This window comes from Gymnoscopelus microlampas, assembly GCF_963454915.1.
Source record: "Gymnoscopelus microlampas genome assembly, chromosome: 23".
Lineage (NCBI taxonomy): Eukaryota > Metazoa > Chordata > Actinopteri > Myctophiformes > Myctophidae > Gymnoscopelus > Gymnoscopelus microlampas.
In genome coordinates this window covers 26,065,395-26,338,583 of record NC_139960.1, presented here as the reverse complement: position 1 = coordinate 26,338,583, position 273,189 = coordinate 26,065,395, and the positions used below count along the sequence as shown (strand labels likewise).

Genomic DNA, 273,189 nt, shown 5'->3' with positions numbered 1-273,189 from the left:
TGTAACATTTCAAACCCAGTGAATTCACATTACAGCGGTAACACTCTAAACACCCCTAACCCATCATTGAAGGTGTCATACACGAGGTGTTCGTGTTTGCTCATTAAAACAGTAATAATAAGCTATTAGCACTAGGCCCACGAAGCAATTTTGCGATCCCTTTTGCCCCCACAGCCCAGATTCTGATCAATAAAATGTAATTTCTGCCTCATGCACTTATACTCAGGACACTACAATTGGGGATAGTCAAAATAATTTAAATAGCCTGATCCAAGCCATGTATAGGCTAAAATCAATCTAAATGTGATTTTGGTCATGATTGTTTAGGTACTTACTCTCAGTGGTGGAAAAAGTATTACATTTTTGACTTAAGTAAAAGTATCAATTCTGCAATGTAGAAAATGTACAAAATTACAAAAGTATTGGTATCAAAATGTACTTAAAGTACCAAAAGTAGAAAGTACTCATTATGCAGAATGTCCCATTTCACAAGGTATCATTTGTATAAAATGTATAAATATCATTTGAAAATAGCAGATCTACAAGCTCACAATGAGTGGCATCGCTTCTAGATCTGTTATTTTCAAATGGCCGAAATGTGTATACAGTACTGTAGGGCTGAAGTGGTTTATGTATGTTTTGTAATAATAATCTAAATCTACAAAGTAACTAGTACCTAAAGTTTTCATATAATTGTAGTGGAGTAGAAGTAAAAGTACTGGAAATACTCCAGTAAAATACAAATACCTCAAAATTGTACTTAAATACAGTACTTGAGTAAATGTACTTAGTTACTTTACACCACTGCTGACAGCTACAAGGATACAATGCGGATCTTTCTCACAATGTGTCAAAACATTTGGCAGACCTCATTCTCTGGGAACGTCCTAACACCTAAGAAAACAGCCCATTACCTGCTGCCACTGAATTGCCTTCGGAGTTAGTATTACCCACAGCTGAGGAAGACATTGTCAAGCACCAGGCTGCAGGGTGCATGTAGTTGTTGAAGAGATCAAAGGCTTAGAGCAGGGGTCTTCAACAGGGGGTCCGGGACCCCTAGGGGGTCCTCAGAGCTACTATAGGGGGTCCGCCAAATCTTTGTGTGATAGGATGTTTTTTGTTTTTTTACAGTAACCACTTGAACCCTATCACCCCTATTCTGAGGGGAACATTAGCCCAAAATAGCCGATCTACAAGCACACAACGCCTCGTGCTGCGAGGCGTTGTGAGCTTGTAGATCGGCTATTTTCGGCCAAGAGGTTTGATGTAGAGGGGAAAAAGAGCACACCAAGTACAGAGCCAACGGTCAAGTTTACAGAATATTGAAGGCTTAAGTGGCTAAATGTCTGAAAACACACACTCTCTCTCAGCTAGGGGGTCCTTGGCCTGAAAAACATTGAAGACCCCTGGCTTAGACTCTGAGCAACATCGACAACGAGAAACCTTAGAAAAACAACCGATTGCTAATTGAGCCTTGAGTTTGATTACCCAAACACATGGTGTTGTATTGTCAGTAAGCCCAGACTGGACTGGTGCTGTGATTCTCTACTGTGTCTCTTGGGAATTGTTGAGTTTTCTTTCCGCCTCTGTTGTAGAGTTGTTCTCAAGGGTCAGAGCCAGAGTTAAGTGCAGGGCAGGAGGTGGCCTTTTATGTCTGTCTAACTCACGTCTGAAACCCTTATTTCTTCTAAACTGCTCATGCTTTGATTTTATGCTGGTGATTTGGAGCCACTCTGCCAGTGTGACCAATTTATCATTTATATTCCCATAAAACGGATTAAGCTCTATAGCCCATCTGGACGAATATGCTAGTCTACAATTTTTTTTTAAGAATAAACGGTTCTCACCAATAGCTTAATAGTTCATTATTGTAATGTTGCATTAATCAACATAATAATAATAATAATAATAATAATAATAATGATAATAATTGCCAGAACATTTCTTCCCATATGACCATTCAAGTTCATTCTACATTTCTTACAGTAACAGGAGAATAAGGTCATTGCACGTGACAACAGCCTTTGATTGGCAACACCACTTGTCTGGCAGTGGGTTGAGGTGTGCTGCCAACGACATGGTTTGCAGCGAATCCTTTTTTAGCAGAAAATTTGAGGAAAGTTTTGATAAATCAAGGCAGTCTGCCTCTATGCTTATCCCCTCTTATAAAATCCCCCCTTTCATCAGCTTTGACTTTTTAAACACAGCCTTACAGCCAAAATAATTATAATTCATTAAATGTCATCATTGTCACCATGATCCCTATAAAATGAAATCATGGAACGTCAAACATTCTGTGATTTTATGGTTATTCATCCCCCAGTCAGAGAGTAGAAACTATCACATAGTAGTGCACAGTTCTTTTTAACTAAGCACATTACATCTAACTACTCCATATACTTTCCCCAGTACATTTTACTAAAGTGTATAAAACACCTCACTTAATAGTATGTGTCAAACACAAACATTGAAATAACGGAGTCAAACTATTTCAATGAAATAGCTATTTCTCCCTCATCTAATAATTAATCTGATATGCTATAATTTTGGTAAAACACCCCCCCCTACACTTTGTGGTATAGAGAGAATGTGAAACAGACAACATGCTTGTTGGATCACAGAGTGAGAAACCACTAGTTGGATTCCGTCAAACTCACATTACTGTTTGGCTATCATGTTTCTGTCTGGTTTCTATAGAAAATGCGATTATTAGGTGTAAGACGCATTACTGTTAAATGAGCCATATACTTCCACACTATTCTTGACTATTCTTGACTCTTAAATCACATTAAAACATTGACTGTGCGATTTTGAGAAAGGTAGAATATAGTTATGCATTGAATCCTAAAGTAAGCTATGCTAATGAATCTTGAAATTCTGCCCAAGATATTATCGCATGCTTTTGGCGCGCGCGCACGAGTGCGTGCATGTGTGTTTGTGTGTGCGTGCGTGCAACTTCCCCTTGTGTGTCTGAAGGCCTGAGGGATGGGGCAGTACCCCAGAGGTCATTCAGGGCATTATGTCATCTATGGAGATCTAAGAGAGAAACCGTCCACTCTTCCCTCCTGATGCAGGGTTAGGTTAGCACAACAGTACGCACTGAGACCATAAACAAGCGCACTCTCAAGTCGATGCGTGACAAACAAAGCCTGATGAATTTCCACACAGTTAGCATCACATCACACTGGCATTTTGATAGATGGCATGTAAGCATTTAGACACGTGGTGATGAGACAAGTGATCATGAATTAAGCCCTAATGGGCCGGATAGCTTCATTATCCCTGTGAGCTTTGCACCCATGCCTGCTGACCAAGTTTCCATGTCCAAACATATGATAGGCATAGGCCTCCGTGTTTGGAAGTGACTCAAGTTACTGTTGTGGGTGAGAGTAGCTGTATGCCAGTTGGAACAAAGACCGTCTAGGCAGCAGGCTATTTCAGGGCCCATGGGGTTTTATGAACCTCTAATACCCGTGAACGCTGGGGGAACTGGTAGGCTATGTGTGTTTAGTTTGGAGTGGTATTCCCATGGTCAAATGACCCGTTGGTAATAAGGTGCTTGATCTTGGTATATCACAGGGTCTGGACATGGTCTAATGCTAGCTTTGGGGGGCACAGTCAAGCTGGTTTGCAAAATGCCTTTGGAAATATTCTCAGAAAATCAATCAAGAGTTAGGTATCCTTAGAATCTTGCAAAAATGGCAATTTATTAGTTGGTCATTTCATGTAGATATTAAATAGGCTACAATATTTGCTTTTTTGATGGTCAGCATTTGCTTTTGAATACAAAATAAATTAAGTTCTTGAAATATCACAATGTTATAAACAGTACATGTATTCATTCATATATTCACTGGCAATAGATGTACATAATTACAGTATGTTCACTCATTCACTCATTGAGATATCCAGTAAAGATATCTAGGGTCAGCAGCTCATAGGCTATTTCATTTTATCTTTATTTTTATTTATCTTGGTATGGTTCTTGACAATCTTAACTGTACCCATCCTGTGTTTCATTCTCACTAATGTTGCTACAGTATGACACCTAAATCTCCCTCCCTCAATCTTATCTTATCTTAAAATATGTACATCAGTTATTCATCTGTATAAATAAGGTCAATATTGTTACTCTTATACAAACGAATACATAACAAATAGAATGACTGTATCAGTTGGAAATAACTCGGAAAACAATGGAAATGTGAAATACCGAAAGCACTTTTGTTCATTATAAACTGAAAAAGAAAAGAAAAATCAATTTTCCGAGACCTCGTCATTGAAATTTGTCTTGTCTTCATTTGAGATGCTGTCGACAATTGATGACAGACGCAGTAAGCTAGTGGAGGCCGAAGACTCGTTGGTACCTGGAAGAGAAGGAAACAAACAAACCACGTGAGTTCATAGTTTGGACCACCAGACTGAAGTTATGCGTGGTTCCTGAACCATTTTTGCTTTGGCCTTTGACCTTCTCTCTGATTCGTCACTGGTGCATTGGAATGATCAGCAGATGTCTGCCAGGATTGACAGGTCTTTTCCCAGTGATAGTCCTTATTGACCTGTACAGACATACATATTAATCTTTTTTTAGTATTCAACACACGTCATGAACCTATAGGCCTACACAAGTTAAGGTGGCCTATAGCTATGGATCTAGGCCAGTGGTTTCCAAACCCAAAAGAGTCTCCCTGGGACCCAAACTAGTGAAAATAGCAGATCTACAAGCTCACAAGTTGCAATGCGATGTGTTGTGAGATTGTAGATTTTTTAGCGTGTATGTGCTATTTTCACTACTTAGAATGATTTTTCCCTCTAAAGGATTTTTTTTTTTTTATGGAATTCTTTTGAACTTATGAAAATGTTTTTTGTGCATTTTTTGAAAATCTTTTGAAATAGTAATAATTCAAAACAAAATGTAAGAAGCAAAAAATAAAGGGGTATTTACTCGCGACCCCAAAAAAACAGTGATCTAGGCTACTTTCATGCGCAAAGGCAATGTTAGTGTTCATGCAAAGTTTTGTAGAGAGCTTACATTTTGTTCTTTGCCGTTAAAAGTATGTGAACCATTTTGTGGCGTTTTCTCCTGATCGTCCAGTGTTTGCAACAGGTCCTGTAATTTCTCAATGTAGTTTATTGCGCTCCGTAAAATCTCCACTTTGGGTAGCCTCTGGTTTGGATTGGGCACGGTTTTTTTCTTCAGCGCATCGAACGCCTCATTGATCTTCTTGAGCCGTCTCCTCTCTCTGAGGGTCGCAGCCTTCCTCCTGTCCGTTGGGGCGGACTTTCTTTTACAGATCTTGCAGGCCCAGATGAGGCATTGGCCCTCGCAGTGTGGCTGGAGACCCGGCGGGGCAAGAACGTGTTCCTCTCCACTGCTCTCACCCCCAGTCTCGGACGGAACGTTGTCCTGCCCGGATGACAACGGACTGCCATTCCCAGCGTACAAAGGGGACACCTCCGCCATGTCCAAGTGTTGTAATGATCCATGATCACCGTCGAGATAACGCAAATCGTTGAAAAGACAAGTGCTGGTCTCAAAAAGGTCCATCATATTGTTGTACCGTTGTGCAGGGCTATGTTTTGACAGTGTGACTCTGGCATTTAAATAACCCTGTGACACAAGCTACCAGGCGTATATATAGAATGTGAAACTCTATCCAGCCCTTTGGCTGTGGCAGTGCAAGGGGCTTCTTTTTTCAATGGTCCTCAAAGTTTGCAACAAAGTCTGTGTAGGAAATAAATACACTAGGCCTCTAGTAGAACATGAAAATGTCACTTCATACTGTATCTTGTGACAGGTGCTCTAAATGCCAGCATCAAGTTGAAATTGAGACACACAGTACTACAACCTACAGTATACGCTAGAGAGGAAATGAGTCTGAACCTTCAGAGTTAAAAGGCTGCTACAGTACATGGTAAAAAAACTACTGGCCTACTGTTTAAATCATAAATGGATCTGTATCTTACCTTGATGACATGCCAAACCTTTCCCGCTTGCTCTTTATACAACATTTCCTCAACCAGTATCTTCCCATTTGAGAAACATTGTATTCAAAGCGCAGAACAGTACTGCATTCAAACTACAGTAGAACACGTGGCTCACTTGCTACTAATGGTTGATACTTTATGCTAAACTGGCCAGTCCTCCATTTTATATGCCAGTATTAATGGTGAAATCCTGTACAAAATACTTATGCATATATTTTATATCTAGTAATGGTCCGTACATTATTATTTATGCTAACCCAGTCAGTCTGAGTGCAGATGGCCAGGTCAGCCTTCAGTCATCTATCCATCCATCCATCCACCCACCCACCCATCCATGTATCTATAGGCCAGAGCCTGCCATTCATTCATTGGTCAGAGTGAACGGAAAGTGCAACTTGAGTTATGTCTCAACATGATTAGATGTATGATGATGTTTAATTTAAGTCAAATGGACCTTGAATCTATGAAAACTGCTGTACATGACCACTGTTTTGAGGGAGCGCCATGATGAGTGTGTATTACTACACTTTGCTGTTGCACAACCACCAGCCACAGCAGAGGTTTACCCTATGGATGTCCCTCTCTCGCCCCCCAGCTCTTATTACATTGTTGTGGAAGGGTGACCCACACGGGTGCTTTTCATGTCGCGGTGTTCGAAATGCCGCTATGAGTCAACGTGAGATCTCTAATCTGTAAAATACGATACGGTCAACGCAAATTATTTGGCAGTCACCTAATCTGTAAATGACTGTGTGGTCTTGACAATCAAAGAAAATATGTCATTATTATTAAACATGGCACCCGCTTTTAGGAAATACTTGTCATTCATATGCTCTCTATAGGAATCCACAGAGTGCGGTGCTTGGTGAATTCCTCAACCACTCCCATCTGTCTACCCCAGACTGTAAATGTGCCCACCTCTGTAAGTGAACTGATATTTATGGGACTGCTCCTAATCCAACGTGCCCCAGGGAGATGCAGCTGGCTATGACCAAGGGAATGCCTCTTGAGTGCAACTGTGTTGCTACTCCTGACTTGCCAAGGTCCCATTTCACATAACCTTTGAGACTCTGCAGGATGCAATGTGTGTGTGATTGAGAAGCCTTGTATTAATGCTGAATTTGTATCTCAGTGTTACTTGTTGAAGTGCATGGCGATACCACATGGCACATACTTCCCAAGACACCATCACAATACATCAAGGTCATATAGAACTTGGGTTCTACCTGGGGCTCAGGGGCTGAATAATTCAGAGGACCCAGAGCTGGACAGGGGCCCTGCTGGAACACACTAGAGATACCACGCCCCAAAAATGTTGGTGATTGTGGGGTATTTTACAAGTGCACTATGTAGCATTTTGACACTGGACTTGTCACCTGTAAAAACAGCTTGCAAAGAGCTGTGTTTACAAGTGACATTCAGAAGGGATGGCTGCATGTTTCTAAGTGACACCACTCCTCTGTGTGTGTGTGTGTGTGTGTGTGTGTGTGTGTGTGTGTGTGTGTGTGTGTGTGTGTGTGTGTGTGTGTGTGTGTGTGTGTGTGTGTGTGTGTGTGTGTGTGTGTGTGTGTGTGTGTGTGTGTGTGTGTGTGTGTGTGTGTGTGTGTGTGTGTGTGTGTTTGTATTGATGCAACAAGCAGATATCTTTCCTTCATGTGTGTGATTGAAGTGATGTAAGCCTTTGATGGCTTCTGAATTAGTTTTGGGATTGACAGGTTGAATTGAATTTGCATACTATGATTACCATGCAAATCAAAACAACAAGCGCTGCATAGTGCCTTGCTTTCACCACCATTTTTCCAATTTCCTTTGGTGAGCAAGTATCCACATTATATAGGCATATTATGCACATTATAAATGCACAAGTCAGATGATTCATTGTACTACCAGAGCAATATAGTACGTGTTCAGAATGAACGACTTTAGATGAATTGGTTTTGTTCATTGAATTCTGATTCAAACATGAGACACAAGACGTGTCACGTGTGAGTATAGACATAATGGAGTCTTCTGCAGCGAAGTCCCCTCTCCACATGGCTACTGGGAAAGCTGCATTGGAATATAAATTGTCGTCAGTGTCAAGGGGCTGACGCTGTCAGCTGTCAGGGAGAATCATGGGATACTCTGTTCAGAAATTCAAAGCCTAACTGGCCTCTGAGAGGAGAGGGACAGAAAGAGGCGGAGTCAAGGGGCACTATGCTGGAAAGTGCAGAGGCTCTCAGAATCCTAGAACCAACAGTGCAGTCAAAGCACAAGCAGCATAAACACTGAACCAATGATGTTAGTTAAAGGTGGATGAAACCCTAAGCTGATTTTGTTGTTTGTTTTCCATTTCAGGTTAAAAACTACACCAGGGTAAAAAAAAAAAGAGAAACATGGCAGGCTGCATAAAACTGACCTCATAGTAGCTACATCATGATGTAGCAAATGAATGGGCATGTTACATTTAGTTGTCAAAGTGTGCACTGACAATAGCCTACTGTTGACTACAGTCACACATGCGTCAGACACGGCTCGATTACAATATGTGGGAGAAAAGAGGCAGAGCGTCCCGTTGCAGCTCATTGACAGCGCTGAAGCATGTGAAGTCTGAAGCGTGTGAAGCTAAATCAGCCTAGCGTTTCATACCGCTTTAAAATATTAACATGACAAATCAGATTAAAACACACCTATATTCTGACATGGCAAGGCAAGTTTAATTAGAATATTTCAACAACAAAGCAATTGAAAGTGCTTAACACAAAACATATGTATTAAGACATTAGACACAGATCATTAAGATTAACAAAATAAACACCATATATATTTGATATTTGATTTTAAATAATCTATGTACCTCGAGCAGTTTGAGATAGTTCTAGTACTGTACATAGAAAGACAAACACTGAAGAAGATATAGATAGCTGTGTACCTCCTGTACTGTATACAGTGTACAGTATGTATGTTGAAAATTTACTTTCTATCTAAGACACGATTCAGACGTTGACTGTTCTTATTGTGAATCAATCTTCGAGCCATTTGGATGTACAGTAAGACAAAGTCAAACCATGATTCTTATTCATGGCATTAATTTAAAAACAAAACATAAAAAGTTATTGTAAAAGTTGATATATTTAGATACAAGGTTTCTGCCTGAGAGGTATGTAGTCAAGGAATAGTTTAACATTCAAGTACAAATTGTGCAAAGTAGTTCAGGGTGTTCAGGGTGTTTTGTCCCCAAAAGAAAGAGAATAAAGACAGCGTATGCTCTGTTGTGAGCAAAAAGGGGGTTGTTTACTGATTATGCTGGAAGTTTTGGATTGTTCTGTTTTGTTTTGTTTTGCTTTGCTTTGTCAATGTTCAGGGCTCTGATAGCCCCAGGGGAAAACACTTGCTTTGGTGAAATGATTGGAATGTTTTACTACATTATTTATAGAATGCAATTTCCAATGAGCTATTTACACCATATTCTCCCTTCTTATGTAACGTGACCCATAGTGCTGCTGTTATTGGCCATTCTAGAGAAAGCATATTGCCTTACGGCATGATATAAACATGCAGGACAATGCTGTGGATTAGGCTGGGGGCACGTTCCACTTATGTAGAAATTTTAATGATAGGTCAGCTACTGAAGGTGAGAATGTTCCCACACAGTAACAATGCTCTGTGACTGTTGATGCAACACTCCATCATTTCCCTCCTCCTGTCTCCTCATCAGTCTGAAACCGTTCTGGACTTTCTATTCTTTTACTGTAAGTTACATCACCATGTGCTCAGTCTCCATTCTTTGAGAGTCAGTCTGTAAGGGAGAGGATCAGGTTGTGGCCATGCAGTGCTGACATGGGGGGGGGGGGTCATAAACAGAGCTGATAATGAACATGAACCGTGGACCTCTTCCCACCTCCGGGCTCTCCACCCCCACCCCCACCGCCATGACTGGACCCCCTGCCCCAGACAGGCTGCACACTTGTTTTGCTGTTTAAGAGGAAGTTCGAAGCACCGTGACGGACACACTGTATATTACCCTGCACCACACCTGGGATATGACTTAGCCAATCAGAGGTTAAATACCCTGGTCATGGGCCTGATGACAGTGTCTCACCTGGGGTCATGGCTTCCTGCCCTTTAGGGTCACCAGCCCAGTGTTCCTGTTGGTTGGGGCTATGACTAGCTATTATGGCTAGCTAATGTGTGGAAAACAGGACACATATCTCAATAAAGATGCAGGGTTTTAGTTAAAGATGTCAAAGTAGTGGGAAAATATTCTCTGTGCAGTTTTAATCACTTGAACCCACTAGACTGTTTTTGCTCTATACTACAATGTCTTAGCCAAAAGTATTTTTGCCGAATGTTTGCCCTAGAATGAGGCTAGGGTTCATGTGGTTAACACAGGTTTTGGTATTTGGTATTTAGTATTGAAGTCCTGACCAGAGAATGCCACCCATGTCATAATTACATTTCAGTGTGTTCAGTGTGCATTATTTAGTGTCAGTAGAAAAGCAAACCTCAAGATAAACATCAAGGCCACTGGGGTGATACTCTCGCCCAGTTTATATCTATGCTCTTGTCTAATAATACTTATTACTGAGCAGACACAGCACCTCACAGTGCTGTGCCACTGCACAAGGTTGAGACCTGCCAGTCTAGTCTGCTATCTCACAGAGACAGAAGCCCTACACAAACAATGGCTCCTCTTGTTGACCCAGCCCGGCTCTGAGATTGTAGCAGCCAGTATCACGGCCACTACCTTCTGTCCGATAGCATCTCTCACAGAAAACATTGCTAATCTCCCTGGGCTGGCTCCCTCAAAGAGACAGGCTCTACGCAGTGCTGCTCAAACAAAGCATGGAATAAGTGTCTGTTAAGCTAAGTTAACAGACGGCTCCCCTCACTCGTGCTGCGGCAGGGCCCTGAGCTGTGAGTTAGCTGGGGGGGGGGGCTTGGGTTTCAAAGGCAAGGGGGGAGTGCTGATGGCATCTGCCTTCTCTCTGGTCGACGACCCGGGTATTCAGTTCAAAGGCCGAGCGGCTGAAGTGCATCAATTAGCGAGGAAAAGTGCCTGGCTCCATGCACTGCCAGCAAGCCTGTACGCTGGTTAACTCCCTATGACCTCAGAGCATTACAATATGAGACACGATGAGAGTGTTGCATACTGGTAGGGTACAGTGACGGACGTTCCGGTTTGGCCCGGATTGTCCCATTTTCCTCCTGACAAATATCTGTAAAACACTCAAATGGTCCAGTTTTCCACATTCACTACCAAACTGTATCACAGTTTTCACCAAAATAATTGTACTTGTTTTGAGTTCTTACATAGATGTTGATCTTGTTCTGTTCTGATGAAAGGTGCAGTCACTTACTAGGTGTACTAAGTGCTAAGACAATTGTCTTAACTATCCTGATGAAAATGGCAGGCAATAAATACATGATATCGTCAGAAATACACAACAAACTCACAACGCATCGTGATGCGGCACGTTGTGTTTGAATGGCTAAGAGTCCCTGTTTGGGGGTTGAAAACATGGTCACCGAATGCTAGAGCAGTTTCACCCAAACAAATGGCCCGGTGCTGATCGAGTCACAATGTTGCTTCCAAACACTGTAGCAATAATACCTAACTGACCAGGTAGAAAATGTTAAAATACGCCTTGAAAATCAATCTACAAACTGAAATTGTGGCATCGCTCATCTTTCACCATCTTTTCAAGTGTTCTCCTTTGCACTAAACACTGTGAACAGGCCTCAGCAACTTGTCAGCCTGTCAGCTGACAGCCAATTTGTGATGTAGTCAGGAACGATCACTGGGTCCCTGCTGATTGATGCTGTCCTCATTCAGCAGAGTGATGGATTGAACCCTTTTCTGTGTGTGTGTGTGTGTGTGTGTGTGTGTGTGTGTGTGTGTGTGTGTGTGTGTGTGTGTGTGTGTGTGTGTGTGTGTGTGTGTGTGTGTGTGTGTGTGTGTGTGTGTGTGTGTGTGTGTGTGTGTGTGTGTGTGTGTGTGCGTGCGTGCGTGCGTGCGCGCGCGCGCGCGCACGCGCGTGTGCGTATGCTAGCCTAGACAGAGTCAATGATGGGGACTTAAAAGGGGCACTGTCTGTGACCCAACAACAGGCGATAGGAGATCTCTTGTCTGGCCAATAGGGTGAGACTCTGTGACCCCATTCGTCTGGCTCTTGATGTGATCTAGCTAAGAGTACTTTTTAAAAGGGACAATTCACTTAAAAATGAAACTTGCTGTGCAATCAACCATACACAAGTGAGGAATCAAAATGCGTGTAGGCTATTGTGGACTAGAGGCAATCTTTGTCTGATGGTTTGACTTTGTAGTTTGTAAATGATATGATATCATTAATATCAGTCTGCCTCTGGGATTCGGGGATGTAGCCAGCAATATCAAGATAAATCCAGTCATCAGCGAGTGTGACTGTAGCCATGGCAACCACAGAGATATGATCCACCAATATTAGTTTTTCCAGAAGTCTTTAAGCCTGGAACAAAGCGTTTTCAGTTACTATGAAAATCACCATATGTAGACACTGAACAAAAACAACAGACTTTGAGGATAAACTGACTGACTCCATGAGAAACTAACAGGATATTGACAAATGTCAGCGTTGATGAGTGAAGAGAGAGGCACTGATGTGTTGTACTATAATTGGTTATGCGGGGTATATATTATCAAAACAAAAGATAGCCTGGGCATTGGAGCTTTGTCTGAATGTATGCAACGATGGTAGCAATAAAACCACAGTGGGTAAAGAAAACAGCAATATCTGCTTCAAGCACTGCGGAAAGCCTTTGTTACACAAAACCCATTTTGTATCTTGGCCCGTGTTGCATCACATATTCTGTTAATATGAACCATGTAATCTCATTAAAAGTTAACATCATTTGCCACGACAGTTATAGGGCATTTTAGGGTTTTCCTCATTTTCCATCCATTTATCTTTTTGATGGCAAAAGAATGAAGCCGTGACTCAATGAGATTTAATGTTTTTTCATGGCACATTATCCAGAAAATGAATACATGAAATAGATAATAATGAACAAAGATTTGCAATACTTTTCTCCAGAAATTACCAATGTATTACAGAGTGCAACCACTTAAAAGCAAGTGACATTCCCTCTGAGTCACCGTCCCTGTAATATTTATGACTCTCTGATGTTTAGCTTTGTCTTGTCTTGGGCAATAAATGTAATGTAAGTTACAATTGATCCCTATAATGTTGACAAATGGGCTGAATCCTGGTCCATCCAGATGTGTGGCCCACCAAATGTAAGAGAATCCCTGGATTCTCACTTTTGACACTCACATGAATTATTCTCAACAGGTTCCACTCCACGACCGTTCCCTCTGGGCTACCATTACTGTCTAAACACAGGAGATGGTAATTGGGTATTGATGATTGTGTGTGTGTGTGTGTGTGTGTGTGTGTGTGTGTGTGTGTGTGTGTGTGTGTGTGTGTTTGCGTACGTACGTGTGCGTGCGTGTGTATGGGCATTCATGCACGTGTCCCTTCATACATTTGGGACCTCATTTGTGCACTCTCAGAGTGCCTGAGGATTGTACTGTGTATGCAGTTGTGTGTTCCTGTGCTTGCATGCATGCATGCATGCATGTGTGGACAGAACGTGGTACTGCTGTACTGCTGAGCGCAGCAGGCATGGTGAGTATTCCTGGACGGAGGTGGTATGTTGTTGTTGGCTCCTACACGTGCCACAATGCAGGCCGTAACAAACAAGGGAAGGTGACAGAGTGTCAGTTGTCCTACCTCTGAGGTGTCTCACGCACACACAGACACAGACACACACGGTACGAGCGCACACGTACGCACGCACGCACAGCCACATGCACGCGCATACCCTCAAAGACCCACATTCCACTAGCCCTGAAGATCATCACCACCTGTTTGATACAATAAAAAATCTAGTGTTACTGTTGTGGATGTTATTGGAGATAAAGTTTCATTGTGTGAGTATAATTTGAGCGCAGGTGCGCTCTGGAAAACGGTCTGTGGATAACTGGTAAATATGGCAGCAGGAGAAACAGTGAGAATGTGAATGATTGCCATTTTACACAACCTTAGCTTGGTGGGAGATTAACCACGCCCTATATACTTTGCCCTACAGTGAATAACGCAAAAATAGCCAATCTACAAGTTCACAACGCATTGCATCGCGGTGCGTTGTGAGCTTGTAGATAGACTATTTTCCACTATTTTTCAAAATTGTGAAAATAGTTTTTTTATGCTGTGGCTCTGCAAGAGACTAGCCGTCTATGTAGTTTTTTGAAGTCTACAATGGAAGTATATGGGGGTCTGATCTGGCTGAAACTTGCCCAAATTTGGATAATATGTTATAGATGTCTGACAACTGATGTGAAAGCCTGTCCATATTAAATCCGAGATCCACATTGGAGCCAAGCCGTTCCCATGTGGATGCCGAGATCTTTTTTTTTTAAAACATTTTTTAAATGCTTTGATGACATGTCCAAAATAGGGACGCCAATTTGAAAGTGGTTAATAGAGAAGAGGCCGTGGTGCAAACAAATCTGAGACACGCAAAACAACAGTTTGACTACGTGATGATGATGAATAATGAGCAATGTGCTGAGGAAATGAACTGATCTTTAAATTACAACACAAAGAGGTCAAAGAACTCCCCTAGCCTCAGAGATCTGCTCACAGATCAAATCAATAGCTGACAGCACAGAATATCTTTTACTGAAAAAGTCCCTGGCACAGTTCTAAGAGGATGGCTATATACACTAATGACTTAATCCAAGTTCAGTCTCAGTGTCCTTGGCCTTTGGTCTGTGTGTGTGTGTGTGTGTGTGTGTGTGTGTGTGTGTGTGTGTGTGTGTGTGTGTGTGTGTGTGCGTGCGTGCGTGCGTGCGTGCGTGCGTGCGTGCGTGCGTGTGCAATGCATGTGTGTGTAATCCATGCTGTGAGTTGGGAGCCCAGAGCTGACCTCACTGTTTGGTTTTGCAGGGCCTCCGGAGGCCCAGGGAGGTTTTGGTCAGGTCCTCATCGCAGAGAGTTCTGAAACGCTGACATGCAGGCCGGGGTCCGGGGGGACCGCCAGCTTGGGCTCCTGTTACCGGAGTGTTAGTCACGCTCTGTGAGATTTATGTGTGGGACGGCAGTGAGGGTTAGGGTTGCACGTTACCACCAAAAGTATCGCGATAATGAACCTTCATAAAGTATGCATGTAGATGAATTTATCGGACTGCATATGCCCCTGAATATTAAACAAAACGTTTTTAAAAATGTTCCCCTATAATGACATTAGGGACGCAGGATTTTAATGTGGTTAAAATATGCTGACTGTTCTCACAGTATCAATGTATGCAATAAACACAATGAAGCCACACTACTTTAAAAAGCTGTAGTTGTTATTGCTCTCCTCTCGTAATATACTTACTTATGGGATATCAGCGTCCCCTGGCGATGCACAGAGCAAAACACATGGACTCCCGGTGCAATCTTATTGGATAGGGTCATGTTACGCGAAACCGGTAGTCCGGAAGGAGTATAAAACCCCTTGTGTAACAGGGGTACGCCCTCTTTCTTCACTCTGCACACGAATGCGCACGAGCCTCAGCACAACAACACGGAGAACTTTAGCTCGATCCCAACAAATCCCAAAGCGAGGGCACGGAGTGTACCTCTACGGGCGTTTCGGGTTTTAAAGTTTCGTTGAAAAACGCTCCCGCGTCAACTCATCTTTATTATTATTTGTTATTTGTTCATTTCTTTCCTATCCTCTAAGTTTTCCCTGTGTCGAGCTAGCTAGGCTTCTAACAGGCTAGGCCACAAAGCTAGAAGCTAAGCTAGGCTAGGTGGCTACCTAGCCTTACCTCGCCACGTGTCGGAGAAGTAGGATAGAATGGAGGCCCCGAAGGTCTGCGGCCTAGTTGGCTGCAACCTTCTGGTAGCAGCCGATGATCCGCACTGCTTGTGCATTTCCTGCCTGGGGCCGCACCACGCACTCCTCGCCCGCTACCACCCAGCAGACGAGGACGCCTGCAGGGCCTGTCCGTGCTTCACGGTCTTCCACTTAGATCATCGGCTGTCGAGGGCCAATCTGCTCGCGGCCTCTGCAAGCGACGACCGCGGCGGCCTTCCCCTCGCCAGGGGCCCTGCAGCTCCGGTGGTTGTTCCGCTGGTGGCCCAGAACCTTGGAGCCATGGGCCCGTCGCTTCGCGCCGCTCCGAGGGCCAGCGATGCTACTCGAGACCGGCGCGGGGTGGCCTCCGGGGCCTTAACCTCGTCGCCGGTCTCCGCCAGTGGCGCCCCTGCTTCCCCCTCCGTCTACCTTCCAACCTCGGGCGACTCGCCGACGCCCGAAGGCAGCATCATCTTCTCCGACGTCGAGGACACCACCGGAGAAGTCGCTGATATGGATGAAGGTGGGGAGGAGGAGGAAGAAGGGGAACTCACCTCGTACCAGGAGGTCCAGGAGGTAACAATGTCGAGCCCGGGGCCAGTCGTTCCTCCTGCTCCTGCGTCAGAGGCCTCTACCGCGGGCAAGGAGCCACTCGAGCCAGTATCGGCTATCTTCAGGCGGGCCATCGCGAGGTGCGGCCTGGAGCAGCCGATGGAGGCCCTGAGGGTGGCAGGCGCAGCCCCGGTTCCAGGTTTCCAAGGTCTGGCAGCCCTTCCCCCCAGACGGGTGGAATCGAAACTGCTTCCCGAGGCCAGTGGCGTCAGGAAGGCCTTGCAGTTTTCCTGGGCAAACAAAGAGGAGCCATCCAAACTGGGGTTTGTGACGAAGCTCATCTCTGCTGCAGACCTGGGGGTCGTCGGCCTTCCCCCGATGGACCAGACTCTGGCCAGGAGTCTCGGCGACGGTAAGCCTGGCTCCGTGAAAATTGTCGATGAGAGACCCGTCTTCACGGACCAGAGCAGGAGGACCAATACCGGGTCGTTGAACGTCCTCTACGAGGCCTTGGGCCACGCTGCGGAGGCGTTCAACGGCGTAGCCCTCCTGCAAGGATCGGCCGCCAAGAGACTCGTGGAGCTGCTAGCCAAGCCCCTGGGGGACCAGGCCACAGCTGCAGAGGTACACGCCGAGTGGGTCGCAGATGCAACGGAGCTCGAACGGCTAGTGCAGATCGCCATCATGTGCACCTGCCAAGGCATGATGTGGACGGGTCGAGCCATGGCCCTCGTCGTGGACATGGAAAGGGCAAAATGGCTCGAACTCGCCGCCGAGTGCGACAAGGACATCGCCGCGAAGCTCCTCCATCTCCCCCTCAAGACGGATAATCTGTTTCAGCACAAAGGCGGAGGAAACACAAAGAAGGGAGGCAGCGACTGGCCTCCTGACCCCGGCCCCACCTGCTGAAAATCAGTCTCAAAAGAGGCCCACGGGTGGGGCCAGGGCCCCCGCTCGCCAACGGGGTGGGACGACCTGGTTCGCTCGGAGTGGGCGACGTCAGACGCAAGGACGCACAACGCCGAAATGGGACCTTACGGTGGTACTGGATGCACTCTGCCGTCCTCCTTTTGAGCCGTTTGAGTCTGCGGATCTGAGGATTGTGAGTCTCAAAACGGTCCTCCTGGTGGCCTTGTGTACAGCCAAACGAGTTGGTGACATACAGGCGCTCTCGGTGAGCCCGGAGTGCATGTGGTTCTCAGACGACGGCAAGAGGGCCGTACTGAAACCCAACTTGGCCTTTGTGTCCAAAACTGGAGTGGTGGCTAGGGCCCCAGTTGAGCTGGGGGCTTTCCACCCTCCACCCTTCATGTCAGTAAATGACAAAAGGTTGCACTGTCTCTGTCCAGTAAGAGTGCTGAAGCGTTACTGTCAGATGACGGCGGCCGGCCGTGGGTCGTCTCAGCTGTTCGTCTCCTTCTGCCAGTCTGGCCAGACCTTGGCCAAATGGATCGCGGAAGCGATCAGGTTGGCCTATGAGAGTAGTGGCTCTGTAGTCCCAGAGGGTCTAAAGGCTCATTCTACTCTGGGTGTAGCTGCATCGTGGGCCCTTACAGACTTACAGGGCGGTGTCGATGCAGGAAATATGCTCAGTGGCAAACTGGTCGTCTCCTTCGACCTTTGCGGCCTTTTACAGCCTGGATGTGGTGGCATCTGAGATGGCGCACACAATCTTGGGTTTGGCTACTGGATCAAGCCAGGAAAGGAGAGGGCAAGTCTAAGGGCATGCCTCTCTTCCTGCTTGTTTCTTCCTTATGCCTCCCCTGGACCGGCTTGGCTGGGGTCCAGGGGGGAGGAGGCCCTGATTCTCATTTCAGTAGGGATGGGACTTGTCAGTCCATTCGCTGAATGAGGTGGACGGTGGGTCGGTCAGGGCCTTACCTTCGGGTACTTTTCTGCATCCTGGCCTGGTGGGTCTCGCCTGAGGGGCGGGACTAGGTGCCACGGGTATGCAGAAGGGTAGGGTCAAGGGCTTTTTAGCTCAAAGGGGAGTTTCTGTGTCCCATAAGTAAGTATATTACGAGAGGAGAGCAATAACAACTAGAGGTTACGTAGGTAACCCCAGTTTTATTATCTCCGTAGTAATATACTTACCTAATACCCCTTTCTGTGCGCATGCAGCGTGCAGAGAGAATATATTAGAGGGCGTACCCCTGTTACACGAGGGGTTTTATACTCCTTCCGGACTACCGGTTTCGCGTAACATGACCCTATCCAATAAGATTGCACCGGGAGTCCATGTGTTTTGCTCTGTGCATTGCCAGGGGGCGCTGATATCCCATAAGTAAGTATATTACTACGGAGATAATAAAACTGGGGTTACCTACGTAACCTCTAGTTATTATTAGGATGCACCATTGATTACATAACCCCTTGGATGAACAAATGGCATTGCAAGGACAAGGACAACATCTCATCCCTGCATCCAAATTCTGCCTTGAAGTTTTGCTGGGATAGCCGAAACGAATAACCACATCAAGGATTCTCAGGCTATTTAAGATTTAGGATCATTATTTTTGTAATGAACTGTGGTAGTTACATTTGAATTGATTACAGCAGGTTTGGAGAGGATTTGTATGGAAATCCCAACTAATAATGGACCCTTTTCACATCAATCCTGCGCTTGCCAACATCTCTTACTGTAGGTATCACTGATTATGTATTTTTGAACTTGACCTTGACCTCAAGTCGACCTTTGGTCTTTTTGACCCAAAAGTGATCATTTCCTAATCATTACATTTTAATGTTAATTATATCTCCATTATGACCATGGATATGCTCTAAAAGTGTTAATGTCCATTATAAAAGGACATCATTTTAATGAAGTTAAAATAAAACAGAACGATATGAGAATTAAGTTACAGTGGAGAAGAAATGATAATGAATTCAAACTTAGTAAAAGGCAGGGGCAAACAAATGTCTTCAGCTTTGATTTATAAGAACTGAACAGACCTGCAGTTTTCTGAGAGTGTGTTCCATAGTGTATATGTGGTGCATAAATAAAAAACTAAAAGCTGCTTCTCCACGTTTAGTTCTCACTATGGGATCAGAAAGAATATATATTTATTCAAAGGTTTTGATTTTTTTTGAAAAATTGCAGATCTACAAGCTCTATCAAGCGCCATGAGCTTGTATATCTGCTATTTTTGAATAGCCAAAGAAATCTGAAAATGACACAGATGCGTCTTAATGGGTTAATGAAGGACAGTGCAAGCAAAGGTACAAAAGTCCACAAAGCAAAAACATAGTCAGGGGGTTGAGTTGAGTTCGGCAACAAACAAAGAAGGCGAGGCTACCATCTTACTATAAGAGAACTGAATCAATACAACCTAAGGTGGAGTGAAACAGACAAATATATAAAGGAATGAGCTAATGTGGTAAGTGAAGTGCAGTGGCCGTGTCTGATTGGCTGAGAGGGAAGAAGTGAGATTGGTAGGAGCAGAGCCATTCAAGGAGAGTTACTGTACGTCACCTCCGTCCACTTCTTCGGGCCGGGTCTTCTACATAGCCTTCTATTGGCGAATAGCGACAAAGCCCTAAACCCGGAAGTTTACGGAATGCATTGGAGTCTATGGGCGTTTGTAACTATTTCCAGTTTACATGAACAACGTGACCGACGCTGTTTCTGCCCCCTCAGTGGTTGAACTCTCTAATATAAGGCTCTGGGTAGGAGGAGTAACTGACAACAGACTGGGGATGAGGATCTCTGCAATGAAGGCGAGGAAGACCTGTAAAGACACAGTTACAGTAGCTGACTCTACTAAAGATGAATGCACAGACACATGTTTTTCTCAGGTGTAATAGAGATATGCATATAATAATTGATAACCCTAGGGCAGTGGTTCTCAAACTTTTTCATGGCAGGGACCCCCAAATTGACAATTATTAGCCCGCGGACCCCCATTTGAAAAGATAAGCCAGGGACCCCCCATAAGAGAAGATTTTTTACGGCTCTAGCATTGATTCTCAACCATTTTAATTTCAAGGACCCCCAGTTTGACACGCATTAGGGCTACGGACCCCCATTTAATGGCATTTATATCTCTGGGACCCCAATTCATATTGTAAAATCAATGTTAATTTAACTCTGAGAGTGTACAAATTTGTACACTCTCAGAGTTACAGACCCATAAGGGTCCATTTGGTTCCTACCCATCATTTAGCTGGGGACCCCCTGGAACCCCCTCAAGTACCCCTGGGGGTCCCCGGACCCCACTTTGAGAACCAATGTGTGTGTGTGAGTGTGCGTTTGCGTTTGCGTTTGCGTTTGCGTTTGCGTGTGTGTGTGTGTGTGTGTGTGTGTGTGTGTGTGTGTGTGTGTGTGTGTGTGTGTGTGTGTGTGTGTGTGTGTGTGTGTGTGTGTGTGTGTGTGTGTGTGTGTGTGTGTATGTGTGTCTGGTCATACAATGCATATACTGTACATGCTCCGGCATGTAGCATCAGGTGTGTTGTATCGGTACACATGCCTGCACCTTAGCTTGTTGACCTGACAGACCCAGGACATCTCCACGTGAGACCACACAACTGGATGCTGGATTGTGGTGGCCATTTTAAGAGCCTTGCTGACATTCAGGCAGGGCACTAGTTAAATTGTTGTTTCACACTGTTTAGCGTTGATCTTGTGGACTCGTGGTGTAGACCACCTCTCTAGTGGTTGACCCCTGGGTGAAGTGGGACAGGTGGAGCCCACGTCCCACCCCCACCCCCTCCATACCACACACGTAGAATAGATATGAAACGATCTGGACCTCCAATACAGAATATTTAGTCCTCCTGACTACTGTATGTTTATCATTCATTGATTATCACTGCAATTTGTGGAACCAACACACTTCTTACACTATTCCTCAGGTTATATAATAACTTTCATAAGATGTATTTGGAGGAACGTCTTTGCATCCAATAGCTCGGTTTCACTGAGCCTGATAATAAATCTCATTGCCCAATGAAAATCTATACACAGCACTGCAGAGCTTCTCTGTTTTAAAGTGTAAATTCATATCATATTTTACAAAGCAGCGCTCTTTGTGTAGGAGGTTTAATCTAGCATCTTTGTGTTACAATGCAGAAACAAGGGCTGTGCACACGCCCCTGCATGGTGGATGCAGCCCACAAACAGCATGCATAAACAATACTGAGTCAGTCCAGTGTTTTATCTGTTTGCCACCCACAGTTTGCACCAGCAGGAAGCTGAAACCCAGTGCTGCCCTATAAGCTCCCTGGCTAATCACCATCCCCAGCCCATCACACAGCCATGGCTCCAGACTCGCTGCAGTTAAACCACTCTCTGGCACCCAGTCAAATTATCAAAACACAAACTGTGTAACTTTAAACTGCTATTAGACATTATTTTGGTGCCTCCACCAACCAACTGCTAAGTACAAATCAACACAGCTCTGTCTGCGTTCACTCATTTGGTGAATTTCATACATTGTTTTATGATGGCAGCGCTGGGTTTTTAAATCCAACCCGCTTGTTTGGACATTCTTTGTGAGTGAGGAGTTCCTTTGGGGGAATGCTTAAGTTTTTAGTCATTTCTCCATGCTTCTCAAATGGATGACGGGATCATGGAGAAGATGAACAATAGGAGGGGATGGAGTCATTGTGGAGCAGAATAGTAATAGTTCCCACTCTTTCTTCTTGGCACATAGAGACACGGTCGTCCCAGTCTGACCTGTATGACCCATACTTCTCTGCTGTGCTTGACAAGGGAATGTACATCTTCACTCTCTGCAGTGGCTGTCATATTTTTTGATAACCCCAGTTCCACGTGATAGGCATTATTTATCAGAGCAGTGTCATGCGGCAACACCATTTGGTTTTCAATAGAAAGAGAAAAAAAGGAAGCACATTAAAAGGATATAAGCAGATACTACAAATCACTGGCTTAGTATTACATCAATGACAAAGTTGATGCATTCTGCCTAAAAATAACCTTCAGCTTTGTCATTAATGTAAAAGTACAGAATGTGCAGTATGTATCTGTTAATTCTTTTGGTTGTGCTTCCACTATTGTTTCTATTGGAAAATATTTTTCTATTCTATTTATGGGCTTGGGAGTCCACTTTGATAACCCTTATTTCTAGGCGCACCATTTGCATCTAATTTATGATGCTATTTTTTTTTTTACGATATCTTTTTGCCATGTTTGCTTCATTCCGATTCATTCCAACAGTGTGAGAGAGACAGAAAAGGCGGACAGAGAGTAGGGGAATGACAAACAGCAAACAGTTCGGCCGGGAGTTGAACCAGGGACACACGCATTTTGTGCCCATGTGGTATGCACCATTTCAATTCAGCTATGGGGTTGCCCGCTTTAACGCAGTCATTCGAAAATGATGCTGTTGAACAGATTTTCTTCATTGGTTTGGGGGAGACAGCGCTGGTAGTTGTTGGTTTTGTTTTTGAACACTGTTTCTCTTGATTCCCGCTCCCCGTGTGGTCTCCACTGTGGGCCTGCTTCCACAAGCAACCACCTGGGCCTTTGGTGAGATCATCTATAGGACACCGACACACAGTCACAGACCCAGAGGTACACCTGCTACTTTCTAGTCCAGTTTATTGTCAGAATGAGTCTGGTGTCATTTTGAGGACCACTAGAATAGATGATAAGGGCTTTACATTGCACCAAAACACTTGGTGTACAGTAGGTTATTTCTATGCTGAGAAAACTGTCCACAGTTCATTGACATGCATATACCCTCACCATGAGGCTGTGATGAGGCTCCACATCTTGCAATAGTCTTGCCTGTTGGTGCAGTTCCTCACCTTTGAAAAGGCCAGTGTGGTCCAGGGGAGGGAGGTCTGGGACGGGGGACGGGGGGGACGGGGGGACGGGTAAAAGGGGAGGAGGGCAACCTGTGTAAACACAATAAGGTCGTCCTGGGTTCAAGCCCGGGAACCTCTCATGCTGGTTTCTCTCTCTCTCTCTCTCTCTCTCACACTCACACACACCCCCACACACACACACGCGCACACCCCCACGCGCACGCACACGCACACCCCCACGCGCACGCACACGCACACACACACACACACACACACACACACACACACACACACACACACACACACACACACACACACACACACACACACACACACACACACACACACACACACATACTATCTCTCACTGGCATTTAAACATGTATCTCTATCCTCCCTCTCTGCCCTTCTCTAGATACAGTATTAAGACTCAGGCCCACATGGCAACAGTCCCTTCACCTTTCTCCCCCCCCCCCCCTCTCTCTCCTCCTGACACATACCAAGGGATGATTGGCATACCTTTTGACCTTTACATTACAATATGATAGCACATAATCTACCTCATTCATGTGTGTGTGCATGCTGGAAACCAGTCCGCCAGAGGTGAGATTTGAGATTTCTGCATCGAGTCGGTCCGAGAGACAGAATGCATGGAATTCCTAAACTGCTCTCTCCCTGCATGAGTATGAAGATGATTTGCACCCAGCTCCGGCTCTATATCACCTCCGAAAGTCCTCGGTCACTGTGCCCCGGCAGCTAAGGTTACATGATGAATGGCAGGGCGCTCAGATCGTCTTTCCCCGCAGAGGAACACCGCAGGCCCCTTGAGACAGCAGCGCTGAAGGAGGAACAGACACGTGTCTGAAGACAATGTCCTGCAAAACATAATAATAATAATAATATAAATGAAAAAGAGGACGCAAAAGTGTCAATGACAATGTTGCAGTTTGTAATTCCTACCACGATCAGTCCTCTGTGACCTTATTATCTTGCCCGAATCCTGTGAGGAGAGGGTGGGCGGGCGGGACTCGGGGCGGTGGAGGGTGGTGTTGGCGGGCGGGGTGGGGAGCTGGTGTGACACTACTCTGTTGAGCCTTCATTGAGCACTTGATGGATGCTCTGTAACCAATGGAGATGGAGTGCCCCTGCAGCCGGTGTCGAGCTCACAATCTTCTCAGCAGATTAACTCTCATTGATTTATAGAGATTTACCTCAGGAAGGAAAACAGCTGGCAAAAGGACAAATACTGGAGTTGCCGTGCAGCACAACTTGAGAAACTTCGGCTCATTTGCTAACAAATTTGAGTTTTTGCTGTAGAAGTGTAGAATTACTCTGCAGGGCAAACCCAGCGAGGGATAAATGATGTAAAAACAAAGCCCCTTTCAATTAGAGGATTATTATCTGCTTTTGTGTTTAATGAAATGCATATCTGTCCCTCTGGGCTATAACAGTCCTGCTACTAACAACTGATTTCACAATTTTATCTCAGTCACTTATTAGGGATGTGGGAGGCATTAATTATGAAAAGATGAAACCAGGTGGCGGAATGAGGTAGAACTGAATGGTAATGTCTGGGGATTCATTTTGGGCTGAGGTGGAACAAGATAGGTGGAGTGGACCAGGTGGAGCGCTGCTTTACATGTAGACCTGTTATATACTTGTTTATACCTTTAATGCCGGTAGCCTACATCATTTTAAGTGGAGTTGGCAATTCTGTTTTTCAGACTCTTAGGATTTAGAAGGTGTTTTAGAATCAGCCTCAAGTCTACAGTAAATGGGTTAAAGTGACAAATAATATGTAAACCAAAAATAGTAATGCAATAGTAATCCTGTGATATCGGCATCGGCACAGACAAAAAACAAATGTCCATATCAAATGTGTAATAATGCAGGCCTGGGCACCAGCACTGGCTTATGTCAGGCTGTGTCTGGAGTGGACATAAGCCTAGTAGTACCTTGCACAGTAGTTTCCCCTGTGGATGCAGGCCTGTATCAGTTCCAGCTGCAGTTGTGTTTAGGTGTGCCTCTGGGCTTTGGTTTAATAATGTTACACAGCTGCCGCTGGACAGATGTGTATGTACTCTTTTCTCTCTTGCTCTCTCTCTCTCATGCACACACACACTCTCACACGCACACGCACACACACACACACACACACACACACACACACACACACACACACACACACACACACACACACACACACACACACACACACACACACACACACACACACACACACACACACACACACACACAAATATCCTTCCACACCTTGCCGGTGAGACCGGAACCTTCCGCTGTTCCATCAGGGTGGGCCACACTTGACTCATGGGCCTGAATGAGTGGGGTTGCGACCTTGCGCTATGAACTGCTTCCTGTTTCTGTCGGAGGAGTCTTCCGAGAGGCTGGAGGTATCCATAGTGCATCCGTTGTTATGAGACGCTGCCACAGTAAAAGACATACATCAGTGGAACAGTAGCTGGACCCAGAGAGAGAGAGGGAGAGAGAGAGTGAGGAAGTCAGAGAGGGAAGCCAGTGAAGTGCTGTTATTTACTGCTATGGGACCAGAGGGAGATAGAGAAGAAGAAATTACTTCACTCATTCAGACGTGAATGAGGAAGAGTAAGAAGGATAATGGTCATTTGGGGGCTCCAGGCAGCCTGTTGGGGGATAGATGATGTGCTTATCAGGAACTCTCCTGACAGAGTTGTTCTCACTGACACCTCAAGGTGATGTGGACAGGATAGTGGTTGAGATGGGAAGGCCACAAACCCCTAAAGATAGAAGTCACCAGGAAGTCCATAGAGGTAAAGAAGATACTACTAAGAAGTTACTAGATTATATGTATTAATTTGGTCAGATCATAGATATAAATGTATAGATACATCATGTGAGCCCACACCCAGTTCACGGTTCGATATTGCTGGGGGACCAAATGATGCTTATTGCTATGGAAACCATAACCAACAATCTTCATGTTGAACATATTTGGCACAAAGGTCTCCATGGTTTGATGACTTCCTCTTTCGTTTTTTGACAGGGACTCACAACATTGCTATGGTTGGAAATGTCCATTCTAATATGCCTTTATTTCTACAGGTCAAACGGTAAAAGTTTTTTGTTACTAAAATGTTCAGTGTTCACTCTTTATATATAACAGTGGGGTCATTTTAAGAGGGGGCTCAGCATGCAATTCCACTCTGAACCTTAGTTTTATTTTATTTTACTCGGAATAGGTCGATTTGCACCTTGCATGTATGCACTAATGCCTGATCTATTTCATTTTCTCTCCTTTAATGAATGTTTTGACCTCCCCATGCCCCGCTGACAACTGTCATGCATTGATTTAGGATTATTTTTAAATCAGGATCTGCAAGGGTTTGATGGGATATGGATGGGGTATCAGTGTCCCCAGAGGCCTTGTAAATCTGGACAGTTTACTGTGGGTGGAAACGGCCCTGGCTCTCCGTCTCCAAGCCCGCCGTAATCCCTCTACTTCCTCTCCTCCGCTCCACTCCCCTGGCTCACAGCGTAATGCATTTTCTGTAACTAACAGCCGTTGTTTCCCGATTGTCACGCTCCCATCCCTTTCTCCTGGAATGTGTGTGTGTGTGTGTGTGTGTGTGTGTGTGTGTGTGTGTGTGTGTGTGTGTGTGTGTGTGTGTGTGTGTGTGTGTGTGTGTGTGTGTGTGTGTGTGTGTGTGTGTGTGTGTGTGTGTGTGTGTGTGTGTGTGTTGGGGGGATAGGGTAGTAGGGTATGGGGCTGGAATACTGTGTGTGTGTGTGTGTGTGTGTGTGTGTGTGTGTGTGTGTGTGTGTGTGTGTGTGTGTGTGTGTGTGTGTGTGTGTGTGTGTGCGTGTGCGTGTGCGTGCGTGCGTGAGGTACAGGGTCTGGAATTGCAGTTACTTTTCACACCAGCCTCTTCTACACCTCCCCTTACCACCCCATCTTCGTCCCTTCAACTCACTGCCCTGTGATGGGGCTCCAGCAGGCAGGGAGCTGTAACCTAGGGGCCTCCTATCTCTGCCATGCTGATCCTCCACCCCAACAGCCCCCACCACCCCCCAACCCCGCCCTGCCCCTTCCTCTCCCCTGAAGCATACAGCCTCAGCGAAAGAGGAACGCAAGGGTGTCAAGTCCTCTCGTGCTGACAGTGTCCGGCCCCTTTCAACAGCTTATAGTCCGTTTAATTAGCCATGTCCCCTCACTCCACATATAGGGGCATGACAGACAGAAACACACACGTAGTGAAGACAAGGGGCAGGGGAGGGGGGGGGGGGGGCGGGGGGGGTGGCACGCCGAGAGCATTCTGCTCAACAGCACAAGACAACCCCTTCACGCTATTTTGAGTAACTCTACACACGCTACACATGTGTCTCTCGCTCCTCATGCCCAGTAAAATCCTCAGTATTCATTTAACTCTGAGAATGTACAAATGGAACCAAACAGACCCACAAGGGGTCCGTTTGGTTCCATTTTTACACTCTTGGAGTTACACATCTGTACAGGTCCTTTAAATTGACACTCAGCATTCTATAGTGTACTAACAACAAAAACAACAAAACAACACAAATTACCGCATGGTGCAAATTAATGAAAGATCTTGATACTGCTTCACAGCCGTTAGGAGTCTGACCTCAGTGCACTTGGAGCTTTGATAAGCAACCCACTGCTATAACCCTTGAGCACTGGCGGTAAGGCACTCCTGTGTGAACTTAATTCTCTGTGTGTTTTGACTAAAATAGACCCAGGGCTGCCAGGCTGGCTGACCCCTGAGGGGGTTTGCTGCTCTTGGGGTGAAGGTGGGGGTCCCCCCCAAAGGTCCCGCTCAGGTTGTCGTCCTATGAACCAGGGTAGCGCAGAAGGGTACACCTATGACCCTCCCTGCGATTTAGGTTCGGGTGTGTAACAGCCTCACTCTCCGGGGGGAACTGCTGGATGACCCCACTAACCCTATGTTCAGGCCAGGTTCAGGGCCACGCTGTCACCATGGAACGACCTGCACACATAGAAAAATGGAGGAGGACAAGGAAGAGGCATCGAGTAGAGAAGAGAAAGAAAAAGAGAGAAGGGGAAAGAAAGGGATATTTTAATGGGAGACAAAGGTTCGCCGGTGCAAGCGCACTGGGACTAATTCGGCTTTAGTTCAAGTCTAGGGTAAATGTGTTGGGAATGAGTCAATGCTGGCCGGAGAGACTGTGACTAAAGCAGCGGGTCAGGAACAGGGAGCCTTTTTCTGCCTGCTTTCAGACCAAAAAACAAGCAGAGGGGAGAGCGAGGGCTCTCTCTCTCTCTCTCTCTCTCTCTGCAGAACGAAACAGACGAGATGAATCAATCATCAGCATAATATTCTCTCTCTCTTTCTCTCTCTCTCCCCCCTCAATCTTTCCAAAGAGTACTTAAAAGGAACAGGCGGAGGTGAAACTGGAGTGGAGTGTGAGATTGTGAAATAAACAACAGAGAGCTGCATTTACATCATTGTCGCCAGCGTACAGTCAGATCTCAGTGGGAGTGTTTACTCTTATTTATCTACCTATTTTAAGTTTCTCTGCTGTCCATTTGTCCTCCAAAGATGGTCTACTCTATAGCTAAACCAAAACAATAAAAAACATAAAATAACTCAGACCGTCAGATAAAAGGTTACATGATTTCTGTCCTGATAGGCCTGTTATGCGGACGCATGAGAGCTGAGACGGAAGATTTTCTATGTATGATCGGACGTGGCGTTCTGTAACCCTCTCATCTGACGGAGGAATCCAACATCTGCTTTGTGAGTTACACCACGGCAGAGAACAGTGTTCAATGCCGCTGTCTAGAACAAGCCCCTGCCCTCCCCACACGGAACGAGAAGGACTGTAACTCCTGGGTCACAATGGATGAGGACTTTCTAAGGTGATGTAAAGCCAGAGCAGGCTGTTATTCATCCTGAATTGTCTCAATGGTGTGAGCTGACCTCGGATGTCAAAAGGAAATATACACAGATAGAGACACTTACACACGTGCACACACACACACGCTCGCACACGTCACACACGCACGCACGCACGCACGCACGCACGCACGCACGCGCACACACACACACACACACACACACACACACACACACACACACACACACACACACACACACACACACACACACACACACACACACACACACACACACACACACACACACACACAGTTGGCCTCCCACAAGGGCAATCCAATAGGCTCTATGCACAGCAGCCATATTGGAAAGAAATTGGGCCTCTTCTTACTTCCTTCACAAGTGTTACCAATGATACTAATGAAGGCTCTGTTCTATTCTGGTCAGGGTGTTGATATCGTGCATGTTGGCTCACTAGAAACACTCCATTTTGGTTCCCAAATGGCCCCTTATGGTGGACCCTTACGGGTCCATTTGGTTCCATTTGTACACTCTCAGAGTTATGGAGGTCCTTGAAAATAAGACAACCACTATGCCACACTAAATGGAACAGAGCCTTAATTAGTATTATTGGTAACACCTGTGAAGGAAGTAAGGAAGGGGCCCAATTCATTCCCAATATGGCTGCTGTGCATAGAGCCTATAGCTATCTCCTCATTGTCCCCCTGGTCCAAACACTGCCGTGGTGTTGCGAACCCAGCGTCTGCTGCGACGTTCTACTACTGTTGTGGTCTTCAGCTGCTGACACTCTCAGCGAATTGTTGTTTACTCTCCCTGGGTAATGACACCCGACGAGGGCTGAGGCTGCAGTGTGGAAGAAAAGAAAGGGGCGGGTCATGTTAAATGGCATTCTACTCTCTTTTTCCCAGCAGAAACACTGAGGAGGAAAGTTAGCAGTGGTCCTCAAACGTTTTCATGTCAAGGACCCCCACTTTAATATGTATAGCCTATATTTATGTGAAAATATGTTGTGCTGAGGACCCCCGTACAAGATTTTGTGTTGTATTTTCTAGATCTTTTGAAATTAGCAGATCTACAAGCGCACAACTCATCGCATTGCGACGTCTGGAGAGCTTGTAAATCGGTTATTTTCGAATAGCCAATGTATATACTGTAGGTTTAAAGTGGTTAAACTAAACCCCTGGGGTCCCCGGGCCCCACATTGAGAACCGCTGCATGACGTGTCCTTACACTGTAAAATTGTTCATTTAACTCAATTTAAATCTACAAATGTGTACACTCTCAGAGAAGTTACACATTAGTTAATGTCCATTTAGTTCCATTCGTACACTCTCAGATTTAAATGAACACTTAGGTGTTCATTTGTGTGCGTGTGTGCGTACGTGCGTGCGTGCGTGCGTGCGTGCGTACGTACGTACGTGCGTGCGTGTGTGTATGTGTGTGTGATAATAAATGTGATAATTAGTGCCTGTGAGAGGCGGTGTGAAGGTGTAGTAGCACAGAGTGATGGCGACGTAGCACATGTGATGACAAAACACATCCTGGCCTGGCACCTCAGTGTTTTTTTGTCTTTACATCCAGAGGCGTGAACCGAGAGAATGCAGACGCTGAGCGGAGTGTGTACCCAGCCATAAAGGAATAAACCCAAATAAACCAAAGGAATAAACCAAATGACATAATTTACACAACTAAAACACATACACTGTGATTAAGTTGGGTTAGACAAATTCAGACACCCTTGTGTCCCATATTGAATCATCTGCATAATTTACCATTTCATGACACATTTATTGAACTACTACATAGTCAATGGTATTTTAGTGAATAGAAGCAGTGCCTTTTATTGCTCTGCTTCTCTACTGTGTGTATGTCTCTTTAATAAATGGCAATCCATTCAAGTTGACTTTATAGTTGCTTACATGGTAATCAGTTATATAATCACGTTAAGGCTTACAATACTGTAGAATACTTATATTGAATCAATATCCAGTTTACAAACTCCAATTTGTGATATAGTCTTGTAGTGTTAGTGCACTTAATTCAATCAATAAAAATGCCATTTCTCCTTCAAATATGTTTCAAGATTTACCCCTAAAGTACAAACAATAATAGTCTAATCCAATTTTATCCGGTACTCACAAATCCTGACACATGGACTAGATTTTTTTTTAAAGAATTATGAAGAGCAGTTGGGACAGACCATATTTTTTCCCATACTACTTTCACTCAGTATTGCAGACTTCCATTCCCACTGGCCATCTCTGGTGGTGAAGTGCTGCCGAGGTGAGGTGGTGAGAGGGAGGGTCAAAGAATAAACAGCAGTAAACATCAGTAGCAGTGGGGAGCATGCTTCCCTGCTGTGTTGATTATTGGACTGCTGTAAACAGGCCTGGTCCCATTGGGGTGCCCTGGGTGGAAGCTATACTGCTGGAGAACACGTGGACCTCCTCGTCCTCTTGATGGTGCCGTGTGTCACCAGGAATGGAAGAAATAACAATAACAAGCAAGCAATTAACACACTGAGAAAAGAGCGCAACAATTAATGAAAAAAGAACAGAAAGGGGAACGATTGGTTAAGTAAGACAATTGCCTTGAAGTGACCCACAAGTCAAGTAGCAGGATTCAATCTCCGGATATTGTACTGGTCTGAGTTCAAAAACAACGATGAGGATGGTGGTCTGCTGCTGGGATTTACTACAAACCCCTGTCTTTATTACAGGGTGCAAAAAAGCAGAATAAGGCTGGAAACAATTCCCAGACATGGCAAATGAGTTACAAACTGGTGCCTTGCACAAAAGAGATTTGGCTAGGATGAATGAACAATGAAGGACTTATGGTCAAATCTACAGTATACTTCTTTGTTCTATGTCTGTGTATTACTTTATCTAACTATATAAATGGCGAGCGACTTCCGCACCCTAGGTGCGACACCCCACAGCTCTGTTATCGAATAAACAACGCACCGCCAGACCACATGTCGCCAACTGACTCGCCACGGCGGCCGCGCTGAATTTACGCGTCGCGTAGGGGACATCTCATTGCTCACTACACCTTTTCCACCGCGCAACATAATTAATTCTACTCACCAAATGTCGGACAAAACGGAAGGGGAGGCAGCTTCGTACCGTTTACCGTGCACACCACCGACACCGCACGGCGACGGGTTTCGCCGAAACAACACGAGCGGCCGCCATTGCACTCTACCCATGTCCTCCACAACAGCACACACACAGCTCCTTTGCTTCAACCCCCCCCCCCCCCCTTCTTACGTACCTCCTTTGTTCCACCCAGGCCGTTACTTTCACTTCACTCATGTCTCGATCACAATATGTCCGTCCTTCACGTGCCATGTTCATCCCAAACACAAAAACAAACAGCCACAGCACAGCACGCTGCCCACGGTAATGTGGTAAACAAACCTGCCTAGGTTCATGACACCACAGGACTCGACAGTGATGTCATCATTATGCAACCCGGAAGTACAAATACCAAGGATAGGTCAGTGATGTCAGTCGGGTTGCCAAGTTTGCTGCCAGGTTTTAAAAAACAAGCGACAGAAACAAGCAAACCGTGCATGAAAAAAAAAAAAACTGCCGAAGGGGTCCGCCATGTTCCAGGGGGGTCCCCGGGGGTCCCAACACTCACAGGGGTCGGCGGACCACCAGGGGGTCCGCGGACCACCAAAGTAACAATCACTATTAACATTTTTTTTTTTTTTTTTTTTTTTTTTTTTTTTTTCCTTTTGGACACTTTCACTCCGGCGATTTGGGTACCCCAATATACACACACCCACGCTGGGCCCCGTGCGCGGCTGGGGTTGAGGGGGGCGTAGCCCCCCGAAACTCTAGTTATCAATATACACAAGGCAAATTAAAATGGTCTTTTCACACATCCCTCCTTATTAGTTAAACACAATGAAGTGTAGGCCCCAACGTGTATGCATTTCATCAGCGAGGTCTGAGCGCAAGGTCCCCCTGGAGCAGTTTGGGTGTTCAGTGCCTTGCTCAAGGGCACTTTGACAGAGATGGTGGGCACTGTAGATGTATTACCAGTCAAGTTCCAGTCACCAGCCCACAACTGGACCCACAAGAACCCTCCTGTTGTTCAAACAGCAACCTTTTGGTTACTGGTCCACTTCATTACCTTTCTATCCTGTCTCCCCAAAACACCATATCTAACCAAATGACATGTATCTATAATATAATTTTCCCTCAATCAGCATAACGATCTTAATCACTTGAAAGGCTTGTAACAATTTATGTTCTACTATCCATTGACCATTGTGTTGTAGCACTCTCTGCTGGGGAAAAAGATGCACTTCAACAATTTCAATGTTAGCTGCAAAAATGTAATTACTTTCAGAATCATCTTGCCTGTTCTGATCCTATGGTTCTGATATGTTCTCATTCGTATTGCATTGTATACGATACGATACGATACGATACGATACGATACGATAATACTTTATTGTCAGTTCACACTGAAATTTGTCTTGCGACCCAGCAGCCATGTATGCAACAATAAACAGTTCACACATTTGACATGACACAAGAAAAACAAAACACAATACAAAATACATACATAAAGACATACAAAGACAAGAGCAATGTCCACCTCTCAGCCTACCCTTAGCCTATAAATCCTGATTAAGCCTCAGTGTCGTCTGATGGACAAAGGACCTCTTCAGTTTGACCTTATTGTATGTAGGAACACCGTATCTCCTTCCTGAAGGCAGCAACCTATATTCTCCATACAAAGCATGGCTAGTGTTTGAAGTGATATTCCTTGCCAACCTTATCATACTATCATAGCAGTTTATAAGAGTTTATTCTTAAAATAAATTGTGGTTAGTTGGAGATGTGCCTACTTGTTAAAAGTGTGAGGCTTCATTGTATTAAAAAAAAAAGAAGTCAAGTGCAAGCCATTGTACAAACAGTTTATTTGACAGCTCGCCAGTAATTGCAACTAATTAAGGGATATTGTTTTGCGTGTCAATGAGCTGTTTTCATGTTTAATTCTGTGTAATGGGATTTTCTTATGCCCTGTCTCACTACGTTATTTCATACTGAACCGCCAGATGGCGACAAACTGACTCACGTCACGCTATGTTTTGGCTTCTCTGGTTGATGTACTGCAGGGACAGGGAGCCAGTGGTGGAAAAAGTTTTACTTAAGTTCAAAATGGTAAAATGGTGAAATAGTCTGTAACAGTCCGGTAATCAAAATGTACTTGAGTAAAAGTACAAAAGTATTGGTATCAAAATGTACTTAAAGTAGCAAAATTTGAAAGTACTGGACGCATTGTGAGCTTGTAGATCTACTAAATTGGCCGAAATGTATCCACAAGTTTCCTAGGCTGTGTGGGCATCACTTCACTTCCTGTCGATTTCATTGGATATCATTGGATTTCATTGGATCAAATTATACCTCTATGGGCTGAAGTGGTTAATGTATGTTTTGTAATTATAATCAAAATCTACAAAGTAACTCAAGTTTTCAAATAATTATAGTGGAGTAAAAGTACGATATTTGCATCTGAAAAGTAAAAGTACTGAAAATTGGAAATCCAGTGAAGTAAAAAATATCTACAAATTGTACTTAAGTACAGTACTTGAGTAAATGTACTTAGTTACTTGTTTACGCCACTGAATAAAACCACAAAAATAATGAAAAGAGACGATGAAACCATGGAGACACTGTCGTAAACCTTGCCGCAAAGCAGTTGTCAACTGTCGCAACAGCCCCTGAAGTTCCGCGCGTGAAACCCCGGACGGCCTCTCCGTACGGCACTCTAGCTGCAGACGGTACGTTTCTCACCGTGAGCCATTAAAACTTTACAAATATAACGTATTTACTTGTCATTAATGTCATCACTGCCCGTTTTGTGTTCACAGAAACATGCCGGCTAAAGGTCCTCTGCAATCTGTCCAGGTCTTTGGACGCAAGGTGAGTAAATATGAAGGATATTCACACATGTGGTCTCGTCTCGCCTGTCCCACGGATAGCTAAGTAACTAGCCAGTGGCTAAGCTAACGTTTCACTTATCTATGGCTGGTCCATATTAATAACTCCTCTTAAAGTCACTACCAATACATCTTTGTCTTTCGGTTCTGTTTAGAGACGAGGATTCAATTTGAATGATCCGTTTAAATCTATTCCACTGACTTATAGGATTATATGCTAACTGTGTTCGCCGAGTGCCGGCCTTGCTGTGCGCCGCAGCCGAGTAAACATGGCAGCCACATTGTTTTAATGTATTAACCTACCACTAGTTATATCACCCATACAGTTATACTTATAATACTGTCTGGTTATGTTTGACGGAATGACAAGAGCCTAGAAAGGTGTGATGAAGACCTGTGACAGTGACTGGTAGTGGATATTTTAATCGTGGTGACAGACATGGGGTTTACATTTTGCCACTTGTGATGATTGTTTTAATGTTCCACATATAGTGACATGTTGATCATGGTGTCTTGTAGAAAACTTTTTTTAACAGTAATGGGTCACATAAAGTGTTTTTTTCTTCTTACATGTCACTAAAATGGATAAACGTTTCGGCCATCCAGCCTTCATCAGTGTCACTGTGACACGTCCTTACATGTCCATTTTAGTGTCAGCCTCAGCACCTGAGCCGATCTAGAGCCCTGTTAAAGCAATTTGTTTGTCTGTGATTCACCCTTATAGAACTGACGACGGTCCCAGGACCGAAACATTTGCTTTTTTTTTAAATTCCCCTCACTATGATGAGCACAGAGCACTCAATGAGCAATTAAAAATAAATAATTTATATTTTCTTAAGTCTCTGTCTAAGAACTTTTCCTTAATATTTATGCAGCGAGCAATTATTTTTCTATTCCAGCTTTCCATTTTAGTGACCTGTAAGAAATTATAAATTCAACTCACTCTTGCCACTCTGTGTGTGATCCATTACTGTTATAAATGTTGTTGATCTAAGAGGATATGTCACCAGAGGAGTCGGAGCCCGGTGGTAACAAAGTTTATTTGTCTTGTAGAAAACCGCCACTGCAGTTGCTCACTGCAAAAGGGGGAATGGCCTCATCAAGGTGAATGGCAGACCCCTGGAGACTGTTGAGCCTGCTACTCTCCAGTACAAGGTGAGTCTTTGTCTAATGTCTGCATGGGTCCTAAGGGTTTAGTTGTATTATTACCTAAGATCAAACTTAACCTACACTTAAAAGATGGGCTAAATTTTTACGGGACTGTGCAATATTGGCAAATCAAATGTCACAAATGTTTTACCTGATACCTGGATATTGATTGAGGGATGACATTTTTGGGTTGACTATCAAATGTGAGCGACCCATCCATTGGGTTCAATGTACTGGTGGCGCCATCTTGTGAGGTTTTTGCTATATTACTTTCAATGGTGTGACGTCACGTTTCTTTCTACATTGGTGCTTGTAAAGGATATTTACACAATGTTTTGTGAAAGATCTTAAGCGTTGTGATGAATAAACAAGCACAGGTTCTCGTTGTTCATTTCACTCTTCTAGAATAGTTTAATAAGTTCAGAAAAACATCACTTTGCTTTATTGGAGCCTTAAAGACCAGGAAAATACGATATTAAATGAGAATGTGTTTATTGGCCAGTTATGTTCTTAAGAATTTGACTTCGTACACTGCTTTTATGAGCTATATTACAATAACCAAAATTCCAGACAAATATCTAGTCTCATCACATTATCAAGTGACGTTTAAACTGTTTTAAATGTCCCAGGCTTCAGGAAGTTTTCACTCCTGAAACACCACATAGGACCAGGCTTCAGGAAGTTTTCACTCCTGAAACACCACATAGCACCAGGCTTTAGCCTGGTGTTGTCCAAACGCAGGACTCATTTGTAAACCTCACTACATCTATATTAGTGCTTTAAGTGACACTATGTTAATGGCCGATGTCTTATGTTGGTACACAATGCACTCTTCCTCTCATTTCTTGGCTTACATTGGACTTTCTTTACAGACCTTTTACTGTACATTCAGAATGCTGTTTGTTAATTTGGTTACAACTTGAAATAAAAACCCCATCAGTATTTTAAATGAAATGGTGCTGAATGTATTGCTGATAATTCTGTGCAAAAGCATTTGTGTAACCCATTTAGACCTGGAACACCAATACGTAACTAGACCTTTAAGTCCAGGAACCCCTTTTGGTGTAGTTTTTGGTGTATAAAGTATATAGCAACATCAATTTTGGCTATTTATTTCAATAAAAATTGTATCTTTTTCAGAAAATTTCTGAAAAGGTCAGGATTTACAAGTCGTTTTTAGAATTGGCCTCGGGTCTAAATGGGTTGATAAAGTTCACTCATCTGAAATTTTGAATTTTTGTTGTTGTCTTCAGCTTCTGGAGCCAGTCCTGTTGTTGGGCAAGGAGCGTTTTGCTGGCGTTGACATCAGAGTCAGAGTGAAGGGTGGTGGACATGTCGCACAGATCTACGGTGAGAAAACCATTTCATTTGTTTTTTAATTAATGCACATCTACTGTATTTTAAACTGATGGATTACATATCAATTTTTATTTTTGCAGCCATCCGTCAAGCCATCTCCAAGGCCCTGGTCGCATACTACCAGAAGTGTAAGTATCCTGAGTGGGTTCTGTAGCTGTTGCCACTTGGGCTGTCCTGTCTGATTTTTGTCGTAGCATATATGAGGGAATGGTGTAATGCAGAAAGTAACTGGAGGATTTGTAGAGGAGTACTATTTATCTGATAAATGGTTTGTGTAACAAATATTTTACTCACAAATGTATGGTCAGATAAGTCTCTTCTATGTTGCCATAGTTTGTTTCTCCTGGTTTGCCATGTAAGTAATTGAGCTTTTTTCCATAATCGTAAACACGTCATCCACTTAGAGGATTGTTGGTAATTGTTGAATTATGTTGAAAAAATGAAGAGGGTGTGATGTGTCCCATATCATTGAAGCAATTTATTGAAAGCTGACAGTCAGCAGTATAGGAGGACCCAGGAATTCTTTGCCAACAAAGGCTGAATTGAAACTCATTGTAATGTGCACATGGTCTACGGACTCTACCAGAACATGCATAAGGAGTCCATAGATAAAACCTGACCCTCTCCTTCCAGATGTGGATGAGGCTTCCAAGAAGGAGATCAAGGACATCCTGATCCAGTACGACAGGACTCTGCTTGTTGCAGATCCCCGTCGCTGCGAGTCCAAGAAATTCGGTGGACCTGGAGCTCGTGCCCGCTACCAGAAATCCTACCGTTAGGACTTCCGTTGCTTTTTGTTAATAAATGTGAGGGACTAAGGCATTTCTTTGTATGGAGTCACTTTATTCATAAAATTGCAAAAAGGGCGCTTACCTGGAATGTTGTTTATTTGGGACCTAATTAACCCTATCATTTATTTGTGAAAGCAGTTCCAAGATGTGCTGGGATTCATCACATAGTGGCATGTGGCAGCACATTTATTTTAACCATATTAATGGTATGTAATAAAGTGCTGTTTCAAGTTATTTAAATGTTTTTAATTTAGGTTAATCATTGAAAGCATTTTATATGGATTAGTGCCATTGAGGTGCTTTATAGAAGACCAGTGCAGTGATATTGCTTTTACTCTGGTGCCACCTCCTGATATTAAAAAGTAATGGCAAATTTACTTTCATATTTACCATAACTGAATTTCACTTGTTTATCATGTATCTGTATCTCTGATCTGGCTGACGATTTCAAGACCCTGTCCAGTGGATGTCAAACTGTCAAGGACCCCCAAATTTATATGCGGTTGACCAGCATAAACATTTAGTCCTAGGGACCCTCATAAAAGATTAGTAGAAAACATTTCAAGGTTCTTTATCGTTGCGTACAGGTGCATATAAGGTTAAAATTTACTTTAGGCTCCTTGGAAAAAGTAATGGGCAACATAAGTCAAAATGTTTAGAAAATGGCACATCTACAAGCTCACAAGGTGAAGTGATATTTTTTTCTTCAACTACCCAAAATTCAAATCTGATCCACTCTGGTAGTGGTTAAGTTTTGAGTTCTTGGGCCCAGAAGATTGGCGTGTTTCTGGATAATGAGGGAAAGCAGATCAACTTCGATGAAGAAATCTACCCAATCTTTTACCCTCATTCTTGATGCAAATGCTACTCCTCTGATCATAGACTATTAATGGAAAAAAAATAACCTTTTGTGTTAACACTAGTAGTGCCCCATATGTGTGCAATTTATTTATTTTATTGGTGGAACTACACTCATGCCAGACCGCTGAACAGTTTGTGCCAAGTGTGGTGTGTATTGGAGCATCAGTGTGCCTGTGGCCCCTTGGAGCCCCTGGTGTGTATTCTCAAGGCAGACCCCTGAACCATGTTTGTGTCAAGTTTGGTGTGGGTGTGGCTGCTGCGGTTTTTGTGGTGTAACTATTGCTAAGGTGAGTGACCTCTGCACTGCCATATTTGGTGTGGATTGGAGCAACAGTGTGCCTGTGGCACCCGGGGGCACCTGACATGGTCCCTGGTGTGACTATTCTCATAGCAGACCCCTGAACAGTGTTTGTGTTTGGTGGCGATTGGAGCAACAGTGTGCCTGCCACATTATTTGTCCTGAATCCCTGTACATTAGCACCCTCTAGTGCAAAATGAGTTGGATGCCATCATCCACATTAATCCAAAGTAGAGGCAACGCTATACTTTGTAAATTGAATGAATCAACAATCTGAAGCTAAAAGATTCTAAAGTAGCTTGCAATACAACTTGCTATGGCAAACTGTTTACTTTACCAAATCACAGTAAGTCAGAATTTTGATCCCATGTGGTGAATTTAACCACAAAGATCGTGTGGTTCAGTTAAACATTGAGGAGCTAAGGGACTGTGCATGGGAATGGGACATACTGTATCGGAAAGAGGATGTGGGGAGACTTTTGGACACCAACAATTCTTGGCCCTACACAAGAAACTTTCATCGCAGCAGCACAGATCTTTGATCTGACCAAAACAAATATTTGATTTGATCAAACCAAGATCCAATAGTTTGTGGGAGAACTGTAGGAGTATGAAAGAAGAACTGTCTTCACTTTCCCATGATCTGCTGTGGTTTTCGCACTTCATACGATGATGAAATTGGCTTGAAGAGTGAATGAGAGTCTTGTCTTTCTCCTCCTGGAGCTTTGAGTGGAACACTTCATAAGAATCTCAAGCACAGACCTCCTGCAGTCAGACACCGGGTAAGAGAAAAGTGTCAGCGTCCAGGCAGTGTTACCCTTAAAGGAGGGAAGGGAGAAGGCCATTCCTGGGGCAGAGGAGCGCCGAAGATAGATAGCATCTTGGGAATCTGTATACAGTGCCATGAGTCATGGCTTGTGTGCGTGGTGTGCAGTGCCTACCTGTGCCTGACATTTACTGCAGGGAGAGTGGTGTTTATAGTGTAGGCAGTGGTTGTAAAGGCACCTGGCTTATTTTATTGTCAAAAAAGAGAAGACTCCTTCCCCTCTGGAGGCTGTCCAGTGATGAGCCGATCTGGATGCCTAATGGTTTTCATTTGCTTTCATTTTCCTCTCCATACTGGTACTGAGTGGACACCTTATTGTTGCTTTGAATTGTAATGTATGTTATATCTAGTCTATTGCACATACAGTACATGGGACTTCTGGATCAACCCTGAGGTCTTTCCACCTCCATGTTTATGTTGTTCACCAGTAAAAGAAAAAAAGAAAAGGAAAAAAAGCATGTGAGTAAATATATACCCACTGTATATCCATATAATTCACACACTTTTTATGTTTAGCAATTAACATTCCCAGAGTCACATGGTTGCTATCTTCTGAAGTGTGAGCATGAATAGACTTAACGGTGAACTTCAAGTGAAGGAGGATGTCCATTTTGGATCTATTCCCACAATGCTCTTCAAGTAAAGAGAGACTGCTCCAATGTAGTAATGTTATATGAAGGACCCAGCTCAGCCCTTTTTCTTTTATTCTTTTCTCTCTCTTTATTTTTTATTTTTAGCTACGACCACACAGCTAATATCAGCCACTCCGTCGGTCCAAAGATTCTAATTCCAAAACTAGAGTTGGGGATTTCTTATAACTTATGTGTTTGTTTCAATACACAAAATCTTGCTGTATTGTATTGAAGCTGTATTGTGTTAACATGACCCCATGTGCCCCCCTCTTCTGGGATGCGGCCATAGTTTATGCGTGACAAACTGTTTATCGACCAGGAGATAACTGGAAGGGATGTTCCAGTGCCAATGACTACAACGCACAGTGTAAAAGCTTCAGTGTCAATTTTACTGTGAGTGCATACAAATTGAACCAAATGGAACCTGACTTTGTACAGACTTTGCACAGTTAAATTAAAACTGAGAATTTTACTGTGCTGTCAAGCAGACAAGAGGAAGCACAGTGTAGGGACCCAAGGCTGGACGATAAGCTTTCATATAGACCTGTTTGTGTTAGGGGTCACTGGGCCCCCCCTCCCTGTCTGCATAGGAAACATGTTAAGGCTGACGCATCGTCCCTGATTTCCTGTCCTTTTCTGCAAGCCATTGAAAGCATACAATCCTTTGTGTTCTTAACTGTCAAGCTCATCTTACATTGTCCAGGCCTATTAACCATTTGAAGTGAAATACTCTTTCTGTATTCTGTAGCCTACATGGTATTTTGTGCATAACATTCACAAAGGTTTTTCAAGGCCAATATCTGCATAACATAACTCATTCTGTCAGGCAGGGAGAGCTGTGACTTTGCACTGTTCAAAGAAGTGCAGATCTTGAAACCGGGAAGACTCAGTTTAGTCTTCCAGCAAAAGCAATAAATAAAGACCACGCCATATAAGTGCATTTCCTCTCCACAGGCCCGTATGGAAACACATCACCTTGAGGCGTGACCTCCCGACCTTGTCTTGTCACAGTACCCTGAGCATAAGACAACGCTATGAGATTTACAGAGAAGGAGACTCTGTTTCTGGCTGGCCACATCGTCACATTTGACCATAATAGGCCTTGTGGTGGTTGTCGGTTGATGGTAATTGAGAAGATTTGCCAAACCCAGAAGGTATGTGTGTGTGTGTGTGTGTGTCCGTGTGTCCGTGCATGCGTGTGTGTTGAGTCGATGGATATGCAACAGTTTTGTTAGGGTTATTGAAGAGTGGTTGCCATAGGAACGAGGGAGGACTGTTTTCGGCTTAAGAAACAGAAAACTGACATCCCTGAGTACTAGCAAATGTACAGTATATGCCTTTTACTTGCCAAGAGAAATGATTTGAGCAACTGGCCTTACCTTTTATATCCCTGTCTAAGGAGCCATGAATAGGTCCTGTCATGGCCCTCGGGACTCTGTGTTTTCTGGCAAATGTTAAAATGCACAAAATGATCCCAATTTAATATTAGATATACAGTACTTTATTCCAGTGGTTCTTAAACCTTTTCTTGTCAAGGAGCCTCAATTTCATATGGATTTGGCTGCGGACTCCCATCTAAAATAAACTTGTGTCAGGCACCCCATAATAGAAGATTTGTGTGTAAAAAAACGATTTTCCCAAATTTTTCTAAAATGATATGATAGAAATTATATTATAGCTGATCTACCAGCTCACAACGCATCGCGATGCGACACGTGAGCTGGTAGATCAGCTATTTTGGAATAGCCAAACTATAAAATAGTGTTAAAGTGGTTGTAGTAGTAGTAGTTCATTTATTTCGGTCATGATTTCTTTTAGCATAACAGTTAAACATACAGTACAATAAAGTCAACAAGATCACTTTTGTCCGAAAAGGTATGGGCTGAAGCCGAATCTTATTTTGCCCACGTTATTACCATTTAAATCAATTATCTCAGTAGCATAACGAAAATGTAAGAGTAAACTAATTAAATATCAACAAAGCTTCAAATATTACACTTCAGAACGAACGAAACAAAAAGAAACAAAAGTGGTCAAACAGATGTTGCTGCTATATTTACTAAGTTAGCTGGGGACCCCTTGGAACCCCTCCAAGGATCCCAGAGGGTCCCCGTGCCCCACTTTGAGTACCACTGCTTTATTCATAATAATAAAAGTGCAGAACATGGATTTTATACTTACAGTATAACTATATACTTCATTGACCTGGGTCCCCCAGTGGTTTATAATTGGTCCCCTAATTAATTCCTCTGAAGTCTCTATAGCCGATTTACAAACTCAAACAATGGTACTGTTTGACTCTGATGAAGACTGAAAGGTTTCTCTCTGCCCCTGAACAAAGCAGCTGGGTTACATTGCTCAGAAGTTCCCCAGAGACCCTGAATTAAGGGGGTATTTACTCAAATTGGCAAATTTACCCGTTTGACTCTTGCCCTTATTGCCTATTGAACATCATCACTGTGCCATGGCAGCAGTAAATATTGATGTCTGCCGAGTGGATGACAGCTCACAACACTAAAATGGAGCCTGGTATTGAACCCTGGTTTGGACTTGAGCCCTTCCATTAATTTGGCTATTTCAGCACACATTTGCCACATACCACTGGGCCTTGCAGCTGTCCCTGTGGCCTGTCATCTTCCATCTAGCCTTGCAGTCGGGGCACAGGCTAATGTTTAGGTGAGTCAACTCAGCGGGTTAACGGGCAAATTGTCTAGCCTGCCTCTGATCCCTGTGCTCTCTAGACACTAGGCATTAGCTTCCAGGAAGAGGTGAACAGGGACAATTGATGCATTACCTCTCCACCCTTTTATGTGTGTGTGTGCTTGTATGTGTCCATGCGTGCTTGCATGCACGTGTGTGTGTGTGTGTGTGTGTGTGTGTGTGTGTGTGTGTGTGTGTGTGTGTGTGTGTGTGTGTGTGTGTGTGTGTGTGTGTGTGTGTGTGTGTGTCGTCACAGGCAGACCTGTATCCCGAGAGAAGACAGACTATGCACCCACTGCACACAAAATTAAGTGGAAACCGAGCTACACTTCCTAACCGTCTGTCCATTGTACCAAGACACCAGAGACACATACTTCCCACAGATTACAACCACACACGGAGATTTTGAAAACATGACCAATGACAAAAAACTCCCATATCTGCTGGCCGAAGTACAACAATGTGCAAACACAGCAGCAAGATTCGTGAGTTGCTGTGATAGGAGAAGGATATCAAACGGAACACAACCACCCTAAAGACTAATCATTGTGTATATTCCTGCACTATACCTGCACCCAGTGATCTTGGTACTGTACATAGAAATTGATCTATTGAAGATTCTGACTTTCAAATGTACATATTTTTTGTTTTGATTGTATTGCTGTATTGTTGTATTGTGCTTTCTGCTTTGGCAATGTAAACGTATGTTTTCTCATGCCAATAAAGCCCTTTGAATTGAATTGTGTGTGTGTGTGTGTGTGTGTGTGTGTGTGTGTGTGTGTGTGTGTGTGTGTGTGTGTGTGTGTGTGTGTGTGTGTGTGTGTGTGTGTGTGTGTGTGTGTGTGTGTGTGTGTGTGCGTGCGCGTGGGGGTGTGCGTGTGCGTGCGCGTGGGGGTGTGCGCATGTGTGTGTGGGGGTGTGTGTGTGTGTGTGTGTGTGTGTGTGTGTGTCTGTTTCTGTCTCTCTGTCTGTCTGTCTGTCTGTCTGTCTGTCTGTCTGTCTGTGTGCATGCCCACACGGTTGGAAGGCATGCACAGCCACATCTATGAGGGAATGTGTGCATGTGTTTTGAGCTTTATAGAAGATTGGAGAGCATTCAGAACATGGATTCAAAGTGAAAAGGATGTTATGGTTCAAGGTGATGTAATCATCAACAGGGACTTCTTTTTTATTAGATTGGGGTGTGTAATCCCAATCTGTTTTGCTCACACAGAACAGAACCTCTCAAAAAGAGCTCATTATGTATGTCAGAGATGGTTGTTGTTTATAGAGCAGCTGAACAGCTCAAAGCTGCTGTCTAAAGCTGCACTTGAAACAGGGCAACGCACAGTTAGTTGACTTGGCAACAGAGCACAGACTGATGTGAAACAAACTCAGCCTGCCAATATAACTGTGTGTGTGTGTGTGTGTGTGTGTGTGTGTGTGTGTGTGTGTGTGTGTGTGTGTGTGTGTGTGTGTGTGTGTGTGTGTGTGTGTGTGTGTGTGTGTGTGTGTGTGTGTGTGTGTGTGTGTGTGTGTGTGTGTGGGTGGGTGGGTGTGACTGTGTGTGACTGTGTGTGAAAGACTGCTATGTTGGCATACTGAGTTTGTTTCACATCAGCCTGTGCTCTATTGTCAAGTCAACTCACTGTGCGTTGCCCTGTTTCAAGTGCAGCTTTAGACAGCAGCATTGAGCTGTTCAGCCACTCTATAAACAATAACCATCTCTGAATATATATAATAATGAGTTATTTCTGAGAGGTTCTGTTTTGTGTGAGCAAAACAGATTGGAATTCTGTGTGTCGGTCCCCTCCGTCATGCATGGAGGTGATGTGAGGGGCCACGCAGGGGCTGGTTGTGACATCAGCAGTGATATGGTCAGACCTGGTTACAACTGCAGTGTGTTTGTGTCTGACGGATGGTGGAACAGTGAGCTGCACAGACGCTTATGGCAGCATCTGCAGGGAGATCCCCTCATCTCTCCAGATTATTTCTTAATGATAATTTACTGAACTGTAAACAATGTATACATGCACATTACTGTATGTACTGTACATATCTGTTTTCTCTGTGTGTGTGTGTGTGTGTGTGTGTGTGTGTGTGTGTGTGTGCGTGTGCGTGTGCGTGTGCGTGTGCGTGTGCGTGTGTGTGTGTGTGTGTGTGTGTGTGTGTCCAGTAGTCACTCGCTGTTGCAAGCTCCCAGTCCCAAGGGTAGCGGCAGGGACAGGGCTGAGGAGCAGCTGAGCTCTGATGGGAAAGTGGGCCAGCACTCACAGGCCTCCACTGGAGAGCTCCTTAAAAGGCTTGGAGGAGAGATGATGTCGACTCTCTCTCTCTCGCCTCTACACCCCCCCTTCTCCTACAGCAGCGGTGAAAACCCAGCAGCAGGAGCAGAGCCATGCCTTTGGCAAAACTCATCATGCACATCAGAGAAGCAGAAGTACACAACACTTAAGATTTCAGAGCTGAGCTGAAACAAGGCTCCCGTCCATCAGATGCATTATATGGATGAATGCCTCATTCTTGTTAAAATCCTCTTCTCTTTTAATGCAGTGGGTCTCAACCCTTTTAATTCCATGGACCCCCATTTGATACAATTTATTTGATCTCTGGGACCCCAATTTACACTGTAAAATCCATCCATCCATCTTTTACTGCTTATCCGGCATTGGGTCATGGAGGTGACAGTTTCAGCAGAGAATCCCAGACTTCCATTTCCTGAGCCCACACTGGCTAACTTGAACTGGGGGATCCCGAGGCATTCCCTGGCCAGCGTGGAGATACAATCCCCCCATCTGGTCCTTGGTCTGCCCCGTGGTCTTTTCCCAGCTGGATGTGCTTGGAAAACCGCCCAGGAGGCATCTGTAGTAGATGCCTGAACCACCTCAACTGGCTCCTTTCCATGTAAAGGAGCAAAGGCTCTACGAGTCTCTCCCGGACATGTGTGCTTCTAACCCTATCCCTAAGGGAGATGCCAGCCACCCTCATGGAAAAACTAAATTTGTCCGCTTGCATCCGCAATCTTGTTCTTTCGGTCATGATGACCCACATTTCATGACCATAGGGATGAAGATTGACTGTTAGATGGAGAGCTTTGTCTTATGGCTCAGTTCTCTTTTCATCACAGAAGTGTGGTACAGTACCACGCACTCCTGCGGCTCAGATTCTCCAGCTGATCTCCCGATCTGTCCTCCCCTCACTCGAGAACAAGACCTCGAGATACTTGAACTCCTTTACTTATTCCTTCCTGGAGTGGGCAATTCAGATTTAGAGATGCTGAGCCTCATCACAGCCACTTCATAGTCGACTGCAAACCAATCCAGAGATTGGATGGCCCTCATTAGGGTCCCCATCACCTCATTTTCCCGCTGTACCTCCCACAGTATCTCCCGGGGACCCAGTCATATGCTTTTTCCAAATCCACAATCACATGTAGTGGTTGGGCATTCTCCTAGAGACCTCGGCCCTCTCCAGGATCCCTGAAAGAGAAAAGAGATGGTCCGTTGTTCCACGATCACCATGATCGAATCCGGATTGTTCCTCCTGGATCTGAGGTTCAACTATCACTCAGACCCTCTTTTCACCGTAGACTTTTCCATGGAGGCTGCGTAGTGTGAGACCCACACACACCATAATTGGCACGCACGCACGCACGCTCTAGTCCCCTCTGGTCCACTGTAAAAGTCTCAGTGTTTTTGTCAATTTAACTCTGAGAGTGTACAAATGGAATCAAATGGCATCATAAGGGTCCATTTGGTTCCATTTGTACACTCTCAGAGGTACAGTCCCCTAAGGGTCCATTGTATTACTAACTATATCTATCATTTAGCTAGGACCCCATCAAGGCTCCAAACAACTCCTTAGTGAGCTTCAGTGTGCGCCCCACAGTGCAAGTGCAACTACAGTGCAATAATAGTCAAAATGGCACTGGATGAGGGCTCCAGCTAGAGTCCTCAGTGCACTCCTGTTGATGGAGATCCTGCCCAAAAATCTTGTTTTTTGATTGACTTTAGTTGTGATTGACTTCCTTGTTTGTGACTACATTGTCACCAACTCTGATCTTGAAGCCGGTGGACTTCCTTAGGTAGGTGTTGGAGTTGGACCCAAATGGATTCTGTTTTATAGTATGGATTCTGTTGTGAAACATAGGAAGCCAAAACAGACCTTTGTGTGGCTTGACGCTAACTTTTCTTCCCAGCCAGGTGTGTTTCAATACCTGCAAGGATGCAGCATGGAACATGTGTGAACTAGCTATTTCTTTTTCCCCATGAGGCACAAATCTGCGAGCCATCTGCTCTTATCTGGGGAATGCACACCACACACTTCATGGACATATATGTACCAGTACATTGACGTCTTTGCTATTTTTAGTGCTGGCCCTCTGCAGGAGGTTGTTATGATGATGTCACGCAGGCTCTTTAAATAAACCAGATTGTTTGTCTTAGATTGCGCTTCCCGCTCGGTTTTCATTTCGACTGTGTTTGTGTTTACACATCTGTGAAACTGAAGCATTTTGTTTTATGGTTGCTTCCACGTAGGTCTCATTTGAAAAAGAAATCCACACATTTTTAACTATTCAGTTCATGCAAAAGGACTTTCCCAATTTACTCTCTCAACACCACTTTCCACCCAACACTTTTCTAAAGGCTTGTTAACATCAGCTCCAATGACATGCCTATAGGCGTCAGGCGTGTGTGTGTGTGTGTGTGTGTGTGTGTGTGTGTGTGTGTGTGTGTGTGTGTGTGTGTGTGTGTGTGTGTGTGTGTGTGTGTGTGTGTGTGTGTGTGTGTGTGTGTGTGTGTGTGTGCCGTGTGTGTGTGTGCTGTGCTGACAAGCGTGCATGTGAGCATGCATGCACACAAAGAGACAGTGGGCTGTGTAGGGGTGAGCTGATCTCGGTTGACAGGCAAATGTGTTCTGCTCTTTCTGACTTTGACATGGGAAAGGGGAAGCCACCTCGAGCTGTTTTTGAGATGCACAGGGACAGGCTCCACAACCTGTCTGTCTGCCTGTCCCCGTCCTCTGGCCTCCTATCATCTCCCACCCTCTGTCATCCTCCTCCCCACTGCAGGTAGGGAGACTGAGGCTGTTGACAGATACCATATGTGATGAACAGTGTCAGTCGTCAGCTTGTCAGCTCTGACACAGTCACACCTTGTTGTGAGGGCCTCCACACACATGCACGCATGCACAAGGGCACACAGACACGCACACACACACACGCACGCACGCACGCACGCACGCACGCACGCACGCACGCACGCACGCACACACGCACGCACGCACGCACGCACGCACACACACATACACACACACACACACACACACACACACACACACACACACACACATATGCACGCACGCACACACACATACACGTGAATCCACCATTAGGTCACTGGGAATTAAATGTTACATTTTGTATCCCTATGATGAATATACACCATGTTGTCCAGTATGAGCTGTGCCTGATAATCTAATATTTCTTTAAATGTTCATTCTGTCTGGTAGATAGGACATCAGGATTAAACTACTTGCACTCAGACGCCCTGACCCAATTTAAGCCTAATTTGTACCTCGTTGTGCAATGATGTTACTCGCCTCTACAGCAAAGGTTATCTGGCTTTTGATTTGATTTGATTTATTTGAAATGCAATAAAACCACTGGGTTACAGCAGTTTGAGGATAACACAATAAAGTCCTGAGACTTATTTCCATTGCGGTCCTGGCATGGCTAAATTGATTAGAAAAGATTGCCAAAACAATGCTACTTGTGACATGAATTGATACAGTGCTTTGAACTGGATTCTATATCATACCAGCCATTTATTACAGCATAGTAAAACAAATGTAACATAAAAATACCACTATTATTATTTTCTTTTTGGTCAATATCCGTTGTTTCCATGCTACGTCAGACTCACGACTGTATACGCTGCCCCGTATTCTTTGTTGTATGATAAATAGCTAATATAGCCAATCTACAAGCTCACAACACCCGGTGTGAACTTGTAGACCTGCTATGTTTCCCCATTTTTAAATGTTTTTGAAACATTTTGGGAAATTGTGGAAGATTTTGAAGTCGTTTTGTGTTGAAGTAGTGCTGGACACTTGCTGTGTAGCTTACTGTTGATAATGGTTGCAGACAACAGCATGAAGTGGCTCCACTGAAAGCGGAGGGGGAGAGCTGAAAGGCAATGAGCACATGTACAACGTCTCTATTTTTAAGCTGATGCTTGAGGGCTTCCTGTGTGAAATGGTCTTGGGAACAGCACACCAACGGAGTACAGTAGAGAGATCCAAATGGAATGTTTTAAGACAGGCCACAATGCAAAGTAATGTTCTGAGCTGAACACGGTGGTTTGATGTGCAAATGAAGCAAAATGTACACAGATTTAATGTGCATTAAACAAACTGAATCAAGTTCTTGATTTTACAAGATATATGACACCTGTTAATTGAACCTTGAACCTGTCTGCATGTGCACTAAGTACTGCCCATGAAAAATTAGATGGTCTGTGACCTTTGACCTCAGTGAATCCACCCACTGGGCTGTTGCTCCCTGCCCATCAACAGGGTTATGATCAGTTCACAGACTTCACACCGTGTAGGGGGCATGAGAACATGATAGGCCTTTTGCCTTTAAAGACTGAATGTGGCTTTATTTTTTCTCTCATGCCTCTTTTCATCAAAGTGGATGGAAATATTTCACAGTTTCACAGAACTGTGAAACTAGAAGAGCACCTTTGGATTTATAGATCAGTTTTCAGGAAATGATTAGTGGCCTAATACATTTGGGGGCCCTTGACATGAAAATGTTTGAGAATTACTGACTTAAAGGGATGTCTGTTTTGCATATCAACGAAAAACAAGTCGAACAATTTGGCTATTGCTGCCTGCATACAATTGAGTGGAAATATATTTCAGTTAACCAACTTTTGTAGTCATTCAGTCATTAGAGGAGCTGTGCCAATCTGAAACGATTACGAATACGCAGTCTTTGTGAGTATAGACCCCTTAACAGACGACGTCACACTGGTTGCAAGCGTCATACTGGTGGTTGAAAAAGAAACCCATTCTGTCAGGTCTCGCTAGGGCGCGCAGCACTAGCCAACACACAAGAGGAGGTTGGGGTGCATTGCATGAAACAATCACCTGTGCATCCAGTCTCAATGTTGGTAAACAAATAATTGGTCTATTAGGCTATCGCTCAAGAACATCTGTCCACCAGAGGGTGCTGCAAATGCCAAAACTAATTTGTGCTGGACCACAGCCACACAGTTCAACTTTGCACACTTTGGGGTGGGGGGGGGGGTGACAGTGAAGTGACAATTTAAGGATCTTTAAGTCATTTTTAATACCTAAAAAAAAAAAAAAAGAAAGAAAGAAAGAAGTAAAAGTAATCAACAATATATGCTATAAAAGCTGCATGGTCAAGGGAAACATTGTGAAAATAGCCGATCTTGCAAGGCATTGTGAGCTTGTAGATCTGCTATTTTCACAATTTTTATCTGTGGAACCGAGTCAAACTAAATGTTATGCCTCAACTGCTAAGTGCTTATCAGCGTGGGGGGTCCCCAGTTCAAATATGATTATTTTTGTGCGTCGTGGCCTGTAAAGGTTGAGAATCACTGCTCTATACTGTAGGTTGCCTTGTTTATCATTACAATTACACAATAAAGGTGAAAAGCGGCCACATTCAAGTTGTCTGGTGGATGTCTGTAGCAAGGTGAGTCAGACTCACGGCATAGCCATCATATCACTTGTCAAACTTCCAGATTTTTACCTTTTAATAATAGTGGCATATATCAGGCTGATTTGGGTCATATTTGTTGTTCAAGCAATGTATGTACACAACGTCGTCCAATCACTGGTGACATTTTTATTTATTTACATTTACCATCTCTCATGATAGAAACCCTATCTGCCCTATCTTCAAGGGGAGAGAAAACATATGCATCTCCATCCACTTACGCTATCAATGGAACATGTTTTTTTTGCAGCAGCAGCAAAGAATTATGGTATTTTTTCTATGGGTTGCTTGGCTGGAATGACTCATTGTAGCTTTTAGCACTAACCCACTACTGGCTGCAGCACAGCTCCAGATTTAGCCTATTATTAGCCCCTTTCTCTATGAAACAAGGTCACTCAAATATCCTTGTCTTATTAGGCTGTCAGTACTCATTTGGGCTTAAAGAAACATGCACTCCAAAATTAAATGTGTTCATAAAAATATAGTCAGTCTGGTGCATGGTGAATCGGTCAGTTGGAGCACAGATGCTCCTTGTTTGCGTGGGTTCTAATTCAACCCTCAGCTTGTCTTGCCATGTCTCTCCTCTCATTCTGCCCTTGGTTTCCTGTCTCTCTACACTGACCTATCTGAAATAAAGCATACAATAGCCTCTCTCTCTCTCTCTCTCTCTCTCTCTCTCTCTCTCTCTCTCTCTCTCTCTCTCTCTCTCTCTCTATATATATATATATATATATATACATACACACGCACGCACGCATGCACGCACGCACGCACGCACGCACGCACGCACGCACGCACGCACGCACGCACGCACGCACGCACGCACCCACCCACACACACACACACACACACACACACACACACACACACACACACACACACACACACATGGTTGTTGTTGTTGTTTTTAACAACAACAGTCTTTCAGTTTTTCAGTCAGTCAGTCCATTTGCTCACACCTGATAAAGTAATTTCAGCACAAGTTTGCACTGATCTGGCACAATCAATGTTTCCATATCTGCATGATGGACTGGGTTGAAAGAATATGACAGACCAGTGAATCGAATGATAGCACAGATGTACAGGCTGATAAGTGAAGCGATATGCACTATTTCTGTCCAGGACAAAAGCTCAGCTGTTGTCTAGGTCAGTAGAATAACAATATTATTTATAATATAACATCCTATATTAAAAATTGCGATGTGGGCATCACAAAGACACAAACGTGACATTCCGACGATTTGATTGGTCAAATATATGGGTCACAATTCAATTCGGTCATAAACCTTTTCAGGCCACTAAGCAGCCTAAACATCTAGTTTAAAATGTATGTAAAAACAGATAGTCATGGTATTATTTCTTTAAAACCTTGAAAAATGTGTTTTCATTGTGATACTTATGAATAGGAACTTAAAGTATACTATGTTGATCCAAGCTGGAACACGATTGATTAATCATCAAAATAAACATGATCTGCAAATGAACACGTTCGTGGCCCACAAGTGGTCAGATGGTTTCAAGATTTTCAAGCGGGCCCTGATCCAGAAATGAACGGTCGCTCTCCCTCCACCTTCTGTACCTGCAGTTCTATGGACTGTTTGGTTAGGGGCCGTCTCATTGAGGTACAGTACAGTATGCAGTACTGTATCTCTTCATGTTAACACAGGGGCTAGTCCATTTAGATTGCCAGATGGCAAACATTACTCTACCCAAATGACATTTCCAAGAAGCTCCCAGTCAGTGTTAAGACACATGCAGAGTGATGTAACTATCTTGAAAGAAATGTGACAAGCTCCCAATGATGGCAGGGACAAGCTCCAACAGACCTTGCATGGGGGGGATGCATGGTCAGGATGATGCAGTCCAGTGTGTGTATGTGTGCTCCCGTGCATGTGCACAGTCTGCACACATGTATGTGTGTGAGACTGAGTGCGTGTACCTGTGTGTATGTCTATATGTTCAGTATGAGTGCAAGAATACAAAAGACTTGACGCATATTTCGCATTAATAGGTTTGAATGCTTAATAAACTTTTAATGGATTTACAGTAAGCGTGTGTGCACACGCACGCACACGCACGCACACACGCACGCACACGCACACCACGCACGCACGCACGCACGCACGCATACGCATACGCACACGCACACACACACACACACACACACACACACACACACACACACACACACACACACACACACACACACACACACACACACACACACACACACACACACACATACTACACATACACATACACACACACAAAGCAGAAGTCACAGCTGCAACGATGACCACAGCATGTGACCACTGGGGAGATCAGATTGCTATTATTACTTGCCTCGATGAGAACAGTCTGACACAATCTACCCCCCATCCTCTTTCTCTCACTCTCTCTCTCTCTCTCTCTCTCTCTCTCTCTCTCTCTCTCTCTCTCTCCTCTTCAGTTCATCATCTTGCTCTCTCTTTCACTGCCACCTGGTATCTATTCTTCTTCTTGACGACATGATTTGCTGTGAATGATTTGCTGGCATTTGAAATAGTCTGTATTGTCATTCCACTCTTCTCCAAAGCACTTTGACAGATGAACTGCAGTGGTTCCCAAACGATGTGCCAAGGCTGGCACACTGGTGTCCTTGAGAGACAAGTCCAGGTGTGCCATTTTGTGACAACCACTTGGTAAACTTCACTTCATATTTTTAAAGCAATATACTATACAAAAAGTTATTAATTATGTTTTAATTTACTATGTCAGTACTTTGCATGCACTCATTTACCAATATGCTATACCCCAAGAAAATATTTTAACCGCTTTTTAAATGTTTACACAAATCTGTGAAATATAGTGTACAGTATAGAAGCTCAACACTGTGAGCTTGTAGATCTGCTAATTTTGCTATGAATGGTGTGCTTTGAAGATTTGACTTGCCCGTTGGTGTACCTTGTATACAAAAATTGTAAAACCTCTCAGATAGGCTACTGACTGTATAGCATACCTAGAGTGCAATTAGATAGAGACCTATTCATCAGTAGCTGATATGGGGGATGAGCCTGGGACTGTAAAACAAGTCACCCTAGGACTGCTGCCCCATCGAATACTGTAAATGTTGATTTAACTACCTTACAGGTAAGTTTTTACAGTTTTGAAGTTAAATCAATATTGAGGATTTTACTGTTTTTCTTAAAATATTATTATACACCACAGGATCTAGGCCTATTGCGAAACAGAGTTGCACCGTCTGTAGACCTGCTAACTCTTGCATGATACCACGGGCTGGGACAAGCTTTACCACCCGACAGTGACTAATTGAAAAGGGCTGAAAGGCTGAAGGGCTGAGCCAGTCCTATCTGGGCAGTTCTTACCATCACTTTTTGAACATACCGATAACATCAAAGCATGACTATTTCTATCTGTGTGATAGCACTGCTGTCTGGACTCCATGGTCTAGAAGGACTTGAGTGTGCCACTGTCACAGGCGCCAACGTTGCCGCGACAACAGGCAACGGGCGACGGGGAGTGGGTGCCTGGCTTCACTCAGATGGTACTCACTTGTCCACACTTTACCAGTCACCCCTCTCCCTGAGTACTGGTTGTCTGGGTTACCTGCATGGACATGTCAGTGGGCGCGTCTGCATGCTGGCTTCTAGTGAAGAGTACTGATGTATTGGAGTAATACTGTCAGCTTAACTGTATTTTATATGTACATTGTAAATTCCCATATGTAAATGCCCTCCCTATACCCTCCCACGATACAGCATAGCACCACACATGTGGACGCATTTGTGTGTCCATATGCGCACACACTCACACACAAACAAACAATCCTGCTCCCAGCTTGCCAGCTGCCTCTCGAGCAAACTTGAGCTTGCACCCCTCATCTGGTTTTACAAACCACGCCAGAGAACAGTTATGTCGGAAACACTCAATTACCACTGTAAACACCGACTTCCTCTCAGAAATCAGTCATAGGTTGTGAGGCGCTGACAAGTGACATCATTGCAGTGTAGAAAACATGCGGGTAGATGACTTCCACATCTCTGTCAGGTCTTACATTTGCTCACTTACCCACATCTCAGTGGTCTAAGATAAACAGTGAGAGTGTACCGGTGTGATTTTGTGGTATTGATGCACTTAAGTCAGTCTCCCTTGTGATACTTTGGTGTGCATATGTGGAACTACACAAGAACAGTCATCACCCATCAAAGTGAAGAGTAATGAAAGACAGTTAGTCTAGAAGTCTGATGACACATGCACTGTAACATTGCCCTCTGAAGTGGTAATAGCCTGAAGGTCCATAATCAGGTTGTGTAAGTTACATTGTCACAGGTTTAATTCTCACTGAATAAAGTGGGAGACAGCAATTAACAACATTTCACAATTAGCAAAAGTACGTTAAATTATTACTATCATTAGGTTATTTAAGGTAAACTGACCATGCTGCCGTTCATGAGAGAACTCAAGAGGGTACTGTGCTGATGAACCGGTACCAAGACACTTTAACATTTACTATACTCAAGAAGTGTTCGGCATGTAAAACTGAGTGAGCGGATGCACAGTGATGACTCATTGGCATCATATGACTATGAAAAGCTCCTCTTAGATCAGTATTATCATCATGGATGTTATCAACAAAGTAGACAAAACCTAGAAGGATACCTATGTACTGTATGACGGAAGGAAGGGAGGAGTTGGTTACACTTGAATAGACCTTTGGAGAAAACGCATGGGCTCTTCTTGAATTGACATTCAATTATGAGGCTATAACAAATTACCAACTTGGATGACTCGAAGGGCCTTGGCAAAACAAAAATCACCCACAAATGGTTTCTTGGTCATCCCAGGCTATCAAGCACAGCAAACGTTTCCAGTGCTTTCTTTGCCATGTTTTTTAATGCAGTATTCTCATTAGAGCTGCCTGTGTTTGCATTATACGCTATTACATCACTGTAACTATGCCCATCATGAAGAGGCTAGCGGTTCATCCAGTCCTAGTGTCATACTGTAGCAAATATCTTAGCACTGAAATGTCATAAAAGACAATGTTCTGTGTTGAGAAGTTCCTTATTGGGATAGATAGAGCATCCACTACATATATGAAAATAAAAAGGTAGGTGAGCACGGCTTTCTTTCTGATGGCTCGACAATTGTCAATGCAGTCCATTGCTCTGAAAGTCACAAGGGGAGAAAGACAAACAGACAGGTGGATAAACACACATCCATAATGTAAGAGATGCACAAATACACATAGCCATGCACACAGTGCATATAGGATGCATGGAGCAGAGCTAGGGAAGGATAGTGTGTTCCTCTGCACATGTCACACGCTCCTGGTGAAACTCCTCACTGTCAGATGAAAGAAGCGGATGGTGACTCTACTATGTGTATAGGAGACATGGTTGTCTACTCTACACCCTCCCCAGAACAACAGCAGGGGTAGGCACTTGGCAGTGACTGGGACTATATACCGGGGGAATGGCAATGACTAAATTGAGGAGAAAATAGTCTCACATAACCAGACAATCAGAGATCTCCACCTACTGATACGTTTGGGGAAATTTCAATGAAATGGGTTTGGACATCGGAGAAAATCAGCGGTGACAAACCTATACCCACTGCTTTGAAAACCAATCCTGACACTGTCCCAATATGAAGGAACGCCAGGCCTTTGTATTGGTTCTGTAATGCTGTTATTTATTTATCTTTCGGAATCGTTTACACCTAGTTTTGGCCCATTCATAGAATTTAGATGTCACCAGATGTATCAGTAGGCAGAGATCTCTGATCGTCTGGCTATGCGAGACTAGGGAGGAAAAAATCACGTTCTGTGCTGGATGCGACACACATGGTTCCCTCTACACCATCCATCACAGGTCTGCCCCACTTGCCTTACATCAGCTTACATGTCTTTCTAACTCTTCTGATATCAGCAAAATAAAACCCTCTAGCTAACAGTTTTCTGACACTGATGCTCTGCTTGCTCTCCTATTCTATGACTCAACCAGACCACAAAAGGTCCCATGACACCCCAGTAACAGTGAAGCTGTTTGATGGGTGCTTGAGTAAATCAGGATGAGCTTAGCTGATCTTCATCTGTATCTTAGGTTCCTTTTTTTGGCTGCCAATCCCCCAATGCCTCAGCAGAGCACTGACTTGCTGGATTTGTAAAAGATATTAAATGGTGAATCTATGACAATGATCCAATGAATAAACTTAAAATGAAAATGGGATGATAGTGTTTTGGTCTTCACATAAGGGGTAATGGTCAGACATGTACACACACAGTATACATTTGATGCAATTTGTGTTTAGATACACTAGATCAGGGGTCTTCAACGTTTTTCAGCCCAAGGACCCCTTAGCTGAGAGAGAGATGAAGCAGGGACCAATTTAGAATTGTGTTGCAGATTAAACTTTTTTCCTAGATTTCCAGGATAGCTTCATAGATGTGTTTGACAGCACTATCATCAGTATTGTATGTTGTTGTTTTTTTACACATTAGCATCTAAATTTTCAGACATTTAACCACTTAAAGCCTCAATACTAAGCTTGACCATTGGCTCTGTACTTAGTTTGCTCTTGTTTCCCTCTACACCAAACCTCTTTGCCAAAACATAGCAGATCTACAAGCGCTGCGAGGCGTTGTGTGCTTGTAGATCGGCTATGTTTGGCTAATCCCCTCACTTCCCTCAGAATCCTATCACACTAAGATTTGGATGACCCCCTGTAGTAACTTTGAGGACCCCCTAGGGATCCCGGACCCCCTGTTGAAGACCTCTGCACTAGATTCCATAGATTAATGAGAACTCATCTTTAAAAAGAGGCATCTTTAGACTCCTCAGAAACAGCTAACAACTTATTTTGGAGACGACAATGCTGCCCCCCCTATCATGTTCATCAGTGTCTGCCAAAAAGTAGTGGTGCCAAAATAAAATTGGAAAGACTGGCTGGCTACCTTGTTTTTATTGTTTCTACTGAGCTCTGAGCTGAGCTGGACCACCCCTGTGTTTGAGTCCACTAGACATTCCTCACACTTCAAGTGTTATCCGTCAAGTCATTACAGGTACTTGTTTGTGGTATATAAAAAGGACTGAGTGAACAATGTGTTTCTCTTTAAAATGGAAATGTGTTATCAGTGGAATAACCATGTTATCATTATTATTATTATTATTATTATTTTGGAACAACCAAATGTGGAGGAGATGGACAATATGTCTATCAGGAGAGATGTATATTTAGTCACATAAGTGTGGCTAGGTGCCATGGTCCAAAATAGAGACTAGTAAAACGTTTTTTTTAATTTGTTTTAGAGAAATACTATGTGAACCACCAACTGAGAGCAAAAGCACTGGCTGAAATGTATTTGTCACTTGTTTTACACAATGGTGTTATAGGCTAACATTATGTAGTTAGGAATATTAAAAAGTAAACCCTAACCCATTTAATAATGACTTTATATGCAGTACGTAGTACAAAAAGACAAAAATCCATCCCCCATTAATTTGTTGAATCAAAGTTACATACATAATATATAATAATAATATATAGCATATAAATATATATTTCAATATTGTCATATTGTCAGTTTCCTTTTTTATGTTAATGATTCTTGAAGCTGTTGATTCAACTGATATTTTGAAACCTACCAATTCTTTCTTTTCTTTTTTATCATACATTGATTTTTGATATTTAGACCCAGCTCTAATAAACATTTAATTTCCCCCTCAACAGGCCTAATTTATTATATTTTGCCATGCAATGGTGCCTAAACCGACAGATCTACAAGCCATCAAGGCATTTGGTTTGCGGGGCCTTGTTAACTTGTAGATCTGCTATTTTCAAATGGCCAAAATATAGGGCTGAAGTGTTTTTGTAATCATAATCAAAATCTAGAAAAGTAACTAGTAACTAAAGTTTTAATATAATTGAAGTGGAGTAAAAAAAAGTATCTTGAAATGTAGTGGAGTAGAAGTAAAAGAACATTTAGAAATATTCCCATGAAGTAAAAGTACCTCAAAATTGTACTTAAGTACAGGACTTGAGTAAATGTACTTAGTTACTTTACACCACTGACGTTATACTCATGATAGTTCAGTTCAATGGTTATGCTGCAGATCCTGGGACCTTGCCTGTTCTCGCGAGATTAGCCGAACACAATCCTAGAAACTCCCCACCACCGCCACCACCACTAGTCTTGCCATGTCCGTTTATTATAAGCGACTTAGGGCTTGTTTTTCTGGTAAGTTGCTTGTAAATATTGGTAGTTGCGGGTTGCGGTGTTTTTGGTCTTGTTTCCAAAGTGTTGTTGCTTATTTGGGCTTTTTTCGAATATTTTTAAATTATTATTTAAAGCCAGTGGTTCTCAAGTATTTCCATGTCATGAACCCCCAAATTAACATGTACTTCCATGTCATGGTGGACCCCCAATTGGACCCCAATGGAAACAAGCCATAGTGCTTTCTTAGGTTTAATCCTTTTAGCAGACCTTATAGAACTGAACTTTCTGTGCTTAAAAAAACTGTTATAAAGTATTCAATCAAGTATTAATCATTTGTCCTTAAACCCCATCTGAAAATGTTTTGTGCCAGGGAGCCGTCCGTACCAGATTTGTGTTGTTAGAAAAAATATTCCATATTTTTTTGCAAGAGTTTTTGAAAAAAGCTTCCAATTAGCCAATGTGCATAGGGTTAGAGTGCTCGTGTGGTTGTTTTCATAGACCTGGTTGCTTATTTCTTTCACACAATCTGGCAACACTGCCCACCACCACGACCCAAGCAGCACCCCCCTTCCCACGCCCCAGTGCAGCGCTCGCTGTGGGATAGTGGCACTATAAAGTATACCCTCTCTCTCTCTCTGCGTGGAAAAAAAAAGACAACCAAGATAAGACGCCCCACACACACACAGGCGAAAGACTCGACTCGGCTAACAGACGAGACAGAGGCGTAGTTAGTAGAGAAGCGAAGGCCGGGGGGAATGAAGATGGCGGACGCCAAGCAGAAGCGGAACGAGCAGCTGAAGCGGTGGCTGGGCTCCGAGACGGACCTGGAGCCGCCGGTGCTGAAGAAGAAGAAGACGAGGGTGAAGTTCGACGACGGCGCCGTGTTCCTGGCCGCCTGCTCCAGCGGAGACACCGAGGAGGTGCTGCGGATGCTCGACGGCCGCGGCGCCGACATCAACTACGCCAACGTCGACGGGCTCACCGCCCTCCACCAGGTTCGTTGGTGTTTTTTTTTGAACGGCCTTTTTTTTCCTTCTATTTTTGTTTTTTTTACAGGGACTTCATTATCCGTTATTTTGTTTTATTATTATTATTATTATTATTATTAATATTTTTTATTTGATTTTTTATTAACCGTTATTATGGCTGGAAACACCTGTCAAATGGAAGCCATTCTCTCTCATTGTGTTGTTTACCTATGTAACCACCTCCGTCCTCTTCTCCTTTCTTTTCGACACACACACACACACACACACACACACACACACACACACACACACACACACACACACACACTCAGTGAGAGGCTTTAATGTTATATTAAAGCCCCGTATAGTCGCGCAAGAGTCTGTCTTTTTCGCTCTAGACAAAACATCATGACGTACTTTTCCACTTTTTATTACTTGGAAATACGTCATTTTTGGTCGAGCTTTAAATGGAAAGGCTAGCGCGACTGAGCACTGTCTACACCAGTGGTTCTCTAAGTGGATTCCAGGGACTCTCTGGGTTCCTTTAGGGGGGTCTAAATTGACCCTTACAAGTATGTAACTCTGACAGTGTACAAATGAAACCAAATGGACGCGTTAGGGTCCATTTGGTTCCTTTTGTACATTGTCAGAGTTATGGGGAGACCTTGAAATGTAAAAGTTTGAGAACTATTGGCCTATACTATAAATGAAGCCATAGATGGTGCCATTCTAGCTTCTTCTGTCTGCTGCTGATATGTAACACCTCTGATATTGACATTATATAAGTGCTTGTTGCCAATAACTTATGTGTGCATGTTCAATCATCACAATGAATGGATCAGTCAGAGTGTGTGTGTGATCTGTGATGTTTTTGGCTTTGCTTCATTGATTGATCCAGTTTGGTATGGACTGTAAACGTTAGCCCAGGCAGTATGTGTATGTGATTGGGTTCAGTGTAAATGCTGCAATATCACCGCAGCCTAGCCGGTTTATATCATATATCATCAGCATCAGACTATATGTCAATATATCCTGAACGCAACCATGTTGTGAGACAAAACATAGCGGAGGTCTTTAGGTCCATGTCAGTTTATAAACAAGAAGCTTGTGTCAATTCATTGTCTGGGTCGGTCAAAGTAGTGTTGTTGATGAACCATTTCAGCCTGGTTGAGACTATTCTCTGGTCATGTTGACTGTTACTTGTCCATTCGTTATGTCAGTTAACGAAAAGTGATGGTTAACATTAGGTGAAACAATGTACGTTAATGCTACAGTATTGCTTTTCTTTCGCACGTTGGTTGAAATATGCGAATGCCAATAAACAGCTGCGACTGGCGTTAACCAAGAGAGTTTAGGCTAAAGTTGGATTAGCATCCTAGCAGCTAATTTAGCTCATTTGGCTATCGCTAGCTGTCGCAAGGGCTAACGGTTAATTCATTCGCTGCATGGCTCGCTTGTGTTCTTCTGACATAGAAATCATGTTGATCTCGTAATCTGGTTTGAGATTGAAACAAATCTGTATTTGCAAGCTAAGCTAACCTTTGGTCTTAATGTCAACGTTTGCAAGCAGGCTAACAGCTTGATGATTACGCCCTTGGCTATCTAAGCTAGCCGTTATGCACAGCCAAATGATGAAAATGGCAGCTGACGTTGGTTAACGTTTGTTAACGCCAAGTTGCAGCCAAAGTGTCGTTTTAACAACGTGACAAGTGACAGCACAACCGAACAAACAATAACATGGTACAAATCAATGTTTGAAGCAGGTTTCCTCGCTGACAGTGTTAGTTGTTGCAGCTTGTCTTGACCAGCAGAAACGAGACCTGTCTAACTTGACAGTGACTTGGCAGTGTGAGTGTTTTTTACACTAGACTTCCACTGAAGTTGTTTAACTTGTATTGCTTCAAGTATGCTTTAATATACAGTTACATAGTTCAACAACAGTTAAGTGCAGTAGCTAACATTATTACATTATTGGACTAGTTGTTTAAGTCTAAAAGTACTTTGTTTTATTTATTTCATGACTGTCTACACGTTTCCTGTTGTGAAAATCCACTGTCATGTTTACATAACACTGCTAAATGTCTGAAAGATTCCATACCATTGCTAGATGTCTGAAAGATTAATCTATCTAGGCATTCAGACGCTATATCAGGCCAAGATGATTATGGCTGCCTGCACCTACCATTGACTTGTTTGAGGGAGATAATTGTAATGATTACATGTCAATAACTGTTAAAGTAAGGTTTATGAATTAGCACAATAATGAGGTTTCTGGGAAAACTACTACTTAACTAATTTACTGGCTGCAGTTTGATCATGTCTGTCATACTGTTAACCTTATACAAAGATTAAGCCGAAGCCACAGTGTGTTTAAAAAACGAGCGCCAAAATGATCAAAGGATTAAAAGAATAATTCTTACATGAAAGTGTTTGAAACTTGCATAGATCCCTGGTGATGTCATATCATTACTCAGTGGCCAGATGTCTTGTCTGAGTACTGTTCTGTGTATCTTGAGATAGGTAGTTTTGCATATCTGTTTCCTTGCACGTATACGTAGTCCAGCACTTAATTACATCACCAGTTTCAAAGCTTTTTGAAGCTTCCAAGACAAGTGATTAATATTATCTTGTGATGTTGGACAGGTTTAGTTTGCCTCTGTTTTTAGACTGATCGTAGGGGTGCAACAGTTAATCGAACTATCAGTTTTTTTTATCAGTTTAATCGATTATAAAAAATAATTAATTCACCAATCAATCCCTATTTTGGGTATACCATTATTGGCAAAATGTTTACAACAATTTAAAACGATAAAAAAATAGTGAAATATATCTGTTCTACAAGCTAGATGGGCTATTGTCACTATTTTTGCACGACAACGTTGTGAAGAAGTATAACATTAAATAAATCATTGATATATAAATGAAATTATGTATATAAAAATGTGCTTATTGATTCATCGATAAAGTAAACAATAGTATAATCGCTAAGAAAATAATTGATGGCTGCTGCCCTAATTGATAGTGTACCAAATGCACCCATTTACTGTGTTCAGTGTCCACTGTCCACCATCAGTATGTATGGAATTAGCAAGCCCCCTGTGCAGACTCACACAGTGGAAACATTGCCTTTTTTTGGACCGATGTCCAGGGATGAGCTAGAGAGTGACGAAGGAATTTACAGTGCCGCTCTTCAAACCTAACCATCTCTGGAGAGACGGGAAGCTGCTGTGTGTTCTAGGCCAGCATGTGATCCATGGCTTTTGGGGTCTTAGAAAGGAGTTGAAAGCAATATAAGGATTTGTGTTTAACGTGCTAATCCTAGGATTGCAGGCAGGTCAAGCTGATGTTGATTTGCTCAGACGAGTGTGTGAAGGGAAGATGGATAGCGAGAGCCATTTGATGCTTGCATCAAATAATGTCTTCATCACTTTATTCTTTGTTGTGCTTTTTTTGGTTTGTACAGGATATTTATAGTCTGCTCACTCTACTGTCTACCTCACCCATCAACTAGGGACTGGAATATCTATAAATAGTTCTGCAATATTAATTGATATACAGGAATACTACAATGCACAGCTGTTATTTATTAAAATGTTTGAACTAATCAGAACATCAACAGGATCTCTGCATTTTGGGAAATTACAGTTGACAGTGTCGAAGCCAATTATCATTGAGAAACACCTACAGAATTTTTGCATCATCAAAACCGCTTTTTGGCTTGCCGATTACATATAACACCACAAGCTATTCAACATTCATTGGTGCCTTAATTACCTCATGTTTCCTCTGTGATAGACCAGTGACCTCTTGATTTATTGCTAAGTGTGTCATGTTTGTATAGGAGGGGTCACTCCTCCTTGGGTACAGTGATTGCTCCCAACACTGGCTAATGGAGAGGGATATAAATATCACTACCACAAGTTCCCCTCACTGGGTTTCAGGAGATGATACTAAGTTTGGGTATGAGTCAGAGTATGTAGCGATGCTTTGTAGTGCAGGCCTGGCATAAGCTTGCATTGATGCTAGTGGTTGAGTCTTTCAGCGAGGCATACCGTGGACTTATGATGATTTTGTATCTGTACGACTCATGAACATCTTCACTCACTATGATTCCACTGATACTGAAGGCTGCTTCTAGCTTTCTTGAGCGCTTGGTGGTTAGGGGTTTGGAAAGGAGCATTGAACTACTACTGTGGTAGGGATGTTATTCTAACTTATTTGACCCAAAGAGAAAGAAACTATTGCTTGCTACCTTGTCATGTAGGTGATATTTTCTTTTTATTTGAAGTTTTATTGTGCTTCAAGTGAAGTGTCAAAGAGGAGTTGGAGGACAGACATGGGGGAGTAGCAGACCAGAGACGGCCTCATAGTCTATGGTAGTCTGAGAAGGTAGTATTTTGAGTCCTGTCGTCCTAGCAGCAGACCAGAGACGGTCTCAGTCTCTGGTAGTCTGAGAGGGTAGTATTCTGAGTCCTGTCGTGCATTCCTCACATGACAGTCTGTGGAAACCATGGCAAAGGGAGAGCAGAGCAAGCATTCCTCAGCTGTCACCTAACCCCCTCCCCTCTAGTCATTCTCTCTTTCTGGCTGGCCTGCCTGCCTCTCCCCATGTGATGCCATGGCCCAGCTGACTGTTGCCCGCTGAGCTCGATCAAGGCCATTAGTGGGGGACAGAGGCAGGGCACGCTGCTTTGTGCATGAAAATCTCATCACTGACCCACACCTGGCCCTTTTCTTTACTGTCGATGGACATGTGTCAACTCGGCTAAAAATGCTAGTGTGGAGTTTTTACATTGCATATGCTCTGTTGACATTACACTAGGGATAGGGGCGGGTACTTGTTTAACCGTTTAGGCAACACAAACATTATTCACTGTCTGTTTAGGACTTGATTTAACAGGAAATGTAAAACGAATAATAAAAGCATTCTAAATCAGTGTTTCACCTAGGTTTGCCTGTGCTGGATGTGGATCATGGGGGGGATGACTTAGGGATGTTTTCAGCGACTAATGTCAGACGTTTAAATAATGTTTTGGTAACCGACTGAATAACTAATGTAAAATTAAGGGAAGACTTTAGAAAACAAAACAGTCCACATTGAGCATATTTCAAGCTTTAAATTCTGCAGAAAGGTAGTGCATTTTGCAACCATGCATCATGGTTATTGTACAAAAACTGCATGCAACAGACACCGGCCCACTCAGGAACAATGTAAGCAGAGAATAACGCAAAATGGGAATGCATGCCACAGTCGTTTAAGAAATACCTGTTGTACTTGTTGTCAGAGTACTGAGCACTCATTGCCAGGGTACCCAGTGCGGTACCTACCATGTGACAAATCAACTCAATATGGAGATAGAGGGATCTCCCTAGTTTGAGTTCCAATGGAGTCCCAGTGTGCACGCCACCACATATATTGGTGCATACAGACACACAGACAGACAAACGGACAGCTTTTGTGCAAAATAGATTGGTCCTCTCATACACTATTGTGTTGATCAAGTAGTGCTACACTGTTTTTCAAAAAGGCTCTGTCTGCTGCACACTGCATTCAAGTACATCAGTTGTGTGCAACGTACAACTCAAAGATGCAGATTTATAAAAAATGCCCAAATGCTCATCCATTCCCTACATTTACCATTATCTTTCACCAATCCCCATGGCAACGACTTACTGCAGGTTGCTAGTCACTTGTGTTGGTGGATTTGCATGTACAGTGGGAGTTACATAACAGAGAAAGTGAGAGGGAGAGAGAGAGAGCCTTAGGCAGTGCTTGGCAGTTTAGAGTGAGACAGAGCTGCGTGGATCCTGTCATCCAGACCAGTACCAGTAATATTAACACATTACATAATTACTGCAGCTCAAACCCAGCGCTGAGATTCTCAGCTGTGCCACAGGCTCCCAGTTGGCCAATGAGAGGAGCAGGATGGGATGCTGCCGATGAGTCCCTCTCCTCCTGATAAAAGCATCATGGCGTCCAGTTAGTAGCCATGCTCATTTTGTCTGTGTGTTTATGCGTGTCTGGTATAGAGGATATGGCCATGTTTTACAGGCATAGGGTGTGCAGAGCATCTATGCACCCCCCCCCCATTGGTCATCCCTTCTCACCTGCTGTGGTAGTTCACAAATGGAGGAAAGCCTAGTAGCCCTAGCAATGCTACTTATTTCTGTTGCTGAATTGGCTATGGCTACATAATTACCGTAAGACCTTGTGACTGTTAACCACATTAACCCGGGCGTCCCTGGCATGCCATCATCACAGGCGAAAACATTTCAGGATTTTTTCCCTTTCCATTTAATTACAATATTACAGAGCATTTGGCCATATCAAGTAGTTAAAGGATATTTTGTGTTAGTAGTTAAACACAAAACATTTAGACATTTTGTTTATATACAGTATTCTACAACTACTGCAAGCTTAATTTTAAGTTTCTGTTGAGTTTTTATTTATTTATATTAGTATTAAGACAATGCTGTGGGGAAAAAAAGATACAGGGTAACTGAGAATCCTCAAATCTTTGGCACTTGCTACTTTAATTTATTATCTTCACATTTGATTGCTGTAATGTTTAGCATGTTGCACAAATATATGAATGTTTGCTTTCTTTAGCTGTACATGCAGGGTGAGCGTTTGCTTTGGAGTGTCCAATTGTTAAATTTTGCGACATTAATATCTTGCATTTTCTTATCCAGAGAGCGATATAATCATCGTTCAGCTCAGTGCACGTTCTCATTTGAGGGTATAGTGCGTTGTAAAGAATCCTGAAGGGGACGTCAACAAGTGTCACTTGGTAGCAGCGGACATCTTGGAGGGTCATAAACAGCTTCACTTAACATTGACTCTTACCCCCTAATATGTCTGCAGCTACTATGCCACGCCCCCCCGCCCCCCGTGGTGACGACACGTTGCCAAGCACTATAGGGCGTCTGATGGGTTGGTGAAACATACATGATGGAAAACGTAACTACCTTATGCCATTGTGGTAGCCTATATTTTTCTTACGTCTAGTCTGAATTGGCGCTGGCCAATTCAATCTCTGCTGTGCGCAGACACTAAACTAGTCTGGCGGAATCCCTGTAATATATTATTTTATTACAACAATAGAGGCTTTCATTCTTAACAGAGAATAGTATACAGACTATCACTGCTTATCTGCCTTCACGCAACACCTCCCCTGTTGTGCAGCTCTGGAAGCTGTGGACCCACAACTCAACATAACATTTCCAGCAGAGAAGAGCTACTGCCCTAAAGAGAGGCTGTGAAACAGACCCAGTAAAGGTCAACAGCATTAGGAATAGTGTCTGAATGAAATGTAATTGTATCACTGGCTTTTTATGGTAAAGTGCTACAGCATTTAGGCTGTGGCCTTCTGCTGTAACAGGATCTCAGAAGCCATCTATTATTGCTTGTGCCATCTCAAGGCATTTGATATCTACCCATCTCAGGAAAACAAAATGCATTCAGTGCACCTTTTTGTGTAATGTGTGCAAGGTGCACATAGCTTTCTTTGTTCTAATTTCTATTTTCTTTGTTATGATCCAACAACACTGTTGATAGCTCCCAGTCAGTCATGCATTTGTAACAGAACATAATACAGAATACATTATGGTATCATTCAATAATTCATAGAGGAATATACTAGACAACCTAGATTTTGTTCTTTGTCTGGCCCAAACATTCAATTGCCAACCCAATCCTCCGAGCTTTTTTCCCCTTGGAGCCCCCCTTTCTTACATCTAACAAAGAGAGACCCCTCACATCTGCACGCATGCACACGTGTCTTTTTCTGATATTTTAACCACTAGCAAAATGATAGCAAAAAATATCAAAACACAGCCCATCGTGATGTCTTGTTAGCTTGTAGACCTGCACTTCTTCGAAATATTTTTTAACAATACAGGAGACACTGTAACACTGATGTTACATGTGCAAGTTGGTTATGATTTTGTGCCTTTTACCCCTTTCCCCCCCCAATAAGTCCTCCCCACACACGTTTGTGTGTTGTCACTGCTGTTGTATCCTACTGACTCACTTGCCATTGAGGAGCCCCGTAGAGCCTACGTCCTACTCATCCCGCCCAACACTCCCTGCTGACAGATAAACTGGTTTTGATGCGTTTATAGTGTTTATCTTTCCAATATTTTCTGCATCTCATTGAGTGCTCTTGGTTATCCACCACTGAATTATAACTGCCAGTGTACTTTAATTTCGGTCCCAGAACATTGACATTTTACCTGTGTATAATTGGCAGGTGCCACTGTGTCGAGCAGGCCACGCTGATGTTTTCATTCAGCGTCCCTACCAACCCCATAATCAAGAACAGGAAGTCCTCATTTGCACGCCAGTGCTTTCCAACATGTCAGGTCATCTGCTGATTGTGACACGTCGACGTAGTTTCCTTACACACTATCTCTGGAAGGAACAGACAGGAACAGTATCAGCTAACTGGGGTTTCAGAGATGACTTAGGAAAATAGTTGAATATTGGCAATATTGAATTCACTTAATGTGAAATCACTTGATTTGGCTGATGAATAACACAACACTAACACGGGTTAGGTTAATTAATATTTTTTTTATTGAATACTTTATTATGTAATGAAATGTAAACAGCATGTGGTACAGTCAGACATTAAGGCTAAAACAACTTGGAACATTATCTACACCATCTCTTTCTGGTTAATCCTATAGAGTTCCAACTCTATTTGTCTTTCTTATTGGCCAGGGGTTTGAATGCTATTGCCTTTCCCAGTTCGTTTCTGGGACGATGATGCTGTTTGGAAGTATGAGCGTCGCTACAGGTTGAAACTGGTTCACCTGGGGTCGTAAGGAGAATTCCTCAGCAGAGTCAGACCAATTGCCACGTATATGTGCTGTGCTGACATGACAGCTGGGTTAGGGAGATGGACTTGACCTTGTCCATCACCTTCATCCGGGGCACACAAGGCCTTCTCATGTAATCAAATATTTTTTAACGTCTTCCATTCAAATTACATGATCCCTGCTGTGCTCTATTGATTTTAATGAACACAAGTAGTTAATTTGAAACCAGATGCTGCCATCCCATATCTGCCTCTCTCTCTCCCCCACCCTCCCTCTCCTGGATTCCATCTGATGATGTCAGCGTGTATTCCTGTGTAATCAGACTAGGTTATTTCTCATCCATACGTTAGGCTTTCACTGTATCCTGGAGGGCTTCCAAAGGTTGATGAAGAATGGCCTTGGGTGAACACCTACCTGTTGACGCATATGTGTAAAATGAATAGGACTGGGACCCTGCCAACGGCTTTGACAGACGAGTGCCCACTGCCCACCTCTCCACCCCCATGCGCCTAAACGGGCCACGGCTATGCATAGTATTGAGCTGCTGTGAAATGTTTGTGGGATGACTTCAGTTCATTCTTTTTTTCCCCCACTCCGTGGCACACAGTCTCTGTCCTTGACTTTAGGTTAGTCTACTTGAAGCCATCCCGCCCGCTGTTGTTTGCTCGGCTGCGGTCACATGCCTTACGTGGAGTGGTTTTTATGAGCCGTTTTTGAACTCAAAACACCTGGACCTGGGATGGTGAATTCCTCATTGTCTTAGAGAGAGGAGTACAATTAAGACAGGAGTGTGTGTGTGTCCATTTCTTGTCTGCGGGAGGGAGAGATTACATTATTCACACTTAATCAAGAAATTGGCTGCATTCAGCTGACAAAATGAGTTGTAAAGATGAAAATAGTCATTGCAGACAAACTGAGCTCAGAACATTATATTGAAGTTGGCAAATAAAGGACGCTATCTCCTGGCATGTCTCCTGCTGCCTATAGTACTTAATACTACTTGTTATACAGCACAAGAAAACAGAACGTTCTGTGTCCAGCATTTTGAAGCGGTCTGCGTATTACATTTCTTTTTCTTGATATTGATCTTGGTTTACGCTGAGCCACCAAAGCCTATGTGATTGTTTGCCAATAAACTGCAGTTTGCTGTGGTGCAGCCCCATTAGTGTGTGTTGGCGCACAAGAGCACATGAACGATATTCTGTCCACAGAGGAATAGCAGTGTCAGTAGATGGGGTTCAGCCTTCGGAGCTAGAATTCTTACAGCTTGCTTTTTGAGCAAAACTGCCTTTGATAAAGATGTTCCTTATCTTTAAACAAATAGGCTCGTCTTTTAGCTGCATGAGTTTATAGATTTAACTGTACCATGATGTTGGTATAGAAAAGAACTTTGTATGCTAAATGTTTTTTTTTTTATAGCAGCAATCAATATAGCATACATGAAATACATACGTTTTTTTTTAAATAATATACATTTTCCTTCTGTATAGTATCACTGATCAGAGAAAGGAATCTATAAAAGTATTACTTTTGACCTATGTATTGTTTGTCAGAATTCCCAGTAACAAACAGCTGCACACAACCTAATGTCTATACTGTAGTATATGGTACATGTCTCACCCTGCATTACAGCCTCATCATAGCCCAGATATGATTACCATATTGTATAAAGCATAAAGGCTAGGTCAGTGAGTCTAATAAAGTTCAGATGTTAATAGCTTGTCAAATGAATAATGAATGAGCCTAATAAAATATGTGGACCACTGTATAGGCTAATAGCCTATGTATGTTCCTAAACTGCAGCACTGAGCCAGTCAACTTGGATCCCTTAAGACAGGGGTCTTCAACAGGGGGACCCTTAGGGGGTCCTCAAATAGCAGATCTACAAGCTCGCAACGCATCGCGCTGCCGCTGTAAGTCATTCATGGATTAATGTTACTAACATGAATCCAACACAATAATAGAAAATATAATGTGTAAACGAATAAACAAAAAAACCCCACTTCATTTACACAACACTGATGATGGTGCTGTCTGCAAGTCTATGAAGCTATCTACAAAATATATGAACGTTTTTACCTGAAACACAGTTTTATACATTATATAGTAGGGGGTCCCTGCTGCGTCTCTCTCAGCTAGGGGTCCTAGGGGTCCTTGGCCTGGAAAACGTTGAAGACCTCTGCCTTAAGGTATAGGGCCACACTAAGTGCTTCCAGACAATGGTCGTAAAAGTAATTGAAATCTGTAAAATACTAGACCGCAGAAAGGAAAATACTTTTGTAGTCTGGTATGAAGAAACCCCTTCCATAGGTCTTAATTAGTTTTGTCTGAATAATCTGATGCATGCCCTCAACTATACGAGGGCTCCAGGACAACTGCTCTTCTTTATAAACTGAAGTGGTGGTTGTGATGGGAGGGATCAGGGTGTTGGGGAGATGTTAGCCAGAGAGGAACAGGAAGTGGCTGTTTATTTTTCTCATTTCCTCTTTGAGGTTCCAGTAGTGAGCCCTGCTTCATCTATCCCGTCTTTCTATCCCGTCTTAACTTAAAACTGACACACACACACACACACACACACACACACACACACACACACACACACACACACACACACACACACACACACCCATTTACTAAATCCACAGCAGACTGCACCCTTCCACTTGGAAAGTTGGTGTTTCAAATTAAGTGGAGCTCTCTTCCCAACTTGTGTACCATTCTTACTTGGAAGGGAACTCTGTGTTATGTCAGTGTCAGGTACCACGACTGTGCTACTTCTAAAGTGAATCCCATTCTGAATCCCAGTGCCAATTGCATAAGCTGTAATCCTGGGCGCTACTCTCCCTCTGCCAGCCTGGGGAGAGCCCCGAACTGAGCTCATGCTTCCTTCAATGCATGAGTGAGCTGGCCACTTCTTATCACCTGACAGGGGGGAGTTTTCCCGGTAGGACGTAGCGCGTGGAAGGAACATGTTATTCCAACCAGTTCCTTTCCCATCAGTCGGCCCGGCTGACCAGGGGAAGGCAGTATAGAGACCAGGATTACTGCATGTTTTTGTGAGGGTATCTAGGGGACACGGGGAGAACATGCAACCTCCACACAGAAAGGCCCTCTCATCAACCCCACCACGACCCCAGCACCCACAGCGTTCCCGGCGGGGATCGAACCCAGGACCTTCTAGCTGTGAGGCGACAGCGCTACCGACTGCCAGTAAAACAGCTTTTGAACAATATATTGATATAGTCTATTTAAACTTTCTAGGGATGTCCGATATTATCGGCCTCCCGATATTATCGGCCGATATTAGCATAAAAATTGATATCGGGAAAATATCGGTATCGGTTTTTGAAAAAAAAAAATATATATATATTTTTTTGCTTTATAAATAAGTTACAGGAGTTCTTACTGTATATGGTGTGTGTGATATGAAATTTGAGCTTACCCTAATCACAATAATCCCCGCATATATCGGTATCGGTTGATATCGGTATCGGTAATTAAGAGTTGGACAATATCGGTATATCGGTTATCGGTAAAAAAGCCAATATCGGACAACCCTAAAACTTTCATACATTTTCATCAGAGTGCACTTAGTTTTACCATGCCAAAGCTGTGAGATCTGCCTTTCCCCTTGGATAACACAGAGCAATGTGCCACAGATAATGTGTTGAATCTGATTTCTGATTCTGAAGCAGTGTTGTGACGCATGGGAGGCTAGCTGTGAATATTACACCAATGCTTTTATGGCGAATCTGGCAAGTGGAAATCCATGTTTGCACTATGGATTGGTAGAATGTTTGGAGGGCAGACCCTGGCATCTGTGCTGTCAGTTTTAACCTCCAGTATTAAGTGATTGCTTGTATGAACAAAGACATTGCCAATATGTCAGAGGGTTGCAGGGAACATGCCCAATGCCTCTTAAGTCAATTCTTCTGTCACTGACTGCTAAGTTGAGCTCATCTACTGTCCTCCTACATAAGAGTCATGTTGTATGGAAACCTCAACAGAGGTTGCATTCTACTGCTGTCTGACTTGGTGGCTATCTGACCTCTCTGCCCCATCCCTCTCGTGCCCCCCTCACATGGAAACAAACTTGGCTCTCAAGTGGAACTATTGTTTTGGCTGCCGTGTGTACGCCAGAGTGAAACATACAGTTACAAACTCCCTGGCCTTTTCTTTTTTTCTCCCCTCTCTTCCTCAATCCTGGCCTTCTTTTTCCATGGGAATCCCAGGGCCATATATGGTCATCCTCAGTAGCAGCAGCTAGAGCTGTAAAGCTGTGTGTGTGTGTGTGTGTGTGTGTGTATAGCCTGGTTACAGCTCCCAGCAGGGCTCATCTAGACTAGGAACCCAGCTGGCCGCCCTGTAGCGCTCTAACCCAAGACCCCCGACCTCAAACCATGCCATTGCACAGGAGCGTGCGTGCACACACTCACTATAGAGTGAACACTCTTCTTGTCTTGCAGTGAAGAAGGGTTTCACTGTTCTTGTCCTCAAATATGTTTTTTTCCCGTTCAGACTTGGTGTAATCGCTGTTGACATTAAAAAGGTTTCTCCTTCATCTTGAATGCATTCTGTCTTTCTGTCCCTTGTTACTTCAGAATGTTTTTTTCCTCTCCCCACACACACACACACACACACACACACACACACACACACACACACACACACACACACACACACACACACACAGGCGGTAAGAAGGAATTCCTTTTGTGGAAGTGACTCCGTGCCTCTGAGCTTGGTGACGTAGCCCAATGAGGAGTGGCCACATCTTCCATTGCTTGCAAGCCCGTAGCCTCAGAGTATTACTTATCTGGGAATTTCTCCACTGGTATGCTAGTCCAGGGCCGTGCTGCTGCCTGACTAGGTGGGTGCACAGAGAAGTCATGCTAATAGTGGGGAGGGAGAGATGCAAAGAGGGAGAAACGGAGAGGCCCGCTCTGAGATTCAGAAGAAGCTGCTTTGTCCTACATACTGTACTGTGGCTTTATAAGGGCGCAAATTGGTCTTCCCCAGTCAGAAAGCAATGGCTGTTATTGAGGATGCCCTATCTCCCATTATTATGTTGGCCATTCAGTCTGAAATACAGCAGTGTTTGTTTTTGGTCCATGTGCTATTTTAAAAGCCTTACCCCATGATGGATGATGTTTTGGTTCATCTGACAGCCACTTGAACGTTTCGGTCCACATCTGTCTCACTCCAGAAATTAGATTTCCAGTTTAATTTTCCATCAGAAAAAAGGAACTGCAAGGCCTTTTCAAAACATATGAGCAGATAGCATGACACAAGGTTGTGAAAATTACAGAATGGAACAGAACTGTTTAAAAGTTAATGAAAAACAGATTCAAGTGGGCCTGGGACTCAACATCACTGATGTTCATTTATTAACAGTCAATCAACACTGAGTTTATGAGTTAATATATTACCGTATGTACAATCTCTCACAACAAATATATTTGTTTATGCAATATGCATGCATGTGAGAATAAATATACAGTATATACACTACAGTCTGTCAACGGTGAGCAACTGGATGATTATGTACAATCTATCAACATTCTGGGCAAATATATGTACAGTCTGTCAATAGTTAGCCTTAACGGGCATCTGTCAAGATTCGGCAATGCACATCCTAATAGCCCATGTGCAAGTGCGGTGCAGCTGAATCCCTGAAGGAGTCTGCTGTCCAAAAGTCAGTAACAGACAGTGTAGGTTTTAAAGTTCTCATATGGGGGGTCAAGTGGTTGTGGAGCCTGATGGCTACTGGCACAAAGGACTGGCTCAATATACACCTCATCTTTGCTAGCACATAATAATGGGACAGTTTGTCCAGGATGGCATCCAGCTTCCCTCTCATCCTCCCATCCACAACCATCTCTATATTGTCCAGTTAAAGTCCAACTGCGGAGTTAGCCTTCATCGCCAGCTTGTTCTGTTTGTTGGCATACCTTGTGTTTGTTATGTTACTCTCCAAACATACCATCATGACAAAGAAAGAACAGGACACTTGCTTGTGGCTACTACACATTGTTAGAACATCTGCAGCAGCCTGTTGCATGCATTGAGGGGGGGGTAAATCAAAATCTTTATAAGATATAAACATCTCAGATCCATAGATGTGCTTAAGTCATATCATATGTATGTCGATAAGCAGTAAGATATTTTAGATATTTTCATCTATATATTAGGGATATGACCAATGAGGGTTTTTGCAAATCAATTATTCGATCTTTAACGATTTTTAAATCTGATCATATTCCCTTCTCTGTAATCTTAAACATGCACACACTACAGCACTTGAAATGCCTCCCAGCGCAACGTAGCACCTCACGTGATCCCATCTCACATGATCACATGCGGAAGCGGATGTAAACAAAGGAGCCGATTAAACTTGCGTTTAGTAGTGTCATACTGCAGGACTGTCAGGCCAGTTAATCACTTCTAATCAGCCAGCCAACTGATTAGAAGAAATTGTCTGGATGGTGTTTCTGAACCCAAATCTCCCTGATTCGCATGTGATGTGAGTGCAGCTTCACAGTTCACACTACATTACTTCAGGGAGTTGGGGCATCTTACTGTTTCACTGGTAGTCACCACCATCTCATCTCCTTGGTCTTTCCGATGTTAAGTTGGAGTGGTTGTTGTCACACTACCCTATGAAGCTCTCCACCAGGGCTCTGTACTCCTCATCATGTGTGATGCAGCTGACAATGGAGGAGTCATTGGAGAAGGGAGAAAGATGGTGGTGTGCTAGCATTACCATTTATGAGTTCTAACATTAAATATTTTCAATGTAGGAGTGTTGATCTCTGCCAAAGTCCTGATCAGAATCACAGTGTACTCCGTATTTCTTGGGGCCCTCTCTGATATGAAGTGGCTTCTCACTCGTGGCATTACCTTCTCCTAAATTGTAGTCCAAATTACACCTTTATCCTTTACAGGGATTTTTTCCAATCCAATCCACTTTATTTATAGAGCACATTTAAAAACAACAGTGTTGAACCAAAGTGCTGTACACTCAGTAAAATACTAAAATAAACAAGAGAACACACACAATGAACAAGACAACGATTGACACAATGCCTGGGGAAGCAGCAGCTTCTCAATCTGAATTTTCAAACACCAAGGAGAACAAGTGAGTTTTCAAACGTGATTTAAACACAGGCAGGGTTTGAGACACTCTAACATGGGGTGGCAGCTTGTTCCACAATGTGGGCGCTATGGAGGAAAATTATCTATCTCCCCGTGTTTTTCTTTGCTTTGCATAGATGCCACAAAGGAGAAGTGCCTGTGCACGCAGAGCAGTGTGAACAAAGAACATACATCCATGTTGATACTGTACCACTTATGGCAGCGGCCTCTGGCTTTGTCTTGACCACTAGATTTTATGATTTTGACACCTTTGCCAGCTTGGTGCATTGGTGTCAGCAGTGTAGCGTCTTTAGACCATGGATATGTGCCCGTTTATGTAGTGTGGTGGCCACTGTGGGCTTAGCTGTCTAAGCTCAGGAGCTCCCTAGTTCCCTCAGCTGTTAAGAGCACAGCAGCCACAAGAGCAGGATTTCCAACAGGGTGTTGGTAAGTCAGCCAACTGAGGGCCCTACCAGAGGAAGTGAGGGAGGGGAGGGGTCCTCAAGTGTCTCTCCTTGATGTTGAGTGCTGCTAAATTAAGCTTGGAGCTCTCTGCACGATGCCCCACCAGATAATAACTCCCCCCGTACCCTTTGCTGTAAAGGAAGACTGTTTTTTGATGTCTGCAGGAAAGAGCCAGACTTCAGCTTCTGAGCTGCAAAAGAGGAAGCACACAGTAGAATAATTCATTGTTGTATTGTTAATTGTGATATCATTGTTGTGCCACAGCAGTTTTTCAATACCATTTTGAGTGACAGGTCCACTCTGCTACAACTAGCGCAATAAGGCAGAATGCAGAAATGCCCTTGAAAATGATCTAGCCTTGTATTGTAGCGGTTTCTCAAGAGATGAATACTAGCTCATGATTGCCTGTTTCTTAGTTACGATATTAACTGCTGTAATTCCACAATGGCTGTATAGATATAGTAGACATACATCCTCTTAACCAGTGCATTACCTTTGAATTTTCCTAGATGTTAAAAGCTGTTTTTAGTCAGATGTTTGGATCTGAATAATCTTACTTAAATCATTGTTTCACCCATAACATGACATGTAGACACGGCCAGTTTGTTTGGATAGTGTAATGTTTCATAATCAACATGTCTAGTCTTAGTCATAGTCATAGTCTACATGTGAAAAGGGAAGTGGGTAAACGTTTTTAGTTCTAGTATAGTTTACAATGACCTTCCACTCTTCAGTTGGCCACTTGGTATAGTATGTGTCTATTAAGATTTTGATATCCTAATGAAAAACAGATGCATCTCATACAAGGAGCCCTGTTGGCCTTAGGTCAAGATAATCATGCCAATAAGACCTAAACCTCCTCCCTAGATGCTGCTCTCAAGATTTGCTTTGTGATCTTGCCTCAGCAAAGGTCCACTTTGTGTGGTGCCTCTGGGGACTATTGGAGCAACTCCAGTGTGCCTTAAAATGAAGTCTTTTCTATTTATTTATTTTTCTTAGAAAAGCCTGACAAGGCCTCTGTCCATATCCTCTTTTGGGCTTGGTTGCCATGGTAATGGACAGGCCTCCATTCTGAAGAGCATGTTATGGGTGCATTTTTGGTTCGGCTCTGAGAACATGCTTGCTTACCCACACCTCCTAGGCAGAACTAGCAGGGACTGAGGTTCAAATTCCTTCATATTATTTTAGGATTAGACCAGTGCATATGATGGGTGCTGTATTGGTTCTGCCTTAATATTTTCCATGTTTATCCCTGCTGGTCTGGGAAGGTTTTTTATTAAGTTGATCTATACATAGTGTCTGTAATGAGCACGTTGTGAGCACACTAAATTGAAGACAATATGAATAAAAAAATAAACTAGTACCTGTTTGATTTAAATTGCTTTTAGAAGGAAGACGTAAGCTGATGGTGATACTACATTGTTGATGATTCAAAGGCCTGGTGATTGGAGTGATCCAGTATTTTATCATCATGTAATTTGCTTTACCATGTGATCTTCATTTAGCCTGATAAAGCCCCTCCCTCCGGAAAATCTCATTTCCATTTGATTTCAGGAAGGAGTCTGGCCTGAAGGCTTGTCTGGGCGTTTCTAGCCCGTAAACCAAATGGACGAGCCTATCAGCGTCGTCGCTCATCGTTCTGTGATTTACAGCGACAGTTGGCCAATCAGGTGGCGAGTTCGAGTGAGCCCGAAGGAAGCCGAGTGCAGCCTGAGTGCAGCCGACAAAAGACGAACGGCAGCCATTGTTGTTTGTGCGTTGTCTTCACTTCTTACTTTCGGTTTTAAAACGCTCTCAAACTTCTTTTTTGAGGCATGGAATTTACTTTTAAGATATCGTTTGGATAGAATTTAGTTGTTTAACTTCATATATGTGGTCAATTAATCATGAGAGCCTATTTAAAAATAAAAATTCAGAGAACCGGCAGGGGCGGGCAGTGACACGCATGTATCCGAATAAGGCAACCTATTTTGGGCATGGCCGTCTCAAAAGTCCCGTTGCGTCACATTAGTCTGGAGGTGGTAAAAATGCACTGCTGATTGGCTGAAGGGGAACACTGCTGATTGGCTGAAGGGGTTGTCAGTCAACGGTATTACTCCCGCCCAACTCCAGCCCACAGCCAAAATTGCAGAATGGGCGATCATGCCAGACTCACTCCTGAAATAAATGACAAATGAGATTTCCGGAGGGAGGGTTTACCAGGCTAATCTTCATTATGAGTGGCCCCTCTATTAGATTTCTCTTCTACTTGGTACTTGACTTCCAGTCAACCGGAACAGGGATTGACATGGCTTACGTAGAGAAAGGTTGATAGCATATAGAAACATTTATGACATCCTGCAGTGTGACCTATACAGAGCTACAAGTGTTAGCCCACATGACACCTTAGTATTTGCCTGTGTCAACAGTGTGATGTCTTGTTGCAAAGCAGTTATACATATCTTTTTTTTTTATTAGTGTCAGGTTTCTTTGGGGTTGCTCCAACTTTGCTCTACTGAAGGATGAAGGGATGAGCTCCGGCTCTTCTGTAAGCTCGCTCCTTATGTGAAATGGTGTCTGTCACTTCCTGACAAACACGGGCCGACCTTCCATTGACATACTGTATGTCTGATGTTAATTTCAGGTGCTCCCTCCCACCCCCAGAGAACACAGGCTGAAAAACATGCATGGTAAACAAAGCAGTCACGTTTTGAGCAGTTTGAAAAGTACAGTTTAGGAACATACTTTGATTTCACTGTAAGATTGTACGTTTCTGTAAGTGGCCTGCCCTACCAGTCAGGATCGGAATTTTGCTGCTGAAACGATGTTGTGGGGACCGTTCTACTGTGCCCTGGGACTGTTGCACTGTGCCCTTGCACTGTGCCCTGGGACCGTTGCACTGTGCCCTGGGACCGTTGCACTGTGCCCTGGACAATAAACGGTGGCAACTTTTCTGTGCAGTTGTAAAAGTCCATGACGACATTACTACAAATTGAAATGTTTTAGCAAATCCCCTTAGAAAGAAAAGTTGTATGGTGATGCACAACTTTTTTTTCCCCCATTTTGTTTTTTACTGACTAGACTAGAGCTAGTATTCTCAGTGTGTGCATATACATGTAAAGGTCTAGTAGTTACATTGGAGCTACTCAATGGAATAGGCTGGAAACGTCAATCAAATGATATTAAAATTTGAGGACATTTACACAGTTAACAAAAACCTGGCTATTGGACACGGTTACAGTGTGATATAGGTAGTATTTACATTTTAATCATGTTAGTAAGGGCTGTTCTGCTTTTAAGTGTCAGGCAATCCACCTGAATGATCAGTCATAAAGGAACAGGGGATTGATTAATTCACATACCATATCCTTCTTTGATACCCATTATGTGTGTGTTTATGGGGCTTACTTTTTCTTTTAGAAGGGATGCCATAGTGTCCAACAAATTGCTCTTTGATTGAACATTTAATAGAAATGTGAAATCTCCAGATGTTGGAATTGTTCTTAATTCAAACTTCTACTTTATTATTATTTTAAAAGCAACCAATGGATAGTCCTGTTTTCAGAGGCTACATGCTGTACATTACATTCTATTGAGTAATGAAGTGGAGCATCCTGCCTTCATTGATTAGCTTAGCACTTGACTGTTGCTGTTATTTCAACTTCCCAGCAGCCTCCATTAGAGAGGGGCTCTTTGCAGAAACGACTGTCAGTCAGGGCTATGGGCAGAAACTGTACTTTCTAAGAGGCTCTAAGTGCTGCCGGCCCAGTGGATGCTAACATGACCTAAAGCACATGCTGGCTAATGTAGTTTCATGTCCATGGTCATGGTGTAGTCCAGCCAGCCCAGTATGTCTCTCTCTCTCTGTCTCTCTCACTGTCTCTCTGCCTTTTGCTATCTTCCCTCTCTCCCCCATCTATGGCAAGCAGCCAGCTCTGCTGTTTCAGTGCTTCGCTAAACGCTAATGAAAGTGACACTTGGCCATGTCAAGATTCCACCTGAGGGAGAGCCTATACTAGCATTAGCTTAACCCAGAGGAGGTTAGAATTCTATCCTGGGATGCGGTGTTCCTGGTCCTCAGCTTCACAGCTCTCATCAAATGGGGACTCGAGGGACATTGGATGTATTTCAGGGGCCAGGCCAAATGCCCCCCCCCCACAAAAAAAGTCCTATTTGTCATCAAGAAGATGATGGATATATACACAGAACCGGCGGCTGTTGTTATTTTTAAAAACGGTGTCTTGTCAATAGCATAATGTGTTAACTATGTCTTTCTAGGAGCATAGCATTAAATCCTTTGAGTAACATTAAGGCAAAGTTGACTTGTGGTGGATGCTTGGCCTGTGCTTGAGTTGGGAATATTGAGCCATTATTCAGATAGTGTCACAGCTTTTCTCCTGCCATGATGGTGTTAGCAGTTTATTGCCTACATGATTGACAAGGCCTGCACTCTCTTCTCAGGCACACTGGCCAAACAGGTTTGAATGGCAGCATGTCTGCTAGCGCGTGAGTCACTGCACGTCTGTGTATTTCAATGAGAGCACAGCACAGGTCCTGTCTGTCAGTCAGGGTCCGATGGTGGTGTGTGAGGCAGGATTTAGCCCACAATGCTGGCTATTATAACCCCTATTAATAGTCAGACCACCACCCCCACACACACACACACACACACTCTCTCTCTCTCTTCCCCTGCTTCTCTCTGCCATGACATACAAAGGACTGTGACCCTGTAGATTAGGTCTGTCAATGAATATTTGATAGTTAAACCTGTATTCGAATATTAAGATAAGCGTAAGATCGAATGTGAAAATTAAGCTAGAAAAAGACTGCTTCGCGAGTTCTCGTGCGGCTCTGGAACCCTGTAACCTTGCATAGCAGCTGGCCTCACAAGATCACAGAGCCATCTCACTGCAGACTGCAAGGTAGTGATGCACCAAAAGTATTTGTCCAAAAGAGTTTAAACGGTGGAAAAAATATACAGAAATGGCATACAATATTCTATATAAAATATAGATGAGTTTTGAAATAAAAAAAATGTGATCCTATGTGTTTTTGGGGCGGTGTAACCGCCCCCTATAAGTGAGGTTTGGACACTGACCAATCCTGCACCGTGATTGGCCAATAGTCTACAACGCAGTCTACAACCCTAACCCTTCCACAGTCAATGCAAATCTATACTTTTGCAAAGTCAGCCAATCACATTACAGCTAGTGTCATCACCACTAGCTGTAATGTGATTGGCTGACTTTGCAAATTCAGGACTGTGATTGGCTAGCGAAACACATGACACATGTGCAGCCCTATGAATAGCAGTATGGACTTAAAAAAAAGGCATCTATCCTTTTTTTTAATTGAGTCATGTTGTGATGACCACACACCGCCCACTTCACACTGGGTGTGATTTTTTTGGGGCGGTGTAGCCGCCCCCTATAAGTGAGTTTTGGACACCGACCAAAAGATTTGTATACCCCCTAACCCTTCCATTGTTAATGCAAATCGATACTTTTGCAAAGTCAGCCAATCACATTACAGCTAGTGTCATCACCACTAACTGTAATGTGATTGGCTGACTTTGCAAATTCAGGACTGTGATTGGCTAGCGAAACACATGACACATGTGCAGCCCTATGAATAGCAGTATGGACTTTAAAAAAAGTTATTTATCCTTTTTTCCTTTTTTAAAGTGAGTCATGTTATTTATCCTTTTTTAAAGTGAGTCATGTTGTGATGACCACACACCGCCCAATTCACACTGGGTGTGATTTTTTATATATGTCAGAATACAATATTATCACAATATCCATATTGAGGTATTTGGTCAGATATATTGTGATTTTAGATTTTGCTCATATTGCCCAGCCCCACCAGATATGCTGACCTCCTGCCTCCACTGTCCCATCTACCATCAGTTCTCCCACTCTCACTCACTACACATGGGTTTCTCCCTCTTTCTCCTCCTGTCATGTCCCTCTGGCTACTGTGCTGTGCATCTCTCTCGATGCAGGCAATAACTCTAGCACCTGTCAGCCACAGACAATTACAACCATTATGGGATTACCTTTGTTGGACTCCTGCGGCTGCTGGGAAGGGCCAATGACGCTTGTCAGAAGGGAGGCCAAAGACCGTGCAGTGTTCACCTAGGGGGCATGGATCCCCTTGGAGAGAGGCATGAAACTTAGAAGAGATAATGGGAGATGTTTACTTTACCGTGTGGGGGAGGGAGATGGAAGAGGTGATGGAAGACGGTTCTCACGGAGGAGAGAGGCCAACAAGGATTGTCATCATACTTTATTTATTTGCAGCTAGGGAAATGGCGGAAGGATGGAGAGTGGTTGCGTATGATTCACAATATCATTAGTACGAGGTTAAGTGTGCAAAAAAACTGCAACCAGCAAGATTCGGTCTATCAGTGAAGATAAATACCGTCACTTGAGTTCCTGCTGTCCACTACTAAGCGAACTCATAAAGATGAGCCCAGCACATGTATTTGATCTGCACCTGGAGAAACTCAGTTAAACTGCCTGAACAGCTTCACACACACACTCCTGAACAGCTACACACACACACACACACACACACACACACACACACACACACACACACACACACACACACACACACACACACACACACACACACACACACACACACACACACACACACACACACACACACACACACACACACACACACACACACACACACCCCCAGATAAGCTTGGTGAGGCCCACGCAGGCACTGTTCAGTGCTGGCCATGTACGGTGTTGTAAACGGCCCAAATTTGGACAAGGATTCCAGCCAGATAGTCGTGTGCCCTGAACGTGAAGCCGGCGTGTGTATCTGTTTCAATGATTTTGTTGTCATAGCAACATCAGGAGAGATTGGGAGACTGCACAGACACTGTGTAAAAGGGAGGGGGGGGCACAGGGAGGTCATAACGCTATCGAGGGATTGTGGTTATTAGAATGCACAGCTTAACTTTAAGTCCAACTTCAAGATAAACCTGTGAATGTGAGAATGCTTCAGATATAAACATACATATCTCTAAATGATGTTAGAGATAAGCATTAAGCAGGAGCAAAAAAAATAAAAGTTCAGACTGAGTTCCGAATGTTAAACGGGTCAAATTATTTTTTTACATTCTGGCTTGTTTTTCCTGTCGGGGCTTTGCTCTCTGCTGCTTTGTTGGCATTCACCTTGTTATTTGGATGTCTTTGCAGTTGGGTGACTCCTTGAAGGTGTATTTCACTTCTGGGGTTATTTTAACATACTGAGGCTTTTGTGTGCATTCCATACAGTTTTAAAGTTGCTTGATTGAATTACGCCCATTGAACTTCAATCTCCATTTTTAGCACAGTTGGACTTAGGACAAAATCAGGGGATGTGTCTGATGTATAAATGTATATCAAATCAAATATCTAAATATTGAATCAAGCAACTTAATTGTGGGGTGCACACAAAAGCCAGAGTAGATGACAAAATGACCCCAGAAGTGTTTTAAAGTGAAATGCCCCTTTAACCCCTAGGCCCATGTTGCAGCTCAGGCCTGGCTCTGACCCGTGTGGCCCGGAGCTTGTCTCTGAGCTCTGTGCAGCTCCTCCTTCTGTGTCTCCCTGGTGAGGGCAGGAGGAAAAATGTGACCTCTTCTGGGTCCCCAGCCAGTTTTCTGCTTCTGAAGCACGTGGAAAATAGAAGCTGTGTTTCCCTCTTCATCCCTTATCAAGTCCGGGAACATCCCTAGAATGCATGTACAGACAGAATAGGAACCCAACCAATGATGGTGGGTTGCATAAAAACCTACTGTGCAGGGTTCCACTGTGCCAGCACAGCATATGCTCCTAAAAATAAATATGTGCTCCTCGTAAAATGGAAGAAGAAAGCACATGTGTAGCTTAAGATTTAAAGTTGTGAGGTGCAGGAAGGCTTATGTTTTCTGTTCGACAAGACTATTCAGTTAATTTGCACACCTGTGCTCCAAGTGAGGAATAAGTCACAGTTCAGCCCTACTATGTAAATCTGTTGGCTCGATTATGTACAGATAGACACATGGCCTAATGGTGATGTCATGCCGAAAAGGAAAGCAAATTACAAGAAACTTGTCAGGTTTGAACTTGCTTGGGAGAATGATGTGACTTGGAGGAAAAAGCAAGTCATGTATTCTTTGTTCTTTCCCAGAGTATGGTGTGAAGCTGGGTAATATTGTACCACATGAATGGAAGATGAGGATGTACATTTTGGTCTCATATTGTGTGTGTATATACAGTACGTATGTGTGTGTTTGTATACATAATTATATATATTTACACGCACGCACACACGTGTGTATATAGATATACTATACAGTATATCTATATGTATTCCCCCCTATTTTTTATCAAACGTTTTTAGTTTACATTTACACAACACTAGAGGGATCAACCATGATCTGGTACCACCCAAATTTACAACAAACATGGGAAAATTCATTCTACTACTCTGCCACCAAAATGTGGAATGCCCTGACACCATCCATTAAAGGACGTGTAACACTGGTTTCTTTCACAATTGGCCTGAAAAAGGAGGAGGAGACCACAAGGGAAGATCTCTTTTGCACATACAGTGTTTGCATTTGTTGATGACATGTATTATTTTGGTACTTTTATATGCTATGTTGATGAATTTAATACATAGGACCACAATGGAAACACGTCCCCAGGACCTTTTTTGTGTGGTACAGCATGTGGTACAGGTATTCATTCAATCAATCAAAAAACATGGCCATCCTTATGCATAAGAGACTGATGCATATTTCTTCTGCAGTACTATGCTATGTGGTATTCCAAGCAGCCCTGCTATTTGTCGGCATTTTGGGAGCACCACCCCTGCCAACATTCCCCAACAATTTTGGAGGCACGTGGCGATCCATCATTAGGAGTGCATGCCGTGCTCTTTCCACACTAGCTGCAGCACAGGCTGGCCTGCTGACAAGCACGCCCACAGTGGGTGATCCAGGGGGTGGGGGGTGTCTGTCATATACTGTAAAGCTTTGCCATGCACGAGGTTAGAGGAAGTACGGTAATTGTGGCTACAGAAGTGATTGCATGTATTTTGACATGGATTTGGACCTGGAGTTAACGGAGAGATTTGAGTTTTTTAGTTGACCTTTTATTGAAAGAGTTTATTAAAATACCCTTTTTGGAGTAAATAAGCCTCCAGCGTCTTTTACAGGTGCAGTTACGTCACTGCAAAGAGCTCAGTGGTTCTGATATTGAGTGACAAAATGTTCTTTATATCGGCGTAGGAAAAAACAATCGGTTATCTTTCCTTCAATCAATGATATACGATTCTATTGCCAATCGGAACAACCCTTATACACACACACAGTGTAGGTGTTGCTGTGTCAATCTTTCAATGTTGCTTACTCCTTTCTCTCTCTCCTCTCCCTCAGGCGTGCATAGATGACAATGTAGACATGGTGACCTTCCTGGTGGAACATGGCGCCGGCATCAACCAGCCTGACAACGAGGGGTGGATCCCCCTCCACGCCGCAGCCTCGTGTGGATACATGGACATAGCAGAGTAAGTTGTGACCAGGGGCTGCTAACATGGGCTGCTAACAGTTTCCATGTAAAATAAATGAAGCAGAGTCCGCCTCTGAACTTGACGTGGGTTATCTCATTACCTTTCATTTATGCCAAACATAAAATGACCCCTTTACCCTGCAACGTCTATCTATGGTAATTGGTTTTGCTCAGTAAATGGCATTTGATGAGGATCTACAATTCTCCTGAAGCATAATGTCTTAATTGCTTTTTAAAATGATGTCGCGAAAGACTGGAGGTCCAGCTGTGGTTTGTATTGTCCTTCTCCCTTCAAGAACCCCACGCCATTAGTGACCTCTGTCTCTATTTATTGCTGGCTGAGATTGATGGCTAGCCTCCTGAGCGTGCTTGCATTGCTGTTAGGATTTTTGCTCATGGCCTTTTGACCTCAAACAAAAGGATTTTCTGTCTCTATATCTAACTATATAAATGGCGAGCGACTTCCGCACCCTAGGTGCGACACCCCACAGCTCTGTTATCGAATAAACAACGCACCGCCAGACCACATGTCGCCAACTGACTCGCCACGGCGGCCGCGCTGAATTTACGCGTCGCGTAGGGGACATCTCATTGCTCACTACACCTTTTCCACCGCGCAACATAATTAATTCTACTCACCAAATGTCGGACAAAACGGAAGGGGAGGCAGCTTCGTACCGTTTACCGTGCACACCACCGACACCGCACGGCGACGGGTTTCGCCGAAACAACACGAGCGGCCGCCATTGCACTCTGCCCATGTCCTCCACAACAGCACACACACAGCTCCTTTGCTTCAACCCCCCCCCCCCTTCTTACGTACCTCCTTTGTTCCACCCAGGCCGTTACTTTCACTTCACTCATGTCTCGATCACAATATGTCCGTCCTTCACGTGCCATGTTCATCCCAAAAAAAAAAAAAACAGCCACAGCACAGCACGCTGCCCACGGTAATGTGGTAAACAAACCTGCCTAGGTTCATGACACCACAGGACTCGACAGTGATGTCATCATTATGCAACCCGGAAGTACAAATACCAAGGATAGGTCAGTGATGTCAGTCGGGTTGCCAAGTTTGCTGCCAGGTTTTAAAAAACAAGCGACAGAAACAAGCAAACCGTGCATGAAAAAAAAAAAAACTGCCGAAGGGGTCCGCCATGTTCCAGGGGGGTCCCCGGGGGTCCCAACACTCACAGGGGTCGGCGGACCACCAGGGGGTCCGCGGACCACCAAAGTAACAATCACTATTAACATTTTTTTTTTTTTTTTTTTTTTTCCTTTTGGACACTTTCACTCCGGCGATTTGGGTACCCCAATATACACACACCCACGCTGGGCCCCGTGCGCGGCTGGGGTTGAGGGGGGCATAGCCCCCCGAAACTCTAGTTTAGACATAAATGAAGTATAATTTATGAATCAATGGTCAATTTTGTTTGAGGAGTAAAATACATTTTGAAGTTGGGTTCAAATAATGTGGCGTAGCTTCCCTGTGGATCTCATGTTGATATTGATGATATCAGTCTTGCCTAAATATGGAGGTATGGTGCAGAATATAAATTGGCCAAATATTATAAATATTCTTTAACAATATTCACAATATATTAAAACATTTGTGGATTTACTTACTTGGCCTACTGGCGTGCACACAAGAAATTTGGAGCTGATCGGTCCAGTGTAGGGATGTTTTTATCGATTGATTTTTATTTTCTTAATTTTTTTGCTGGGCAGTTGAGAGGAGAGTGCACTGCAAACTGCGCTTTCCTTTAAGCACCACAACCGCAGCCTTCATGTTCATAATTTGCATCAAAGCCCTAATGATAAAAATGAGAATTAATCCAGCAGCCTAGGCTATAACTAGCGAGGCCTATGTTTGACAAATTAGGAAGAATGATGTCAGACTCGACTCTCCTTCCCGATGCCAAATAATAATAGTTACAACACATCACATTCAACAATATGTAGCTATATGGCCTGGATATAAACATTTATAACATGTTACGGAGCGTTCCGGTTACCTCAGCGAATACAAGAATACTTGCCCCAAAACACTGTCGCCCCGGAATCAAATCCGGCGACCTGGGAACGGTCGCCACCAGGTACTCTAAACGTAACCTAAAAAAATGGGGGCGAGTGTGTTTTGGGGTGATCGTTCCGGTTACCTCAGTGTGCGTTCTCTCTTGTCGCGCTGTCATTGTTTAGCGACAGTGCACGGTGTATTGTGGAAATGCCATCAGCTCACGGAAGCCTTTCCCCTCAACAACGCTAATAGGCATCCTCAGCTATCATCTTGGCTGTCAAATCAGTGATCTTTTCTGCCTGCCGGTCATCACAATGGCGAGATTTCACAGTGAAGTCTGCCATTCTGCTTTGCTTGGGTGGAGGCTTTGGGTGTCTCACTTTAACGTGATTTGACATCACTGATGTTGACGAGTGATATGCATACTTTGTGCTTTTGAAAAAAATGTCCCACACCACACTCCCATGTGAAGCTGCCATTTCCAAGCGGGCTTTCAAGTATGCACAAGCAGGATGTAAATAAAACTAGTCGCGCTAGCGCAACACAGACGTACACACGCGCACCTTCACACACACATGTTATCATGTTTTACATTTTGAACTGGCTATACTGGAAAACGGTAACGTTAAAACGTTCTTGAACAAGCCATAAAAAAATGTTTAACGATTTAACGTTTAACAGACACACAAACAGACACACCCCTTTAAATGTCTCGGCCCCCAGGAGCCACTCTTTAAAAAGTATATCACAATGTATTGGCTAAGCGCTCATGCAACTGATTACACCTTTTCCCTTTGTACTGACACTGAATTATCTTTGCGTATTTGTCGACTTCACTCATTTTATTTATTTCACCAATGCCTCCGCAAGAGCGATCAGGGCAGATGAAGGGAACTGTTTCTGAAGCATTAGTGAAATAAAATCAGCAGAGCATATAAATTATTTTGGCCAACATACTAAACTCTACTTAACATCTGCTTTTTTAAGTAGCATGTTTAATCTCCAACCTAATTGGCTTAAACGTCACAAGTTTTAGAATGATGTAATCAAATATGAAGAGATCCGGGTCACCAGTCATATCACCAGATAAGCTCTAGAGTTGCATCTGAGGGTTTTCTTTCTCCAGTCCTTTTGAGGCAACGAGGCCGTTTATAGGGAACGGAGTGCAGTGAGGAGAGATATTATCAGTGGATATTTAAACAGGCTAAGAAGGGCTCAAGGAGCTCACTTGCACTCATTGTTGGGCATATTGGGAGTGTGCTGTGACCTGATTTACTTCTGTGTTACATTACAGGAGCCTGGGTTTCAGCATTTTTACAGTCCCATTATCAAAGACTTGCTCAAGCAATAACAAAGCCTAGGCTAATGCTTTTGCAGGTGTTGTTGATAGTAAAATCTAAACTGTGATCAATCAGCTGAGTGAGTAAGCCCTCTTTTTGTTAATGAAACACAAATAGAGCTGCTCTGCGAACACACACACACACACACACACACACACACACACACACACACACACACACACACACACACACACACACACACACACACAGAATATTTCTGTGTGTCTATAATCACCAATCTAATAATTTTCATATTTATTTACTTCAGAGTGGCTGGTTTGATGGTTCTGAAAACGATTAGTTGAGGTGTGTGTAGATTGAATTGCAGGTTTGTAGTTTGTCACTAAATGATAACTTTAACTTTCTTGGCCTGCTGCTTTACATTTGCCAGGGTAGATTATATATATATATATATATATATATATATATATATATATATATATATATATATATATATATATATATATGTATATATATATAAAAATATCTATATAAATATCTGCCTGGCTGGTTGTTTTCTTTTTAAAGTACAGTTTTTTCCTTGCTTGCAGCTAAAGATGTGTCCCTTTTCAGACCTTGTTGTCAGTCTTGAGTCCTCCAGTGATCCTCCCATGAACCCTGCGTCCGTGCTGGGCAAATGTTCCCGAGGACAACAAGTTTTTTGTTGTCACACATCGAATCTAAATGTCAAGTGCCTTGCCTGACATGGATGAGTAATGGAAGCATCGTGTCATAACGAGCCACTCTGCGACCTACTGTGGGAGGGGAGCTTCTCAGTAGGCCCATTTAAAACCACCACCCGGTCCTATTCACACAAACTGCTGAGCAGGAAGGCAATACCCCCCCCCCCCCCCCACACACACACACACAACCCCCTTTAAACCCCCCTCGGTTTCTCAACCCACAGCCATCCTGGGGAGGCTTAGCAAGATGGCTGACAGTGGGGCCTCCAAAACCACCAAGCCACCAAACGTAGTAAGATCTGACCATAGACAGGCAGAGTAGAAAGTCTAATCAAGACAATGCCGGACTTGAAAACTGAGCTGTGGTCAGCCCAACTGCCATCAAGGGGGAAGTCATAAATGGTACGCTGGTTTCAAGTGGTGCGTCGGTCTAATGAGAAGGACTTGAGTCTCTCCGCAGCTTTAATTGGAAGCAGCAGAAATCAAGATGTGTGGTCACAGATGTCTCTTGAATCCATGCGGGGGGGTGTATGTGTCGGGAGTGATGCTTAATTTATGCTTTATACTGCTGAAAATAGCCAATCTACAAGTTCACAACTTTTAGATCTGATATTTTTAGTGTGCGACACCGCTGTACGATGAACTATAAAAATCAGGCTTGAGAGAGAGGCATCGCAAAAGATGGACATTAAATCACTAACTAGACTGTATCCCTAAGGTATTAAAAAGAAGTGAAACGCACCTAGGCTACAATGTAGCCTGACAGCGCGTTGCGTTATGAGTCCCGATCCTGACTGCCTTTGCTGCGTGTCACTCCCCATCTCTCTCCATTTCTGTCAGCCTACTGTCCCATAAAGGCATAAAAAGCCCAAAAATGTATCTGAATAAATAAGAAGTGAAACAACAACTTAGCTGGAGGTAATTTTCTTGGATCAGACCAAATTTAAAAGCAGGTTTTCAGTAAAAAAAACTGTAGTCTCCACTAGAGTTGGGCAATATGTCAAAATATTCCTATTGGCCACCAACGATTGCCAATATATTTTTGCAAGAAAAGCAATTCATGCGAGAACAGCTCCCCAGTCCTTAACACGTGCAGTATCAATGTTGGGTTACTATAGTAACTTAACGGTACGCTGTCAGGTACAGAGATGAGACTACTACTCGACTGTCTTTCTGCTGGCACACACCTCTCTCACTCCTGCACTGTCCAAAACTTGTTTATACAACAAAGAATTGTAAAACATATCACTTCCATAGGATATTCTTTTCAGGAGTAGGCTAAGATCACAGCTAACCTCGTTCCCAGCCTGGAGCGGTGGTAACGACCTAACGCAGAGCATGTCTATAGGGCGTGACTTCCGTTATATGTATAGTACTTCCCCTGGAAGCTGCCTTTTTGGGCCAGTCACAACATGGGTTTCATGAACGGGAAATGTAAACAGATCTGCAAAGCATCAACGTAACTGCAATGAGAGGAGACTAAGCGAAGTTCAAGCAGTGTAAGCGAGTAGTTACACCATTGAAGGCAACGATGCGGAAAAACATTCAAGTTTCCTTTTTTATGTAGGCATTGTCTTTTTATTAAGACAGAATATAAATGGATCATGAAGGCTCGCCTCTCTTGCCCTCTCTGTATCTCTGTTTTTTTCTCCCTCTCTCGTAACGTAACTAAAGGCACTAAAAACATATGGGGCAGTGAACTCACATTTGAGATCAGGCCCTTTGATTGACTGTTGATATAAACATAACTGACACAAGGAATTAATATCCAGACTTTGCTGATTACAGAGTAATTTGAATGATTGAAATCAGTTTTGAATTAAGTGCAGGATCTTTTGGGATCGGGAACATGTGTTATTGCGTTGTCAAGCGATATATAGGTTATAGAGAAACCAGCTACTGTAGATGTCCATTCAGTGTTGGGGACTGTGTTTTGTTGTGCATTTAATTGACCATATTTAACATGTGCATCACATTTAATTGCTTCCAATTAAAGCTGCAGAGAGACTCAAGTCCTTGTCATTAGACCGATTCACCACTTGAAGGCAGAGTACCATTTATGAAAACAACCGAAGATGGACACAACCAATCGACGATTGTGAATATATTCGTCAAATCACCCAAGCCTAGGCTAGTTCCCACTATCTTGAACGTTTTGTTTATGTTGTGCAGGTACCTTATCAGCCAGGGAGCCAATGTAGGAGTTGTGAACAGTGAGGGTGAGACACCCTTGGACATCGCTGAAGAGGAGGCGATGGAGGAGCTCCTGCAGAATGAGATCAACAAACAAGGTGACCGTCAACCCTCAACATCACTATCCTTTTCACATCAATCACCCACAAAGGCTTCCTAGCTGTGCCATACTTAGCTATGCTAATGCTATGCTTTTTTAGCTGTATGGAAATGAATGACCTGGAATTGTTTCAGATCTTGGGAATTTAGGAAATTACACAAAGCATGGGAAGTATCAAGCCTGAAGACACAAAGTAGCACATTTGATGAGCTACTTTGAGCTGTGGCCCTGCAGTCATCTTGCATAATGTGATACACTTTGTTGTGGATTCTGAACTTAGGTTGCCTAGTTGACAGTCATGTTTGGCGCTAGTTAAGATTTTTCTAGCTCTGTCTTTCAGATCTGATCTGTGGCAGGAGGTTGTAGAATTTATCTGTAGCTCAACACTGATATATAGAGGGGGGGATATTGAGTGGAAAATCTGGCATTATAAATTTATGCAATTCTTTGTAATAAATACATTTAAAAAATCCTGTTTTGCATTTACATTTCACAAAAGAATGCAGAGAGTTTCAGAATGCTTGAACATGAGCTTGTACATTGCTGAGTGTTTCAGAATGCTTGAAGCCTTGGACATGAACTTGGGCATTTCCCATTAAGGAAAAGCTTTGGCATTGCATTTGTGTGCCTTTCAGTGTTCGTCCTGAACGCCCTCCATCCCAATAGGTTGGAATCAATGTAGTTATTCCTTGAAAGCAAGTCATGGCAGGTCCTCACTTGGCTTTGTTTATTAGCGGTACTGCTTGATTCACCAGTCTCACTCAACCTGACTAACATACCAACTGAACATTCTGCCGGCGTTTATTGTGTCCAGGTATGCCTTGTATGCACAGGTAACTTGTCGTTTAGGTTTTTCCCCCCAGTGAGCTGGGGCACAGAGTCACCCGTCTTCTTTGCTCAACACGCTTGAAGGAGCTTACATATGTGTAATATGTAGAAATGTGATCAAGTTATATATTTTGTGGACTTATGTGATGAGTCCATACTGGAAAGCTGAGTTTTTCTATTTTTGGTCATAGCATTCTTGAGGTGATGAAAGACGCCCTCCTCCGGTGAAAGGCCATGTACAGACATGTAATAGCCTTGGGGCAAGGGATCACTCCCCGGTTCATATGGCTGAAACCACAGATAATAGATGGTTGGCTCAGTATTCCCAGTAGTGCACTTTGTTGCTGTTCCATTCATGCTCCCTTTTTGTTCTAATACTGTACATTGTACTACAGTGGAAAATGTACATGACATGTACATGTATACCTATGCAGACTTGGCTATGACTGGCAATTAGGTCCTCTCTGGTAGGCAACAACCATCATTTGAATGCCATATTTGACTATGAATATCTAACTGGATACTCAAAACATTAACAGTAAGTGGCTGATGACTTTTAGGCTGCCTCAGGCACAGTGGCCAGTGATTTAAGAAAGTTTTCATACTATGATAATTGATGTTTGTTTTATCTTGTCATCTAAAAACTTGGATGGATAGCTGAGCATTAGACGCATTGTTGATACATCAACCTACCTGTATCTGTTTAGAAATGGACATGATCAGCTTGCAAGTGCATTTATTGCGAGAGACACACATACTGTACACACACACACACACACAAATATCCCTCATATCATTTACACCCCCTGTCTGCTTTTGCCGAGCCTCCTCGTAGGTATAGTCTAGTAAAGGAAGCTGTCAAGTGTAACATGAACCAGGTCTGGGTGCGTGGTGGAGGTTAGGACAGCAGTAGAGAAATCTTGAAGGGGGACATCTGTGGCTTTGACACATCCCTTAACACTCTTCTAACTGAAGTCCCAAGAGCTTTAAATGCAATGGTGGTAATCACCCCCAGACTGCTGTTTGTTAGCAGGTTATGCTCCTTAAAGGCATGTTACGCAACAGTGGCTGGGCTCATGCCCCCCAAGCTCTGCGCATCTCTGCCAGTGGCAGTTGTCAAACATTGTTTGACAGGACTCAACGTACATACTGCCTGGTTCACACAGCATCCGCCATGCAAACTCCCTAAGGCTGTCTCGCTGACGGATGCACACCCAAACACGTGTCTGTGTGTCCTTTCATATGCACATAGAGCGAAGGCTTTATAGCTGAAATGTGTTAAAAAAAAGAGTAAACAAATCTAGGAGAAACTGAGTGCAGACTACTTTTGTTTCTTTTTATTTCAAGATCATTTATATTAGTCAATGATGCGCCGAAGTACACATTGTACAGACAATATATTTTGCGCAAGGTCATAATTATTCTCCTAGTGTACATTATGAAATGTGCAAGGAACTTTAGGAGAATGCTGCTCATTTTCAACATTAAACTATGTCATTACTATACCTTAGACCTGTAGCCTAGGACCGGAGAATCCATTTTTGCGGTCATGTGATCAATGACGTACGGTCGATGTACTCTTTGGGCTGCCCTCTAGGCAGCCTCGTACAGTAGAAAGGGGAATTTAATCTCAAACTGAAATGGTGTGACTTGAATATAACATTTAGACTTGTTTGAGCCTTTACAGCCAATTCAGTTATATTGTGTACAAGTGCCATGTCTTGTGAAATAGAATATATAACCATTTGCCATTATAAAAATGTACTTGCACAGCCATTCTAAATTCTTTCACTCTGAGATTTGGAATGCAGAAATTCTCAGTGACTAAAATACCCTCATTTGGACTGATAACGTGATGGCGAACGGCAACTGAACGGCAACTAATTCTCCAGAGAAGGGGGAGGGTCATTTCTTATTTCCACACAACAGGTCTAAGGTATAGTAATGACATAGTTTAATGTTGAAAAATGAACAGCATCCCCTTTAAAGGCTTGATATACTTCGAGGCGTACCGTATTTCACACCAAAAATACTCCCTGCACCCTGAAAAAACGATTTGAATAGTCAGTCAAAGACCCCTCAATCCGCTCAGTTTTTGGAGAAAATCTGAATTTGACACTGGTCGAAAGAAAATGAAAGAACCGACATGGATTAAACGCAAGATTTTGGTTCTTATTTACGATACAATATGAAAACCATACTCTAGTGACTAAACATTTTACACTCTTAGGAAGCGTATTCTCTTTGAACTTCTGTAGCAGTAGGTTATTCAATCATCATCTCATGCTGGCTACACTAGCGTTGCACTAACTAAAGTATTCATATGGCTCTGTTGTAATTGTAGCCTACTATTATGTCATAAATATATATATATATATATATATATATATATATATATAACCAATTGTTGAATATTCACGTTCTGAAAACCGAGTTACATCCTTAGTCGTTAACAGCCCTAGAAAATAGTAGATCTACAAGCTTACAACGCATAGCAATGTACTTTATGCGAATGTGTTCTTATGAGATAAACTGAGTGAATCCACTGTTGTCTCGACCTCACCACTGCCATGCCAAACAATCCACAGCTCAACTGTCCCATGTTGAGTGCTAGCAGGCAGCATTATGTAACAGGCTGTTGTGTAACGCTTCTGTATGTTTGTAATGTGATTTTCTCCTCTACCATTTAGAGACCCTAGTCATGAGGTTAAACTTGTTAAAGGGTGGCCATGGTTGACCCCCTGTGGCCAGGTCGACCTTCAGATCCTATCCAAAGCTCTGTGTGAGTCAGGTGACCAGGCAGGCCTCTGCTCTGGCCCTGTCATGGGCTGAAATGGGGACAATCCCACTTGTGGCTCAGACTCGCACTAACCCCTTTGGCTTTGCTGCCCAGGGGTTATTGAGGGGGCCATTTGGATCGGGCCCTGGTCAGCAGTTTCCTCTTCAGCTGAGATTAAAGCTGTTTTAATGTTGTCCCTGTGCTCCTGACTTCCTTAAGAAGCCATGGACTATGAGGTTTCCTTTGAGGATCCTCATGTTTGCTCCGGGGCAGATTCCTTTGGACATTTCATTTTGTCTTTACCAGACCATATGTAGACGTTGCGAGAAGGAAGGGGAATGGAGTGAAGAAAGACTTAATCTGTCTTTTTCTGGTGCAGTGGTTTTTCTGTCTATTCTTTCTCTGTACTGATAGAAGGGGCTGCATTCTCTTGGAAGACCAGAACAGTCTGAACTAACCAAGTAATCTATTCTGCATACCTACTACATTGCTCTATGTTGACCTGCTAATGATAGGGCACATCAGGACAACAAACACATTTTTCTGACTACTTAAGGAAATGGATCTGGAGGTGCATAAATGCTGAAGGCAGTGCTTCCATGGTTTGTTGTTTGCCTCTGCTCTTTTGCAAAGTACAAATGGGCCAGACAAGCTGAGAGTACTAATATGCGTATTGATAAATACAAATATAAAGATAATTTATCTTCATGCATGGGCTTCAAATGGACTGAGGCTGAGTTGAATCTGTCACTGATTATCCAACTGTCAATTCGCACAATGGGTGGTTAGTTATTTGATCTGAGTTGTATTTACACGGATGCAAAAATGTGATTGATTGTTTGAATACTTTATTAGTCAGAAATGTAAGCAGTACAGAAGGACATTTAGGCTAAAGTGAAACGCAAAAAAGTCCTGGGGACGTGTTTCCATTGTTTCCTATGTATTCAATTTATCAACGTAGCAAATTAACACATTAATACATGTCATCAACAAATACAAATCTCATCATCCTTCAGATGTAGGTAGGGTAAATGAAGACTTATAAACCTAGTTTCTATATTTAAATATATCTTGTCTCCTCATAATTTCTTCCCACGGTTGAAGAACACGGTGTGCAGACAAGCAGCCCTCTGTTTGTGAATTTGTGCAGGAATTGAGCATGGTCCTGTTGGCTGACAGATCTATGTCCTCCCCCGTCCCTGTGGGCTCCTGGGTGAAAGTTAACTGCTCCTTCCCTTTGCCCTGATACCCAGCGCTCTCACAGACACAAAGCTGTCTCCTTCCTCACTGAGTTCACTATTGTCCGGTTCACTTTTAACTTTATCCCCTTTAACCACAATGTGCGATAGCAAACTTAAGAATATATCATTGCTGACTAGGAAAAGTCACTTTGCTAAAGGATTTTCAGGCTCCCCCACCCAGATAAGAACCCCCCCCCCCCCCATTTTATTATCCATGCTTTGGAACCATTGCTAACAGAAGTCGGCTTTTCGTCAAAGCTCAGTCTTAACCATTTAATAGCTATTTGCACAGTGACAGGAGACTGATGTTGACGAATCCATGGGAGGAGAAAAAAGACTGTATGCGATCAGCTGAAGCCTTGGCTTCTTCCCCAGAGCACTCGATTCATTGTTTACGTAGTTCAGCACAATCGACACTACAGCTGAGTAGGCAGACAGACACGCAGCCCTGTGCTCCCCATGTGTCAGGCCATCTTGCGTTCCACCCAGGTGTCAACAAGACAATACACGTCTGTTCTCGTTGCTGCCATCACACACAGTGCATAGCTTTAGACATACTGACCCATTTAGCCAGGAGAGGCCTGTGTATGGGTTTCTCTCCTCCAGGAGCTTTGTTGTAAAATTGCTTGGCTGCTTTATGCCAATATTCTATCGCAAACAGGCCATGTGCTCAGCAGTACCCTCTACTGTTGATAGGTGAAATCGTAGCAGTGTAGTGATTTTTTTTTTGCCTCTGTGCCCTGGCCACAACGCCACAGTAAACGCAAATAAAAAACGTATACCTGGACTCTGGGCTCAACTGATGCCAGTGCTTCTTGCGGTTGTGTGAAAAAAATACTAATTTTTTAAAGCAATATTGTTGTTGTGTAACCCTCCATTTAAAACCTATTCAGTTTCTTTAACTCTTCTCTTTGAGAATAGCTGAATTTATGCGACTTCCCAAAAGTACAATTACCCGTACTGCTGTTGCTCAATTTTCCTTTGCCTTGATGTAGACACACAGAAGCCATTATGTCTCATCTTGTTCTGTGTCCCTTTCTCACAACTGCCGCCAACCAAGCTTAACCCATTGAGACCTGAAGCCGATTCTACATGTCTCCTAAATCTCAACGGTATTCTGAAAAACGTATGTTTCTATATCAGTGGTGCTCAATCTTTTTCATGTCAAGGACCCCCAAAATTATATGTATTTGGCCGCGGACCCCCATCAAAATATTTTGTTCCAGGGACCCCCCAGAAGCAAAGATTTGAGTTAAAAATGTTCGTTTTAAAAATATATATATTCAAAGATTTGCACACATTTTCACAATTTTTCAAAAATAGCAGATCTACAAGCTCGTAGCGCGGCACTCGGTGCCGCGCTATGAGCTTGTATATCTGCTATTTTTGAATAGCCCAAAGTGTAAAATAATGCTTTTTAGCTCAAATCTAAAAATGACACAGTTCTAGGTCTTAATGGGTTAAGCTGCCTACACTACGCTTTTCTCACTGTGAGGTTGGCCACAGAACAGAGTGAAGGGGTAAACACAGTCATCAAGAAGGGAGCCAGGGAATTAAAGATATGTATGTATGTGTGTTTTGATTTAGTGTTGAACGTTCTCAGTGATGCTCATAGTGTCCTGCGTCTCTGATGCATCAAACAAACCATTGCGGTGTCCAGGGGACGCATACTACTTTATCCTGCTACGTTATGAACAAATTCAGCACTTATAATGCGGGACATTAATGCATTAATATTATACCCAGAGCCAACGTGAATGCACCTGCAGGACTCGTCTCCTTCTCTCCAGAGTGGCTGCCTCTCTACAGGCAGCAAGCCCCCCTCCCTCTCCGCTGGCTATGTGTATTTATAGTTTGTTAGTCTCGCGTGGCCAGACTGTTGCCTCCCACAATTTACAAATGTTTCCGGCATACAGTCTGGGACTCGGAAGCTCTGATCATGCTTAAGGGGAAAGCGGAAGCCCCTCCCCTACCCACTTCCGTTTTAGCATTGTGCAGTGGCGCAAAGGAGTCCGACTGGAATCACAACAAGTGTTAAATAATATAAATATGATATATATGAATATATATACAAATATATATATATATGTATCATATATGATACATATATGAATATAATGATAAACAATCCTCGCACAAATAACATGAATCTACCTATGACTCTATGCTTCCGCCTCGGTTCTGTTTCCACTGGGACTACAGGTCCGCGGGCACCGCGTCGTGATTGGTCGACTGTCTTTCCGGTCTGAGTAGCATAGAACAACTTCCGTTAAGCAGCTTTCGGGAAGTGGAGTTCCAGACTATATAGCATTCAGAGATTGTGGAATAGTTGTCTGGTGACGCGAGACTAATAGTTCGTCGAACGGAGCATTTTGGTAAAAACCTTATCCCCTCAAAATGCAATTTCTCAAAAACTACACATGTTTTTTTCCTTTTGGGGGGGCTTTTTTATGCCTTTATTGATAGGATAGTATGTTGACAGGAAACAGAGAGCGAGATGGGGAGTGACATCCAGCAAAGGCTGTTGGAATCGGGACTTGAACCCGGGACGTGCTGTCAGGCTACTTAAGCCTAGGTGCCATGTTACACAAGTCCGCAAGGACTTTTTTGGTCGGACCTTTAAGACAAAAGTATAAATGTAACTGTGTTGTTTTACATTCTTGTGCCTAATAAAAATTTCAATCAATCAATCCATGTTAATTAGACTCATTCAAATGACCACCAGTGAGTCCCAGGACTCACTACATTGAAAACCTAACTTCACTGCTTTATGCTTCACATAATGTTGTAAACTATCTCCCTTATTCTATATCTGGTAGCCCTTTCTCACTGCAGTAGTGTTCCTGTCAAGATCATGCATTTTGAAAGTGTTCTGGTACAATTTATGGAACTCAGAAATGCACCAAATTTAAATACACCCTGTCTTGCATACTGCGGTATGTGATTACTTCACATACCGTTATCTCATTGATTGTGTTTCGAAAGGTCACATGAAACGGGGTCAAAGTTTAAATTAATTTGAACTCAGAGCACAGTGATACATGTGTAAAATTGGTGTCCACTGCACGGGTTGCCTCAAGGTTCAGCATCCATCACTAATTCCTCCGTAGGAAAACAATAGCTCAGCCGCCACAGAGCGATGTTTGCCGGTGATCATGTGTATGCAGCTCAACGTGTAGGAGTCCAGGGCGCTCAGGTGGCGCAGTGATAAAGTGCCTGCCCACCACCACGGAGGTTGTAAGTTTGAATCCACTGTGGTGCATCCGGCTTTGTTGAGCGTCTGCACGAACACAATTGGCTCGTGTTCGGGGGAGGGAAGCCGGGCGGAGAGGGTGATAATAGTCACTGCAAGGTAATCCTACGGGCTAGGCGACACCTGTCAGCAGGGATTGTTGGGCGGTTGGAGTAGGACGAAGGCTCTACGTCCTCCCGGTGGGGGCTCCTTGCTGGTAGGTGAGTCAGTAGGATACAACAGCAGTGACGTCACAGAAATGTGTGCGGGGAGGAATCAATTGGCATAACGACTAAATTAGGGAGAAAAAGGGTAAAAAGAAAAAAAAAAACTAAACTTAAGGAGTCCAGCAGCATGATAGACTAACCTGCCTCTCTTCTCTGCTCTTCTCTACCAGGGGTGGATATCGAAGCTGCCCGGAAGGAGGAGGAGCGGATCATGCTGAGAGATGCCCGGCAATGGCTCAACAGCGGTCAGATCCAAGATGTACGGCACACCAAGTCAGGAGGAACTGCGCTCCACGTTGCCGCCGCCAAGGGATATGTTGAAGTTTTAAAGTAAGCATGCTTATATTAAGTGCAGTTCATCTATGATGTTGTTGTATGGACATCACTTACTGGCAAAACATAACAGCCAAGTTCTGAAACAGAGGTTGTGTAATATGGCAGTAAACAGTGGATCATTGTAAGACTTCGGATTGTAAGACTTTCCTCTATGTTACAGTAAAGGGGTCTTTGTAGCCAAGGCAGCGGTAAGGCTTGCCATTGGTTTGCTTCTTGTTTGCTAATCAAAAACATGTCTTAGTCTCTGGCCTGTCAGAGCACTGTTGAGGCATTGTCTCTGTGAAGAGTTAATGCAGCCACTCTGCTGTAAGGGAGGCACTGCAGCTCCATGTCCATCTGGTCTGGGAAGCCTGCCAATACAGCTCTACTGCCACAGATAGTGCTAAGATCGCTAATGTGGATCACAGCTTCCATACTCTGAAGACAATGGGTCAAAATGTCACACCAGTACATTTACTGGCAGCGATGTCAAGTCTCTAACATTTGCTGAGCTCATTGTGTCTCTGCTGAGGGATGACTAAGCTTTTAAGTTTATTTGTGTCTGTTTTTAGTTTGCCTTGGAGGTCCTGGTTGTACAGTATCTCATTAATCTGGACTGAGGCTACCAGGCATGCTGGTGCATTTCTAAATGTGTGGACACCGGCAGCAACATGGAAAAATATCAAATTGCAGTCCATGGAAACCAAATGTATTAGTTCTCATGAAGGCTATTTTTTGTTTCTCCCTCTTCCCCTTTCGTGCAGGCTTTTAATCCAAGCAGGGTATGATGTAAATATTAAGGACTACGATGGCTGGACACCGCTCCATGCAGCAGCACACTGGGGCAAAGAGGAGGCCTGCAGGATACTGGTGGACAATCTGTGTGACATGGACCTCATCAATAAAGTGGTGAGTGCCCGGCTTTATAGACTGGGATAAGCTGCAGCTCTATCATGCATAGCTGGCTATGGGTCCTACAACGTATTATTACAGTACCTACAGTATAGAACTAAAGTTTAATGTCTCAATTGACCCAAACTTTTTGTTGCATAATTAACAACAACATCCATCTTTTACATGTTCTTACTTAAAGGATAATAAAACTAGCTCTTGCGCCTACATTCTCTGCAAGTCGAAGTACTGCAGGTATGATATACTGTATGTAGGTCTAAAATCACTGTACGTAACCTTTAAATGAGACTTACAAATGACACAGACTAAAGGAGACGCAACAGAGAGGTGTTTTATGTACACTTTTCCTTGTACTGTTGAAACATCCAATACAAAGAATAATAGGCTCTATCTAATTCTCTGTTTTTAATTGTCCATATTGTACATTAATGTATCTCTAGTCTGCTACCCAGCCCCAAGTGTGGATTTTATTATTTTATAACGGTGTTTCCTAGAATAGCATGTTTTGTTGTTTGTTTCCCCCCCTCAGGGTCAGACAGCTTTCGATGTTTCAGACGAAGATGTTCTGGGCTACCTGGAGGAACTACAGAAGAAACAGAATCTGGTCGGTTTCTCTCTGTCCTCATTGTGTCTACAGATTACATAAAACTTCACATATCAGCACGACTTAAATTGAAGAGGCATTCGAATTAGTTTCAATCTTAAGTATTACTTTTTATAAGCGACTGACATCATCTCTCTTTAATGTTATTGTATGTTGACGGCAATTTTCTTCTGCGCAGCTGATGAACGAGAAGAAGGTTGTGAAGAAGTCTCCCTTGATAGAAACGACGACCACGGGGGACAATAACAAGCAACTCAAAAAGTAATTGTTCCAGTTTTACAATTCTCTGTTCAGAAACTGTAGTAGTAGTTTTTGGTTTGTATAACTTTACCTGTATCCTATATTAATATTGTCTAACGGGGGCGAGCAGACCACATCATCACGCTCATGTCACTATGACTCAGCCATAATCATATAAGGAGTTATCAATGCAGCTAGGCCCAAATATAGTGTGTAGTCTAACCTCAATGTGTCGTCATGGCATCAGGCGCAAACAAATCACTTAACTCCATATGGAGCTTTAGAACAATCACTACCATGTATGGAGTATGGGTTGATATTCATTACCAAGTATGGCACCGGCGGACCACAACAACAGAAGGGCAACATAGGTGTGTGAGGACTGCGAAGCGGCCCGAACTCGAGGTGTGAGGGCTGCATAGCAGACCGAACTCTAGATGTGATTCCCCTTGAACAAACCAAGCAGTATTTATTGTTTTAAAATGTCATTGAATTAAGTGTTATGTGCCCACCTCTACCATATGCATAATAGATGACTACTAGTTAACTAACTAATAGTTTTATTGCGTCTTTTAGCAAAGAAACGCTGCTTTTAGAGCCTGAGAAGACAGTGCCACGCATTGAGACCTTAGAACCCGAGAAGGTGGATGAAGAGGAAGAGGGTAAGAAGGACGAGTCAAGCTGCTCCAGTGAGGAAGAGGAGGAAGAGGATTCGGAGTCTGAAAACGAAGCAGGTATTTGTGTGAAACCTACAGAGATAATTTAATGTCTCCATTGTACGTCAACATTTTAATCAAGCTTAAGCTACCAGACAAATTCTAGTAAATTTAGACACCGCCTCATAGGGTTGCGTTCTATGATGATACTGGTGGCTGAGATTTTGCAACTTATTAAAATTGATTTAGCAAGGATATGGTATTGCTATCAGAGATGAACATTTTCCCTATAATTCGTTCTCACCACCAGTCTAACCCTCCACCCCAACCACCCTCTTAACATTAATTTGGCCTAAATCCTCTTTTTACTGATGATGAATCCGGCACTTCAAAATGATAATAGGGAAGGGCTGAACATGATGTACGTGTATGCATGTTCTGTATTTCCATTTGCCCACTATAAATAATTTACCCATTGATTACCCACAGTTAACTGGATTGCTGATGATGTGATGTTTAGGTTCATTAGCTATGTTGACAATATTCTAAAATCAAGTCAGCTATACCCTTTTTGTTACAGCGTAGTCTAATCTTAATTCTTCACTTTTAACTTTTAACTACTGTATAACAAAAGAATACAAATGAATAAATAAATCTGATCCTGCTGCAAGTACATTTATTTGCAGGATTTAAAAAAATATGTAGGAAAATACAATGAAACAAAATGAAAAATGCAATGAAATGTGCCCTCTTCTCTCCGTAATAATGTCACGGAATTTGTATTATTTCCCTGAAACTTTAATCATTTTTGGGGGGGCTTTTTTGGGCCCTGTATTTGATAGGTACAGTGTAGAGAGATAGGAAACACACACAGAGAGAGTAAGGCAGTGAAAATGCAGCAAGTGTTCCGACCGGCTGGGAATTGAACCGGGGACAGCTCAGGCATTAGAATCCATGTGGTATGCGCCCTAACCATTCAGCTATCGGATCGGCCCTAGACTGTCATATAGTATGATCGGAATCTCATGCAGCGACGTACCTAAGAACCCCTTACTAATAGGAGTGTGACTATATTCAGAAAGTCTACATTAACAGCCAATTTGACCCGTAAACACGATTCATTCAGTCCTATTTTAAAAAGCTCAATGGAAGTCTCTTAGTTGCTCAGCAACTAAGAGACCACATAACATCATTGAAATCCATCAGCCACTGTTTCCTGCTCTGCTGGTGACTTCCTTGTTGCCTTTGACACAAGTTTACATCTGCTTTTTACTTTTCTTCCCCTAGAAAAGAGCAAGCCATCTGCTCCAGTTAGCAACAGCAACACTACGCCACCTGCCCCAGCCAGCATCACTGTGTCCTCCTCCCCAACCAGCTCCACCACTAACCAGGTGACCACTCCCACCTCGCCCGTCAAGAAGGTACGGACTGGTGGACAAGTCTTTCAGCCTCACCATCTTCCTCTATATACTCAAAGATGGGCCTTATGATTTTATCACCAAAACGTCCATATTTCTCTATATCACCCTGTTTTCAGACAGTGGTGATGCCTGTCTTTCTGAATGCTTGTCTCACCTCAACCCAGTCCAAGTCATAAATCTATACCTGCCGTACTGATGGCCACTGCCATGTTAGACTTCGTACTCATTAGACGTGTCAACGCCCTGTTACAATGAATACAATACAATTAACCATACCGTATATTTAATTTATAGCCAGTTGAACACAAACCCAATTTCATGGGTGGTTGAAGATGCATGGGTTTACATTAATGGCACGACGGATAACACCAGGTCAATTATCCACCAATAGTAGTGCATTGCGGTGCGTTGAACACGGAGCCACAGTAAATGTCACAGAGGAACTGTGGAGGAGAATTACCATTAATTTTAAAATGAGTTTCAACAAACATGGCAATAGTCTGCACAAGGGGGAGGGTTGATCGGTAGCTTTATGCTGGGTGTTGTTTAACATTTTACTACTGTTAAAATAGAGCTGGGAGGACTCTATAGTGCTCTGCTTGGCTCTATTCCTAGAGACAGATTTGTTAGTTTTCTATTCTACCCAGATAGTTAATGGCATTTCCCTGGTGTCTCAGGTTTAAATTAGGCCCTAATTAGAGGGCTTGACTGAAGATTGTTGTAGAGTAGTTGGAACATTGAATATTGTTAATCATGGTTCGATTAAACCAGGTCAGTGGCCTTGTGGTTAGAGTGTCCGACCTGAGACTGGGAGCTTGACTCAGCCAATCCCTGGCTGAGTCATTTTAGGGTGAGATTGGGGGTTAGACCATGCAACATTCTAGCTTTATTTCCAGGGGGTGCCTCACGCGAAAGGAAATGGGAGAACTGTTCCTGACCTATGGGCCAAATGGCTCAGGAACTGTGGGTTCACAAGGCTGCTCACTTCTTTCTTTTTGACCAAACTCGGATTGAGATCCCTTATGCGATTGCTGCCCTCTGCTGGGAACATTAGGCCAGGCACTAGCATTTAGCCTACCTACATGTGCCTCATGTTCTCTGTCTGAAATGAACGATCGCATCAAAGGTCATCTGAAATTGGAGTTGTTTTGTAATAGTAATATTTTATTAACTGCGTGCGGTTCTGCTGAACATTAAAAGCAGAGAGAACATAAGGGTAACACAGCAAGATCATCGATACCAGCTGCATACAACCTACAGGTGTTTACATTCGGAAATCAGTCAATAGGCATTGTACACACACTGAATAGAAACAAAAGTCCATCCAGTGGCTGGTGTGCAGCACATCACGCCTCACCACCACTTCACAACTCTCAAGTGTTCATTCATTACTCTCATTCCCCTAAAATGATCTTGTTGTTCCAGTCCTCCTTCTGAAGCGTGGTGCTCACACACAGCACAATGTCCTCTGTCTTAACAAGAGTGAGCGAAAGATTAACAATGTCCAGTTTGACACTAGCAGCAAGTCTCTTGTCTCTTGTCCCCTCAATGGCTCTCCTTGTATTCATAACAGAGCTGTCTCTCATGCCAACCCAGAACAATAATGATGCCCTCTGTTGTCTGACAGTAAACATTGTGTGGTGTGACCAGGCCTTTTAAAATATCGCTCTTTCTCTCTCTCTACCTTTGTCCTTGCCACGAAGTGTGTTTTTCTGTTACTGCTGCTTCTATAACTCTTATTTAGACCTTTTCTTTTCTCAACTTTCCATTCTGTATTTCTCTCTACCTCCTCTGTCTCTCTTTCTCATCACGGGCTCTTGTCTTGGTTGGCTTTAGTCTGATTGTATGACTCCCCTCATGCCTGTGGCGGAGCCAGGCTGTCCTGCATTGTGGCGCAAAGGCTTGCGCAAAACTGGCATTTCTCTTGTGCCCAAAAAGCTGATGGTGAGGCATTGGTGTGCACCGGAGTTGTTCTCTTTTCCTACATTATGCACCTCCGCACTGACGAAAAAATAAATTAAAACAATTTAAAATCCCTAACCACTTTTGCCCAATCCAGGCGATGCTAACGTAAATCCTCCTCTCCATGTCCTTGCGACACTCACTGTCCCAATGTGTTGTTTCCGCATGCATCAACAAAACGCACTGCCCTGACACCTCAGCATTCTTTATACCGTGTGTGTGTGTGTGTGTGTGTGTGTGTGTGGCTTCTGTGCTGCTTTGCCATTTTCTCACCATCCAGCTGTTATGTTGTGTATTTCTGATATTTTTGTTTTGTGTAATTATTATTGACCAGAGCTTGTGTGTGTATGTGTGTTGCCTAACGCAGCCCTCTAACAGGTTGAATAGATCATGCATTGCCCGATTTGCCACATTGTTCTGTATGTTGTCTTTTTTTCTTCAATGATCCTAAATGAAAAGCAGGAGTGAGAACGAAAGGTTCTCTGTTCTACTGGGTAATAATCCAATATTTGTTTCAAAGTCAGCATTTGATTTGTTTAATAACTCTGGTTAATTGTTGCCTCAAGTAATATAGCAAGACATGACCGTGCCTCTCTCTCACAACGGTATGTCTATCTAACTGCCCTCTTATTCATTTAACCACAATAACCCTGGTGTCCCGATTTGAGACAAAAGTCTTACTGTGTAACCTTTTCAGTAAAACAAAAGTACATTTTCATATAATGGTATATTTTTCACAAACACTATTCCACTTTATTGTGAACGTCTCCAAACACTATTAAACACATGTTTTTTATTCATGAGTGTCTGCCCCAACACTTGGGCCAAAATGACATGGGAACCAGAAATGTACCGGAAATGTATTTATGTATTTTAACGTGAATAAATACTGTTTCTGACAATGCGTTACAAAATATCCTCGGGCGCTAGCACCCTGCAGCAATCCTTTTTGAGCGATACTTCTGTATGGACAAACGCTGTAATGACAACTATTAAAAGTTATGTTACAAAGTACCCCCCCCCCCCAAATAAAAACCCTATATACTGTCGTATGACAAATTATATAGGGTTTAAGTGGTTAAACCAGAAGATGTTGTCAGGTTGGTCGCAGCTCCACCAGGAGCACCTTTTGTGGTACATTTGTACACAATCCCAGTGTTCATTCTAAGTTAAATTAACACGAAGGATTTTACTCAGTACCCTCATTAACCTCTGTGTTTGTTTACTGAGACAACTAAACCCTGGACTGCTGCCTTGATGCTCATTTAAAGTTCTAATGCTCATCTAATGGTTCTGTCTTGGAACGTTCACCCTGCCCTCCAGGTGAGCCAGCCTGCTGGGAAGGCGTCGACTAAAACGGAGGAGGAGAGGAAGGACGAGTCTCCGGCGTCGTGGCGCTTGGGCCTCAGGAAGACGGGCAGCTACGGGGCGCTGGCGGAGATTACGGCCACCAAGGAGGCTCAGAAAGAGAAGGACACCGCCGGGGTGATGCGCTCGGCGTCCAGCCCCCGCCTCTCCTCCACCCTAGACAACAAAGACAAAGATAAGGTCAGACAAGGACAGTTTTTTTTTTCTCTAAATTTTTATTTTTGAACATCTCTAAATGGTCATTTAAATGGGGTCTATGTTGCCTCTGTGTCTACAGGAAAAGGACAAAGGAACTCGTCTGGCCTATGTGGCCCCAACCATCCCCAGGAGGCTCGCCAGTACTTCAGACATCGATGAAAAGGAGAACAGGTAAAGCCCCTGACTCTGGTGTCTGTTACCCTGTTTAAACATGCATTGGCAGCAGCGCCACCTGCTGCCCACTGCAAGTGTGTTGCAGGCCAAGAGTCTGTGCTTATGCATGGTGTGTGGCTGCCTGCAGCCTCTCTGTTGAGTCTATGAATAGAACAGTACATGTTATTGAGCATTGTTATCCTAACAGTTAATGCTGGGTAACGCTGAATATCTACTATAAAAAATATTTTATAGGGTTACATTTTTTCCCCCAGGATTAGACTGACTGGTCTTATTTAAAACATGTCCATCGTGGGGGGTCAGTAATTATGTTTTTGTGGAGATCCTGGGTGCTATTTTAGCTTGTGGTTCCTCAGGGACTCAGCCGCTAGTCTGGTACGTAGCGGCTCCTACACCCGGCGACGGTGGGACGACGACCTGAAGAACAGTGAAGGAAGCGCATCCACCAACCGAACCCCCAGCTATCAGCGCAGGTTAGCCCGCGCCTCCATAACAAGCGCTCCCAAAAGCTCCCCATCCCTCCATTATCACGCCATCAGATCAGCGTCCCATTAGATCTGAAGTGGTGCCCATTATGATGTCATCTTAGTTACTTTAGCATAAGTAGCTGTTTGGATTATAATAACCGATCTTGACTAACAACAGTACAATGTAGAATAGCAGTTTTGTTTGTTTGTTTTGCCTACTGTTCATGTCACTTTGATGTCATCATTAGATACTGTAGGTGCATGTACATGCTTCCAATGTTCAAACACCAGACTGTGAAAGCCTTGCAAATGAGCCTCCCTCATGTTGTCACTGCCACGGAGTGTGTTGCATGACTGTACTGGTCCTGTCTGGTTGTTGTGCCATCTAGTTTACTATTATGTTTATTGGCCTCTTTGTTTTTAAAAGACAAGTCGACCCATATGGTTCCTAATGAACTGCTATTCCCATAATTCTTTATGGCGCAAAAGCCAGACATGGCCATAGTCAGAGCGCTTAATGTCTTATATTTGTTTTTAGTTTTTTTTACATATTTGTATGTGTCTGCGTCCCCTGCTAACATGCCTCTCTCCACCTGCCCACTTGCCCCCTGCCGCCTGTCAGCACGTCCCACACAATAGCGCTAGGGCGGAGTGGCAGCACGCGGGACGTGCCGGCCAAGTCCTCGTCCACATCCAACTTGGACCCTAACACCTGTAACACTAAACCCTGGCAGCCGCCCTCTTCCCACTACCAGTCTTACAGCATTTACCGCAGGTATACCACCCGCCTCGAGCCTGATTTGTACTTTGTCGTACGGGAGTGTCCCACACCGAAAACAGCCGATCTACAATCTTGTAGATCTGCCGTTTTAGTTGTGCGACACCATCGTACGACGCAGCATAAATTAGGCCTCAGCCAGGCTCTACCACTCCCACCTCTATCTTCTCTCATTGTCTCCGCTATACCAAGTGCCAAACAGTTTGTTTTCTACTTGTTGTTATGGCTACTATTGTAACAAAGGCAAAGTCCAATCAAAGGTTGAGATATTGTGGTATGTTTGTGTGTTTTTCTTTTCTTTTTAAGAGACACCTGGATGGCTGGTTCTGACTTGGCTTGTTTTCTCAATGTGGTTTGAACAAAGTTGTTTCCAGAAATTTACTAAAATTTTCCAACAAGTACATCTTTGCTATTTTGCTATTATACAGGGCGTATAGTGGTGAAACTGGGACAGCTTTGGGCAGCCTTGATTTTCCACACATTAAGGCCTGATTTATACACACAGTACATGGTGGTGTGGCACATGGTTGTGTTGCACATCGAAAATAGTAGATCTATTTGCTTAACACATCACGTCATGTTGTGAGCTTGTAGATCGGCTGCAGGTCGGAGTGCGACACGATGTGCAACCGAGTATAAAAAGGCATAACAAGACTCCAGGAGCATGTCAAAACTACTGATGCCTTCATGGAATGCATTCACCTACAGTCAAAAAAATATCCATTCATTTGATTAACAATAATTGCTTGTTAATGTGAATGCATTCATGATAATGAATCCAGAAAATCAAGCATTATGTTCTAAGCTCCTATGCTTTATAAACGTATGTATTTTCAAGAGGGTGAAATAATTGTACAAGCTCCCTAGTTTTCCACTTGACTCCTTCTTTCCGTCCCTCATTTTTCTCTACTTGTCCTCCTTCCTCCTTTGTCTCCTCTGCTGACTATGCTGTGTTTGGTGTGTGTTTGTGTGTAACCTCTGGTCCCATAGTGGCTCCTTTGGCAGAAGGCATGAGGAGCTAAGCTCATCCACCACCTCCTCCACCACCACCTCATCTGTTACCTCGCCCACGGGCCATCGTGGCCTGCTCTCCAGCCTGGGCTCCTCCTCAACTCGCACGGGCTCCACCAGTCTCACCAGCAGGTATGCACGCACACGCACACACAGGATCTGTAAGTGACGCAAACAGCCTTTTTGCATGTAGTTGAAGGCAAGGGGAAGCCTCGCCCCTTCGGCGGGCGCGCGGCCGGGGACTTCTTTCCTCAACATTAGAAGAGTTAGGACGTCACATTCTAATACAGCCCTATCTCTGCACCGGCTTCAGTGGCGCACCTAAATCATTACCCTCTAAATCCACTACTTCTGGGTTCGAGTGGGTTTGACTCCCTCTTGGGACAATACTTTTTCAAACACCGCAGACTACTTTTTTTCGCCGATAAAGTATAGTTTTTGACCATGACGGAGGCGCGCCGACTCAGCAGACCTTGAGGCAGAGGAGTCGCGCCCGAGCACCTCCAGGCGCGAGTGCCCGCGACGGCGCTTAGTCGTCTGCTAGTCGACTAAGCGCCGTCCGAGTTATGTACCGATAGGCACAGAATCGTAAATGATGTTGTGGGGACTGCGTTTGCCCCAACTGCCACTCAGTGCACTGACATAGCTCGCGTCGCCAGGCTCTCTCCCCACTCGCCCCCCCGCCCCCTTGCCTTCAACTACATGCAAAAAGGCTGTTCGCGTAAGAGATAGCATGAACCTCCGTGGCCATTACTAGAATTGTCACAATGATACGAAATATTACCTTTGCCTTTTTTAGGCTTTTTAAACAAAACTTTCACAGTGATCAAATCAGTGATTATGACTAGTACCATTAATCAGTATAAATAATGGCCAAAATATCCCATATTTTATCATTTTATACGTTGACATCGTTTTCAGTTTGAAAACGTGGAAATGATTATGACGATTATGCAAAAAGGATTGGGATTATCCCAAATACTTGTGGTGATCTCAAATAATTGCAATCAGGCGATTATGTAATAATTGTGACAAGCCTAGATATCAGGCTCTCAAGGTGAAAATCCTCACTGACGGGTAAAAAGGAGCAGCTGGTCGACTCCACGTGTGTCAGAGGAGGCATATGGTCGTTTCCACCCTCCAGACTAACAGTGGGGGTTTGCAGTGACTGGGACTGCAGTACAGGGAATTAGCCATGACTAAATTGGGCAGAAAATGGAAATATAAGGTGGTAAAAAAAACATACTACTAGGGCTGGCTGACACTATCAAATATTTTCTTGGAAGATTATTCTATCCATTTCTTTTTGATTAGTCAAACAACTATGGTACCAGTTGTCAGAGTACTTTGTGGATCTCTTGGTGGCCGACTGACTTCCCACTCCGCACTGAACTCCCTGCGGTCCTACTGTATGTGATACACAATATGCCAAGTTTGAAGTAGATTTGAATTGTTTTCTATAATCGATTACGTTGATAGGACCACTAAAACCCTATTTTTCTAAATTGCTAAACTAGCCGATATACAAGCTCTCATGTGTTGTGAGCTTGTAGATTGCTATTTTGGCAATTGAGTTGCTTTTGAAAAAGAATGTAAAAACAATTCGAAGAAGAAACTCATTTCATGTTTTTGTATTTTTTTTATTTTATTAAAATTGATAATTTATGTAATCCAGTAAATCTATTGGTTCAATTAACTGCTGCACCCCTAGTTTCTACAAAAGGCATCATTTTGGTAACTGGCTAGATGTAAATCTGTGCAGTTTATATACCATGCTGATGTGTCACCACAAAAGAGTTTAGCTGTCGAGACAAAATACCAAAAAGGGCCCTGTTGTGAACATTGCCAGTTGCTCTTGTTTTAAAGCCCCCCATCAGTATATACAGTATAAGCTAGAGGCACAAGGAAACATTTTTATGGTGTGGCTCTGCAGATGCTGTCTAGAAGAGGCTCTGTCTGTGTGTGTCCAGAGCTAATCTCACAATCCGCGTGATTCTAATGTATTATAGTTTTGGAAATATTTTTCTTTGATTTTATAATGGAAGTAAATGGGGCTCTGATCTGACTGAAACCTTGCCCAAATGTGGAGTCATATGTCATAGATAACTGATGTCACCGGCTGGCCCCATTAAGATCCACATGATTTGATTTTTGACAAATAAGTGAATTTTGAGTGACAAATTAAACATATGTCCCGCCGTTATTTGGCTAAAAGTTATGTGGAAGTTTCCCAATCCCATTGTCTGGAGGGACCGTAGCACTGTGACTTAAAAGAAGCTTGTCAAATCTGGGCTGGATTGGATTTGACTTGATTTGATTGTTGAAGATGGAGGGGAGCGATTTTTGTTGACTACCATAATTGTACATGGTTTGTTGAGAAAATTAGGGACAGAACAGCAGGTGGTCAAATTGGCTGCAGTGGGACTTTTAAAGGGTTTTTGGGGTGGAATTTTCCTTTGTAAAGCAAGGCATGACTGAGGTGTGTGTTAAACTTGTGGGCCTGTTTAAAATGTGTGCGCTCTGTGTGAACAGGTACTGGTCAGAAGAGAGTGCAGAGAGGGAAAAGGAGAAAGAGAAGGAGTCTGCAGCAGTCATCCCCACTATAAACACTGGCTCTACCACCACCACATCTACCACTACCACCACCACCACTGGCACTATCATAGGCTCTGACGGCAGGGAACGACGCAGGTAACCCCCCCCCCCCCCACACACACACACACACACACACACACACACACACACACACACACACTGTATACCCACAACCCCTCTGTGTTCATTGTTTGTCTCTCTCTGAGACATCCAACACAGACACGCCTTAGTCTTCAGTCATTGTCTCTGTGTAGTTTCTCTGGTAACACACACACCAAGCTGGGATCATGGGCTGTTTAAGGTGATCCGGATGCACTTCCTCTGTTTGAGGATTGGGTGTACGATCTTGTGCTTTGTGTACACAGTGCTGTGCAAGGGAGGAGGTTTTGTGTGTGTGTGTGTGTGTGTGTGTGTGTGTGTGTGTGTGTGTGAGAACACACACAGGCTAGCCTGCACATGTGAATGTGTGTTTAAATGGGGTGGGGTGTGCATGTGTTGCTGTGACAGTGCTGAAATAAGCCACCTGTCATGGTTGTTGGGCAGGGTTGCGATGGGGCTCTGACTGCACCAGTGAGTTGTCCTTATAAGGAAGATGGGCAGATGCTGCACGTTTTCCTCAATACTGAGGCTCCCAAGTGAATGAGTTCATACTTACTGTGCATGTACAGCTGACGGAGGCATATTCCACACTAGAGAAAAGTGCAGGAATCCCCCGCACTGTTTGACTCATCTTAAGCCTGATGTATACTTTATTGCGTGCTGGTATTGCATGCCAAAAATAACCATTCTACAACCTCACAACTGGTCACGTCCATCATGTATGCGTTGTGAGCTTGTAGATCGTTATTTTCGTCTCACAACGCCATTGTACGCAGATAGATATATTAAAGGCAGGGCAACAGATCATTTTAAATGCTGTATATTCAACTAATATTTGGCATTATAACAATAAATATATTTGATAAATGTTGGAAAAAGGTGTTAGAACAGCCGAACCCGCCTCAACCCGCGCCGCAAAACGATACATAAATCAACGACTCGACGCGACCCGCGGTCAAAAAAAAGAAGATAATCATGTGTGAGTGTGAGTGAACTGCTGCGCGACACCGTAGCCTACATCGCACATCAGTATAAACAAATTAATATGTTTTGGCCTTTACATCTCATTCAACCTTAATATGCAAAACCTACAGCTTGTATTTAGTTTTGTTAATGTTATACATGAATGATGGCGCAAGGGAGGTTGATTATTTGCCTTAGTTGCCTGCAATGTGTGTCACCAACTTTCACCACTAACACTTTATCCATTGCAGACAGACAGTCACTGTGCTTGCTTGTATAATATCCCCAACCCATACGAGTTCTGGTTTTGACAGGTTTTATTATCGTCAAGTGGGTCCGGCTTGGTTCATATTCTATCACTTGGTGTTGTTGCGTATCGAATATAGCAGACATACAAGCTCACAACGCGGCGCGCTGCGACGTGTTGTGAGCTTGTAGGTCCGATATTATTTAAATAATTATGATGGGTTTTAATTGTAGTTTTATCCAAATATTAATATTGATAATAGGCTTAAATATGATTTTTGTTTTTGCGCGTGAGAGTGGTGTTGATGACCCGCAACACCCGCAACCTGCATAATTGCCTCTTAAATCTTGACTGTCCGCCCCCGTCGCGGGTTGACCCGTGGGTAACGGGTCAACCTGCGCATCACTACCACCCTGGTACACGTCCACCCTGGTAAACTCAACTAAACTCCCTATAAACAAATGCAAGGATACTTATATCATCAATATACATTAGATTTTACAGTTAAGAGGCTTCCAGAGCACTGCAAATATATCTGGTTTTGAATTCTAGACAATAGACATTTACAATGTACATTTATAGGCCAATATTATACCTCAAGTACTGGCAATACAGTGTACATCTAGCAGCTTCTTCCACCGGTAATGTCATCACTGTGCAACTCCATTCTGCTACATGTAGGGTCACCTTTTCAAAAGTTCTAATTTCAATGTAATTATATCAAGGAATAAACTGATATTTTTGTTTAGATATGGACTGGTATGTAAATATGATAAGTTGTCCCTTATCTGTTGCCCTAGCTTTAAGCGTTATAGTCTTTGTGTAGCTTTATCTCCTAGAGGCTGCTTGAAATCCTAGTAGAAAATAAAAATGAGCACACTCAGTCCGTATATATTGCAGTTTGCTGGGTGCATGGCTCACGAAGATTCACAATAAGAATGTAATAGCCAGCACTCGGAAGTCCTTCTGGTACTTTTAATTCATAGACGCACGGACAGTCACAGCATACACGGACGTGTTTCAGCGTCAAGCCTTCCTTAGCGTGTATGTATGTACAGTATTTATGCCTGAAATCCCAGCTGATCAAAAAGGACTGTTTGACTGTCACTCAGCCCTGCAAAATGTTAAATTGTTTAAATATCCTAGCAATCATCCTATGTCCCAGATGCATATTTATACTCTTCAGCTTATGTGATCGTTAATGTGTGTGTGTGTGTGTGTGTGTGTGTGTGTGTGTTAGGTCATACCTGACGCCAGTGCGAGACGAGGAGTCGGAGTCCCAGAGGAAAGCCCGTTCCAGGCAGGCTCGGCAGTCCAGGAGGTCCACCCAGGTTGGTCCATATGTAACGTCTGAGATTCAAACCTGGGTCTTCCACTAGCTAAAGAGTGAATTCCCCCCTTAACCAGGGGAGTTATTAGGCTTTTGGGCTTCAGGATGAGCCTGGAACTGTTTCTTTTAGATTTGAGCTAAAAAGCATTATTTTACACTTTGGGCTATTCAAAAATAACAGATATACAAGCTCATATCGCGGCACCGAGTGCCGCGCTACGAGCTTGTAGATCTGCTATTTTTGAAAGATCTTGAAAATGTGTGCAAATCTTTGAATATATATATTTTTAAAGCGAACATTTTTAACTCAAATCTTGGCTTCTGGGGGTCCCTGGAACAAAATATTTTGATGGGGGTCCGCGGCCAAATACGTATAATTTTGGGGGTCCTTGACATGAAAAAGATTGAGCACCACTGATATAGAAACATACGTTTTTCAGAATACTGTTGAGATTTAAGAGACATGTAGAATCAGCTTCAGGTCTCAATGGGTTAACTGACGCAAGGTGCCATCATGACCCTGACAAAACAAAACAAAATTCGACTTGACAACACAGTGACAGATTTAAATGTATTGTTTTATTACAGCCACATCATCGCACTTATTTAGATAACAAAGTTCAAATGAAATGACTTTTGGAAGATGTTGAACTTGTTTGCTTTAATAATACATGAGCATTGTTGGTGCTGGAATGTGTCGTGTATCGCCAGCAGCCTTTCATAACCGTTGGATTTTTACGAGGGGCTGAACATTTGAAATAATTATAACTGTCTACTCAACGTCAGCGCCTCATTGTCAAGTACTCTGTGTCATTTTTAAATAGATTGTAACTGGTTCCCACGCAACTTGAACAGTGCTTATTCGACAGTGACTCCATGTGTGTCGGAGGAGACGTGGTTGTGTGCACCTTCACTTCTCAAAAGAAACTTTATTTCTTATATCATTTTTTCATTTGAAAAGTATTGGTTCTGTCACAGTTTTAAAAGTACCAGTTTAGCACCAGTATAAAATCCAAACAATATGGATTCAATTGGGGAGAAAAATAAAAAAAACACAGTTGAGCAAAAAAAGAGAGAAAAAAGTGGCCATTGAATAGTTTTGTTATTACTGCTTGGTGATTTATTGACTGTTATGAACCTCCCATCCATGACAGACTTTGTTGTTTTTATACAGCTGAGGTAGTTTTGAACTAACGCCGTGAGAACCTGTAGATTGTCTATTTAGTTTTTTTTTATCATTTTATTGGAGATTTGAAGTGGTCAAACTAGCAATAAAGTATGTTTAGAAGCATTTTCCATAAAACCCTAATGGTCACAGATATATCATAAAAGGAAATGATCAGTCTGTAATTTCTTCACCTGGTTGGCAGTATGTATGTAGATCAGCAATACTTAATCATAATTTTACATATTTTGTTAATTGTTGAGGAAACAGCGCTAGTGTGGGGGGCTCCTTTCACACTGTTTTACAAATAATGTAATAGTTTTTTTCAGTTGTGAGATTTTATTTTGCTTTAATCCATTCAGACCGGGGACACATCAGTGTCATTTTAAGATTTCTTAAAATATTATGTTGGTATAATATCAGTGGTTCAAATCAAAATGTTGTTCCAGGGACCCCCCCCCCCCCCCCCACCAGAAGCAAAGATTTGAGTTAAAAATGTTCGCTTCAAAAGTATATATACATTCAAAGATTTGCACACATTTTCATGATTTAAAAAAAGAAAATAGCGAGTGCCTCGCTAAGAGCTTGTATATCTGCTATTTTTGAATAGCCAAAGTATAAAATAATGGTTAAAGTGGTTACACACAGATGTGTTCCCGGCTTAAATGGGTTAATCCACGCCCTCTGTCTCGATCTTCCTGCAGGGTGTGACGCTAACCGACCTCCAGGAGGCAGAGAAGACCATCGGCAGGAGCCGCCCCACGCGGACACGGGAGGAGGAGAAGGAGGAGAAAGAGAAGCAAGATAAGGAGAAGCAGCAGGAGGAGAAGAAGGAGACGGAGGTCAAGGAAGACGATTACAGGTCAAGATACCGCAGCTTTGAGGAGGTACGTGGACTCTGTTGGCTGTTAAATGTCAAGAATTCATAGAATTAATTGCATTTTACCTTTTGCAACAAACGGCAACAAAAAAAAAGCCCAGGTCGTTATGTAGTGTAATGCACTAAATGAGACAAATTTGCTTGTATGTGCAAACATACAGGGCAATAAATATGGTTCTTATTTCTTTAATATACTGACGTCCTGCACTGATGTCTTATCCCTCTCAACCTCCAGACCTATCAGCGCTACCGGCCCTCGTCCTCGTCCACCTCCACCACCTCCACAATCAGCACATCCTCCACCCCATCCTCCAGTGCCACCCTGACCTCTAGCTCCCTCAGCAGGCCTAACAGCCTGACGGGCATCACCTCTGCCTATAGCCGCTCCTCCAGGGACACAGAGAAAGGTGAAATGCATTGCATTATTACAATTTAGGCATTTGGCAGACGCTCTTATCCAGAGTGTCTTAAAAGTGTTAATCGAATATGCATGCACATCATGTATGGCAGTGGTTCTCAAAACTTTTTCATGTCAAGGACCCCCAAATTGACACTTATTAGCCCGCGGACCCCCATTTGAAAAGATATGCCAGGGACCCCCATAAGAGAAGATTTTTACGGCCCTAGCAGTGATTATCAACCATTTTAATTTCAAGGACCCCCAGTTTGAAATGCATTAGGCTACGGACCCCCATTTTATGGCATTTCTATCTCTTGGACCCCAATTTCTATTGTAAAATCAATGTTAATTTAACTCTGAGAGTGTACAAATGGAACCAAATGGACCCGTTAGGTGTACACTCTCAGAGTTACAGACCCATAACGGTCCATTTGGTTCCTGACTATCCATCATTTAGCTGGGGACCTCCTGGAACTCCCTCAAGGACCCCTGGGGGTCCCCGGACCCCACTTTGAGAACCAATGATGTATGGCATCTATACATGTCACAGTGTTTCTGTGACGTTTATGTATCACAGAATCATCTTTATTTTGTTGTATCACAGTGGGGGTGGTGCTGGCAGTGTAAACGCTAGCCGCCTCTGTGTATTTATATTGTGGCTGATGCACAAGTGCATGTTATTTGGTTATGGAAATATTTACATTGACTCACCATCATCATCGCCATTTGTTAATGCTTTTTCTGGTGGTAGCCACTCCGCCTGGTTACTGGTTAGCAACACTAGCAGCTAGCATTGCTTGGCTAGCAGCTAATTCTGTTTAGGTATTCTCAAGATTAGTCCAACTTTGAACTCCTTTGACGGAACTTTCCAGCACCTACATGATATTAATTCTGAACATCATAGACCTACAATCCAGTGTGGGATTAGCCGTGCCCCAAGTCTCTAGCCTGTAGCCCACGCAAGCTTTGGGAATGCACTGCGGATTTGTAGCGGAAGTTGAGAGTTGTGTAAGTCCCGGGAAAGATGCGCTGTGATTGGCCAGTAGTCAGTTTGAGTGTCAGTTGGGGCAAACGCAGTCACCACAACATCATTTACTATTCTGTGCCTAATCGGTACATAACTCGGACGGGGCTGAGTAGGCTCAAAGCGAACTTCGTTCGGCACGGCAACGTTCGGCACGGCAACTCGCGCGGGTGCCTCTTGTGGCTCAAGTTCGCTTGAGACTGCGCCCCTCCGTCGTGGTCCGGTCCAAAACTATACTTTATCGGCGAAAACAACAAGTAGTCTGCGGTTGTTTGAAAAAGTATTGTCCCAAGCGGGAGTCGAACTTAGACTCCCAGTGGTAGTGGATTGGGAGTCTAATGATTAGCGAGGTGCGCCACTGTGGCCAGTGCTGAGATTGGGTATTCGGGCTCCCACCCACTACAAATCCGCCGTGCACTGCCATATAGCGTAGCCCACTAACCGGTGAGCTGTGTTAAACAGAGAAGTGGCATCTCACCTGTCTTGTTATCAAGTGATTTAAAAAATCATGCATTTGTTGTAAAAACTTGGACAGCACAGGACATTGAGTGAACCAAAACGAGCTCAACTCTGTAACACATGAACAGACGCGGAACATAAATGCCGATTATAGGGGACATTTCGCATGTGTGTCGATGACCCTCACTTGCACGATTATGAAATGGCCGGCCGAGCCCTAGTTTTTATACTGGCAGGGCATGGGGGTAAACCGATGACCTTCTGATTACTCTCTACCTACTGAGTTAGCTTGCAGTGAGCCAGTCAGGAATGCTAACAATGCTAACAAGCTATTTCTTGGCTATCTGACAAGTCAATATAGAAATGTAAACAGAAAGCCAAAATTGAAAATGTGATTCTATCCCCTTTTAATATAAAGCCATAGAAGCCAGACAGGTTGAGCTGGATTCCACCTGGCTCTGGCATGGGTTCCCACAAGGTCCATGTTCACATGGGAACGCTGCCACATGCTGCTAAAGAGACAGACAGGAGAAAAGGATTGGGTTGCCGTTTCAAGTAAAATAGCTTTCCTCTTCAGCAATACAAAAAAGGCCTCAATCTATCCCACTGAAGGAAACACTGATGACTTTGTTCCCTCACAGCAAAAAAATAAGCTGTTTTCTTTGAACTCCTGCCAACTCGATTGTATTCCTGACGGTGCTCAGTACTGTAATTTAAACGCAATGGTTGACCTGAGCTTTTCCTGACCATTATTAAAGGTCACGTTCCTGTTATGATTTCCTCATAGCCGTTCTGAAGATACAATAAGAAAGGTGTGCCAGGTGTCAATTTACAGTTCCCAGTTCAAACGTTGTTGATGGCCAATTGTTGATGCGGACAAGGGCCGACATTGAAGCGCAACAAAGGAACTGGAAAGGTCACTCCATCTTCCCAGCGCTGGAATGTCAAGTCACATGATTGTATGCGTGGTACAAACCTGCCTTCTGTGTCCCTTCTTCCTTCCCGATGAACAGATACAGATAAAAAGGAGGAAGAGAAGGAGGGAGAGGACAAGTCTCAGCCCCGCTCCATACGGGATCGCAGGCGGCCCCGTGAGAAGAGACGCTCCACTGGGGTTTCCTACTGGACCCAGGATGTGAGAGAGAGAGAGACACACACACACACACACACACACACACACACACACACACACACACACACACACACACACACACACACACACACACACACACACACACACACACACACACACAATATGGAATATTGAAAAGTACAGCAGTTTCATGTCATTTCTAATGAGGGTCATATGTTTCTTTTACTTCCAGAGTGATGAAAACGACCCAGATCAGCAGTCTGACTCAGAGGAAGGCAGCACCAAGGGGGAGGAGCCTCAAGTACGGACACACCCTTGAGTCTTTTTTTAAATTTCTAGTTTTGTTTGAATTTAGATGTTTTTCCAGTGGTCAAACAGTAAAAAGTGAAGATAAGTCAGAAGTATCGTCAGAAGTATGACACTCCCCCTGCAGCATCCAACAAACATTTTTAATGATTTGTACAACAGTGGAGTGAAGTTGGAATACTCACTGTTACTTTAGCCATTAAGCCTGTTTTATACTTAATGGCAATGAAAATAGCCAATCTACAAGCTCACAGGTTGTGAGCTATTTCGGTGCTCGACGGGATACGCAACCAGGTATAAATCAGGCATTGGACTTCCGTACTCTGCAGCAGATGTTACCAACACAGCAGGCAATCAGACCAGTTTGTGCTTCAGCACTGTGTCATTCATTGCACTGCAAGGCTTGCATGATGTCTTGGCTACACATTGTTTCAGCTGCTCCTCTAATCATTGTCCGTCAGCATCAGGAAGCTGAATGCAATTTTAAAATAGCTTGACCCCCCTCTCCTGACCCGCGAGCCGCCATCACCATATCTGATCTCTACCCCCACTTTGAGGCCCGTAACTGGGGCAGCATATAAGCGAGGAGAGGTTGGAGAGCGGTGGTAAAACCTTGAGGCTCTTTAGAACTGGGAGCTTTGGCAGCTATTCAAGAATGCATGTTTGGAGAGGAGGGGGTGGTGTGCAGGTCAGCTGCTGAGACAGACTGAGAAAGAGCGGTATAGTTTACAGGAAAACTTGTACTTTATTAGCAGTTTATTCAGCTCTGTATGCCTGAAATGGCTGCCTTAACAGGGCAGAATCGTGCGTCTAATTTTAGTGTTGAGGTTGCTCATAAGTGCAATGCTAACTACAGGCTTCACACCTTAATCGACGCAAATGTATCGCTGTCATGACAAACATTCACAATGTCCTTGTGAACATGAAAGACCCTCATCCCCAAAATGTGTTTTGTTTTTTCGTTTGGTGCATGCACTTTTGAAGGTTACACAGGAAATGAGTGGTAGTTTCTTGCACACTGCATATCTCCAAAGCTTTAATATTGTTTTTTACAACTAAAATCTGGTCTACAGACTAGCACTCTGGCATGTTTGATGCAGGGCATGCAACTCGGACGGCATGGTACGTCACATGCCGATCACTGCCACACTAAATACATGCATTGGTCTATGAGGAAGTATGCAACGATATGGGGGATACAAACGTGACCTCATTGCATGTGTTTGTTTGGATGTTCTCTGTGGATACTTGTTGTATTACCTGATCGTATTAGAGTTTTGGCGAATCAAACGTAGGTAGTGGAATACTAAATTAGGGCAAAGATACAGGTAATATAAAGCTTGTTTAGGGACGTTTTTGGGGCGAGAGAAATACTTGTTATGTACATGTATTGAACAGAGATGATGTTTCTGTGGATTTCAAACCACGTCGGGGATATGTGGGCAGGGACTTAAAATATTAATCTTGGATTTCCTTCACTGTGCCTTGTCTAGACACTGATGAAACTAACTGCTTTAAAATTATGTGAAGTGCCACATTTGCGTGCCATCTAAAGACAAGAGAATTCACATTCTGTTTCTGTTCTCTTTCAGAGTGATCGTCTGTCCAGGTATGTTGATGTCCATATTACCTCTCTTCTACTTTTACAATGGTTTAACCCATTAAGGCCTGAGGTTCCGATTCTACAAAACGTCTTCTGAATCCTAACAGTTTTCCGAAAAACTTATGTTAACTAAATCAGTGATTCTCATTCTCAAACTTTCATGTCAAGAACCACCCAAACTTACATGTATTTGGCCGCCGACCCCCATCTGAAAATATTTTGTTCCAGTGACCCCCAGAAGGAAAGATTTGAGTTAAAAATGTTGCACAAATATTCACGATTTTTCAAAAATAGCAGATCTACAAGCTCTTAGTGTGGCGCTTGTGCCGGGCTATGAGCTTGTATTTCTTCTATTTCTGAATAGCCAAGGTATAAAATAATGGTTTAAGTGGTTACACAGATGCGTTCCCGGTTTTAATGGGTTAAGAAAATACTCACTATTCCAACACTATCACACTACAGACCTGTTATTTGAAATCCACTCAGTGGATGTTTTTCACAGTTGATGAGGCTAATAGCGAGGTCCTTTCATCACTCTCGTTTCAGACATGAGAGCAGTACTTCATCCTCCGACCGCATTGACGCTCTAGGTAGCCGTGGCTACGGCGAGGGTCGGAGGCCATACTCAAGCAGGCTGGAAAGAGATGACACCACTGACTATAAGAAGGTATACCCTTACTTACGACTTTTTAAATGGACTAGAATGGTAAATGGTGCCTTTATGTCGCATTACAGTATGTGCATTACATTCACCCATTCATCAGTGAGTGGAGCGTTGCATGTTGATGAGGCTGAGCGAGAACTAGTGTTCATTTTGACAGTACAATTTATATTTAGCTTTAGTCAGTCTTTTGAATAAAATTTCTTTCAGTTTTAGTCATATTTTAGTAATCTGAAATGTTTTAGTATTATTATGGCGTCGTAATGCCTGATTTTACACTTTGTTGCATGCCGAAAATAGACGATTTATTTAGTTTTGGTCAGTGAAAAAAAGGTAGTTGACGAGCATTTTTCGTCATAGTTTTAGTCGACGAAATTTACACTGGCGAGAACCGTATTACAGGTGTACCACTTTGATGAACCGTATTACAGGTGTACCACTTTGATGAACCGTATTACAGGTGTACCACTTTGATGAACCGTATTACAGGTGTACCACTTTGATGAACCGTATTACAGGTGTACCACTTTGACGAACCGTATTACAGGTGTACCACTTTGATGCCCAACGTGTGCTTTTGTTTCCTCTGTCCCTATAGCTCTATGAGCAGATTTTAGCTGAAAATGAGAAGCTGAAGGCCCAGTTACGTGACACTGACCTGGAGCTGGCGGACATGAAGTTGCAGCTGGAGAAAGCCACACAGGTACATCAACAGGCCCTGTTTGTACCTGGGATTAATGTGGTTTGGGGTTAATGAGGTCATTATCCTGAATGGGCCTTGTATCACAAACTGTTGTTTTTTTCCCTTTTGCAGAGGCAGGAACGTTACGCTGACCGGTCGCAACTTGAGATGGAGAAAAGGGTAATAATGACAAACTCATATGCCAACATTTATCTTGTTGATTGCAGTTTGATGGGGTTATTTTCCTGAAATATCAAAATATATATTCTTTCTCAAAAAGATCCCTGGTTAATAATCGTTATATGCCTTAATACATTATAATTGCCCTCTATAACTAAAAATGTAAATGAAAAACTGTCAATATTTTATTTTTTTTAGAAATGCTTCATATTTTACTCAATAGGGGCAATGTTTTTTTATGCTAATAAAACATTTGAAATATTGCTTTGATGCTCATATTAACCTTAGGAAGTATTAAGTTGTTTTTTAGTTAGCACATACATTCCATGCACTCCATAGGGCTTGACCACACAGTATGACATCATCAGCTTGCGACGGCAGTTGTCCCTATTGAGTGAAAGATGTACCATTTCTAAAATAAATAAAATATTGCAGGTGTTTTTCATTTCTATTTTTTGTTATAAAGGGCAATTATACTGTATTAAGGCATATAAGGCTCATTAAGCCAGGGATCCTTTCAAGGCTTGTAGATTCGGGAAAGTTGAGCTCAGATGCCCTTTCCCATTGTTTTGCCTGGATTATGACCTCTTACTGCTGGAACAGTATTGTAACATTATGCTAATGGCTTTATGTCTGAAGGTAACAAGCAGGCCCCAATATCATCTGGGTGGCGGTATGATCTTCTAAACAAGAGTTGTTGTTTTTATGCCAGTCTTCTCTGCTGTTGGCTGTCGTGTCACAAATACCCTTGTACCTGGGGTGGAGGGAGAACATCACACTCCCAAAACACCCAGCGCCTTCTCTCTCACATGTTTTTTTCCAAACTTCAAGGCAACCGTGTGGTCACCACTTGTCAAGACTGTCTTTTTTACTTTTAGTTTTTGGAGTGTGTGCTGCAGCACACGTGTGCGTGCGTGTGCAGGCAGTAGACGAATAAGGAATTGTGTGCTCACTGTTCAAATACTCTGGCATGTGTGTTTTGTGCATTCATCTTGACGTACTTTCCTTTTGCAATCATATTTAATGATGGCTGAAATCTATATATTTTAACCTTAGCTGTAACACTATAACCCATAAATCACATAGACTTTATCGCAAGATTACTGCTTGATGACCATGGTCTAACAAAGTCATATCTGATCATTGTACCACCTGTCTTCATTCCCTGATAAACAAGCCTCTTGTGTATATCCAGTTGACCATTTCAACCCTGATGTCTGAGTCATTTCATTAGCTCTGCCGCCAAACATCATCTATTACTCCACTACCAGTGGCACACATACCATCATTTTAACTTAAAAGAGGTTGTTAAAATCACTTTGCCTGGTTGTGGCTTGCAGACACCTCACTATCATGTGTGTGTTACTCTGTGTTCACGTGTGTGCAAATGGCTACCTCCTCACCATCTCACGTGTCTGCTTAGTGCAGTGTATAGAGCGTCTGTGTTGTCTGTGTTTACTTACGTATTATGGGGTTGGTGTCTATAGGAGTAAACCCAGGGTTCATATCTGTTGTCCTCCGTCCCACAGGAAAGAAGAGCTCTAGAAAGGAAGATCTCTGAGATGGAGGAGGAACTCAAGGTAACATCTCACAATAACTGTACTTTTCTGAATGACAATGTGTTTATTGATTTCATGACTGTACTTGTAATGTGCGATACAGGGATGTTATTTCTTTGTTCCTCTACAGCTGTTTGGCAAAATTGGCACTTTCAGATTAATTTAGTAAACTTTAGCATGGTTTCTGACATCTGTCAGTCCATGATCTTAAAATACAAATTCCGTACATAATGTACGGGATACGGCATGTAATCTGTCATAAATCGTGGATCACTGCTTTGGCTTATCAGTGCTATGTGCTAGAGGGTAGCACAGATCCAGAAAATTGGACCTGCTCAGAAATGGACCGGAGGAAAATTTGATTTTACTGGACCCGGTCCGAAACTGACCCCGAAGATAATTGGACCCGGTCAAAAGTAGATCAGAGGAAATGTAGACCCGGTCCGCAATGAACCCATGGATCATTCTAATTTATCAGACCCAGTCCACCCATACTGGACCTGATGCACATTTATTCTAATTTCACCGTGGCATTGAAACTTTAAATTTGCGACAACAGGGTACATGGAGGGTATATGGATTTTAGAACGTAATTTCAAGACATTTGTCTTGTTTTAAAACCGAAGGTCAAAGAGTTTAACATGAAAAAAAGAAAAGCCGATGGGTTTTTCTCGGTCCATACGGGTCCATAAGGGTCCATCCCTTTCAGATGTACTTACCCGAGATCAGTGGCAATTATAATTGATAAGACCCATACCCGAGGGACAACTCAATATTTTGGACCCGAGTCGGGTCTCGGGTTTGGGCGGACCCGTGCTACCCTCAATGTGCAGAAGTAACAGGATGTTATCTCAGGTATAAGTTGGCCATAAGACTCATCAATAGAAATTTTGCCTTAATGCAGTACACATGAAAAGAGTTGATTACATTTACAAGGATCCATTTATATATAGATATGTGAGATGATGATGTCATAAAACCACTACTGTACATCAAGCCTTTATATTAGCAGATTTTTTTTTTATTCAGTTGGGCCAGTAAGAAAAAATTATCAGATCACCCATTTTAATCTAGGCTAACAGAATTTTCAAGCTGTTTTTAACTCATTTTCTGCCAATAACGCATATATGCGTTCTATAGAATCCATCACTTGCCTGCCAATAACGCATATATGCGTTTTTTTTTATTTGACCCAAAGACCAAGGAGATATGATTTTTCGAAGATCTAGACTCCTATCCACTTCCTTGTTAACTTAAAACTTAAAAATGCTGTATCTCGTACCTGAGTACTTTTTTAATTTCAATGAAAAATCTCTGGCAGACAACTGCAAAAAATCTGAAATAACTCTGGCAGGTTAAGTGTTAAAGAGATGTTTTTTTTGGGGGGGAGATATACCCCAAAGCTGTTGAATCGTAGTCGTGTTGTGTCCTTCCCAGCAGTACGATAATGTAGTACAGTACGTTCTTTTCTAGGTCGTAGGCAGCTACTCTGATCTTATCGCTGTCCCTTTCTATTCAACTCTGCTAGTCCAGAGGAAAATCTCTCTCGACACGCAGCAGCCGAAAGAGCTCTTATCACTCCTTCAGTTTTCCGATCTCTCTCTCCCCATTATTCTAACAATCTTCCTTTTCTGTTTTCCCTCCTCCTCTCTCTCTTTCCCTATTCATTTATATTGTGCTATCACTAACCGTCCCTCTCCCCTCCGTACCTCTCCCTGATTCGTTTTCTGTTTCTTTTCCACGAACGCTCATAACATTCACCCCTTACTACTACTTGCCTCTCTGCCCTTCTTTTCCTCCATTTTTTTCTATTTTCTTTTCTCTCCCCTTCTTCCTGTTGTTGTGTGGTGTTTTTTTCTTTGTTGTTTTCCTGCAGAACCTCCCCCAGGTAAAGCAGGTTCAGACCCTGCGGCAGGTTAAAGAGAGGCTGCAGGCAGAGAACCGGGCCCTGGCCCGCGTGGTGGCTAAGCTCTCCCAGTCCGCCTGCAGCCACCTGCCCGCCGTCGACCTCTAAAGCCACGCCCCGCCCGTCCGTCCGTTCGTCAGTCAGCCTACCACCTCCTCTTCCTACACCTCCTCCTTCTTCTTGTCCTCCTCCTTCTCCTCACGTGTCCCCCAACCTTACCCTTCTCATGCTCCATTTCCGCACCGCCCCGCATCCATAGACAGGCAGGTGTCCAGCCGCCCAACCACCATGATTTTGATGCTCCTCCCTTCTTAACTAGCACCCCTGCCCCCCTTGCCCTGCCTCCCCAGACCTCCTGGTTTTCAGATTGGGGAGGGTGTTTTTATTTGATGTTTGCTGACAGGGCACTCTCCTTGTATGCAGTACACGTTTCCAAAGTTTTATCAGTTTTAAGCATACACATAAGTGCTACCATAGGTAATAATGTTACATACTGTATTGTATATTGGGGTCATGCCAGGTGAGTATCAGCATAGACTTGCAGGTATTTTACTCATACCCAATTTGGCTGGTTATATGCATTTTATTTACACACAATTATGGTTACATGTTTTCAATTACAGAGTATTAAATGGAGCCAAATGGAGCCTTTTCACAGACGTGTCATAACTTTGTAAACTCAGGTGTAGCTAATTAAATGAAGTGTCATAGCATCAACAGCAGTGAGAATGAAACACAGCAGAGGTCCAGGCGTAAGAGTCAATAACTAAAGATAATATGCAATAGTGTGCTTCTCTTCCTACAGTAGATATTTGCTCTTGATCTGTGAATGAGTGAAAATATGTACAGTCCATCAATAAATATAAATGTACTGTGAATATAAGAATGAATAGTCAGCTATCACTATATTGTACATCAATCACCAGTGAATATAAAATATACAGTATGTACAGTGTCAACCATGAGTATACAGGTGGATACAGTATATGCACGTCTGGATATATGCATGTCTATTAACAGTATCCACCATGAGTATATGAATGAATATATGTGCAGTCTCAACACTGAATACACAGGTACATAACAAATATCATGGGAAAAAAAATGTTAAATCCATAATATAATTCAAAAAGTGAAACTTAAATATATTTATTTTTGTTTTAAAATATATTAATTTAACATGGTGAAGTAAGACCAATCAAAAAGATGATTTATAATACAGAAGTGTCTGAAAAATATGTTAATTTAAATTTATGCACTCAATACTTGGTCGGGCTCCATGTACACTAATTACTGCCTCTTTTCAGGTGAATGTTAATTGTGTGTTTCATTTGGAAATTCAAGTCCCTGATTCTGGACGAAGAGTGGAGAGGCACAGAATACAAGATGCTTGAAGTCTAGTGTAGAGTTTCAAATGTTTTGGAGTGCCATAGTCATCTGCTGTGTTGGTCCACTGTATTTCATCAGGTCCCGAATCAAAGCAGCCATTCACCAAGAGATTTTAGAGCACCTCATGCTTCCGTCTGCTGACAAACTTTATGGAGATGCTGATATTATTTTCCAGCAGGACATGGCACCTCTCCATAGTGCTAAAACTACTAGTAAATGGTTTGCTGACCATGGTATTACTGTGCTTGATTGGCCAGCAAACTCTCCTGACCTGAAGGTATTTTCAAGAGGAAAATGACACACCAGACCCAACAATGCAGACGAGCTGAAGGCCGCAACTAAGCAAACCTGGGCTTCCATAACACCTCAACAGTGCCACAGTCTGATCACAGCCATGCCACGTCGCATTGCAGTCATTTGTTCAAAAGTAGCCCAGACCAAGTATTGAATGCATAAATGAACATACTTTTCAGATGGTTGACATTTCTGTATTTGAAACTATTTTGTTGTTCTTATGTAATCTAATATTTTGAGATACTGGCCGTTTGATGTTGAGCTCTATGACATAATCGCCAAGAAGAAAGATTTGAAATATTTCACTTTATGTGCAGTGAATGTAGACTATGAAAGTTTCACTTTTTGAATTATGGGAACGATATTCAAGATTTTTGGAATGTACTTGTATATGGGTCGATATATCTACAATGAATTGACGGTGAAACTGAGAATGAATAGACAGTATATGGTCTGTTAGCAGACCTTCAACCGTGAGTGTCTGGATGTATCAACAGTTTGAGTGACTAAGTACAGTCTCAACAGTTATCCTTAACGGGCATCTGTCAAAGTTAGGCAATGTACATATAGTAGTCCATATGCAAGTGCACCAGAGTCCATGCAGGAGTCAGTAGCTGGCTCAGTGCAGGTCTTAAAGTTCTCATTTGGTGTCATGCTTGGTTGTGAAGTCTGATGGTTACAGACGAGGATCTGTGGCTGAGTGTACCACATGTTTGCTAGCTCATCATAGAGGATGGGGGTGGTTCTCCAGGATAGCTTCCAGCTTCCTAGTCATCCTCCCCTCTGGAGCCACCTCCAGATTCTGCAGTTCATCTTCAACTACAGAGCTGGCCTTGACCACCTCGTTCAGTTTATTGGCATATGTTGTGGTGTTAACTCCCCAACATACCATGACAAAGAAGACGACACTGGCTACTATGGACATTTGCAGCATCCTGTTGTACACATTGAAGACCTGAGCCTCTGTTGTCAGGCTAGTCCAGTCCAAATATTCAGTGTTCCTTGGCATACCTTTTCAAATTGACTCATTCATTTGCCTCTGCTGTCTTTACCCTGCAATGACATGTCTGTGAAACAGGTCCATTGCATGAAGTTTATTACCAAACACATTTTTCAGTACTGTAAAGGAAAGTGTCCCTTGTCATACAGGTCCTAGTCTTGATGCCTCTAAAAAGGGAGTGCACAGGTTTAGTTTGGCTTGTTCTGGCTTCTTTGCATGAAGTGGCATTCTTTTTTCCTGTAAATTTTGGCCCAGTTTTTAAAAGACTGTTTTGTGAAACCCCCACCTTTTTTCTTGTTTGTCACCCAATATAGCCCTTAAATTACATGATTAGTACTTAAACCTTAATATTGGCGATTTAGGCTTTACAGTGCTGTGCAATACCCGCTTTGAGAATTGTATGGTAAAAAGAAAAATATACCACTGATTGAGTGATGGAAATGTTTATCGCCAGAGTGCTTTTGTGGAGTAATTCAATGTGGTGTTCTGGACTAATACAGCAATTCAGATGTAAAATTGTCATGCCGTGATAACATCAAGCAGGGAAATGTGTTAGACAAGTCCACAAACCTTTTGTGGGTACTGTGACCCAACACATGGCAATTACAGCCATCTGAAAAACTAGCGTAGATGTCCACCCATTTTGCTTTTAAAGTTCAACCCACAAACAGATTCCTTTGCAAATGCCTGCATCGTCAGCCAAGCACCAGTACTGCCAGTATCTACGTGGATACTGCGAGATGGCCTACATTACTTTGTGTGGATCAAAGGAGTGAGTGGCTGATCTGGCAGGGTTTTTGATTTGTTTGTTTGTTTTGTGGCTGCCAGTGAGTAGCCATTCTGGTCCTGCATGGCTCTGTATCAGAAACCTTTGGCCTGTTGGTGTGTCCGCTTCTTTTCTCTCCTGATTTGTGGAACAAGGATGCAATTAAACGTAAAAAAAAGTTGCAATGGTGAGAGACGGCTGTGTGACTGGTATGAGATTGCTGACACATGCTGCAAATTGCAATTAACACGTTTGTGAAAATTGGACTTAACTTTGACATCACTAGATCTGTCGAGACCCATCTAAAGCCCTTTCCTCCCCCACCCCTTTTTTTTCTCTCTTTCAGACGCTACCAGACTTGAAAGCAGACAACCAGAGACTAAAAGATGAGAACGGAGCCCTTATTCGAGTCATTAGCAAGCTTTCCAAGTAGAACAAGACCCCACACCGCCTACCCGCCCTGTCCTCTGCACCCCCACTTCCTCATGACAGTGACTAATGGAATTGCACATTTAGTTATTAATTGCAACAGACATCAGAGACAAGACTCCCTTTATTTTCGCCCCCGCCTACCCCCAACTCTTACGCCTGAGTTTTACTTACTGTAGTTGCTTGTGCGTGTCGTGCACTGGAAGTAGCTTACACAATGTGCTGTGGCACCTTGTGAGCTTGTAGATCTGCTTTGATGTGCGATGCGGGCACGCAATTAAGTATAGGTCAGGCATTAGCTGTATTTGCTCCGTACATCCTCCACTGCAGCATCCATTCTTCCTTCATTCGTTGGTTTGTTCAAACATTCATCCAGCCATGCCTCTGCCACCTGATAGATTTTAATCCACTTGATTCTGTGGCTGCGGTCCAGATAGAACCACTGAGTTTACACTGCAAAAGGAAAAGGGTAGTGAAAAAGCATGATGTGGGCGCAGATGCCCGAAAAACTATTTAACCAATACGCCTTAAGCAGAATTTATACTTTGTTGTGTGACTGCGTCGCTCACCAAATATAGCAGATATTTGCTGAGTATCACGGTTGTATGATGAAGTATAAATTAGGCTTTAGTTGTACATAAAAAGGATAAAACACTTGCATCAATCACTCGGCTGTCACGGTTATGATCCAACAACTGATTTTATTTGTGCCACGATCTCTTAATCGATGTCATCGTTCTTTTTCCTTTATTTTTTAATTTAATTTAATTAAGATTTATTCTGCTCCTCTTCCTGTCCAGTGCTGTGCGGGTTCCCCGTTCAATCCTCCATTTGTTTTCCCCCAAAAGTGCCAGTTTGTGCCCTGTGTGTGTTGAGGTTTTTGTCCAGTGGCTGCCCTATCTTTGTGCAGAGTGATCTGCTCCCCTGTTCCCACCCTCCATTACACATCACCAGGGCACGCACGCACAAACGCAGGCCTCCTTGCTCTCTTTCTATCTATATCTAAACACCCACCCTCTCCATTTCTGTGCTTCTGTGCGTCTTCCTCCAAGAGGGAAAATTAATTCTCGCTTTACAGAACAAGGTGGACCTGGTGGAATTTAAGCTTTCACTGTATGTGCAATATGCATTTATTTCTTTAAAAAAATGCTTTAATGATGAGTCCATCAGCAGTAGAGGTCTCCACTCTTCCATCACCCCCCCCCCCCCCCCCCAAACTCTAGCCTCTTTTTTTTCTCCTTTTCTTTTTTTTTTAACCACTTGAACCCTAACATCCCTATTTTGGGGCTAATAGTCTATGCTAAACGGACATTTAGCATAGTCCAAAAACAGGAGGGGGCCTAGTATAGAACCCTTGGGAATCCGGTCAACTAAGTATAGGGTTTAAGTGGTTATGTTTGTAGTGTAGTCGGTTTATATTCTGTATTCCTCACTTTGTTTTAGCAGGTACTGAGTGATGCTGTATATACCTGTATGTATTGTTTGAGACAGCACATGGCATGCGTTTATGGTTCCCGTCTGTTACTATTAAAAGTATACAAATTCCAGAGGACAAAAAGTGTGTTATAATTTCAAAAACAAACAAAAAAAAACTATTTTTTTTAATAGTCTAAAGACATTGGATTACATTAGAGCCTCTCTTAGAGGGAATGGCTGGCAGTGTTCAGTGCTTTTTCCAGTTTTAAAAATAAAAAGTGTTCACATAATTGTGAGATAAAATAATATAATTGCTTCACTACATTTCACACATTGTATCTTTGGAAGAGTGCTGTTCATTTCCTTTTTCTTTTTGTTCTTTTTTTTTTTAAGCTGTAGTATAGCCAAGGTGTTGTCACTAAAAGAAATCTTAGGTATCGCTAACCCAGTCCATTTTACAATGTCTACATGCACTGTCAACGCCATATGAGGAGTCTTGATGTCAGGTTAAAACAACTTGCCACCCTCATATAGTCCATGCATCTGAAACACACATTTTATGCATTTCAGTGGCCTTTTGAAGAATATTTTAGTAAAAGAGTAAAGAAAAAATGTCGCTGCAGATGAACTGCTGACCATCTATTCTTTGGTTTAGATTTCTTTTTTCTTTTGATGTTATATTTTCCTTTTTAAAATTTCCCATCTTGTAAAATAGATGTGTGGCTTCATACATGCAAGCTGTGCTGTGACTACAAACCACTGAAGAGTTCATTAAAAATAAACTTGTACATTGTAAAAGTTCCCATGTTTGAGTGTTCTTTCGCTTTTTCATTAATGAAAGAAAAGCCTACCAGGTGTAAACGCCAACATGGTCTTATACTTGCATGATTTGATTAATGTTTATAATTTGTAGGATAGACATTTAATTCACAAGTAGGACATACATTATGAGATCAAATGTTTCTCTAAATCCAGTTTGCTACTAAAGTCAACAATATGGCAAGGATGGAGCAGAACTACAACCTCACAACCCGTCACTAGATGGCTTGTAGGTCTGAATTTTTTTTTTGGCATGTGACAGCGTCATATGTCAAATGACAAATCGGGCCTTAATATCCAAATCGTAACATTTTGCTTTAAGTTGAGAAAGAGGTAGTACAGTCACTGAATGTTTGTATTATTTTATTGGGTCTCCCATGTGCTGTTGTATTATTTTATTGTGTCTCCCATGTGCTTTACCATCAAGTAGACGTATGTACTGTACCATACTGCCTCGCACCACTAGATGGAGCTCCACTTGCCATACTTGCAGTTGAAAAGCATGCACCAATGTGATTTTACAGTAGTGTATTTTGTATGATGCTACAGAATGCGAGATGGTGATGGGTGCTTTTGTTTTCTCCTTCCTCTTCCCCCAGGCTTAACCACGCCAAGGGAAAATATTTTTATGTCGTGTACCAAGCTATCACAGAAGGATCACACCCATATTCAGTAGAAACTCATAATCCTACTGTAGGCCTACAATCTCAGTGATTTATGTGTCACAGGACCATTATTTACATTTGCATATAATGACAATAGCTCTTACCTCAGGGCACGCTCTAATGAGGCGTTACAGATATTGCTTCGGGGATACATAATTGTGCTTTAATTGCCTAGAGTCATGCAACATACTTGTGCTTTTCCATTTTCCCTTGCCTGGGCACATGGTTGAGGGTTTCTGAGTCTGGTTTGCATCTTCTTGACGTTGACACAGCAATACCGTCTCTGCGAGCTCAAGCAGCTTGTCCTAATGAGGACCTTCACCAAAGATAATAGGAAAAACATCACTTGGACAGCGTTCCAGACTTAAAAAGGACCACGGACAATTAAATGCTTTTTTTGCTGCCTAATCATCCCCTTTCACTTGTTTGAAAGGCAAAGAGGACAATGTTGGGCTATTTGTTAATGTCATCATGGTAGGGTTCAACATGCGCTGTGCATTTTGATGGCGTTAACCGTGACTGTGGAGGTCACGTTCTAGATGGGGGATGTGTATCAATGCACTCTCAAGTCTATCTAGATTTTACATTATGCAGATGCAGGAATTGTTTTAACTTGATTTCAGCTGGCTTACCTGAAAAACGGATAAAGCAAGCAGTCTTAGGAATAAATCCCTTTTTGATATTTGATCATGACAAGGAATAGCTCTGTACATGATGTATGTGTTGTGCTTAACTAGATACCAGTTAAATAAAATCCAACCTTTGTCTCTGACCAGAACTTGACATCAGTCCACAGAGCTATAAAGAAATGTGAAATATTCCCCCAGTAATTGTCATCGGGGGCTTAGACGCAGAAAAAAGAAAGAAAGAAAAGGACTTGTGAGTGCATGCTATTCTATGATTCCTGACAGACGCTCTTCCATGAAATGATGTGCTGTGCTTTTCTAGGTTGGAAATCATCCATAGATCTCTGAAACTCTTGAGACACACACACACACACACACACACACACACACACACACACACACACACACACACACACACACACACACACACACACACACTGATCCTCTTCCCACTCTTCATGTTTTCCTCCACCATAGCCCAATCTCCTCCTTTGAACCCTATCCTGCAGCAGTTGCAATGTGTGTGTTTGTGGGGGGAATAAAGATATTTGCTGCCCCTAACCAAACCTCCCCAATTACAGACACCCTGACACATACCACACACAAGAATCAGACACACTAGCTGACAAAGCCCCTCTGCTCCAAACGACAAGCAGCAGCACTCAGTTTTCAGTTAAAACGTGCCACGCAATATTACCAACCAAGGCATTCTGTTGAACTATGAACCCATCTGTTAGAAGAAGGCAGAAGACATTAGACATCTGTGATCAAAGCACTGGGTGCTTAAAAGAGAAGTGAATGGTATTTTGGTGTGTGTACACACACACACACACACACACACACAAGCTGTTGCTATAGAGAACAGAAGCTGCTGGAGTCTGTTGGATACAAACTTCAGACACTTAAATACAGACATCTTGCTAGAACAAGTTAGGTGTTGAACCCAATTTGCTCCTTAACTCCAGTACCATCGACATGAACTCAAAAACCTTGTTTATGCTACATAGTATAGTGACATGGAGACAGCACAGCAGATCCACTCAGCCAGTTTGCACACAAAAGGGGCAGTGCAGCTGACTCAGCAACACAGAGTATAGACCGCAGCAGGCTGGCAAGCCGACCCACTCAATCACCCACCATCACGCCATCGTCACCAGATGGCACCCTGCAGATGGCACAGGCACTAGTGCACTTCCGCACAGGAAGAATAACGAAAAACCAAATCAGTTGGGTAGAGCACTGGTTATCAAAGTGGGGTCCAGGGGATCCCCAGGGGTTCTTGGGGGTGTCCCGGAAAATGTGTTAAATTACCATAAAAATTGGTTTAACCACTTTAACCCTTATCTGATCAGGTAAGGGCTATTTGAAATTAGCAGATCGACAAGCTCATGATGCTCACGCTGTGAGCTTGTAGGTCTGCTATTTTCAGAAAAGCTTGAAAAATGTTGAACATTTTTTTAAACTTTAAGAACACAAATCTTGTATGGGGTCCCTGGCACAAAGTATTTTCAGATGGGGGTCCGCGGGGGGTTCACGGGCAAATACAATACATTTTGGGGTCCTTGACAACCACTGGGGTAGAGGGATGGGAAGAGGCTTCCTTCTCTCCACAGTCAAGATCGATACCTGATCAGTCAGGATTCAAGCTATATACCTACTGTGTGTTCTGAGTGGTTTTGGATTAACATCCCTGCCCAAGAGGCTAATTTGTACTTCATCTTCACGATGGTGCAGCTATAGATTAGAGTTGGACTAAAGTCCTTGAAACCCTTATTTCCTATCCCTCGTCCTATCCCTCTGAAGACCTTATTCTATTCTTGTTTTCTTTCACTCTCTCACTCTTTGGAGTAGGAAGTGTGTCCCTCTGAGCTCTGTTGTCCAGATTTTTGACTTCCTTCCTGCCGTGCAGCTTTTAGTGTGGATGTCTGTTTACCCGCAAGATTCAACCAAAAGACCTCAGTCTTCACTATTAATCTAACCCTGTGTCAGCAACCCCTCATCATGAGTAAAAAAGTGGGTACTGTAAGAAAGTCACTTTGTTTATCCCTACAAGATGGTGATTTCCTACATTCTTGAATGGTAATTCAGACTTCCGTCTTAATTCTGGAATGTAAATTAATTGCACTGGAGATCATGAAAGTGAGAAGGTCAGTTACTTATACATAAGTCTGTGCGGGTAGCCTACCATCTGGGATGTTGGAGAAACACTGCTATTATTACTACTTATACTTGGATAAACCATTTCATAAAGGAGTATATTCAGTGTAGGCCCACAGCCACAACATTGGCCACCTAACATAATTTGACTGAATCCTAACTTTAGAATAAATGAAAATGTGTTAATGCAAGAGTAACCATTACACTCTGTTTTGTTGATGGGAATTTCAGGCTACCATGATTTTACAGCTTTGACAGGCTATATGTTTTTCTTGTTAACCACAAGTGTTCTGTGTTACAAAATGACCAATATTCAGCGATTATTAGGACATACCAGAAAGCTTCCAGAGAGGGGTCTACATTACTCTGACATAAGCAAGCCGTGGAACACTCAAAAGTTACACCTCCCTGCCCTGTTGAACTGTAGTATGGGAAAGCCAAGTGGGACTTAAGTTGAAAGAAGTACAGAGTTTGTTGGCATGGAAGGAAAAACTCAGCGACAACCTTTGTGCCCCCATGTATTTTTTTCTTTCCAGACGCAGACTGAAATATGCTAAATATGCAGCAGTGTGACTTCAGTCCATAGATCAGGAGTTATTTTTAGGAAAGGCGCCTCACTCCCTGTCTCTACCTACGTTTTCTCATTATCTTTGGCATGGAAAGAACATGCAGAGATAATAGCCTAATGCCTGGGAGTGAACACCTGCCCAAAGACCCCCCCAACATACACACACACACACACACACACACACACACACACACACACACACACACACACACACACACACACACACACACACACACACACACACACACACACACACACACACACACACACACACACACACACACACACACTACCCATTAAAAAGTGACCTCTAGCACTGCATTTTGACTCTTTTATCAGTTAAACATAAACCCTTTTGGGCTTCGGGCACCTGAAGTGGCCCATTTAACATTTTTTTTTGCTGATAGAAGTTGTTTTTATGATAAATTATAGCTTTTTTAGACAAACCCATTGACAATTTTTCACCAAGAAAGATTGCATAGCTATTAATAATAATGCTGCCTCAATATTACTGCAACCTTGGGAGCAGACTTTGTTTCTCTGTAAATCACACATCAGAGTGCTCTATCTGCACTGTACAGCACAGGTATAACTTATAATGCTGTTATCCTGGCATGAAATTGGAATTCTGGCAGTTAGCACCAACAACAGCTTTAAATCACTGGGTTGGAGAAACTCATGCTTGGCACCAGTAGAGTATAATGAGCCCACAGAGGTAAGCAGGAGCTGCATGGAGCAGTGAAATGGTAATGATCACAACTATGGAATCACATTGGAACATCAAGCAGAGTTATTACAATGGAGCAAATTTGCTTCAACACGCATGCGCAGCAATGAAATGCAGTGTGAGAATGCCACATTTCCTTAAGCTGGATTCCTAGCACAGTAGAGTTAATGCGACTGAAAACAACAACAGTGATATATGACAACTTGCAAAGAGCATGCAATATAAACCTAACTCCTGAATGACAAGTATTTTAATAAAAGTCACACATTTGAATGATTTCATTGAACAAATGAAAATATAAACGATCCCTTTTTGTTTCACGTACAATAAACATTGTATAGACTGAAATGTTTAATGTGCAGTTTAAAGTTTAACGTGAATTCAGCTTGCAAGCGTTTAACCACTATTTCAGAAGTGAGCTTGTAGATCTGCTATACAGTATTCACTATTTTTGAAAATGTGTGAAAATGTTTGCCTACAATGAACAATGGTAGCTACATATCAAAAATAGGGATGCCAGGTTGAAAGTGTAGGCCTATAGGATCTTAAAATACTATGAATTATATCATTTTTACATAATCATACAGTATATAGCATATAAAAAAATCCAATCACTAATAAAAAACATTTGTTTATTTATGTATTTATTTTCCAAATAGTTTATCCCATTATTGAGCAACCACCACACCACACCACACAAGTGATGACATACTGTAGTAATGCACTCCTGAATCCTACTGGCTCATAGGCCAATCTACATGACAATAAACTACACAGAATATCATTTAGTAGCCTTGGACAAGACTGGCAGAGATTCTGAGAAAACACAAATGTCAGAATCTATTTAAAATCAAATAAAAAACATGTCAGTCTTGCAGAAAACTGGCGAATTATCACACAAAGAAGGCCTACCCTATTTAAGGAGTCTCTGGGGAGTCATGACTGTGGGATATGCGTGGGAGACCTATCTCGATCAACAACAAATCATCATAAAGGCAGCGGTGAAAAAAAACACTCACATTCTTTACTTAAGTAAAAGTATCAATACTGCAATGTAGAAATAAAGTAAAGTAAAACTAAGTACAAAAGTATTGGTATCAAAATGGACTTAAAGTACCAAAAGTAGAAAGTACTCATTATGCAGAATGTCCCATTTCACAACTTTTCAAGTGTATAAGATCAAGATGTATTAAAATCTTTTGAAAATAGCAGATCTACAAGCTCACAATCCCAATGTGAGCTTGCGAGCTTGTAGATCCGCTATTTTCAAATAGCCAAAGTTTAAATAGGGCTGAAGTGGTTAATATAGGCCTATGTTTTGTAATAATAATAAAATGTTGCTTTCATCCGACCCAGTCTTTGGGAAACAGTGCACTAGATGGTAGTCAGTTAATGTAATCTGGGTTCAGGAGGATCACGGTACACCCGTGTCGTGTGGTGTGCCTGCTTTCCAACCTCGGTTTCATTCGGAAGTACTCGTGCACGCTCGGCTCGGAGGAAGCCACCGTGCGAGGGGTAGAGTGCAGCTCCCAGTGGGTTGAGCGTTGCGTGAGACGAGAAGTGTGTGTGTGTCAGAGCAGCACGACTCGGTCACACACACACACACACACACCTGAGACACCGACACAACTATTGGTGAGTCAAAACACACACACACACACACACACACACACACACACACACACACACACACACACACACACAGTTTTACTGCTCATAACTTCTACTTACTTTGAGACAAATTGCAAAGTGTCGGGAAAAGTTTATTGAGTCAGAGTGACGTTTGGAACTTTGTTGCAAAACTTTATTGAACAGTAACAAAATAAATCATGAACTTACCGGTATGTTAATGTTTAATGTTAATGTAAGTCTTACCGGTAGGTTTATTTATTATGCTGCTGTCAAAGCGCTGCTCATTAAATAACTAAAATGCGCTGCTTAAAATTGGCTGAAGTTTATGCGTTTAAGGGATTGTCTGACTATATTTCCTTCTACCTGTCAATAGCTTCGGATTAAATCACTTTAAGGAATGTGGGCTCATTTGGACGAGAGGAGCACGTTTTCCTGATTGAGTGGAAAGTTCAACATCGCCTTCAAGAAGTTCCCCCCCTCTTTTCTTCCTTTCTTTTTTTTCTAACAAAGTTGTGCGTGCCTGCGAATAGTAGCAGAGGGACTGACAGGGTGGATCATGGCAACTGGATTTAAATCGAACGCAACGACGGACTTCTTGGAGGAGTGGAAGGCTAAACGGGAGAAAATGAGGGCTAAAATGCTCGGGGACATCGCCGCAGCCACTGGCGCGTGCACAGGTAACGTCGCGGCCGGTGGTGTGTCCCTCGGGGGGACAAGCAACGCCAGCAAAACTATTGAAGCACCACCACCACCACCACGCAGTGTGGTGGTGGCTCCAACCACCGAGTTCAGCAACAACGGGGGTCCCGCCGGTCCTGCGGCTGTTAACTGCGTGTCGTCCTCGCCCCCCATAACCCGCTCAGCCTCCTCCTCGGCCCTGAAGAGACCGGAGGAAGAGTCTCACCCTGCTGGGAGTAACCCGAAGAAAACACCACAGCAACAGGCGGACAAAGATCCAGCTCCAGTTCCGTGTGCTGCTGCTTCCCCAGACGCCTGCAGCACTCCCAGCAGCACCACTGTCTGTACTAATGACAGCGACAAGGAGACTCCATCATCACCCAGTAAAGGGAAGGAGAAGAAGAGCGCGGGTCCCAGTGCCAGGAAGGGCAAAGGTCAGATCGAGAAGAGAAAGTTGAGAGAGAAGCGCAGATCAACAGGTGTTGTCAGCTTACCTTCCAATGAGGTGAGTCACCAAGACCTGCTTGTTTACTGGTGGTGACACTGTACACACTGAGAACACGAACACACACACACACACACACACACACACACACACACACACACACACACACACACACACACACACACACACACACACACACACACACACACACACACATGCATACTGAAGACCACAGTATAATTAATATAATATGTCAGAAATCATAAAACTGTCTGCAGCAGTTTGTGCTCAGGAAGCCATGCCTGTTAGAAATGAAAACTTGTGGTGTGAGAGGGAAGGGAACAGGGAAGAGGGCTGTCATTACTGAATTTAATGTCCTACATAGTAGAATCCTGGATTTTACTTTGATGTTGTGTATAAGGTCCCAAATGAATACACGAATGCTGCCATGATAATGATATCATGTGTTGGATGTTTGTTTATTTATGTTACTTTGTTTAGAGAGGATCCCCATTAGAGACAACATATTCCAACCAACATGTGAATGTATGGCCATGTATGTGCTTCTACCACACACCTTCTTGCGTGCATTTTGAGAAACGAATACATGTTGGCATGAAATGGTGTTCTGTTTCAAAGACTTGCTATGCACACACCAATTACCTTTGATGGCTACCCAGAGCAACATTACTGTTGTCTTCCCATTAGGACAGTACAACTTGGAGATTGACCAGTGTCTCAGTTGGCGCTCTGCATCCTGTTATTAGCTGGCCGTGCCAGAGCAGAGCTTTAGAACTTGGCACAAGCCAGAGTGTAATGCTAGGTTTCAGCACTTTGGGTTGTGCAGTGCCAGATATGTTTGATCGTACCCATAGACAGCTGATTGTGTTAGAAATTGAAAAGGGGGAGGAGTATTCTCTAGTAGTTTGATCTAACGACTGAAAGTCTGATCCCATCTGGAATGCTGTGGTGTGGTCTAAGCACAGTTTATACAAAGAGCCCTCGAAGAGTTTCCTATCTTTAACCTACAAAGAAACTTTTCACTTAATTTGTAATTCTGTGAAGATCCTCAGTCATGCTACAGCAGTGATTCTCAAGCTTTTTAATTTCAAGGACACCCAGCTTGATGCATTAGGCCATTTGATAACATTTTTGATCTCTGGGATCGCCAAACAATACTGTAAAATGCTCAGTGTTATTTAAACTCAAGAGTGTACAAATGGAGCCAAATGGATGGCTCCATTAGTACTCTCGGAGTTACAGACCATTTGGTTCCTATTTCCTAACTATAACATATGTGATGTTCAACCCTGAAATAGGCTTGATAGGGCAGTGCTGATGCTCCCACTTAAAGGTGGTGTAACGGATTTTTGTTTTGTAAAAAATAAAACAAGTTTACATTCTTAAAATATATTCTAATTGTTAGTTCAGTAACAGGGTCACCCCATAAAATTGGTATCCCGACCTAAAACATTTATTTTCTGATTGCTAAAGAACAGGAGAGACGGGGAGACCCCTGTAATACTGAACACTAATGGCAATGCTTACTATCGGAAATAGAGCTACTTAACACTTATTTAAACAAAAAATATCACTTACACCACCTTTTTAAAACAGCGAAATCTCCTGGTCAGCTTGGGCCACATATTTTTGGTCAAATAGTATGTAATGGTCTCAATGGATTTTGGTGTTCCTTTGTGAGCCTGATGGAGAGATCTGTTGTACAAGGTTCTGGTAATTAATGTTGGGGGGTCGAGGACAAGGTGCAACAGCTGACAAATAGATAGATAGATGTTTTGATTCATTGCCAAGTGTCTGCTGTGTCACAATTATATTTATTTTTTAAAATAATTATATGGAAATGACTTAAAATTAGAAGTTTTGAAAAGATGACCTTACATGTAGCAGAATGGAATTGCACAGTGATGACATCGCGAGTGGAAGAAGCTCCTATGTACACTATATTGCCAGTACTTCAAGCTGGATGTTGGGGGGCCTTTTTTCAACATTTCCAAAACATATTTATTGTTTATGAGAATGCCAAATTATAACAAACTACAGTTTTTTCCCCTCCACATTATTCGAATATCCAGTACTTAAAGCTATATGTTGCCCTGCACTAAGTGGTTTGAACCCTGGACTCTGCCATTAGAGATGTCTTGTTTGCAAGTGGACATTTTGGCCTAAGGGTAGCGCTAGACAAAAGGCCACAAAATCATGAGGATTCATTGTCTGGGCATCATGAAGTTGCACAGCAAATCCCACAGCAATTCAATCCGTTTTTGAGATCTCTTCTTGTTTGTTCAACATCCAGTGCATGTGTAATTTACAAACGGTAGATAACCTATGTACCACGGCTTGCCAACTTGGACGACACTCTCGTCGAAGTCTGCCTTGTGCTATAAAAATCATGCATGTAAAAGGATTCTTTATTCAGTTGAGCGTGAAACAAAACGAGTGCTCCCCCTCCCTCCAGCCCAAGCAATCTAGCACTACTCGCCTCATGGATTCTGACGGACCACTCTCTGGTGGGTGTCAGTTTGTATCAGTATGATTATTAGCTTTTTACAACAGGCTCGAGCTTTATAAACATGGCAGAGAAGGCTGGAGCTTTATCGAAGAGTGTACATGTCCGTGACCGTGTGTACTTATGTATGTGTCCCTCCCAAATATGGAGTTTCTGCCCAAATATGGAGATGAGTGGGTGTCTGTCTGCTGCTAATATCTTCTCACTGAGAAATGTACCCAATTACCGGTAAACCTATTAGTTGCCATTTTCCACACATGCTGTATATGTCTGTATCCTACCCTATTATACAAATGAAAAGTCCTCACAGAAGTTCATTTTCTGCTCTGAAAAGGAGTGAATGGGTATGAATAGGTACACTGGAATTATCCTCCCGCTTGCTCTGTCCAGCACAATAGCTGTTGAGTGGGATTGCAGAGCAAATGGGGAACCCAATCTTCTGACTGTTGGGGCAATAATGGCTTGATAATAGCTTCATACTTAACTGGAGCAAACACTCAGGTCTGCATAGCGTCAATCAATACCGCCTCCCACATTCCAGGAAGGTGTCTCCTTTCTTCCTCCCCTCTCACTCCTCAGATGTGTCTAAGTGATTTCCAACCAGTTGTTTTGAGAAGCGTTCATTTTGGTTCACTCAACGTCCTGCGTATGTGCATCATTTTACTATAAATGCATGACTTTTTACCGATGACCGGTGGCCTGCCGTGTCAAAGAGTGCGCAGTCCAAGTGGGCAACTTGGCAACATTAATGCAATTTAATGTTGTAGTTTTTTTTTTAAAATATGTTTTGTAATATGTTTTTGTGTGAACCCCAGTATGACTACCTGATTGCCATTTTTTTCTCCAAATAAACAAATAAGTTATGGTGGACAGAACAGATTATCACGTGAACCAAAACAAGCACTCCCTCCGCACGTCTCAGCCTGTCACAGTGATTACTTACTATTAGGGATGAGTTTTGAGGTCAACTAGTTAGGGAATTACTTACTTACACATTTCTCTGTGGTCTTTGACCTTTACCCCACCCAAGACATGTGGGGTTGCGTTGGTTCCACGTTTCCCATTGAACGCGACCCGTTCCGGACCTCATTTATGCTTCTCGGTGTTTTAGGGATGGCCCTCTGTGAGTTATGAGGCCGTGGTCAGACACTCAGCCAGATGAGCGTTATGTTGAGGACTGGATCTCCCTGATAAAGGCTACTTCTGCTGCAGGAGTGTCTAGAACACTCTGGCCATTCATCAGCAGCGTCACTGAAAGGTTCAGCGCCATGTGCTGCCAAGGGCTCTGCCTATTAGCACGTCAAATGCAGATAATGTCATAATGCATTGTTATCATTAGTTTTTTGTCCACTTGAACCCTAACATAATTCTGGGGCAAATATTCAGCGAAAATAACAGATCTACAAGCTTGCAACGCGTTGTAGATCAGCTATTTTTAGTGGCCCTGGGGGACACTGGTCAACTAAGTAAAGCGTTAAAGTGGTTAAAAGAATTGATCTGTAAAGTGCTAATAAATGGGAGAAAGATTTGCCCCAAAGGATGTATTTTCCTATGAGCAAGCACGCTGACTCATTAGCTCAGTGATAAAAAAAATCAGCAATTGCGCAGGAGACCCGGGTTCAAATCTGTGGTAGAACAGGAAGGTTACAGAAAGTTAACTTTGGCAGGCTTCTACGGAGGCCTCCCGCGGTCACAGACATGGTCAGACACAAGGACACAGGCACCTGATGGCAAACAAACTGACACTGTGGGAGCCAACCAAAGGCACAGCTAGGAGGGCAAAGGGCCACACCACCTACGCCGTAGACGCATTGCGGTGTGACAGTGGAGCTACTCTTGCATTGTATAATTGCATCGCATTATTTAAGCTCATGCTAACTTGGATTGAAGGCTCTATGCACCACTTCATTTATTTAAAAAAACGTTTTAAGATCTTTTATCCTTTAAAAGACCTGTTTAAGATGTAAACGTTTCTATCTGCTCTCTGATTAATGACAACAATGCTCATGTTCTGACAGCAACATTCATTAAAGCGTGCTTTAAACTGACATAACCTTGTTGTATTTGTACCTTCTGCTCTTTGGAATCACTTCATATTTTAGTACTGAAGGTAGACTGTCAGTGAATGGCAAAGTAGCAGATGGGGAGACCGGGGTATGCAATTGAACTACATTACCCCTCCACCCCCACCCCCTGGCCTCATCGGAGCTCTGGAGAATGTATGGTTTTGACAGAGTTTTGATAAAGTAGCCTTTCACAAATGTATATTTTCATCACCACCAGCTCTCAAAACACAGTCCCTGTACAAGCAAGACTCGCAACCATGGCCTTGTGTGAAAAGAATTTGGTATCAGGGGACTTTTCACTGCTGTAACTTTCCCTGCCTAAACAGTGCCCTATGGACTTAGCATGCCCTTTTCACAACACGATCCACTTAACCACATGAACCCTAGTGTCCCTATTCTGGGGCAAACATTCAGCGAAAACAGCAGATCTATAAGCTCGTAGACCTTGAGATCACGGAGCTTGTAGATCGATTATTTTCGGCAAAGAGATCATTTCGTTTAGAGGGGAGCCTAGTATAGACCCCTGTGGGACTCTGGTCAATGAAATATAGGGTGGGTAACCCTTAATGAGGTATATCGTTCATTTTCTCCATCAGTCTGAAGTTTCCCTTCAAGTGGACTCTGTTCTGTTGTTTTTAGCTTTGTTTTGTTTATGCAATAAGACTTGCAAGGGAAGGAATGGACAAATGAAACGGGTGTCTATAAGAAATAGTACCAGGCATAATGACATTGCTGTAAAGCAAACAGTTGTTTGTCTTGAGCCACACTAGGCTGACTTTGATGTCGTTAATTCACATCTGTAGAAAGGATCGTGAAAGGGAAAATTGGCATTGGGTGGAGCGTGTTTCACTTGCTCTTAAAACCTTTTCCCAAAGAAGGTCACATCATCACAGCAAATACCACAGGGATTTTATCACAGACTTAGGTAAGCAAAGAGTTATTTGGACTGGGGGTTTATCCACCCTACTTCTTTTCACTTATTGGTTAAACTGCAGGAATGTTAAACTCTGTTTAATTGAAACAAGTGTATTATAAAATGTGGCTTCCCAAGGGCAGGAGCAATACGAGACTTCCCAAGAACATTTTGTTTGGTTGACTTATTGGACTTGTCCCTAGATTGTTTACAAGAGCCACTGGAACAGTTTCATGGGGTGACTAAATGCTTTAAAAAAAAGTCCCAATAGTCCCTCTGTGAAAGTTGGGGGAATTCCAGACGGGGAAGAAGAAGGGAAAGAATGTGGAAGCAGTGTTTGTCTGGTTGCACGGCGTACAGTAGTTAGCAGGTAGGCCCCTTTCCACGGGGGCACGTCGGGGTCTCTCAGCACTTCATAAAACACCCAGCGCCCACGTAATGGGCCGTGGCACGTGGTTTTGTTCATGTTGTCGGGAATGTTAGGTAAACGTCAGCCCTTGTTAAGGTGAACCCTGGCAAGGTGAGCCACGGTGAATGGCCATCCATTTTCCTGTCTGGAGGGATCAGATCACCGGATCAGAGTCGCAGTGAGACATGGTGATGGGACACACACACACAGTGTGGTACTGTTCCTCTAAAAAGCCTCTGCCATGAGTTTAACAACTAATGCAGCCCCCCCCCCCCCCCCCCCCACACACACACACACACTTTCCTAACGATAAAGTAAAAGATAGGGATGCTATATCAACGCAGCGCTATCCAGTTGTTTCCGATAACATTTGCCAAAGCATCAGCACATCCTGCTTTCAGTTTTTATCAGCTTAAAAAAAGCATGCCATCTATCTGTCAGCTCTGTTTCATATTCAGACTTTGGGAGGTTTGCTATTGTTTGAACTTGGTACTGTACGCTCAGTGCCCTCAGTCAGTTATCTAGGTCAGTGCTCCTTAGTTATGGCTATTAAGGAGTTCGGTGTAGATTGTTCCTGAGAGCAAGAATGTTCCCCTGCATTGCTCGGCCAAAAGGCACAGTCATGCAAAACCTGTGCTGCCCCAAGTCCTGAATGCTGGAGCGTGACCCGTGAATTGAGAGAACCTGTATCCCTTCCCCTCAAGGCTTCTGTTTTTTTTTGTTTTTTTTTCTGCCTTCCTTCCTTTAGTACAATAAAATGTCTTTGGACTCAGAAATCTCAGTAGCAAGCAAGCACCATCTCACAGTGTTACTGTGGAAAAAGTAATCTTAAGAACATACAGACATGCTCTTCAGAGTAGGGCTGCCTGCAGCTATCGATCATTTTCTCATCGATTTTTTTTCTCTCCAAATAATCAAGAACCTGTGTTTTATTTTGATAATTCTTATTTTTTTTCTCGAATGTATTTTGACAGTTTATTCAATTTATTAGTCTGATTAACCACTTAAGCCCTCTTTTATACTTAGTCGTACATCAGTGTTGCGGAAAAAACAAAAACGCATTGCGACACGTTGTAAGCTTATTTATTTTTGCTTAATATATGTATAAAAGAGCCTATTTTTTCCCCTTATCATTTTATTAAAATGTAAGATTTTTTACATTTTTTAAATAATCGTTTAAGTTAGTTCGATGGTGGTGCACTTGGGCTTGATGTTTGTGTGAGACTATACTGTCCTGTTTGATAGAGTAGCTGTCCAAGTGGTCAATCATTAACTCAGAACTGTGTGCTCCGAGATCTGTGGTGTACAGGGAAGTATGAACAAACTATTGTTTTGATGGTTTTGTTGTTGTCTCTTCTACTTATAATATGGCCCAATAAGTAGAAGAGATATATTTATTCTCAGTCACTGTTGATAGTTTTTGTTTCATATCGATTCATATATTCATTGGCGAAAGATTTATATTATATTTATTAATACACTGTACATATGTTAACAAAGTCATTTGACACCCAGTGCAGATGTCTTCTGTCTATTTCATCTTATTTGTTTTCTTAATAAAGGTTTATCTTTTTGATCCAATGGAATGTGCAGCCCTTTAGAAAGTATAAATCATAATTGGATGAAACTGGCTAGACTTACTGTGCTACATAATGTAAATATTTAACCAAATGCACTTTGACTGTTTTCTCTGCAGGCAAAACATGATGTCAAACTGAATAGTCTAGTCTAGTCCTAGGCTGACCCATATGTCATTCCATTCAACCTCAAAAGAACTGTCTCCCCTTGAAAACGTTATGTCTTCTCTTAAAGTTTTGGAAAGTTTCACGTTTGTCTGGCATAATTATCATTCTCTCATCATCACCACGAATGGGTTGTGCATCACTGTGATCTGTTGCATGTTAAGGCAATTTAACACAGCTTGTAGTATTTTGCTCTCCGGGATTTACGCTAATAGCTGTTGGTGCCACACAGGGAAATCGTTTTCATGCCTCCCATTTAGAAAATACGTAAGACGCCATGTGTGGTTCTCGTGGGGACTTGTTGTACTTGGCTATGTGACATCTTCTCAACATGAGACTACCAAACACATTCAAATACTAACCAATAACCACACTATTCACACAAACACATATTTACTCTGTACACACATTTTAGAAAGTGATGCATTAGAGCATGTCTGCGGATCTGCTTGCACGTCCTCTACTGATCTGATCGTGTGTGTGTGTGTGTGTGTGTGTGTGTGTGTGTGTGCGTAACATGTTTGTTGGACATTCCTGTGTATTTGGTGATGACTGCCGGGAAACTGTGAGTCAGCCAGCCATTCAGGCCACTCTGCGTGATGAGGCATTAGACTAGAGCCTGTCTGTTTGTATTAATTAGAATGGAATAATTCGATGATAAAACCCATACTTTCACTCCTTTTTTCCCACTCTCTCACTCAATTCTTATCTTTCTTTATAAATATTTATGAGCACACACAGTACACTTCTCAGTCTTTGTTGCTCGGGTATGCTATTGCTGATAATGAAAGTAAAAGTCACGGAGGAATATTAAGTTATTAGCTAAACAAGAACCTTTATTGTATCTATACTATACGTATACCATGGTGTGGTAGAACAAGCTGTATTTTTTTTCCAAACCTCTTTCAAAATAGATATATGTACAGTGGTGTTGTGAACTCAAACCCCTCCTTTGTTGTAGGAGGCCTCCAGCAGAAAGGTTCCTTCAGACTTTATTTGGAATGAAGCCAAAACACAAATAAGCTCAGCATATTTTATGCGAGTGGTTGCACGCTGATGGACTGATGAGGATAACAGGTTTAAGGCACCGACTCTGTGGATTGTGCAAAGGTTCCATGATGGAACCCAATTAGACATTATTATCCGGATAAGTGTCACAAGACTATCGGAGAAACACATCATACATCTGTATGAATAACCTGAGCTGTCCTGGATAAATGCGGTGCACGCTGCAAAATGTGAATTTAAAGCCTGATTTATACCTTGTTGCATGATGGTGGAGCATGTCGACAATAGCCCAGCTCACAACGCATTGCAATGGAACGCATTGTGAGCCTGTAGATCAGCTATCTTTGGCACACAACACTATCATATGAAGGAGTATAACTCTTAGAGTCAAATTAACAAAGGACTGTGAAGTGCTACAGACAGATAATGTCTTCTATAAAATAAAAAAAGGGGGCATAGAATTCTTTTTTTTTTGTTAAAGGAAGCCAATATTTGTCCATTATTTTATTCATGACAAACCCTTGTGTCTCAGTTGTCTCTACATGAGGCGAATTTTAATTTCCAAAATCCATTTGAATACAAACCCTCATTGGTATTCTGGTGCTTCTTGCTGATGCATTTCACTAACTCAGAATAAAAAGAAAGATAGAAAATGACTGTGGCAAATCAAGCTTAATCAACTGTATTATCCTTTAAAACAAGGCTACATTTTAAAATTAAATGAATGACTGAAAAATATGAATGTTCAACCTTGTTGAATTGATTAGCCTTTTCTGTATAAAAAGGAACACTCAAATTGAAAATCAGATTCATATGCATGATTTATTTTTTATGTTTAGTCTTAGAATTAACAAATGTCCGTCATGCATCAAAAGGAGTAGCAATGAAAACATGGCACAGTGAAACAGGCCAGGGGTGCAGTTAAACGCTTGAAATTGAATCAAAATGTGGTGTTAACCTGCCAAAGGATCTGAAGCCTTGATCTTTAAGTCGCTCTACTAAACAAAGGCAAAGTTGATTTTATCAGGCCAACACTTTGATGCTGTGTGTGTGTGTGTGTGTGTGTGCATGTACGTGTGTGTGTATTTTCTGCGTTTCGTTGGAGAGCAAGGATGCTACATCTTTCGTGTTTATAGTGCAGCGTTTGCACATGCAACATAAATGACGGAGTACCATACCATCAGAAGTATACTTAAATCCTCTCTGGTAAGAGGTCCCCTTCATTTATTATCATTTGTGGTGTACATTAGTGATGTGCAGAAGCTAGTGTCCCCCCAATACCGTGTGTACTGTACACTCACTGTCACTTTAAAAAGCCACAATCTCCTTTGAATGAGGTGGTACAGTCTGATTAACCTGTCTGACTACATGGTTTAGCTTGTTTGTATTAGATCATCATCACTACCATTTATTTCCTTGTGGAGTCCCAGAATCATTTTGAAACCGAAATGATTACTGGCGAAAAAAAGAAAGAAACCAAATCAACATGAAGCCATCAGTTGATAAGCATGCCATCATTCTTGTGCCTCTTTTCCTGATCCTATATGTTCTTGGCCTATTTCTGCCAATGAGTGGCCTCATCCCAAAGTTGATTTCTGATGTCATGTGATTGTCACCTAGAGACCTTAAGTGACATTGGTGTTGGCGTGAAAAGTAAACACGTACACGGTGCTCTAGCAACACATGGACAAACAGAACAATAAGCAGTTGCAAGTGTGTGCCAAGTCTTGACAGCCAAGTTGCACCCTTCTGGGCAAGCTCCATTTAGAACTGGGCTAGTACCTACTGGGTGACACTTATGGTAACAAAGATTTTGCTGTCCAATCATGGCCTTGGCGTACACCTCTCATCATGTGTGCCAGTTTTAACCACAGAGTTAACCCAAAACAGTAGTAGTAATAGTAGTTCACCCAAAACATCATGTATTGTGTGTGACGCGTTGTGAGCATGTGGATCAGCTATTTTCCACTACTGTATATTGGCATGCCCATGTATAGGCATAGCGGTCGGATCTGTGGCTCTGGACAACCAGATTGCCTATATATGCCTATACTGTATATGGGCATATTGACTTTGTTTATGGTTATGTCGGAGTCATCGTGACATGCCTATATATGGGCTGGGCGTATCGGGTTTGTTTATGGTTATGTTTGAGTCAGAGTGACGTGGCCGTGGTCCTGCCTATAGAGCGTCGCAGTTCCGCCACTTCCTGGTGCCGGAAGTAAATACTCGATGCATTTTTCCCGTTGACTTTTCCAAAAATATTTATATCAATCAATTTAAGCCTAGAATCAAGCCATCCAGGATCCTGGTGAATCATGACCATAAAACCTTTTTTTCTGTGATTTTATTTTATTTTATATTTAATGATATGATATACTATATTTAATAAATACCCTTTGTTTTGCCGTTTTCAAAAAGGTTTTTTCACAGAATCAAACGTTTTATGGTCATGATTCACCAGGATCCTGGATAGCTTGATTCTAGGCTTAAATTAATTTATATAAATATCTTTGTAAAAGTCAATGGGAAAAATGCATTGAGTATTTACTTCCGGCACCAGGAAGTGGGCGGGAACTGCGACGCTCTATATATGGGCGTACGTCAGAGTGACGTGGTCCGCCAGCCCGACCCTCCCCAGGCAATTTTAATTTCCTTTTGTTTTGAAAATCTTAAAACCGGTTGGCCTATAATGATGAGCCCAAAACAGGGCTGAAAGTGGTGAAATTGTCACTCAAGATTTTACTGTGTACTGAAGTGAAAATCTCTTGCCCACGGGTGCTGTGGAATAGCTAGCAAATGTAGTGTCTGCACTAATTGGGGTTGTTTCATACAAAAGGAACATTTGGATTTGTGTCTGCTCACATGTATGGCCTTCCCAGCAAACACACTGGACAGATAAAATTCCTCCTCAGCTCATGTTACAACCTAAAACCTGTAGTTGACAAGTTGGTAGCATCAAGCTAAGTTATATAAGCTGTACCGATCAGAACTGATGATTGATTCGGTCTTTGACATATGTATACGTATATATATATACATACATGTATGAAGGCAATAAACTTATTCCAACACAGTGGAGTGTTGGCTGCATGTACATTCCTGCAAGTCGTTTGTTCATCTCCTCTGGGCTCTGCTCAGCCACTCCTTTAATTCTGCATCATCCAATGATTTTGTCTCTCTCTCGCCCTCTCTCCGATAGAGCAATGTTGCATAATTGATATTCATTTAATTGGATTTGCGTGTTTCTGTCTGACCACACAACTGTGTTGTAAATCTGTGAATCGGGTGTTGTAGATAGAGTAGCAATTCAGGCACGCCTCTGTGTTCAGTGAAAGTGGTAATTTATTTTAGTGGAGTGTGGTGTCTTCTTGTATCTCTCCCTCCTGTGTGTGGGTATTAACCTTCGCATGTGGAGCCGCTAAAAGATGAATGGCCAATGAAGCTCTTGAGGCTGGTGTGACAGATTGGGTTTTCATCACAAGACACCCTGGTTGATTGTACATATACTAAAATTGCACCAACATGTTTTCCCCATCCACACAGTTCCTTTCATTTGAACTGTCAAAGTCTCTCTCTGACCTCTATTAATTTCCTGGATTTGAGAGCCCTCCTCTGGTAATTCAGCCTTTGGATATACATGATTTATTTAGAATCATTTTAGATTTTCAAGTATGTCTGGTCTGTGTTTCCGCACTCATTCTCTCTGTACTGTGTCCTTAAACATTAGAGTACAAGTCCTTGAGGCTGCATGCACCTGTATTAGCTGTTTGTGCCCAGACAGAAATGTCCTTGCTTTTATGAAGCTCAAACTTGCATGTAAATATATGGCATAACTATGGCCGGGTTTGTTACTAGCCAAAAACTGAGGAAATACTTGCCACAAAAGGGACACTGACAGATGGGTGAAACAAATATATATTCTTTAATATTCTATAATATAATATATATTATATATCATATCATGTATATCATAATAATATATATAACAATGGGTACTCAGACATATTGGTCGGATCGGCAATGCAACATAAGTTTGAGGGCCTTCACAAATGAAGAGAACACCTGGGTGAGCACGTGTGTTTGAACTCACAGTATTTTCTCAGTAGTTGGGCTTTTCATTCATGGTGTAGGCATTTGAGAAAACAACAAATTTGCATGAATTCAAGGCATTACAGGGTGAGTAATTGATAGAAAAAATAATAATGGAGGTGAAGTATTGCTTTAAACTCTGCTTCTCGCCTGCTGCCTACCTTTGCGCTACAGTGGTCCAGTGGTGAATTGAGAGCTGTCCAGAGAAGGATGAATGGGCCAGTGACAACTGCTCTATCTGTCCAACAGGCCCGGATTTATCTTCCTCATGTCAGCCTGAAAGGTCACACAATCAAGTGCAAACAGTCCACCATTATGTGGGGAACGGCAGAGAGAGGTTTGCATGCCCCCCATGGAAATACTTAAATATTTAATAAGTGAATATCATCGAATGGAGGATACTGTATATCTGTGATTCTCATCCTTTTTAATTCATGCCATGTGATCAAATATTTATCTCTGGGCTTGAGACCCAACACTGTAAAATCCTGTTAATTTAACTTAAGAGTGCACTCTTGGATTTACAGCACTGTAAGGGTCCATTTGTTTCGTAACTATCAATCATTTTGCTGGGGACCCTCTGGAAACCCCTCAAGGACCCGTGGGGGTCCCCGGACCACACGTTGAGAACCAGTGGGCTATACAATCATAGTATTGTTTTAGATATTGATGTTGGGTTTACCCATATTTTTTATGTTTGGATAAGATGTTGGCTTTCCATGCGGGAGACCTGGGTTTGAATCCTGGGCGTTACACACATGCACACGCACATACTCATTCTTTCATTCCACTTTACATAATTCACGTACATGTTTTAGGATTGCAACAGAAATACGTTGTTGGCTTTATTGTGTATGATCCTTTTGATAATTGTGTGGCCAATGTATTTGTACATATTATTGCATTCATTCATTCATTCAACCTTTTATTTATTTTCTCGGAAATACATTGAGGGCAGAGCCCTCGTTTTCAATGATGCAGAGAATACAGAAAGCATAATACAACAGTGTTAATATTGAAATAAGTACTGCATAAGTAACTGTAGGATTAAACAAGTTATGTATGTGAAAACAGCAAAAAAACAGAATAAAAACAATAATAAAGACAGCTTAATTAAATCATTAAAAGCATTATCAATAAAGATGTCAAAGAAGTACAATGTATACAGTACAACCCGTGCCCTTCAGAAGAAAACAACTTGAAGAACATGCAGTGGTTGCATGGTGTTCGTGGCTTCTTTAAAGGTGTAACGAGTACTGTTTATATTGTTAGTATGGCACGAAACTGAATCACCTATTCCTTTAGTGCTGCTTTTTAGCCTACAGGAACAGTTCTTGTTGTTTCTGAAGGCCTACTGCAACCCTGTGTTCTTCATTACCAAGCTTGTGTTACTTGCCATGCTACATCTCATGTTCTGATTCAGTGTTTTTCCTTTATGTCGACTCAACTGCCTTTGCAGCTCTCTGTTGGTGTCACAGTCAGTTTTCAGCTGGAAAGGGAAACATGTTGGGATTTTTGGCCTGAGTGTGTGACTCTAGTGCAGTGGCTCTCAAAGTGGGGACCCCCAGGGGTCCTGGGGGGGGGGGGGGGGGGTCCAGGGGGTCCCCAGCAAAAGTAATTTTGCTACAATAATTTAAACCACTAGCTCACAGCGCGTCACTTCGTGCCGCGCTGCGAGCTTGTACATCTGCTATTTTAGAATACATTTGATGAATTTTGATATTTTGACATAAAACTTCTCTTTTGGGGGTCCCTGGCACAAAATATTTTCAGATATGGGTCTGCGGCCAAATGCATATCAATTTGGGGGTCCTTATTTGGCACGAGAAAGTTTGAGAACTACTGCTCTAGTGAATGGGCTTCACCTTTCCTAGCCCCCTGCCATTGGCTGGCGGTGGCAGCTCAGACGGTGCTTAGCATGACTCATGGTCTCGTCTGGTGTGGTGTCTGCCAACGGACTCACACAATGGCCTCTGTACACAATGATGGCCCCGCCTCTCCCGCTGGAATGCAAAACATGCTTTAACGGTGGTTTCCGATACAGTGTATCTGCGTATTGTGTTACTCGTTAGGCATGTAAGGTGCACAATGCACTCTATCACCCCCCCCTCCCCACCCATACTCCTGACACACACGCACACACACACACACACACCTGACCCCTTTTCCCTCGCAGTCGCATTTGATTATGGGTTCTGGGGTAATATATTTTAAAGGCAGTTTCCTAGTTGTTTCGTCTTAACTACTTAAGCCCTATCCTAGCTCACAATGCATTTCATTGCAAAGCGTTGTGAGCTTGTAGATCGGCTACTTTTCAAACAACGAAAGACGGTAGCATTAATGGGCTTAATCCACATGAATGTTTATTTAAAAAAAAATGTTTACTTGTTTTTTAGCGGTGCCAACCGCTCTAAGCTTGACTTTGTCCGTATGTCCGTCCGTCCGTATCAGCACGGGATGATGAGCACGGGATTTGAAACAGCTATAACTCCAGTTTGCAGCATGCCACCAAGTTCACATTTGGTATGTGCACTTAGACCACCAATAGGGACGAGCTTGAATTGTTGAAGTTAGCAAAGCGGGGTCCAGGGACCCCCAGCGTCTGTTATGTCCGTCCACCCGTTTAGGGCACGGCATTTGAAACAGCTATAACTCCAGTTTGCAGCATGCCACCAAGTCCACATTTGGTATGTGCACTTAGACCACCAATAGGGACGAGCATGAATTGCTGAAGTTATCAAAGCGGGGTCCAGGGACCCCCAGCGTCTGTTATGTCCGTCCACCCGTTTAGGGCACGGGATTTGAAACAGCTATAACTCCAGTTTGCAGCATGCCACCAAGTCCAAATTTGGTATGTGCACTTAGACCACCAATAGGGACGAGCATGAATTGCTGAAGTTATCAAAGCGGGGTCCAGGGACCCCCAGCGTCTGTTATGTCCGTCCACCCGTTTAGGGCACGGGATTTGAAACAGCTATAACTCCAGTTTGCAGCATGCCACCAAGTCCACATTTGGTATGTGCACTTAGACCACCAATAGGGACGAGCATGAATTGCTGAAGTTATCAAAGCGGGGTCCAGGGACCCCCAGCGTCTGTTATGTCCGTCCACCCGTTTAGGGCACGGGATTTGAAACAGCTATAACTCCAGTTTGCAGCATGCCACCAAGTCCAAATTTGGTATGTGCACTTAGACCACCAATAGGGACGAGCATGAATTGCTGAAGTTATCAAAGCGGGGTCCAGGGACCCCCAGCGTCTGTTATGTCCGTCCGCCCGTTTAGGGCACGGGATTTTAAACAGCTATAACTCCAGTTTGCAGCATGCCACCAAGTCCAAATTTGGTATGTGGACTTAGACCATCAATAGACGGATTTCCGCGCGACGTCATCACAGAGCAGAATGCGCAATCTGCGCATGCCTGGGGGTCAGTGGGGGAAAGGCGCGTTCGAAAATACAGCCCTGAGCGGCAGTGAGCGCACTGGCCAATACAAACTAATAGGCGAGTGTGCTCCGGTGCGTAATTTCCAAACGCACCCATAGGCTTCCCCCCGCAGCTGCGCGGTCATATTCCTCTCATGTTTACTAACAGGAAACCTCCCTATAGGGACGAGCATGAATTGCTGCAGCCCCGCCCCCTCTGTCTTCCCATTGGCTGGCCTTTAAACAGCCATAACTCAAGTTCGCAGCATGCTACGGAGTACAAATTTTGTACATGCACTAAAACCACCAATAGGGACGAACTGTAATTACCTCAGCCCCGCCCCCTCTGTCTGCCCATTGGCTGGGCTTTAAACAGCCATCATTCCAGTTTGCAGCATGCTACCAAGTACAAATTTGGTAAGTGGACTCAGACCACCAATAGGGACGAACTGAAATGAGTTAAGCCCCGCCCCAAAGGCACCGCTTCCTTCACACAGGGTGTGATTTTTTTTTTCAGATTTGTTTTTTTACAGATACAACAAAATCACAACATACTGTACATTAAAAATGGACGTGACAGAAAGAGAAAGATACAATACAATAAAATAATTTAAAAAAGGGGGGTTAGACACTATTTACTCTTACAATACTATACAAATATTTTTTTCCCCAAAGTTTTTCATATAACTCTGCTTTAGTCCTCAGATTATAGGTGAGGAATATTTCTTCAATAATATCCAACCAATGTTCCTCTCTAGGAGGATCTGTTTTTAGCTTCATCTTCTTGTGATGGCTTTTTTAGCCGCCAGTGTTGGTGTGATTTTGAACACGTATATATCCTATCCTAATCATGTTGGATATGGAGTAAAGGGGACAGCCAACAGGAGGTTAAATGGGACATTCACAATGTACTTTTACTTTGGTACTTTAAACACATTTTGACTGCAATACTTTTGTACTTTTACTCAAATAAAACTTTGAATACAGCCCTTTTACTTGTAACAGAGTATTTCTATATTGTGGTTTTGCAACTTTTACTTTTAAGTAATAATTGATTGGAGAACTTTTTCTACCACTGCCTGTGATGCATAGGGCCATTGTTTGTTGGAGCGATTCAGCCTCAAGAACAGTTCAGTCACATGTTACCTGTCAGGTGTGTGAAAACCACGCTCCCACGCTCCCTCCCTCCTCTCTCCGAAGGAAACATGAGACTTTATATTTGCTGTGTAATAAACGGACCTGAAATACCTCGAGAGATAACCCTTTTGCTTTGTCACGTTGCACGCTGGTTTTCCCCGAGCGCTTGTGCGGTAACTCACTGCCTCCTCCCTCTCTCTCTCTTACGGGTTAACAGTAGGCCTGTAATTACTCAGATTTGGGAGCCAAGAGATTCTCTCACTCTTCATCCTCCCCCATGTTGTTGCTCCCCTTTCTTCTCCAGTAATTATTTAATTTGGGATCCAGCATGTCCCTACATGTGGAGGGAACTTAGTGAAACTCAGGTTTTTAGAACCGTACATGTCTATTTCATGATTTGCAAAGTCTGCTCTCGTGAAATCCATAGACACCGGAGTAAATCACTTAATCCCTCAGAGTTAGAATGATTAATGATGTGTAGTTCACTTTGTCCTGAAGAGATCAGTTACGTAAGGTGACAGTGAATGTGCCGTTATGCAATCCAATGCGAGCGTTGGAACCATGGTCATGTACTGGAGGTCTGCTGGACAGAAAAGGTGCTTCTTGATTGGTCTTTTCAAAGATTAAACACTGCCCTGCACAGCAAAACATGATGGTAAAGTGAATTCTGGACCTTTTAATAGATACATCTTTACACTCTCTGAGTTCACTGAACGCTCGCCTTACCGTGAAGTCTCTCCCCAGTTAAATATCTTAATCAAAATAATACCAAAGAAATATTCTGTCTGGTTTAATTAGCCAGTTACCAGCCTGTATGGCTCAGAAAGCAGGTTCAATTGGTGGCCGCTTGTTGATGCCACGCTGTGGGGTCTAGTTCCCGCTGTGCGCTACCAGCGCTGACACTATTCTACTGCCAGGTGCTTTCCATTAATCTGGACATATTTCCAGTTGACTTCCTCATTGGTATGCAAAGCCCTGCTTCCCTGTCTTTCTTCAGGCCTCCTTTCATCAAGTGATGCTTCAAAGGACAGATAAAGCTCTTTAGTTTTGAAATATTAAAGGGGAGCAATCAGGTGTCTGTGATAAAATATTAGGTGTCAGGTGGTAACTGGATGTCTGTCTTATCAGGCTGAGGCTGTGTTGCATTACACATTCTAAACTAGCATTGACTGCCGAGAGAGCTCTGCACACTGGGGCTTTAGGTGCAAACAGCTTTGTTTCTAAATTAGGGATTCACCATTTGGGGGAAAATGACACCTCCCTGAAAACAACATGTTGTGTTATGTATGATAATTAACTTGAATCATTGGCTGGCCCGACTGCTAAAAGTTTTACAAGGTGCAATTTCTATATTTGTATATGTTTTTTTGGAAATTAACTTGTATTTGCAAGGAAACTGCTGCTGTTCACTTACTTTTTATGTGCCAACATAATGGCATGCTAAATACGCACAGATACATTTAGCATTACATCATGCTGTGTTTTTTTTCCAAACATGGCCTACTGTGCCATGTACTGCACTTTTGGCTCTCTATTTCTCTGTTGAGCTTTGTACCGCTCCCTTCTTCCTTCCTTCTCTTTTTACTTCCTTCATCCTCCCTGCACATTTTTCTCCCATGCCCTGTTGACTCGTTGGGCTTTTTCCATTTGGCTATTACCACTACATTGAACCAATTATTTCTCTCTCTATCCGTCTCTCACTTTTACTCCCCATATCTTATGCTTTATACACCAAATACACCAAAATACAGCATGTCCTCCCATGTTGTGACCAGCCAGATAAGCCACAATGGCGTGCAAGGTTTTTGGAGGGCGGTGGAATGTTGACCACCATTTTGACCAGAATCAGAAAGAGGCTGTCTTTTGTACAGACAGAGGGTTATAACATCCCCAAAGTCTTGCGAGGTAAAGCGATCCTCCTCATGAATAACGAGCACAAAGCTTTTGCTCAAGGGGACCGTACACCATGACTCAGTCCATGCCTCCGTGTATCTACAGCCCGTAAGGCTAGTTCCCAAAAGCCCCACAGAGTTGATTATACATTTCTGGGGTAATCCATGCTCTGACAGCTGGACTAAAGCAACGGTGAGTAGCTACGGTATATGATATGAGCATAAGGCTACCTGTCGGGAGTACTTCCGGGGCAGCGCCATGTGAGCACGCGTTTTGGTTGAGCTCCGAGCCGGTATTGTGCATAATGTAAATATTTTACCAGTTTGACCACAAATCTACCACAAAGTGTGTGAGAACACTCAACAGAGACATTGAGATCTTTTTGTTTTGCCTTCGTTGTAAAAACTGCAGCCTACGATGCCTAAAAATCCTAAAGCCGGCCCCGTTGCTAAGGCTACACCGGCTAAAGCTAGCTCGGATGATAATGCTTCACCGGCTGGAACTAGCTCGAATGCTAATGATACACCGACTATGGCTAGCTCGAATGCTAATGTTACACCGACCAAAGCTAGCTCGGATGCTAATGCTACACCGACTGGTGGGATGGAGGCTATCCTCCAGGCTATCGCTAAGCTGAGGACGGAACTGCTCGACAAGGGGGAGGCTCAGTCGGTCGAGATCAAGACCCAGGTTGATAATCTCAGGGCGGAAATTAAACAGGCTAACGATAACGCCAACGCTAAGTTTGTGGCCCTGGAGACACGTTTCGCAGATCTGGAAACTGCCGCTAACGACCAGTCCGATAGGATCACTGAATTGGAGCGACAGTTGGTCGTGGTTCTGAAAGAGCTGGCAACCCAGAAAGCCCGAGCCGAGCAGTTGGAATCCAGGGGGCGCCGTTTTAATTTGAGGGTCACAGGGGTCAAAGAAGGCCGAGAAGATGGCAAGCGACAGACCGATTTTATATCCCAGTGCCTGAAGGACGCGTTTGGCCTCTCCAAGCTACCCACCTTGGATATTGCTCACCGCGTGTTACGCAAGAAGTCGAATGATGGAGACCGCGGTACACCGAGAGCGTTCATCGTCAGGTGCCACTACTTCCAAGAGAAAGAGGAAATCTTGAAGCTAGCCAGGCAGGGGAATCAAGTGACCACCGCCGACGGCGACGCAATCCGAGTGCATCAAGATTTTACGCAGGAGGTGGCCAAGCAGCGGGCTAAATTCAACGAGGTACGGGGCCTGCTCAGGTCCTGTGAAGGGGTCCGCTTTGGCCTGTGGTATCCTGCGGAATTAAAGATAACAACGAAGGAAGGCGAATTCAATTTCAAGGATCCTGCAAAGGCGAAGGAATATATACAGAAGAATTTGAATCCCAAGGAGACGGAGTGACGACGGGACGAGGAATAATGGTTATTTTGTTACGATGATTTAGCGTCTCTTTCTTTTTGAATAAGCCCAATGGATGTTATGCTCAGTGGACGGTACAGAAGGACTTAAGCTCCATGGACACTCTTTTTTTTCTTCCCCCGGCAGCTAAAGGTGTGTATCTATATGCTTGTTTTACTCTCTTTTTTTTGGGAATGAACGCCAGCAAGAGGCATCTGGGTGCGCACTTTATCTATTTTGTTTTATATTTGCTCTTTGTGTCCAATTGGGAGCTGGCGAGATTTTTCGTTAAACATTACGGTGACTCTGGTCCGCTAGGCTCTGTATTCATGTTGTTTGGTGTTGTATTTTCTGGGCTGGGTTAGAGATTTCACGGAAATTATACAGTGAAAGTGACGCTAACAAGGGGGTGTTGTTTTATTTTTAATTAACCTTAGGTAGCTGCTAACATTGTTTTTTTTTTCACGCCCCAAAAATCTATTTTATTTCTGCTATATTACACAGGGAGCGACGCTAACGAGGGGTGCTGTTTTTTGTTTTAAAAAAAAAAAGATACTGTTCAGTAGCTGCTAAAAGAAAAAGAGAGGTATTTTCACGCCCCAGTTTTTGTTTTTTGTTTTTATTTCGATGCTCTGTTGTTACACGACAGTGTCGTTTGTCTCGTGGGATGTAAAGTAAACATCTGAACAATATGACGTGCTGTGAATGACGCTGGTGGTGTTCATCTTGTATGGACGCGGTCAGCCCATAATAATGGAATAATGTTATTGCATTTAGCTATATATGGTATCACTTTGCTCTGAAGGCTGCAGTTTATTTACCTATTTTTGTGTGAGAAACGGTCTATTTGTACGGTGTTAAACAGAGCGGGTCGTGTCTGTTATGTAGACGCGGTCGGCTCGGCTCGTATGTTGTCGTTGCATTCACATGCAGCGTTTTATTTTGAAGGACGTTTCCTTACACCTTTGACTTCCGGGGTCAGGCTGAAGAGAGTCTTTGCAAGAGGGCACCCATGGTGTTGGAGTGCCCTCTGCTGGGGTGTTAATTTATTTAGATAATTTGCTTTGGCTTCCGGGGTCGGGGGTCAGGCCAAAGAGACTCCTGCCAAGAGGGCGTCTCAGACTCCGCTGGAGCGCCCCCTGCTGGAGTATTCAGTAATTTTTTTTGGTGAAAATTTTTTTTTTACCAATTTTTTTTTTAAATCATATGCAATAACATGCACGTCATGCTGCTGGTAATCCAGTGGTTGAATTTGATCAAGAGTGTTTTCAGTTAACTATAGAAGTCAATAATTGATTGTGGTTAGACTGGTTTGTGTTATTTTTGTTTTAATATTGCATGGTTCTGGTGAGGCTCAGCCCCACAGGGTAAGCTTTGACTATGTTTTTGTTAGTTGAGGAAAGACAAGGAGGGGTCTATGCAGTCTCTCATTTGGGGAGGGACCGGCAGAGGGTTTTTGGGATGTTTTGTGTTTTGTGGTTGTTTTGTTGTTTTCCTTTATGTTTATCGTTCATGTCTTTAATGATGCATTGTTCTTGCAGAGAGTTACTGTCCACCAAGGGGTCCTGTGCTTGTGTTGTCTTTGACCAGGAGGTAATTTTATTATGCTCTTTACCAAGCTATGGCTGTACCTAATCCTATCAAAATTGGGGGGGCTACTACAAAATTCACGACTTGGAACGCCAGAGGGATTAACCATCCAGTGAAACGCAGTAAAATATTTGCACACCTATCAAAGTTGCAAACGGATATAGCCTTTTTGACTGAAACACATTTGCTTAATAAGAATCATAATATGCTGAAGAGGGGGGGCTTCTCTCAGGTCTTCCATTCCAAATTCAATGCCAAGTTCCGCGGTACAGCCATTCTTATACGTAGAGATGTGCAGTTTGTTCAATCAAAGGTGATATCCGGCAGTGATGGTCGTTATATTATTGTTCAGGGCCACCTGTTTAACATACCGGTAGTACTGACATGTGTCTATGCTCCCAATTGGGACAATGCTAAATTCTTTAGTGATTTGTTTTCTCTGCTTCCAGACATGAATAGTCATCATTTGGTTTTGGGGGGGGATTTGAACACAGTATTATGCCCCCTGCTGGACAGATCCAGAACAACACCTGGATCATTGAGTAAATCAGCTGAGACTATTAATGCTTTTCTCCAGGCATATGGAGTGATTGACGCATGGAGGTACAAACATCCGGGGGCTAGAGAGTATAGCTTCTTTTCAGCACCACATCAGTCCTATAGCAGAATCGATTATCTTCTGATGGACAAGAGGCTCCTCCCATTTCTAAAGTCAAGCGAATGTGAGAGCATTGTTATTTCAGATCACGGTCCGGTTACAATGGCCTTAGGCTTTCCGAATAATGAGCCCCCGCAGCGAGTATGGCGACTAAATGCACAATTATTGTCAAATGAAGAGTTTGTTGATTTTATCAACTCCCAAATAGATTTTTTTGTGGAAACAAATAAAAATCCGGACACAAGCCACTGTAACTTTTGGGAAACAATGAAGGCGTATTTGCGGGGTCAGATAATAGCTTACAATGCCGGGGTGAATAAGAGACGGTCAGCACGCCTTAATGAATTGACATCTCTACTAAAGGATATTGACCGGAGACACTCGGCTTTGCCATCCACTGACCTCTACAAGGAGAGAATTATTTTGCAGACAGAGTTTGATATCCTGTCCTCCGGGGTGGTGGAAGAGCTCCATCTTAGATCTCGTCAGGAATTCTATGAGCATGGCGAACGAGCCAGCAAATTACTTTGTCACCAATTGAGACAGTCTGCGGAGGCGGGCCTTATTGCTGAGATTGATACTCCAAATGGAATAGTCACTGATCAAAAACTCATTAACGGTCAATTCAAGAAGTTCTATGAGGACCTCTACACCTCTGAGAAGGGTGGGGAGGTACAGATGGCCCAGTTTTTTGATAATCTTGAGTGGCAGACTCTAAGTGAACAGGACAGTTCTGATCTTGATCGTAATATATCTGGGGCCGAAATTGGCCAAGCTATTAAGAAAATGAAGTGTGGCAAAGCCCCTGGGCCAGACGGCTTCCCAATTGAGTTTTACAAAACATTCTCCCCCAAACTAATTCCTATTTTGGAAGATGTGTATGTAGAGGCATTGGAACGGAAGTCACTTCCCCCCACTATGACTCAGGCCACTATCTCAGTTCTTCTTAAAAAAGGGAAAGACCCTCTGAAGTGTGAATCATATCGGCCAGTCAGTCTACTTTGCTGCGATTATAAGATTTTGACCAAGGCCTTAGCCAGTAGACTGGAGTCCGTAATTCATACAGTGGTGCATTCGGACCAAACTGGTTTTATTTTGGGGCGTCAGCTTTTTGGCAATGTACGTAGGCTGTTCAATATTATCTACTCCCCTGAAGCCCCTCCCACAGCAGAGGTTCTATTATCTCTCGATGCGCACAAAGCATTCGATCGGATTCAATACGAATATCTTTTCACAGCTTTAGAGAGGTTTGGGTTCGGGCCCACTTTTCGAGCATGGATTAAGGTCCTATATACTTCACCACAGGCCTCAGTTCGTACTAATAAGATTATCTCCAGCTACTTCCAGATAGGGAGGGGCACTAGACAGGGTTGCGGACTGAGTCCCCTACTGTTTGATCTCGCCATCGAACCACTGGCGGTCGCTCTAAGGGGCGACACGGGCCTTACAGGTATTGTTAGGGGGGGCCAAACGCATAAATTATCACTCTATGCAGACGACCTGATCCTGTACTTGTCCGATCCCCATGTCTCCATCCCGAAAGCACTGGATATTATCTCAAATTTTGGCAAATTCTCTGGATACAAGATTAATCTCTCTAAAAGCTTGCTATTTCCGGTCAATGACTTAGGTCGAAGGATGTCGTTAGGAGTGTATCCACTGAAGGTAACTACTGACTCTTTCACGTACCTGGGAGTGACTGTTACGCGCAAATATGCTGACTTATTTAAGCTCAACTTTAAACCAGCCCTAGATAGGGCCAAACAGGATCTTGCTCGTTGGTCAACATTGCCTCTATCACTGGCTGGCAGGGTTAATTCAGTCAAGATGACAATTATGCCCAGGTTCCTATTCTTATTTCAAACAGTGCCCGTTTTTATCCCCAAATCTTTTTTCAAAGACCTAGACAAATTTATTTCAACTTTTATTTGGAATAAGACCACCCCGCGTATTAGAAGGGCATTTTTGGAAAGACAGAAAGAGGATGGAGGATTAGCACTTCCCAATTTTTTGCAATATTATTGGGCGGCAAACATCCATAAGTTGACGTATTGGATGGCTGCATCGTATGGGGGAGGGGGAATGGTCTGGGTGGACATGGAGGAACGCTCTGCTCACCCTGTGTCACTATCCTCATTAGTGTGTGCTCCATTGCCACTCGGCAAAAAGCGCCTCACAAATAACCCCATGGTGATTGGTTCACTCCGTATATGGGCACAGTTTAGGACGCACTTCAAATATAAGCAAGCCTTGAACTGTCTCCCAATTATGTCTAATGCACTTTTCCCGCCCTCACTCATGGATACGGCATTCAAGTCATGGGCCATGAAGGGGTTAAAGCGGGTGAAGGATCTGTTTAAAAAAGGGTCACTTATGTCCTTTGAGCAGTTGGTAGGCGAGTATGACATTCCTCGTTCACACTTTTTTAGGTATTTACAGGTGCGGGGTTTTGTTAAGAAATATTTTGCTTCTTCTCTACTTCAACCAGACGGATGGCTTGATGAGTGGCTGGAGGGAGACCCAAACCAGAGGGGGATGGTGAGCTTAATATATAGCGATATTCAAGAGATGGCATCCCCATCACTAGACCGCATTAGGGAGTCCTGGTGTAATGATATGGGACTTGAAATCCCTGATATTTCCTGGCAGCTGGCAATTGAAAGAATACATAAGTCATCTGTTTGCATCAGACATGGACTACTTCAATTCAAAGTGTTTCATAGGTTACACTTCTCTAAGAGCAGGCTTGCTGAGATTTACCCTAATGTTGACCCGACTTGCTCCAGGTGCCATCAAGCTCCAGCCACTCTCTACCATATGTTCTGGTCATGCCCCTCATTATCACAATTTTGGCTTTCTGTTTTTGAGACCTTTTCTTTTATCTGTGACAAAGAGTTCTGCCCTAACCCCTTGGTTGCAGTCTTTGGTGTGGTCCCTAGTGAAGTGACTGTTTCTGGCGCCCAGTCTGATGCGGTGGCCTTCTCCTCTTTATTGGCTCGACGCCTTATCTTGCTCAATTGGAAATCAGCCAGTCCTCCATCGCATCGACGCTGGGTCGGAGATGTGATGGCTCATTTAAAACTTGAGAAGATAAAATATTCTACCAGGGGTTCTGTTGAGAAATTTTACAGGGTGTGGCAGCCATTTCTGGATTATTTTGATCAAAAATTCCCGGCTGGGGACACCTAGGTATGGGACGGTGAACTAATAATTTGACAATTTTTGTATGACAAGTGACAATCTGTATGAGAACGACATGTTTTTTGTTTGTTTTTTGTTGTTTTTTTTTACATTTTATTCTGTGTTTATTTTCTGATTTTTGTATTACTGTCTATTTACTTAAGGTATTGTTAACGTACGGTTAATGTATGGTTATGTTCCTTTCTGTCCTGTAATGTATGTGTGTATTGTTGGTGTTAAAAAATCAATAAAAACAATTCAATAATAAGGCTACCTGTCGCAGCTGGGGGACAAATGCAACAGTGATGGGCCTTCTTCCCAATGGGGTAAGCTCGGATCAGCCGCTCAGCTGTTCTCGCATGAGGAAGTTTGGTCCCTCCAGTACAGTACACTGTGGGGACCCGTGTCAGTGAAAAAAGACCATTACCCACCCCGTTGATTATCACACACCTGCAATATCTTGGGGCTGCTAGCTGAAGGCTTCAGTCATCTTTGTCCTTCATTAGCCCCTCTGTCCGTTCATTATACAGTGTTAGGAGGTTAAGGGAAGCTCACTGATTGGAGGATTGACAGTAATGGATGACACAGCGGCTATCCTAATCTACTGTCCTTCTCGCTGCTTTATGAATGAAGGGGAAATAACCGGCAGGGTTTAACAGCAAATGATTACCACCGATCTGCTTCAACAGCCAGCAGGGGCTAGTGATAACTGTCCACATGCTCTTATTTATATGTAAATGCAGGGATGCAGTGATGCAGTGAGTCTGTGCTCTTTAGAGGAGAGAAAAACGTTTATTGTTGCCCTAAGCCTGGTCGCTGTTTCTGTTTGTGTGGCATTCAGCAGAGTGGTGAGGAATGCACTAATCACGCAAACCTGCTGCTCTGCCCTGCCCTGCCCTGCCCTGCCATACATACCCCAGTCTCAGCCAGCCATGTCTTTTTTTGTCTGCTCTTCACACCAAAATATATTGATAATAAAAAGGAGTACGCCTGTACACTGCCGAACTGCACGGTACAGGAGCAGATTTATTAGAAGAATGACGATGACCTTCTTCAGGCATGTGCGGGCGTATTCCTTTTTATTATTGATGTGCACTTGTTTGCCTACGCACCTGCTTTTAAAGTTTTTATTCTAGGTGTGCGAAAGTTTTTCTAAACCATCTTGATATATTGAAATCAAGGCAGGGGAGGTGCTATAATGGGAATGTTTTTGTGACACCATCTGGAATCCAGGCGTGATTGCATGGGTGGCCCACACTGAACCACTGTGAACAAGGTGGTGTTGATTTTTTCTTTCTTCCTCTAACCCCCCCCCCCCCCACACACACACACAAAAAGAATAATTAGGATTTTTACGTCCTTGGCAGAATTGGATTTTGGACGTAAATTACGTTAATTACGTCCTTGGCAGTGACTTAATGAATTACAATGAGTAATAACGGCAGGGTGATAAGGCAATTTTGTCTCTACCCTCTACAACACCTTACATGTCATGTTGAGAAGTGAACCATGATTATTTGACTTCTTAAAGTAGGATGTTGTAGTTATAGTAAAAGAATGGCTTCCTCTTGCAGAATATTGTTACTATAAACACACGACAACCTGGTTTGACTTTATTTATGAGCTTGATGAAATGATATGTACTTGCCAAAAAAAATGTCAGCAAGGAAGCTGCATATTTTACATAGCAAATGGGCTTATTTTGAACCAAAACATTAGGCTTAGCCTGAGCAACAGATTGCATACTGTGCTTAAGTTACCTCTACTTATGTTTTTCTGTTATGCCCAGCAGCATATTTCCAAAATAAATGTTATCCCCTGCATGGCTTGCCCTGAATGAAGATTCATTTTCCATTACAATATGTTTATTGAATTTGAATGTAATATTTGGGGACTTGTGGTTTGAGCTTGACCACATAATGTTCAGCAATGTTCAGAGGGGGAGGAACAATTATGGATCAAATTATCTGCTGTTTGATTGTCCCAGATATGTTTTGCAGATTAACAATTTCATAATTGCACACTCCACTCACTCAAGTGTACAGGCTTTTCATTCCCATTAGTTTAGCTCAGGCATATAAAGAATCCATTGAATATTTGCACATTTATTATAGTTCCACAAGTACATTTAGCTGGGTGGGGAGAGTGATATTTGTCACTGCATGTACTCCTACGGCCTGGGGTGCCATCTGTCAGCAGGGAGGATTGGGCGGGAGGAGTAGGACGAAGGCTGAGTCGGTAGGATACAACAGCAGTGGAATTTATTGGCATAACCACTAAATTGGGGGGGAAAAGGGTTAAAAAAAGGAAATGTATTCATACGTTTTATTCGATTTTATATAATTTATATAATTTGAAGTGGATTTGAATGTACAAAATGTAAATAACTGAGGAATCTAATCTGAGAAATGTACTCAACCTTTCTCTATACGAGTGGTTCTACTGATTGAAAAGTAATAATGATCTAGGTCCAGAGTGACTTAGTTGTAGAGTTCCTGACACTACTACTAAACCTCTCTCTGTGGATTGCAATGAGCTGGGCAATATCACCGTGGAAGAATGACTCCCTCACATATCAGCCCAGACTCATACTTGAAGTACCTCGAGAGGAGCTGCTCTCTGGAAAGCATCAACTCCTATTGGATCAGTGCCCTGACAAACAAGAAAATACTGTTATGCAACTCTCTCATATAAAACACAGACATTCTCCCAATCCCTTCTCCTTCCCACCCGTTCTCCTCAGTTTACCTCCTGTTATGTTTTATATTTATTAGTCACCTAAAGAGTCAACGTGTTGCTCCGATTCATTTTTATCGCGTTTGAGGCCATTGTAAAATGCTCTATAAACACACACCTGTGACCACATTACCTTCAGTATTACTGCATCGAACAAATAGTTTCAAAATGTCCAATTTTGTTGTGAAAAACTGTTTCTGTTTATTTTATAGACCCTGCAGTTGCTCAATATTGATACATTTCACATATACAACATCTAGTTTACAAGGTTTTTAGTAGTATTTGGGAGCTTCCAGTTCCAGGGAGTCCATATGAATGCAAATGTTGCATAGCAACGGCCTTATTTGTGCAGGCAGTCAGGAACTACTTGCAGAAATTATTCTTGTAGTGAAATTGTTGTTAAAAATTGTTTTTTTTTAATAACTGTTCCTGCAGATAAGATGTGGGGAGTGCGAGAGAACCCAGGTCAAAACGCAAAGCTCCCAGATTGTTCTGAATGTCAAAGCAAATTGAGGAGCTCTCAACCACTCTGATTGATCAAAGCACGGTGTCAGTACAGTGTCCAATTCCCTCAGCTCCTCTCAGCATGCTATTACCCTGGTGTATTACGTTACAGACTGCGACGGCGTTGGGTAATGGAGGATTCACTTCTGTTCCTCTGCACTGATTGGTGTACATTGTCATGATCAAGACTTTCCTCAGACGTGCATTCCCACTGAACCAGGTGCTATCGCTGAGGCAGCCACCAACAGGGTGTTGGTCCCATATGGCCTAACGTGTCCTAACAAGAAGTCTAATAAAAGGTTTTATTAGACTTGTGTGTGTGCAAGCACACATGCAAGCTTATGTGTGCTGGCGTGCGCAAGCACACATGCAAGCTTGTATGTGTGTGTCGGGATCAGGGATGTCCCTATATTTTGTATCTACAAACCAACTCTAAACTAACACTACAGAATTTACTGTGTAGAATCACAAAGGGGAATGTACAGTAAATTCATTTTGCTTTAATGTGCACTGAGGATTTCAGGTGCTATCACTGTCTAATTGCTTCTCAATCTTGAACCGACACTTTAAAGATCCCAAAGTTCAGTGACTGGCAGTACTCCTGGTGGACAGTAAGCTAATAATCATAACATAAAATTGTCTGAAGCTAGTTTGCACTCTGTAGTTTGGGCGTATATTTTCACCCACAGCTTACGTTTGGATCCAAAGTGAGTGGGGCAGATTGGCAGGGCTGCACTAAATCCAGTATCGCAGCTGGACAGAAGCGATAGTGGATTGCCGAGTAGCTAAGTACTGTTAATACAATTATTATACAGTTGGCTCAGATTGGTATTTGTCTAATTTCTGGTTTTGTTTTGTTTTGTCCAACTTGGCTTTTGCTATTGTTTTCCTCTATGTTGGATTTCATCACTGAGTGTCAGTGCTAGTTTGTCCATGCCATATTGACTGACTGTTACTGTTTTTCTATTGTGGTGCCAACTGTCAGGTTGAAAGTGTGCTATTGGCATATGTGGTCAGCTTCCACCTGGGATGTTTCAGCTACTACAGTACAATCAAAACGCCATTTTGTCTGTAGGGGAATCCATTTAACTACAGTTTTTATGGCTGAAATTACAGTCTTGATTGCTTCACGGAGCTAGCCTTGGGGATAGCAGATTGCAGCTTATAAGCATCCACCGTTTATCTTCTGTGCCCTTGAGGGGTGTATTGTAGAAAGGGACAGGCAAAGTCACGCATCATGCAAATGGATAAGCACTCATTTGACACATTTAATGCCAAGGGGATGGTGAAAACATAATCAGTATAGAGAGATGGCTTGCATGGTGTGTGAGGTCAAACATTGTGTTACCTCCTGTGGTGATAACATTACATAATTACAGACCACAGACCACACACATGCACTTTCCCATCCAACTACAACCTCACAGTCTCTCACCAGTTGCTGAACAGCTAGTTTACCAGCACTGCTATGCCACTCAAGCATTACGTTTATTTAGCAGATTAGCCCTTGTGCATTGGGATAATGCATATGGACAGAATCAGTGCTACGGGGGGGTATCTAAGAATATTCACAGTAGGCAGGCAGAGAGGAGGAGAAAAAGACAATTGAAAAAAGTTTGATGTGTACTTAGATGCCAATCTTCTTCAAATATCCGCTTTTAGTTCTCTACCTGAGGGTTGTGTGTGAGGAGCAAGCACATGGTGCAGGAGAAAGATAATCCGCTCTCATTTTAGGTAATTATCTCTGTTTGTTTTGACGTCTGTCTTTCGTAGGGGAGATAAGTATGTACACCTGCCAACAAAACGAGACAGCGATTGTTTTCATCGGGTTTCAGATGATATCGCTTTGCTTTTTTTTAGCACAGCTCTGTTCCGAGGCCCAGTGTCTATCTTTTTAGATCAGTCCCGACCGCGCATTCCTCTCGATGAGACGTCAACACCATCATTATTATAAGTTTGGATCTGTTCTACTGTTGCTCTAGAGTCTAAACAGTAACAGGCCTGGACACAGACCTGCCATATTCAGACACAAAACTGCACACCAATGCATCAACTGTAGCATAAGCTCTGGTTCTTTTGGGCTGGTCAGTGGCCACACAGGTTTAATCATTCCCGCAGATGCAATTTTCATGTTCGGCAGCTGTAGAAAAGGGGTTATTTGCTTAAGCGTCTGCTACTCGTCTCTCCTGGCACGGATGGACGACTCTGGAGAGAATGCAGCGTAGAGGGCCAAAGTAAACCCACAGAAACTTGATGAGTGTCCCGCCGCCATGACTCTGGGCTTCAGCTCCCAGTTCATTGACATTCCACTGATACTGGAACCTGGCTGAACACTCACCGCTCACTACTGGGGCTAATTTCAGACTCATTAGCTTCTCCGTAGCTGGAGGGATAGACTAATGCACCTATACCGCAGAGCCTCTCATCAGATTACGTATTGATGAGACGGCATGTTCACTAAAGGACTGATGAACTACTGTCTACTTTAAAGGCTACTCATAAGGATTCTTAAAAAGTTGTAATTATCATACGAGCCAGGATATTGGTATCACAATTCAGGTGGCGCTATAATAGACCAATTCACATTTTTACCTATAACTGCACCGAACTTTTATTTTTATAGCGGCACCAGGAGGCCGACTTATGTAAAACACAATTTGGGATATTACTCCTACAGATTTTGTCCAAACATCATGCAAATCGGTACACATTATCTCTATAGTCATGTGATCAAGATGGATCTGTCCGATTCTTCATATTTCATCAGCATTGCTGGCCCACAATAACCTACCTGACCTTTGCTCCAAGTAGCACTTTTTCTAGTTATTATTTTTTGTAGCACAAAAGCTGTATGCATTAAAAGTTAATGTCATAGTGTCTCTTTTTTTATTGGTCTCATGAATCAAGATGCAGAGGCTCTTTCCTTTGTGATCAGATGTTATCCAGTCAGAACATGGCAGCCGTCTTCAGTAGAGCCCGACCAATGCTAGATTTTTGGGTCCGATGCCCAGGAAAATGAAATAAATAAAAACTTTTGCACACAAACAAAGCGACAGTTGCCTGTCTTCAGAAATTCAGTTGTAATTGGAAACACAACGTTTCGGCCCGGAGACCTTCATCGCGTTATCTTATCAAGTTTTATGAAATCAAATCAAATATGTGCAAGTGTGCACAAAGTGTTGTGAGTTCTTGTTAAATGGTACCAAATAGTTATGGAATGTGTTTATGATATTATTGCCTGTGCTGGGGCTCGTGAGGAATCCAGAAGCGTGTGTCCAGCTTTCAAACAACAACGTCATTACTTTCTTTTGCCACTTCTGACCTTCCTGAATAATAAACTCTGGAGGTGGCCTCTGTTTTAGTTACATATCTGTTTTTCTGTACCTGAAATGTATTACCCTACAGCCTTTCTTTGTTTCCTCTGACATGGCCTCGTCTCTCCCAGGAATCCTGTAAGGAAATGAAAGAGGGAACACTGTCGCATTGGGGGAATAGGCTGGCAGAACTGGACTTAAGTGTCCAGTTGATGGAAATGTTCCTTGTATTGTCTATCACATGTGCAGTTATCCCTGGGTCACAATATTATTATTTTCTTTTTTTATTATATGCTCCATAGCTAATTCAGTTTCAAGCTAATAGTGGATTCAAGTATGAAAAATGCAAACCTGAATCTTTCCTCGAAGTGAGTGGATTCACTCATTATATTGAACTGAGCCTTTATTTATAGCAGTGTCAACGAATACCACTGACAGCTTCCAAGAAAATTGCTTATGTTGCGAGTGGCAGCCTTTATAGTAGCTACACTGTTCATATGCAAAAGGTTCCATAAATACATTTCAAGGGGGTTGACTTGAATTAGTGCAGTAAGTTGTTTGGTGTATGCAGCCTGTAAATGCTTTGCAGAGCAGATGGCATACATTATATTGAGGTTTGCAAATCACCGACCAGTTTAGCAACACATCTCATGTGTAGATAAATATGAGATCCCTGGTCAAATTTTAGAAAGTACAATATGTGTGGTATTTCACTGTCAGATGTGGTGGAGCTCTGAAATGTTCCACTCTTCAACTTTCCAAATATAAAATATATGGGAGACTTCAAAAAACAGAGCAGGAAAATGAACAATGAAACCAAAGCTAATGGCAGCAAGGAGACTATTTATGAAATTAGATTTTAGGGGACAGTCCCCCATTTCTTTCTCTTTAGCAAGAGAGAATAGGTTCCTTTTGAAAATATCTGAATTCTTCTGATCTGCTCTGGTACTGCAGCTTCACTGGTGTGGTTTCCAGAGGTATTTGTTTTGTTTATACAAGATATTATCCACTTAATTAGTGTGTAGTTTAGGCCTAGAAAACACTGGCCCTTCACCTTAAGAAAACAAGTGAGGGAAAAATCTCATTAGGAAATAATTCCTCCTCAAGCCATACTTCAGTAATAGTGACCAGACCAAAATGTGGAGTCCAGACTGGGAACAAACTAGAATACACAACCACTTTGGCATGTCAAGAGCAAACCACATTGGGCAGTGTTTTGTGTGGTATTTGATTGAAGGATGGACTTGCCTGAGCTCTACTTTACAAACATGAAGGATGACGCAAGTAATAAAAAGAGACAGCTTATTTGTTTCCCCCGCAGTGACTTACATTACCATGCTGTAGCTCTTCTTTTACATTACCTTAAAATTGCCTCAAAATGACCTGTGGTGGTAAATGTTTCCTGCATCACAAACATGACTGCCTTGTGGCATGGGGAGTTTAAAAAGAAATCAGGCTGGGATCAGGCCATTAAAAAAATCAACAGGCCACTGGACATGTGAACAAAAGTTCATGTGCACTTAGTCTCAATTTGAGGTCTGATTGGCCTGATTGGTTTTGTATGGCAGAGTGCCTTGAGTGACGGAACTGCCTGGGTTACCATCTTGACCTGGTGTTCCAGCACTGTTGGAAGCTTTTTCTGAAAGGGTTGTGTGATGAGGTATAAATAAAGCCATACTCTCCAGGATGGTAAAGCACTGCCATCAGGTGCCCCCATGCTGCTACTGCTATCAGACCAACCCATCAGTCAGTCACTCACAAACACAGTCTGATTGACCTGCTGCTGCTTGTTCTGATCTCTGCTGTGTTTCCGTTCCCAGGCACTCGGAACATACACAACACAAGGTTTCATCTTTGCCTTCTTTATTTGGTGTTTTGCAGTCTCGACTATTTCACACATTTGTCTTTTAGATGGAACCTGTCCAATGTTCAGCTGGGGTAATAGACATTTTCCTTTAGCACTCTGCGTACTAACTCTCATCAGCCATCTTACCAGGTGCAGGCTTAGAAGCTCTTACTGTACATATGGTTTTAGACGACTGTAGACATTGTTTATTGTACAGTGTAGGTTAGACATTGGATGTACAGGATACTAAGCTTTCAGCAATGTACAATTCATGACAAGGTCACACATTCCACTTTAGTGGAAGCGGGCGGGCAACAACTGTCAGCTTGACAATGCGAGAAAGCCATTTGCACTGCGGTTGCTGTTGCCGCTTTTGTAGCTTCCTGGATGCTGTGTAGACCGGGCTTAACTCCTGCCCAGCATGTCTGTGGTTCTTTTGATAGCTCTATGAAACCTGAATAGTCCCACAGTTGAGGGGGGCTCTGAATGAGAGTGAGCCCACACAGCCAAGAAAACCCAGTGTCAGCAGCCAGCAAAACGCGATGGCCAAGCACAAAGGCGGCAAGGATTGAATGGCGTTTGGCTCCGATTTCCAGTGGCTCGCTCTCGTTAGATAAACCCAATCAAAGGGGACATAGAACAGATGGATTCCTTTTCCTTTACACGTCAGGGCGTCATGTCAGCCAAGACATCTCTTCCCTTTGTTGGTGACTGCATTGTGAGAAGGGACCGCTGACACAATAACCCACTGTCTGTGTGGCGTGTTTCCCTCCCCTCCCCTGCCAATTGGATGAACTCATCATGCCGTGCCAGGTTGCTAGGTGGTCCCATGGCCAAGGCACTCACCGGGTTTGAGCGAGAGAGAGAAAAAAAGAAACTAGCACTGGAATTATACCAGCTGTTGAAAAGCACATCGTTTGGCATGAAGTCATGGAAAGACAAAGAGAAAGGTGCTGTGTTATTGGCTGATTCACACGATCTGGTGCTGTGCATTCTGAGCACAGGAACATTTGTGTAGAAGGGCGAGGCTGTCTGTCACAGCTCGGGGTCAGGGGTCACATCGTAGTCCACTGATAAACACGCCAGGTGCCGGCCAGGAAATAAGCAGCAATCAAATCAGAGTGAAAGAACCGCAGTAGTTTCTCCTCTTTCACTTCCCTGTATGTACGCACGCACGCACGCACGCACGCACGCACGCACGCACGCACGCACGCACGCACGCACGCACGCACGCACGCACGGACGGACGGACGGACGCATGCAACACACACACACACTAGGGCTGGTAAATTAATATTCAAATTTAGAATATTCCTCGAATATGGGGAAAATATGTATGTTAGAATATGAAAATTAATTAAAAAAAACACAAAAAAAACAAGGAACGATACAAAAAACAATGTATCAAGTTATATAAACAAACAAAATATGTTTTATTGGATCTGTGCACTTGATACTTGTTTTTTGTACATTAAAAAAATATATTTAGAGATTTGAATATCTGCCAATTTTTAAGACCAATATTCGAATATAATTTCTGAGGAAAGTTACCAGCCCTAACACACACACACACAAAAGAAAGAAAATGAAACAGGAAGTGAGTGAGAAGTGGGCTGTCGGAGGCTAGTTGCCCCTGAGCCCTTTTGTGTCCTCACTCTTCATGTTGTGCTTTTCCCCCTTCGTGCAGTTCGGGCACTCGTGTGACCATCTGAGTACCACACATATTTGGACAATGTGTTGCCTGATGGAGAACAATGGGGTAAACTCAGTGGCTCTGTTCTGCCGATGGATGCCAGCACAAGAGAAGTCACGACCAGGGGGGTTGTGAGTATTGGCTAGACTACAGCATTGCTGTGGGTCAGTAGTGGTTTGCACAGTGGGTGCATTGGGGGCTGTTTGAAATGGGTCGGGGGGCGGATGGTGCAGCACAGCATTAAGAAGGGAAGGAAGCGGGAGTGAGCATGCCAACGCTGAGGTGAAAACAAGATTAGAGGTTAGACAAAACATCGGGCCAGCCCCAACCCCCACCGCCTCCACACCATTCTCTGTGCAGGCACCCCGTTATTACTGCTGGCTTGGAGGGATAGGATTCATTATGGGGAGGCAGGGATCTGGAGATGCTACTGCTTTAAGCGCTCTAGCAGCCTGCTTCCACCAACTCACTCTAGGTTGAATTACAGCTATTCTGACCCTGCAGTTGGGAGAGGTAGATGTTAGCGTTTTCTTAATTTGTTGCACACTTCAGTCCAAGGCCTGCACGCTAACTGAGGAAGAAGCGGGCTACTCTTACTCAGTATCAAGTATCGAATGAATAGGATGAGGGTTAGGGTCAGGATGGTTTCACATTGGTGTAGGGCTTGGCACGAAGCAAAATCCTGATTGTTAATTTAACTAAGGTTTTTACTGTAGCTGCATTGTGTTTGCACCAAAACTAGGTCTCGGTAGCAAATGCCACATACATGGTAACAGGAGTATAGTTTTGACGTGCCAGGGCAGCTTGTTTGTACACGACCTAAAACCTGTCTGGTTTTCATGCCACAGATCCGACCGCTATGCACATATATGGGACCGACCGACTTCAAACTCGGCTTGCACATCGGCAAGGACTTGAGGGTGTGCGGTGCCCGCCGCCGAGTTGTCCGATATGCGGTTGACCAGAACCACCGATCTGACTGATATGTCCATATGAGGGCATATATGGATGGATATCCAGTTGTCCAGAACTGCCGATCCAACCAATATGCCCATATATGGGCATTACAATATACAGGGTATGGGCATCAGTGATCTCCATATATAGGCATAAAATGGACACAGACGGATACAACGGGTACTAGTGATGTGCGGGTCGGGTTTTTTCATGACCCGCCCCGACCCGCCCCGCCACGGAACCCAACCCGCCTCAACCCGCCCCGCGAACCCATATATAAATCATATAAATCAGCATAGCGGCCTGAACCTCGAGTACATTAAGATAGCACTGAATAACAGAGGCAAAATGAATATATGTTTGAATGCAAGCACTTATGGATAGACATGAAAGGAGTAGTTCACCCAAAAATAATCTTATTTTCTATCAATTACACAGCCCATGAAGCCTTGAATTTGTGGATTCATTTTAGTTTTTGTCCCATTACTAAACCAATAATTTGATGACCGGGTAATTATCGGTCAGTAGGAGACTCGGTAGAAGACTCAATTGAGTCTCCTATCCCGCCGGTCAGCGCATTATTGGCTCAGGAATGCGTAAAAAAAAAAAAACCTCTGTGAATTCAAGGTTCATGGGGTGTGTAATTGATAGAATATAGTATGTATGTAATATTTTGGGTAAACTACTCCTTTAAGATTAGAACGTCATCCCACCAGGTCTTCAATATCTGCGTAAGAGAAGGGAATGACAAATCCGTGGGGGGGGGGGGGGGGGGGTTTCAGAGATGTAGAACGGGAGCTAATGGCCAATATAAGTGTATTTTTGTCAGTCTCTTTCCTATACAGTGCCTGTGCTTTTCATGCCTCACATATCTAAATATACCTTTTCTTTGCTGTAGTGTAGCCATGGTAAAGTGTAAATTATAATCAAGACTGTTCAACAGTCTGAGAAAATCATTTCATTCATCATTACCGTGATAAAAGCAAAAAAACATCATCAATATATATATATTTTTTTAAACAAATTATGACGAATCATGGAGGGAGATTAGCATTTTCCAAGTTGTTTTTCTTTTTCCAGGACTGATCATTAATAAACCTTATTGTCTGCGGGAAGTAGCTGTTTAGCTTTATCTACTGCGAGTGGCTCTGTGCCTGCGAAGCCACTTGCTGCATGGTAGAATCTGAAACAGTCCGGGGTAGGAGTGGCTCTGATCACAGTGTCCTGTCGCGATGTCCAGTATGGAAGGGAGCTTGCATCAGCTGATGCGAGTAGAGTAACTGGGGCGCTCCTGTGTTAAGGGTCAAAGGGGCAGTGGTGATGGAGCCCATCCTCACCTCCTGGCGTCGCTCCACCTAATCACAAACCTGCTATGCGGTAAAAAGTTTTGAACTAGTAACCTCATCAAAGATAATCATGCACATCTAATTAACCACACAAAAAGGAGGAAGAAGTTGCATAGAACACCTTGAAGAAGTTCTCAGCAACCAATAGAAATACATCAACATCAACCCATCCCTGATGCTGACTACTTAATGCACAACTCTTCTAAAAATTGGCTGCCAACATTTGTCTTCCTCTGTTTACTGTTTATCTTGGTGGAAGGGAAGATTATATCTATCCGTTCTATATACTATCAGACTGGACAAAAGCATCAGACTGGACAGAAGGAGTGATTGTTTAAGTACCAAAGAAAGGCACACTATCAGACTGCAACAACTGGAGGGGCATTACACTTCTGTCAGTTCCCAGCAAGATATTCTGCAATATCATCATAGACTAAATTATATTAATCATTGATTAAATGCCTTGAGACAAACAAGCAGGATTCAGGAAAGGCAGAGGGTGTACAGGTCAGATCTTCGCTCTCAGAAACATCATTGGGCACAATGGGCAGTGTTGGGAATGGCAATGGAAACTATACATAAACTTCATCGACTTCCTCAGAAGTTATGGTGTCCCCTGGGCCTCTCATATTGTTACAACTTGTGTTTTGGTACATAAGAGTGAAATGATTTCCATCACCACTTACAGGAAAGAAAACAGACTCATATGGGAAACAAGTTGGTCTGGTGATCAACTGCCACAAAACCAAAGTCATGTCCATCAACAATAATACACTAAGCTGTAAGACTAAATGAACAGTTCATAGAATATAGCCCTAACTTCACATACCTACTGTAGGAAGCACACTTTACCACAATGGAGGGGCCAACCAAGGCATTCAGGATAAATGAACAAAAGAGAGGGAGGCCAAACATAACTAAATAGTGCAGGACCATTGGGGGAGAGAGCTACAGTTTTTATTTTTATTATTTATTCAACATTTATTTAACCAGTCAAGTAAGGCTTCCACAGCTCAAAGCCCTTATTGTACAAGCAAGGCTTCATACAGTATTCATAAAGCCTATCCAAATTTAAAAACACTGATCAGTGAAATCTTAACAACATCCCCATCAACCACCATACATATGATTTGTAATGGCGTGACTCACTCAACACAATCGGTCGTCCCGAGGCAGCAGGCAGGCAGCTCTGTGCTGACCGGTATCATCGATCATTAGGCCTGTTTGTGCTTAGTGCGTGTACAGACGCATGCGTGGTCAAACACTAGAGAAAACAAACAGCAAATTTGCTAATGGGGCCGTTTCTACAAGCTGCATACTCTTCAGTCAGAAGCAGATCAGCAGTGTTTATGGAGTGAGCTAGAGCAAACAAGCAGAAAGATAATGGCCCTTCCACCAAACAGGATAGTGTGGTCTGCTCTCTGTTTCCTGGGATGACAGTGTTTGGACCTTGAGAACAAGGGAGAATACAGAACAGCAAAGCAGGGGACGTTAATGTGGGATGGGTTTTGAGGTGCAAAGGAAATATCTGTTTGGCTTCTTTGTGAGCGTAATTGAATCCAGTAGTGTCTCTTAGTGTTTCCTGCTTTCAACCTTTCTGTAGGCGAAGATTTTCAAAAATGGCAAAAATAGCAGCTCTAGAACTTTACAGATTGCATCGCAATCGCGTATTTACACGGCACAACACGATTGTACAACAAAGTATAAAATGGGGCTTACAGTAAGTGGTTACGTTGTTACATGAATGCTGTGTAAACACAGGCCAGGCTTTTTGCCAAACAGGATGGATGCATAATCATGTGGATTAAGTTAGCGCCCTCCACGTGCCGTCACTTCCAATTGTCTTTTTACATGTGTAAAATCACTGTTCTGCTGAGGGCTCGTGTCTGTGGGGCAGCGTGGCTTGATAGCTGCAGGCAGGATCTGTTGTCTCTCAGGACCTACGGCCCTTCAGAGACATGACAGGTTTGGCTCTCTTCCTTTTTTCCATGGATATGCAGAGCCAGTATTTTGTGCAGAAATGTACCAAAAATATTTGAAAATTGAGGCAAGGCCATGTAATGAGGCAGTTTTTACACAATCCTGAAAATATGAATTGCATATTCATCAGTTCACATCATTAATGATCTGTAATGGCATTAATATTTCACACTGTTTCATGTAATCTGTCAAATTATCCCACAGATGTATTATTTATTATTTGTGTTTGATTCATTGAGTATTGCTTTCCTGTATCTATTGCCTTGCCTGTCTCGCCTTGTTAAAATTTAAATGATTCCAATCAATGATACAAAACAAAAGGAAATCGCAAAGCATGACGTTTTGAATTAATAAAGACTGTTTTACACCCAAGTTGACAGGAAAAGTACCACTGTTGTTCAGACTCCTATTTTGATTCATTGTGGTAATATTTATCTCATGTGGTGCCTTTAGTGTTGCTGCCCTGAGCAGCTCAGTAAACCACCATTATTCTTTTAAACCGTCAGTTGCCAAAATATGCACAGACTAGGTCACGGCCACATATCCGCTAAGGCCTCCTGGAGGTCAGAGTCCCTGCATGAAGGGTGTAAGGGTGTTAAGAAATATGGAGGAGGGTTAGGTAAGGTCCACTATTAACCTCCTTCCTGATTCACTATCCCATAATTCACCTTGAGGAGCTCAAGATCAAGCACATAGCACACATTCATGTCAGTCCTTTGGAGTCATAAACTAAGCTGTTTCAAGGGTGCATGAGCCAAATAGGCTGTTATTGATTTGTTTTGTATCACATCCCTATTCCAAGAAAGATCCAATGTTCTGAAAACATGAGAGGCTTATTGTGAGAGGAGGGGGGGGGGGGCTTGAATGGGGGCTGTATGGTTTTCTGGGGAGGTCTGCGGTGTTGGATACTATTTATGAAGTGAACCCCCACAAAAACTGTGAATGCCTCCCCTGGCTTGTCAACCCTACACAGAGGCACGTGCACACACACACACACACACACACACACACACACACACACACACACACACACACACACACACACACACACACACACACACACACACACACACACACACACACACACACACACACACACACACACACACACACAAGCCTGTTACAAGCCAGGCTGAGTTTATCGCTACCTCCAAAACCGACTGTGGAGGTTATAGAGCGGATAACAAGCTTGGCAGGCCAGAGTTGCATTGAGGGCTGTTTCCCACAGATGTATTGAAGCTGGTCCAGACAGTACCAGACCTCTGCCCGGTCCTGCTGACTGGCTGCCCCCCCCCCCCCCCCCCACACACACACACACAGGCCCCAGCCCTGTCTGACACACTGAAAGGAATGCTGATGCTGCTAGCACTGGGTCAACAATCACAGTGGACTCCAGTTGATTGTTTGCTGATGGCTTGGTTTTTATTGAAGTCCAGTGATTTTTATTTGTTAAAGTTCTCGGAGCACGCTAATATTATGGTCTCACCCTCAAGTGAAAATGGGGGGTCAAGCGAAGTAGCTGTGTTCTTCAAAGCTAAAGCCAGACTGAGGCTTCTTTCACTTGATAAACATTGATGTTGATGACAATAATTCTGTGTTGTTTTTCGCCTCGTGGCCAAACCCATCTGCTTTTTATGAGAATGCCTTGTGCACAATTTGACTCCCCAAACCACCCTTGCAGAAAACAAGGTTTCTGTGGAATTTTGCTGAGATTGACCAGGGTGATAAATCCAAATCTCTACGTTTGTAGAGAGTCGAAGGTTTGGCACCGGAACAGTGCATTATGGTTTGTCTGAGATGTGTACACGCGTCTGCATCCGTGCATGCAGACATTGCGTGTGCAACAACATTGTGTGTGTACAACAACTACAAGAACCATAGCGTTCCTATCTGACACAAACATTTGGAAAAAATAGATCGAGAGTTTTGGTGCAGAGGTTAAAAATGAGGGGGCCAAGTATAGACCCCCTTGGACACCCCAGGGAGACCCCGGTCAACGAAGAGCGATACTCACATTTCCATATTATTTACATAATACAGAAAACAGAAAAGAAATGCGATTGCCACACACCAGTGGATCCTAGTTCACACCTTGTGGGGCTGTTAGACAGTAGGTGATGGCTACTCAAAGCTGGCATAGCTCTGGTCTCCCTCATCAACACAATGCTGACCTTGGCAGTGTGCAGTGTGGCATGAATCGGCCCCAATCCCCGGCTCCATAATTGATTCTCACTTTGATCCCTGACCCCATACCTGAGTCCAGTCAATGTTGTACTATAGCTGTTGGCATTGTCGTTGGAACCGACTGGCATGCCTGATTAAATGACGGCCTGGGCTTCAGTACGAATCACCATTTGTGCCAAGGCTCATCCCCCTCCCAATAGATCATTTTAATTCATCACATGGTGATTACTGTACAGAAGTCATTAAGCCTGCTGTACACTTTAGACCCATATTGGTCCATTTTACACTCTTGAGTTAAATCAGGATCAACTCTCAGGATTGTACAGTGTTTATGAGCTTTGGAAGCAGCCATGGGTACATTTTACACTTTCAGAGTTCAGTTATAGCCTAACTGATGATTTTTTTTGGGCCGCTATGCGGCCCTCACATCTAGAGTTCAGGCCGACACATCTACGTCGCACTGCCGATCCGACCAATATGTCTGGGTCATAGTGTCAGGGGCTTTGTCAGACCTGTTGTACCCGTCTGTCTGTCCCTTTTGTGCCCATATATGGAGATGCCTGTTTCTGTCATGAGAACATGAGAGTTACATGGTGCAGCTTTAAGAATGGTAGTTAATCATAGTTATTCTTTACTCTTTTGACAGCCGTAGTGGACCAGGGAAACGTCAGCATGTTGTCTTCTCACTTGTCACTGTGGAAAAGGTTAACAGCAGACCTTTGGGCCCAGCATTGCACATCAACAGCCAACTTATCATTGGTTAACAGCATGCAGATGAACATGTGGGCCCAACATAGCACATCAACAGCCAACCTATCATTGCTACTCTGCTGGCACAAGCAGCACCTAACAGATACCTCCGGACAGAAGCAAGGCAGTGCGGTTTGTATGGAAAGCGGCAGTACATGTCATCATACTTATCCTTCACTGCTTATGCCTACTGGTCAAACCCTTGCATAAGCGATGTCACTTAAGAGAGAGAAAAGTCCATGCAGGAAAGTTTAGGGATCCAGTCCTCTGTTATTCAGTTTAAACCTTTAGATGTGTTGCAAATTCCTGCTGCCAAGGATGGCGCTTTAGAATGATAGATGACGGCTCCTTTTGCTCCCAGAAAGGGGAGAACGTTTCCAACCACAACAGCCAACAGACCAGGACGGACCACTCCAGATGTAGCTTCTTAAATCCACATCCTACACTGGGACAGTGTAGGATGCTTTGGGATGCTTGTTTTACTGAAAAGTAAACATTTTGAGGCCCTGACATGCTGTCATATTGTAAACAGGAAGCAGAAAGGATTCTGGGAGTCTGGCTGCTTGGGCTTTTTGTCTCCTCATCATCACTTCCTCAGAGACCCTCAAAACAGCAGATAAATGCAGTAATATGTGTTTCCTGGGAAATCCTGTGGTTCTCTTTTATTACTCCTGGCAATATGAGCATGTTTTATAGTCTTAACTGTAACTGTGGCTAATATTGTTTTATAGAGAATTTAACCTTCTGGTCCTAAACTCTTAATCTCTCATGCTTCTGAATGATTAACTGTGAGCACAGAGCGGAATCATTTCTCATTCATCATTCCACTCCATCTGTTTGTTTCCAGACTCCAAGGTGAGGAATTGGCCCGAAAAATGCACACCAAGAGTCTCAGTTTGATGACATCAGAAACAAAAACATCCCTTATATGGTTGCACACATCGCCCATGGCTTTATTTGGAATAAGAGAAATGCAAAGCAATTTCAAGCAATTTCAACAGGGCAAAATAGGCTGCATCTTTGTCCAAGATAAACTTTTGAGACCCCCCCCCCCCAAATCCAGAATTCCAGCGGCTAGTGCATAGCAAAATGTTGAGTCACTGCACATAGTGTCGGCACAGTCTGACTTCTGTTTGGTTTTGCATTAAATACACCATTATTTAATGGAAATCCTTTTTTAAAGCTTTACTTCACTATTGTTTGCATTTGCAGCTATGCAATGACTGCAGCCACAGTAACTATTTCAAGAGGCAAACTCCATGGAAGTATAAATGCACATACTATACATGCAGGTTGGTTTGATGAGATATGAACAGGATTGTGTAAAGAGGGGCCCATTAATGACAGGAGGTGGCAGAGGAGAATGTTGGTATTGGTTTCAGACTCGACAAAACTGGAGAAGAAAGGAGCTTGTATTTTCTCCAAGGAGCGCTGATAAAAGTTTTGGCAGGAAAGGCTTTGCAAATGACCGCATTCCTCGTTTGCCATGTAAGGCTATTTTTACCATTAGAGGGCCTGTTATGCAGGCACCTTTTGTTCGTCCTACAGCATGAAACAGGAAACACTGGTTTCTGTGCTGTTCCTCTGGGAATTAGGCCTGTTTCGCCTTCTCTCTTAATCATCCATCCATTCTTCCACCAAGCTCTGTTTGCCCAATGCATCTTCACATCCTCTTTTGATAAATTAACCCAGCCGCTTTGTTGCATAATTTCCGGTAATGTTAAGGCATATAGGAAGTTTAGACGACGTGCGTATTTGATGATGTTAAAAAAAGGAGCCTTAGTACTAAAGTTGGATGCTTTCCCAGGCAAAATGTGCAAAATCTCCCACTAGGGAGAAAGGCTGACTCCCCACTCTTTTGTGTGTGTGTGTGTGTGTGTGTGTGTGTGTGTGTGTGTGTGTGTGTGTGTGTGTGTGTGTGTGTGTGTGTGTGTGTGTGTGTGTGTGTGTGTGTGTGTGTGTGTGTGTGTGTGTGTGTGTGTGTGTGTGTGTGTGTGTGTGTGTGTGTGTGTGTGTGTGTGTGTGTGTGTGCGCGCGTGTGCGTGTGTGTTTGTGTTTTCTGGATGCATTCCACTGGTCAGATATGGTATCCTCAGGAGGTGAAAGGCCTCCAGACAGTCGGTCTTCCTGTTGCCTGCCAGGATTCCATGCAGCGTTGGGCTGGGTTGTGCCTAGGCTCCCTGGGGATTCCTGGAAATGAATGTCAGCATGCCTTAAGAGGATTATTAGGGGACAGTGGCTGCGCAGAGTCAGGAGTTACCGTCACTGTTATGGTGGCGGGAATGACCTCGCCTGTCACCCTGCATCAGCCTGCGAGTCCTCACTCTATTGCAAACTTGACCTGATGACATCTTTCTCTTTGCCTCACAGAGCCTGGATGAACTGGATGACGATGATACCGGGGAGAAGGAGAGGAAGAGGGAGGAGCAGCTTGTTCAGGCTAACACCTGCCAGAATGAATCCATGGCCTCTGACCCCGGACACCTAGGGCAGGTAAGGAGCGGGCCACATGACCCCTGCTATTCTTTAAGCACTCTCAACCTGGCGTCCATATTTTGGGCTTGTGTCAAATGTCAGAAAATAGCAGATCTACAAGCTTACAATGCGTGCACTGTAGACTGACTATTCACAATTCTTCAAATGCCAATACAGGCTTATGTAGTTAAAATAATTTTATGGCAGATCGTATGGAGTGAAGCTTATGTATATCGACCGTCTGTTCTTCATTAATGCAGTCGTCTTTGTAAACATGTTTAATTGTACCCTGAGGCTACTAATTACTTGAGCACAATGTTTTAGACATTGATAACCCAGTGCTGTCGAACAGAGGCACTGTTGCCTAGTGAGATACCAGCTCTTTGCAATGAGGCCTGCGCTGCAGCCTTCCAAACACTAGGGTGCCTTGGTGTTTCATCATTCCGTGTGTAATCTATTCAGAGGAACTGCTCTGGAGCTACGTTTTTCTTTCATATGCAACACAGTATAGCTTATCTTTGCAGCTCAGCTCAGAACAAAGACATTACAAGGTGAATTGCTGCACAGTCAAATCTATTTTTACTCTTGAGACCGTTGAAACTTGACCCAAATGGACCCTTTAGGGTTTTCACACTCTCAAGAGTTAAATTAACATCAGGATCTGCCATCTGTTTATGCTGTGAGTGCTGCCTTCATTTAATCTGTGTGAATTAGAGTCTCATCAATATCCAGCAAATAAGTCTTTTAATCGTGGCATGTATTATTATGTTCATTCAATGAAAACAAACCCCCAATGCTGCACATAAGGACGGCAGTCTTCTGTAGGATGAGCAGATTAGACTGAAAATGAAACCAAATGTAATCAGATATGGTGAGAACATAATTTGATGGAGTTTTCTCATTTTTGTGGAGAATAGTAATTTATATTGAACAAAAGCCATGACTTGATGGAGTATCTCCTTTTTGTGGAGAATAGGAATTCATATTGAACAAAAGCCATAATTCGATAGTTTCTTTTTTTGTGGGGAACAGTAATTTATATTGAACCAAAGCCCTATGCTGTCACACAGGTGTATGGAGAAGAACTTCAGTGAGAAATTGTTAAGAGAGTGGCATTCCACTGTGTTTCTTTTTTGTAAGGATTTATTTATTGACAATACACAGTGTATACATATCAATATCATATTTATTTTTTCTTCTTTTTTTTGCAAACAAGACAGAAATAAAAAGACAAAGAATAAAGGAAAAGACATGATACACAAAAACACAAAAGAAAAAGGACAAAAATTACAAAAACAGTCCCCCCAGACCCTCCCCCCACCCCTTTCCCAGAATGGTACACTACTCAACCCTCAACAGTCTCTTATTTTCCTCTTTTCACAACACCTTTCAGACAATTTCAAATACAATAAGACAAAAACAAAAAGCCAGAGGAGAAAGAAAAATCAAGAATTAGGAGATAATGATGGAAGAACATCAAGGAAATTACCCCATATTTTCTGATATATTGTTTCTGTAAAGAGTTTGTATCTAAGTGACATATCCACAAATATACACATCCAAATGGGCTTGCTCAGCTGACTGGTTATTTCTCTGGATCTCGCTTAATATTTGCTTTCCAGATGTGTCATTTGTAATGTGTCCCTACTGGCGTTTTGTGCGGAATGCTGGAAAGGTCTATTTACATAAATAGAATGACATATGTACACAAATACGCTGCTAACAAGAAGAGAGTGACGGCACCTGCTGAGACACTGCCTGAGAAAAATGTTAAGCAAAAATATGCTTACCGACCATAAGAAACACTCTCCTACACTCTCCACACAAAGTACAGCAGAGTGAGATGTCTGCTACCTTGTCATACATCCATCCATTTAGAGAGGCGGATTTAAAATGACCCATCCATCACATCAAATGGGATATGTCCTTTTGTGCCCGCTGAGGCAATCCTCACCACAAAATCCCAAGCCTTAACAGAGAACAGATGCAAGCCAACACACAACCCACCGCTGGCGGTTCTCTTGTTTTGCCCTAAGCCTAATGTGTCGTACGACGGTGACGTTTGCCACAAAATAACAGATTCTACAGGTTTCATCAAAATCCTTTTTTTGATTTTTTTGGGTGATTTGACCCCGCCGTAATACAAAGTGCGAATTAGGCCTCAGCGTCGCTCGGTTATGATTGACGCTCTGTAAGGTTTTGCATCACCCACAGACTAATCATAGCTCACAACCCGCAGACAGCCACACAGCTGGAAGAGGGGAGAGAGAGAGCAGGAGGGAGGGATTGAGAGAGCGAAACATATAGACAGACATGGAGCGGTAGACGGTTTTGACAGTGGATTTACTGCAGAGATGTCAGACAGACATCGGTAAAGACGGAGCATACCAAAAATGTGCCGTTTCAAGCATGGCCCCATTTATCACCAGGAGACAATATGCAATTGCCCTGTCAGGCCATTATGATATAGAGCCACACCAAGAGCAAGGGAGTCGGACCTCTTAGCCGGTATCAAGATATCTGGGTGAGTGAACAGTAAGTAATATGAAGTGCAGTTCACCTCCTGTTCATATCCGCTTTGTTAATTAACTCCCCAGAACTCAAGATGTTTCTTCCAACCAAAACACACTGTAACTCTTGTGTGGTAAAATAATGCTGCTGCTGCTGCAGCTCTAATGGAAACTTCATCACAGATCTTGGCAAAAGAAGGGACATTACTTGGAGAATACAGGTACACGTGTACAGATTTTCATAATATTCATTTGGGTTGCCCACCTCTTAGACCACACGCGCGTCTGCGCACACACACACACACACACACACACACACACACACACACACACACACACACACACACACACACACACACACCCCCCTCGTGGCAGAATATTTTTGTATCCAATGAGCATGGACTCTGATGGCAGGTCATGGAGAGGCCCTCTCCTGGGTCCTTCATGTGGTCCTGGTTATCAAGCCTTACCTTCCTGTGGTATGTGAGCCCTACAAGGAAAACAATTTCCATAATCCTGCAGCCGTGTCAGGCAAACAGAACCGTATGGAACATTCCAAGGGATCATCTGCTTTTAATGTGCTGCTGTGGAGTCCAATATGGAGCAAGATTGGTTCTGGTCTCAGTCTCACTCTGGTTCTCACTCACACTCTCTCACTCTTTCTATCTCCCTCTCTCATGCCCTCCCTTGCCGTCCCTCGCACTCACTCTCTCTCTTCTTTTTACATTTTCTCACTTCCCTCTCAGCAACGATGTCAATTAGCATTCAACACTCATTAACAAGCCTCATTTGCTTTTTTATTTTGCACCTTCCAGTCCAAAATGTATTTTGTAGAGCATCTTGTCAGCACAGCAAGCAAATGTTCACTATCCACCTCAGCTGCAGAAAATAATACCTTATGTGCTGCCTGCAAAGTGTTTCATTATGTTGTCTTAGGAAATGTGATGATTTGAATTTGATATGGTTCCTAGATGTATCCATTAAAGCATTCATATCAATGAAACTGACCAGACCTATAAGCTGTCTTCTTATAGGAACAATGAAACAAAAATAGCACATCGTTTTGCCAGTTGAATTCTTAGGCCCCACCTTTTCATTCTTTCATTCTTTAGGTTCCGTTCAAAATGCCAATCATGCTTACTTTTTGAAAAGCACGTTTCGCATGACCTGACTGAATGCCTCCAGTAAGATGGTGATTTTTATCGGCTTTGCGGGGCAAAATAGACTGAGCGCACCCGTGCAGGCTGTTGCAGCTGGCTTGAATGCTAAAGACATTCTATTGTTGGACTTGAAGAAGGCATGCCGTTGGAGATTTTCAGAATTTAATGGGGTGTCAGAGTTGCGATGAAGATCACAAAAAGCCATAAATTCCCTTTTCAAGAAATGCAAATCTGCTCCATCAGGGAGTTGGGACTATCTGTAAAGGGATGCACCAGATACACGCACGCACGCACGCACGCACATACAGAGTTCACAGTCACCATACAATATGCGATGATGATATGCGATGATGATAGCCCTGTAGTTTCAGCTCAAATATTGTCCTTTAGTGAAGTACTAATAATATACTACAGTAACATTTGCTCTATTGTAGGGCTGCAACTTATATTAACGATCATTCTATTGATTACTTTTTTGATTAAAGGTAGGGTAAGTGATATGTTTTGGTTAAAACAAAAAGGTTTAAACACTATTCTGATAGTAATCATTGCTTATAGAGTGTTTGTTCAGTAACAGGAGTCTCCCCATCTCTCCAGCTCTTTAATAAACAGAAAATAAATGTTCAGGTGGATTGCAACATTTCAGGAGAGAAGTACCCATTTATCAGTTTCATTCCAGTTCCAATTTTGTCTGCTCATTTCTTTGTGTCATCACTTCCAGTTTCACTTGTTTAATCTCTATCCAGTTTGAGTTCTCTATCCTGATCGGATAGAATTGGTATCCCGACCTGAAAATGCAAAAAAGAGCTGGAAAGACATGGAGACTCCTGTTACTGAACAAACACTCTATAGCAATGATTACTATCAGAATATAGAGCTATTTAACACTTATAAATAGATTTTTTATAGTCTACTAAATCAATTAGTCTGATTAACCACTTAAGCCGATCTACAAGCTTCCCAATTTTTGCAAATTGATTATTTTATTAAAATGTATATTTTTTTTATAATTAAATTGATTTGTTTGATTAACTGTTGCAGCCCTACTCCATAGCAGCTAATGATAATCATCTCATGTTATACGGAGGATATAAAGGACACATAATGCCTTGATGATCTTTGTATGATATCTGGGGGGGGGGGGGTGTTTTCTCAGCATAGTCCTACAGTATATAAGGGGCTTTAGGGTGCTGTCAGTTGTGTTCAAGCATGATAAATAAAGTCACCCAAGTCCATGCAGTCTGCAGTTCTATGGAGGAGTCGTATGTGAATTTCATTGACCTTGTCGCAGGCTCACACCTAAGACAAATGGTTCTTATGCTCTGAAGCACCACCATTAGGCATGATGGCCTGTAATATGGCAAATGCAAGTCTGTAAAGGAGGTATTTTTTATCACTGTCAGGTACAAGCATTGCCACAATGTTCACTGTAACTGAGCAATGAATAACTGTATTTTGGGTTCTTTTCCTTACAGGAAAACAAGCTATATGTAAAGTAGTTTTATTTATAACAAGGATTATATGGTTCATAGATCTCTTCTTCATTGGATATTGTGTAACAGTATAATTTGCTGTCATGTAAATTCATGTTTAGCATGTTTTGTTGAGTTTGATTGGTAGATAATTAAATGCTTCTGGTTAGAACTGTATAGTTAGTGTGGTTGCCCGAATGGGCAACCAGACTATAGTACTCTACCGACTTTATAAATTTAATGATAAACTTTATTTCGGGCCGCTACTCCTCCCACAGTTTATTTTTCCCAATTTAGTGCTATATGTCAAAATGACCGGTCTGACCGGGAATCGTGCACTTGCATAAGGCTAAGAGATTGGTTGCATAGATTAATTGATATTGATTTATTAGTGCATTAAATTTCCCCATGCACTTTAATGGAAAAGTGAAAAAACTCAAATTCAAGTATTCTTTTCTCAGAAACCGTAAGAGCTAGAGTTACAAGACTTTGAGGGAAGGTTCATAGTTTATTGCCAAAATATTGAAACAATTATTACACCATTCGGCCTCATGGTGGCGCTATAATAGCCCACTTTACCTTTTGGCCTATAACTCTTGAACCGTAGGTCGTAAAATCTAAAATTATTTTTCCCTAGATTCCTTGGGTCATTACGCAACTCCCCATATAGGCCACGCCCATTTGCGTCTGGATAGATTTTTTTATATTGATTCATTAGTGCATTAAATTTCCCCATTCACTTTAATGGGAATTGCAAAAACTCCCATTCAAGTATTTTATTCTCGGAAACCGTAAGGGCTACAGTTACAAGCCTTGGAGGGGAGGTTAATAGTTTATTGCAAAATTATTAAAAAAAGAATCACACCAGTCAACCACATGGTGGCGCTATAACAGCCCACTTTACCTTTTGGCCTATAACCCTCGAACCGTAGGTCGTAAAATCAAAATTTCCCCTGGATTCCTTGGGTCACGACGCAACTCCCCATATAGGCCACGCCCATTTCCGTCTGGATAGATTTTCCGCCATTTTGAATTTTCTTCAAAACACACTTTTAGCTCCTCCTCCCACATATTTTGTCCAAATTTCACAAAAATCGGTACACATGATCTCTGGGCCCATGCGGTAAACATATCCAAACAGCATTTTCATAGTCCTTACCGTTCGTCCGTAAATGGCTTCCAAAGTTAGTGGGAGGGGCCTGTTTTACCAAAAATGCCAGAAATCACGAACGAAACGTCCGGTCAATCCCAAATTTAAATCACATGTCGAGGGTGGTTTACTCAACAAATTCCCAAAGGCATTTCCACTTTGACCCATAGGGGACGCCACAAATTTGCGAAATGTAACCGTTTGACACAAAAACATGATTTTTGGAGGGATCAGTTCTCTCAAAAAGAAAAGCAAGTGATCACAGGAGTGACATGACGATGTCATCGGCCCGCTACATTTGTGGGAGGGGCCTGTTTCTCTAGTGGGACGGGCCTATTTCCTAAAATCAAAACGGCACACGTCGTCACGAACGCGGGATCCGATCGGCACCGAATTCGAATTGCGCGGCCTCCGACGGTATTCCTCCAGGCGTATTCCTCGAGTCCCGGCGGCCGCGACCGGCGACCGGCGTCGGCGCAACCACACTTTGCAATTGCCCTGAATTGCGACGCGTCTAGTTGCTATTTGTACTGTAACACAGCCAAAGCAACAATCTTTCAACTTGTCTTAAAATAACTATTGCAACCGAAATTCAGTACTGTGTACACACTCAACAACACAAGTGGTGATGGACATACTCTCTTAATAAGTCAACGATGGCCTTTGTTATTCATTAACGACTTATGGTATTTGCACTTTCCTCAACAATCATAAGGCAAGATATTTTAACAATGATGGCCTGTTATTCAATGGCCAGTTAATTAATTAACTGAGTTACAGGACTAATTAGTGCAGTACTTGTCAAGGCCCTCATTGGTGAAGTTTATAAAGTTTGCTACATCTGTCGGAGAAACCGCAGCACCTACATTGCATGTGCACATCTGATTACCACCAACTACACATGACGACATAGCGTGCACCGATGGCTCGCGCATGTGTGCATGTGCGCACTGTGTGAACACAACACACAGACTGAGATGAACAGACAGGGAAAGAAACACACTTTGACATTTCTGTGTCAGTGTAAGTTTTAATATTATGCCTCCTGGTGGAGGTTTTTGCTCCACTAAGTGCCCATTTCTAGTCTCTGTAGCTTTCCTTGAATTTATTAGTGTGCATGAGAAAATGTTATTTCACATGCAGTACTTGAGCACTATAATCTTCATTTTGTCTTTGATTTTGCACCCAATTCCTGTTTGTACAGCAACAGATGTAACTTCAAATAAATTAAAGTGAAAATGAAAGAGAAGAATATACTGATATGTGTGTCAGTCTTATAACTCAGCACAACACAAGCATGCATTTTACAACTGATAAATTAAATCCATAAAAACTTGTATACAGTAAATAACAATGCAGTGTGTATAGATGTATAGAAATATTTGAAGTTAAGTTGACACACTTCAGAAGCAATTTGGAGTTAAGTAGAAGTGTACAGCTCTAGTGTCTGTCAAACCAGCTATGATTTGCACATACAGTACTGTACAAAACCAGACAATAATCACCATGAACAATTGTTAAGTATTGCTTTTCTTTCCTTTTGTTATAGCTTTCTGTCTGTCCTGAAGCTCAAGTGATTTTATGTTTGATTTTGACCATACTTGGTGCAGTCTACATCAAGTGTGTGTCAATTTAACTCTGAGAATAAATAAATTAACCCAAATGCACCATTTCGATTTTTAGAGAGTTAAATCACCACAGAGTGCTTTACTGTACACTAGTGTGCTTCTTCGTGTCGTGGTAACCAGTTTGACCCAACCGTCATCAATTATCTTGGGCCATATTGCAGTCCATCACCGTAGAAAGCAATCAATTCAGTGCTCTGACCCTTGTCAGTGGGCTCTCGGATATGGGACTCTAGCATATGCTGTATGTCACAGAATGTACCTGAAATCTCTGGTACAAACATTGACACATTAATTCATTTCATAAAAAATAATTCATATAAAATCATATTTTCATTTGAGGGCAGTAGAAATCTATCCAGGGCAAGGGGATGTTAGACCTTCAGTTCTCCCTCATATCGCAGTATAAACATGGATTAACATATAGACAGCATTTTCACGAGTTCTGTACCATAATGTGTATTAACAGAATAATAAATGATTATTGCCTGTAAGCAGGGATCTAGATGTACATTCATAGTATAGATTTATCTGCTTTGCACATCAGCCAACTCAAATCCAATCTAAAAGCCCTCCCTTGAATTTCACTTTTAATTCCTCTCCTCTACTAAAAAATCCATCATGCCTTTGGCTCTTTCACTCTGTTCTATCTCTAACAGCATTCCTCAACTCCTTTCTCAAGGACAGTGATGTGAGACATTGGCCATCCCAGTAAGCCTTAATCCTTAAATAAGTCCATACTTTATGTGCAGTGAGCAGAGCTGAGAGCTCCTCTGTAACCACCAATGCAATCAACTTCCAAAGTTCCCTCCAAAGTTAGGTTTTAATTTTCTAATCATCTGTAGTTTGCACAACACCTCACTACTGGATTTGTAGTTAGTAGAATGGAAGAATAAATCAGCTTTATTAACTGGTATTTCCACAAACATAGTAAAACATTCTGAAGCAGACTTCAGAATGTAAAACTCAAACATTTATTGTACACCGTGTCAAACAAAAGCCACTATTGTGGCTCATTGCGGCAGCGTTGGAGAGCCATTCCCAATGCCTATCGTCTCGCTATCCTCCATCTTAGTGATTCTGTCCAGGCCTGAGTCACTGGAGAGAGATGGGGAGAGGGATTCTATACAGCACTGAATAGTGCAGGTAATGGATGATATGTCACTGAGACAGAGAGGCTGGTGCATGCTAAGAGCCAGGGCACAGCGGCAATGCACACCCACTAAAGCCCGGGTCGGGCTGATAGAGTGAAGCAGACCGGAGAGTCCTCAATCAAACCAGTGGCCCTTCACGGCACAAGGCCTTAGGAAAGAGGAGATATGTATTCATCTGATAGTGCCTGTGACACAGACCTCATTTTTAAGATGGAAGCGCTACCTTACCAAAAGGGAATTTGTGAGGAGCATCGCTGCAGTATAGATCTAAGCAACCTTTAGATAATACAGTAATGGGAAAAGATGATAAACATGCACCTCCTGTTGAGGAAACAAGATTGTTCAGAAACAACTTGGGGCTAAAGGGCTCTGGGTAAGCTATTAAATGCAGCAATGCTTATCTATATATCAATTTAGCAGCTGCAGTTCAAGAATGTTTATACACAACCTAAAGGCTTTCTATAAAAGCCACTGCTGATGAATTTCTGTTATCCTGTTAGATGGATATTTTTTTTTGTTTGTCGTGTGTTTCATCTGTGCTGAACAGACACCGCCTAAGGTATACTATACCAGCCTAGAGTTTTTCAGTTTCCTGACAATATGAAGCACCCAAACGCTCAATCTGATGGACTTTGCTATAAATACATTAATCTCATGCTGTTTCCACTGTGGGAAGTTAACCACTTAAAAAAAAAGAAAACAAGCTTGCATATTCCAGTTTAAAGCAGGTGCAGGACCTGATCAGACAGGTAAAAGAATAAAGTCCTCACACTGAAGCGTAAGGTGCTCCCAGTCAACATTTGATTAATGTTTCGACTAAAACGGTCTTCTTTATTCTGAAGAATAGTCATCTTCATTCTGAAGTGTTCTTTAATCCTCTCTCGTGTACTAGTGAAGCAACTGAGAGCCTTCAGTTGTTGTTGTAGATAAGGACACATTTCCTCCTCTCATGCATTCTCTCCTTTGTTTTCTTTCCAGGAGTCTCCAAGATCCGGGAGCAGTCGCCATAAGAGGTGAGCATGAGAGCTTTTGTTGTTATTATGAGACTGAAGGAGCATTATGAGGTGATAAGTGAAATAATTCATTATGTTTATGATAGCTTAGGTTTGCTTCTAATTTGCACCTTTCCTGTGTTTTTTTGCTGCTCTCTGCTCATTCATATTCACTTGAATGATAATGCGTAATTCTTGTCATCTGACACTATCGTGTGATGAAGTTAAAATTTTACTTGACTGTAGAGAGTTTGAATGGTCTATCTCTCCCCAAGTGGTTGACTTATTGCCAGCACCCCTTTTTGTTTAGAGTCTAAACAAGTCAAATGTTTAGACTATCATTCTTCTGCTTGGCAGGCAGTGCTGAAACAATGAGATTTGCTCTGAAAGATTTGAGCCAGTAATGCTAATGTTTGACTTGACTACTCTGCGTTCTTCAGAGGACTTTGGTAAGAAACCTCTACAAGTATATTATAACTGTTTGCACACCAGGTCCTGCATAACTTTTCGTCATACGTCCCAATTCATTTGAAATTGAGCAAAAGCCAAATATCCCCACTCTGTTAACTCCCCCATCTAACTATATAAATGGCGACCGACTTCCGCACCCTCGGTGTCCACACCCCACAGCTCTGTTATCGAATAAACAACGCACCGCCAGACCACATGTCGCCGACTGACTCGCCACGGCGGCCGCGCTGAATTTACGACTCGCGTAGGGGACATCTCACTGCTCACTACACGTTTTCCACCGCGCAACATAATTAATTCTACTCACCAAATGTCGGACAAAACGGAAGGGGAGGCAGCTTCGTACCGTTTACCGTGCGCACGACCTCATCACCACAACAGCAGCCAGCCGCTGCGGGGGTTTTTTCCTTTTTTTCAAAACTTTTTTTTTGGTCACCATTTTCTCCAGGCACCATTTCTGGTGTAACGTGCGGCAGCATGCGCTGGGCTGCCAGGTTTGCACAGCCAGCGCCAGCAACAAGCAACCACCTTCATGAAAAAAAAAATAAACACCGAAATGGTCCGCCATGTTCCAGGGGGGTCCCCGCGCGTCCCAACACTCCACAGGGGGTCCGTCGACCAGCAGGGGGTCCGCGGGGGTCCCCCTCAAACATCAAAAATATATTTTTTTCAATTTTTTTTTTTTTTTTTTTTAACTTTTCCACAGTTTTACTCCGGCGATTTGGGTCCCCCAATATACACGCGGCCACGCTGGGCCCCGTGCGCGGCTGGGGTTGAGGGGGGCGTAGCCCCCCCAAACTCTAGTTAACCATAAATGGTTAATGCAAATTTGAGCTGCTCGGTGGTGGAGTGGTGCTCTACAACTGAAACCAGCGTGTTACAGCAGTTAATACGAGGGCTAGGATAAAGATGTCTCAGAATAATCATGGGTTGAGCCAGGCCATTGAGCAACGTTTGTCAGACTCATGTTCCCATTATCATGAATAATTAGAACGTTGGGAATGAAAAATAATATACATAATAATGTACTCGCTGCAGCCATGAGTCAAACTTTATTTTATGTGCCATTGTACACCAGCCTTGGCACATTTTCTGTATATTATTTTGTATGTTGTACATGTTGTACACATCTGTTGGTTCAATATTGTCACTGTTCATCGTTGCTTTGGTGAGGAAACTAGGTCATGAGGTGGTGCACTGTGCACCCAGGCAATGTGATTGCATTGTATTACAGGTGTGTGTGTGTGTGTGTGTGTGTGTGTGTGTGTGTGTGTGTGTGTGTGTGTGTGTGTGTGTGTGTGTGTGTGTGTGTGTGTGTGTGTGTGTGTGTGTGTGTGTGTGTGTGTGTGTGTGTGTGTATAGAGGTTTGGGTTGCTACGCGGCCCTCACATCTAGAGTTCACCTACATCGCACCGCCGATCTGACTGATATGCCCATATATGGAGATCTCTGTATCTGTCTGTTCTTTTCTCTTTTATGCCCATATATGGAGCTCTCTGTATCTGTCAGTTCTTTTCCCTTTTATGCCCATATATGGAGATCTCTGTATCTGTCAGTCCCGGTCCCCTTTATGCCCATATAAGGAGATCCCTGATGTCATCAATATGCCCATACATGGGCATGCCCCCTTTGTGCCCATTTATGGAGCTGACTGATTTGTTTGCTGATGCCATGATGACACATTGAGGTTAGACAACACATTCCATATTTGGGTATAGCTGCATTGGGAACTCCTTATATGGTTATGGCTGAGTCATGGTGACATGAACGTGACATCAGAGGTCCGTCCGCCGGTCCTCCCTTAATCCAATTTTAATATAGGATGTGTGTCTCCTATATTAAAATTGGCTAATGGGAGGGCGGGCAGGCGGACCACGGCCACGTCACTATGACTCAGACATGAACATAAACAAACATGATATGCCCATATACAGGCACGGCCACGTCACTGTGACTCAGACATAACCATAAACAAACCCGATACACCCATATACAGGCAGGACCACGGCCACGTCACTGTGACTCAGACATAACCATAAACAAACCCGATACGCCCATATATACTGTAGGCATACAGTATATGGAGATCCGGTTGTCCAGAGCCACAGATCCGACCGCTATGCCCATATATGGTCATATGCATATATGGGACCGACCAACTTTGAACTCTGCACGCACATCGGCAAGGACTCGAGGGAGTGCGGTGCCCGGCTTCGATTAGTTAGGATTTGCACTTGTCCAAAACCACCGATTCGACCGATATCACCATATTTAGGCATGTATGGATATTATTGTCCAGAACCGATATGCCCATATATGGGTGTACCAATATATGGGCATGTGCTGATGACTTCAGGGATCTCCATATATGGGCATAAAAGGGACATGGACTGACAGTTACAGAGATCTCCATATATGGGCACAAAAGGGACACAGACAGACGGGTACTCTGACAAAGCCCCTGACACTATGACTCAGACATACCGGTCGGATCGGTGGTTCAACGTAAGTGCCGAAACTCTAGTATATATAAAGTATATCGTATAAATGCGCGAATTCTCTGTGCGTTGGTAGTTCACGTTTCTCAAGAATAGTCCGACCGATTGACTTCAAACTTGCCGCGCTCGTTGCCGAGGACCGCTGATCCAACCGATATGCCCATATAGGCATATATGGTGAACCAGTTGTTCAGAACAGACGATCCGACAGATTTGGCCATATAAGGGTACGCCCATATATGGGCCCGACGGACTTCAAACTCAGCATGCGTACCACAGAGAAACGGGTACAACGGGTTTGCATAAATGGGTGGGGATCCCTAAAAAAAATGTAAGAAAAGCTTTGAAGTAATAGTAATAGTAGACTTGTGGGGCAAAAGGGTTGAAATGAATATTGTGGTGTTTTAACAGAGCCATTGCAACATCATTTTGTTCTGCTGTGCATCTCTGATGTAAAAATATGAATAACAATAATGTCTTATGCTCTAATAATCTCTTGCACACCTACTGGTAGCCTATAACAGCAGACTGGCTATTCATCCTTGTTCTGTAGACAGTCTTTAGGCCTGTTCTTCTTGTCGCTCATGTGGTTTTATATTCGTTTGGTTGTTTTATTATTCATTCTGGTGCCGACCCCAAACAGGAACACAACACAGTTTTATTCCTGTTAGTTCCTCATGACAAGCTATTAAAAGGCTGGATAATTAGATTTTTTTCCTCCGGTGTTAGGGGAACTATAAATTGGAAATTACTATGCCAGTTGGGTTTTGGCCTTTATGATCCACATAAATGATTAAACTATTATCGTGTATCAGTGGACATAATTGTGGTTTTTCATTCACTACTTCATTGACATAGCACAGTAAATTGTGTGGAAATGTTATTTTATAACAGTTGGTTCAGTATTTTATAGTTTGGCATCGCCAACTGACAGAGCCAGACATGAGTTTGTGGCATGGCCCGCACATTCTCACACCACGTTCATTTTTATATGTCCTGCGTGTGTATGTGAAAACCTTTTTACGCAAGCTTTTAGTATCATTTATGCTCACAATTTATACATAAGGCCTCTAGAGTCTTGATAGTCTAAGATCAACTCACTCTATCAGCCAAAGTGGTTAGCAGAGTTCTCAAACTTACACCCAAGTACACCAAAATAATTTATATTAGATTAAGGAACTCTCTTCTGTTTGTTTAGCCACTTACTCAGATTATTAAACCCTAGCTTCCCTATTCTGGGACAAACATTTGGCAAAAATGTCAGATCTACAAGCGCACAATGCTTTGCTTTGTTATGCGTTGTGAGCCTGTAAATCAGTTATTTTTGGCAAAAAGATTTGGTGTAGAGAATGAGGGGACCAAGTATAGAGCCCTCGGGGACCCGGTCAACGAACTCTATAAGATTTCAGTGGTTATGCCCTTTTTAATTATTTTGGGGGGAAATTAAAGAAGAGAATGTAAATATTGTGAATTTTGAACATGTTTGAAAATGTACAGCTTTTAATGATCAAACTAGAAGGAATGCGAGCACATCTTCCGTCACACATAAACAATACGACAAACTTCTATCGTAGAATCTATCATAAAGAGAATGATGCCAGCACTCAAGTTCTGTCCTTATTTTAGAGTAAGACAGGCAACAAGGTATAGGATATGGACCCGTTTCGTTTCTATGCCTTCATCAGCGTTATTACGCTGATGAAGGCATAGAGCAGAAACCTGTCTGCATCTAATACCATAAAGGAGATATTTCATATTTCATCTTCTTCAGGTCATTTTACAAAATGACCTGAAAAAGATCCACAGCTGATCACCTATAATCATAAGGTCTAAAATAGGGACACCAAGGTTAAAGTGGTTAATAATATGTCATTATTAGAAACATCTTTTTACAGCTGGAGGATTTCCCTCTCGCGGTGTGCTAAATGTTAGATGAATTCTTAGTAGTATTAAATTATTGTTAATTTTAGTCTTTATGACACTGCTTTATCCCTCATAAAAGCTTGACTACACACAGTTGATTAGAAAAGAGTGTGAAGTGTCATCCAATAGTTTACTCTAATAGGAATCTTGATTTAAGACCATCGTCCAAAGTAGCCTTTAAAACACTAATAATCAGCAAAAAGAGTGTTGATGTAACCCTGAATGTATACAAATGGACCATTATGGGTCAAATTTTGCACTCTTTAGGTAATAGTAAGACACTCTTAATGAAGGTCCAAATGGACTGAAGCGTCTGTCATTTTGAATAAAAGCAGAGGCTGCTGAGCAAGAGCAGCGTGCAGATTTTTAAAAACTTTTTTCATGTTTGCTTCAGTTTTCACTGTCCAACGCACCTGCATCCGAATGAAGTGGATGTGCGAATACTCCCTTTACATACACTCTTAGATTTGGCAGTGCAGAACCGTGCCTTTGCTGCTAGTGCTTTAGTCCTATGGGAGCTGCACACTTTTTATTTTGCACTATTTTGCATAAGACAATAGCCACTCTGATCCCACCTGCCAAGTTCACCAGCTGACACTCTCAATCTGGCCATGTAATTATGGCTGCTGCTCTGATTGGCTGGCCTGGCCACACTTGGACGCTCCAGAGTCCTGGAGCGGATAGCCTGCCAGGTGGGCACCGCAAGATTACCATCAGAGCGGGTACATACAGCTCTCCCTTTCTTTCTCTCTCTCTCTACCCTCCATCTCACTCTGGCGCTCTATCGCTCTCTCGCTCTCTCTCTCTCTCTCTCTCTCACACACACACACTTTCGGGAGAGCCGTTGCAGCACTCAATGCTTCCGGCCAGTCTGCTCTTTCCTGCTCTGTATACGTAATGGTGGCATTGCTGACATAACAGTGCTTGCGTGTCGTGAATTATAAGGTTTTAATTTTCAGACAGCCATACAGTAGTTCTCTCTGCTGTGCTCCAGGATCCCATTGGCTCTCCTTCATGCCGCCGCTTGCTCTTCCCCACCTGCTGAGATTCCCAGGAGTGGGTCATTGACTCAGCCTCTCTCTCTGCCAGGCGCTAATGGGCCACAGTGTGCTGTTTAGCATTGAGGAACTGGCTGTTTACACTGGGCTTTTAGCCACTTAAGCCCCATTTTGAAAAATAGCTAAAATAGCCGGTCTACAACCTAGCAACACGTTGCGAAGCTTGCAACACATCACAACACATCGTGAGCTTGTTTGATTTTTTTTTTAAAAAGTGGTCAACAGATAAGAGCCTGCTGAATAATTATAGAGTGTTTATAAGTCATAGTACGGTTACTAAGTGGTGAGTCTGTGTGTGTGTGTGTGTGTGTGTGTGTGTGTGTGTGTGTGTGTGTGAGTGAGTGAGTGAGTCAGTGTGAGAGAGAGAAGGAGGAGCAGGACGTCATCGGAAACAAGTGTTTCCAATGTCGTCCTTTTTAAGTGGCTGTAAAGCAAAAAAAATCCAGTTTGTCACACCGCAGAGTAATGTGTTATTAACCAGCAGACCACATTTTAATGATGAAAAATATCGCTAAGTTTTGAAAATTATGCTTCAAAATGGATTAAATGCAATATGTGCGTGTGTGTGTGTGCATGTGCGTGTGTGCGTCTGCACCCATGGCATGCCTGTAATGAAAGCCTAGCCTTGAAGAACCACAGTGGGAGAAACGAATGAAACTCACTATCTTGGTATTGCTGACTGCCGTGGAGAGCATTTCAAGGACTTTTTTTATCAAAACAATTTATGCAGGAGAATCCACACTGATTTACATTACATGATTCACAGTGCAAGATTGAAGTAAACAGCATGAACCCTAGTCAACGAACTCCAGAGTAAAAGGTCAAATTAATAGAGTGCAAAGACAACTAAAGAAGGCACTGCAATGTTTAGCTCCACCAGAGAGTGAGGGGAGAATAAACTGTCACTTCAGTAAATGTCAAGTTCCTCGATAAAGTTCTGCATGTCTGTGAGAAGTGGCACGCGGTACAATTCTCAGGTACATTTTTACACTCTGAGTTAAATCAACACTGAGATAGTTGCATTATGATTGTTGTTATCTTATGTATATTGTATTGCTGTTGTTGCTGCTGTCTTGCGGACCATGTCACACAAACATTTCGCTGCTTGTACAGTACGTGTATGAGTCAGTGACAAATGAACCCCTCTTGATTCTTGACACAAACAAAATGGAGGACACACTGACTGTCTTGCCTAGATAAACCTCTTCAGATTCACCAATGGCTTTTTATTACCCCCAAAATGTTTATGCTCTGAAAAGTCACATGACCACAGCAAACTTGTTTGAGTAGTATTTCCTTCTTAAAGAGTTGCTGCCCTCTACTTTTAATGAGCATATCTGTCAAATGCTGAAATGCATCAGAGCACAGCTGGCAAACAATTCAGCTCTGTTTGTCCATTGTTACGCCAGCAGCTTTCCTGTCTGTCTGGACGTGTCCTTTTCAGAAATATGCAGACAGAAATGCAGGGCTTCTGTAATAATTTGATTCTCTTAGAGAAAATATAAACCTGGTACAATCCATTTTGGCGAGAAGGAAAAAAAAAGTTTTCCACATGAATAATTATTTTAATAAAGTCCACATGAATATTCTCTCCTGGTTGCCCCAGAATCCTCTCGGCAGACAGCAAGTGAAGGGTAATAATATGCCTCGCTAACTGAATACAAAAGCCTCACTCGTTCTTTTTCATCAGCTGAATAGAAGCTGCTAATTGCATGTAGAGAATCTGTGTCACTTGTGTCATTCTTATGCACGATGGCTATGCACAGTTTGAATTGTTTCTAAATCAAAATCCTTTTTGCAGGAATGTTGTAAAGTAAACCCTTGACAGCCTTTCTCCATTAATGGTGTGGGAGGCTCTTAAATGCAATTTAAACAGAAAGGAGTGAAAACCTGGATGACATTCCCACCTGTTCATTTGGTGATGGACCTGCCATGCCATTAAAGTCTCATTAGGTGGGATGAGAGTCGGCCCTTGGAGTACGCTTCAGGATGAATGCATTCCTGCAAAGGTTGAATGTCAGGGAAACCTCTCAAGAATCACACTTTGATTATTGTTATTTCTGTAGGATTTGCCTGTTAAGCCATTAAGACCGGGAACACATCTGTGTCATTTCAGATTAAAGCTGTAACCATTATTTTATACTTGGGTTATTCAAATATAGCAGATATACAAGCTCATAGCCGCGCTATGAGCTTGTAGATCTGCTATTTTTGAAAAATCTTGAACATTTGTGCAAATATTTGAATATATATATATTTTTTAAAGGGAACATTTTTGACTCAAATCTTCTCTTCTGGGGTCCCTAGAACAAAATATTTTCAGATGGGGCTCCGCAGCCAAATACATATGATGTTGGGGGTCCTTCACATGAAAAAGTTGAGAACCACTGATAATAATATATATATAAAAAAAAAAAGAAATATATATATATATATATATATATGGGTTAAATTACCTTAACCTTGAGTGGACATTACGTGTGTGTGTGTGTGTGTGTGTGTGTTACAGTTCTGCTGGGTCTGAGGAGGAGCTGGGTGGAAACAGCAGAAACCGACACGGTCGTCATGGCAGAGAGGCTGGAGGTCTGGATAGGAGGGCTGAGGAGCTGGAGAAGGTATTTCTGCTGCAGCTAGCATTTACAGTGTTTCCTCTGCATTCACTCAGCAGGGTTACCAACACGAACAACGCTACTGTTGTCGTTGTAGAGCAGTGGTTTTTAACCCTTTTCATATCAAAGTCCATTATTTATTCTTGGCATTTGAGGCACGGATTCACCGTTTGATGAGATTTAGAGTCTAAATCTCATCAAACTGTGAATCAAACGGTGAATCCGAATTAGAAAAAAAAATAATAATAATTGTGCTAATATTCCTTATGTTATTGATTATAGTCATAGTAAATTGCATATTGTTGCTGTCGGGTGGAAACTTCAAAACTGTTACTTTCAAATTAAAAAATAGCAGATCCACAAGCTCAAAACTCGTCTCATTTTTGCTACTTTTTGGGTGACACGTGTAGGATGATGATGAAGTAAGGCATTCATTTAGATAAGAGGTTTTTGCCAGACATCAACAATAATAATTAAGTAATATTATGGCTATCAACACTTTCTGGTGGTCGTTAAAAAAAGAGAAAAAAATCTAGGTGCCACTTTTGCTGGTAAGCCAAAAAGTTACGTTTGTTCCCTGGGTGCAGCCACTCTGAAGTCTGTCAGCGCCATTTTGATGTTGCCAAGCTGACCATTAATGTTTTAAAAGTGTGCATCGGTCTCTGCCTTATTTCTGGTGGCCACCGTACGTCTCCTGGTTCTTCCTGGAGAGATGACCTTTACAGTGGAGATGTCTCGCCCCTTCCAACAGCACTCTAATGACACACTCCACTCTTCACTGCTTTCATGGCTCAACTCCAGTACACTCAGATTCAAATGGCACATGGGTCCCTAGTAAAAGAAACAAAAAAAGGTGAAGCAATCTCCCCCCGAGATCTCTGTATGAAGTCTTTATATTAACTGAAGCCAATAGTCAAGAATCTCAAGCATTTATTCGTATTGGTGCTACATGTTCTATATTCTCTCAGATAAGATTTACACTTACTCATTTTGCTTTGCTTGATGGGTTCCTATGGAAACACGTTGTGGAGTGGAAGCAAGGTGAAGCTGGGAATGTGGAATTCAGTCAGAGCATTAACCAATAAACCAAAAAGACCTGAGGTCGATTCTAAAAACGTCCTCTAAATCTTTAAAACAGTTTTCTGAAAAACTATGTGTTGCTATATCAGTGTTGCTCAAACCTTTTCATGTCAAGGACCCCCAAAATTAGATGTACTGTATTTGGCCGCTGACCACCATTGTTGTTCCAGGGACCTCCAGAACCAAAGATTTGAGTTGACCATGTTTGCTTTAAAAATATATATATATTCAAAGATTTGACCACATTTTCACGATTTTTGAGTAGCCAAAGTATAAAATTATGGTTAAACTGGTTAAAATGAATGACACCGATGCTTTCCTGGTTTTAATGGCTTAAAACAAAAAGTGAACCTCAAGTTGTGCTGTAGTTGTTACCTTGTATCTCTGTCTCACACACACACACACACACACACACACACACACACACACACACACACACACACACACACACACACACACACACACACACACACACTCAAGTACACTGACTCACTTTAATCACTTTACTTTATCTGATGACATATCTGATGTTATACAGATTTTTTTTACATGTAAAACATTAACTCATTCACTGCCTGAATTATTTCTGGCCGCGTTTGAACACTGCCAAGATTTTTCATTGAAAGAAAAAAGGTACTCAGGAGCCGAGATACAGAATTTTAAAGTTTTATCATATCTCCTTGGTCTTTGGGTCAAAAAAAAAAAAAATGTAAAAAAAATAATAATAATAATTTTTTTAAAAGTCGTTTTAGTCGTTCTTGGCAGGCATGGCTTATGGACAGAAGTCGTTTTAGTCGTTCTAGACAGGGAATGAGTTAAAGCTACAGACCAGTTGCCAGGTTAACATCTTATAATATCTAGAATAAATCTTGTCTGATCTGAAATAACCATTTCTGTTTCCCTTTCAACACAGACAACATGCTGCAATATAAGTTTTTGTCTGGGTAACCTAACCCAAACAAACCCTATGGATAGAATTGTGTATCAGTTCCCTTTTAAGATTGTGATATGTACATTACAGTCTGGCTTATTCTGAGCAGCCACGGTAGTCGAAGAAACCAAAAATCAAGTGTCACTTCGACTCAAGAGCACTGTAGACACCCGGAGGCGCTCTCATTTGCAGCTAATTAAAGCTTTTAATGTTTAATTTGTTGCCATCAAGCCTGCATGGTCAAATGGGAGACCTGGCAGCAAGCAGCACTTGATTCCAAAATTTCAAATTTTGCACTGTAACCCAACACGGCCCTCAAAGGTACAGAGGCAGGCTCTTGAATTGCTAACGTGCGTGATCGGGGGGACACACGATCTGACACAGCTGACACGGGCCCATGTCAGTTTAATCCCCCCTCCCACTTTTCAGGACATCGATGGTATCGAAGAGAACAAGCTACTCAAATAGGAGAACAAGATTCTGCTAAAGGTGGTGGGCTGATTGAGTATTGATTAGCCACCACTAGGACTGTAATATCTGACATTTTTGCTAGAGCATTGTCTTGCACTGTCTGTGCCTCAAACACATTTAGAATCAGATGCTTCCGATAAGCACTTTTTTTTTTAAATAATGTAGTTATCTTTTTTTGTTATGCTTCAATACCTCCTTTCCCTGATTTGTGTGTGTGTGTGTGTGTGTGTGTGTGTGTGTGTGTGTGTGTGTGTGTGTGTGTGTGTGTGTGTGTGTGTGTGTGTGTGTGTGTGTGTGTGTGTGTGTGTGTGTGTGTGTGTGTGTGTGTGTGTGTGTGTGTGTGTGTGTGTGTGTGTGTGTGTGTGTGTGTGTGTGTGTGTGTGTGTGTGTGTGCGCGTTTTTCAGGAGCTGGCCAAAGAGCGTCAAGAGAATGCCAGGCTTCTGAAAGCTCACGAGGACAAAGATGACCTCATTGGGAAACTGAAGGAGGAAATTGACTTGCTGAACAGAGTGAGTAGTCATGCTTTCACTTATTTTATAATGCTAGCACTAAATTAAGAGATTTATTTTAATTCTATTGCAATGCCGGTGTTACAGTATGTTGTTCCTATGCCTCATAGTATCATTGTTTAGCACCAGTCATGCTGATGACTGATGGCGTGTTGGTTCCTCCCACCACAGTTGCGCTGAAAAGTCCCCGAGCTCCCCGCATTCACTTGAACTTCCCAGACCCCTCCCACCGACGCGTTTCATCGGATATCCCGCACAACACAAAACATGCTGCTTTGCCTAAACAAAATTGTTGCAGCAATTTTACTGCTTGTTCTTGTGTGAGTGTGACACATAAAGATTCTTGATTCTTATTTCCTATACATGCACAATTACAATTAACTCATTCACTGCCAGAAAAAAACATTGTCGATTATCCGCCACTGCCAGCGATTTTCAAGTGTTTTTACTAACCTTTGAAAAATCATAGAATGTTATTCTTCACAACGATCTACCGGCCGATCGCTTAAAAATACGTAGTGGGGTCTCGTAGACTCTGAGAAAGAAATTTGTGCCTCCGTGGTAATCCGTTCCATAGATATGGCCAGTTGAATGAGGGGTAGTTTTCGCCAAAAGCAACAGAAAGCAGAAACAAATTGATTTTTTTCAAATCCTTTAACATGGAAGCGAATGGGCTTTTTTTTTCTTTTGCGATCACATGATTTTCTGCTTAATGGGTTCACTGGGACTCAAATGGTGACTCCTATGTTAGAGGAGAGCGCCCTCTAGTGGAAAAACAAAAAAAAAGACGTTGGCGGTCTGGGCTTTTGATTTATAAACGTCAAAAGACATCCTTGGCAGAGAATGAGTAAGCTCTCTTCTAAATATATATAATAAAATTATAATAATTATATATTATACATTTCATATATATCTATACACTATATTTAATTATTCCATTTTGTAATTAATTATGTAATTTAGCACAAATAGACTACATGCACAATGACAAATAAGCTCTATATATGATTACACACACACACACACACACACACACACACACACACACACACACACACACACACACACACACACACACACACACACACACACACATAACATTGTATAACATCCATACCTACAAGTAGCAGTTAAAACCACTGACAACAGATGCAAAAGTGGACGAGACACTACTGTTTGATTGTATTGGCCATAGTCTTTACATTATGTTTGCGTGCATTCGGAGGCTAACATTTGTACTTGATGTGAACCCACATGGTTAACTGCGGGGCTTACAAGCATTGATAGGCTGCATGACGTATATTCACGTCTTGAATTAAAATGATTTGAGAAATCATAGCAAAACATACAGATGCATAGCAGACAGCCTGCCTGCTGCTGCTGGTATCTGCATGTAGTACAGGCACACATGTCATGCAATCACAACACCACCGGCGTGCTTCTGCACGCGCACAACAGCAATTACAGCCATGACCAATATCTTTCTTTATCAATATCTAAGCTTAAGCTATAATGATTATAACATTGGCACGGCGACCAGTTAATTCTGTACATGATTAGATTGGCTATTAGGCTCTTCACCATGTCAGTCGATGTTCTTCCAAACAACTCCATTATTATCATCATTTCCAGTTGATAACATATTCAATCGACAGTATCCTGTATCCGAGTTTTTAATTAGTTAGTTGTAATTTGTAGATTGAAAGCTCTGGATAGGCTTGCGTTGGTGTTGGGAACTCATAGCCTACTGTTGTAAGCCTAAAGCCATGCAAACTTCACTAAATTACTAGCCTTGGATCAAGACGATCATCGGTCATAATGATATATGACAGTCTTGAATCAAGGCTACTAAATTACAAAATGTGTCTTGGACAGTACGTTTAGATTTTTTCAATTCAGCATGTTTTTTGTCTTTCCGTGTTTTAACTGTATGTGATTATATCCCTGATGCAGTTAACAGCACTGCCAACAACTTGATATGCCATTAATTATGGCAGTTGTTTTCCAACTAAGATCTGAATATAAATCAGTCAGGGGATAAGTTAATTCACGTGAGGGGGTAAAGACAGTCTGGTTATGTTTTTAAACGTTTCATTCTTACTTTTACAGTGCATCAGTCTTTTCCATGATGAGTCCAAAATCCATTCTCCACTCTCCACTGTGTGTAAAAATCACTGTGGAGAGGCGGCCTCGCCCCCAGTTCAAATAGATCAAACCATTGAACAGGATATATGGGGGTACGCGGAAACAAAAGTGGATTAAATATATATATGTTACATTTCGTTTCATGTGGGTTGATATTAAGTTCTTTGTCGTTCTGGGTGGTGGGGAGGCCAGGGGGCTGTGTGGAGTTGCCCTGCTCTTGCCCCCGAAAAGGTGGGAGAGCCTGTGCTGCCCTTGGCTCCATTGCACAGGTGCCAGTGAGATAGAGAGGGATATATATATATATATATATATATATATATGTGTATGTATGTGTGTGTGTGTGTGTGTGTGTGTGTGTGTGTGTGTGTGTGTGTGTGTGTGTGTGTGTGTGTGTGTGTGTGTGTGTGTGTGTGTGTGTGTGTGTGTGTGTGTGTGTGTGTGTGTGTGTATGTATGTATGTATGTATGTATGTATGTATGTATGTGTGTATGTATGTATATATGTACTGTATGTATGTATGTATGTGTGCTTTCAATGGATTAGGTATTTATTTATGTATTCTGTGTGTGTTTCTGTTGACGTAACTTTTATTCATTTACTTATTTTTTAGCATAAAAAGTATTGGGAGATCAATTAAATGTTGTGTTTTGGTGCCATGCTTGTGAACAGACTTTCAAGCACTTTTTATCTAAAATAATTTCAGATTTTCATTGTCATGGGTCTAATGGAGATTGGCTAAGCCAATGAAAAACTTTACAACTTTATTATCTTCAGATTATTTTTAATATATTTTCTTTTACCCAGGGGAGGTTCACTGAGAATAAAATTCTCTTTCTCGCTTCACATTCACACAGACATTAAAACCTGGTAGCTGCCTAGTACAACCACAGTCTTATACTGTTGGTCACTGAGCAACTCCAATGGAGCAGTTGGGGGTTCAGTCCAAGAGGGAAATAGCAAGAGTAGGTGGACACCTTTTTAGGTGACTGGAGGGAAGTTGGAGTCTATTGATTCCAATGGAAGAGTGAACGTGAACACAGCTTCTGAACCATTCTTTAGCTCCATGGTTACTGAACTAAATATTGGACCCAATCGTCACAAGACACACAATATGTACAAGATTTTCATACTAAAATTGCTTTTTTTAGAGACACAAATGAGGGAAAAATCAACTTGTGTTATCGACTTTTCTCTATCCCAGCAACACACTCGCGAGATTTGGGAAGATATCATCTGCAGTCTGACGGACGAGACATAGAGGGCTCTGTCCCTTATTTTTTAACTCTATGCTCTGTCCCCATAAGATGTTCTAAAAACTGATTAACTGAGATTATATATGTGTAATTATAATTACAGTTATATATATATATATCTATATGGTTAACATTGAGCAGAAACAGGAGCACATCTAGCATAAGACTGAATAATACATGTGTTGCTCAAGGGCACGTCAGCTGTGTTGGGGGTGGGGTAAGTGGTGGCCATTAACTTCCCCACCCAGATTTCTTTCTGCAGGTTCGGGGAATCGAACCCAGAACCTTTCGGTTACAAACTCGCTCCTCTAACCTTTAGGCCACCGCTGCCCACCAGATAATCAGCCTAACGTTGTAAAACTGACTCTGGGAAGAGCCGAGGAATATAATCAATATCCAAACACCGCTGTAAAGCTTTTTCAAGTTTTTCATCCAAATCCAATTTGGAGATTCTGAATGTGCGTACCTTTTACCTTTGTATTAATATTGGTAGAATAATGAACAATGACCTTGCGTGGGACCTTCTGTGTCACAAAGTTAATAGAAAAGATCGTTTCCAAAGAACCCAGACCTTGGCTTTTGGGTTTCAAAAAACATAATTTTGGCATTCTTCTCATTCAATTCAATTTAGCCTCTCTACTTCCATGTAATATTATGCCTACATAGTCCTCTTTGCACTGTATTTGTGGATGCGTTGTTGAGAAGAAACACAAAAGTAATATAACATTACTTGGCACAGAAATATATCTTTGTAATTTTAAAGTAAAGTAATAAGTAATTATGTAATACAATACATTGTGAAAGTAACTACCAACACAGTTTATTCCCTGCAAAAAAGGATGAGACCAAGGCACTCTTGTGGAAAAGAGAGAAACTAGCCAATGTACAAGCTCACAACGCATCGCACTGTGAGGTGTTTTGAGCTTGCAGAGCAGCTATTTTCACTATTCGGTTAGGACTTTGACAGGGGCCATTTTCGAATTGCAGCCTCCTGAAGGTGTTTCTTTAGGGCAGTTTTGAAAGTGAGTAGGATTTTACACTCCTTTACTCCTTTTGGTAGGGCATTCCACATTTTGGTTCTATAGCATGAGAACGAGTTAATTCCCTTAGACAAATCTGGGTTGAACATGATCCGTGGAGCTGCCTCTGGTGTTATGATCGTGGACCTCATTTACGTTTTGGATGTATTTTGACAAATACAGGGGGATCCCAATGTTGTGGCGTATCTTGCATGGTCTCATACCTGGGCCAGTGAGCAGACAAAGACAGATTTGTTTTGTCAAACATGAAATCTGATCACTGATAACAGGCACGCTCTGGCTTTTAAATGGGGTTGCAGCAGTGCTCTGCATTGCAGATGTAAATGACCCCATTAGCAGAGGTCATTTCTTCTGTTCCGTTTGGTTTTAGCCTCACAGATCTGGGTGACACCCCTCACCAGTCGCAAACAGGTTAAAGGTCAGGTATACTCGTGTTGCTGCGCAGTGGTGTAAAGTAACTAAGTAAGTACATTTACTCAAGTACTGTACTTAAGTACAATTTTGAGGTATTTTTACTTTACTGGAGTATTTCCAATTTTCAGTACTTTTACTTTTACTCCACTACAATTATTTATTTTTTTGTTATCAATTGTTTTTATTATATCGAAATACAATCATGGTTTTAAATGAATACATTTTTCAACAACAAAAACAAGATACAAACAACTTAAACAGAAACAATAATAATAAAAATAAACCCACCCACCCCTCCCCGGACCAACAATGTCTCAAAATGTAAGGATCAAACACCATGTCTATATCTGTGCAAGGTTATAACACTGTTATACAACACTTAAACCAAGTCTTTAATCTTATCTGCAACGTTAGACCACATATCAATGTTCTTCTCACTTGCTCCATGCAACCTTGCCGTTGACAGTTCTAAATAAACAATATCTAAAAAAGTTAAAGCCCATTGGCGAAAAGTTAGAGTATGAGGAGGTTTCCACCTTGTAGCTACCATTTTCTTTGCAGCTGTTAAGCTAGCAAAGAAGATGCGCTTATGTGTGCAGTTCAGTTGTAGCAGGGACACATCATTTAATATAAATACCGATGGAGAAGGTGTAATATTAGCTCCCAAAAGTAATGACAATTTAGCAGCAACCATACTCCAAAAAGAGGAAACATTTGGACATTCCCAAACCATGTGAAAAAAGGTACCAATAACATTTGGATTACAAAATGTGCAGTTGGGGCTATTTATAAACCTCATAGCACATAATCTACGGGGAGTCAAATATGTACGGTGAACAAAATTTAAATGAATCTGTTGATGATCTGGATTCCTAGAAGACAGCAATATATTAGACCAAACTGTGTCCCAATCAAAATCAGGCTCCAAATTCCCTATATCATTTCTCCATAGAGTATCCACAGCTAGGGACCCATAATTAGATTCTAATAAAAAAAACATACAATGCGGAAACAAGGCCTCTTGACCTACTAACGTCACAAATGAGTCTATGTAAAGGGTGCATTGTAAGGGAAGTCTGCCACGGAACTCCATAAGTCCTCATGGCTGTTCTCAGTTGTAAATAAAAGAAAAATGAGTTGCCTGGCAAATTAAATGTGTCACATAAATTCTGAAACGAACGCAAACCATTCTCATCAAATAGATCACCCAACGTATGAATCCCCTTTGAACTCCATCTAGGAAAGCGAATGGGACGTCCCTCCAACAAAAGTCCTTCCACTACAATTATTTGAAAACTTTAGTTGCTAGTTACTTTGTAGATTTTACAAAACATACATTACCCACTTCAGCCCTATACCTGTATACATTTCGGCCATTTGAAAATAGACGATCTACGCATTGTGAGCTTGTAGATCTGCTATTTTCAAAAGATTTTCATACGGTTTATACATGAAAACTTGAAATGGGACATTCTGCATAATGAGTACTTTCTACTTGTGGTACTTTAAGTACATTATGATACCAATACTTATGTACTTTTACTCAAGTAGATTTTGAATTCCAGACTTTTAATTACTTGTAACAGAGTATTTCTACATTGCAGTATTGATACTTTTACTTAAGTAAAAAATGTGAGTACTTTTTCCACCACTGCTCTCACGTTCAGCCACCGTCTTGATTCACAGCCCTAGCCCAGGGCCCCCCCGAGTCCCTGTACCTTATTTCCCAGAATGTCAACAAACCCTCCTCATCTCACAACTACTGCCCCCTGCATTCTGGGTCATAGAGGATGGTGGTAAAAAAAAAAAGCAGTTTTTTTTCAGCATCTCAGAAGGGGAACTCAGCAGGGGGCTGAAAGAACTGAATGCCTTTCATGTCTAAAATATTTTGAGAAGTCATATCACAGCCCTTCCCACTGAGGAGACATTCCAACCCAAACAAGAGACCAGCCCTCTGCGCCACAAAGACATCGGTCGAAGTTATTGTATAGTTTTCACAGGCCGGTGGAGAATCTGTTTCACTGGGCTGCTTTTTATTATTTGACTTAGTGTTACACAGACAGACTTTAACATATATATATATTAAACCAATATATGAAAAAGAAAATTTGACTTTAATTATACAATGTACAAGCAAAAAAAACAACAACACTTGAGCCCTATTCCAAAATGTTCTAAAGAATAACTGATCTAAAAGCTCATCACAATGTGATGTGTTGAGCTTGTAGATCTGCTGTTTAAAAATAAATAAATAATGTTTTAAATCGTGACACATCTGCTGCATAATTGCAGATACTGATGTCATCAAAAAAGTAAAAAATAATGGCCAATATATCGGTCAGACTGTACAGTGCAATCAATCTCCACACAAAAGAGGCAATAACACAGTGAGGTCAGGAGAGGCCTGATAGCATCGCATGGGCAGGAAGTTGGTCATAAGAGTAAGCCTTTATGTAAGAACAGTCGACGTGGCGATAGCCATCAAAAATGTCCCTACGAGAGCCTTGCGGCCTGATGGGAAGGCAGTAGATAACAGCTGATCCAGTCTGGCGTCTCCCTGCTCTCGGCAGAGCAAGATTGAATCCTGACTCAATGTAGAAGTTTATTTGGGAGTGAAAGCATAGATAAAGCTGATCTGTTGGCCCAATATCAGCCTCTGGATATACTTTGAAGAAAGTAAGGCTATGGAGCAGAGAGCACTTATACTAACAGGTGCATACAAGCTATGGGTACAGAAGAAAGTTTTACTTTATCTGACGATGGGTATTGTGATTTTGATTTGTAAAACGTTTAAGCTACCAGTTAAAATCAAGTGTCGCTTCAACTCAAGAGCACTCTAGACACCCGCAGGCTCTCTCATTTGCAACTAATTAAAGCTCTTATTGTTTAATTTGTTGCAATCAAGGCTGCGTGGTCAAATGGGAGACCTGGCGGCAAGCAGCACTTGAATCCAACTTTCACATTTTGCACATTTTGAAATCAGATGGTTGCCGGTTTGCCATGTCTGTGTCCAAGTGTGTCGAGCAAGATGTTAAACCCCTAGCAGCTCTCCCTGTGCGCTCATCTGAGCCATCTAAGCAGTCATCTGCTGGGGGAATGTAGAAAATGTATTCCCAGTAAATAGCCTACTCTCTTTCCTTCCCCTGACATGGACCCGTCTCACTTTAGCCCCCCTCCATTTCGCAGGATCTCGATGACATTGAAGACGAGAATGAGCAACTCAAACAGGAGAACAAGACTCTGCTGAAGGTGGTGGGCCAGCTGACGAGGTAGAAGTCCTGCTTCCTGCTCTCTCTCTCTCTCTCTCTCTCTCTCGCTCTCTTTCTCTGTGGACCAGCCCCAGTACCAGATCCAACAAACCCAGTATCTTCCTGAATGAAGCATCTCCATCTCTCCCTGATTTAAACTCTGCATCAAGTCCATGAGCATGGCTTGTATGTGTCTATTTGATTCTGTCTTCCTATTTACTGTTGCTTTGTGGAAAGACAAACTGTAAAGTAGTGGCGGTCAGAGCCTCACACAGCCTTAAACACATCTTCTGGAGAGGATCTTTTTCACTTGTTATGGAAAGCAAGGAAACTGGTGGCCTATAGTTATTTCTAGGGAATGGGGAGCTTTGTGATGGTATATTTAATGTAAATGTGTTGTATATAGGCCATTTAGAGTTGTTCATTTTTAAGTTTAATAGTCAAAAAAGTCAAAAATAAATAAAAGTAAAATGAATGTATGATTTGCCACAACAAAGCACATAATGTCTTTTAAGTTGGAAAAACAACATCATCTGTCCTTTGAGTCACTATCAGTCCACTATTGTACACACATTACTCACCCAGGTCATTCTGAAATGACATCTCCATCTCTCCTCAGTGACGTCTGACATCTCTTTCAGTCGTCTTGGCCTGGAAGGTCAGCCTTCTGCGATGGAGCCTGTGTTGTGATAGTCGGTCCAAATTCAGCACAGCACAAAATACCTTCCAACGCATGTGACACTTTTTTATCTTCTAATACCAGTTTAGATTAGAGTCATTTCCTTGAAGGAAACGCTAAAGCCTGGTGCTTTTTTTTTCAGTGCCAGTTTTAAGCCTAATTTAAACTTTGTTGTACGATCAGGCTTTACTCTCTGCTTCCAGTGATGTTTGGTACATTTGAATCAAATTCTTAATTTATACTCGGTCATACGATGGAATCACGCGCAATGGCAGATCTATAGATTGCGATGTGACGTGTTATGAGCTTGTGGATCTGTTATTTTTGCATGTGAATCCGTCATATGAAGAACTACAGTATAAATTGTGCTTAAGAAGGCTGAATGAAGTAATGGTATAGGATATAGCCGCAGTATAAATCACAAGCAAAGCGAGCAGGATTATTATGTATATTCTGTGCTTCAGCCATTTCATTGTTAATAACTGAGTATTATTAGTTATTGCTGGTGACATAATATAGGATAAAAACCCATTTGTAGTATACTGTATGTGGAATTATTCTTTTCCCTCAAGAAAAGCATTTTGCATTCTCTAATTCAAGTGTTTACAACTTTGTGATATTGATAGATGTTTATCGGCTCTCTATTTTAAGGCAAGCAGGATGTATGGAGTTAGCAGTCTGTGGCTGTGCATTATGTTTATACTGTATGATAACCAAATCAACTGAACATACTTTTGGAAAATCCATCTCTCTCAGCCAAGTGGCTAGGAAAGGCACACTATACTGTAACTTAAACTATCTGTTATCTTGATATTTGCAATCCCACTGTTGTTCTGAAATAAAACTGCACCTCTTGCATCGTGTACTCTGTCGAGACCGTAGAGTGGCATATAAAGTGTAGTTTTAGGTGATATGACCGGATGAGTCAAGAGAGCAACTTCCTCATGCAGACACAGACACGAGGGGAGGGGTCAATACACCCCCCCCCCCACACACACACAATGAACCCATAACTCTACTCCCATTACATTATGCATGTACAGAAGATGAAGTCATTTAATAAAAGTTTGATTATCTCTCCTTTCAGTCGACTCGCTTGTGTTCATTAAGACTAATTTGATGCAATGATGCCATGGCGCTGAGGCGGTAATGCGATGTGACAGTAGCGAGAGTTCAGTTCCTGTAGGCCACAAACACACACACACACACACACACACACACACACACACACACACACACACACACACACACACACACACACAGAGCATGGTTATTCATCATGCCAATCTGGGACACCTCCGTGCTACCTAGAACATTCCACCATCACACACCTCTCTATTATGCTATCCAAATCATTAACGTCTTCACCTAGAGCTAGAATTTGGAGACGCCATATAGAAAACCTACTGGGACTAATGCCAACTAATACTAACTAACCAATAGCCTCTTGCAGCCTGCAGTGTTTGTCCATAATGTCTATTAACATTTTAACCACTTAAAACCCTATTTACTCTATGCTTTTTTTGTACATAGTGGTATTTATTTTCCCCTCTGTATTTTTATGTTGATTTTTGAACTGTTTGGTTGCTACTATATATGTCTATGAAATTAATTCAAGGACCCCAACGGAAACAAGTCCGCAAGGACTTTTTTGGCCGGACCTTTTAGACAAAAGCATTATAAATGTAACTGTGTTGTTTTACATTCTTTTGCCTAATAGAAATTTCAATCAATCAAAAAACTCTGTTGACCAGGTCACTCAGGGGCTATACTTGTTGCCCTCCACACTCATCTCTTCGCTGAAAATAGCCGATCTACAAGCTCGCAATGTGCAGCAATAGGATCCCTTGTGAGCTTGTTGATCTACCATTCTCTAAATATTTGCTGAATGCTCGCCTATGCCCAGACATGCCCATAATAGGGATGCTAGGGTTCATGAGGTGGATATTCTCATAGAATAACTGTAATACAAGACGGGGTCTAATAACGGCATGGCTTCCATGTGGATCTTGGAAACCATGTGGCCAGTTTATGACACCAGTACTGTGATGTCCGTCATCTACATATTTGGGCAACTTTTCAGCCCAATCCAATCTTGATTGTCATCTACTATAACTAGAACCAGGAGACCTGGTACTGCCAGACCCCTAGTGGTTGAAATCTGAATGGCCGGGCTTCGCATGACGTGTGTCCCTTCTATGACGAAAGGGGGACAGACTTTTTTTGGCTGGGGCCGGGGGACAAAGTGACATACCATGTATGGACAAAACAGATACAAAGCCTCATGTAAGCCCGACCCCTTGGGTCTGGCAACAAAAATGTAAAAACGATATTCACAATATGTTAAAGAAAACAAAATGGGTGAGTTACTGGCAGGTTGTGGCAGTGTGCACAAGAAATGTGCTGATCGGTCATTTGATTTACGAGATTAGCCTCAGAGACACACGCACACTTCTAGTTTGGACAAGCAATTTATGAGCCTGTTGAATACAGTATGTGCTCATTGATGCTGCACCGTCTACGTTTTAGTAGAAAGTTGTTCATGTGTGCCCAGTTCTGATTGGGCTGTCTGAGGACTGTGAATCACATTAATTAATCCATCGTCTTCTCAAGCACATCCGTTTATTTTTCTAATATATATTTGCTTTCCCCACATATTGCTGTGAGACGTAGACCAGAAATATCTTGCCGGAGATGACTGTTTGATTATTTGTATCATATAATGATTTGGAATGGAAAGATCTGTTTCAGGGGGAGAAAAGAGAAAAATGTTTATCTTGTTCTTGATGGAGCCCATATTTCCTCAATGGTTTCATGCTCTCGGTTCTCCCAGCCCAATTTCCTCGATTTCTCAGAGCCCTGATGCAAGAAAGAACTCTGCCACCAGAGAGGGTGGAGGGCGTCAGGACGTGAGGAAGCATGAGCAGGCATAGCACACTATCTGTGCAATTTCCTCCAAAGCCTGAAATGATTTCAAACTAGTCCTTCAATCCAGGGGTCATCAATGTGTCTGTACACGGTGTGGGATACTGATCAAGGCCAAGACAGAAGGCAGGGTACAAACCCAATGAACCCAATGAATTATTTGCAGCCTCGCTCAGAGAGCATTGTACGTTTTTAAATAATAACAAAACAGGGTTCAACATAAATTCTTCCCGGGTTCGGGGGGTCCATGCATCATAATATCAGCATTCTTTCACATCTCTCCACAGGTTGCCTATGAGGTAAAAGAAACAGTCCTTTAGTTCTACATTTCACCAGCAATTAACATTGTGAGGGAAATAGTGGAGCATTTGCTTACCGCCTGAGCAGCCATCTGTTCACCAGGAGAGCCAGTGGGTACATACACACTTGAGCGTATGCTGACGGCAAACGCTACGCTACGCTACGCTAGCCCCGTACACACCCATGTTATAGGAAAAACCGGACCGGAACTTCCTGTTTCTAACTTAACATTGGTGTGTACGGGGCTAGCGTAGCGTTTGCCGTCAGCATACGCTCAAGTGTGTATGTACCCAGTGAGGAATTGAGACAGAGTGGCTGCTTTTATAGTTTGGTGCCCCACCTAGCCGGTCCTCACAGGTGCGCTAAGTTGAGGCTGATTCATGAGGGAGATTGGCAGGTAACGCCCCTCTATGACATGGCCCAGGCTGCTGCGCTGAATGTAGGGCCTCTCTCTGTCTCTCTCCCACTGTCTCTCCATGGTGAAGTGCCTACCTGTCAGGCGGTCTCCTAGCGAGACTCCACAACGGACAAATGAGTCCGTGGATTTTTTTTTGTTTTTGACATGTAAGACCCAATTACTGAATGTCAGTCTTCAGGTTTTTATCAGAATATGTATGATACTGATTTACTATGGCACATTAGGAGTACACTAGGACAGTGGTTCTCTATCTTTTTATTTTCAAGGACCCCCATAACTCTCAGAGTTACAGACCTGTAAAGCTCATTTAAGGCTATAGCTCTTCATGTGTTTCTGGTAATACAGTATGTCCATGGCAAAAATTTAATTTTGTCAAAAATATCCACGACAAGCCTGCATGGCGATGACCCCTGCTTCACTCCCTATAACCCTTTATCGTAAACCAGGCGTCTTCAACGTTTCTCAGGCCGAGGACCCAGGGACGATGAAGCAGGGACCCCCACTACAATTTGTATACAATTGTGTTGCAGATTAAACTTTTAGATAGATTTCATAGATAGCTTCATACTCAATGTTGGGTAAATTTATGTTTGTTTGTTTACATGTCTTTTATATGAATATGTTGGATTCATGTTAATCTGTATTTTAACCACTTTTAACCCTCAATACTTAGTAAACTTGAACTTGGTTCTGTACTTGGTCTGCTCTTTTTTCCTCTCTTACACCAAACCCCCTACAGATCTTAAAACATAATAGGCCTACCTCTGTATTAAGATACCAAAATATCCCTTCCTGCTGAATTTGTGGTGTCTCTTTTTTCCCAAGATAAAGGCTAACTTCTGTATCTGGCTTAACAAATGTTTTAAAAATCACAATCTGCGCCTGTTGGCTGAAGTCAAACAGTCATGATAGCAACAGTGCTAGTGTAGCAGAGATCAGTCTTCACCTACCCTTCATTCAATACCCATGGGGAGACATGGTGTGTTGCCCTTTTGAAAATGTCCTGTAAAAGGCAGTCAAACATTAGCATAGTTCACAGAATGAGTATCATCTGCAAGTGGCAGGCCAGAGGCATAACTTGGTTAAAAAGGGGAAAGGCCTGCTTTTGACCCCCAAATGTTGGCACGTGATATTTAATACAGTGTACAGCATTGACAGTAGAAGTCACATTTTAGGAACCAAATGGACCTTTATTGGGTATATAACTCAGAATGTACAAATGTGTGCGCTGTCAGAGTTAAATTAACACTGAGGATTTTACAGTGTACTGTAGATCGTGGTCCCATATATAAAAATCATATAGTCTAGATGAAAGTGGGATCCACGCGCATAGGGTGGATTTTTTTCCCGCCACCTGGTTTTTCTTCATCCTTGAAGTGTGTATTTTAAGATTCTGCCGGGTAACATGCTGAAATAATGTCCCATGGGGTTCATTTTTAACCCTTTACACATATCCTGAAGCCAAACCTGAAAATGGAAGAAATAGAAAAGAGCATAACTTTTGAAGGAAACAACCAAATAATAATAGTAAATCAAATTCAATAAATCCCATGCAATTTGGACACGAGGAATAAAGTGGTTATTATTAAGATTCAAACACATCTTGACTCTATATTAGGCTACAGGACAAAAACAACACCAAAGAAACAGCCAAAAATGTTCATATTACATACTATATATTTCTGTTTTTACTAAATAGTTCTTACCAACTGCATTTTCTTAATCCTTGAATTGTGTATTTTAAGATTCTGCCATGTAACAGACTGAAACAATGTCCCACGGGGTTCATTTTTAACCCTATGTTAACACATATCCTACCCAAACCCAAAAGGGGAAACATAGCAAATCTTTGGAAGTACAAATAAACACATATTCCATACAATTTGGACTCAAGGAATTAATTTAAATTGGTATTATTAATACTCAAGCATATGTTGACTCTATTTTAGGGCAAAAATGAAAAAAAGCCAACAACGTTCAGATTACTATATTTGTGATCTATATTTGTCTTTTTACTAAATACTTGTTGATTGTTTTCTTGCCGACTATTTTCTCATAATCTTTGGAATGTGTATTTAGAGGTTCTGCCTCTTGGACCAAACCTCGAAGATGGTTCCACAGGAGAGGAGCCTGATAGTTGAAAGTTCTCTCTTAGAGATTCTAGGACCCACAAAGTAAGCCTTCATAGCCTATTGGGAATGCAGGGACGCACACAAGTATTTAGTTAAAAGACAAATATAGATGTAATCTGAACATTCTTGGCTCAGCTTTTTAAATGTTTGCCCTAAAATACAGTCAAGATATGCTTGAATCTTAATAATACCAATTTTAATGAATTCCTTAAGTCCAACTTGTATGGAAAATGTGTATATTATACTTCCAAAGATTTGCTATGTTTCCTTCTTTTTTTGGGGGTAGGATATGTGGGATAAAAATCAACCCCGTGGGACATTATTTCTTTCAGTCTGGTACCCCAGGGTGGATGCTGGGGTGGACGAGTGGGTGATGAAATGCAGGACTTGGTACTGAAAGCAGCAACAATGGTTGCAATCTGAGCAATGGAGCAGCAGCACAGAGAATGGGAAGAATATTTCACTGATTAGGATTTTCATATTCACACTAAAGGCCTAGATAAGGAAGCAAAACCAGCAGGCCTGCAGCTGTTGACTCCTTTGAATTTTTTTATTTTAACTTTATTCTGACATTGTACTGCATACAATGAAATAAAAAGAAAAAAAGAAAGGTATGTATACAGCATATTAATGTACACAAGGGGCGTCCGCTGGCCTAGCGGTCCAGGCGCATACCATATATGCTGGTAATCCAGCTTGACAGCGTGTCGGGGGTTTGACTCCCGATCCCGGCGACCTTTGCTGTATGTCATCCCCCCCATCTCTCTCCCCATTTCCTGTCAGCCTACTATCCTATCAATAAAGGCAGAAAAAGCCCCAAAAAAATATCTTTAAAAAAATAATAATTAATGTACACAAAAATGTGCACATACAGTACAATACAACAGGCATATAACCATGGTAATCACAGGCCCGATCTGCACCCATCCATGCAACGCACCCCGCTGGGACAGCTGACCCAGGCCCCCAACCCGCTACCATGTGACCAACTACAGACCAGGCATCTGCGACTCCATTACGACACTATTAAGTAAGTAGGTCGGAGAGGCTTGTCGGTATCAGCCAGAGTGCGGGAGTCTATCCCCGTTTCACAATGCACTTGACTAGACCTCTGGGAGATGGATTGCTGAGGTGGAGCGCAACACCTACGTATCATCAGCTCCAGGTACTTACCGCATGACTTGCCGCACCCAAGCTATGCTACTCATTCGCTGAGTTGGCGGTGCCCGGGATCGAAACCATGACCTTGTGGTCGAAAGGCGAGTGCTACCCGGACACACACTGACACTATTATTGTTATTTATTAACAACCCAGCTTTCACAACTAAGCACCCAAGTACACTATGTCCTATGAGCTTGTAGATTGCGCAAAATAGGGCCCTCAGTCTTAATTTACAGTAATTTCGTACAAATGTATGTAAATTGTGTACAATAATACATTTGTACACAGTTCCTGTACTGTGCAGACCTCAGTCAACTTTGTACTGTGATTTAAAGGGACTGTTCACTGTACAGTATGTACACCATAATCCAACAACAACTATATAATGCACAGCCATTGCATGGAGAGAGCTCACCACAAATACCATAAGGAATGAGAAAGACACGTCAAGGATGACAGACTTGAGTGTCTCTTTTCTCCACTGGGAATTTAGTCATCTGTTCCAGAGATCTCCCTGGCCAGGTTGCCATGGCGACAAGATACCGACATGGATCACCAATCAATCTTTTCAAAACAGTGTCTGGTTGTCTACATGCATCCCTTAAATTCATGTTGGCAGGCAGAAACAGGAGAGAGAGAGAGAGAGAGAGAGAGAGAGAGAGAGAGAGAGAGAGAGAGAGAGAGAGAGAGAGAGAGAGATATTCTAGGTTCGGCTTTATATTTTCTGCCAACTACAAATTGAGAGCAGGACCTAGTGACTTTTGCCTCTTAATTTTTATTGTTGACTTCCTTATTGTATTTGTACAACCATGTGTGTCTTTGCATCTTTGTCATTTTGTATAATGTTTGAAGTCATTTCAATGATGTATTAGTTTATGAGGTGCTTGTGTCTTTAATAATGTCACCATATTGACCATCATCACAAGCTGTCACCTCTTGGTAAACACACAGACTTTGCCTAGTGATTGGTTGATCATGACCCAAATGTTTGTACACAAGTAACTCTGTCAGACTGCTGTTATGCCTGAAGGTCACCAGTGAACAAAACGTTGCTTCTCTCTCAATAAATGTGCGCCTGTACCGTGCAGTTTTGAAGTGTGCGGGTGTATTCTTTTATTATTGATGTGCACTTGCCTACGCACCTGCTCTTATTCTAGGAGTGCGAAGGTTTTGCCAAAAACTACCACAATAGAAAATAGTTTACTTAAATGGATGTTTACAAGTATTCAAGTAATGCAATTATACAATGAGCAATAATGTAGATGTAATAATGTATGCACCCTCAGCACGTGTGTATTACCTGGTCAGAAGGAATAAGAGAGAGCTATCACGATTGCAACTGGATTTGATATGGTGTATCCCTGTCATGCTCCACTTCCTACTCTGACCCAGTGGGAGGCAGTGTTCACAACATCACTGAGCCAATCTAGAACACATTGATTTACTGAACAGATTGGAGGAAAAGCTATCATGGCTCCAACATTTTTATGGGTTTATGTGTGCAATGATCCATGGCCGCCTGCTCTCCTGGCGGGATACCCCCCTGTACTATGTTAAGAAGACGAGACTTAGTGTGGAAACTGGAAAATTAATTTGATACAAAACGTTTCCAAATATTAACACCCATGATTTTTATGCATGACTGAAATTCAGTGGAACACTTGATCCAATGCAGTAGAATACCTTAGCCTGGCATATTAATGGTGCAAACTGCATTGATCAAGTAGCTGTCATTATAATGCCGAAAACACAATAGACCAACACAATGCATTGTTAAAAGCTACATGCAGGCTCCAATAATCTTACTATGAAAGTTAAGCTCAATTATATTTGTTTCCCCTAAAATGTTTATTATTCCTAATAAGGCAACTTTGTGGCAAAGCGAGCGGTATAGATGACTCATAATATAAAGTCCATGCCAAGTAGAAAATGAAGCAGCTCTGGGGACCACAAAATGCTGAAGGTCATTCAACGCTGTTTCCATGACAGCACTTGGAGAAGTTGTAGCTCTGCTTGTATTTATTACTGTTTGTCGTGTGATTTAATCACTTAAACCCTAGCTACTTTGTAGACTGGGGTTCCCCTAGGGGCCTGTATTTGTTTCCCCTGTAGGCCAAATCTCCTTGCCGAAAATAGTTGACCTGTTCGCCTATTATGACATGCCCAGAATAGGGACTCTAGGGTGCATGTGGTTAAGAGCGACACCGCGCCTTGGGACAGGTACAAAAACCACGCTGTTTGCACACGCACAAATGCACACAGAGCCACTGTCAGCGGGGGAGAGGCAGAGGGGGCATGTTGTAGCTGAGCGCGCGCACACACACACACACACACACACACACACACACACACACACACACACACACACACACACACACACACACACGCATCATCAGCCCAGGCTGACAGAGACCAGAGTCTCTCTGGTACACAGCATGCACCAACGTGCAGTGCATACAGTTTTTGTTTCGCACTCACATTACACTGTGTAGCAGCAACAGACTATGCCAAAGTCTTTAATCATCCCTCTATCATCTCAAATGTTTTAGTGTGGAAAAAAAAAGACCTGTCAACAACTAAATGTACCCGTCTGCTTCCTTTCTTCATTCATTCATCACCCAATCTGCCCTGTAATTATTCCACCCACATCCTCCTACGCTATCTATCTATGGATTACATTTCCGGAGAGCTCACAGGTGCTTTCCAGCTCAACAGGAGACATGCAAGATTCATCCATATGCATGGCTATTCCCATGACAGCTCACTTGGTGGCTGACATCATACTGAGCCCTAACAAGGCAATTATCCCTGTGGGCTTTTGTTCAGGTGGTGCTAGGAGCAATGTCCACAAAGTCTTGCAACTTGTATGCCTGGAATCTCCCCTTAAAAACAATAACAACAATGACAAAAGATTCATATTGAATGCCAACTGTAAACATATGCCTTCAACTGACTCCTCAATGTATTGAATCCTTTTCTTGGCTATTGCACAAAGGTTGACAAATGTGCTGGCTTGTGTGGACTTGTGTAACCTTTGCCCACAATTGCCTTTATTTATTCTTTTCTGGTTGGTCGCTCCAATGGAGCGGCACAAGAGTGACATTCAGTTTTGCTATAGGCTGAGATGGCTGTCCTCACACTGAGCAGCATGGGTAGGTGACACACAACCAAAAAGGTCATCCCTGCTGAAAAAAACAGCATAGCCCAGTTTAAGATGGTTGCTGTTTTTTTTTACTGATCTTAGGTGGTCATAGTGTGTGTGTGTGTGTGTGTGTGTGTGTGTGTGTGTGTGTGTGTGTGTGTGTGTGTGTGTGTGTGTGTGTGTGTATATATATGTAATAATAAACAGCTTATATTTTGGTAAAGTGAAAAACGGGCGTTAAATAGACAGACAGACAGACAGACAGACAGACAGACAGACAGACAGACAGACAGACAGACAGACAGACAGACACTTGACTAAAGAGATAATATGTATAGACCCCACCCCAGACGGGTTGCAAGCGTCATACTGCGCAAGCGTCAGACCCATTCTGTCAGGTCTCGCTAGAGCGCGCAGCACTAGCCAACACACAAGAGGGGGTTGGGGTGTGCTGAAACTAGCGCACCCTGAAACAACAGGTTGAGAATTGATTGCATGAAACAATCACCTGTGCATCCAGTCTCAATGTTGGTAAACACATAATTGGTCTATTATGTAGCGATTTGCGTGATGTTTGGACAACATTTGTAGTAGGCTAATATAAAAAAAAGATTCATGAAAATTGGCCTCCTGGTGGCGCTATAACAGGCCAAAAAACGGAAGGAAGGACGGACGGACAGACAGACAGACAGACAGGGTGCAAAACAATACTCTCTCGCCGTGCCTTTCGGCCTGGCGGAGACTATAATGATGATGATGACAACGACGACACATGCAGCCATCTGGTATGTTTTAGTTTCCATTCAATACATGGGATCATTGGGATGGCAGTAGCCATGGTTCACATATGACTGTCATGTTTCAGGGCTAGGGATGGCAGATAATATTAATACAATTATTTAGTTGTATCCTACTCCAATGCACTTTTTGAATCCATATTTGTCATCACTGATTTACAAAAGGAAAAAAAGGAAGCCAAACAGTGGTTTGAATGAGCATTTGATTCGGCAAGAAAAGAAAGAAAGTCGGCTATTATTTTCTGCGCGACACCGTCAAACTAAGTACATTTACTCTGTACGTACTTAAGTACAATTTTGAGGTATTTGTACTTTATAATGCATTGTGAGCATGTAGATCTGTTATTTTCAAATTATTTTTATACATTTGAAAACTTGTGAAATGGCACATTCTGCATATTGAGTAGCTTACTTTCTACTTTTGGTACTTTAAATACCTTTTATATATACCAATTCTTTTTTACATTTACCCAAGTACATTTCGAATTCCAGACTTTTACTTGTAACAGAGTATTTCTAGATGGCAGTATTGATACTTTTACTTAAGAAAAATGTGTGAGTACTTTTCCACCACTGCTACTGTTGACACAAACACACAGACGGACAGTCACAATGCACAGGTACCGTGTTTACTATGTGAGGCTGCCTTAAAGACGCACTGAAGTGACATTTTCGGTCATTTTATTTTGAAGGTTCAGCCCGAAACGTCGGCTCAACGACTCTAAACCAATCAGAAGGTCCCATCCCTTCAGGCTATGGGACGTTGGATCTCAATCACTTCAGCCGTGCTGGCACACGGCTAGTGTTTGTTTACAAGTGAGAGAGAGACGGCCAGTGAAGCACGTTTGCTACTACCTGGCTTATTTCTAACCTATAATGTTTTCAGATACATAGTTTAGTGTGCAGATGAAGTTTAAAATGAGTAATACACTCATCTTCAATGAGATTCAAAACGGAGTATCTGTAATTAAAATCAGCTGTGTTTGAAGAACGTGCAGCTATGGGAATCAAACAGGTGCATGTAATCAAGATTCATTTATATTCGTGAAGGCTGTATTATGTATCACGCAGCACGTTTTCGTTTACAGGAAGTAATTAAGATTGGCTTTTGAGGGACTTTAGATGTAAAAATACACAAAAATGGGTTTTTTTCTTTTTTTTGGCATCTATTGTTAGGTATGCCCATATGATGACCACGGATATGCTCTAAAAGTGTGAAAAACATATTTTTCATTTCACTACACCTTTAAAGTGCCTTTTAGCTTGGCTCCAGCCCCTCCATCGCTAGCCTTGTGAAACGAAGGGCAATGTTAACTCAACCTGGTTTTTACCCCTCAAAGATGTCCGCCGCTACCAAAAGACACTTGTTAACGCCCCCTTCAGGATTTTTGGCACACTCTATAGAATTCTTTGTGTGTAAATTTGCTTTGAAATAAGGTTTTATAGCTGATTTTTAAGCTTTATGGCTTGTTTTCTGCTGCAATCAAGAGTTCATTTAGAACAGCTGATCTGATTAGGCAGCCCTGGCTTAACGGGAGGGCTTTAGGTGCTGAAGCACAGGGCACCAACCTGGGGGGGGGACATTCATTAACCACTTCAGTCCTATTATATACATTTTGACCATTTGACAATAGCTGATCTACAAGCTTGTTTGCCAGGCAAACTTTGAACAACTTGATGATTTAAGAGTCAAATGCATCTGAACCAACATACACCATGAGAAACCATTTAACATGACTGCTTTACTGATACTTTGTCTATAAAACCTTTCTTTCAGGTGAAGAAAGTGCAAACAAGTATGAGCAGAGATGGCACAACTAAACAGGCAGGTGAGATTAGGCTACAACAGTGGAAACAACTATTATCATGGCACATTCAGACAGTCAGTTATGTCATTATAGTAATTAATACTCAACAAATAATGTTGGCCTTTTTATTTTCTCTAACATCATTTTATTATTTTAAAAGGTGAAGATCCAATGCCTCCAGAATCCTGATGCAAACAGAGATGCAAGTCGCAGGGTCACAGGTGAGGTGTATTGGCAAGTGATAACAATGCAATTACGTTTGAGTCACTCTTATTCATTGAGATTAGGATTGGGCGATATGGACAAAATGAAACATCACAATATTTTTTACCAAAGACAAATATTGCGACCATAATTTTTATATTTTTCAGTCTGTTGAGGAATATCTATATGCTCATTTTGGTACTATTTTCGTACTACACAGTGGAAAATACTGAGTGATAATTTGAATATGACTGTCTAAAAATGATATGGGTCAGTCAAATTAACACATTAGCTGTGTATATGCATTTGTGTCAAGATGTAAACCCATGGGGACAGAAGAGGCAGCTGCATTTTTCAAGCGTGAGTTTAATTCAATTTAGGCCTAAGTTTTGATCAAAAAGTAGTCAACTAAACTGTAAATCTTAGTACATTTTGAGATGTTTTTTGGCTTTAAATTGAAAATGAGAGAAGGGGTCATATGTTCCCTGAAATAAAGCAGCAGTGTGTTGCTTGTAGGACTGTGCTAATATACTAACCAAAACTCCACCCAATTAATAATTTCTCCTGTTCTGTATGAACCCGAAACATCATCAGGCTGTCATTTTGGACAACAAGATCAACAACAGTTGAGATTACGTAAACTTTGTCATCTGTCACAGTCTCCAGAAAAAGGGTTACCTTCACTGTGACATGTTGCACTGAAAAAGAGAGAGAATTAGCATCATCCGGAACAGTGTGTCCTCTCTCTTGTTCAGATAATGGTGGGCATTGAGGTGGCATGGTGGAACAACGCCGGGTGGTTTTGACACTCTCCAAAGCCATTAGTGCTTAGAAAAGGACTTTTGATGGATTTGTAATGATTTGTAATCAACCTCGCTTGCTTCAGCTAGATGAAAGATGTTGAAAGTGCTGTGGGGCTTTGTTGTAGACATACTCTTACGCCTACGAGCAATGCACTTTCGCCCTCGCTACTTTCAGCACACATTATTTGTAGGAAATGTAAAGTCCAGGATCTTAAGAGCAGTAATGGCACCTGGCGACAGCTCCATTACGGCAATGCTGAATTAGTGGACATATTCAAGCTGATTCAGAGATGTTTCACTTGCTCCACTTCATATGAAAATGTATTGTTCTCAAACACATGAATTGTTCCTAATTAACTGTAACTCAGACGTTTCTTTTTAGTTAGTTTAATTAGTTACCACTAACTGATGTCTGAAAATCATACTAGCACAGTAGCTCATATATAATTTGAATATTATAAGGATTTTGTATAAGGCACTTAAAAGGCAACTATGTACAGTAGACATTACACTTGAATCCTATCATTCTATTGTGGGGAGGACAACATCTGACATAATGCTTCTAATGCACTGTGTTTCTTTTTCTCCTTTTTAAAATAGTTTTGGGGGCTTTTTCTGCCTTTATTGATAGGAAAGTAGTCTGACAGGAAATGGGGAGAGAGATGGGCGGGGGTGACAGCAATAGGTTGTCAGGATCGGATTACCAATTGATATGTTTTGAAACTTTTCCCGTGGCTACAAACTCTGGCTATCATGTAATATCCCATTCGAAGGGATGTGGAAGCTGTCCATGTGCTTGATTTTAGAGGGGACCATGTGCAGATTCATATATACTTTGAAACCACTTTTATTTGCAGTGGTCTAAAGGCAGCTAAGTGCTACAAATTAATCCATCCACCCGCCAAACTCACTTATCCACCTAAGGTTCCTTATTGATAAGACATAGGGGTGTAACGATACAGTAACTGCATCGATGCATCGATTTCTATTTCAACAATCGAAGTATATCGATAGGTAAACATTAACATATCGTATCGTTTGACTTTGTATCGTATCGTATCGTTTTGCAATGCAAATAATCAATTTTATCGATACTAAGTACTTGTGAGTTGTATTTAGCAATTTTAAGAAGAAAACAGAAAAAGAGGGGTTTAATTACTTTTCCATTCCATATAGCTACACTTGTTCTATCGATAAATGTGTGTCTGTGTTCATGTCAAGGTGCGGGTTTGTCCATAATGTGTTCAAATACAATGTCCATGTATTTGCAAGAAAATCACTGTTTACTTATTTATGTCCATAATAATAAATGTCTCCCTTACAAAACATGCGCTATCGACATGTTTCACACAGCTTTCATTTCTTTGCGAAATAGTTACTGTATCGATTTTAAAACATTGAATCATATCGCCATGAATGAACCAATATCGTCCATGTATCGTATCGTCGACCAAGTATCGTGATCGTATCGCTGTTAAAATGTATCGTTACATCCATAATAAGACACCATCATACTCCTTTGACGTTCTGTTAGGGTTGACCCCGCCTCACCCTGGCTCCAAACGCACCATTGGAGGGGTGGGTGGGTGGAGAGTAAAAACAGCTTCAACGTGTGCTGAGGTGACCACCTCACTGCTTATCGCCGCTGCTCAGTGATGTCATTTTGTAGTTATCCACCCACCCAGTTCGGTGGGTGGGTGGATGGATTAATTTGGAGCATGTAGCTGCCGAGGCCGCTTGAAGATGGCTTATGGTGAAAACTGGTTATAGGCTCCAAATAACCCCATACTGGTGGTGAAAACTCTGGAATAAGCTAGGCTTGGAGTCTATAGGGGTGGTTAAATCTGTCACAATACCACTCCACAATGGTGCACAGCTGCAGGCATAGGATAGCGAGTCAATTTGATCATGTGACATGGCACGGTGGGTCCACATACAGTATTTGACATTCGCCTCACTAGGTTTTCATATGGGTTTCAAAGAATAAGCTCCTGAAAGGACAGTCAATTTTTTTTCCAGACCACAAGACTAAAATAGCTATAATGGTGTATGTTTCAGTACATATCAACACCATACATTCAAATTCTGATACTTGTTCAGGAACAATATATCCATCAGGTACAGGTACAGGGGTGGATCGGTACCATACAAGGTGGTCAGCTCTTTGGTAAACAGAAAACACGTTTTCAGGGCAGGATACCAATTTTATCCAATCAGGAGAGAGAACTCACACAAGATACAGGATAAACAAGTGCATTTGGAAGTGATAATGGCACAAAGAAATTAGCAGATAAAATTGGAACTGGAACACTTGTCAAATTTAAGCTGATAAATGGGTTCAGTGGCTGAACATTTGCAACACAACTGAATTTTTCTTTTCTGTATTAAAGAGCCGGGGAGAAGCCGTTACTGAACAAATGCTCTAGCAACAATTACTATCAAAATACAGGGCTTTAACCTTTTAAGAAAAAACGTTTTGTTTTCACAAAAGAATATCACTTACCCTACCGTTTAAGAGTATGTATTTGCAATTTGTTTTATTCCCTGTCCTGCTTTCATCTCGCCCTCTCTCTAAGGTTACTTTACAGCCACTGTCTAGTCAGATAAACAAATGACTTATCTACAGTTTGTTTGTGTCTGTGTGTGTGTGTGAGTTGGCCCAGCATCATTAAAGCGGGTCATCTCAGAACATTCTGCCTCAGGAAGGCCAGACTGGGTTAATTTAATCATGCTTGTTAGCCACCAAATTATGGTTGCACACACAGACAATTGTTTTTATGGCAGCACAATTTTCACCGGACTTTGGAGGTGTATTTTTACTGACTGACTGTCATGACTGTCTCCGTAGGCATCATCAAAATTAATTAAATGTGGAAACCATTCAACAATTATTCTATTTTCATGCCTATTCCTGTTCATCTTTTGGCTTTATCAAATCAAAAATTTGTTTGAAATTAAGTTTGAGAGCCCTATCCTTGGGTAAATGGACTGAAATGTGGCATATCTTTTATTTCAGCCGTGACTACCAGTACTGATGCCCTTGTTGGTTCCTAAAAGCCTGTAGTGGCGTCACGGTAAGAGCAGAAGTACAGCCAGTTATGTCCCTCAGCCATCACACACACACACACACACACACACACACACACACACACACACACACACACACACACACACACACACACACACACACACACACACACACACACACACACACACACACACACGGAGGCAAGAATCATAACTTCACCCATGTCATTACTGCTATAACCTTTATCTTCGTATAATCAATACATAATTTACTAGAAAAGGTACTCGCACAGGTCTCCGCCAGGTCAGATTGGTTATTGTAGGCTAGCAATGTTCGGAATTCATTATAGAGGTGAGTGTTCAGTCATTATAAAGGTGAGTGTAATCTGTTGAAGTTGAGGGATTCATGTTGATGAAGTTGTTGCACAGACAATAGGCTATATTGATTTGTGGGAGTTTTGAATATAGTTTTGTGTTTGAGTTAACTAGCTGCTCATCCTACATCCATTTCAATAGGATAGCAACAGCATAATATAAAAACAAAACAGCCGGGTTTTTAGATACATTTTTTGGCTTTTATGCCTTTTATTGATAGGATAGTAGTCTGACAGGAAATGGGGGAGTGACGTGCAGCAAAGGCCGTCGGGACTCGAACCCGCGATTCGCTGTCCAAAAAAAAACAGCCGGGTTTTAGAATAGTAGATATGATAATCTGGATGTATTTATTTAGTTTCCTATCCTGCAGTCGCCAGAAGTTGATAAGTTTACAACAGTGCACACGCCACGGGCGCAGTAGTTGTGAAGTACAGTACGTGGCTGAAGGGCATTCCCATTGTCTGGTAGGACGTTGATTGCTTCCTATCACCTGGGAGGGATTTGAGGCGCTGGAGCGTTTTGTTTTCCAATATATATCACAGATATATATGGTTGATGCAGTTAGTTCTTCGCTACATAACATGAATTTTTCATTAGAAGTTACTTAAGTTTGGTCTGGAAAAAAAAGGATTATTGCCAGGCAATACTTGCTTGAAAAGTAGTGGCAATATTGGCAATAATGATGGCGGTGGCCATGTCCTAAACTCCTTCCATTACTGATGATGTTGAGAAACTCGGGATAAACGTTCGGAAAAGCAAGTTTTTGATGACAGCCTTTGGTCAAAGTGATTGCTGCTTGTGAGGGTCCACCTCCATTCTTTCAGGCAGCATTTGTCAAAGTGCTCTGGCAGAGCGAAGGCACTCAATTCTTTTATAGAATTTATAGAAATGCAATGTGTACACTGCTCCCACCTGCATGCCCGAGCTGAAACCCTTATTACTTTTTCATGAATGCTAAGCATGCGGAAGAGTTGTCTCGTCATACTAGAGAAGAAGAGCCTGTGTAGCAGTTCATAAAATCAGGTTTGGATTTTCACGGATAGAACAGGGTCTGTGTCTGTCTGTGTTTCCGGAGATTATCTCGCAAACTGCTGGACCAATCAGCACCAAATTGTGCACACTGCTAGGTCACAGAAGTAGCCTGCCTCCATTAAAAACAGAAATCACACATGTTTTATACTTTTTCAAAATATTTAACTCAAATTTTATAGTGGAAGTCAATGGGGCTCTGAACATGCTGAAACCGTGCCCATTTTGGAGGGATAGCCTACTCTAAATTCGATCCAAAGATCCACATCATCATCTGTTTTTATGTCTGGAGACTCCGGTCCAGGACAAGCTTCAGACACGCCTCCTGCAGGAGACTTGGCTCAGATTTGAACCCATTTGATTTGGCATTAGGAACCCGTTGCGACCGCATGATCCGATTTATTAGTTTATTTTTACATGCACGTTTTGACATTGCAAAATCACTTACAGTGTATTAGACATCAAAGTAGATGTGTAAAGTTTGTACCACCAAGGCAGGAAATATGCTGTGTGAAAGATAGGCTCATCAATTAAACAGTCCTTGTAAAATTCTCAAGGTCTGTTTCTACTGCTATAACATTTCTGCTGCTGAGCTAAGAGGGAACACCCACATGGGCAAGGGAGATATTGCACTTTGAGCTTCAGGCAATTCCTCTTTTCAGCCAGTAGTGTTCCTACCTGAACAGAAGTCAGTGTTAGTTATAATGTATAAAGATAGAGTAAGTGATATTTTTTGGTTAAAACAAAAAGGTTTATGTGAAAAGGTCAAAGCTCTATATTCTGATAGTAATCATTGGTATAGAGTGTTTGTTCAATAAGAGTGGTCTTCCTGTCTCTCCAGCTCTTTAATACACAGAAAATACATTTTCAGGTGCATTGCCAATGTCAGCCAATCAGGAGAGAGTACCCATTTAACTCATTGAGTGCATTGAATGACGTGTTTTTGAAAAAATGTAAAAAAAAACAAACGTTCAGAACCCAAGATATCATCATTTGAAGATTTGCTGTTCCATTCACTTCTTGTTTAACTTATTACTGAATAAGGCTGTATCTCGGCTCCTGAGCACTTTTTTTTACTATGTATTTTTCAAGGTTATTATGTTATTTTCAAAAGGCAGACAATTAATGTCAACAAGGTCCAATGACCTCGTTAACATTTGTGAAACCACAGTGCAACCCTCAGTGATTAGCACCCATCAGGGGATCGATTATACTGGAGATAAATATTCTGTGACTACTTGAAAAAGGTATAAGAAAGATTTTTTTATTTCATTGGCACTAATCTGAGTTCCCAGAAGTTTTCGCCGGCTCGGCGAGGAACTTCTGGGCCAAACCCCCTGTATTTGTGGGCGGGATGTACGTCACGCTCTGAATCTGAGCGGACACGCCTCTTACCGGTTGCAACTCGTCTAAAAAGTCCGACGAGAGGCAAACAGCAGTACACAACAATGGCGGTCGAAATTTCTCAAGGGGAAATTGCTTCCCGTCGATCCTATTTAGATGCAACACCCACTGCATGTGGATCCCGCCCCCTATTCTTCATTGGCTGTTGATTTGAATCACAACGCAGTGGCCGCGCCCCCGCTGTCCAAACTCCGAGGCAATGCCTCCCAGACTACATTGGCACTGAATGAGTTAACAGCTTCAATTTTATATTGAGCACTCTCTCCTGATTAAAATTGTTATCCTGACCTGAAAATGCATTTTCTGTTTACTAAAGAGCTGATGAGACAGGGAGACCCCTGTAACTGAACAAACACTGTAATGATTACTATCATGATATAGGACTATTTAACACTTATTTTAACATTGAAATATCACTTACCCTACTTTTAACATATTCTCCTATATATGCTTACTTATCCACATTACACCGGCTGACGCAGAGGGCAGCAACAAAGTCCCCCCACTTCTTTCTGTCTTAGGCCATCTTAGGCCATCTTCACATTATGGTCGCCCAGCTCTGAGAGTGTTGTCCCTTCTCTAATCTCCTACTCCATGTCATTTTAGACCGCCCTTTCCTTCTCTTACCTTCTAGAGTCCAGTGTAGAGGTATAGCACGGGTCCAAAAAATGGGAACCGAAACGGACCCGTGGATAATTGGACCGGTCCGAACGGAACCGAGAAAATATTCTAAATTACTGGACCCGGCCCGAAACGGGACCGAGGAAAACTGGACCCGTTCCGAAACGAACCGAGGATAATTCAAATGTATTAGACCCGGTCTGACCGGGTCTCTGGACCCGTACTGGACCCGGAGCTCATTTATAGCTATAATCACCGTGGTATTCAGATTAGCCATGTGTGTTAGTCAGCTCCTGCTCCCCCCCGCCCCAACAGAGTAATCAATCACAGACTGTCTGCGTCGTGTGCATTCTGCTCTGTGTTGCAGACAGACAGACAGACAACATTTCGCCGAATTTATACCGTCTGTCCCCGCAGACATGTCCATAAACATGCTCCACACAGACGACGTTCCAACTTGCATCTTCCCGGTGGCTTTTGTTTGCATTTCACATGCTAAAAAGCCTCCATGGTGTTACTACGCAGGTCGCAGGGTAGCCGCCCGGAAGACTCGCCCCAAAACACACTCGCCCCCATTTTCTTGTTTTGTTTTACTGAGGATAAGGTTAGAAATACGTTTAGGTTTAGGCATAGTTTTACTGAGGTTAAGTTTAGTAATAAGGTTAGATTTTGGCACTGTTTTAATGAGGTCACGTTTAGGATTAGGGTTAGGTTTAGGCATAGTTTACTGAGGTTACGCTGCGACTGTGTTTTGGGGCGACTGCAGTGCAGTGCGCATGAGATTGGCTGCGTTTCAATCAGCTGTTAACATTAAACTATGAGAGAACAGGCGATATGGATTTGGGAGCGTAATTACAACGCATTGGTCTCATTTTAAAACCGAAGGTTAAAGAGATTAATATAATAATAACTAGAAAAAGTTCTCCTCGGAGCACAGGTCTCCGCCAGGTCAGGTAGGCTATTGTGGCCTCCTGGTGGCGCTATAGTAGGCCAATGTTAAAAGGATGGTGTGAATGTGCGTGCAAAGTTTGAGCGCAATTGGACGGTGCGTTCATGATTTGTGGAATTTTGTTCAAAACAAGCCAATAATGCAAACTTTAGATGTCAATCTTAGCCAATCAGTATGGAATATGAAAAATCAAACACATCCGTCGTGATCACTGTAGAGATCATGTGTACCGATGTGCGTGAAATTTGGATAAAATTGGAAGGAGTAATATAAAATAATGTGTTTTACATAAGTCGGCCTCCTGGTGGCGCTATAAAAGGCAGATGTGAAAAATGCAGGGCAAAGGTTTTTCCTTGACCTCTAGGGAGTGTGCATACAAAGTTTTACACAGATCGGTGCAATTATAGGTAAAAACACGAATCGGCCTGTTATAGCGCCACCATGACGCTGATTTGAAAAAATAAGTAATGGTATGCAAATGGTAGTTCTTCCTCTGCCTAATGGGAATGTGCGTGCAAAATTTCACGGAAATTGCATGCTGTGTTTATGATTTGAGGCATTTTGTTCAAAACGGAGCACTCCTGCAAACTTTGGAAGCCATTTTTAGCCAATCAGGATGGAATATGAGAAATCTGAAAGACCCGTTTCGTTTAATGACTATAGAGATACTGTGTACCGATTTGCGGGATTTTTGGACAAAATCTGTAGGAGTGCTGTCAAAAAATATGTTTTGCACAAATTGGCCTCCTGGTGGTGCTATAAAAGGCCCATGAGAAAAATTTGGGCCAAAGGTTCTGAATTGGCATCCAGGGAGTGTGTGTGCACAGTTTTGCTGCGATCAAGAGAACGGTGGCGGAGATTAGCTGGTCACAGACGGACGGACGGACACACACACGGACGGACACGCGGACGGACGGACGGACGGGGTAGAAAACATACTCTCTCGCTATGCCTTTTGGCCTGGCGGAGACAATAATACAAAGCTGGTCGACGGGTCTACATGGGTCCATCCATTTCGAATGGATGCGACCGTGGCAATTGGAACTGATCCGACCCGTGCCCGAGGGACATGTCAATATTTTGGCCCCGAACCGGCTCGGTTCTCGGTTCGGGGCTCGGGTCTTCGGTTCCGGGTGGACCCGTGCTACCCTATAGTCCAGTGTAATGCGCCTCTTGACTCTACTATACAAATTGGATACAAAATGATGTTTACAAAACAGTCAGCAGAGCACTGTCCTGCTACTAAAAGAAACAGAATGCATAAAAAAAGAAAACTAAAACCAGATGAAAACTAGAAAAAGTGCTCCTCGGAGCACAGGTCTCCGCCAGGTCAGGTACGTTATTGTGGCCTCCTGGTGGCGCTATAATAGACCAATGTGAAAGGGGTGTCATTTCTTCTTAGGCTTTTCACAGCAATCAGACACTGCATTCATGATTTGAGGCTTTTGTTCCAAAAATGTGTTTTGCTAAGATTAGACCTGCTGGTGGCGCTATAACAGGCCAATGTGAAAAGTGTGCCATTTCTTCGTCGGCCTAGTGGGAATGTGCGTGTGAAATTTCACGGAAATCGCAAGCTGCGTTCATGATTTGAGGCATTTTGTTCAAAACGGACCAATCCTGCTAACTTTAGCCAATCTTAGCCAATGAGGATGGAAAATCGGACAGATCCGTGTTGATCACATGACTATAGAGATAATGGCCCCGATTCATAACGAGGGTCGTAAATATGGTGTAAATGAAGTTCGTAAAGGAGGTCGTATTTCTGGTACTCACTAACGGACGTGCGATTCAAAAGGGGTGTCGTATATGACAGAGACGTGCGTATGACCAGGTGTAGGATCTGATTAATCTCGAAGTCTGCATCCAACAGCATCCAACTTTAGCGTCACTTTACGGCACAGTGTTGCCATGTCCGCTTATTATAAGCGAATTTGCGCTTATTTTTCTGTAAAGTTGCTTGTAAATATTGGTAGAAGTGGGGTGCAGTTTTTTGGGCTTGTTTCTAAAGTGTAGTTGGTTATTTGGGCTTGCTTCACAATTGTTCAATTGTTTTAACCGGTGGTTCTCAAATATCTTTATGACATGGACCCCTAAGTTAATATGTAGGCTAATTTATCCCTATAAGCCCCATCTGAAAATGTTTTGTGCCAGCTGGAGGCAGATTTGTGTTGTTAGAATGTTTAAAAAATCTTCCAAATATTCCACATTGTATTACAAGATTTGTGTTTAAATATAGCAGATCTACAAGCTCACAACGGTTTAATTAAAGTGCTTATAATAAATGGCCTAAGTGCCAGTTGCTTCTTTTGGGCTTATTTTCATAGACCTGGTTGCTTATTTCTCTCACAAAATCTGGCAACACCGGAGTTTAACTTCTCGTCCAAATTTACAGCTGTCGGCCGCAATGCCTTGACACTGACAGAGAACTTGAACATCATTCTGATCTGTCTGGAAGCGAGTCCCACTATTGCACGATGGATCAGCTGAACGTAATGAGTAATGTTTACAAGGTTTAACCCCGCCAGCAAATAATAGACTAATAACCTGGAAAGGATATAACATTGCTCACGTTATCAAAAAGATGATGTTGAAAATAAATCCAGGGCATACAAGTGGAACGCTGCTATCCGATTATGGACCAGAGCTTATTGATTACTTATTGATTAAATGAGTTAATTTTGGATTAATATATCACTGTCCTACGGCTGAATGGGGAATGGATCTTCTGGACATAGCTTTCATCACTATAGTTTCCTCATCAGATGGTAACATTTATTAGGCTGTTGTGTGTGGCGTTCATGTGATCAATATACAGTAGAGTAGCCTACAGTAGGCTATTAGCCTACAAATTAATACCGCGGCACGGCCACTGGTGCGTCAGTCCCTCCGCAGTTTCATTAAGGAATTATAGCCTATTTTCATTATTACGTGACACTTTGGCTCAGCTCTAAATGGAACCGATAGCCTAGAAAATAAATAAAAAGCGGTGGAATCTACATCATGTCTATATTATGCATAGGCTACAAGCAATACATCGTTTGACATTTATTTTTAATTTTTTATACATATGTGTTGACAAATGTTGGGCACATATATATTTTATTTGAGGTTTGCCACTGTTGTAATTGATTTTGGCATGAAGAATAAAGCATTCTAAAGACATACGCACATTTCAGCCCTGGTACGCCAGCCTCGGGGCTGACCTGAGAACGTGCGCACCTGACGCACAAAACACAGACCAAAAAATCTTTATGCATCAGGTGGATATGTACGACTTGTCCTAAATGCCGGTACGTACAAAATATGGTCGCAAATCCCTTTATGAATCAGGGCCAATGATAATGTGTACCGATTTGCATGACGTTTGGATAAAATCTGTAGGAGTAAATGGGTTTTGCACAAATCGGCCTCCTGGTGGCGCTATAACAGGGCTATGTGAAAATGGGGCAGAGGTTCTGAATTGGCATCCAGGGAGTGTGTGTGCACAGTTTCGGAGCGAGCGGGCCAACGGTGTCGGAGATTAGCTGTTCACAGACGGACGGATGAACGGACGGACACACACACACACGGACGGACGGACGGACGGACGGACGGACGGGGGGTAAAACATACTCTCTCGCCATGCCTTCGGCCTGGCGGAGACAATAAAAACTCAATCTAGAGCCAAACAGAGTTGTCAACCAAACAGTAACAGGATGAGTTGGAACAATATTTCTGTGATCCTAGAATAATGTAAACTGACTTGTTGCACACATGGCTATGGTTAGATATCAATAAGCTGTCAGATTATACACTGCCCTTGAGGCACTAGTAAAGTGTTGGAAACTCAGTCGCCGGAAGGCAAATGGGACACTTTCTTGGTTCCTATAAGAGGGGTTGTGCTCTCGGGCAGACATTTATCGGGCTCCTAAAAATGTCTGAGGTGACAGTCAGGTCGATTGTGTGATTTATATGATCAGGTGTTATCATGCATTGGCATGGAGACATCAGGGCTCAGGGAGCACACACATCTTCAGGGCGAGTACGGCGATAAGCTTGGACGGTGGTCTGGATGCACTGATAAGAATAAGTGTCTCACCTCCTTTAAGGTAGTCGTCACTTTGGGGCAGTGGTGGCCTAAAGGTTAGAGGAGCGCCCTCGTTGCCGGAAGGTTGCCGGTTCGAATCCCCGGACCGGCAGGAAAAATCTGGGTGGGGAAGTGAATGTTCACCACTTCCCCAACACCACTGAAGTGCCCTTGAGCAAGGTACTGAACCCCAACTGCTCCAGTGGAGCTGCGAAGTGGCCAACAGTATAAGACTGTGGTTGTACTAGTCAGCTCCCAGGTTTTAATGTGTCTGTCTGTCTGTGTGTTTCTATGTGCAGGGCGTTGCTGAAAATGAGCACTTGTGCTCAGCTACTACCCTGGGTAAATAAAGAACAAAAAAAAAAAAAAAAAAAAAAAAACTTGAAGACCTGGTCTACAGTACATGAATGACCCCTGGAGGAGAATTCTGCCACTTTTTGGTGGATGTGCAACAGTGGTGTAGTCAAGTATGATGTGGTAGACTGTTGATTGAGCAAAAACACATTTTGCTGATTTATTTAGACTGATTGTTTGGAAATTTACAATTGAGACTGATTGGTTGGAAATCGACATGGTTCTACTTGTTGTTTTTTCTCACCTCCACAGTATAGTCACCTACTTGAGACACACTTATGAGAAAGAAGATTCAACAACCATTCACCCAACACCAAACTTTAATCACTGGGATCCGTCTCTCACACTGCAGGGGTCCACACAACAACTGGATTAATTAACGGCAAAGAAAAGACGGTGACGTAGAGAGAAAAGAGCTGGTCTCAGTGCAACTAAGCCATAGGCCCAATCTGAAGAACACTGGTTCCCAGTGGTCTTATCTCCAATGTCAACTCACTTGAGCCAGACAAGATTTCATTACCAAATTAGAGGGCAAAACAAGTATGATGTGGTAGACTTACTGTCAATTGACCTAAAACACATTTAGCTGATTAATTGAGACTGATTGGTAGGAAATTGACAATTGAGACTGGTTGGAAATTGACAATTGAGACTGATTGGTTGGAAATTGACATGGTTCTCCTTTAACCCATTCAAACCGGGTTAAAATAAAATAGCAGATATACAAACTCATAGCGCGGCCCATAGTGCCACGCTATGAGCTTGTATGTCTGCTGCTTTTTGAAAAATCTTGGAAAATTTGTGCAAATCTTTATAATTTATATATTTTTTCCAAGCGAACATTTGTAATTCAAATCTTTGCTTCTGGGGATTCTACAAATGTCTTCTACATCCTAACATTCTTTTGAAAAAAACGTATGTTGCTATAATATCAGTGGTTTTTCATGTCAAGGACCCCCAGAATAATATGTATTTGGCTGTGGACCCCCATTTAAAAATGTGTTGTTCCAGGGACCCCCAGAAGCAAAGATTTGAGTTACAAATGTCCGCTTAATTTTTCAAAAATAGCAGATCTACAAGCTCATAGCGTGGCACAAACACATATTTGTTTTAGTTGATGTTTAGTAGATTATATGTATAATCTAGTTAGAAAATATGCAGTCTGATGTGTACTTTCACATCCTTTATAATGAAATTCGTTTGATGACATTTATAATGAAATTCCTGATGAGCATTATGTGTATTGACTTACTTGAGCAGCCAGCTTCATGGAGAGACTCATTTATAGATATTTTCTTGTTTTAATGTATATGATCAGTTTTTCCATTTATGCAGTCATAGTTCATAGAATTTCCTCACCATCTCTCAGCTTTAAGCTAATCTCTTGAGCTCGATTCCATTCCAACAAAAGAAACCATTAGCAGAACTGAAAAACAGTAGATCACGTTTTTTTTACAGTCTTGTTCAATTTATAGACTTCATATCGGCAAATATTACATTTGAAGGGCTAATCAGAAGGCCTACAGTACAAATTGTGCGTAGGAACTGGCCTAATTGGATTTAGCAAATGCCAGATGCCAATGCTGGCTGATATTGATGCCAGCTAAGCCATCCAACAAAATATTAGAAGTTTGGTTGAAAATCAATAATAACAACCCTCATGATTTTCTTTTTTAACTAAGCCTAACAACCCTCATGATTTTCTCTCTTAAGAAATACAGCTAATCCATAGACATTTCCACATCTTCCAACATTAATCTAGCAACAGCCAACAAGGGGCGGAGTAAACAAGGTGGTGTAGAGGGCAGAGACTTGAGAAAGTGTATTTACCCATTCAATCCGGGAACGCATCTGTGTCATTTTAGATTTCTTTGGCTATTCAACAACGAGTTCCGCGCTATGAGCTTGTAGATCTGCTATTTTCTCGAAAATCTCGAAAATGTGTGCAAATTATTGAATAAATGTTTTTTAAAGCAAACATTTGTATCAAATCTTTGCTTCTGGGGGCTCCCTGGAACAAAACATTTTGAAGTGGGGGTCCGTGGCCAAGTGCGTATCTAAAAATGTTTTCTAAATCCTAACTGTATGTTGCTATATACAGTGTTGCTTACATTTTTCCATGTCAAGGACCCCCAAAATGATAGGTATTTTGCCGCGGACCACCATCTCCAAATATGTTGTTCCAGGGACCCCCAGAAGCACAGATCGGAGTTAAAAATGCAGATCTACAAGCTCATAGCGCAGCACTCGGTGCCGCGCTATGAGCTTGTATATCTGCCATTTTTGAATAGCCAAAGAAACCTTAAAATGATACAGATGCGTTCCTGGCCAAAGAAAATGTAGTGCACTGCAGCCTCTGCCACCTCGCTGACCTATTGCATACTTGGGAAGACCACTGGGGCCGCAGTAGAACCACATTAGGCCTACATAGCTTCAAAGTCAAACCTAATGCACAGGGAAATGATTAGCTGATGACCTTGGATAGTTAGCATTCAGCAAGCATGAAAGCTATAAGTAGAAAGGGCAGTTATTAACACCAAAACCAGACTTTATTCACTGGGATCTGTCGCTCGCAATGCAGGGGTCCACACAACAGCTGGATTGATTAACGGCAAAGAAAAGGCGGCGACGTGGAGAAAAAAGAGCTGGTCTCAGTGCGACTAAGGAAGCCATATAGGCCCAATCTGAAGAACACTGGTCCCCAGTGTTCTTATCTCCAATTGAGCCAGACAACATTTCATAACCAAACTAGAAAAAGTGCTCCTCGGAGCACAGGTCTCCGCCAGGTCAGGTACGTTATTCTGGCCTTCTGGTGTCGCTATAATAGGCTTATGTGAAAAGGGTGCCATTTATTCTTAGGGCTTTCACGGCAATCAGACACTGCATTCATGATTTGAGGCATTTTGTTCCAAAAATGTGTTTTGCTAAATTAGACCTGCTGGTGGCGCTATAACAGGCCAATGTGAAAAGGGTGGCATTTCTTCCTCGGCCTAGTGGGAATGTGCGTGTGAAATTCCACGGAAATCGCAGGCTGCGTGCATAGTTTGAGGCTTTTTGTTCAAAACGGACCAATCCTGCAAACTTTGGAAGCCAACCATAGGCAATGAGGATGGAATATGGGAAATCGGACAGATCCGTGTTGATCACATGACTATAGAGATACTGTGTACCGATTTGCATGACGTTTGGATAAAATCTGTAGGAGTAATGTAAAAAAATGGGTTTTGCACAAATCGGCCTCCTGGTGGCGCTATAACAGGCCCATGTGAAAAAATTGGGGCAGAGGTTCTGAATTGGCATCCAGGGAGTGTGTGTGCACAGTTTGGGAGCGAACGGGCCAACGGTGCCAGAGATTAGCTGGTCACACACACACGGACGGACGGACGGTAAAACATACTCTCTCGCCATGCCTTTCGGCCTGGCGGAGACAATTAGTGGGCAAAACCTCAATATAAATCAATATACCGGAAAGTGAGTACCGTATTTTCCACACTATAAGGCGCACCGTCAGTGCGCCTTATAGTGCGGATGCGCCTTATAATCCGATGCGCCTTATATATGTATCAATATTGGTTCCCTTGGTTTCCGCACTATAGGGCGCACCGTCAGTGCGCCTTATAGTGCGGATGCGCCTTATAATGCGGTGCGCCCTATATATGAAAATAATACATTTATTGAAGGTGCGCCTTAATATAAATTAATATATGATAACTCCTCCACAGGAGTAGCTTTTTCATATTTATCGGACACTATCTCATCCAATGTAAAAAAAAAGAAATGCCATGCTACGCTATGTCGTCCAATTTATAAACCATGAATAAATTCCATGCTTCACTATGTCTTCAATGTAAAAAACATAAAGAATTATGATGCTTTGTATGGTCCTGTTAATGTGAACCCTTCAGCAATATGTTTATACGATGCATCATTATCAGCACTCATGAGGGGATTAGGACTGCCATTGATGAGTATACTCGTCAATTCACCTAAGGCTCACACCTCCATTAACGAGTCACTCGTCATGTGGTGTTTTCAGTTTACGCTAGAGGGCACTGTTCCGCAGCCTGTGAATCATGATGATGATGAAGAGCACAGCCAAAGATCACGTGATCACATCAAAATAGAGCTGGTTTGGTATTATAGGATTTATAAAAATCAAATTTTCTCTGCTTTCTGTTGCTTTTTGGCGAAAACAAGCCACATTCAACTGCCCATAACTATGGATTATCGCAGCGGCTCAAGCCCTACGTCTTTTAAAGTGTCTTTCTATGATTTTCCAAAGATTAGTGAAAACGCTCGGAATTGCTGGCAATTCTACAAAGTGGAAATCATATTTAGAGGAGAACGAGTGACTAAAAACTGTTCATGAGAATTTCTGGTAATTCTGTACTTTTGTTCAGTGCTCACTAAGCAAAGTGGATTCTGACTTTTTTTGTTTTGTTGTCCTTTTGTACATCATTAAGATGTGGATTGAAGATTTAGGTTAGAACAGCAGTGGCTAAAAACAGATCAATGTAAGTTGATTGTTTCAACTGGCTGCATGCAAAACATTACTTAGACCTGTTTATTTCTTTTCAGAGCTGGGATATTGACAGACGAGGCTGATGAGAATGGTCAGGCTGTTAATTTGAAATTCAAAGTGTAACCATGCTGGCCCATTAAAAAGTCCATTGATTTTGTTAAGTTAAGTTTGAGTTGTGTCAGGCTTCACCTAAAGGCACATTCTGAATTAGTATTGAGGGGCACGTAAATGGTTCTATAAAGGATGGCTGATGCCTTTCTTTAATTTCCTCTCAAATATTTTGCATTTGTTTTTTCAGTGAAGCAGCATGCAACACTAGAGTCATCCATTATTTGATTTACAATAAGGCGGTGTAGACGAGAAGATGACCATTTCCGTGAGCTGAATATGGTCAGTAATCTTTAAGACAGGCGGTGTCCGGTTAACTTAACTGATTGTGATCTTGGTTTTCTCCTTGCCCCTGATGGCAAATCTGCCTTTTCTCTGAACGGTTGTATAATTTTTTGGAGGCGACCTTGTTTATTTCTATGCAGATTCATGTGGTGGCCTCCTGTCCTGTCACCTCCACTTGTCACCCATCCTGCCTCCTCCTCCTGCAGCATCATCTGAGGCAGGTCTGACCTTGTCATTGGGCTGTTAACAATCAGGCAAGCTGACAGTCGGCCACCCACTCAGCCTGCCATTTATCCATCAGGCTTTGCGTATGGCAAAAGATACAACTTATAAAGTGTAAGTTATACTAGTTGCACATTGTGTCACTCACCGAAAATAGATGATATATAAACTCACAACACGTCGCAGTGCATCTGAGCTTGTGGACGTGCAACTATGTATAACCCAGGCTTAAACGTTCCACGTAACTCGGTCTGCATGCACAGACAGACAGACAGACAGACAGACAGACAGACAGACAGGTCTGTCTTGAGGCTCTGTGGGTGAGGGTGGGAGTGTTTGTGTAGGGGTGCAAGGTTGTCACATCATCCATCAGCCTGTCACAGGCCATCGCCCTGGTTCTCCCAGAGATTGTCGATCTGTAAACAAGAAGAGAGACCGGCCTTCCCCGGGCACCATTTGTGTAGACAGGCAGGGCAAACATCATCTCCTACTATGAGACATACTGTACCACAGAAAAAGGCAGTGGTTTGATCTGACCAAGACGAGGCTTGATCCATCCTGCTAGGTGTTGGTAACTTACAGTATATCTCCCATGTATGCTGCTGCTTATTCAGGGACTGGTCACTTGACAGCAGCATGATAATAACCAATAATAACCAATGGCCTTCTGCTTTTCTATGACGGGGAAGTGGCATGAACAGGGAGATGCTGTCGACAGTGGAACTTTAACCTTGAAGCCTTCTGACTGTCCTGCGCTAAATCATTAGTTGGTAACCATGGTATTCTTCTACGATGGTTGTTGAGCCCAGCTACTGCATGACACATTGGCCTTCTAAATAGGATTTGATCAATTAAACATTGTGATGAAATCACTATGTTACAAGAGTGAAGGAACTGCAGAGATGTCATTTATTGGTAGAATAAACACATGCATGACACATTGGCCTTCTAAATAGGATTTGATCAATTAAACATTGTGATGAAATCACTATGTTACAAGAGTGAAGGAACTGCAGAGATGTCATTTATTGGTAGAATAAACACATAACATCTGTTTTGTGTTTTTTCTGTTACTGCTGCAAAACCACACATCTCTATGCACTGATTACACACCAAACATTTTCTGTATTCTTGTAATTCTTCTCCATTTCCCTATCACACAATGAATCATGCCACTTTGATTTTCTCCCGAGAGCATTAGATTAGAGAGTTTGTGACTGTGGACATTGGCAGCACAGCTAGAGGTCAGCGTAATATGCTGCCCTCTTGTTTCTGGTCCTTAGAGACGGCTGTCCTCCAGGAGTTCCAGACGGTAGGCCAGGCTGCTTGAACTAGAGCTGATGTTTGCCCAGTGGGGCTGTTGGTTGGGAGTGGGCCAGGGCCCTGGCGGAGCCAGGTTATTTCTGAAGGGGACCAGGGAGGTTGCAGCTGGTGTCCATGCTGTTGACAGTTTTTCCATGCCAGATTGGCTGACAATGGAATACCTCCAGAACCAATGAGCTGCCTTATATCCTCAAAGGAGTGTGACGGCCAACCCCATAACATAACATGTGCCCCTCACTACCAGGCAGATGTAGATAAAACTTTGTGGATTTTTTATAGAATTAATGCTCGTCATCTCCAGTTACTGTATATTGTAAAGGGAAAACTGTAGTTTGTAGAATTCTTATGATATAACCAAGGCATTCTGCTGAGGAGGATTACCTTTGAGCATTAAGCCTGCTGATTTATACTCCATCATACGAAAATAGCCCATCTACAAGATCACAATGTGTTGCATCACAACGCTTTGTGAGATCTGCTATTTTCAGATGATCTTCTCCTTTTTGCCAGCAAGCCTGGCTGGATGATGATATAACCAGGGGTGCACATAACTTTTTAGGTCTGGTACGCAGAAGAGCACCTGGACATGTGACTTGGTGCGCATGGCGCCCGTCCCGTTTTGTCAACCGGGGGGGGGGGGGGGGGGGGGGGGGGAAGGACGCTCTGCTTCTAAATTCCGCCGATTTTCGCCGTTTTTTTTTCTCACGCTGTTAGATAAAGCCCCCAAGGTTGTTGCCCTGTGCTGCTGCGCTGATTTTCTCCGCCAGATTGGGACGTTCACGGCATATTTTGCACCATTACGGTGCGTTCATCATCGGTGACGAGTGCCTCTAACAGCCGCTGCTGGCTGCGTGCACGCAGCGAGGCAATGCAAGGCGATGCGAGGCGACGCGAGTCATATCTCTACCCCTGTGCCTAATGGCTGTACATGGGGCCGACGGGTGCTTTAGAGTGATTGTGTGAGTGTGGCTTCAGGAAGTAAATTCCTAGCCTCGATCTCCAGCCTTTTATTTTTTATTTTTGCTAAAAAATAAAAGCTTGGAAATTCCTGTCCCAGCTGTTGGTGCGCAAAAGCGCCTCGCGTCGCCTGATGTGGTGCGCATTTTTTATTTTGGGTGCGCATGCGCACCTGCGCACCAGTTATGTGCACCCCTGGATATAACACAGCAAAATGACCAGAAAGAAGTTCAACAGGCATCTGATTTACAATTCATTTCCGGTTAATGTAAGTGCTGACATTCAGAAAGAAAAGTCTTCATTGCCTGATGGATCATAACCGGGTTTTCTTTTGTGTCTGTGTGAGTTGATGCAATATAGATTGAAATTTGAAATGTCACAGGAAACAAAAAAAAGCATTATATCAGCATCTTCTCTTCTCACGAACACTGCCATCTATTTTAGCAGCTGCCAAAGATGCCTTCTAACTTCGATTATTCTCCATCGTTTATGTGCCTGCTAATTGATGAGTATACTGTAGACTTGAATACTCCAATTATTGTATTGTTGAAATGAAATACATCTGGCAAAACAATATCAAGCAAATACCCATGTGTTATGTTATCTTATCATATGTGATTTGTTTTATGCATAGCAATCAGTGTCTTGATTGCATCCTGCAATACAGTACTCTGACTAAATTAAGTCTTACAGAGAAGAAGGAAGAAGTCACACAGCTCCTAGCCACGATTTGCTGTTTTAATATGCAAACCAACATTTGACGTTCAACAACCAGCACTCGTCTTGTGGTCAGTGTGAGATCTGAATTATCTGACCAAGATTAGTAAGACAGATACGCTTTGACTGATAGACTTTATGGCTATGATTGACCTGGTAGATTTTTGTATTCACAGCCTGTTCAACATAGAAACACATGAGAAGCAGTGTACATCACAACATACAGTAAAGACAATACATAGAATCTCCTAAATATATCCATACTTCCTAAGACTCAATAATGTCAGCAAGGCAATTTCTTTAATGGTGCAATGGCCGAGTGGAAAAACCTCTGTTAAAGCATTGTTTTTCCCATCTCAAAGTCATACTTACAGTATGCCCCCCCCCCAGTGTTATTGTGATGATTAAGGACGGGGGTGATCCGTGTCATTTGCTATTTGGAGTTTGGGTGTGGGAAGGCCAATGATTTTAGAGCCATCCACTTGACTTAGAACGATTTTTAAAACTATATTTTTAGTTATAGTGCTCACTGCTCAGTGTGAATGGCCCTGTGAGTGTTTTTTACCCCAGTATTCCACATATGCAACCATAGTTTTTGCACATTGTTTTATAGGAACGTGATGTATAGGATGTTTAAGCTGTTTCAGAATGCCTTTTAAACAATAGTTCAAGAAAAAAAATTGCCCTGAATTAGGCTACTTAAAGGGAAACTGTTTACCTGATTTTGAACCTAAATCAGATTTTTCTGATGTGAGGTGCCTGATAAAGGTCTGAGTGACCGAAACGTTGCATCCTTATTAATACATTTTTGTAAGTGAAGACTTTCGTGTGGGACTTTTTCTGCTCTGATGTGAGGGGAGAATATTTAATGTGCGAACATTCCGTACATCCCATGACATGTTTGACGCCATAATTTTGCGTCGTCAACATTATGGAGAAATACCCAGAAGACATAGGGTATCTTTTCCCACCCTATACATAATATTTCCTCAGATTTAGATTCAAAATTGGCAAAGTTTCCATTCAATGATTGTGTCTGGAAGCAAGAAAAATGGGAGAGCAGTTTGTTCATCCGCTTAGCCCTCTGTCTGACCTTTGAATGCTGCTGGGCACCAGTCATAACCGGCCGCGACAGTGTGGTTGATATTGTTGTTTTTCGCCCTGTGAGTCTCTGTGTGGTGTTTACCAACCATGACAGGGTGGCTGGTATTGGGGTTTTTCTGTGGACACAAGGTTTGGGCCTTTATCAGGCCCTCACATATACAGTTGCACCGCCGATCCAACCAATATATCGTTGTTGTCAGGCAGAAACCAGCTTTAGCATTGCTATTGAACACCCTTTACGTCTGTGTGTTGATTAAAACAATATTGAACCAATGAAAAGTATTAAAAAAGTGCTTCTGACAAAACCAGCTAACTCCATTAGATCCTCAAACTTTCTGCTAAACCAGCGAAGTCCAACTTCACCACCCTTGGGGGGTGAAGTTGGTTTTGCAGACTCCGGGCTCCACCTCCTTTTGACCTCCAACATTGTGAACTTGGAGGTCCATTCAGCTGTTCTTATCAATGATGAACAAAACCTCCTAACTCCACTTTTTGTTTTGTTTTTGCCATTTCCCGAAAAATGAACATTTTGGAGTTGGCTGGTTTCTGCCCGACAGCAGAGATATCTGTCTGTCTGTGTCCCTTTTGTGCCCATATATGGAGATGTCTGTATCTGTCTGGCCTTGTCCCTTTTATGCGCCATACGTATGACCATATATGGGCATAGTGGTCAGATCTGTGGCTCTGGACAACTGGAACTCCATATATGCCTATATATGGGCGTATCGGGTTTGTTTATGGTTATTGGTTACAGTATGTCTGAGTCATAGTGACATGGCCGTGGTCCTGCCTATGCATGGGCGTATCGGGTTTGTTCATGCCATGGTTGTGTCTGAGTCTGAGTGACATGGCCGTTAGACTTAGTACTGATTAAAAAACTCATCCAAATATTTCAAAGTATACCTAAATAAACCTAAATTGCACACATACTGTATGGGGCACTACAGCAGTTTCTAACATTTCAAATGGCCATAACTGGGTGATCATTGCTCTAATCAGTGCAAATAGAATAGTACCGCCTGAATACCAGCACCCACACATCAAACAGAGTAGTACTGCCTTAATACCAGTGCCCACACATCAAATACAGTAGTACCGCCTGAATACCGCTGGGTGACCTACCCTCAAGTGGCGCTGTTAAGCAGCCTTGAAATGAATGGACAGGGATTCAACATTGTTCCTCTAGTTCATAGCTTAATGAAATTAACTCATCAAAGGCACCAATCACTTCACACTGGGTGTGATTTGTAACTATTCGTCTCATCGGGAAAAAAAACTAATTACAGTGACCCCCCCACGATTTGGCGTCACGGCTGGTGTGATCTCTAGTATTCAATTCTCTATCGATGCCATCCTGTGATGCCCTATCTGAAAGGATTATCTTTGCAAGGCCGTATGCCTGCATCTGGAATGTCACATTATACAGTGCTAGTAAGCACATTATCAATGCGAATGCTTTGTCATTTGATCATTTTGGGATTATTACATTATTGGTTACCTATGATCTTTGCACCATTACATTTGTTGTAAATATAGAATGGACACTCCCTTAGTTCATCAGCACACCAGGACAGTACCATTCAGCATTTAAATTGACTAGGAAAAACGGCCCTTCAGATGTTTGGCCCCTTCCCCCCGCCACCAGGAGGCCGATTTTTGCAAAACATCTTACTCCAACAAATGTTGTCCAAACATCACGCAAATTGGTACATATTATCTCTTTAGTCAAGTGATCAAGACGGATCCGTCCCGTCCGTCCGATTTTTCACATTCCAGCCTGATTGGCGAATTCCAAACATTGCTGGCCCACATTAACCTACCTGACCTGGCGGAGACCTGTGCTCTTTATCTAGTTTTTGTTTTTTTTCATTCATCCATTTGCAAGAGCAGGTTAGAGCTAGGACACACACACACACACACACACACACACACACACTCACACACACATCCACTAATGCTGGGCATATGGTACTGTACTCAATTGCATCCGGAGGCTTCATTTGTATTGTGTGTGTGTGTGTGTGTGCCCTTGAGCGCCATACAAGGTGGTGCCTTATACAGTAAAATCTGCAGTGTTCATTTAGGGTCAATTTGGTTCCATTTGTACACGATCCAAGTTAAATGAACACTCAGGATTTTGCAGCATACCGTATGTCTGTTACAAAACGAGAGGGGGAATGTTAATGAGTGATGAAAGGATCATCGGGTTATTGTCACCATGGCACCGGCCATAGCGTTGCCCGCCATCCTTGGCATCTCCCCACCTCTCGGCCAATCACAGCCAAGGACTCAGTGATGCTGTGCCCCTCTTACTGGAGGGATTCCGTAGGAACCGCCATGTGACGACGCTAGCTTAAACAGCCCTGTGTCTCCCCTACCTCTCCGCCACACCTCTCCCCTGCCCTCTCTCTCTCACTCTGTCTATCTCTGTATTCCCACTTTTCTTACAGCCAGCCTTTTGTGTGTGTGTGTGTGTGTGTGTGTGTGTGTGTGTGTGTGTGTGTGTGTGTGTGCGTGTGCGTGCGCGCGTGCATTTAAACGGGGGATGATATAGCACACTGCATCCACACTGCTCCCACAAGACTGGCTATAGATACGGCAGATGACATAGTCATCATCGAGCCAACTCCTCCCCTCCTCCTGTCCAGGCTCCACCTCCTCCTTGCGCTCGCTCGCTCTCTCACTCTCTCTCACACTCACACACACACTCTCTCTCTCTCTCTGACACACATGCATGCACATACACTCACTCACTCCAAGTCTCTCTTGTTCTCCAGATGAGTGCCTCCTCCTCGTCAAGACGAACAGATCTGGAACCAAAGGCGCTACACTGCCAGGTAAGACTCCCACGTTTCCTACCACAGGGGTACCCCAGAAGTTGTACAGTCAAGGCGGGAGGGGTGAGGGGAGTCTCTCGTTTTCGAGAGGTTGTAGTTTCACACAGGGCGCACGCGTGTGTGGGTGTGCGAGTCTGTCTTTCTGTATTTGTTTGTCGCTGTCTGGGTGAGGAGAGGTTGGGGTGTCTACTTTACTATAACTCCCACACACACACACACACACACACACACACACACACACACACACACACACACACACACACACACACACACACACACACACACACACACACACACACACACACCCCTACGGTTTGGCATCATGTTTAGTTAACATTTTATCCTGTGCACATTGCTTTTACACAGTCAAAGACTGTGGGGGTGTTTGCTGGGGAAGTCGCTATTAGATGTTGCTGGGTGGAGTGCTCCCTGGTTGCGAGGGGAGACCGTGGTGTGTAGGCGGATGGAGAGATGAGGAGGGGAGGGGAATGGAGACGGAACATGAGCAGCTGCTTTCATCCCAGGGAAGCTAATCCCTACATTCGCTCACCTCTTCTCTCCATCAGATAAAATGGGCTGGCTATGGCTCTTCTGCCTCTGTCTCTTGTCTTTCTTTTTTTCTCCCTCTCCATCCTTCGATTGTGACAGGTTTATCTTTGCTATGACTGCCTTGGAGGAGAAAGGTGCACTATTGATTCGGAAATGAGCTGTAATGCTGTTTGAGAAGGAAACCAGACGTCCCTCCCCTTCCTAAACCCCTTATTTGTGACTTTTCTTCCTGCATGCTTTGGTTCACGAGTGCGCCATGCATCAATGTGTTGACAATGTAGCAGACAAACAACTTACCCTATCAATATCACCCACTGTATATTCAACAGTCAATAAAGAAAGCAGATAAGACTCGTCACCCATTGGTGGTCATGCTCCATGTTACCCAATATCACTGGTGTTGTGATTGGTGGGAACTCCCCTGTAGTAGTAGGCTAGCCCTCAGGTTAAATGAAACAACAGCTATTGGATACTGCGTAGCACACATGGCCCCTGAGCCCTCTGCAAACATGTCAACCATATCCCTGCTCATTGTAGAGTGGCTCCACTGACAAATAAGGCATCGTCAAGGCACAGGTTGCCTATTACCCTTAGGCGGCCCGTTGATTATCTCATATCTCTGGAGGCAGGATAAGGCGATGGTCTGCAAGAGAGAGAGCAACGGGGGCAGAGGCAGCCTGAGGTTGCTCAGGTGTAGTTCTCGGTGAAGGCAATTGTTGAGCCAGGAAGTGCCTGTGTGTCTGTTGCCAGGTGATGGAGAGAGGCAGCTCTCCTTTACCTTTCCCCAGCCAAAATCTAAATGACCTCTCAGCTCATTTCCCAAGACAAAGCTTATGTTTACATACTCTGTGGGGGGTTCTACTGTACAGATGCTCCATTTCATCAGCAGGACTAACTGAATCAGATACAGTAGGTTGAGCTATGGACATATTGAGGCAAGTCACTGTGTAGATGGTTCCGGTGCTGTAATCACTTTTTGAAACACCTTTAACCACCTGAACCACAGCATCTATATTATGGGGGAACATAAGCCAAAAATACCAGATCTTCAAGCTCACAACGTGCTGCAACGCAACGTGTTGTGAGCTTGTATAGATCGACAATTTTTGGCGAAGAGATTTTGGTGTGGCCGGAAAAAAAGAGTCCAAATACAGAGCCAACTCGGGTCCAGTTTCGTCTCGAGGGTTTAAGTGGTTAAACCCTCACTCGCGTCAGTGGACAGGAAGATTACCTGTCGCCATTGGCACTCCTTCACAATTTGCATGGGTGGAGACTTGTTGGTATTATACCATCTGTGGATGTGATCTGATTAATTTCTGCTCTTCAAAACGCTACTTACATTAGCTATTCCAACATGGTCTTAAAAAGTAATAATAATAATAATAATAATAATAATAATGTTAGCAAGAGGAAAAGCAACAGCCTCTGAACCTGTTTTTGTCAGACTAGGGGGGCAGATGTTGACTACCAAACTAATCAAGTGTCCACTCGACGGTCGCCAGGGGTAGTGTCATGTTTTTGCTTGCCTGTTAAAGCTATTAATGAGGAGAAGCACAGGCCCAGAGCCCCAGGCCTGATGTCTAAACAGATAGAAACCTTTTGTCGGAGCTAGCTTATTGCCAGGCAACTTTTCAAAAGAGCCACAAGCCTCAGATAGAAAAGGGCATCAGACAGGATGACTTTGCAATTGGTTGAAGCGTCACTTTTGTTGTCCGTTTATTGTAGCTGGAGATGGAGAAGGATGATGGAGGGAATGGAAGCAGAATGGAAGTGGTAGCAAAGGCAGGGGCAGTATGCTATTGTTGTTGAGAGCAATATAGAAAATGGAGGATATAAATAGCTTTGTTCCTATATTATGACCTTGTGTGGTCATTTGATAGAATCCACTTGAGAAAAGGGGTGTGCACAGATTGACATGGTCACCAGGGAAACTGTCTATCAGGCTTCTAATGATGGCTCCAATACCAGAACTTGCTGGTGCTCTTGTTTTGTTAGGATTGAGCACCTTGAGCCTCACAAATCTACTGTACTAGATCTTAATGCTTTGGAATGCAAAAGGTGGAATCTGGTGTCTCTTCTCAAAATCTGTTAATTTAACACTCAGATACTGTATTAGTGTGTATCTTTCTAGACAGACACTGCTTTGTCGGATTCTTGCCAATTGCATAGTGTATATATACATAATACAGATTATCACCCCCACAAGTTCAAAACTTCTAATCTCTATCTGATAGGAATTCAGGAGAGAGACCGAGAGGAGAGACAGAGGGAGAGAGATAGATATTGGATCAGATCCAATATCAATCCAGCCAACTTTCGTCCCGGTATCTCAAAGCTATTCAGGATAGGATCCCCCTGATCCAGATTCTGACTTTTCAAGATGACCACATCCTGAATATCAGGGCTTTAATCCTACCTATCTCCTACCAGTGGATATGAAGAACAACATATAGGGAGACAGACAGTATTGCAATTTATAGCTATTCCTTAACCACATAAACCCTATATACTTTGTTGAATGCCAATAGCAAAAATAGCTGATCTACAAGCTCACAACGTGTCGTGTTGCTACGTGTTGTGAGCTTGAAGATCTGTTATTTTTGCACACACACACTTTAATGTAAGGAGAGGTAGGCAAGTGTACAGTACACTGTGTACAGTACACTGCAAATGTGACAAACATAAATTAAAACGTTAATCAACCATAAAGGCTACAAATGATGTACTATTTCAATTTACAAACTTTACCATCATTTATATTGAAACATATTTTTAAATTAATTGTATAGTGCGTTTTGCTCTGGTAATCCACCCAGTGGGATAAAGGTAATCCAAATTTATTTGGGATCAAACTGATCATAATCTTTGAAATTGTGGGCCCATATCACTCAGACAGGCTGCATCTCACCTGTGCCTTTGTTTATCACATACCCTACAGCCTTATCTCAGTTTTGTGACGCGTGATTTGGGAAGGTACGGGACTAGTTGGCAAACCCCGCCCCCAGGAATCCAAACCGCGCACCTGACCGTCTCCATTGACTGAATCACACCTGCTTGAAAGGTACATAGGTGGGTCTTGCTGTATGTTATGCCACGCAGTCAGTGTCAGGACACTTAAAAAAAAGAAAAGAGATCTACAAGCTCACAATATGAAAGACAGCTTTTGTGCATTTGTACAGTAGGAAATCCGTTGCCCTATTTTCCTGTACAGTTTGCGGTATGTTCTGTTCTCATTCTTGGCGGAATAGTCGAGCACAGTACTTGCTACTCACGTGAGATATAACAGTACAGACTACTGAGACTAGGCATTTGGTGATGAGAATTATCAATATAGCATCCATGCATCCATCCATGCATACAAAAGGAACGGATGGTTCTCTGCTGAGGAAACAGCAATGCGACCAATTCCAGAATAATATCCTACTATAATTCTAGTAACCTCTGTGCGTTTGTAGTGGTGGTGGTGGTGAAGCTACCCGGTTCTCCCCACTGGCTGGACCAATTGCTCTGATTTTGCACACAGCCATTGACCATTACCATCTGAACTTAACTGTGAAGCCCGTTTTTCAATTTCATCAAATCTCAGCTTCTTATTAGCGTTTTTGTGTCAAACACTGTCGCCATGGTTACGGGGCTGCCCAGCTATGGGACGAACTGCCTCCCGGGTTGCCAGATCATGTGCGCATATCCCCCCACGGATGCGCTGCGCCGACCGGGTATGGTCTAGTCAGAATAATTATCCCCTGCCAGCAATTACTAACAGACTAGCGTATTTTCACGCTGGGCAAGACCTAGCCGGTTGAGTGTCTAGCCGGTTGAGTGTCTAAACGGAAGTACCAGAATCTTGCGGAAGTACCGCCCAAGGAAATGACGTTGACGCTTTACAAATCTGTTGCCATTTTCCGTGAATGAAACAAGTGTTGTGATTGGTCGAAAAAGATAGTTTCCGGGGGAAGCACGAACGACGGAAGTCCCGCCCCTATAGACACTCTCTGCTTCAGGTCGTGACCAGGCTTTTCTCTTCGCAGATAAGGCTGGGAACGAGGCTAGCGTATTTTAACAGTTGGCAAACGGATGCACAAGACAGCCGTCTCCATCTGTTTAGAAACTGTTTCGTATAGCCATCCCAGCAGAGAAGCAATTATTAACCTATATAACCGACTAGCGTATTTTAACGGATGCACGGATGCAGAAGACGGCCAAAGCAATCATAAGATAGATATACATTCTGGAAACAGCCAGCCAATGGAGACGTTCGGGGGCGCGGTTTGGATTCCAGCAGCTATCCGGGGGGCGGACCAGTCCCGTACCTTCCCAAATCACGCATGTGTGACAGCATTGGTGCAGAAGGAATCAGTGTGGGAGGGATTCATATACTGTAGACCACCTTCTTGTGAGAATGGGTGAACTAATTCAATGCTTCATTTTATTCACAAAGACAACGAGAAAAAAGCATTTGATCATCAGTTTAATTGATTATATAGATTAATATTACTGTCAGCAAGGAATTTGATGGTAATTCTGCTGGGATTCTCTGACAGTGTGGGGGGGTTACTGTAGCTGCCAGTATCGCCATTACACAGCCTTTCTGCCAGTCATTGAGAGTCAATGTTTTTCGCTCTTTGTTTTGGTTCCTTTGTGCCCATCATCTGCAGCAACAGTGTTTAGTGGCCGTGTTTCATCCATATTTGACATGCTGAGTTCCTTCAGCAGCGAGGGAGCTTGTCATGCCAGTTCAGTGTGGCACTTAAGCTGTCCTGATTGGTCTGTGATAAAAAGGACAATCACAGTGTTTCTATTTTAAGTGACTTTGAGTACCAAGAAAAGCGCTATATTAATTGGATGTCTTATTATTATTATTATGCCCGTCCCCCAAGCAATTGTATAACTCAATCATGTTTTCAGATTGACATACATTTCTACCAGAATTTCTGTACGTGTGTCTTTCATTGAATTATTATTATTAAGTCATACCAATAAATTAATTCAAAGTTCTGAGGCAGTTCTGGCAGAAGCTGTTCTGTATGCAGTAGACACGAACTGAAGGGCAAAATTATGCTGTATTCACATGTATTATTCATCTCACACATGGAAGCTTAAGGCGCCTCTTATCTTTATAGAATAGACAAGTCAGAAAAAAACATAATTTAGGCTTGATGAGCTGACTTAATGCATTAGTTTCTCAAACATATCTGATGCAGCCAAATATTTCTGCGTTGCTTTTTTTCTTTTGTTTGTTTATGTGAGAGTCAGTGTGTGGAGTCTCGAGTAAAACATAGTTGACATCATTGATTTTCCACAATGTGCATTTGCAGACTAAGCATGCTTTCAGTGTAATTAATATACAGTGAGCACGTGCATATTTACTAGAGATTCGGGCCGCTATGTGGCCCTCACACCTACAGTACGTCGCACAGCCAATCCGACCGATATACTTGTAGGCTATGGAGCTGAGTGATTTGTTTGCACATATTTGGGCGTAGCTGCATTGGGAACTGTATATATATGTGTGTGTGTGTGTGTGTGTGTGTGAGAGACACACACACACACACACACACACACACACACACACACACACACACACACACACACACACACACACACACACACACACACACACACACACACACACACACACACACACACACACACACACACACACACACACACACACTGCATTTACACACACTATATATCGCTATAACAACTGTAGCAGTGGCAAGGAAGTACAGTACCTGGGGAAATGGGGAGAAAAGGAAAATGAATTGAAAACTAGAAAAAGTGCTCCTTGGAGCACAGGTCTCTGCCAGGTCAGGTAGGTTATTGTGGGCCAGCAATGTTCGGAATTTGCCAATATGGATGGAATATGAATAATCGGACGGATCCGTCTTGTTCACTTGACTATAGAGTTAATGTGTACCGATTTGCTCGATGTTTGGACAACATTTGTGGGTGTAATATAAAAATAAAAGTTTTGCAAAAATTGCAAATTGCGAAAATACCAGATCTGCAAGTTCTGACTTGTAGATTAGCTATTTTCGCTATCTGTTGTATGACAAACTACATAGGGCTTGCGGCTAACTCCTACTGTAACCTGTATAGAAATTGGCTTGCAAAATTGATGTCAGTTGCTTTGGAGGACGCTGATGGTGATGTGCTTAGGAGAAGGCAGCTTCAACATTCTAATTTTGTGGAAAAATGCATTATTAGAGGGTTTTCCCCTCAATATTTCCCCAGGATTTGTGGAAGCTTCACTAATGTCAGGAGAGCCACTGTTTTTATGCTAGATACAATGTTGTGTAACTTGTGTTTCAAGGTCAAATGAAGGGAACTACAGTAACAGTTGTGCTTTCTTTACATAAAATGTAAAATATAATTTGTGCACCCTTATTGTGTGTGTGTGTGTGTGTGTGTGTGTGTGTGTGTGTGTGTGTGTGTGTGTGTGTGTGTGTTAGTGATGCGCTGGGCGACCCGTAACCCGCTGTTCCCGCGGGTTGAACCGCGGGGCGGGCGGACGGGTTATAGATTACGACGCAATTATCGCGGGGCAGGCGAAGCGGGTCAACCCACGGAAGAAAAAAACCCCACCAAAACACACCCTCTCGTGCGCTCTCTCTCTCTTCTCTGTCCCCCTCTGTCCCCCTCTCTCTCTCTCTTTGGAAAACAATTGAATGGACTTGCTTGTGTGTTGTTGTTTTTTTGGCGGGTTGCGGGGCGGGACGAGTCGTTGATTTATATTCATTTTTGCGGGACGGGTTGGGTTCCCGTGCGGGCGGGGCGGGTTAAGAAAAAACCTCACCCGCACATCACTCGAAGCTCGAAAATAACGTAGCAAGAAGAAATCTAAAACTGTCCTCAAACTAAGGCGTTTTCAACTTGCCATCCGGCATAAAATATGCACAAATGACATGGAATTCTTAGATATCCTAATAGATGAACTCGTCTAGATGCTTCTAGATGTGTTATTTTTGACTGTAGCTGCTATATTTCTCTCAGAGGAGTGTAATTAGTCACCCAGGGGCAGGTGGATTTCAACCACACTGTAGTGCACTCTGAGATCTGTCAGCAGCCAATGAGAGCGTGAGTCACATGGGGGCGCGGCTGCACTCAGGCAGTGCACACAATACTGCACACAGACGGACACACACACAACCCGAGCACGGCGCGCCTCTTTCCGCTGCGTTTGCAACCATAGCGTGCTCAATTTTCATCCGATTTTCAAACGGTTTGGTGTGTTGTAAACACCAAAGATGTAGTTATGATACTGCATACTTATGTTATTTTCATATAAAATCCATGATTATAATTATAAGTATGCAGTATCATAACTACACACCAAACCGTCGGATGAAAATTGAGCACGCTATGGTTATTTCAATAGTACATGCGCCATAGACATAATGTTATGAATGACTGTCGCAAGATGGCCGCGGTTGAGCTACGCTTGCGACGCACCCTTGAGCCATCTAGCCTTTCGTGTGTGTGTGTGTGTGTGTGTGTGTGTGTGTGTGTGTGTGTGTGTGTGTGTGTGTGTGTGTGTGTGTGTGTGTGTGTGTGTGTGTGTGTGTGTGTGTGTGTGTGTGTGTGTGTGTGTGTGTGTGTGTGCGTGCGTGCGTGCGTGCGTGCGTGCGTGCGCGCGCGCGCGCGCGTGCGTGCGTGTTACGATTTCAGCTTCGTTGTTGCACTTGTACACAGTCAAATCTGAACCCCCCCTTAATCTTGATTGTGCGGAGTAAATCCCTTACAGGTCAATTTTGATTGATTGATGGATTGTTTGTTTGATTTACAAAAAGCCCCTGTTTCCATTGTGGTCCATTGTACTCAATTCATCAACAAGACATACAATACATTACATAACATATCAGTAACAACACCAATAGCAGAAAAAATATATATTTACAGAAAAAGGGGGGTGGGGCAGAGGATGCCGCTCCCACGGGGCTTCCTCCGTGGAGCTTGCTGAGTTAGTGTATTGTTTGTTTGACTCTATGGGGGCAGGCTGGTAGGGGATAGAAACCATAATTCCAATTGTAATTTGAGGACAGCCATGTTTTTAGGTCAGTTTTATGTGTGGATAGGGAATAGAGACTTTAATGGCTGTTGGTAGGGCATTCAACATTTTGAATTTGAATTCACAATCACTTGATGCCATTCTTTTTACCATTTTGGTTTCATTTGTGCAATGAGTTACAACTGGATAAATTAACACTATGGGCTTTCTGTGTCCTTATTGGCGAGTAGCGCTGTCTTAAAGACCTTAGATAGCCTAATTAGCCTGATTCTAAGTCCTGATCCAAGACGTTGTGTTTAACAGGTCTGTGGAACTCAGGACTGCTTGATCTCTGTAGACCCACCGAGATAAGGCCCAGATTACATGATCAATTCACCCTCTACATTAACACGCACACGCATGCACAGACACAGACACCATGGTCCTTTGGTGAATTTATTATACAGTATCCTTGCAGGGTTAATGTCATAACAATGGCTAGTTGTATTACTACTATAACAAGGGCGAGGGGCAGAGGACAAGGTAACAGTACCTGTAATCAGAATGTAGAGAGTATGGTAACGTACAGTCAGACTGTACTCTACAGTCAGTCTGACTGGACGTGTAGGTTACCATACTCTGGGTCATACATGTGCAACATTATGTCCCGAGAGCCAGAACCGCCTCTTTGACCATCTCAATCAGGCCCACGAAGAAAAAGTAAATGAAAAACAAAATGAGCCCCCCCCAATTCTTTTTTTAATAAAAGGCAGAATTATGTTAATGGTTTTGAGGCAAAAAAAATATCTTGACAATAATTAATACTAATACATATTTACCATTTGAGTACATGCCTTCATTCCACATTCCATCCGTATGTACTTAAATATTTATAATGTAACAACGAATGTAGAGTACTAGATTCTCGGGGCGCTTCGCGCCCCTCGAACCCATCCGCTGCGCGGGGCTTTGTGTTTGTTCGTCCCTCCGTGTCCCTCTCTCTGTGTCCGTGTCGCTGCAGCACAGAGTGGGCAGTAGAGATGGGATTTATGGGTCTTTGAAGGGAGGCGGATCGTGGGGTTCTGTTCCTTTCAAAGAGGCGTTGTGAATACTGACTCATTTATGGCTCAGGTGTATATTATAAATACGTAGAAATAGATATAAATATGTATGTATTGATATGTCATAGTAGTGTGTGTATTTGTATTGTAGATATCATTTATATGTGACTTTAAGTATGTGTTGTTATGTACACTGCTCAAAAGAATAAAGGGAACACATAAACATTACAATGTAACTCCAAGTCAATCACACTTCTGGGATATCAACCTGTCCAGTTAGGAAGCAACACTGATTGTGAATAAATTTCACCTGCTGTTGTGCAAATGGAACAGACAACAGGTGGAAATGAGAAGCAATTTGCAAGCCACTCGCCACTGACGGCGCGAACCTTGACAGGCTATTGTTTAAACTTTAAGGTGTTAACGACCGCCGCTGACGGTGAGTGCATGTGGAGCACGCGCGAGTCCCCAGCCCCCACAGTGTCTAAGGGTGCGGCGCCCCCCTTAGCACCCCCCTTAGCACCCCCCCTTAGCACCCCTAACGTCAGTCCCAACTTGGGACTGATGTTGGGACTACATAACGCAACTACTATTTGCGTTAACTAATAACGTAACGCGTTACCTTTTCCCATTCAGTTAGTTACTGTGATTGAAATTGGTACGTTACTTGTGTTACGTTATGTGATCCAAACGAATTTTTTTCTGCGAAACAACCTTCCTCTCTCTGCCTGTCATTCAACAGGCAGACAGCGCGCAGCAGCCAGCAGGCTGAATAGAGTGGTTCCTCTCAGTCTAACATGATGAATAAGTGAAAGTGGTGGAGAGGACGATGATTGGTTAACGCGGGGTAAATGTTCAGGTTAAGCCAATCAGAGACAGTGTTAGAGGGCAGTGTTGCCATGTCCTGTTATTGTAAGCGACTTGTAATCGACTTTGAGCAAGCCTCCATGGAGGCAAATGGAGGAAAATTCACAGACCCTATTGCTTATTTGGCGCGCGCAACTTGGCAACTGCATGCTGGCAGCTAAACGGAACTAACCTCGCGTCAGCAGTCTTTCCAGTTTCCACCTCGGAGGAAATGAAAGGTAACACAATGGTGTAGAGGAAATTTGGTCCGCCTCGCGGTGTTTGGGTGTCGTTGGGCGGTGGTCAGCGATGACGCTAAGGAACAACATGGCCGACCGTAATGTTGTGAGTTTGTGTTGGCCGCAATTAATTATGCTGCGAGGGGGCAGATGTGTGCTGAGCAGTGAGAAGTGGCCTACAGGTTGCGCGAAGTCATTGTGCGCGTTGTGGCTTGTGTTGTTAGTGACATTGATATGTTGTTTTTGTGTTTAGTCCCACACAGTGGCAGGGTCTTTTTTTGGGTTTTGGGTTTTGCAATGTATTATAGGATGGTGAAATCCCATCAAGCTACTGTAGCTCTTAGCAAAACCCATCCTACAGCTAACTTGACTGTTCATTTAAATGCCCTAAAGATGATGGAACATCTAAATGTCTCCCTTTCTGACAAGGATTCAAGGCTTCTTCAATGTGAGACTGAGCCAAAACATTGCATTTCTTCCACACAGAGAGCCATTTCATACAGCCTTAAATGCCTAATGTATATTATTATATTACTATTCCACCTGGCAGCACAAATCTAAACCTATTGCTGTGATATCAGAAAAACTCACTGACAAAGGAAAGCTTGAAAACACATTCTAATGAAGCCTATAAAATACATTTTAAATTGAATAAGTCTTACTTCTCTGGCAGTTGGAACAACAGTGAGATGGTAGAAGGCAATTCAAATACAAAGAATGGCTTAACAGTTTAAACAAGGAATGTCACAACCTCATGTTTCCAGTATTATTTCAAATCAGATTCTGACAATAATCTAATGGGTTATTCATTTTGTCACAAACACACAAAGGTTTCCATAAGCAGCTATATTTCATGGCCCGGTCATCCCTCCCTGTCAGAGTTTGTAGATATTTGTAAATATAGACCTAGATATAGAAAGATGGGTGGTGGCAGAGAGGAGGTGTTGCACTTGGTGAGAAAGAGATCTTTCTCACCAATTTTGTGTCAGATTTTGTGTCATCCAGCTAAATGTACTTTTACACTGCGAGCTGTAATTTTAAAATCCCCTTTAGGAGGAAATTGCTTTTCCCCACCTACAATTTTTTAATATCCTGATTCATTCTTGGCGGCAATAAGACCTATCTTCAAGCCATACAATTTTTCCGGCTGCTGCCCATAGGTGTCTAGTGGGGAAGTTATTAGACATTAATACCATCTGGATGTGTGGGACTACTAAGGGACACTAGCCTTGGCCCTTGTACTTCATGCCTATCCCTTGTGCCTTGAGGCCAGCTGCTGCCTAGTAGGAGAAACGTCCCCTTTTTTCAGTGAAGATTAATAATTACTGAAGGGCATGCAGTGGCCCGGCCTGGAGGACATTCTCTATTTTATGAATATAATGAGCAATAAAGGTTGCTTTTAAAAGTGATGCCATCTATTTATTGATAGCTTACCTAAAGCACACATCATGGCCAACTGGCTCTGTGTAGGACACAGGTGGGACTCATGGTCAACATGCTGGTATCAAGGCAGTACATAATAGACAAACAGATAGAATAGAGAGAAACTGTGCCTCCTCACCCTGAGGCAATATGGTAATGACCTCACCAACTGCTGTGTTTTCTGTAATTGTATTTTTGGCTTAGATTCTTCAGGCACAGTTTTTTTTTTTTTTTGCTCAGACAATTAGATTAGCGGTTCTCCGCCATGGTCCCCTGTCGATTTAACCACTTAGTGTCGAGCGTGTAAGTGGCAGCATGGAGATGAGGGTAAACTCCAAATTGATAGTGCCTATTCTTCAGAGCACATCCCACAATGAAAAACCTTGGTTTCTAGTGTATGCCAGGGAAATAGATGACCTATTGTATGTAAATTAAGTGGAAGTATGGGGCCCACGATGGAAAGTAATATTCTTGCTAAATCCGGTGTATTTACACTACATTTTGTTTGTAATGTTCATTAATATGCGCCGTCCAAATAAAAGTATGAATAAATAATATAAGTAGCATGAAAGGTGGACTTGATATTTCATAATCTGTATCCTCTTGGTCCTGAGTGGATTTATTCATCTTTTCTAAGGCAGAGAAAGGCTCATTGACTTTTACAAGTGTATTGTTTTCCACACCCTCTGTTGGTGTCCCATGAAATGCCAACATGATGGCAAACCCCTTACCAGGAAACCTTTCATAGCTTTGTCACAGCTTCTGGTGCCCTTGGAACATATACTATATGAATCATCAAGCTATAGGACACCCAGCTGTGTGCAAGACACAGTGCCACAGTGAGATATACTTTAAAAGCAATTACAATTTTATATTAAAATCAATGTCATCTTGGGCTGCCCTGACAAAAATGTCTGGGGTTTCATTGAGATGTCTCATGGTAATTAACAATATTGCATTTCAACGCAGAAACGGTATGCATTCTTGTCTTCAGCTACACATTTTGATTGATTATTTTGCAGTTTACCAATGATCCTCTTCTCATACCCAGCTCTGACAATTCTCCATTAATGCTGGCTGAACTGTGCACGCTTGCCCCGCACAACCGACCGCTGAGATTTGTCTCTGATGCAAACATCCTTGTTTGTCGCCATGGCAACCAAGTCTCCCGCCTACCATAGGTTGTCATGACACTCCCACCAGCCTCCCCCACTCTCCTTCCCATGTGATCACAGTGGAGATGAGCATGTGCACGCCCTGTACAACATTCTGCGTGCTACGGCTAGTCATGTCTGTAACCTGTTCACATTGTCCTGTGCTGTTGTTTTCCTTCCTGCTGTCCAAATGACTAGCTTAGTATTATCGCACCTCAATTACTGTATTGCTTAGTGTTTTCACTTGATGGAACTGAGACAACTGAGTTAATTGCTGGAATAAATGAACAGCCAACTAAGCACACAGCTCTCCTCCTGACAACAAAAGAAAGACAGAAAAATGGCGACAATTTCCAATCTCCAGTCTTCAACCACTTGAACCCTATAGCATCCCTATTCTGGGGAGAACAATTGCAGAAGCAGAGCTACAAGCTCACACATTGTTAGCTTGTAGATCTGCTATTTTTAGCAAAGAGATTTGGTGTACGGGGGGAAAAAGAGCTGACCAAATGCAGAAACAACCCGGGTAGTATACTGTAGAAGGTTTAAGTGATTAAACCCTGATGAATGCAACCGACTGATGTGTTTTTGGGGGCACCCATGCAGACTGATACAAATGGTATCGTATGTGCTTGTAACATAAGGGGCATGCAGAGCCACACTTCTTGGGGGGGGGGGGGGGGGTGCTTTCTTACAAAACATGTCCACCCAGTCAGAAGAAAAAACACTCATTACCACAAGAGGCTAACCCAGCCCACGGAGGGGTAATGACTAGGCATCTGCCTAAATGCAGCCTTAATGTGATATAATGCTGGCACTTTGGGTAGTCTGAGGTCTGCAATAGTTGGAGAAATGATTGGGCTTCCTTAAGCCGTAATGGCCTTTGCACTTTTCTACTTGAGCTCTTATATTTTAAACACCACTGTTTCTTCCTTCAAACTAGAAGTGTAATTGGAACTTTAGAGTAAAAGCCACAGGGCGAAAGTTATCAAACCTGTGGTTATTCTTATTTACCGCTCAACAGAGAACTCATAAGTAAGACTAATAAGTGGCTTTTCTCTTTCTCTCTCTTTGATAGGATTGGCTTTAGGAGCCTTTTGCTCATGGTGAAATTTCAGAGATTACATTTGCTGTTCCTTATCTCTTCTCTAAATTAGCTCATTACCTTGACATCCTCCCTTCCCTTGCAAGGGACAGATTGGCCTTGAATTCATAATGAAACATGGCTGTCCCCTCACTTCCCATATACACTGATAGATTCACCGGCCAGCCATGGTCTCTCAGCCCTGTTATCACCATTGATTTTGATTTCACCCATAGATTGATTAATAACCTTGGGTGAGGGAGTGCGGGGGGGGGGGGGGGGGGTTTGGTACATGAGAACTAGGGCAAAAATAGAACCCTTATGTCTGCCTGTCCCTTCTGAAATGAAGGTGTGTCAAAACTGGATGCATGTTTATTTTTACGCCGTGGATCTGTCTGAAAGAGGAATCCGTGTGATCTGTGTGACTGACCAGGGGTATTCTCATGAACCACTGGACTAATCTTCACCAAAAAAAATTGCACACTGTCACTAGGATAATCCCAGTAGTTTCCTTCACATACGTTATACTTTTTGAAACATTAACTAAATGGAAGTTAGTGATGCTTGGATTCCCCACATTTGGGTATTAGTCCATGAGCCAGACAAGATTTCATTATCGAAAGAGTGGGCAAAACCATACCTATATTAAATTGTTTATAGGGTCAATATAAGTAAATAAATATATGATAACCTTTCCACCGGAGCAGCTTTTTCATATTTATCACACATTTTGCTATTTTCCCCATACGTACATGACAGGTGAAAAAAAACATTTAAAAAATAGTTATCATAATGAAACTCCCCCACATGAAGACAATGATTTATCGTATTACAAGTTTTCTGAAATTGTATATTTTAATATGCAAATTAGGCATTAGGAAAATAATCAATTTTGGGGCTCTGGCTCATGGACTATATGGATGATGCTATCGGCTAGCCTCTTTCAGAGCCAGGCCACCAAAAGTATAAGACGAAGAAGTGAATAGTGGTCGAACCAGGCTGACACCTTGCCCACAAAATATGTCATAGATGCCTTAGACTGGCAACATGTCTGAGATCCACATGAAACGATGTCTTTATTAGACCCAATCTTGTTTTTCTATGCATGGCTTCTGCTACAATCTCACCACAGCAGTTCCAATAAAATAGACTTGTTTGTTATCATGCCCTGTTTTACAGTGAAGTCAGTGATTCAATGCAGCCAACATTCTCTTGGGCAAAAGATAAAAACAAAACAAACAAAACAATTTTTCCTTGGAGACCTTGGGCTGTAATGGGGTTCATTGTCTTCGCCAGGCCGAAGGCATGGCGTGAGAGTATGTTTTACCCCCTGTCCGTCTGTGTGTCCGTGTGTCCTTGTGTCCGTGTGTCCTGTCCGTCCGCGAGCAGCTAATTTCCCACACCGTTGCCCCGCTCGCTGCGAAACTGTGCACACACACTCCCTGGATGCCAATTCAGAACCTCTGCCCCACATTTTTCACATGGGCCTGTTATAGCGCCCCCAGGAGGCCGATTTGTGCAAAACACATTTGTTAATATTACTCCTACAGATTTTATCCAAACATCACGCAAATCGGTACACAGTATCTCTATAGTCATGTGATCAACACGGATCTGTCCGATTCTCCAGATTCCATCCTAATTGGCTAAGATTGCCTTCCAAAGTTTGCAGGATTGGTTTGTTTTGAACAAAATGCCTCAAATCATGAACGCAGTATGCAATTTCCTTGAAATCTTCCACGTAGATTCCCACTTGGCCCAGAAATAAATGCCACTTAAAAACTTTCAAATCATCCTCATGGTGGCGCTATAACAGGCCAATTCACGTTTTTACCTATAACTGCACCGATCTGCATGAAACTTTGCACGCACACTCCCTAGAGGCCAAGGAACAACCTTTGCCCTGCATTTTTCACATCTGCCTTTTAGAGCAACACCAGGAGGCCAACTTTTGTAAAACATTTTTTTTTGCTCTTACTCCTTAAGATTCTGTCCAAAAATCACGCAAATTGGTACACAGTATCTGTATAGTCATGTGATCAAGACGGATGTGTCCGATATTTCATATTCCATCCTGATTGGCTTCCAAAGTTTGCAGGATAGGTCCATTTTGAACAAAAGGCCTAAAATCATGACGCAGTGTGCAATTTCCGTGAAATTGCGCACGCAGATTCCCTCTAGGCCAAGGAAGAAATGCCACCCTTTTCACATTGGCCTGTTATAGCGCCACCAGCAGGTCTAATTTAGCAATACACATTTTTGGAACAAAATGCCTCAAATCATGAATGCAGTGTCCGATAGCCTTGAAAGGCCTAAGAAGAAATGCCACCCTTTACACATTGACCTATTATAGCGCCACCAGGAGGCCACAATAACTTACCTGACCAGCCGGAGACTTGTGCTCCGAGGAGCACTTTTTCTAGTTATGATTAGAACTAGAGCCAGACCGATATATCGCTTTGGATGAGATATTTGATGTTTTTGGTGACATTGGAATTGGCAATTATGCAGCTAATGTGTCACGATTTCTAACCACTCTCAACCTGTTTTTTTTGGCATGCCATTAGAAACTTTACCAAGTTTTCAAAAGTTAAAACCCCCCTCCAATTCAGCAGATCTACTTGTAGCTTGTAGATCGGCTATTTTTTAATACTCCATTTTTGAATAACTAACTAATAACTAAAATATTAAAAAATAACTTTCAAATTGATTATAATTGATTTAGCACTTTTTGACAATATCAGTCAAAGCATTGGCAATCGGTGGGCTGGGACTATCCAAAATAGGGGTCGCAACGGACACAAAAATCTGTCTTCGGTCGGCCTCTACTTACAACATGAGTAGTCATGGCCTGAGGTCCAAGGTTTATATAGCTGGGGTTGTGTGGCGTCTGCCCATGAAGTGGTCTATCGCATGGATCCACACTAATTTGGATTCAATCATTTTGCCACAGTGACTCCACAAGGCAAACCAAAAAAACAACTAGGCAAAACGTCAGTGTCTTATCTCTTTTGTGC

The 273,189-nt window shown here is 42.6% G+C and overlaps 4 protein-coding genes across 9 annotated transcripts; 3 read left to right on the top strand and 1 right to left on the bottom strand.

Annotated features, from left to right (window-relative positions):
* Positions 1 to 3,682: 3,682 nt before the first annotated feature.
* Positions 3,683 to 5,574, bottom strand: myf6 (myogenic factor 6). Its single transcript, XM_084049797.1, has 3 exons — positions 5,033 to 5,574; positions 4,469 to 4,559; positions 3,683 to 4,367 (listed from the first exon to the last, which is right to left on the bottom strand). The coding sequence occupies exons 1-3, from the start codon at positions 5,549 to 5,551 to the stop codon at positions 4,258 to 4,260; spliced, it is 720 nt and encodes a 239-aa protein (XP_083905923.1). The 5' UTR covers positions 5,552 to 5,574; the 3' UTR covers positions 3,683 to 4,257.
* Positions 5,575 to 34,803: 29,229 nt separating this feature from the next.
* Positions 34,804 to 38,361, top strand: rps16 (ribosomal protein S16). The gene is made up of 6 exons (XM_084049677.1): positions 34,804 to 34,872; positions 34,963 to 35,014; positions 36,085 to 36,186; positions 37,434 to 37,530; positions 37,620 to 37,667; positions 38,173 to 38,361. The coding sequence occupies exons 2-6, from the start codon at positions 34,967 to 34,969 to the stop codon at positions 38,316 to 38,318; spliced, it is 441 nt and encodes a 146-aa protein (XP_083905803.1). The 5' UTR covers positions 34,804 to 34,872; positions 34,963 to 34,966; the 3' UTR covers positions 38,319 to 38,361.
* A 21,803-nt stretch (positions 38,362 to 60,164) lies between these two features.
* ppp1r12a (protein phosphatase 1, regulatory subunit 12A) lies at positions 60,165 to 134,510 on the top strand. Of its 4 annotated transcripts, none has more exons than XM_084049733.1 (27): positions 60,165 to 60,592; positions 86,394 to 86,524; positions 92,739 to 92,857; positions 101,337 to 101,496; positions 102,246 to 102,390; positions 102,923 to 102,997; positions 103,176 to 103,258; positions 103,814 to 103,971; positions 105,181 to 105,284; positions 108,600 to 108,824; positions 108,922 to 109,013; positions 109,373 to 109,489; positions 110,106 to 110,258; positions 111,252 to 111,404; positions 113,805 to 113,963; positions 116,417 to 116,507; positions 118,376 to 118,558; positions 118,787 to 118,958; positions 121,448 to 121,569; positions 121,760 to 121,828; positions 123,426 to 123,442; positions 123,983 to 124,103; positions 124,696 to 124,800; positions 124,912 to 124,959; positions 126,489 to 126,539; positions 128,395 to 128,687; positions 132,220 to 134,510. In XM_084049733.1, the coding sequence occupies exons 1-26, from the start codon at positions 60,353 to 60,355 to the stop codon at positions 128,530 to 128,532; spliced, it is 3,231 nt and encodes a 1,076-aa protein (XP_083905859.1). In that variant the 5' UTR covers positions 60,165 to 60,352; the 3' UTR covers positions 128,533 to 128,687; positions 132,220 to 134,510. The 4 variants fall into 4 exon arrangements, with proteins under 4 accessions (XP_083905859.1, XP_083905858.1, XP_083905861.1 ...); XM_084049732.1 differs by having other exon boundaries at positions 105,181 to 105,314; XM_084049735.1 differs by lacking the exon at positions 110,106 to 110,258 and having other exon boundaries at positions 105,181 to 105,314.
* Positions 134,511 to 140,765: 6,255 nt separating this feature from the next.
* pawr (PRKC, apoptosis, WT1, regulator) lies at positions 140,766 to 219,322 on the top strand. 3 transcript variants are annotated; one of them, XM_084049643.1, is made up of 8 exons: positions 140,766 to 140,915; positions 141,286 to 142,095; positions 187,739 to 187,861; positions 197,893 to 197,927; positions 206,366 to 206,471; positions 209,353 to 209,457; positions 217,496 to 217,578; positions 218,177 to 219,322. In XM_084049643.1, exons 2-8 carry the CDS (start codon positions 141,469 to 141,471, stop codon positions 218,184 to 218,186), a joined length of 1,089 nt encoding a protein of 362 aa, XP_083905769.1. In that variant the 5' UTR covers positions 140,766 to 140,915; positions 141,286 to 141,468; the 3' UTR covers positions 218,187 to 219,322. The 3 variants fall into 3 exon arrangements, with proteins under 3 accessions (XP_083905769.1, XP_083905771.1, XP_083905770.1); XM_084049644.1 differs by lacking the exon at positions 140,766 to 140,915 and adding an exon at positions 140,967 to 141,121; XM_084049645.1 differs by having other exon boundaries at positions 217,496 to 219,322.
* Positions 219,323 to 273,189: the final 53,867 nt, after the last annotated feature.

Bases quoted from the DNA above. Each gene is read 5' to 3' on its own strand.
- myf6 (XM_084049797.1), bottom strand. From the start codon at position 5,551: ATGATGGACCTTTTTGAGACCAGCACTTGTCTTTTCAACGATTTGCGT. The intron at 4,560-5,032 runs GTAAGCTCTCTA...ATGTCTGTACAG, and splicing joins TTAACGGCAAAGAACAAAAT to GTCAATAAGGACTATCACTG. The intron at 4,368-4,468 runs GTCAAAGGCCAA...CTTCTCTTCCAG, and splicing joins AGTGACGAATCAGAGAGAAG to GTACCAACGAGTCTTCGGCC.
- rps16 (XM_084049677.1), top strand. From the start codon at position 34,967: ATGCCGGCTAAAGGTCCTCTGCAATCTGTCCAGGTCTTTGGACGCAAG. The intron at 36,187-37,433 runs GTGAGTCTTTGT...TGTTGTCTTCAG, and splicing joins CTGCTACTCTCCAGTACAAG to CTTCTGGAGCCAGTCCTGTT. The intron at 37,668-38,172 runs GTAAGTATCCTG...CTCTCCTTCCAG, and splicing joins GGTCGCATACTACCAGAAGT to ATGTGGATGAGGCTTCCAAG.
- ppp1r12a (XM_084049732.1), top strand. From the start codon at position 60,353: ATGAAGATGGCGGACGCCAAGCAGAAGCGGAACGAGCAGCTGAAGCGG. The intron at 118,559-118,786 runs GTACGTGGACTC...CTCAACCTCCAG, and splicing joins GATACCGCAGCTTTGAGGAG to ACCTATCAGCGCTACCGGCC. The intron at 124,801-124,911 runs GTACATCAACAG...TCCCTTTTGCAG, and splicing joins AGCTGGAGAAAGCCACACAG to AGGCAGGAACGTTACGCTGA.
- pawr (XM_084049643.1), top strand. From the start codon at position 141,469: ATGGCAACTGGATTTAAATCGAACGCAACGACGGACTTCTTGGAGGAG. The intron at 187,862-197,892 runs GTAAGGAGCGGG...TTTTCTTTCCAG, and splicing joins ACCCCGGACACCTAGGGCAG to GAGTCTCCAAGATCCGGGAG. The intron at 197,928-206,365 runs GTGAGCATGAGA...TGTGTGTTACAG, and splicing joins GGGAGCAGTCGCCATAAGAG to TTCTGCTGGGTCTGAGGAGG.